The sequence below is a fragment of the Saimiri boliviensis genome, chromosome 10 (assembly GCF_048565385.1).
Source record: "Saimiri boliviensis isolate mSaiBol1 chromosome 10, mSaiBol1.pri, whole genome shotgun sequence".
Taxonomy (NCBI): domain Eukaryota; kingdom Metazoa; phylum Chordata; class Mammalia; order Primates; family Cebidae; genus Saimiri; species Saimiri boliviensis.
Genome location: NC_133458.1, coordinates 89,283,918 through 89,572,275, shown reverse-complemented (window position 1 = coordinate 89,572,275; position 288,358 = coordinate 89,283,918). Strand labels below are relative to the sequence as shown.

Genomic DNA, 288,358 nt, shown 5'->3' with positions numbered 1-288,358 from the left:
ATTGGCCGTTTTAGGTAATGTATTGTTGGGACTATGGGTGCTGATTTTCCTCTCCCTCTCTGGGGCTTCTTTTATTTGCTTGAGTGTGTTTTTGTGACTTTGCTAGACTATTTTATGAAATTTGTTTTCTCCTGCTGTGTGGGGTATGACTCCTAGGAGGGCACTGCCTTGGGTGTACAGACAGTGAAGTTGGATGACAGTGATTTTAGCAGGACGTTCTTTGACTATCTTTTCCCCTAGTCTCTCTGTGAAGCTCTCTGCCTCGTTTGGTATCACACTCAACTATAGACTCCATGAATTACCAGCTGATTCCTCTATTGTTTTTAACAATGCCCTGGGAGATAAATTGCTCTGCATTCTGATCCAATTAAACTCAGACAGTGGTAGTTTTTGAGATTAGACTTTGAGGTTTATTCTGAGCCCAGGAGAAGTTTTTGTTTTTGTTTTTGTTTGAGATGGAGTTTCACTCTTGTTGCCCAGGCTGGAGTGCAATGGTGCTATCTAAGCTCACTGCAACTTCCACCTCCCAGGTTCAAGTGATTCTCCTGCCTTAGCCACCTATATTTTTAGTAGAGACAGGGTTTTACCACTTTGGTCAGGTTGGTCTTGAACTCCTAACCTCAGGTGATCCACCTGCCTCAGCCTCCCAAAGTTCTGGGATTATAGGCATGAACTACCTCACCTGGCCAAGAGTATTTCTTAGCTGTCACTTTCCTGGGTTCTTTTCGGTGAAATAGCTGGTGCATGGTTTAGCTGGTGCTCTTAATTTAGAAGAGCTGTTGTTTTCTTTTTCTTTTCTTTCTTTTTTTTTTTTTTCTGTCTTTTTTTCTTTTTATTATTAAGAGCTGTTGTTTTCTAGAACACCCTTAGGCTTGAACTTTCCCACATTATCTTTCTTTCTTTCTTTCTTCTTTTTAAGGAAGAAAGAAAAAGAGAGAAAGAAAGGAAAGAATGAAAGAGAGAAGGAAAGAGGAAGAGAAAGAGGGAGAAAGAACAGGAGTCTTGCTTTATTGCCCAGGCTAGAATGCAGTCTAAAAATGAGTATTAATAACCTCTTTTATGCCGATAATTGTACTTAACAATGGAGACAGGAAGGAATAAGGGAGGAAAATAACAAACAAGCAGCCAACCAATATTTCATTTAAACCTGTGAAATGCTGTGCAATTACTGAGGAGTGATTTAGGTGTGATGTGGTTGGTACTGAGAAGAATGTATGTTTTGTGGATTTGGGGTGGAGAGTTCTGTAAATGTTTATTAAGTTTACTTGTTCCAGGTCTGAGTTCAAATCCTGGATATCCTTGTTAATTTTCTGTCTATTATTGACAATGTGATGCATTTGCTTGGTAAATCTTCCTCCATCCCTTTGTTTTGAGTCTTTGTGTATCCTTTCAAGTGAGATGGGTCTAGATGCAGTATACTGATGGGTTTTGGCTTCTTACCCAATTTGCCTGTCTGTGTCTTTTGATTGGGGCATTTAGGAGATTTAAATTTAGGATTAATATTAATATATGTGAATTTAATACTGCCATTTAATGCTAGCTGTCTGTTTTGCCCTTTAGTTGATATAGATTCTTCATTATGTTGATGTTCTTTACGTTTTACTGTATTTTTGGAATGGCTGATACTGGTTGTTCCTTTCTATGTCTAGTGCTTCTTTCAGAAGCTCTTGTAAAACAGGCCTGGTGGTGATGAAATCTCTGAGTACTTGCTTGTTCACAAAAGATTTTATTTTTCCTTCACTTATGAAGCTTAGTTTGGCTGGATATGAAATTCTGGGTTGAAAGTTCTTTTAAGGATGTTGAATATTGGCCTCCACTCTCTTCTGGCTTGTAGGGTTTCTGCTGAGAGATCTGCTGTGAGTCTGATAGGCTTCCCTTTGTGGGTAACCTGAGCTTTCTCTCTGGCTGCCCTTAGCATTTTCTCCTTCATTTCAACCCTGGTGAATCTGACGATTATGTATGTGCCTTGGGGTTGCTCTTTTTGAGGAATAGGGGTTGCTCTTTTTGAGGAATATCTTTGTGGTGTTCTCTATATTACCTGGAGTTGAATATTGTCCTGCCTTGCTAGGTTGGGAAAGTTTTCCTGAATAATATCCTGAAGAATATTTTCCAGCTTGGATTCATTCTCTTCGTCACATTCAGGTACACCTATCAAGCGTAGATTAGGTCTTTTCACATAGTCCCATATTTCTTGGAGACTTTGTTCATTCCTTTTTACCCTTTTTTCTCTAATCTTGTCTTCTTATTTTATTTCATTGAGTTGGTCTTCAACCTCTGATATCCTTTCTTCTGCTTGGTCAATTCGACTGTTAAAATGTGTACATATTTCATGAAGTTCTCGTATTGTGTTTTCCAGCTCCATTAATTCACTTATATTCCTCTCCAATTTGTCCATTCTCGTTAGCATTTTGTCAAACCTTTTTTTCAAGGTTCTTAGTTTCTCTGCATTGGGTTAGAACATGCTCTTTTAGCTCACAGAAGTTTCTTATTATCCACCTTCTGAAGCCTGATTCTGACAATTCATTACATTCATTCTCCATCAGACCTTGTTCCCTTGCTGATGAGGAGCTTCAATTCCCTGAAGGAGGAGAGGCATTCTGATTTCGAATGTTTTCAGCCTTTTTGTGCTGGTTTCTTCCAGTCTTTGTGGATTTATCCACCTGTTGTCTTTGTAATTGCTGACTTTCAGATTGGGTCTCTGAGTGGACATCCAGCTTGTTGGTGATGATGTTTCTGTTTGTTTTCCTTTGGTGGACGCCCCTCCCCCACAGAGCTGGACCTTCCCAGGTTCAGCTGTGCTTGCTGTGAAACTCTCAACCGTCAAACAGTGTTTCCAATTGCTGTTTTTTTTGTGGGGGTGGGACCAGCCGAGCCCGATTACCTGGCTCCCCACCTGGAAGCCCCCTTTTTTTCTTTTCCTAACTGAACAGTAGATTCTCTCCCGAGTGCCTCAGTCACCCGCTGAAAAGGCGCCGAGATCTATGCAATTTCCTGTGCTGCAACTGTGCCAGCTGAAACAGCAGCACTGAGATTCACGGCGTTTTTCTGCCTGGGAATCTCCCGGTCTGGCTCCCGGCTTCAGTCCCCTCTTCAATCAGCTGAATGGGCGACTCTGCCTTCCCGGAGCTCCAAATGCCAAATAAAAGGGCACCCAGTCCCGCATACTCTGCACTGAGAACCACCACACCGGGATGCCGGCAAAACAGCTGTGCCAGCCAAAAGAGTTGCACTGGTGACCCATGGGGCTCTTCCGCTGGGAATCTCCTGGTCTGTGGGCAACAAAAATTCGTCTGGAAGTCTGGCGTCCACTCACTCCCTGCGCCTTCACTGGGAGCTGCAATCCTGAGCTGCTGCTAAATGGATATCTTGGATCTCTCTCCTTCCCACATTATCTTTCAAATGAAGTCAGTTACTTTGGAGAAAGTTTGGAACTCTCTTTTTTTATGAATTAACTCTCCCCATAAGAAAAATCTCTGAAACACTATTCTTGGTGGGACAGTAGCCTCTGATCTTGGCTTCCCTCTTTTTGCTGACTTGAGCAAGCTGAAGCAAAGGTAACTGGGGTCCCAGTATGCTTGGCCTTTTGCACTTGGGGTAGACCCTTCATTCTCTGTGTGAGTGTTGGGTGGAGGAAGGGAGCTGCCGATCTCCTGGCTGTACTCTCCTGGAATTTTTCTTTTTGACGTTGGAGTTGAAGAGGTTGAGAAATGCTGGCATTCTATCCTCTTGTTGAGATATGGCATCCCTTGATTAGGAGCTGAGGAGAGAGGGAGCTCCATCTTCCTGGTTGTATTCACCTAGAGTGGAGCTTCTGTGAAGCTGAGCTGGGTGTGTAAAGTTGGGAGAGGGTCCTGACTCAAATTCCACATACTCTTGTTGGTTCTTTCCGAGTTTTAGTAGATTTTCTTTAATAAATGTTTCTTCATTTGCTGTATGCTTTGGAGAATTTCCAGAGACTTTAAATAGTTGTTTTAAAATAGTTTTTATCAGCTAAACTTGTGTGCTGGAAAGTGGGCCTTTGGAGTTTCTCATGTTGCCATATCAGAAGTGGAAACTTTACTTACGTTTAGAAGACAAATGGCCACTGACATTGGTTTTAAAAACATTTTGTGGTCTTCTATGTAGCCAATGAATATACTTTTATGGTAAAGTCACTAGCTGATCTTCAAACACTTTAGTCTCTTCTCTTCTTATTTCACTGATTTTTCTTTTGGAAAAGAGGTTAAAGATGTTTGCTCAGCTCGGGCTACATGATCAGAAACATTTAGTTAGAATGCACTTCAAAGATATAGCACTGGTATTAGAAACATTTCAGAGAAGTTGAACGTTAGTGTAAATATGAGAACAATAAATGATTTGCCTCTAGAGACTATTTTAGGAGTAAATTATCTTGCTCCCAAAGACATTGCTGAAGTTTTCTTCTATGAATCAGTGAGACTCATTATCAAAGAATTGCTTGGTATAAAAATAAAACAGAAATCTAGTATAGGTCAGTTGCTTGTGATTATCAATAAATGAGCCAAAACAAAACCAGCCTACACAACAGTGCTCTCATTTACAAGGCCCCTGTTTTCTTAACAGCCACCACCAAATTGACAGCCATCACTAAAATCCAGTTTGAGTATTCGTCCCCAAATGCTATCATACAATGGTAAAAGGTCCTATATGTCTTCCTTTCTATTCCTGAAATAAAAACTCATGTAAATGGGCACTTTACTTGGTTACTACTTTAGCCTTGCTGTGAAATGTTATTGGCTATAGGCTTCATTTAGACTAAAACCCAAAGTTCTCAAAATGCACAAGTTGAAAAATATAAGCCCTAATCGGCCAGGCATGGTGACTCATGCCTGTAATCCCAACACTTTGGGAGACTAAGGCAGGTGGATCACTAGGTCAGGAGTCTGAGACCAGCCTGGCCAATATGGTGAAACCCCATCTGTACTAAAAATACAAAAATTAGCCGGGCGTGGTGGTGCTTCCCTACAGTCCCAGCTACTCGGGAGGCTGAGGCAGGAGAATTGCTTGAAGCCAGGAGGTGGAGGCTGCAGTCAGCTGAGATTGCGGCATTGCACTCCAGCCTAAACAACAGAGTGAGACTCTGTCTCAAAAACTCTGTCTCAAAAAAAAAAAAAAAAAAAAAAAAAAAAAAAAACTTAATATAATAAAATATAAACATTATGAATAATGAGAGTGACATAATACCTGTGGATTTCTGCTTTTTTCTTGAGTGAACATCAGAAAGAATAAGCATACTCTTGAAATACTTTGTTACAGAAACTCACTAGAAGTTAACTAAAATTAATTGCCCCCTTAAAAAAAAAAACAGGAAAATGTAATGATATATTTTATGCCAAAAGTAATTGGATTGCTAAAATAGATCTCCTTATGATTTAAAATATGAAAATTTGCCCATTTTAGTAACATTCTACACATCATATTTTAGCATTTCTAACCTTGCAGTTATACATGTGCATCTTGGGAAACAATTTTTATCGTAATGGTCCTATCCTCGTTTTTCTTTTTTTTTTTTTTTTTTGAGACGGGGTTTCGCTCTTATTACCCAGGCTGCAGTGCAATGGCGCGATCTCGGCTCACCGCAACCTCCGCCTCCTGGGTTCAAGCAATTCTCCTGCCTCAGCCTCCCTAGTAGCTGGGACTACAGGCGTGCGCTACCATGCCCAGCTAATTTTTGTATTTTTAGTAGAGACGGGGTTTCACCATGTTGACCAGGATGGTCTCGATCTCTTGACCTCGTGATCCACCCACCTTGGCCTCCCAAAGTGCTGGGATTACAGGCTTGAGCCACCGCGTCCGGCCCCTAGTTTTTCATGTTAAAAAAGAAATGCTTCTTTATGCTAAGAAAGGTAATTAATATTATGTGTTAAATAGATACGTATTAGTTAGTTTTGCATTGCTATAATGGAATACCTGAGACTGAATAATATTAAAGAAAAGAGGTTTACTTGGCCCCTGATTCTGCAGGCTGTACTAGCATGGTATCCTATTCTTGTGTATCTGCTTGGCCTCTCTGGAGGACTCAGGAAATTTACAATTATGGTGGAAGGTGAAGGGGGAGCAGGCATCTCACATAGCATGAGAAGGAGCAAAAGCAACCCCAGGCTCTTTTTAACCAACTAGCTCTCTTGTGGACAAACAGAATGAGAACTCACTGATTACCATGGGAAGGGTATCAAGTCATTCATGAGAGATCTGCCCTATGACCCAAACACCTCCCACTATGCCCCACCTCCAACACTGAGGATCACGTTTCAACATGAGATTTGGAGAGGACGAAGATCTGAACACATCAGACAGTATTTGGCATCCCCGCTGGTGTTTAGCAATAGCCTTATGTATTTGTCACTGAGTTGTATTTTGTATGTGCATATTTTCTGGTTTGGCTTTTCCCCCCTTTATTTCAAACAGTCATGTCCATGTGTAAGCAATTCAATTCATAACACATGTACTAAAGCCCTACTCTGTGTGAAGCCCTCTGCTGGGTACTAAGAATGCAAGGATGTGAAGGTCATGATTATTTGTGCTAGGTGTCCTGAGAGAGCTAGCATAATGGGAGTGGGAAGGGGAATAATTTCGTCTGAAAGAAGGATCTGGTGAGGACTCACAAAAGAGGTGCTTAACAACATCTACATAAAGGAACAGGAGCAGTGGCTCAAGCCTGTAATCCTAGCACTTTGGGAGGCCGAGGCGGGTGGATCACAAGGTCAGGAGCTCGAGACCAGCCTGGCCAGCATGGTGAAACCTCTGCCTCTACTAAAAAATTAGCTGAGCATGGTGGTACGTACCTGTAGTCCCAGCTACGCAGGAGGCTGAGGGGCAGGAGAATTGCTTGAACCCGGCAGGTGGAGGTTGCTGTGAGCTGAGATCTTGCCATTGCACTCAAGCCTGGGCAACAGAGCTAGACTCTGTCTCAAAAAAAAAAAAAAAAAATTAGCTGGGTGTGGTGGCACATGCCTATAGTCCCAGCTACTTGGGAGGCTGAGGCAGGAGACTCGCTTGAACCCAGGAGGCAGAGGTTGCAGTGAGCTGAGATGGTGCCACTGCACTCCAGCCTGGCAACAGAGAGAGACTCCATCTCAAAAAAATAAATAAATAAAATAATAAAAAGAAAAGAAAAGAGCAGGAGTTTGCCAGGTGAGTAAGGGAGAGAGTCCTGGGGAACGGAATATCAGGCAGAGGAGGAACTACAGGAGGAAGGTCTAGAAGAATAAAAGACCCTTAGTGAGTCAGCAAGGCCATCTTCAGGGTTAATAATCCACTAGATGGATTCACAGAACTCACTAGAAGCAGTCACGCTCATGGTTGTGGTTTATTACAGCAAAAGGATGTCGATTAAAGTCAGCCTGCAGAAGACATGCATGGGGTGGTATGTTAGGCCGTTCTTGCATTGCTGTAAAGAAACACTTGGGACTGGGTAATTTATAAGAAAAGTTTCATTGGCTCATGTTTCTGCAGGCTGTACAGAAAACATAGTGCTGGCATCTGCTTATGGGAAGGCCTCAGGAAGCTTCCAGTCGTGGTGGAAGGCAAAGGGGGAGCAGGTGTCTCATATGGTGGGAGCAGGGACAAGAGGTGGCGGGGAGGTGCTGTGCACTTTTAAACAACCAGATCTTGTAACGACTTACTTGCTATCATGAGGACAGCAGCAAGCCATGAAGGATCCACCCCTGTGATCCAATCACTTTCCCCCAGGCCCCACCTCCAACACTGGGGATACATCTCAACATGAGATTTGGTGGAGACACAGATCCAGACCATATCAGGCAGAGGCCAGGAGAAGTTCATGTGTGGTTTCTAAGTTGTCCTCTGCCAGCTGGGTCATGGACTGTGTTAACTTTTCCCAGCAATAATGGGAGACAATCCACCTGGAGTATTATCAACCAGGAAAGCTGAGCCTTAGTGCACAGAGTTTGTACCAGGGCTCAGTCACATCGATCCATTGACTGTCTGCATAACTGACTTATAGGCTCTAGCCCCTCTAGAGGTCAGGCTGATACTACATGGCCCCAAATCCCCACAATAAATCACACTGTTAGAGTGCCCAGTGTGGCCTCAGGCCCCGGGGTCAACAAAGTCATGCTTATCAGGCAAGACATTCTAAGGGCTTAGAGATGACCTTTTAGGAGCTGAGGGCAAAGGCCAGACCTCTCTTGAGGGTGTACTTAATTCTTTACTACACAAGGTATAAGGAGTCCAGTCTGACTGGAGTGTGGAGTGTATTAGAGGTTGGAAAGGTGGTCAGGGCCAGGTCTCCGGAGGATCACTGATGGGTGACAAATGGAGAGGGAGTAAATGCCAGTAACAGAAGACATAGATCAAAGAGGCATGGAATTAACAGGTGTATTTGGGGAATGTGGTTTTCAACATTACTTCCCTCCACATAATGCCTGGAAGACCAGAATGGAGGCAGAATAAAACCAACATCACAGGCAAAAGAAGTGCCAAATCGTTTGTGTGCGCTGGAACATGACAGCATGTTTCACAACAGTGCCACCCGAGAAAATCTAACCATAGCAATCTACTGAAATTGAGCATACAGTGGGAGTCAGACCAAAAAGGAATCTATGGGCGTTAGGGCTCTTGTTATCTCACAAAACCAAAGAGCACCAATGTCTTCCAAAAGAAATCTGTCAAATGGACCTTTTTACCCTGCATTGTGTGGAGCTATGCCTTGCACGTTCCTCTTATTTTTCATCACTTAAGCTCTTCTTATGTTTTATTCTACTAAAACAAAATTATAAACTCAGAAAATTTGGAGGCAAGAGAGGTCTTAATGCTCATTTAAGTCCACCTTTTGCTTAAGGGCAGCCCTCAGATTGCCTGCATGAGCACCTTCTGGGACAATTTCTCATTCCTATTAACGGAGATTACGGTTCAACAAATGGGGAAGTGGGGATGGCAGTGGGAAAGAAGCGTAGAAATCTGCATATTTATGTATTTATTTTTGAGACAGGGTCTTGCTTTGTCGCCTAGGCTGGAGAGCAGTGGCAAAATCTCGGCTCACTGCATTCTCCACCTTCTGGGTTCAAGTGATTCTCCTGCCTCAGCCTCCTGAATAACTCAAATTATGAGCATGCTCCACCACACCCAGCTAATTTTTGTATTTTTTTAGTAGAGACAGGGTTTCACCATGTTGGCCAGGCTGATCTCAAACTCCTTACATCAAGTGATCCTCTTGCCTCAGCTTCCCAAAGTGCTGGGATTACAGGGGTGGGCCACTGCACCCTATGAATCCTTCAAAATGTGATGATTTGTTTAGATAAGCACCAGGAAGAGTTGGTTCAGTGAAGTGTCTAATACCTAAAAACCTCTTAATAAATGGTTTTTGAATAGTTGTTCACTCTCCTAACAGATATCCTAGATTCCAAGGTCTAGAAAGAGGGACTGAGGGGTTCTGTGATGCCAGCCAGCTTCAGCCAGTTTTTGGCTAGATGCCACGAGGTGCCGAAACTTTTTTGCTTCAATATTACCTTTGTTTCATAATAAAAGTTTATTTTTTAAAAATCCAGGCATCTTTGTTGAAGTAGATAAGGAGAAAGGGAAAGTTTGCCTCTCTTAGATACTGTTATTCTTTAGTGAGGGTCTGAACCAGCCTGGACCAGGGGACTGACTTGTACACTAAACATAAGAACGATTGCTTTTTTCTTTTTTCTTTTTCTTTTTCTTTTTTTTTTTTTTTTGAGACAGAATCTTGCTCTGTCACCCAGGCTGGAGTGCAGTGGCATGATCTTAGCTCACTGCAACCTCAACCTCCCAGGTTCAAGCGATTCTCACGCCTCAGACTCCCAAGTAGCTGGGATTACAGGTGTGCATCACCACGCCCAGCTAATTTTTTGTATTCCCACCTTCTAACCCCAACTTCTGCAAACCAGCGCTTCCAGTCTTGGACTTTTAATTCATTTTCAGTTTTTAATGTATGTGTAATTGTGCCCCAGATTGTACATGTATTAAACCTACCCAGGTGTGTATTTTTCATTTTGGTAATTTGATGTCTTTAAGTCTGAATGTGTAAACGGTTTGCTCACCTTGGCTATCTATAAGTCACGGAGAATCTGGTACTAACTTTACATATTTAAAATTTTTTTTTATTTAATAGTATGTTACATAGTTCTCTTTTGTTACTTTTCTTTTAATATTTTATACTAGTATAGTTTATGTGTATCTGAAAATGGCCTCCATTTTGTCATGTATCATTCTTTTTTTTTTTTTTTTGAGACTGAGTCTCACTCTGTTGTCCTGGCTGGAGAGCAGTGATAAGATCTCAGTTCACTGCAACCTCAGCAGGCCCAAGCAATTTTCCTGCCTCAGCCTCCCGAGTAGCTGGGACTATAGATGCATGCTACCATGCTCAACTAATTTTTGTATTTTTAGTTGAGACAGGGTTTCACCATGTTAGCCAGGCTGGTCTTGAACTCCTGACCTCAAGTGATCTGCCCACCTCAGCCTCCTAAAGTGCTGGGATTACAGACATGAGCCACTGTGCCCAGATGTGTGTTATTCTTTCATAGCTGAGATAAGCAAATGAGTCCATTTTTCCTAGCTTTTAGAATAGTTTTAAATATTTAATGCCACCTATTTAGAATAACTTTCAAATTTAATACACCAGTCAGTGGAGATAGAAATATTAATTGATCTGAGTTATCAAGTATCAATGCTGTTCTGGAAAAAAGAAGTGCCAGCATTCAGATGATGATAGTATTATAACTACTCATCATCATCCTCATCACCACCATGATCATCAGTAATGGCACTGTATGATAGTCTTTCTAATCTCTCCAGATGAATTACACTATAAACTTGTCCAGAGAGTGGGCTGGAGACTGTAACTGGTACTAATGTAATCTAACTTAATGAACATATTAATATTTTACTTAGTCTTCTCATGAAAGAATAAGGTATATGTCTTCATAAATTTATTTTTCCTCTATTAGAGTTTTGTATCATCCTGTAAATACTGAGATTGCAAAATTATAAATCATGCTAAAGAAATCCTCTATAACTGAATATATTTCATTTTTATCAAACAACTTATGTAGACATAAAATATTTGGTATGCTATGTGAAAAACCAGAATACATGATGCCATGTATAAATATAAGTGCATTTCAGGAAAAATTGCAAACAATTATATAAAAATAACAACTTATGGGATGATAGTAGCACTTTTTTCCTTCTTGGCAAATTTTCTTTAATGATATTATTAATTTCTTCTGAGAAGAAATTAAGCAAAGATGGTGAAATGGTTTAGATATTTGTTCCCTTCAAATCTTGTGTTGTAATGTAATCCCCAAGCCAGGCACAGTGGCTTATGCCTAAAATCTCAACATTTTGGGAGGCCCAGGCAGGCGGATCACTTGAGGTCAGGAGTTCAAGACCAGCCTGGTGAAACCCTGTCTCTACTAGAAATATATATATACAAAAATTAGCTGAGTATCCTGGTGCACTCCTGTAAATCCCAGCTACTCACTACTTAGGAGGCTGAGAAAGGAGAATCACTTGAACCTAGGAGGTGAAGGATGCAGTGAGCCGAGATCACCACTGTACTCTAGCCTGGGCAACACAGTGAGGCTCCATTTCCAAAAAAAAAAAAAAAGAAGAAGAAATGTAATCCCCAATGTTGGAGGTGGGCCTGGCGGGTGGTGTTTGAGTCATGAGGCTGGATCCCTCATGAATGGCTTAGTGCCATCACTTTGGTGGTAAATGAGTTCACAAAAGATCTGGTTTTTTAAAACTGTGTGGCTCCTCCCTCCTTCTCTCTCTTGCTCCCTTTCTTCTTCTACCACGATTATAAGCTCCCTAAAGCCCTTACCAGAAGTCTTGTGGATGGCGGTACCATGCTTCCTATATAGCCTGCAGAACCATGAGCCAACTAAAACTCTTTTTTTTTTTTTTGAGACAGGATCTCCCTCTGTCATCTCAGCCTCCTGAGTAGCTGGGATTACAGGCACGCACCACCACACCTGGCTAATTTTTGTATTTTTAGTAGAGACAGGGTTTCAGCATGTTGGCAAGGCTGGTCTTGAACTCCCAGGCCTCAACTGACTGCCCACATCAGCCTCCCAAAGTGTTGGCATGACCACCATGCCCCGCTCTAAACCTCTTTTCTTTATAATTTACCCAGACTCAGGTATTTTGTTACAGTAAGGCAAGAACGGTCTAATACAGATAGTGAATTTTGTAAAATATTTTCTATTTTCTTTTAAAATGTGACTTGTACCTTTATTCTCTTGAAAGCATGATGAATTATGTTTTACTTCACTTTGCTTTCCAGGAAAAAGTGCTATGGATTCCCAAATACATATTTTTTTTTAGGTTTCAACTACTAAGTTTCTTTAGGACTTGATAATTTCTACATTTTTGATATTATTGGTCTTACTATGTCACATATTTTCTTAATTTTGTTTTATCAGCTTGAATACTATATTTATATAGTATATTTTTAAATATACTATATAAATATACTTCTAGGTAGAAATAAAATTTGTTAAAGAATATAAGAAAATTATCTCTTAATTTTTCCTTCAATATTTTATAATAAAAAGTGTCAAATGTTACAGAAATGTTGATTCCTAGTGCTTATTCCTTTATCCAGTGGTTGTCCACCCTCTCTGGCCAGGTTATGATATTTTTAAAATGTCTCCATATGTTGAAAAATTTTCTCTAAGAGGGCAAAACTATGAGCCACTATTCATGAGGGATATTAGTATGTCATTTTAAAAAATAGCGTGATGTTAGAGTTATTGTCTCATAACAAGTGGGTGGTACTTCCTCTTGCTTTATTTTCTGAAAAATTCTACATGAGATCAGTATTATTTCTTTCTTGATTGATAAAATTTACCAGTGAAACTAAGTGTACTAGAATTTACTTTGTGTGTAGGTTGCTGGTAACAAATTAAATTCTTTTAACAGAAATAGAGCTATTCAGATTTTCTGTTTCTTCTTGTGTCAATTTTGATAAGTTGTATTTTTCTAGGAGTTTGTTCATTTCATATAAGTGGTCAAATTTGTTGGCATAAGGTTTTTCATAATATTCTCCTACAATCCTTTTAATATTGGTTGAATCTATGGTTATAATTGTTTTTAAATTCTTGGTTATTTGGGTTCTCTTTTTTCTTCATTACAAGTTTGTCAATTTTGGATTGTTTCCAGTTTAGGGCTATTACAAATAAAGCTGTATGAATGTTTGTGTACAAGTTTGTATGTGTGCATATTTTCATTTTGCTTGGATGTATGCCTATAAGTGAAATTACTGGGTTATGTGTAACTATGTTCTATCGTTTGAGAAACCATTAAACTGTTTTCCACAGTGGCTGGATTATTTTACACTCCCCGACTCCAGCTGTGTATGAGGGTTGCAATTCCTTTACCACCTTTCCAAAATTTGTCAACACTGTCTTTTTTTATTTTAGCTATTCTAGAGTGTGTGAGGTGGTGTCTTATTGTGGTTTTGATTTGCATTCCCTAGTGACTAATGATATTGAATATCTTTTTATGTGGTTACTGGCCATATGTATATCTTCCTTGGCTGCTGCAGTTTAATTTATCATTTCTTCCATGTATGGTATATGCTTTTGTGTTCCTAAGAAACTTTGTTTATCTCAAGGTCATCAAGATTTTATCCTAGTTGTCTTCTGGAAGTTTTATAATTTTAGGTTTTCTATTAGTCTATTATACAGTTTGTCTTAATTTTTATATATGATTTGAAGAAAGTGTCAGTGTTCATTTTTCCCCCATACAGATATGCAGTAGTTCCAGCACCATTTGTTGAAAAGATTTTTCTTTTCCCACTGAATTGCCTTGACACTTAAAAAAAAAACCATATATATGGCCTATTTCTGGACTCTGTATCCATTTCTCTTGGTCTATATATCTACCTTTTGCTAAGGTCAAACTGTTTTGTTACTGTAGCTCAGGGTTTCTCAGTTTTGGATTATTTAAATTTTGGTTCCAATAATTCTTTGTTGGCAATATTTTCAAAGAATTAGCTTTTGGCTTTGTTAATTTTCTGTATTGTATGTTTTCTATTTTTCTGACTTTTGTAATTAATTTTATTTCTTTTCTGATACTTACTTTGGGTTTACTTTGTTGTTATTTTTTAGATTCTTAAAATAAAATTATAGATCATTAATTTAGAACTTTAAATTTGTTTTCTAATACACGCATTTAAAACTATGCATGTCTCCCTAAGCACTGCTTTGCCCACATCCCATATATTTTTACGTGTTCTATTTTTGTCAGTGTTTAAAATAATTTCTAAATTCCCTTCTAATTTCTCCTTTGACACATAGCATTTGAAAACTTGCATTTAATTTCCAAATAGTTGACGTTTCCTACATATCTTACTTTTATTGGTTTGTAATTTAATTCTATTGTGGTTGGAAAATATACTCTATATGCTATCAATTCCTTAGACATTATTGAGATTTGTTTTATGGCTCAGCACATGCTCTATCTCGGTGAATGCGTCATGTGCACTTGAAGAGGATAAGTATCCTGCAGTTGTTGGATGTAATGTTATACAAATGTTGATTATATCATGACATTTTATAGTAGTATGCAAATCTATGTCCTGAATTTTGTCTAGTTGTTCTATCAATTGATAAAGGAAGTATATTAAAATATTTTACTATGATTGCAGAATTCTCTTTCCCTCCCTTTAATTTGGTTATTTTTTTCTTTATGTATTTTGAGGTTCTGTTATTAGGCACATATTTATAATTTATATGTCTTTCTGATGGATTGCTCCTTTTGTATTTCTGATATATTCTTTTTTATCTCTGATAATATTTTTTGTCTTATTGTCTATTTAATCTGATATAAATATATCGTCTTCAGCCGTCTGAGGCTTACTTGTTTTTCCAAATACCATCTTAGTTGGGGGCTAGAGCTTCAACAAGCGCATTTTGTGGAAACACAAACATTTAGTCCCTAAAAATGTTCTTGTGATTCATATTTGAAATAAGTTTCTTGTAGATAGCATATAGTTAGGCTATGTTCTTTTATCCTCTCTGCCAATCTTTGTCTTCTAATTGGTGTGTTTACACCAGTTACATTTTATATAATTATTGATATGTCTGGGCTTAAATCTTTCATTCTATTTTTAGTTTTCTGTTAGTTTCTTCTTTCTTATTTGTTTTATTTTTTCTGACTTCCTCTGGGTTGCTTAACATTTTTAAAAAAAAAAAGAATTACTGGTGGTTTTTTTTTGTTTTTGAGGCAGGGTCTTACTCCCATTGTCCAGGCTGGAGTGCAGTGGTGCAATCATGGCTCACTGCAGCCTCAACTTCCTGGGCTCAACCAGTCCTCCCACCTCAGCCTTCCAAGTAGCTGGGACTACAAGCACAAACCACCACACCTGGCTAATATTTTTTATTTTTAGTAGAGATGGAGTTTTGCCATGTTGCCTAGGGTAGTCTCAAACTCCTGGCCTCAAAGTATCTGCCCACCTCAGCCTCCCAAATTGCTTACAGGCATGAGCCACCATGTCAGGCCAGTATGTATATTTTGTGTTGCATATACTTTCAAACCTATCTGTGTCTTCTTATTTAGAGAAGACACAAATGAAGATGGTATCATGTGCAGAACATATGGTGAGTCTTGCTTTTTTTACCCACTCTGATAATTTTTGCTTTCAAATGTGTTTAAGTCATTAACATTTAATGTCATTATTGATATGGCTGGATCTAGGTCTATCTACCGTTTCAACATCTCATCATCTGTACACTTCATTTTTTGTTTTCTGTTCCCATCTTACTACTTTTGAAACAATTTTCTTAGTATTCCATTTCAATGTATCTATTTTATTTTTAGCTGTATTTCTTTGTATTGCTATTTCAATGATTTCTCTAAGAATTATAATATGCATCCCTAACCAGAACTTGCCTTTTTAATACAGTGCTTCAAAGATTTTCCTGGAAGCCTACCCAGCAGATGTCTATTTACATCTCATCGGCTAAAATTGGGTTTAATCACTACTTTTAGACCAAGCATTGTCCATGGATAGTGACTAGGTTAGACAAATTTGATTCACATTCTGGAACTGGAGGATGAATCCATCTACACTGAAATAGGGGATTCTTTTTGTTTGGTATTTGTTAGTAGGAAAGAAAGAGGGTGAATACAAAGTAAACAGGAGTCAGTGTCTGCCATGATTGTTAACTTGTCTAATATACTTAGTGGGCCAACATTTTAAGCTCAGCACATTTTTAACACAGTTATTTTATTTTTTATTATTATTTCCCTTTAATTATCTCATTAATAAAGGAAAACTATCCCTTTCAAAAAAATTACATTAAATCTAGCTTCTAGTATTTGTTGCCCATGCCTCCTATTCCCATTTTGTTGTATTTTTTAGGCTAGGAGTACCCTTTTGAATAAAATTTGAAAGTCTGTGCAAAACTGGCCTATGGTAGATAATGCTTATTATCTACAAATGAGTGATTAAGTAACACATGCATTAAAATGGTGATTTTCTGACTACAAAATGAAATTTCATGCAAAATCAGTTCAGTTTTATTCTAGCAGATCAGAATTCTTCTTGAGATTATTTTGCCATAAAGGAGACAACCGTAACTCTTCTTTTAAAAAAAAGTAAAAGAGAGAGAAAAAAAAGATTAATTTGGGCCATTGGCTATTTCCTTTCTCATTTTTAAAAGAAGGTAGGTCATATACAATGTTTTTTGTTTTTTTTTTTTTTAGACGGAGTTTCGCTCTTGTTACCCAGGCCAGAGTGCAATGGCGCGATCTCGGCTCACCGCAACCTCCGCCTCCTGGGCTCAGGCAATTCTCCTGCCTCAGCCTCCTAAGTAGCTGGGATTACAGGCACGCGCCACTACGCCCAGCTAGTTTTTTGTATTTTTAGTAGAGATGGGGTTTCACCATGTTGACCAGAATGGTCTCGATCTCTCGACCTCGTGATCCACCCGCCTCAGCCTCCCAAAGTGCTGGGATTACAGGCTTGAGGCACCGTGCCCGGCTATACAATGTTACATGTAATTTTGTTTCTAAAAGCATAAGTAGTATTTTAAGCACCTTTGACTTACTACATTTTGGTACAATACAGATATACTTGTGGAAATATTCATAACTAGAGGGAAAAAAGAATTGGCCATTTGCAAAGTTTAATTAAATATAAGATGTTTGGTTTGTGAAAACCAGTCCATAATTTTGAAAGCATATTGCCCACTTTTTTCTCCAATAGGAAGGTGCAGCTGTTCATTACTGATGATCGAATTATAAATTCTCTAAGGCAGAGACTATGTTTTCTGTCTCATTAGCAACCTGTGTGTGCAGGGGGACAGGTTGTTTATCCTTATGGTGATTTACAACTTAATAAATACGTATATACACATTATCTATTTTTTCTTTCTTTTTGAGGCAGAGTCTCACTCTGTCGCCCAGGCTGGAGTGCTGTGGTGTGATCTTGGCTCACTGCAACCTCTGCCTTCCAGGTTCGAGAGATTCTCCTGCCTCAGCCTCCCAAGTAGCTGGGACTACAGATATGTGCCACCATGCCCAGCTGATTTTTTTGTATTTTTAGTAGAGACAGGGTTTCACCCTGTTAGCCAGGATGGTCTTGATCTCCTGACCTTGTGATCTACCCGCCTTGGCCTCCCAAAGTGCTGGGATAACAGGCATGAGCCACCGTGCCCAGCTTATACACGTTATCTTAGCCTTGGCCTCCCAAAGTGCTGGGATAACAGGCATGAGCCACCGTGCCCAGCTTATACACGTTATCTTATTGGATTTCCCTAACCTTCCAAGGAGGTAATGGAGGAAATGTCTCCCATTTTATGGATATTTCCTCTATGCTAGCATCCCCAGGGCCCCCATGCTATACAACTTCCTTGGAGTTGGGCCATGTGCCACCTGCAAAGAGACTTTCCTGCCTTCTAAGTGTTTCCAGAGGGACAGCATGCAGAGTCTGGGTGGAAATCATCGACTGTGCAGCACCGTTTCATTAACATCCCCAGACTTCACTCAAAGTGCCAGCACTGCCCTCCTGCCATCGTGACATTCAGAAATGCCCCTCTGTACCAACCGCCAGATGTCCCTGGGAAGCAGTGCCATGTCAGCAGTACCATGCTGCCTCTCTAACGTTCTAACTGGCAGGATTTATAATCACAGTGAATAAAAATAGCCTTGACAAAGAATTTTGAACATTTAACCTCCTGTAGCTTGCTTGAGGACACACAGGGGAGTGCTTGGAGGAGATTAAGAAATATTTGGACCAACCAGGGCAACATAGGGAAACCCTGACTCTATTAAAAAAAATGGAAAAATTAGCTGGGCATGGTGATGTGCACCTGTAGTTCCAGCTACTTGGGGGGCTGAGGTGGAAGGATGGTTTGAGCAGGGGAGGCAGAGGTTGCAGTGAGCCATGATTGTGCACTGCATGCCAGCCTGGGAACAAAGCAAGACCCTGTCTTTAAAAAGGAGAAAGAAAGAAAGATTTGGAATCCCTGAAGCAATATGAATGCCAAAGCTTAGAAAAGGAGTTGGCATAGAAGAATCATCTCAAAATAATTATGATGACAGCACTAAGAATGCTCAAGCCAGGAGTGGGGGTTCAAACCCGTAACCCCAGCACTTTGGGAGGCTCAGGTAGGTCGATCATGTAAGCCCAGGAGTTTGAGACCAGCCTGGCAACATGGCAAAACCCCATCTCTACAAAAATGAATGAATAAATAAATTAATTAGAGAAACACACATACAAAAATTAGCCGGTGTGGTGGCATGCACCTATGGTCTCAGCTATTTGGGAGGCTGAGGTGTGAGGATCACTTGAGCCCAGAAGGAGCTCATGCCACTGCACTCCAGCCTGGGGAACAGAGTTGACAGAGTGAGACCCTGCCTCAAAGAAAAAGTGAGACCCTGCCTCAAACAAACAAACAAACAAACAAACAAACAAAAGAATGCTAACACTGTGTTATTACTATGTGCTAGGCACAACATCAAGCTACCTGCAGGTACTATCTTATTTAATTCTCACAACAGTGCCACACGGTTGTTGCTACCATTACCCTCGTAGATCAGTGAACCACTGTCATCCCTTGCCACAGTCATTATTATAACCTCCTTTCTGGTTTTACTGCTAGTTTTAAGGGATTAAGCAGTACTTTACCCTTCTGGAGTCCAATCTTGATAGAATCAACCTGAGCCAATTTTATAAAACAAAACCAGATTGCATAACTCTTCTGCTAAAACTCTCCAGTTGCTTCCTGTCCCTGAATAAAGTCTGAAGTGCCACAGTGGCCCACGAGTAGATATGTCCTGGTTCCACCTGCCTCCCTCATCTCCTCCTCTGTCCCACACGGCCCTCACTCCAGCCACACCGGCTTCTTCCCATTCTTCCATAGGCCAACCTTAGTCCCACCTTGGAGTCTGCAATCACTGCCTCTCCCCAAGAGGTGACTCACTCTCTTACCTATCTGGCCTCTGCTCAGACTTATAACCTGAAGAGCCTTTCCCAGTGACTTCATCCAAAGTAACCTCCCTCCTTCACGCTCTGCCCTCCCCCAACCCCAACCGCTGACCTTTGCTCCCAGCACCTAGGCCCTCTGACACTATTCAGTGCTCCACTGTCCTCTCATTCATTGTTTCTCCAATCATAAGTATGTGAGCTCATACAGTGGGGGCTTAGTCTGTTTCTCCCTTGATCCCCATCCCTTAGAAAACATAGTAACTCAGTAAATATTTCTTGAGTATCTATGGCTGACAGAAGTAAAGTGACTTGTCCAATGTTCAGAGCTAATAAGGGGTGATTTACACTCTCAACTCCCAGACTGTCAGAGAAGATGGTCCTCTGGGAAGAGAAAAAAAAAAAATACAGATGGAAGAGAAGTTTAGTATGGTAGATGGGAATGGGAGAAAGCCTTTCTCCTCTCTGCCAGGGAATGCTCAGTGGAACTTTTTTATTTTTAATGCATGCAATAACCAAAACACAATTGTATAAAAGGCAAAAACTAAGGTGCAGACACTGAGACTTCAGCAAGTCAGGAGCTGGTGAGTAAATTGGAACCCGAGTTGTTTCTTTCTGGGCTATGCGGTTGCTAGACAGCTCTCTGCAGTAGCCTATGTAGGAATCACGCAACTGCAGATTGGTGTACCCTGTCTCTTAAAGCAGCTCCGTAGTGGTCATTCTGAGCAAAGTAATTTAGGATTAGTTCAGAAATAACTGATGCCTCCAGGGGAGCCAGAATTGCAGTGTGCCTATTAACATTTGCTTTGGTCCATTGCTTTAGTCATACTCAATTTATCAGTTTTCCTCGTCCAGCTTTTGGCATGGTATCTTTTTGTCCCTTTCTCCTCCTGTATCATAACTCCCAGGGAGCCCACCCCTCTGCGTGTTGTATACTTTAAATATTTTTTTAAAGTAATTATGCAATTTTAAAAATGGCTTATCTTTTTGGCTAGGGGGAAGCAAGGGAAGTCGGCAGGCTAGATCTTCAGATGATGTGGACTCAGTTTCTTGCTGGAATTTGCAAAGCCTATTTAAATACGATCTTAATTGTCAGAAGATTGTTTTTAAAATATAGAAATTCAAGAAGACAGACTTTGAGAAGGCAAATTTGAAGAACTCTAAATCTCTTTCATTTAAATATAACATTAACCACAGAGCTTGTCTAGCTGGATGTCACAGTCTGTACAACATAAGAAAGTCATCATAATAAAAACAGCTTCACGGCCTTGCTGGTGTTTGGTGCTGTCTTTGCCCTTATACCATTTTTTGCATGTTGTTGGTTAGAAAATTAGCAGTGTATGTAAGAGATCTAAAGGGCAGATCATTAAATAATGGCCACTAGCTATGAAGCAATGAATGAATCAGCAGAGGAAGTATGATGACTTATAATACAGAAATGATGATTCCAGAACTTTTCAAGGTTGTTTGCAGCACTGTTGGAAGCAAATAAGGTTTATGTGAGAAAAAAAATTCAAGAATGCCTGAAAGTCACATAGCAATCATGACAAAAATTCAAAGCAGTTCACAGACAGGGATAAAGGAGTAAAGAATGCAAGGTCTAAACAGGTGCAGTCTGTGTGGGGAGGGAGGGGAAGAATCACTTAGCCTTCCATGGATTTATGTTTAGCATTCTATTAAAGAACACTTGGATTTAATCCAATGCTGGCTTTACTCTAAATCTGTTTGATGTAAGCAGGCAGGGAACCGAAGGGCTGGAGGGTAGGGATTGACTTGCTTAGTTAACTAGAGAAGCAGATGGGGTTGGGAGGTTCTGTGCTGTGTCTCTCCCTCCATAGACAAGGCTGAACCTGGGAGCAAAATAAGGAATTGGGGCTGGGTGTGGTTGCTCGCACCTGTAATCCCAGCACTTCAGGAGGCTGAGGTCTGAGGATTGCTTGAGGCCAAGAGTTCAAGACCACTATAGGCAACCTGGGAGATCCCGTCTCTACAAGATATATTTTTTAATTAAAAAAAAAAAAGGCGGGGGGGCCAGGTGCAGAGGCCCATGACTCTAATCCCAGCACTTTGGGAGGCCGAGGCAGGTGGAATATGAGGTCAGGAGTTCAAGACCAGCGTGACCAACATGGTGAAACCTCATCTCTACAAAAAAATACAAAAATTTGCCTGACATGGTGGTGGGCACCTGTAATCCCAGCTACTTGGGAGGCTATTGCTTGAACCTGGGGGGTGTGAAGGTTGCAGTGAGCTGAGTTTGCACCACTGCACTCCACCCTGGGTGATAGAGCAAGACTCCATCTCAAAAAAAAAAAAAAAAAAAAAAAAAAAGTCTGGGCGCTCTTCAATCTTGAAGCTCTGAGACCACATCTAAGGGAGTGGGAACGTGGTTGGGGTTGTGAACAAGTCCAACACAATGTGGGATGTGGGGTGTGGGGCGTGGGGTGTGGGGTGTGGGGTGTGGGATGTGGAGCAAAAGGCTGGACCTTAGCTTCTCCAAGGGTTTAGCCCCAGGGTATGTACAGGCAGATTATGCCAAGAAGTCTCCAGGTCTTTACAACCTACTGCCATTCAGAGGGAAAGGGAAGAAGGTAGGAGAACGTTTGCCAGGTCCCCTCTCTCCCTGGTTCAACTCTGCAGCCCTCACGTTCCACCTCTACACTCCCCACCCTTGATGACATCAGTGCTCATCCACACCTTAATAGGTTCCAGTTTGCCATCTCCTGGTGGAACAACATTTCCTTTTTGGTATCAGTAATGATAATCTTTTTATGTTCCAGCAACCCTGCAATGATAAGAGTAATAAAATGATTTTTGCCAACCACCTTCCTCCTGCACTGATTAAACGCTAACAGTGGGATTGAAGGAAACCTCACTAAAAACAAACCCATGTGGCCAGGCATGGTGGCTCATGCCTGTAATCCCAGCACTTTGGGAGGCTGAGGTGGGAGGATCATGAAGTCAGGAGTTCAAGAGCAGCCTGACCAATATGGCGAAACCCTATCTCTACTAAAAATACAAAAATTAGCTGGGTGTGGTGGCGCGTGCCTGTAGTCCCAGCTACTCGGGAAGCTGAGGCAGCAGAATCAGTTGAACCCGGGAGGCAGCGGTTGCAGTGAGCCAGGATCTCGCCACTGCACTTCACTCTGGGTGACAAAATGAAATTCCATCTCAAAAAAACAAAAAACAAAAACCAGAAAAACAAAACAGAAAAAAGCCCATGTTGACAAGCAACTCTCCAAGGCTTCATCTGATTGCTCTGACAGCAAAGTATATTGGTGATGGATTGGGGGCAAAAGAAGTGCCCCGTAACACAGACACACTACAAGCAGTGGCTGAGGTATTGGAAGCACCAAGGCTAATAGTTTTCATTCTTCATTTTAATATCCTGGCTGCTGGACACAGTAGGTGCTCAATAAGTGTTGAAGAAATGAATGATTGAACGCAACTTTTTAGCATACTCAAATCCTTCCCTTTTGGCACTGACTTCCCCAAACCTGTCTTCTGACATCCTAATTTTATCCTCAATGAATGGTCAGCTGTAATTATTTTCAACCAAGTTCCTTCAGAGGAATTTGTGTATCTGTGACTACACAAAAGTATCTTGACTCTGGTGATGTCAAATAAAGCTCACATACTATTAAATACTAGGCAGGCATTCAAAGAACAAGGTGGCCAGGCACAGTGGCTCACATTTGTAATCCCAGCACTTTGGGAGGCTGAGGCTAGTGGATCCCGAGGTCAGGAGTTCAAGTTTGCCATCTCCTGGTGAAACTACATTTCCTTTTTGGTATCAGTAATGGTAATTTTTTTTTTTTATCACTAGTGAAACCCCGTCTCCACTAAAAATACAAAAATTAGCTGGGCATGGTGGCAGATGCCTGTAATCCCAGCTACTCGGTGGCTAAGGCGAGGAGAATCTCTTGAACCCTGGAGGCGGAGGTTGCGGTGAGCCAAGATCGCACCAATGCACTCCAGCCTGGGTGACAGAGCAAGACTCCATTTCAAAAAAAGAACAAGATAAGCCAGATTCTAGGTGAGGAGCAGACCTGACTCTGGGAAGCATTGGCAGGAAGAACCTCCTCAGAGGCCATCAGCTTTTCCCACTCACATGACTTTTTTCATTCTGACATTGGAAAGAGATCGTTTTTTTCTGTCTCAATACCCAAAACGCTGATTATCATAGCTGTTTTTTTAAACTTAGAAACATGTAGTCCAAATCTCACTTAATAGATAACTGAATTTCAGAGTGGTCTAATGATTAACACAGTCTCACTTTTAGTTAGAATTGCTAGAGCCAAAGAACAAATGTCCAGTGTCTCAGGCGAGTGAGCTATTTCTCCACAAAGCGATGGCTTCTGATTCAGACCAAAGGGGGCAAGGGATGGGCATTCATCAGGCCTATTGAAGCAATCCATTGTGGTGACTGGGAATAGGCAGCATTTTTTAAAAAAATGAATACTAACATGGAAATAGCTCCAGACATTATTGAATGAAAAAAAGCAGTTGCAAAATAACACATAGGGTATGAGTCCATTTCTGTGAACCAAAATGAACAGTGTAAACTTTTCCATGGACAAGGTGTGGAAGGATGGATTCAACTCTGACAACAGTGCTTCCTTCTGAAGGGGACTCTAGAATCGGGGATGGTGGTCAAAGGCCAGTTTGTCCTTACCTGTAATAATTTGAATTTTTGTAAGGAGGATCTATCTATGCATGAATTATTTAGGACTTAATTAAAAAGGGTGAAACTGGTTGGGCATGATGGGTCATGCTGTAATCTCTGCACTTTGGGAGGCTGAGGTGGAAGGATCACTTGAGGCCAGGAGTTTGAGACCAGCTTGGGCAACTTAGAGCCGGGTCCTGTCTCTAAAATAAAATTAAACAAAAATAAAAGAGTAAAACTAGATTTCTTGTTGTGTTCTATGTCCCTCTGATGACTTTGATCCTAACACTATGGATCATGCTCTGGGGGACTCAGCCTTTTACCTTAACTCAGCCTTTTACCTTAATGTCAGTGTGAAGTCTAGATTTATCCCAAAACTTCAGGGTTCTCAGTCTGACACAGGGAAAGGAGAGAGCGTGTTTGGGGGTTATCTTCCCAAAAAGTGTTTATTGCCCACTTCTTCACATTGATTGCCATTTCACACCATGAATATAATAATAATGACAATAATAATAATAGAATATGTAAATACTACTACTAATAAATGTCAATAGCTATGCTCTTTTGAGCTCTCACTCTGCCCCAGACATTCTCCTCAGGATCTTCATGCATTGTCATTTACTCTTCATAACCACTCTGAGAGGTAAGTACTATTATTATTGCCATTTTGGAGATGAAAACCTGAGGCTTAAATAAATCAATGAACCTGGCCCTGGCCACGGGGCTAGTGGGATCTGAACAAGGCAGTTTCGCTCCAGAGTCTGTGATGGGACACAGGCATTAGCACTTCTCATGCCTGGAGAAACACTGACCAGTGTCTGTAGGAGGAGTGCATCGGGCTGGAAAACATGATTTCATCCACAGCAGAAAATGCTGCCTCCGGAGAGACCTCCTGTCTAATCTGCTTCCCCATTGCTTCCTCTTCAAGTTCCTTTGAGCCTTTTAACTTAAGGATTCAAGTGCCCCTGGGTCACTAAGTCAAGTGCATGATTCTAGCAGGCAGTGAGGGGAAAAGATTCTTATTCGGAGAGTAAAAACCCATCTACTACTGTGTACAAGCTTAGCAACAATTTCTCAATTACCTCGTCATTTTATTTAAAACAACAGTCAATAAAAACAGCAAGAAATTTTCTTTGAAGGAATTAAGGGCTGGTCTGCCTGGGGCCAGGGGATAATCCCTTTTCTCTTGTGTTACTGTTTACTTTGGATATGTCTGTTTGTCCTTTAAAGATATCGAAGGCGCTGGGCACGGTGGCTCAAGCCTGTAATCCTAGCACTTTGGGAGGCCGAGGCCGGTGGATCATGAGGTCACGAGATCGAGACCATCCTGGTCAACATGGTGAAACCCCATCTTTACTAAAAATACAAAAAATTAGCTGGGCATGGTGGCGCGTGTCTGTAGTCCCAGCTACTCGGGAGGCTGAGGCAGGAGAATTGCCTGAACCCAGGAGGCGAAGGTTGCAGTGAGCCGAGATCGTGCCATTGCACTCCAGCCTGGGTAACAAGAGCGAAACTCTGTCTCAAAAAAAAAGATATCGAAGGCATAAAATGGTAAGTTTTGAAATGATTTTTGCAGTTTATATCAGAGAAAGGTACTTTTCAGGAAGCTGTTCATTTCATGCTAAATGACATTTTTCTCCCTGCCGCCACCTCTGTCCAAACTTCGTGAATTATTTCATTATTTATTTATTTATTTATTTTTGAGACAGAGTCTCACTCTGTTGCCCAGGTTGGAGTGCAGTGGGGCGATCTCAGCCCACTGCAACCTCTGCCTCCTGGGTTTAAGAGATTCTCCTGTCTCAGCTTCCCAAGTAGCTGGGATTACAGGCATGTGCTGTCATGTAATTTTTTTGTATTTTTAGATTTTTTTAAAAAATATTTTTAGTAGAGGCAGGGTTTCACCATGTTGGTCAGGCTCATCTGGAACTCCTGACCTCAGGCAATCTGCCCCCCTTGACCTCCCAAAGTGCTGGAATTACAGGTGTGAGCCACTGTGCCCGGACTCATTATTTCTCTACTAGTGACCAAGGCCTCTCTGATTCAACACTGAAAATTTGAGTTAGATCATAGAAATCTTTGTTTAAATATGGATATACATACATATGTATATGTTATGTATGTATACCTATGTATATTGCATATTTATAACATATCTATTCTGTATCTATTATGTACAGATATATAAAAAATATAGCTTTAATTGGGAAAATTTGCATTGGATGAAATACTTTAAAATTCTTCTTCCATGCCCCAGTACTTCAAGTTTTTGCCTAGAGCAGTGCACTGACTCTTTGACTTCTGCCGAATCCTGCCTAGAGAAACCACTTGTCATTTCAAAGTTGTGTTAATATTTCCATACACTTTTTGAATATTTCCTTTTGGAAAGAATACCTCTACCTGCTTCTTTTTTTTCCGCATGTGTACATCAGAGGTGAAGCTGGGACATGTCCTCTTTCCTCTTAAACCCTAGCTCAGGATCTGGTAAATACAGCAAATGGGAGTGAGTTCCTCAAGTGCCTGCCTGTGCCCGCCCCGAGATGGGGTGTGGGAGAGCAGGAGGAGGCTTCCGGCCTGCAGGCCTGAGGTGCCGCTAAGCCCTCCAGTTACCACCACTACAGCACCTTCCAACGGGTGAGACGTTTTGACAAATGTGTGGTATGCATTTCTGCAAACAAAGCCATTTATTTTAGGCCAAAGCACTTGTAGCAAAATTTAGATAATATATCTAGAATGTGTCAAATGTAATGCTTTCATTACATCTTTTTGGATTGATTTCTTAGGTTGTACATTTATAAAGTAAAATCCTTGTTATCTTAGATTTCTCAACTAACTCTCTGCCATTAACTGCAAACAAGATGTATGGACTAATTGTGGAAGCCGTCAGGAATCTGAGCCCATCTGGAGAAATATTTTAGGTCATTCTCAAGGGAATCACTGCCTTGAGGGTCCTTTCTCAATGCTCTAAGGTCTTGGGACAGAAAAAATGCTTTTGTTGGGCCACAGCTGCCACTAAGTGGTATCTATTATGTGATAGCCAAAGGCCTCGAGAAACATCCCAATCTCACTCCCCTTCACCTACAAGTAAATACTGGTTCCTGAAATTCTCATTAAAAATGGAATTCTGGCCAGGTGCGGTAGCTCACGACTGTAATCACAGCATTTTGGGATGCTGAGGCAGGTGGATCATGAGGTCAGGAGTTCAAGACCAACCTAGCCAAGATGGTGAAACCCTGTCTCCACTAAAAATATAAAAAACAAAAACAAAACAAAAAACCAAAAAACTAGCCGGGGCATGGTGGTGGGCACCTATAATCTTAGCTACTCAGGAGGCTGAGGCAGAGAATTGCTTGAACCCGGGAGGCAGAGGTTGCAGTGATCCAAGATTGCACCACTGCACTCCAGCCTGGGCAACAGAGCGAGATTCCATCTTAAAAAAAAAAGAAAAAGAATCCTTTTGGTTGAGTTGGCATGGCTCTTGGAAGAAAGGCCACTCAGACTAGGAGTGGTGGCTCACCCCTGTAATCCCAACACTGGGAGGCCAAGACGGGTGGATCACCTGAGGTCAGGAGTTTGAGACCAGCCTGGCCAACCACGACCAACATGGTCAAACCCTGTCTCTACTAAAAATACAAAAATCAGCCAGAAGCAGTGGTGGGCATCTGTAATGCCAGCTACTTGGGAGGCTGAGGCAGGAGAATCTCTTGAACCGGGGAGGTGGAGGCTGCAATGAGCTAAGATCATGCCACTGTACTCCAGCCTGGGTGACAGAATGAGACTCTATCTAAAAAAAAAAAAAAAAAAAACAGCAATCAACCCAAGAGGACCAGCCTAAAACTTGTGCTTGGCGGGTATTAACCTTTAGTAATATTTATCTGTTCAGGGGCTGGCCAGCACAGGTAGCCTAGGGATTGAGACACCACACATGAGAGTCAAACATTCAAAGGGAGACAAGGAAAAGAGAGATGCTGGACAGTGTTGCCCTGGAGAGGCCTGGAGAGTCATGGGTACCAAACAGGCAGCCTATAACCAGGGAGAGCTGGGGCATGTTAGCCACTTACCTCTGCAAAGGGCCAGATCTTATTTGCCTTTAAATGACTTCTGACATATTTCCAAGTGCAAAATAAAACTTTCTTCTTTGAGAATACTAATGAATGTTCCTGTATGTGTCCTAGGTTTTTATAAACAAGGGTCTTTTGGATATGTCCTTGTCCAAGCCCCCAGAACTGGCTGCACAGTGTCCCCTTCTCTCAGTGCAGTGACTTATGGGCTAAGAATGGGCCCTGCCGGCCGGGCGCGGTGGCTCACGCCTAAAATCCCAGCACTTTGGGAGGTCGAGGGGGGGTGGATCATGAGGTCAAGATATCGAGACCATCCTGGTCAACATGGTGAAACCCTGTCTGTACTAAAAATACAAAAATTAGCTGGGCATGGTGGTGCGCGCCTGTAGTCCCAGCTACTCGGGAGGCTGAGGGAGGAGAATTGCCTGAACCCAGGAGGTGGAGGTTGCGGTGAGCCGAGATCGCGCCATTGCACTCCAGCCTGGGTAACAAGAGCGAAACTCCATCTCAAAAAAAAAAAAAAAAAAAAAAGAATGGCCCCTGCCAGAGCATATTGTGCTGGACGGTCACAGGTGGCAGAAACTGCTGGCCTCTCTTTTGATAACTCACAGGAAACCTTTGCACCTACAGCATTTTCTGCTCAAAGTGCTCTGCGGTAGCAACGCCTGTGTGTGGTGCAGAAGCTGTGGCTACAGTGCTTTGTAATTTATCTTTCTATCTGACCTCTGGGCATCTGGTGAAAGACCCAAACCTTCCCTGGCTGTCTATGTTTGCTAAGCAAACTTAAAGGTTTAGCATTCCTTATTTGAACTTTATTTAGAATTCAAGCAGTCATTAGCAGAAGCAAGCATTTGCTTCTCAAGGACATATGTTAGTGAAAATGCAATGAAACTTTTATTTATAACTTGCATTAGTTATAAGTTACCAAACATAATCAATTTACCCTGAAGAAAAATTAGAGTTGAAAGAATAACATGCCAAAGGACAAATTGGGGCTGGGCGTGGTGGCTTACACCTGCAATCCCAGGACTTTGGGAGAGGGAGGAGGGAGGGTTGCTTGAGACCAGGAGTTCGATCTGCCCTGGCCTAGGAAACATAGCGAGACCTTGTCTCTATTTAAAAAAAAAAAAAAAAAAGAGAAAGAAAATAAACAACGACAAATTACTTACATCAATGTTCCTGGTGAATGGCTACACAGATAATTTAGTTAAAACATATCTTTAATCTTTTTCTGTGTATGTGATTAATCTGTGAGTCTCTGATTATAGCTGGTTGAATGTTTCCCCAAAAATAATTAGTTTTGAGCATTAATAACAGGCCTCTATGTTGATGACAATTGTTATGACTTTATTCATGTGCAATAAAGCCCATATGATAGATTACACAATTAACTTTCTACAGTTGAAATAAGTAAAATACAAATGATTTTAGAGGAATCCAATCAGAATTAAATTAAAGCACATTGACTTCTTCCGGTTTAGGAACATATAATAGTTTTGAATGTATTTTTCATTATTTGAAACATTTTTATCCTAGCATGTAGTAATGATGCCAGGGAGAACAAAATGACATCAAAAATTCTGGAAATGAGAAACAGACTAAAGCCACAGGCACCAGGTGAATGAAGAGAGAGAAGAGTGCTTTAGGTAAGCGTCTGGCTAGACCTAACTTTAATAAGCTCTACTTGGAAAAAGGGGTACATGGCCTCTCCTGGGGCACTGTGGCTGCATTCATGTCACCCTGAAATTGCACCGTTCCTCTGAGCATAGTGGTCTTAATTAGGACTGGAGGTTAAACAACATAAGCAAAAATAACAAAGCATTTGTTCTTTTAAGTAGCAATGTTCGGGAAAAATCTTAATGGATTTCACTAATTTAAATGTCACAACGCAATTAACTTTGTTTTTCCATCTCGTCTAGAGTGTGGGTGCATCCTAATTTTTCTTAATTATAGTTATAAAAAGTGTTGACTATTCCATATACACAAATTAGTATTGTAATTACCACAACTGTGGATAAAAATGTCATCTCTTGTTCATCTTCTCACACCGTTACTTGTGAATTGTGGAGTGTGATGTGGAGGGCTGTTTGGAGAGGAGAGATAAAGGTGGGACCCCCAACCAAGAAGCCTGCCTCACGTTACTCCACATTAAATGTTTACAGTCTTTTGCCCCACTGTCGAATTGAGAAGAACATTAGCACATCAGGAGCTCAATCCCAAGTAAATTTCCAAATGGGAATTCTTTTTTTTTTTTTTTTTTTTAAAGACGGGGTTTCACCATATTGGTCAGGCTGGTCTTGAACTCCTGTCCTCAGGCGATTCGCCCGCCTCAGCCTCCCAAAGTGCTAGGATTACAGGCGTGACCCACCGTGCCTGGCTCCAAATGGGAATTCTTACAACACTTTTAGAAGATGTGTGGATGAGGCTTTTAGGTGATTTGTTGGTCTTTTTTTTTTTTATTTTTTTGAGACAGAGTCTCACTCTGTTGCCCAGGCTGGAGTGCAGTGGTGTGATCTCAGCTCACTGCAACCTCTGCCTCCTAAGTTCAAGTGATTCCCCTGCCTCAGCCTCCGAATAGCTGGGACTATAGGTCTGTGCCACCACACTTGTCTAATTTTTGTATTTTTAGTAGAGATGGAGTTTCACCGTGTTGGCCAGGCTGGTCTCGAACTCCTGACCTCAAGTGATCTACCTGCCTCCGCCTTCCAAAGTAAATCAGCTTTATACATTTAAATTTAATCAGCGATTAACTTTAAATCACTCCCAGCCTGATTTGTTAGTGTTAACTCCAAACTTGATTCCAATATTCCCAGGGGCACTATGGGCCCAGAGTCAGCATAGGCTAGAAAGTGAAACTTTGTAGTCACAGGAGGAGAGAGTGGAGAATGTTTCTTTTTTATTAAAAGGAGAAGGCCAGAAGTGGTGGCTCATGCCTGTACTCCTCAGCACTTTGGGAGGCCGAGGCAGGTGGATCATCTGAGGTCAGGAGTTTGAGACCATCCTGGCCAACACGGTAAAACCCCGTTTCTACTAAAAATATAAGAATTAGCTGAGTGTGGTGGTGCTCACCTGTAGTCCCAGCTTCTTGGGAGGCTGAGTCAGAAGAATCGCTTGAACCTGGGAGGTGGAGGTTACAGTGAGCTGAGATTGCACTTCAGCCTGCTGACAGAGTGACATTCCATCTCAAAAAAAAAAAAAAAAAAAAAAAAAAAAAAGAACGGTGGCTCATGCTTGTAATCCCAGCACTTTGGGAGGCCAAGGCGGGAGGATCACAAGGTCAAGAGATCGAGACCATCCTGGTAAACATGGTGAAACCCCGTCTCTACTAAAAATACAAAAAAAAATTAGCTGGGCATGGTGGTGCGTGTCTGTAATCCCAGCTTCTCGAGAGGCTGAGGCAGGAGAATTGCCTGAACCCAGGAGGCGGAGGTTGCGGTGAGCTAGATTGCGCCATTGCACTACAGCCTGGGTAACAAGAGCGAAACTCGGTCTCAAAGAAAAAAAAAGAGGCCAGGCGCGGTGGCTCAAGCCAGTAATCCCAGCACTTTGGGAGGCCGAGGCGAGTGGATCACGAGGTCAAAGAGATCGAGACTATTCTGGTCAACATGGTGAAACCCTGTCTCTACTAAAAATACAAAAATTAGCTGGGCATGGTGGCGTGTGCCTGTAATCCCAGCTACTCAGGAGGCTGAGGCAGGAGAATTGCCTGAACCCAGGAGGCAGAGGTTGCGGTGAGCCGAGAGCGCGCCATTGCACTCCAGCCTGGGTAACAAGAGGGAAACTCTGTCTCAAAAAAAAAAAAAAGAAGAAAAGGAAAAGAAAAATACATAATAAATTACAATTTTTTAAAAAAAGGAGAAAAGTGAAACGAAATCCCAAGTTCCATTTGTGTGAACATTTATTGAAAATTTTATCCAATCAAAAAACACGTTTTTGTGTTAAATGTGTTTTGTGATAAAGGAAACCGAATACGGACTAGCGCTCAGGTGATATCAGAGAATCCTTCACATTCTTAGGAGGGATAATCATATTGTGGCTATGAAGGAAAATGTTCTTCTTTTTAGGAGAGATGTGCTGAAGGGCTAGAGTGTTATGTCTACACTTTGTCTTCCACATGTATTGAAAACTTACACACAGAGAGAAAAAAGCAAATATGGTAAATATTAGAAGTAGTTAAATTTTAGATATTGAGGGTATGGGCAGTCATTGAACTAGCAATTAACGGTCTGTGAATCATCTGGAAATGCTTCTGGCTACAAATAAAATGCAACTGACAAGCATTTCTGAACCTTCTGGCTGAACAAAAATTGCAGCGGTTGTCCATTCAGTGTTGGTGCAGCCCTCCGTGATGCCTTTGAGACCCCACATTGATCTGTCCCTCTGCCTTGTCACTTCCAGATTGGCTTCTGACGCTGTCAATTCCTGATTGCAAGACAGCGGCCGCAGCTGCAGGCACTGCCACACTCACAGACGGGATGTGGGTGGGGAAGAGCAAAAGCACACTCTCCTCTTGCATCATTTATCAGACAGTAGAGTCTTTCCCCGAAGCCCCCAGGAGACTTCTACCTGTCCCTCAGGGTCCAGAACGGCCCTATGCCAATCCTAGCTACAGGGGAGTCTAGGGATGGAAATCGCCACATGGAATTTATATCTACTGTGATTCATCCCCTTGGGCTACAGGTGCACTGTCACCCTGAACAAAAGTGGTATTCTGGTAACAAAAACAAGAAAAAAGAAAAAGAAGAAAAAAAAAAGAAAATGGGAGCTACTTGTCATTGGCTAAACAGATACCCTTTTTCTCTAGAAGGGAAATTGTTCTGTTTCACTAGATAACAGAAATGATTTTTAAATGAAACTGAAACTCCTTCCCCACCATATCAGATTGACGTTTAACAGAAAGATAAATGGTGCCCCAAAGGAGCTTTTAGGTTTCTTGTCTTTCTTTCGCTCAGTAAAATAGAAAGTTTTTAGCCATCCATGGAACCTCTTTTTTGCTTCACTTTTGATTTTGGTAGTACATTTCAGTATACAGTTTACTTCCAACAATTGTTTTCATTGTGATAGACACTGTGCAGCAGAATGGAATATATATTACTACCCATCGTATTATTATCCACTATTTGTTGAGTGTTCTTTATATGCAAGGCAATATAATAGGTGATTACATCTCTAATTTATGTAAGAAGGATGTGCCTGGTTGTTACAAAAAGCCCTAGATCAAGTCTGAATCATCAGACTTAATAAAGAAGAAAACTGAAAGCTTTCAACAACCATTCTAATTTCTACTTCATTCTCAGCCTGTGTGAGGCCATTATAATAAGATACTCTTGACATCTGGGCTCTTAAAATGGAAACCCATTTATTGGTTAAAACAAAGAACAGTCATAACTAGAATTCTCTTCTATTTCCTTCCCTATGCCTTGGCCCAAGGGTAGAGTATCTTTTGGAAAGGAAGCAAGACACTCATTGTAGAGTCTTAGCCTAGTAATAGCCACCTAACCACCACTGGGGGCCACAGTCATGTGTCCTGTAAAGGCATAAAGAGGCATGACCTATGCTCAGAAGGTCTCTAAGTGTGCAGAAGTCCCTCATCATCAGGCCATCTGCTGATGATTTAGCATGTGGTGTTGATGACTGAGGTCCACCTGCCAGCTCTGGTTGACTGCCGAGAGATGCTGTGAAATGCTGTGTTGTTTTCCGGAGTCTTAGCAAAGAGAAGCATAGGCTGACAGCACTCTCGGGCTACCCCACGGCTCTTGGCCATTTGTTGTCTCAGGTAAGCCTTGTTGAAGAGAAGCCCAACCAAGCCAAGCCTGGCAGGGAGGACCAAGAGGCTATAGACGGGTGGGTTGAGGCGAAGGCAGTGGGTACACCACTGGGAAACTAGATACTGGTTTCTGAATGAAGAAACCACTCAGAAGAAGGGCTAGAAGAACACATGAACTTCCAGGTCAGGAGATGAAAGTTCGATCAACATCTAGCAAATTAGTAGAGAGCAAACATAGACACAGAGCAGACCAATGTCTGAGTGGAGCCTCTAGTCTTCCATTGTATGTTCCTTCACTTAACCAATATTTTTTTTAGTATGTACTATGTGCCAGAAACTGTTCTAGGTATGAGGAATATAGCAGTGAAAAAACAGTCAAAGATCCCTGTCTCTTATTCTCCATGTAGTCTTTATTTGTTCTTTCCATTTACATTCTAGGGAGAACAAATTATAAACAAGATCTACAAATAAATTATACATAAATTATACAGTATGTTAGTGGCAAATAGTAAGCAAACACAGAAAGCAGCAAAAGGAGATAAAAGTGTGTAAAGGTGCTGTGCTTACAACACAGTAGCCACTATCATTGTGTGGCTGACGATATTTACACTCAAGTTAAAAATTCAGTTTCCAAGTCACACAAGCCACATTTTCAGTGCTCAAAAGCCTCATAGTGGCTATCCTATTTGACAGTGAAGACATAGTTTCATCAAGCAGAAAGTTCTACTGGTCAGTGCTTTTATAAATGGTGTAATTTTTACGTGAGTAGAAAAGCCTCTCCTGCAAAGATAACTTTTAAATAAAGTTATCCCAATGGAGTTGATGGGGATGATGCGCTGATGGGCTGAGCCATGAGCCTGCCTAGAGGAAGAGTATTCCAGACAGGGAACTGCCAGCGCAAAGGTTTGGAGATGGGAGCAAAGTTCATGTGGCTGGAGCATAGTGGATGAGGGAGAGTAGTAAAAGATGAGGTCAGAGAAGTGAATGAAGGAAACAGATCCTGAGGACCTTGTGGGCCGCTATAAGCACTTTGTATTTTACCCTAAGTGAGTTGGGAACCATTAGAGGTTTTGAGCAGAGGAGTTTCATGACCTTGGTTTTTATTTTTTTATTTTTTTATTTTTTATTTTATTTTTTTTATCTTTATTATACTTTAAGTTCTGGGGTATGACTTAGATTTTTAATAGAACCCCTCTGGCTGCTATGGTGAGAATAGATTGAAAGTGGGCCAAGGCAGAGGTGGGGGATAAATTCGGGGATATTGCAATAACCCAGGAGGGAGGTGAAGGTGTCTAGGCTGGTAGCAGTGGTGGTGGTGAAAAGTAATCAGATTCAGGATATTTTTTTGAAGGCTGAGGCAACATATTGCCTGACTGGGGTATAGGGTTTAAAAGAGAGAACAGATGAAGATTTTCCGGTCTGAGCAGCAGGAAAGATGGAGTTTTCACTCACTAAGATGGGGAAAACTGGGGGTGGAACCAGTCTGAAGATCAGGAGTTCCATTTTGGACGTGTTAAATGTGATACGCCTACTCAGCATCCCATAGACATTGCGGAAGTGGTGCTTGCTGGACTCAGAAATTTGGGACTTGTTGGCTTTGTGGTATTTTAAATCATGAGGCTGGTGAGATCCTTAAGGGATCTAAACCTTAAGGTTTAGATAGAAAATAGAAGAGGTGGCTGGGCGCTATGGCTCATGCCTGTAATCCCAGCACTTTGGGAGGCTGAGGTGGGCAGACTGCTTGAGTCCCGGAGTTTGAGACTAACCTGGGCAACATGGTGAAATCCTGTTTCTACTTAACAAAAAAAAAAAAAAAAGGCAGACGCGATAATGGGCGCCTGTAATCCCTGCTACTCAGGAGGTTGAGGTGGGAGAATCACAGGAGCCTGGGACGTCAAGACTGCAGTGAGCCGAGATCACAGCACTGCACTTCAGCCTGGGCAACCAGAGTGAGACCCCTGATGGGGAGGGGAGGGGGAAGGGAAGAGGAGGGGAGGGGGAGGGGAGGGGGAAGGGAGGAGGAGGGGAGGGGGAGGAGAGAGGGAAGGGAGGAGGGGAGGGGGAGGGGAGGGGGAAGGGAGGGGTAGGGGAGGGGAGGGGGAAGGGAGGGGGAAGGGAGGGGAGGGGGAAGGGAGGAGGAGGGGAGGGGGAGGGGAGGTGGGAGGGAGGGGGAGGGGAGGGGGAGGGAGGAGGAGGGGAGGGGGAAGGGAGGGGAGGGGAGGGGAGGGGGAAGGGAGGGGGGAGGGATGGGTGAGGGGGAAGGGAGGGGGAGGGGGGGAAGGGAGGGGGAGGGGGGAAGGGAGGGGAGGGGGAAGGGAGGGGGAGGGGATGGGGAGGGGGGAGGGGGAAGGGAGGGGAGGGGGAAGGGATGGGGAAGGGAGGGGGGAGGGGAGGGGATGGGGAGGGGAAGGGGGTGGGGGCGGGGGAAGGGGAGGGGGAGGGGAGGGGGAAGGGGAGGGGGGAGGGGAAGGGGAGGAGAAGGGAGGTGGAGGGGAGGGGGAGGGGAGGGGGAGGGAGGGGAGGGGGAAGGAGGGGAGGGGAGGGGAGGGGGAGGGGGGGAAGGGAGGGGGAGGGGGAGGGGGAGGGGGGAAGGGAGGGGGAGGGGAGGGGGAGGGGAGGGGGAGGGAGGAGAGGGGGAAGGGGGGGAAGGGAGGTGGAGGGGGAAGGAGGGGAGGGGAGGGGAGGGGAGGGGGAGGGGAGGGGAAAGGGAGGGGAAGAGAGGGGAAAGGGAAGGGGAGGAGAGGACATCTAAGACCAGAAGCTTGAGGATGCTAAAGGCAGGAGGTTGGGAAAGGAGGCACTAGAAGGAGTGGCCAGTGTGGGAAGAGAAAGGCCAGGAGAAGGGGGTGCATGAAGCCTAGTTCTTAAAGGAGGAAGGGAGCAGGGTGTCACATGCAGAGATGAGATGCGCTCAGAACTGATGGCTGGATTGAACCTCGTGGGGGTCACAGATGACCTTGTGAGGAGTAGATAGACATGTTGAAAGTTGTTCAGAGTGGGTTCAAGGGAGAATTGAAGCAAGAACAAATGATCCTTTCAAGGTAATAAGGGTGAGTAGAGAGCCAAGGTAGTAGGCAAGAGAAAGTTGTCGTTGCTGGTTTTTTTGTTTTTGTTTTTGTCCAATGATCCTTTATTGAAAGATATTCTGTCGTGCTTCTTAACTAGCTGGGCATTCCATAGCACACTGTTGATGCCATCTATGATGTCATGAGGGTGGCGGCTGTCAGCATTGCAGCCCACAGACTGGGCAGTCCCCAGGATCTCTTTAATGGTTCCAGAGAGTTCTCTGGCTAAAGATCGGTGCTGCATCTGTCAAGCAATGTTGACAGTCTCATCGAAAGTGATATTTCCACCGTGTTTAATGTTTTTCTGTTTCTTTCTGTCTCTGGTGGTTCCTTGAGGGCTTTGATGATCAGGGCAGAGGCAGAAGGCACCAACCACCTCAACCTGGGCCTGTCTGTTCTGAACGGTCAGTTTCACTGTAATCCTCAGATCCTTTCAGTCACTGGTTGCCTTGGCAATGTCATCACCAACCTTTTTTGCAGACAGACCCAGGGGGCCGATCTTGGGGGCCAGCACAGACTTGGCACCTGCTTCACACCCGGTGAACCTCAGGTACATGACTTTGATCTCATTGGGGATGAACTTCGGCAGCATGGCAGAGGCGGCTGGTGTTGGATGAACCCAGATTCAGGACAACTGAGGAAATTTGCACCTTGGCCTCCTCCCAGCTGAAACCTGAAAGCCTGTTGCTGTTTTTTGAAGAGATACTTGGAATAACAGCTTGTTTGTAAGACCTAGTAAAGAGAAAGTGTGAGGACACATGAGCGGAGCAGGAGAAAGGCTGGACTAATGTCTTCCAGAAGGGAAGAGAGATGTAGGGAGGAACTGGCCTGTGCCAGGAGCCTGGAGACAGGAGGGGAGGCAGAGTCCGGGGCCGGGTGTAGGTGTCGGTGGGGCGGGTGTGCGGATGAGAACTCAAGGAAGTCCTCTTCCATGCTGTAGATCTTTAGTGACACAGGAAGCACAGTCATCAGTGCAGAGTGAGTGTGAGAAAGTTTTCAGGAGAGAAGAGAAGTTATTTAGGGAAGTGGGAAAGTCAGTGGGCAAAAGAAACGCAAGCCCAGCCTGAGGACCCACCATGGTGCTGAGACTTTGAAGGGAGACTACTCAGTGAGGGGTGATCTGCACCCTGGCCAGATCCTCTCCCCAGGCTGGGCCAAATGGAAGATCCTGACACATTCTGGAGAATTCCTGATGTGGCAGGCCAGCTCCCAAGAAGCTGTTTCCACAAGTGATGGGCCAGAGGGGCTAAGCTGAGCAGACAGGGGTTCCAGCACTTCAACGTAGTTTCTGTCACTGGAGGATTTGTCCAGTGCTGGGGTGTGGAGTGACGGCAAAACCCTTATGCCTCAGGCATTGCTGAGGTGCTGAAGCACAGAGGGTGCACCTGGGGAGAGGCCACAGGGTTGGCGACTTCTTTGGGTATGAATGACCCCAGGCACTTGTTTCAGTGTTGGGGTGGGTGACTGGGCCGTGCTCCTATGTCAGGGGATGACATGGCCAGCATCAATGTCCTTCCTCAGTGCTGTGTGCCAATCTCTAGGTTCCAGAGGGCCTTTTGAGTGATCTGCCATGGTTCTTCCATGAGTAGCTTCTGGGGTGATGGGGTGGCACCTCACCCTGTCTAATCTATAACTCATCACATTGGATTGTAATTCATGGTCTATTGTCGGTTACCCCTGGGCTGTAAATATAAGAACTCTTACCAGTTCTCTTACCACTTTGTCCCCAGTGTGTGGCAAAACCCCTGAATACATGAAGACACACAAGAGGGCATGTGGGAAGGAAGGACAGGGGGAAGGAAGGAAGAAAGAGGAAAAGAAAAGAAAGAAAGGAAGGGAGGAGGGGAGGAAGGAAGGAGCAGACATGGACTCCCTGCCACTATAGCAGGGCTAGTCTAGTGCAGGTTGCAATGATGGATCTGAATCGGTGGTATCCTCCATAGACGATGTAGTGACGAGGTAGGGTAGAAGGTAGTGAGAGCCATAAAGAGGGCTTTCAGCAGGGCTCCCTAAAACCAGAAAGACACACATGAGATTGCAGGGCATGTCAAGGAGGACTGGGATGCCAGTGCCTGGCCAGATGGGGGTCTGATCCAAAACTTTCTCACACTCACTCTGCGCTGTGTTTTCTGTGTCACTAAAGAGCTAAATCAGACCCCCATTTCTGATGGGCATGAGAAAGGTAAAAATAAGGAGTGATGGTTAGGCTGGGCAAGAGGGAGCAGGAGAGGAGTTCTGCCCCCAGCTCTGTGGGAAGGTATGGGGTGGCTGTGTTGAAAGGCTGGAGAGGAGGCCCCCTGCAGCTGAGAATCCACAGAGGACTGTATTAGTCCATTTTCACACTGCTGATAAAGACATACCCAGGACTGGGAAGAAAAAGAGGTTTAATTGGACTTCCAGTTCTACATGGCTGAGGAGGCCTCAGAATCATGGTGGGAGGTGAAAAGCACTTCTTACATGTGGCAGCAAGAGAAAAATGAGGAAGTAAAAGCAGAAACCCCTGATAAACCCATCAGATCTTGTGAGACTTATTCACTACCATAAGAATAGCATGGGAGGCCGGGCGCGGTGGCTCAAGCCTGTAATCCCAGCACTTTGGGAGGCCGAGGCGGGTGGATCACGAGGGCAAGAGATCGAGACCATCTTGGTCAACATGGTGAAACCCCGTCTCTACTAAAAACACAAAAAATTAGCTGGGCGTGGTGGCGCGTGCCTGTAATCCCAGCTACTGAGGAGGCTGAGGCAGGAGAATTGCCTGAACCCAGGAGGCGGAGGTTGCGGTGAGCCGAGATCGCGCCATTGCACTCCAGCCTGGGTAACAAGAGCGAAACTCCGTCTCAAAAAGAAAAAGAAAAAAAAAAAAAAGAATAGCATGGGAAAGACTGGTCCCTATGATTCAATTACCTCCCGCTGCGTCCCTCCCATAATACGTGAGAATTCTGGGAGATACAGTTCAAGTTGAGATTTGGGTGGGGACACAGCCAAACCATATCAAGGCACAGAAGCTTTGGTGATCCACCACTCCTTCCTGCTCCTTCCAGGTAAAGGAGAGTCTCTTTTCAGACTTGCTTAATCTCTTCCCTTTCTTATCCCTCTTTGACTTTTGGACCTTACACCCCAACCTCTGGATCTTGTCTGCATTTATACTTTCTCTTTTCCAGGCCTCTGTACCCACTGTTCTCCCAACCTGGAGAGCTGTCTCTATCCCTAGTACTCACTTGCTAGGTCAGTTCCTTCTTGGCCCTCAGATATTGCCCTGGGGCAGTTTCAACTGAAAGCCCTTGTCCTGCCTTCACCAGTTGAGTTGGTTGCCATTTCTACATTCTTCCATTACATTCTGGGCTACTTTCTTTATGGCACATATGACAATGGAAATCCTTGCTTATTTCTCTGTCTCTAGCCTTAAAAAAGGGATTGGGCATGATGGCTCACGCCTGTAATCTCAGCACTTTGGGAGAGTGAGGTGGATGAATCACCTGAGGTCAGGAGTTCAAGACCAGCCTGGCCAACATGGTGAAACACCTGTCTCTAATAAAAATAAAAAATATTTAGCCAGGCGTGGTGGCGCATACCTGTAGTCCCCGCTACTCAGGAGGCTGAGGCAGGAGAATCACTTGAACCTGGGAGATGGAAGTTGTAGTGAGCTAAGATTGTGCCATTACACTCTAGCCTGGGCTACAGAGTGAGAATCCATCTCAAAAATAAATAAATAAATAAAAATAGAAGAAAAGGGATACAGGTGGATATTTCCCCCTTAGTCACTCAGTGACAAATGAATGAAGACAACCTTGTCAAAAGAAAACAAAATCCCTGAGAATTCCCTAACTTGATGCTTATATTTTTATCCAGCACTGGTCTACTCTGTAAAAGCAAATTCATGCTAACAGCATTTTACTCTTTCTGATTAACTGGCAAAATTTGCTCCAAATAAATATGTATACATATTTATTATTTAATAATGCTTATGGTTTAAATACGTGTGTTTTAAGAGCAACTTTGATCTACCTCATGAGTCCAAGATTTTTTATTTTTATAAGTGGTGTCTTATCAATATGGGTAAGAGGAATCAAAATGAAATTAATGTTTTGTCTTTGGATGGTTAAGATAACTGCAATATGAGAGAGATCCAAGATGGCTGATCACTAACAGCTCGGGATTGTAGCTCCCACTGAAAGCGCAAAGAATGAGAGGCCGCCACACCTTCACATGAATTCTTGTTGCTCACGCACTAGGAGATTCCCAGCGGAGGAGCCCCACGGGTCGCCAGCGCGACTCTTGTGACCGGCGAGGCGGTTTTGCCGGCGCCTTGGAGCGACGGTTCTTGGTGCAGAGTCGGAAAAGCACCGTCAATCTTAACGCCGCTGATTTGGTCGGTGCAGTGGGTTGCTCAGATTTCGGCGCTGAGAATCAGTAAGTTGGACGTCCACTCAGAAACCTAATTACAAAGACGGTGAATTCAAAGAGCACAGATGGATAAATTTATAACGAAGGGAGGAAAATGGCCAAAAAAGGCTGAGAATGCCCAAGACCAGAACGCCTCTCCCTCAGCGGGGGATCACAGTTCCTCATCAGCAACGGAACAAGGCTTGATGGAGAACCAGTGTGTTCCAATTACAGAAGCAGGCTTCAAAATGTGGATAATGAGAAACTTCTGCGAATTAAAAGAACTTGTTTTAACCCAATCTAAAGCAACTAAGAACTTTGAAAAAAGATTCGATGAAATGTTAACAAGAATACACAATTTAGAGAGGAATATAAGTGAATTGATGGAGCTGAAAAACACAATAGGAGAACTTCGTGAAGTATGCACAAGTTTTAACAGCCGAATTGATCAAGCAGAAGAAAGGATATCAGAGGTCGAAGACCAACTCAATGAAATAAAACAAGAAGACAAGATTAGAGAAAAAAGGATAAAAAGGAACGAGCAAAGTCTCCAAGAAATATGGGACTATGTGAAAAGACCTAATCTACGCTTGATAGGTGTACCTGAATGTGATGAAGAGAATGAATCCAAGCTGGAAAATACGCTTCAGGACATTATTCAGGAAAATTTTCCCAGCCTAGTAAGGCAGGATAATATTCAACTCCAGGTAATACAGAGAACACCACAGAGATATTCCTCAAGAAGAGCAACTCCAAGGCACATAATCGTCAGATTCACCAGGGTTGAAATGAAGGAGAAAATACTAAGGGCAGCCAGAGAGAAAGGTCAGGTTACCCACAAAGGGAAGCCTATCAGACTTACAGCAGATCTCTCAGCAGAAACCCTACAAGCCAGAAGAGAGTGGGGCCCAATATTCAACATCCTTAAAGAAAAGAACTTTCAACCCAGAATTTCACATCCAGCCAAACTAAGCTTCACAAATGAAGGAAAAATAAAGTTTTTTGTGAATAAGCAAGCACTCAGAGATTTCATCACCACCAGGCCTGCTTTACAAGAGCTTCTGAAAGAACCACTACACATATGAAAGGAACAAACAGTATCAGCCTTTCTAAACAAATTATCAAAAAGAGCATCAATATAATGAAGAATTTACATCAACTAATGGACAAAATAGCCAGCTAATGGCAGTATTAAACTCACATACATTATTATTAATTCTAAATTTAAATTGACTAAATCCCCCAATCCAAAGACAGGCAATTTGAATAAAAAACTAAAACCCATCAGTATGCTGCATCCAGATCCATCTCACATTCAAGGATACACAAAGACTCCAAACAAGGGATGGAGAAAGATTTACCAACCAAACAGAGAGCTAAAATAAATAAATAAAAAGCAGAAGTTACAATTAAGAAACAAAGATCAAAAGAAGCAAAGAAGGACATTATATAATGATAAAAGGATCAATGCAACAACAAGAAGAGCTAAAGATCCTAAATATATACGCACCCAATACAGGAATACACAGACATACAAGACTTATAAAGAGACTTAGACTCCCACATAATAATATTGGGAGACTTCAACATTAATATTAGACAGATCAATGAGACAGAAAATTAACGATATTCAGGACTTGAACTCAGCTCTGGAACAAATAAATGTAATTAATATTTATAGAACTCTCCATTTTAAATATACAAAATATACACTCTTATCAGTACCACATCATATCAACTTAGAAGTTTAAAAGAAATCTTGGTTGGCTCCTTGTTTGCTATTCTCTTCCCTCATTTTCTTTCATGTCTCCATCATTAAGGACAATTATAGGCATACCCATATTTAGACTGCATTCTAGCCCGGGCAATAAAGCAATACCCCCATCCTCTCTCCCTTTTCCTCTTTCTCTTTCTTCCTCTTCTTTAAAAAAAAAAAAAAAAAAAAAGATAACTGCAATATTAAGGACATTAGAATATCTCAAAATATTAGATGCAAAATGTGTATTTTTGTTTAAATATGTTTGAATTATCAAATATAGAACAAATAGAGGAAGGTGGCTGGGTGTGGTGGTTCATTCCTGTAATCCCAGCACTTTGGGAGGCCAAGGTGTGCAGATCACTTGAGGTCAGGAGTCCAAGACCAGTCTGGCCAACACGGTGAAACCCTGTCTCTATTAAAAATATAAAAATTAGCTGGGCATGGTGGTGCATGCCTGTAATCCTAGCTACTCAGGAAGCTGAGGAGGGAAAATCACAGGAACCCAGGTGGTGGAGGTTGCAGTGAGCCGAGATTGTGCCACTGCCCTCCAGCCAGGGCGACAGAGCGAGACTCCATCTCAAAAAAAAAAAAAAAAAAAGTTAAATTAAAAAAAAGAAAAGAACAAATAGATTAGAGGCAGGTGCATAAAAACATGTGTTGGAATAAATATAATGAATAATTATAAAAGCTGGGTGTCATTGTTCGCACTTGTTATGCCAGCACTTTGGGAGGCCAAGGTAGAAGTATTGCTTGAGCCCAAGAGACCAGCATGGACAACATAGTAAGACTCCATCTCTACAAAAAAAAAAAAAAAAAAAAAAAAATTAGCTGGATATCATGGTGCATGCCTGTAGTCCCAGCTACTTGGGAGTCTGAGGTGGGAGGATCTCTTGAGCCTGGGAAGTTGAGGCTGTAGTGAGCTATGATTGCATTATTGCTCTCATCTTGGGAGACAGAGTGAGATCCATTCTCAAAATAATAATAACAATAATTTTTATATTATTTTATAAATTTATTTTATTATTATTGTAGGAATACTTTAAAGCCAAAGATGGTGGCATCTTCCTTTAGAATTAATTTTAATTAGCTTCTACCAGATGCATAGTGGACACTTGTCATTTGGTAACACTAATCCACATTCAAGGTGTGAGATTTCCTGGCCCCGGATGAGGTAGAACTGGACTACAAATCCACGCGAGTGTCAGTTGACTTCAAGTTTACCCTTGCTTACACTTAGGATGTAATTACATGGGATCTCAGCTTAAAATGGGAACTGGTTTATCTTAGTCCCCATCTTTGGTAGCATGGACTTCCATAGTCTGTCTTTCTGAGGACAACAAACCTGCCGTTCTATTTCACAACTGTTGCTCTGGAATCAGCAGATGTCCTCAGGGCTCTGTGGGCTTTGTTCTTGGAGTTCTCATGTTCTTCGAAGTGTTTGTCTGATATCTTCTCATTAGCTTATTGACTTTTTGAAGGTTTTAAGATTTTAAGATAGATTCTTATCAGCTTTTAAAATTTAAAACTATATAGCACAAAAATGAAGTTACAGACGTACGGCATAAAAGTATAATTTTGACATTCTGTCTTGTAATCCTGCATATTACATGCCCTTTGGGAGAAATGCATCTTTCTGGATTTTAACTTTGATCCATCTTTTAGGTCAATGATTAAAACATGCTTTGCCTGTACTGCCTTGCAGGCAGACTGAATGTGGCACTTTGCCATGTCTGTTTCTGTGAGAATTATACGGACATAATCTGCTTTTATCAGCAGTGTTTGGTTTAGTGATGGCTGGGTCTGTATTAATATTTGGGATCTTAATTGTTGATTCTATTGACAAGAAACTAAGAAATAAAGGTAACACTCTTACCTTTAACATACATATTTATGTGGCATATTATGACTTCACTGGCTTTTTTGGTTTTCTTTTGTGAAATAAAATTCATAAATTGCTATGAACTTAATAGCAAAAGAGCATAAGTTAAAAACCAGAAAAAGTTATACAGGCCGGGTATGGTGGCTCACGTCTGTAATCCCAGCACTTTGAGAGGCTGAGGCAGGTGGATTACAAGGTTAGAAATTCAAGACCAACCTGGCCAAGATGGTGAAACCCTGTCTCTACTAAAAATACAAAAATTAGCTGGGCTTGGTGGTGAGCGCCTGTAATCCCAGCTACTCAGGAGGCTGAGGCAGGAGAGTTGCTTTAACCTTGTAGTGAGGCGAGATCACACCACCGCACTCCAGGCTGGGTGACAGAGCAAGACTCTATCTGAAAAAAAGAAAAGAAAAGAAAAAGTTGGCCGGGCGCAGTGGCTCACGCCTATAATCCCAGCACTTTGGGAGGCCGAGACGGGTGGATCACCAGGTCAAGAGATCGAGACCATCCTGGTCAACATGGTGAAACGCTGTCTCTACTAAAAATACAAAAAGTTAGCTGGGCATGGTGGCGCATGCCTGTAGTCCCAGCTACTCGGGAGGCTGAGGCAGGAAAATTGCCTGAAACCAGGAGACGACGGAGGTTGTGGTGAGCCAAGATCGCGCCATTGCACTCCTGACTGGGTAACAAGAGCGAAACTGTCTCAAAAAAAAAAAAAAAAGAAAGAAAAAAAAAGTTACCCAGCTTTGTGTCATTATTCTCTGATTCTGCATGTAAAATATCTTAATGTAGTTTTTAGATTTTTGCTAAGTATAGGTTTTTAATATCAAATTCCTGAAAAATGCTTTCAATATTTTTTGGCATTACCTATGTATAATATACTTGTGTTGTTTTTATTAGAAGCAACTTATTTGTGTAAATGGTAATCTGTCTAAACTAATCATTGGTATCTGGAGACTTATTTGCTCAAATGTAGATAGATCTACTTTTAGCTTTTGGCTGTACTGTCTCTTTAAGCTTCTTTTGTTCAACAAGAATGTAGGCTATTGGCCGGGCACGGTGGCTCAAGCCTGTAATCCCAGCACTTTGGGAGGCCGAGGCGGGTGGATCACGAGGTCGAGAGATCGAGACCATCCTGGTCAACATGGTGAAACCCCGTCTCTATTAAAAATACAAAAAATTAGCTGGGCATGGTGGCGCGTGCCTGTAATCCCAGCTACTGAGGAGGCTGAGGCAGGAGAATTGCCTGAACCCAGGAGGCGGAGGTTGCGGTGAGCCGAGATCGCGCCATTGCACTCCAGCCTGGGTAACAACAGCAAAACTCTGTCTCAAAAAAAAAAAAAAAGAATGTAGGCTATTTTATGCTTTTCCTACTCTTTGATTTCTAGTCAACATGATTGTTTTCCTTCTACGACAGAATGTATGACTTTTCTCCTTCTACCATGAAAAGGCATGCTCTGAAGCCACACCATTGAAAACATTAGCTGATTAAAAATCTGGTGTGCTGGTCTTTAGACTAAATTGGTTAACTTCTGTTACAAATTAAATCCAGGAGAGTGTAATGTAGCACTAGAACATTTTAAGTTCCTGGACTTACGTAGATTCCAGTTTTTCATGTGATCTGTCCCTCAAATATGTTTTCACTCATTACAGAGTCCAGCTTTTTACTCTTCTGGTTGCAAAGGTTTTGTCTTTAGTGAGCTCAAGTCTGCTTTTGCTTCCTACGTGAGCCTGTGATCACCAATGGAAATGCTAACCCTGGTTGCACAGAGATTTGGTCAAATGCAACTACACTGCATTAATTTTTATTCTATTTTATTTTTTTGAGACAGGGTCTTATTCTGACACCCAGGCTAAAGTGCAGTGGCACGATGTTGGCTCTCTGCAACCTCTGCCTCCCTGGTTCAAGCGATTCTTGTGCCTCAGCCTCACGAGTAGCTGGAATTACAGGTGTGTGCCATTGTGCCTGGCTAATTTTTGTATTTTTATTAGAGACGGGGTTTCACCATGTTGGCCAGGCTCGTCTGGAACTCCTGCCCGCCTTGGCCTCCCAAAGTGCTGGGATTACAGTTGTGAGCCACCGGGCCCGGACTTCTCTCCATTAAATGACATGGCTGTGACCTGCCTGTTAAAACTGAGAGGAAAGATTGGGCTAAGTGTTTCCATTCACGGTTGCTTGTGCTTTGCTCTTTACTCAGAATGCCTTCATCACTGAGAACGACTTCGTCACCCAGAACGCCTTCGTCACCCAGACTGCCTTCATAACCCAGAAAGCCTTTGCCACCGCCTGTTGTACTGTCCTGATGCTCATGCTCCCCTGCAGGAAGCAGATGGAGCAAATCCGGCATGGCTGGCTCACTGTGAGTGTCTCTCGTGTCCCTGCACCACCAGTGAGAGTGCTGAATGTCCACCAGCTAGTGTTTTCTTTGTGGCCCTGCTCACTGGTTTTGGATCAGGCTAATCATTCCTCAGTGTTTTCCTCTCCCCTGATTTGTCAGTCTGAGCTGAAATCCCACTGACATGAAGGCCATAGAATAGCAGAGTCTTTGTCTGCAAGATACAAACTAGCATCTGCTCTGGCTCTGATGGGGTGGGAGGAAGAAAATACTTAGCATTAACACAATAGCATTGGGCTCCAAAGCTACATTGAATCTTTTTCTCTCTAAGGTCTTTGTGTTCATTTAGATATTCCTTGAACTGTCAGATAAATAACCGTACACATTGCAGTGAATCCAGAACGTCTATTCTCGGGTTCCAAACTCCCATTCCTCTCCTTTGGCAGGTGGCCTGCTGTGCACTGGTGAGCACCCTAGTGGCCTTGGCGATTCTGGCCGGCACGGTGCTGATCATCACCATTCAGACGGACTGGACTGTGAGCTGATGGTAACAATGGAAGCTAACTGGCTGGTGAGTGGTACCACCGTGGGTACTAGTCCTCTGATCCCCTGAGCAGTAGAGAGCTGACAAGGCAATCAGGGCTCTGAGAGAGGCAGGTAACAGCCTTTAGGAACATGTTATTTGGAGTCAGTGAACACATAGGTTTGAGTTTGAATTTCGCTAAAACCAGCCCTGCCTCTTACTAGATGCATACTCTAAGGGCAACTTACTTGACTTTTCTTATCTGCAGAATGAGGGAAATAAAGTCACGCATGCGCACACACACGAAGACATTCAGCTTTGGGAAGGATTCTATGAAATATAGGATTTGGAAAGCACTTAACACTGTGTCTGCATATAGGAAGCACCTAAGAAATGGTTGATACTATATTATCTGAAGAGTATATACACTGTACTTTTAGGAGAGAAGCCTCTCAAAATGTATCATATGAGTTCCTTGGCAACTTTAGGCCTTGAAATAAGTAAATTAAAAGATTTATTGGCCAAGCTTGGTGGCTCATGCCTGTAATCCTGGAACTTTGGGAGGCCAAGGTGGGAGGATGGCTTGAGGTCAGGAGTTCAAGGCCAGCCTGGGCAACATACGGAAACACTGTCTCTACAAAAGAAAAAAAAAAAAAGAAGAAAAAAGAGATTTCTATTTCTTAATTCTGGCCAATGATAAACCTCTTAAAAAAAATTAATCCTCGCCGGGCGTGGTGGCTCAAGCCTGTAATCCCAGCACTTTGGGAGGCCGAGGCGGGTGGATCACGAGGTCAAGAGATCGAGACCATCCTGGTCAACATGGTGAAACCCCGTCTCTACTAAAAATACGAAAAATTAGCTGGGCATGGTGGCGCGTGCCTGTAATCCCAACTACTCAGGAGACTGAGGCAGGAGAATTGCCTGAACCCAGGAGGCGGAGGTTGCGGTGAGCCGAGATCGCACCATTGCACTCCAGCCTGGGTAACAAGAGTGAAACTCCGTCTCAAAAAAAAAAAAAAAAAAAAAAATCCTCAAGTGTGACTGTCAATTATCATTTATAATAAAGGTAAAAAAAATTTGTTTTAGTAATAGAGCTAAATGAAAGAATCTGGCATTTTTGCTTTTTCTTCAATTTGCAAAACTTGGATTATTCACATTGAAATATAGGGGCTGGGCACGGTGGCTCACACCTGTAATCCCGGCACTTTGAGAGGCCAAGATGGATGGATCACGAGGTCAAGAGATCGAGACCATCCTGGTCTACATGGTGAAACCCTGTCTCTACTAAAAATACAAAAATTAGCTGGGCATGGTGGCGCATGCCTGTAGTCCCAGCGACTTGGGAGGCTGAGGCAGGAGAATTGCTTGAACCCAGGAGATGGAGGTTGCAGTGAGCCGAGATCGCGCAATTGCACTCCAGCCTGGATAACAAGGGCGAAACTCCATCTCTAAAAAAAAAAAAAGAAATATATACACATTGCCAGCTTAAAGCTGAAGGTCTCATCCTACTCTCTATTTGCGTGGTTGGTAGTCTGCTAGAAAACATTTGTGAGCTTCGATGGCCAAGGTAAAGGGAGCTATTAAGGAGGAGTCCACAGAAATCATGCCTTGCAAAGACTAGGAACCCTTATAATCATGTTTTCTTTTAAACTATACTTATTTGGATATATTCTGGCTTAAATAACAGCACCTAAAATAAAACAGCTATATGGGTAAAAGCCAAGTGACAGGGTGACCTCTGTCTCTGAGTGAAGAAAGTCTTCCTAGCTCTGTTAATTAAATTTAAAAAAAGATAAAGGACAGAATTTATTACAATTTAAAAAGCAATCTTGTAAGTGTATCCTTCAATGATGGTGGAATAGTTAAGATGTTCAGCTTGGTAGTCACGCTGCTTCAGTTTGAATCTCAGCTCAGCCATGTGCCCTCTGTGACTTTGAACAAATAAAATCATGTCTGCGTGCCTCAGTTTCCTAATCTGTGACAAGGAAACACTATTGACCTGTAAGAGTTGTTGTGAGGATTGAGATGCATAGATGTAGAAAGCTTAGTGCTACTGCCTGGCACAGAGTAAGTATTCAACTAATTCTGTCCTATACCTGCCCCTTGTTACCTTTCTCCCCTGACAAACATGTTGATTATAATAATGGCTGTTAACACTATTATTGTTGCTAAGATAGTGAGCTGTGTTGGGAAAGAATGATGAGATAGAAGTTAAAATAATTAGCTACAAATAACATAGTTTTTCTGTTTCTCAGTTTTTTAAAAAAGATCTGTTAATTGTCCAAGTTCCAATAGAATTGATCTTGAAGGTCTTTTCCTGGTTGCAAATCCTATGACTAGTCTATAGTTAAACCCAAAGGGATCTTTCCTGTTTTCACCATAATTTGATGCACTAGCAAATTAGCAAGTGCATGATGTTAAATTCACCAGAAGGAAGGACTCACCCATTAGGTTGCAGTGTTTCCTTCCTTTCACATACAGGAATGAATGCAACACGTACAGGAATGAATTGCAACACTTACAGGAATGAATGCAACGCAACAGTCTGGCAGATGGACCAGATCATCGATATATTTGCTCCTCCATCTGTGGGTCAGGTGATGACATGGGCATGTCATGTGATTGGTTGTTGTTTCATTCTTGGATGGAACTTGGTTTCGCTTTGTGTAGTTTCTATTTCTGTCCAGGGTTTGTCAGCTAGTTCCCCAATTGGCTATAAAACCTCAGCAACACACAGTGAAGAACTTCCTAGAAAGGCCACGGGAGGCTGTGAACATTCAAAGTAATGCAAACTCAGAGCGAACTCCTATACTTTTCTTCTCCTTTACGTCGGTGTTTCTTTCCAGAACTCTTGAAAGTTCTGATCATAATCTCAACATTTTATTTGCAAATGTGCCTAGAAACAGTGACAATGAGAGGGCTCCAGCTGTGCTGTTGGTCATGCGGTTCATAGGGCTGATCTTATTGGTGACAGCAGGTGGGGCCGCCTTATACATAGGTTGTGTACTGCATAACTCTGGGGGCTCCATTCAGAGAGACTAAGACCCCGTGGGACTGTGCAGTATACAACACCTCTCCCACAGTCCTGGGGGCAAATTACTACTCCTATCTCACTTATGAACCTCCTCCCCCGAAGATACTAGAGAGGCTACTTTGTCAGAGTATGGGCTGCTCTTTGGTGAAGACAATACGATGAATTGGTCATTCCTGTTATCAAGTGTATTTTTTTTTTAAATCAGAAATTCCCGAACACTATGGTGGGAATAAAAGAAAGGGGGCCTTGCCAGTATATGACCTCATTCTCCCAAAGAAAGAGCCAGCACTGCATACTGACCATGCTGCCCGTCTGCCTGGTACAGCACAGTCCAGGAATTGCTCTGCTCTCAGTTTCTTTTTCTGCACTTCTTACAATTGATTCTCTTTTCTCTCAAGTTATTTTGCAATTAAAGTCCACCAGATCTCATTGCATAAATAAAATACATGTATTTGGAGAGCTAGATAGAGATACATATTTAGATGATGGATGAATAGATAGATATGTAAGCAGATAAATGGACATATAGAATAAGGTATCTCCTTCCCCTCTGTGGCTATTACCTGTGTGGCCATGCAAGGTTATTCACACTCTCTGTCTCACTCTCTGTAAATTAAGGACAATGAAACAAGTGATGCCATAGGGATATTGTGACAATTAAATAAGATAGTTTATATAAAGCCAATTATACTCCCTGACATAAAGTAAAACTTAGGTCAACGTCAGCTATTTTGTTCACTGTGGTTGTCACTATGATCTTTGTAAAAACTGTTCTGGCAATACATTCATTTCTGCAATTAAGAGCTTCATCCTTCTCACACTGCTTGGTCTAGAACGGATCTGGCCCACCTGTCCCTTTCTCCTTCCTCCACAGTCGTATTTGGCTTCTCTAGTCCTTTGCAGGATTTGTCTTAATTTACACTAACTACCCCTCGTAAGTGGTTATATATTTTTTAATCTACACTTAATCATTGTCTTTTCTATCCTGGAAGACTGAAAGGTATTTAGCCTTTTTTTGCATAAATATCTGTTTCTGCAGAAAAGTAATCAAAGGAAATAGTTATCACTATTTCCTGGAGCTCATGACTGAGTTCCAAGCACGTGACATTTTATCTTCTACAAAATGCGTCCTCCTCTTCTTCCTCCCTTCAGTGCCATCCTCCTGGGTTGACTATGTTTTAGTTTGGATTCTCTCAAGAGTAATCCCTGAGATGAAAATTTGGGCTGAAAAGTCATCTGTTAATATTTGGAAGGTGATTCCAGGAAGCATGGTGAGGGAATGGTACGTGAGACAGGGATGGGAGAAAAGCCAATAAAAGGTGTGTTAATATCTAGGTTACCACTGATGGCCACCGGACTCAATCCTACTGGGGACCTTTTGAGAGACTATGTAGGACATACCTCAGAACTGTACCATCAAAGCCCAAGGAAACTAGGGTGTTTATCTACCAACTCTTGTCCGTCTTTTGCTGAGAGCTGTTCTCAGGGCAACTTACAGCCCACCCCTCATGTTCCTGTGGCTGGAGAGGGATCTTTAGGCAAACAGACACAGGTGCTTGGGGGGTAGGAGGCCATCAGTGTACACAGGAATTGTCCAACAAAGAAGCAGATGAGACTGGGGATGGGTTGAGGGGAGATGGACAGGCACTGACTTGTCTGGATTTTATTTTGGATGGAATGGACTGCTGGGAAATCAATGATGGGTTTATCTACAAGCCCAGGACTTTGGAAGAGCCAAAGGGCCACAAGTTTGACCTTGAAGAACAGACCACAACCACAGGTTTTTGTCTTCACCTTCAAAACATGCAAAGGCTGCTCTGCATGTGCCGTGAGGGATGGGAAGCCTGCTGCAGACAGTCTTCTTAGCTGGCTTGGGCTTGGTCTTCCTCTATATGACAGTTCTGGGGTGTGACTGTATCACCACAGGCTATGCCTATGCTCAAGGGGTTAGAGATTCCCTGCTTAGCATCCTCATGGCCCTTTCAGCTCTCTTTGGCCTGTTGGGCACTATTTTCTTCACCAAGCTTAGGGGGCACTATGGCATGGTCACAACTGGAGTCGTATCTAGTTAGCCAGCTCTACTTTGGTTGTCTAATACCCTGTGTGTTTTCTGTCTTTGCTCCTGGAAGTCCTTTTAATCTGGCTGTTTTTTCACATCCATTAAGCAAAAAATCTTTCAATCCATGAGTTGTTGGTCCAATGGATGGAAGAATGGTCCAGAGGAATGGCTTGGTTCAGGTTTCTTTCAAAGGAATGAACATATGTCTGGTTCTCTTTCAGCAACTCATGGTAAGACTTGGAATGCTCAGGGTCCTGCTTTTGGAAGGCCAGCAGGGCCCTGAGCATCCTGAGGCTTCCATCTCCATTATCTTCCTCTTCTCAGGTGTGATCAGGCAAGAATCAGTGAGCAGCAGGTCATATGTGGCATGGGATTCTGCAGCTTGCAATATTGCTAATTTCAATCTTAGAAGCATCTGATGGCCTCACCACTGTGCTGTTGTGTCTTCATCATTCATTCATCGAGAACCTGTCATGTGACCAGAACTGTCTTAGACAGTGGGGATGCAATAGTTATTTGATCACACAAAGTGTTAGCTTTATGGAACTTACAGTCTGACCAATAAGTAAGTAGTTAACAATAGTCAGCAATACAGAGTGACAGGAGCTATGATAGGGAAGAGGATAGCATTGAGGACACATGGGAGGGATGCCAAGTGTGGTCTTGTGGGTTAGGGAAGCCTTCCTAGAAAGAGGCACAATTAAGAACTCCCTGAAGAGCAAGCTAGGCAGGTGATGGAGAGGGGCAGACCTTTCCAGGCAAGGCAGAGACAGTAGTGCAAAGGTGAACACTGGGAGATGTGGGGAAGTGAAAATAGTTATTTCCTGGGTGTCAAGCGTGTAAATGCTATAGATGATGTCTACATTAAAGAACAATATTGATCTGAATCCTTTTTCTGCAGAATTGGGATAGGAGAGAGGAAAGAGAGCAGCTTGGCCTGGGCCCAAGCAATCCTACCATCTCAGCCTCTTGAGTAGGTGGGACTACAGGCGTGTGCCACTGTGCCCAGCAGAAACACAGAACACTCTTGATACTTATGAGGGATAAAGCTCAGGACCTGGGGCCAGGCTGTCTGATGATGCTGGCAAGTTACTGAAGCTCCGTGTCACTACTTCCTTTGCCGTAAGATGAGGATAAGAATAATAATGGTAGCTACTTATCAGGGAAATCCAGAGGATGCACTGAAATAATTTCCATAGATAACACGTTTAGCCCAAAGCTTTCTCAGTTATAGAAACTACTTGTCAAAATGAAAACTGTCATGATCAGTCCTCATTGCCATTATAGTTTAGTTACAATTTTCATGGCTTTCATGAGTGTTGCTGTGTGAGGGCTGGGGTGCAGGGTGGATAGTGAGACATACAGAGACTTAGGCCTGACTGGTGAAATGGATGCTTCTGACTCTCACACACCTAATGCCAGCAAGTACCATTTACATTCATTCATACCAGGATTACACATGACCTTGGGGTTGCTGGTGAGGGGCTGAAACTGCAGACATGAAAAGCACCAGTGCCACTGGGTATGGTGGCTCACCCCTGTAATCCTAGCACCTTGGGAGGCCTAGGTGGGTGGATCACCTGAGGTCAGGAGATTGAGACCAGCCTAGCCAACATGGTGAAACCCGTTTCTACTAAAAAATATAAAAATTAGCCAGGTATGGTGGCGGGTGCCTGTACTTCCAGCTACTCAGGAGGCTGAGGCAGGAGAATCGCTTGGACCCGGGAGGCAGAGGTTGCGGTGAGCCAAGATCATGCCATTGAACTCCAGCCTGGGGGAGGAGAGTGAAACTCCATCTCAAAAAACAAAAACAAAAACAAACAAGAAAAGAAAAGAAGAGCACCAGTGCCCTAAATTTCATTTCTTAGCATGGCTCACACTATTGAACCTGGTGGCTATGATGGCAGGTCCTCTCCCTGGTAGGGGTGACCTGTGGCCTACCTTGATATTTAATATGTATCACCAAGCACAGGTCTCATCAGCTGCTTGCTCAGTAACTATTTCCATTCTGGTAGAAATTAAGTTACGGAACTCTGGCAACAGCAAGATTTGATGCATTGCTTAAAAGTCATTTTGCTTTTTAAAATAGAAGAACTGTAACTCTTTATGCCCTCAATTTAGAAATAATTCTCAGTGCATCATTAGCCCTCACTTCTTCGAGCGCTTCACGTTATACCATGGCAGCATTTTGTAAATACTTCATAACTTTATAAGCACTGCTTGCTAAGAGCCAAGTGTGGGGATTTTACAGGCGAACTCTAGGTCAGAGTCCAGAATGAATCAAGGTCCTTGACAGGCCAAGCCCCAAGAGATATGGAGGCCAGCCAGAGTGGTCAGGACAGCCCAGGAAGATGGAGGATGGGGACCTGGTCAGGACCTCCATGTGGGAGCCACAGAGGGTGGCTGGATCAGCCGGGAAGACAAAGGGCTTGGCCGGTGCCCTGCAAAGGGAGAGAATGGCAGACACAGCACATTATTCCAAATAATTTTTCAATCTGGAGCTAGTGCAGGGATCAGGACAGAGGCAACCAGGAGGACTTTACAGGGCTGGTGGTGGATCTCAGGGAGAATCTAGAAGCTCAGTTGGCTGGGAAACCAATCGGGCTGGCAGAAGATGGGAGTGGGTCCCATGGGAGCAGGCACTAGAGCCCCAGGGGAGATGTTGTCATGTGAGGACATGGTCATTGCCACAGCTCGCTTCTGTCCTATTTGATGCTGGCATGATAAGTTCTGAGACTGCTTCTAAAGTGTAATCAAACAGAGCCTTTTCATGTGGTTGAAAGGTGGGGAGGGGGGATGGGGAAGCGAGAAGGCCAATTTCTCCTCTGCTAAACCAGGAAAGGAAGAGAAAAAATCTAAAATTGGAGCTAGATTTGAAGCTCAATCTTTTCTTTTTGTCTTAAACACGTCTTAAACATTTTTTGTAATGAAGTGGTGGCATAAATAAATACCTCCAAATGAAGTTAGAGTGCATCTGATAATGGTGGTGATGGTGATTCAAAAAGATAACTAGAATGCCACAAATTATGACAGTTACTACCATGTTCAAATGTCCAGGCACAGTGCTACCCATCTTTTTTTTTTTTTTTTTTGAGATGGAGTCTCGCTTTGTCACCCAGGCTGGAGTGTAATGGCACAATCTCAGCTCACTGCAACGTCCATCTCCTGGGTTCAAGCAATTCTCCTGCCTCAGCCTCCTGAGTAGCTGGGATTACAGGTGCCCACCACCACACCAGCTAATTTTTTATATTTTTAGTAGAGATGGGGTTTCACCATGTTGGCCAGGCTGGTCTCGAACTCCTGACCTCAGCTTCCCAAAGTGCTGGGATTACAGGTGTGAGCCACCACACCCAGCCAGGGCTACATATTTTATAGTACTATCATAGAATCTTCTAATGAGATAGGACCTGAAATATTTCTATTTCACAGATGAGGAAACTGAGCAACAGTAAAGTTCCCTAAGGCAACAGTCAATGCCAGAACCAGAATTCTCACCAAGGTCCTCTGATTTCTATTCACATTCATTCTTATCCTACACTGTTGCCCTGCCAGCCTCTTGTCCTTTGATCTCACAGCTGCTCCAGGAGAAGATTTCAGAAGTGAATCGAGGGGCTGTGAACGGTGTGCAGTGCTCCCTGAACTACCAAGGACCTTGTTAGTCCATTCTCACAATGCTAAGAAACATAGCCCAAGACTAGGTAATTTATAAAGAAAAGAGGTTTAGTTGACCCACAGTTCTGCATGTCTGGGAAAGCCTCAGGAAACTTATTTTCATGGCAGAAGACACCTATTCAAAGGGTGACAGGAAAATGAATGCCAGCAGGGGACATGCCAGACACTTATAAAACCATCAGATTTCGTGAGAACTCACTACCATGAGAACAGCATGGGGGAAACTACTTCCATGATCTAATCACCTTCCATGAGGTCCCCCCTCTGACACATGGGGATTACAGTTCAGACTGCAATTCAAGATGAGATTTGGGTGGGGACACGGAGCCAGACTATATCAGACCGTATCCACTTCATCCTCATCATGCTGGCCCCACAGCCCCAGCAGTTTGGCATGCTGGTCTGCATCTCCATACTGTTTGTAACTATAGGGCATATACTATACTTTTTATTTTTATTTTTATTTATTTTATTTTATTGCATTTTAGGTTTGGGGGTACATGTGAAGAACATGCAAGATTATTGCATAGGTATACACGTGGCAGTGTGATTTGCTGCCTTCTTCCCCATCACCTCTATCTGGCATTTCTCCCCATGCTCTCTCTCCCCAACTCCCCACCCCCTGCTGACCCTCCCCTATTTCCCCCCAACAGACCCCAGTGTGTAGTGCTCCCCTCCCTGTGTCCATGTGTTCTCATTGTTCAACACCCGCCTATGAGTGAGAACATGCTGTGCTTGATTTTCTGCTCTTGTGTCAGTTTGCTGAGAATTATCGTTTCCAGCTTCATCCATGTCCCTACAAAGGACACGAACTCATCATTTTTTATGGCTGCATAGTATTCCATGGTGTATATGTGCCACATTTTCCCTGTCTAGTCTATCATTGATGGGCATTTGGGTTGGTTCCTGGTCTTTGCTATTGTAAACAGTGCTGCAGTGAACATTCATGTGCACGTGTCCTTGTAGTAGGACGATTTATAATCCTTTGGATATATACCCAGTAATGGGATTGCTGGGTCAAATGGAATTTCTATTTCTAGGTCCTTGGGGAATCGCCACACTGTCTTCCACAATGGTTGAACTAATTTACACTCCCACCAACAGTGTAAAAGTGTTCCTATTTCTCTCCACATCCTCTCCAGCATCCGTCTCCGGATTTTTTAATGATCGCCATTCTAACTGGCATGAGATGGTATCTCAATGTGGTTTTGATTTGCATTTCTCTAATGACCAGTGATGATGAGCATTTTGTCATATGTTTGTTGGCCTCATGTATGTCTTCTTTTGTAAAGAATCTGTTCATATCCTTTGCCCACTTGTGAATGGGCGTGTTTGCTTTTTTCTTGTAAACCTGTTTTAGTTCTTTGTAAATTCTGGATATCAGCCCTTTGTCAGATGGGTAAACTGCAAAAAATTTTTCCTATTCTATTGGTTGCTGACTCACTCTAATGACTGTTTCTTTTGCCGTGCAGAAGCTGTAGAGTTTGATTAGGTCCCATTTGTCTATTTTGGCTTTTGTTGCCAATGCTTTTGGTGTTTTGGTCATGAAGTCCTTGCCTATGCCTATGTCCTTAATGGTTTTACCTAGATTATCTTTTAGGATTTTTATGGTGTTAGGTCTTATGTTTAAGTCTTTAATCCATCTGGAGTTAATTTTAGTGGAAGGTGTCAGGAAGGGGTCTAGTTTCTGTTTTCTGCACATGGCTATACAGTTTTCCCAACACCATTTATCAAACAGGGAATCCTTTTCCCATTGCTTGTTTTTGTCAGGTTTGTCAAAGATCAGATGGCTGTAGATATGTTGTGTTGCCTCTGAGGCCTCTGTTCTGTTCCATTGGTCTATATCTCTGTTTTGGTATCAGTACCACGCTGCTTTGATTACTGTAGACTTGTAGTATAGTTTGAAGTCCAATAGTGTGATGCCTCCCGCTTTGTTCTTTTTGCTTAGAATTGACTTGGCTATGCGGGCTCTCTTTTGGTTCCATATGAAGTTTAAGGTATTTTTTTCTAGTTCTGTGAAGAAGGTCATTGGTAGCTTGATGGGGATAGCGTTGAATCTGTAAAAATGTCCATGCAAATAAGACAATGAAGGGCAATTGGATGCCTTTAACCTAAGAGGTAGGCAGCACCTTTGGCTTCTCAAAGCTCGGGTAACACTGGTACCATCTCATACTGTTTCCAATGATTTCCCTGTGTTCCTGCTGTGTGTCTACCTTGTGCTTTGCTGCATTTGAGAGCAATTGTGTCATAACCTGCTGCTGAAAGCATCAACTACATTAAAGATATCATGGCAGTGGTGATGCTATCCAGAGTTTGAAAGGGGTCTGACTCCTGACATACTCATTAGCCAAAGTCAGAGATTTCACCCCAGACATCTTGAAGGGACTTGTTTTGCTTTTGCCAATATAGTAAGTCAATGTTTTCAGGTTCTTATTGTTCTTCAGGTTTTAAAATTAGCATTGGCTAGGTGCCATGCTTGCACATGTAATCCTAACACTTTGGGAAACCCAGGTGAGAGGTTCACTTTAGGCGAGGAGTTTGAGACAAACCTGACCCACATAGCAAGCACCCATCTCTACAGAATTTTTAAGAAATCAGCTGGGCATGGTGGCATGTGGTTGTAGTTTCAGCTACTCAGGAGCCTGAAGCAGGAGGATTGCTTGCTCCCAGAAGTTCGAAGCTGCAGTGAGCTATGTTGGTGCCACTAGACTCCAGCCTGAGAAACAATGAGATCCTATCTCTAAAAAGATAAAACATAAATAACTAAAATTAGAATATTCTGGTCAGTGTTAAAATTAGACAGGCGGAGTGTGATCACTGGTGTGTGGTCTCAATTTGCTGGGTGTGGGTTTTTGGTTCTTTTCCAGTTTGTAATCCCCCAAGAGGGACACATTTTTCCCCTGGCCCCCAGTCACTATTAAGAACAACTACTTAAGAGAAACGTGAAAACTAAGGGAAGAATTCAGTTACTGTTAAACACAAAAAGACATAATGTCATTATTAGTAGCAAGAAAACTACCAAAGGAGAATTCACACAGATCTGTTTTTTAGAGCACAAAGTGAAGACAGGAAAGGGAGGATTTTATAGAACATTTTGCATAACGTAACGTAATCTTTAAAAAGGGTGCTTTATACAAGGTAATATTTATGGTGCTAGTTGCCACAATCTCTTCCCTTCCATTAAAAACAAAACACTAAAAAACCAAAACCCTGAAAGACACTTTAGTACACACACACCCCCCCAGCTGTATCAGGGATCAAGAAACTAGAATTATCCTTTATATGGTTTTTCATTAAGGAATTTGTATTGTGATGACACGTAGCATACAAAGTCCTCTTGCTCTTGATTTTTTTCTTAATTAAAAATATTTGGGTCCAGGCATGGTGGCTCATACCTATAATCATAGTACTTTGGGAGGCTGAGGTGGGTGAATCGCTTGAGGTCAGGAGCTTGAAACCAGCCTGGCCAACGTGGTAAAACTCCGTCTCTACTAAAAGTACAAAAATTGGCTGGTCCGAGTGCAGTGGTGTTTACGACCAATTGATCACAACCAGTTACAGATTTCTTTGTTCTTTCTCCACTCCTACTGCTTCACTTGACTAGCCTTAAAAAAAAAAAAAAAAAAAAAAAGTACAAATTAGCCAGGCATGGTGGCGTGCATGTGTAATCCCACCTATTGGGAGGCTGAGGCAGGAAAATCGCTTGAACCCAGGAGATTGCAGTGAGCTGAGACCACCACTGCACTCCAGCCTGGGTGACAGAGCAAGACTCCATCTCAAAAAAAAAAAAAATATTTTTTAACATTTATTTAGAGATGGGGTCTTGCTATGTTGCCCAGGCTGGTCTCAAATTCCTGAGTTCAAGCAATCTGCCCATCTTGGCCTCCCAAAGTGCTGGATGGTAGCCATTGTGTGAGCCACTGCGCCTGGCCTGCTCTTGATTATTTTAATGAACACACAAATGCTTGCAAAGTGTGCATAGTAAAGTGTTTACTAAACACACTAAAGTCTTTCATTTAGTCTCCAGACTGGGCGTGGTGTCTCACACCTGTAATCCCAGCACTTTGGGAGGCCAAGCCAGGTGGATCATGAGGTCAAGAGATAGAGACTATCCTGGCCAAGATGACGAAGCCCCATCTCTACTAAAAATACAAAAAGTAGCTGTGTGTGGTGGTGGGTACCTGTAATCCCAGCTATTTGGGAGGCTGAGGCAGGAGAATCGCATGAACCCAGAGGCGGAGGTCGTGGTGAGCCGAGATCATGCCACTGCACTCCTGCCTGGCAACAGAGAGAGACTCCATCTCAAAAATAAAATAAAATCTCCAAAAGTATTAGGAAGCTTGAGTGAAGAATTTGTCAAATCTTCTAAGTAGTGCTGACTCTCTCTACCCCTGCACCTTCTGCCCTTCAGAAATATCTGTTTACCTTAAATTTTGCATTTTCAAATACTAATTTTATCTTCTTTTCCCTGAAGTTCCTATATGGTAAAACAGCAATACTTTTCTTTCTACTGGAAGGTGAATCAACTGTTTTAGACCAGTACCATCCAATAGAAATATAATGCATACCATGTATCTAAAAAAAAGCATTTAACTCAGTATGTTCAAAACATCATTTAATTTGCAATCGATATAAAATTGAGATTTCTTATATTCTTTCAAGTCAATTCTTCACTCCTGTTTTTCACCCTACAGCACATGTCAACTTGGTCTAGCCACATTTTAGGTGCTCAGTAGTATGTATGACTAGTGGCTACCCCATTGGACTGCAGTTTTAGACTCTGATTCCCAAAGTTCCGCATATTTCTCACTGTGAGAGGCATATAAATGACATAGAGTGCTCTATTCTACGTTAAAGAATGGCAGTAACATGGCAGGGCACTTGTCCAGCTGCAAAACCAATCGTATGAGACTTCATTCCCTCAGCTACAACATTCAGCTGTGTTCCCAGAAACATACATCAAACTGTTTTGACCCGATTTTGTCTGTGTCTTTGAAACAGATTGGTGTGGAGCTGTCCTGGAGATGCAGATGTCACTGGAGGATGATTCTGATAATTGGCCCCTTGCAGTGTAGATAAACTCCATGAGGGGGCCTTCTAGTCATGGTGGCATAATCCCGAATTGTGATCAGTGTCAGTATTTATAACAAAATATTGCCATCAGAACTTTCCAGTTTGTGAATACAAAGTAAATTTTGGAAAGACAATGATTTCTAGTACAAAATGAAAATAAGCCTTTCAAACAGATCTCTGGCTATCTGTTCACAGAACCTGAGCATGGCTTTTGTCTCCTCAAGAGGAAAGATATCCCCGGTTGTGGCTTGACAATCAGCTGAGTTGACCCAGACCCATCAGATCATCTGGTCCACTGAGCTCCCTGCTCCAGAGGCAGCCTCCATTTTCTCTAGATCCCCATTTAGTTATGCAGACACCTTCTGATTCATTCCTTCCTTCAAAGTAGAGTACTTGAGACGATGAAGAAAATGTCCTCACTTGGCTTTAAGGAGCTTAGAATGCAAAGGACCACTCCCCTCCTCCATTAAAAAATTAGGGCAATTGTCAGATTACTAACTTGCCAGTTGGCTCTTTGTTCTCAGGAAGCTCAGAGCCAACTTGGCTGGAGCCTACAGCATGAGGTATAATGGCTAGTTTTTTAATTCTTTCTTTCTACTTGCTGAGCTTTTATCTGCTAATTATTGTTGCTTGATACTTGTTATAAACCACCCTAAATTATTTTGGGAATGTGGTGTGGGAAGGTATAACTAGATCTTTTCAGTTTGCCTTAACAATTTAATCTTTCAGATATCGACCCCGACACAAAATGAAAGTATTCCTTACAACAGAAGTCAACCAAAGCACATTCTATTAAAACTGTCTCCGACTTACATACTGAAATGAGTCACACTGTGAAAGCTTCAGAAAGGTAGGACTTGTCTCTATTACAGGACTTAACACAACAAAACAGTAAACATTTGCCAAATTATATAACTAAATATCTAAGTCTTAAGGACCTTCAAAAGACATATAGTTTAGTCTGAAATATTCTCTTGAACTACAAAGATTTGGCTACTTTTAGGACACAGAATCTATTTGTATCCAACTGCTTAGGAACACTGCAGAGTAAGATAAAATGGGTTATGGCCATTCTTGAAATCAAATTGTGACTCAATCTACATGAACTGACATGTCATGTCAATGCCACAATTGTTATATTGGGTTTTACGTCACTACCTGGGAATGTTTGGTGACCAGAGTTCTTTTTTTTTTTTTTTTTGAGACAGAGTTTCGCTCTTGTTACCCAGGCTGGAGTGCAATGGCACCATCTCGGCTCACCGCAACCTCCGCCTCCTGGGTTCAAGCAATTCTCCTGCCTCAGCCTCCTGAGTAGCTGGGATTACAGGCATGCGCCACTATGCCCAGCTAATTTTTGTATTTTTAGTAGAGACGGCGTTTCACCACGTTGACCAGGATGGTCTCGATCTCTCGACCTTGTGATCCACCCGCCTCGGCCTCCCAAAGTGCTGGGATTACAGGCTTGAGCCACCGCGCCCGGCCCAGAGTTCTTAAATAAGATTTTCTACTTTCTTTCTTTTTTTTTTTTTTGAGACAGAGTTTCGCTCTTGTTACTCAGGCTGGAGTGCAATGGCGCGATCTCGGCTCACCGCAACCTCCACCTCCTGGGTTCAAGCAATTCTCCTGCCTCAGCCTCCTGAAATTTTATTTCAATGAAATCATAACCATTAGCATAAAAATTACATTTCCAATCACAATTTTTTTAATAGTCATAATTAAAGATTCACATGCCCAAGTTTCTCACTTGAAATTAGTTTAAGTCCTCTTTAAACAAAAACATTTCATTGAACTCCAGGCTTACTTCTCTTCATGGCGCTTGAGCACAAAATGGTGGTTTAATAGTCCATTCCTGCTTTTAGCTCTGCTAAACATGTACACGTGCACTGTACTAAGGAAGGCAAGTTGATTCTGTGGAATCAATCACTGACTGTCACCACTTACTCCATTTTCCCGGGTGATGCCACGCTTAACCAGGGTTCTATACTGGACAACTCTGCATTGCTAGGGTGTAAGTTAAGGAGATTTGGCAGTGGGGGAGTGGCAGGGAAGGTATCAAACTTAAAATAAGGGACATCTGAAGTACTTTGCTCCTACAGGAAAGATGACACAACCGTTGTGTCAGCAAATACTTGGTCACCAGGGCAGGGCTCTACAGACCCTGCAGTTAGACCTATTACATACAGAAAAGAACAATGACTCACAACCCATACTTGAATCTATCCTTTTTAAGAAGCACCCTTGATTCCTCCAAGGCAATAAGGACAAGGAATGCAGACTGGCTCTTTTCAGCCAGTCTTTCAGAGTCAACCATGTGGTTTATGCAGCATCAACCTGTTTCAACCCTAAACCAATTACTCCACTTCCTTTCATTTTTCTAATTTCTTGGTTAGCCAGTATTTGTCAAGAACATCCTAAGCTTTCTTGGAATGGAAAACAGCCAATATGGAAAGCAATACTGCAGGGAAGCCATAGTAGTATTCAGAGTAATGGCACATGTAACAGATTTTCCATATCCCACTTTGTGCCACCTCATAGCCACTGCAATGGATACATCACAGATGAGACTTAAAATGCTGCTGTGAAGTGGATACAGCAGTGTTATTGCCATCCAGAAGAGAAATTTTCACAGTACTGATGAGCATGCTGATACATAACTGCCATTTGGCCCTGCTTCTCAGGTATTTATTGTGTGCATGAGTCACCTCTGTGACTTATATCCCAAGAGTGACTTTGATGCATTTTTGCTATTTCAACTTGGCAGTTAATGTAAATAGTGACCCCCAAACCACCTTGCCATACATAGATTTCACCAGAAACGCCACTGAAATGCCAAGGAGGGTTAAGTTTTTATAAAGTCATGTTTATTGAAGTATGATTTTACATTCAGTAAAATTCATCCTGTTAAGATTTGACAAATGCACAGTCATACCATAATCAAGATGCAGAACAACTGTAGAATCACTCTGATTCCCTCCTGTCTATTTGCAATCAACCCCTTTTTGATCCCAAGGAACTCACTGACTTGTTTTTCTGTCAAAAGTGTCAAATTTAATCACTAAAATGATCTACAGTACTATGGAAAAATGTATAAGCACATAAAATACATAAACCAAAATGAGATACTTTAAAAAGTTTCTTTAGGGGCTGGGCGCGGTGGCTCAAGCTTGTAATCCCAGCACTTTGGGAGGCCGAGGCGGGTGGATCACGAGGTCGAGAGATCGAGACCATCCTGGTCAACATGGTGAAACCCTGTCTCTACTAAAAATACAAAAAATTAGCTGGGCATGGTGGCATGTGCCTGTAATCCCAGCTATTCAGGAGGCTGAGGCAGGAGAATTGCCTGAACCCAGGAGGCGGAGGTTGCGGTGAGCCGAGATCGTGCCATTGCACTCCAGCCTGGGTAACAAGAGTGAAACTCCGTCTCAAAAAAAAAAAAAAAAAAGAAAAAGAAAAAAAGTTTCTTTAGGATACCAACAAAAAATGAAGGTAGCATTGCATTTTACTATAGATGTGCAAATATTCCAAGTCCACCATTGTCCTATATATGGCTCAACAGTAATGTTGAAGAATATACTGGGTGGGCATGGTGGCTCGTGCCTATAATCCCAGCACTTTGGGAGGCCGAGGTGGGTGGATCACCTGATGTCAGGAGTTTGAGACCAGCCTGGCCAGCATGGTAAAACCCCATCTCTATAAACATTAGCCTGTAATCCTAGCTACTTGGGAGGCTGAGGTGGGATAATCACTTGAACCTGGAAGGTGGAGGTTGCAGTGAGTCGAGGTTGTACCACTGCACTCCAGCTTGGGCACAAGACAAAACAAGACTCAAAACAAAACAAAAATGTGTAAAAATACAAAATTAGCTAGGTGTGGTGGCACGTGCCTGTAAGCCCAGCTACTCGGGGATCTGAGGCAGGAGAATGATCCCAAGAGGCAGATGGTGCAGTAAGCTGAGATCATACCACTGTACTTCGGCCTGGGAAACAAGAGTAGAGCCTTAAAAAAAAAAAAAAAAAAAAGACTCAGATCTCATAAACTACAAAAGGAAAAAAGAAAAAAAGACTATACTGTAAAATAACACTCTTAACAATCTTTAGAGTTAAGTCATATCTTTGTTGAGTATATGAACCATGATTAAGGTATTGCTCTTTGGTATTAACACTGTCAAGTTACAGACCACAGCTGGTTCATAGAAAAACTACTTTAAATAATGAAATTTAATTCCATAAAAATTTTCTACGGGATCAACTCAACTGTAAGGCAGAGACACAAAACTGTGAAGTAATATTTTTATAGACAGTTGGGGCCATCTCAAAATTCACCCTTCCTACCACTATGAAAAGAACAACCAAAAAAAGCAACCTCTATTCTGTAGATACTAAAGGTAACATATCCAAATAGATCTCATCTACTTGAAACGCTTCATTGATTCTTTCAAGCGCCAGACCTGTAAAAAAAAAAAAAGTATCACAGTAGGTATTACTAAATAGCAAAATACAGTACTCTCTAGACTATGTTTACAAAAACTGTGCGGTTAAGTAAATAACATTCCCCCATATCTTACACATCGTTGCTGTCTTACACAATGTTATGACATCTAAATTTATTTTTTTTTACTCAAAATCCTGTTTTTCTCTTGACTTAGTAGTATTATCTATTTACTAAGAGCTTTTCCCCATGTTTATCTAAAGTGTAATTTTAAAAGGGGGAGTGGTGTGATTCCATCTAATAAGTTCCTGCATATCAAGTTGGCCTCAGGTAAATCCTTTAATCCATCAGAGCAGAAGCATATGAAATCAGATTAGAGTTCTCATCCTTGGCCAGGATTTCAATTTCAGCTATTAATAACTTAACCCAAATTCTTTCCATTTGGCCCATACCTTAAGTTCATCAGCATCTTGAAACTCCACCACGCCTGGTTAAAAAAAGTGAAAGGCAATGTTAAGAATATCATGCAATTTTTTTTATGGAGTGGTCTCTATAGTGGCTATCCACTAGCTACCTTTGATGAGTAAATTGCTATCTCTGAATATAATTCCTGTACAAAGCTACATTCTCCAAATTTTTCCTGACACTTGGGAGTCTTTTGTAGTTTCTAGCTTGCAGAAAAGTGGTCAAGTCACCATCTTTCCATTCATCAGCATCAAATACTATACATTTTGAAAAGAAACATTATCCCAAAAATATTTGCCTAGGAAAAACGAAACAAACCTTCTACAGATTTAAAAATTAAAGGAATAGGCTGGGCGCAATGGCTCATGCCTGTAATCCCAGCACTTTGGGAGGCTGAGGTAGGCGGATTACCTGAGGTTACAAGTTCAAGACCAGCCTGGCCAACATGGAGAAACCCTGTCTCTACTAGAAATACAAAATTAGCCTGGTGTGGTAGCCATGCCTGTAATCCCAGCTATTCAGAAGGCTGAGGCAGGAGAATCACTTGAACCCAGGAGGCAGAGGTTGCAGTGAGCTGAAATTGTGCCACTGCACTCCAGCCTGGGCAACAGAGCAAGAGACTCAGTCTCAAAAAAAAAAAAAAAAAAAAAAAAAAAAAAAAATCAAAGGAAGCACTAAACTCGTTCACCCTGAGGCTGAGTTCAGGAAGGCTGAGAAGTTTCTAGTTCTGGGAACTTGCTCAGTTTTCACAATTCTTAAGTAGACACTAGCTCACACTGCTTCCTTGACATGGTCTCTCTCACAGTTGAAACTGAATCGTTAAAACAATTTGACTCGCTAAGAATCCCTGGCTGGGTGTGGTGGCTCACGCCTGTAATCCAAGGACTTTGGAGGCCAAGGCAGGCGGATCACCTGAGGTCGGGAGTTCAAGATCAGCCTGACCAACATGGTGAAGCCCCGTCTTGAGGAAAAAAAAAAAAAAAAAGAATCCCTAACACATAAAGCAATGGTAAAACAAAGGCTCACCACTGCCATCTTCCTGTGCTGTATGTGGCTATTCTCCAGAGCTGGAGCTATTCCAGGGAAAGAAAATTGTCCATGCTCTGGGCCCATCTATATCGCTGGGAAAAAGGTGCCTAGAACTTAGACTGCAAAGGTACAAGTTTTCCTTGTTAAAGCATGGTAAAATGGGTCGCATTTGGTTTCATTAAAAAGGCAGCAGTCTTTCACAACTGAGGAAAACACAAACCACAAGCTTCACATTTCAACAGAAAACTACGGTACCTATGATAGCCACAAAGATTATTTCCTTTGATGACTCGAATCTAAATTTAGATCTTTATCGATTTTACTAAATTCGCAAAGTATCCCTTTATATGGCAATTTATACCACTAATGAACAATTAAAAGAGAGCGCTCCAAGAACTCCCCTTCCCGAGACAAACGTTCTCTAGGGCAGCCTTGCGTATTCCTGCACCTTAGTAGACATGTTAGGCGTTCAACGCCTTGTCCTTGTCCCAGTCAGAACCCAGTAGTTCAGACTTTTCCCAGGACAGAAAACCAGGAAGGGCCTCCTCACACCCTGAAAATGTTGGAAGTTGGCCCTGTGTGGTACAACGTTCTGGCCACTCTGAAAGAGCAGATCTTGGGGAGGAAACCGCAGGCTCCCTTATCAGTGCTCACAGGGCTCTGCTCAACTCACTGCCGGCCTCGGCTCCAACAAGACTCGTCCCTCCGGGCCTTTTAAATTATCCGACTGCGGGCCAGTAGCAACTGAACCGCACTGGTGGCGGGTGATGGTGGCTGCGCGAGTGAAGTGACCTCCGTGTGTTTGGTGACCCCGCTATTATACTGCCCCGCTTGGACTCTTAAAAGTGCTTCAGACCTCAGATCTCACTTCCTAAATAGGCGACGTCCGCCCGCGCGGTCAGGAGGGAGCCCTGGGGGCGCCAAGAACCCGGAGACCGTCCGGGGCTCGGCGCCTCCGCCCGCGGTGGGAATTTGATCCTCAAAATGCAATCATTTAATTGAAAAGGGACTAAAAGCTGCCTGTAGGCCGGATCCGTGGACGGCAGGGACTCAGGGGTGGTGACGGGCGCCTGGCAGCTTCTGCTGGGTGGGATTGGGATCCTCGAAGAAGGGGGGCTGCCCCTTCAAGCGCACGAGGACACCGGGCATCCTAACCCGGGACGAAGGGCCCAGGTGTCACGAGGACGCCCCCACCCCGGAGGAGCTCTAACTTCTCCGCGGCGCCGAGCCGAGGCCAGGGCGGGCAAGGGGGCCGCGAGGGACGCTCCTAGGAAGGGCAAGGGGGAGCCCCGGAGCCGCATGGCAAGCTCCCGCGTCCGGCAGGTCGGAGCCCACTTACCCAGTCACGCGCCGCGGCCGAAAAGGAAGGGAACCGCGGAGATCAAGTTTAAAAGGGGCCTGGGCGGGGCGGCACCTACCAAAAAGTTGCGCCAAGGCCCCTCCTGCCCCAGCACCCGCCCCACTCGCGGCGCCCGGAGGCCTTCGCGCGTCCCCTGCCGGCGGCTCGGGCCTTCCCCGTCTTGGGTCCCCCCACCCCACCCCACGCGGCCCCGGGTCCCCTTCTGCCCTGGCCTCCGAATCTGGGGAGTCTGTGGACTCGGGATCATCTGTTCCAAACTCTCGCCGGCTGTGATGTCTCTTTATCTCGTCGAAGGTCAGAGGAAGCTGCTGCCACTCAAATAACGTTGACTGTCTCGTACCTCCTCTCCCCTTTGCCTGGTGTTTCTTAAAGTCTTCAGCCACAACTCCTGAGTGCTTATTTCAAGACTCGTCTAATTACGTAACAGAAGATTGGCTCCCTAGGACATTAGCGGGGGTCGGGGGTGCAAACTCACTGAAGAGTGGTTGCAAGGTGCCTGGAGCGAGGCTTGCTTAGAATGATGGCCACGCCCTGCAAATGTCTTGCCCACAAAGCACTTCTGTGTCATTGGGCTGGGAGGAGGAGGGGGAGAAGGTTTTTTGACTGCAGTAAATAAACAGGTCTATTGGCTGGATGCCTAAGCAGCACTACCTATACAACAAGGGTGCTACGGACTGAACTGTGTCCCCACTCCCAAAGACATACTGAAGACCTAACCTCCAGCACCTGTGAATGCGACCTAACTTGGGAACTGCATCTTTACACATGTAGTCAAATCAAGACGGGGTCACTGGGGTGGACCCTCATTCAACATGACTGATGTCCTTATCACACGATGTCAAATGCCACAGGAAGACAGACGGGAATGTGGCGGGAAGGGGCAGATAGGAGTAATGCAGCTGTAAGCCTAGGAATGCGGCCGGATTGCCTGCCACCACCAGAGAGAGGCTAGGAAGAGACAAGGAAGGATCCTCCCCTGCAGATTTCAGAGGGAGCTTGGCGTTTCGTTCTGCTGATGCTTTGATTTTGGACTTCGAATCACTAGAAATGTGAGACAAGACATTTCTGTTGTTTTAAGTCACCAAGTGCTTTGTGAAGACATCTCTAGGGAATTAATACCGTGACTGTGGGCACTTTCCCTCTGCCATTCTGTGTAAAATCTGGCCTTAAAGACTTATCTGACTTCCCTTGTTTGACTGTAGGTCATAAGACTTTCATTCCAGAGGGGCTCCTGTCCCATACCCAGAAGGAAAGAGTGTGTGCTTAGAGAGGCCAAGAAGAATCTAGACAGACAGACTTACTGGGTTTTCCCTATTAGTCTTAGCTCATACCCTTTTTGTCCAATCATATTTATACGCCAGTGCCCATATTTTGTTGAACCTAGGCATAAAAATGGACAATTTCCTCTGTATCCTTGGGTCTTCATTTGAAGGCTCCCAGGTATACACATTAAATACATTTATATGCCTTTTCTCCAATTAATCTTCCTTTTGCACGTAGATTTTGTAGTGAACCTTAAGAGGGCAAAGGGAAAACTTTCCACCTTGGCCCCTACAGATTGGTCAGTGCAACAAGTATTTATTTATTTATTTATTTATTTATTTATTTATTTATTTATTTTTGAGATGGAATTTTTGCTCTTGTTACCCAGGCTGGAGTGCAACGGTGCGATCTCGGCTCACCGTAACCTCCGCCTCCTGGCTTCAGGCAATTCTCCTGCCTCAGCCTCCTGAGTAGCTGGGATTACAGGCATGTGCCACCATGCCCAGCTAATTTTTTGTATTTTTAGTAGAGATGGGGTTTCGCCATGTTGACCAGGATGGTCTCCATCTCTTGACCTCATGATCCACCCGCCTCGGCCTCCCAAAGTGCTGGGATTACAGGCATTAGCCATCATGCCCGGCCACAACAAGTATTTATTAAGTGCCTGTTCTATTCCAGGTACTGTGATTGGTGTTAGAGGGTGTGAAGTTCAATGAGAAACTGCCCCTGTACTAAAGTGAGGAATATAAAATGAGATTCACCCACTGATAGAAGCCCACGAAGAGTGCCAAGAGCGAAGCACAAAACCACAAAGCCCAGCCTGCTAAGGCTACAGGGAAGGCTTCCAGAGGGCAGAGGTACCTATAGGTACAATAAGTGTAGCATGACCAGAAGGAAACTCATATACTGCATGAAATTTAGGAGCTCAAAGAAGCAAGAGGCCAAGAGAGTTAAAGAAAAATTATAGGAGCTGGGCACGGTGGCTCACGCCTATAATCCCAGCACTTTGGGAGGCTGAGATGTGTGGATCATGAGGTCAGGAGTTTGAGGCCAGCCTGACCAGACCAACATGGTGAAACCCTGTCTCTAAAACAATAAAAAAAATAAAGAAAAATCATAGGATAATAGAGTGCAGGGGACTTTAATATATCATCTAGAATTTTTTTTTTTTTAGAGACAGGGTTTCACCATGTTGACCAGGATGGTCTTGATCTCTTAACCTAGTGATCCACCTGCCTCAGCCTCCCAAAGTGCTGGGATTACAGGCATGAGCCACTGCGCCTGGCCCCATCTAGAATTTTTCTCTGGTGGGTGGAGCTGGTCGTAGGGTGTTCTCCAAAAGCGGAGTTGTCATGATGGTGGAATGTAGGCTCCGTGGGAACTCTATTTCCTTCTCTACTGAATCCCCAGAATTCAGTGTAAATGCCTAGATTATATTTAGATAAGGGGGAAAAAACTCCTTATCTAAATATCCTTATCAGAGAAAGATTATTCCCCAAAGTAGTTGAATGTTTATACCATAAAACTCTTCAAGGCCCACAATGAGACAGTGGTAGGGTTTGATCCCAGGTTTGGTCACCTTGAGTGTGACTTTATTTATTAGCTCCACCCACCAGAGAAAAATTCTAGATGAGGCTGGGCGCAGTGGCTCATGCCTGTAATCCCAGCACTTTGGGAGGCTGAGGCAGGTGGATCACTAGGTTAAGAGATCAAGACCATCCTGGTCAACATGGTGAAACCCTGTCTCTAAAAAAAAAAAAAAAAAAAAATTCCCAGTACCTAGCCTAGGGCTTTGCACATTGTTAATGCTTGATAAATCCTGCTGAATTTTCTTCTTTTGGTATCTATTTGACTTGTCTTTCACATATGTGGTGAACTACAGACAGTCCCTGACTTATGATGGTTTGATTTATGATTTTTTTTTTTTACTTTGTGATGGTCATAAAAGCAATAGGTAGCTCAGTAGAAAGTTTGTTTCAAGTATCCATACAACCATTCTGTTTTTCACTTTCAGTACAGGGTTCAATAAATTACATGAGATATTCAACACTTTATTTTAAAATAGGCTTTGCGTTCAGTTGTTTTATCTAACTGTAGTGTAATGTCAGTGTCCTGAGTACATTTGAGGTAGCCTAAGCTACACTGGAACGTTCAGTAGGTTAGGTGTATTTTTTTATGTTGAGATGGAGTCTGGCACTGTTGCCCGGGCTGGAGTGCAATGGCGTGGTCTCAGCTCACTGCAACCTCCGCCTACTGAGTTCAAGTAGTGATTCTTCTGTCTCAGCCTCCCGAGTAGCTGGGATTACAGATGCCTGTCACTGTAATAACCTACCCTGAGCTAGCATCACTGACTCCAGCTTAGCTGTAAACTCCAACCTGGCTTCCCCCTCCCTACCACAGCCCCTCTCAGTGCATAACTGGGTCATGCTGCACTTAGAAGCACTGAAGCATACTGTTCCTAACACTTGTAACCATTGTAACTTCGTCCTGCTTGGCATACACCTCCCCCACCCCCACCTGCTATTGTAAGAAAAAAATTTCCCTTTGATCATTGTGTAGAAGGAGCCTGAATACCCACCTTCTGGGTGACACCTGTGCCTGCAGCCCCTTCCTCTAACCTGCTTTTCTGCTTCTGTAAAATTCCACTTCAGCTAGGCTCCCCCCCCCCCAACCTAAATCAAGGTATAAAAGACAATCAAGTCCCTTCCTCCGGGCCAAGAGAATTTTGAGCATTAGCAGTCTCTTCGTCGCTGGCAAATCAATAAAGGACTCTGAATTTGGAAATCAGAGGGTGGTGTGTTCCTTCTAACTTGCTTGGTTACAACAGCCACCATGCCTGACTAATTTTTTGTATTTTTAGTAGAGACAGGATTTCACTTTGTTGGCCAGGCTGGTATTGAACTCCTGACCTTGTGATCCACCTGCCTTGGCCTCCCAAAGTGCTGGGATTACGGACACGAGCTACCATCCCTGGCTTGATATGGTGTATTAAATTACATGCACTTTCTTCACTTTCTTTTTTTTTTTTTTTTTTTTGAGACAGAGTCTCGCTCTGTTGCCCAGGCTGGAGTGCAGTGGCTCCGTCTTGGCTCACTACAACCTCTGCCTACTGGGTTCCAGCTATTCTCCTGCCTCAGCCTCCTGAGTAGCTGGGACTATAGGTGTGTACTACCACACCCGGCTAATTTAAATTTTTCTTTTTTAGTAGAGACAGGGTTTCACTATATTAGCTAGGCTGGTTTCGAACTCCCGACCTCATGATCCGCCCGCCTCGGCCTCCCAACATGCTGGAATTACAGACGTCAGTCACCACGCCCAGCCTTAAATGCACTTTCAATTTACCATATTTTAAACTCACAATGGGGTTATCAGAACATAAGTCTATTGTCAAGTGAGGAGCATCTGTGCTTGGAGGGTAGGAATCCCAGGGCATTGGGAGGTGTTGCACACTTCCCTGGCTTGTTTTGCTGCTGTTAGTGGGGAGCCTTTTCCCCCAGTCCCATGCTTTTCTGCAGAGGAGCTTCTCCCAGACAATGCCCTGGGCCTTTTACTCATTCTTTTCTCATTCCTTTCCAGAGATGGATGGAATTTCAATACAATTCTGTGCTAACATAAATGCTGAAATCATGCAAACTTAAGTGGTCCTCTGGGCTTCCATCCTCTGTTTTCAGTGTGAACTGGTGCAGACTATTATTTTCTCTGACGGGACTGGAGGAAACAGGGTGGGGTAAAGTGGTGAGTGACTGCCCGGCCATTTTTGTGCTTTTTTCATGGTCAGAAAGGAATTAAAAATCGTGTCTCTCCCAGCACTTTGGGAGTTCGAGGCGGGTGGGTCACCTGAGGTCAGGAGTTTGAGACCAGCCTGACCAACATGGAGAAACCCCATCTCTATTAAAAATACAAAATTAGCTGGGTATGGTGGCACATGCCTATAATCCTAGCTACTCAGGAGGCTGAGGCCAGAGAATCGCTTGAACCTGGGAGGTGGAGGTTGCAGTGAGCCATTTCATACCATTGCACTCCAGACTGGGCAACAAGAGTGAAACTCCATCTCAAAAAATAAAAAAATAATGTCTCTCGGCCAGGCGCGGTGGCTCAAGGCTGTAATTCCAGCACTTTGGGAGGCCGAGGCGAGTGGGTTGCCTAAGGCTTCTAAGTACCTGGTACTATAGGCATGTGCCACTATCCCTGGCTAATTTTGTTTATTTTTTGTTTTTTGTAGAGGCAGGGGTCTCGCTGTGGAAGCTAGCCTCACTTTGCCAGGCTAGTGTTGAACTGGGTTCAAGCAATCTTCCTGCCTTGGCCCCCCAAAACACTGAGATTATAGTTGTGAACCAGTATGGCCTGCCACTTTTGTGCTTTTTGATGGTCAAAACGGTAATAAAAATAGTGTCTCTCAGCTGGGCGCGGTGGCTCACGTCTGTAATCCTAACACTCTGAGAGGCTGAGGTAGGCGGATCACATGAGGTCAGGAGTTCAAAACCAGTCTGGCCAACATGGTGAAACCCTGCCTCTACTAAAAATACAAAAAAATTAGCTGGGCATGGTGGCAGGTGCCTATAATCCCAGCTACTTGGAAGGCTGAGGCAGGAGAATCACTTGAACCCAGGACGGGGATGGTGCAGTGAGCCAAGATTGCGCCATTGCACTCCAGCCTAGGTGACAGAGTGAGACTCTGTCTCAAAAAAAAAAAAAAGAAAAGAAAAAGAAGTCTTTCATTAACCCTGCAAGAACATAAACCTGCATTTTACCCAGCTTAAATTTTTGGCCGTCACTTACGTTGGCCATCACATCCACTGCCTCATCTTTCTCAAAGAAGAAACACATCTATTTGAGGGCTGCAGCTATGATGATTCACTCCACTTTTCTTCCCTCACTGCCCAAAACCAGCATAAGGCAATGGTGGCCCAAGGTCTAAACTGGGATGAGAAGTAGGGTGTCTCAGCTCTGGAGACACAATCTGAACAGTAATAAAGCCAGCACATTAATTTCCATTCTATGTCTTATGTCTGAGTTGGTTCTGAATGCGGAAGGAAGGGAAAGGGCATTGTTTTTCACCCTCCCCACATCCTACAGTTGCCTGATCCTTATCCCTAGGAGGGTCCCAGACTCACATGTTATCCATAGACTAACCTCAGACATTTGTTTTCATGAATCAATTGGCCCATGCATTTACTTTTGTGTCTGTGTTCAGTGCACATTTTAGTGTGTTGTTGCAGTGTGTAGTCAGAATCTAAAGCAACTGCAGACATTATTTATGATTTAAATGATCAGTCCAGTTGGGTAACATTTTAATTGGGGTCATTGGGCTGTTTGCCATGAGCTGGTCTCTGCCCAGTAGCTTGCCTTTTCCAAGCAGCTGTATGCTTGTTTTCAAGCCAAGAGAGAATATCTGTCCTTGCTGAAGCATATTGGTTTCATCTGCTTAAATAAACCCAAGTGACTGATTTCAGCAATTAGAAGGTACACATGTGAGTATCCTAGAAGCCCTGGGATAAGAGCGCTCTGATCCCCACGAGGGTACAAAATAGCCTATTGTTTCTGATCCTCATATAGACACAAAATAGCCTGTTAAAGAAAAAATTCTGGCCGGGCGCGGTGGCTCAAGCCTGTAATCCCAGCACTTTGGGAGGCCGAGGCGGGTGGATCACGAGGTCAAGAGATCAAGACCATCCTGGTCAATATAGTGAAACCCCGTCTCTACTAAAAATACAAAAAATTAGCTGGGCATGGTGGCGCGTGCCTGTAATCCCAGCTACTCCGGAGGCTGAGGCAGGAGAATTGCCTGAGCCCAGGAGGCGGAGATTGCGATGAGCCGAGATCGCGCCATTGCACTCCAGCCTGGGTAACAAGAGCGAAACTCCGTCTCAAAAAAAAAAAAAAAAAAAAAAAAAGAAAAAATTCTGACAGATTTGTTATTTCAAAACCTGAGCCTTGTGGTTCACAATACTTCTAGAAAATACATGAATAGAGTATAAAACAGAATTGAGTTACATATTTAAATATATCACCTTTATTGATAAGAATGATCAGATTTGCTATAAAACAAATAAAATATAAATATTTTTAACTCCATATCCTTCTGCAACAAACCCCTTATTTCTTTGTTTCTCCTTAAAGCAAACGTTCTCAAAAGAGTCACCTATATTTGTCTCTAATGCCTCACTTCCATTCTCACCTGAATCCAGTTGTGGTGAGTAGCCTCTGAGATGGCTCCTCATCATCCCCATCTCCTGCTATTCAGGCTCTTGTATAATTCTTTCTCCTTGAGCCTGGCTGCACAGCGGAAGTGATGGGGTGGCAACCTAGAAAAGATACCAAGCATTGTAAGTCATTAGGGAATTGCAAACTGAAACAACACTCATACCACTACATACCTTCTAGAATGGCTGAAAGTCAAAACACTGACCATGCTGAATGTAAGTGAGGGTGTGGAGCAACAGGAACTCTCATTCATTGCTGGGAATGCAAAATGGTACAGGCACTTTGGAAGGCAGTATGGTGGTTTCTTATAAAATTAAACATACTCTTATGATAGGATCCAGCAATTTTGCTCCTTGGTGTTTACTCAAAGGAGTTGAAAACTTATGTCCACACAAAGGCTTGCATGTGAATGTTTATATTAGCTTTGTTCATAATTGCCAACACTTGGAAGCAACCGAGATATCCTTGAGTAGGTGAAGGGATAATCAAACTCTGGTACATCTAGACAGTGGAATATTACTTAGGGCTAAAAATAAATGCTCTAGCAAATCACAAAAAGACATGCAGGAGCCTTATTACTTGCCTGTTATAGTGGCTCACACCTGCAATACTAGCACTTTGGGAGGCCAAGGCTAGAGGATTGCTCAAGCCCAGGAGTTTGAGACCAGCCTGGGCAACATGGCAAGACTCTGTTTCTACAAAAAAATTAAAGAATTATCCCAACATAGTGGTGCTTGCCTGTGGTCTCAGCTACTTGGGAGGCTGAGACAGGAGGATCACTTAAGCCCAGGAGGTTGAGGCTGCAGTGAGCCAAAATTTCACCACTGCATTCTAGCCTGGGCAACAGAGTGAGATCCTGTTTCAAAAAAAAAAAAAAAAAAAAAAAAGGGGCCTGGTGTGGTGGCTCATACCTGTAATCCCAGCACTTTGGGAGGCCAAGGTGGGTGGATCACTTGAGGTCAGGAGTTCAAGACGAGCCTGGCCAACAGGATGAAACGCTGTCTCTGCTGATAATACGGATATTAGCCAGGTGTGGTGGTGGATGCCTATAATCCCAGCTAACTAGGGAGACTGAAGCATGAGAACCATTTGAATCAGAGAGGCAGAGGTTGCAGTGAGCTGAGATTGCACCACTATACTCCAGCCTGGGCGACAGAGTGAAACTGTGTCACCAAAGGAAAAAAAACAAAAAAAGCCCACTATTGAGTGAAACAAGCCAACCTGGAAAGGCTACATATTGTATATTGTATGATTCCAACTAACATTTTGGAAAAGGCAAAACTATGGAGCCGGTGAAAACATCAGTAGTTCCCGGGGTTGGGGATAGGGAGGGATGAATAAGTGGAACAGGGGATTTTTATTATTTTATTTTTAGAGATGAAGTCTTATCCTGTCATATAGGCTGTAGTGCACTGATAAGATTATAGCTGACACAGCCTCAGACTCCTGAGCTCAAGGATCCTTCTACCTCAGCCTTTCAAGTAGCTATGATTATGGGTACAAATCACCACACCCAGCTGAAGAGAGAATTTTTAGAGCAATAAAACTGTTTGGTATGACACTATAAGAATAGATACATGTCATTATATATTTGTCAAAACCTGTAGAATGTATAACACAGAGTGAACCCTGATGTAAACTATGGATTTGGGTTATCAGTGATGTATCAATGTTGTTTCACCAACTGTAACAAATGTACCTTGCTGGTATGGGATATCATGGTGGGGAGGCTGTGTGGAGGAGGGATGAGGGCATGTGGGAACTCCCCGTTTTCTGCTCAATTTTGCTATGAGCTTAAAACTACTCTAAAAAGTGAAGTCTTTTTTTAAAAAAAAAAAAAGTGAAGTGGGCCGTGTGTGATGTCTCACACCTGTAATCTCAGTGCTTTGAGGGGCTGAGGCAGTAGAATTGCTTGAGGCCAGCAGTTCAAGACCAGCCTGGACAGCATAGCAAGACCTTGCCTCTACAAAAAACTAGAAAATTAGCCAGGTGTGGTGGTGCACACCTGCAGTCTTAGTTACTCAGGAGGCCGAGGCAGGAAGATCACTTGAGCCAGGAGCTGGAGGTTGCAGTGAACTGTGATTGCAGCACCGCACTCCAGCCTGGACAACAGAACAAGCCCCTTGCCTCAAAAAAAAATAAAAGTGATGTGATATCACTTCTAAGATTAGGTTGCAAAAGACTATAGCTTCCACTGTGAGCTGCTTCTCATTCACTTGTAGATTCTTTGCTCTAGGGCAGGGATCCCCAGGCGGCGACTGATATCACTCCAAGACCTGTTAGAAACTGGGCAGTACAGCAGGAGGCTAAGGGTAGGTGAGCGAGCATTACCGTCTGAACTCCACCGCCTGTCAGATCAGCTGTGGCATTTGATTTTCATAGGAGTGCAGACCCTGTGATGAACTGCACATGTGAGGGATCTAGGTTGCATACTCCTTATGATAATCTAGTGCCTGATGATGTGAAGTAGGACAATTTCATCACTGTCCCCCCACCCCACACCAACCCCCGCGGTCTCTAGAAAAACTGTCTTCCACAAAACTGGCTCCTGGTGCCAAAAAGGCTGGGGACTGCTGCTGTAGGGGAAGCAAGCTACCCCATTGTGAGCTGCCCTATGGAGAGTCCCACTTGGCATAGAATACATGTCTCAGGCCAGCAGCCAACAGAGATCTGAGCCCTGCCACATGAGCAAGCTTGGAAGCATATCCTTCCCGTAGGGCTTGAGACCACTCTCACCCCAGTCAACATGACAGTCCTGTCCTTGTGGAAGACCATGAGCCACTGAGGAGGAGCCAAGCCACACCCAGATTCCTGACCCATAGAAGCTGGGACATAATGAATGTTTATTACTTTAAGCTGTTGGTTTGGGGTAAATTGTTACACAGCAGTCGCTAAGTAATATACCAGTCCATCAGTCTAAAAGAATAACTCTTTTTTATTTTTACTGTTGAACATTTTTTATTTTTACAAATGTTATACGGTACAGTTTTTTTATGCATAGTGCTATAAACTTTTAACTATGAATTTAAAAAATAATAATTTTAAGGTATATAGAAGTATAATTTCTGGCCAGTACGGTGGCTCATGCCTGTAATCCCAGCACCTTGGGAAGCCAAAGTGGGCAGATCACCTGAGGTCGGGAGTTAGGAATAGCTCTTTTTGAGGGCAGCAGTGAGTTTGGTCTGCCTTAGTGGTCCTGCATCTCAGCTGTGTGATCACCCCCTCCTTGAAACACTCTTCATTTGACTTCCAGGTGACCACACTTTCTCTGTCTTTCTCCTGTCTCCTGCCTGCCACTTTTCTGCCTCTGTTACTGAATCCATTTCTTTTTGCCCACCTTTTACTGCAGAGCTCCCCAGGGCTCAGCTCTCAGATCTCTGCTCTCCTTGATCCACTCCTGTCTAGGTGATGACTTCGTTTAGTCATACGGTGTGAAGTGACATTTTTATTTGATGAATCTTACATTTCCGTCACAGGCCTACACTATTTCCTGACTTGCAGACTCATCTCTCCAACTGCCCACTCAACATTTGCACTTGGGTTTCTAAAAGGCATCTCAGAATTAACTTATCCAAAACGGAATTCTTGATTTTTCACCCTCAAAAACTGATCTTGCTACCAATAACTCCATTGGAGTAAATAGCTATTTCATTCTTCACATGCCTGTGGCAGAAACCTGGGCAGCATCCCAGACTCCCCTCCTGCTCTTAAAACTTACACCTGTGCATTGCAGCAATCCCAGCTCTACCTCTAAATCCCAAATCTGACCACTTCTCAACCACCTGCGTCCAAGTCTCTACGATCTCCCTTCCTGATGATTTTAACAGCTCTCTAACTGGTGCTTTGCTTCCATCTCGGCACCTGCAGCTTATTCTCCACACGACAGACAGAGTGAACTCTTAAAAACATAGGTGTGTTCATGTTACTTCTCTGCCCAGAATTCTTCAGTGGCTTCTCATTCCTTTCAGTGTAAAGTCAAAGTCCTTTCAGTGGCTTACATGGCTGTACATGATGTGGCTCCATCTGCTGTCCGTCCTACGTCTTGACTCTCCTTTTCGCGTTTGCTCCAGCTACACTGGCCTCCTTGATGTATTTTGAATGCAGCAAACATGCCTGCCTCCGGGTCTTAGCACTTGATGTTCCTCTGCCCAAAATGCTCTTCCCCAGGTTTCATTTTGGCCTACACTGTCTCTTCCTTGAGGTCTCCAGTCATAAGCCACCTTTTTTTTGAGACAATCTCACTCCGTTGCCCAGGCTGGAATACAGTGGTGCAATCTCAGCTCACTGCAACCCCTGCCTCATGGGTTCAAATGGTTCTCCTGCCTCAGCCTCCTGAATAGTTGAGAACAGGCGTGTGCCACCATGCCCAGCTAATTTTTGTATTTTTAGTAGAGATAGGGTTTCACCGTGTTGGCCCGGCTGGTCTCAAACTCCTGACCTCATGATCCACCCGCCTTGGCCTCCCAAAGCTCTGTGAGCCACTGCGCCTGGCCTTCCAGTCATAAGCCACCTATTATGCTGAATTGTATTCCCCCAAAATGCATAGGTTGAAGCCTTAAGCCTCAATGTCACTGACTATACGGTATTTGGAGATTCGGCCTTTAGGGAGGTTAGATTAGGTTTCGAGAGTGGGGCCCTAATCCAACAGGACTGGTGTTCTTGTAAGAAGAGGAAGAGACACCAGAGACGTTTCTCGCTCCCCATGCCCACAAGAACAGAGGAAAAACCATGCGAGGCACTGCGAGGAGGAGCTGCCTGTACTGCAGGAAGAGGGGCCTCACCACCAACCATCCCTGCCAGTACCTTGATCTTGGACTTTGAGCTTTCAGCACTGTGAGATAGTGAGTTTCTGTTGTTTAAGCCCCAGGTCTGTGGTCCTCTGTTATGGCCGCCCAAGCTGACTAAGACACCAGGTTAGAAGTGAGGCCTCCTCTTACTGCCTCAGATCGAATGCCGACTCTGGTTGACTACTCATGGTCACATATCCAGCATTCTCATCTGCATTCTCAAGAAGACTAAGAAGGGCAAAGGGCAAAGGGCAAAGGGCAAAGGTGAATGTCATCTGAGGTAGCCCTTTTAAACATTGTTTTCCAGGCAGAGCGCAGTGGTTCACACCTGTAATACCAGACCTCTGGGAGGCTAAGGCGGGCGGATCACCTGAATTTGAGACCAGCCTGACCAAAATGGAGAAACTCTGTCTCTACTAAAAATTCAAAATTAGCTGGGCATGGTGGCACATGCCCGTAGTCCCAGCTACTCGGGAGGCTGAGGCAGAATTGCTTTGCACCTGGGAGGTGGAGGATGCAGTGAGCCGAGATTGCGTCATTGCACTCCAGCCTGGGCAACGAGAGTGCAACTCTTGTCTCGAAAAAAAAAAAAAAACTGGCTAGGTGTCCAACCGTGTGGGCCTCTTCCTGTTTTACAGGAAAAGCAATTTCCCCACTTTTCAGTTCCTAGAAGAGTGTGAGCCAGCACCACCTTCCAGGCGTCTACTATAATCTGGATGGAGTTACAGGTAGTAAGAACAGCATGTACAGATTTCTGAGTGGACATGGGAAAGAGCTTCCCTGTGGCTGAATCCCAGAGCGGGCGTGTGGGAGAATAATTGCTGGTGAAGCTTTGTTTGGTTCTTTTTTTTTTACATAATTGTTCAAATCAACATTACCAAGTTTAACTTTCAAGAGGGTAGGAATTGTGACTGCTTAATTTCTGCATATGAAGCCCAGGCTGCCTGAGCCACATGCAGGCAGTTACTAACAACTGCTCCTTACAGAAATGGTAATAAATGACGTGAAGCCACTTGATTGCTTTGTCCTTTCTGATTAATGCATATTTATGACCCACATGTGGGAGCCTGGAAATAGCTGCCAGGCCCATCCAGATCTGGGCTGGGTAACTGAATGCAGCAATGCCACAAATGGCTTCTCCTAAATCATGTTTTTTGCTTTAGAGAAATTATAATGGAAAATGAATAATCCTTTTGTTCTTTCCAGAGAAGTACACAACGTGTATTGAGTTCCTAACCAGTGACATTCCTAAGCATCTGCTGGAGCCTGACTTCCTGCCTTCCAGAAAAGCAACAGGGACTGTTTAGGCTCTTTCTGCTTCCATCCTGTGTCATTTCTCCTCTCCTTGCCAAATGTAGTCTTCACGTGGGGCAGCAGCAGCACAAATGCTGGCTTGAGAGCAGAGTTACTCTGTATTTTTCTGTTGCTGGTCTGTACTTCCTTATGAGCCCCTGTTGTGCGGGATAGGGCTTGAGGTGCCTTGTGGGCCTTACATTTTAGTCCAGTCAAATAATTGATTCGGATTCCATAATTTAAACAGGCATTTGAAGTAATAAACATTCAGTTTACTTTTGTAAAAGCCTTCGTCTTTCGGGTTTCTGCTCCCCATCCCTTCGCCTCTCTAGATGGCATGTGGTGCATGTGTGCTGGCAGGGAGAAGGGGAAGGTTCTTATGGCCGGGGAAGGGAAACAGGGTTACGGGGTTGGTGTGCATGCTCACTGGCCTCTGCTGGGGTCTGAACTGCCCTCAGGACAGTGACCACTGAGATGTGACTATTTCCAGTCTTAGGTCTTCTCTGGAGTTTGCTGCTGAAACTTGAGATGTGATCACATGCTCTTGGGTTAGGCAGGCCTTGGGAATCTGCCCTGGATGAGTCCAGTGTTGCTTGCTCTGGCCATGCCACTCTATCTTTAAAAAAGCTCCCTCTGGCCGGGCGCAGTGGCTCAGGCCTGTAATTCCAGCCCTTTGGGAGGCCAATGTGGGCAGATCGTTTGATTTTAGGAGTTCAAGACCAGCCTGGTCAATGTGGGGAAACCTCATCTCTACTAAAAATAGAAAAAGTAGCCCAGCGTGGTGGCAGGCACCTGTAATCCCAGCTACTCGAAAGGCACGAGAATCGCTTAAACCTGGGAGGTGGAGGTTGCAGTGAGCAGAGACTCTGCCTCAAAAACAAGCAGTCTTTCTTTTCTTTATTATTATTATTATTTTTGAGACAGAGTCTCACTCTGTCACCCAGGCTGTAGTGCAGTGTCATGATCTCGGCTCACTGAAACCTCTGCTTCCCAGTGAGGGAAGAGACCCCTCTTTCCTGTCTCTTGTCTCAAAGGAGGAGGAAGTAAAAGTTGAGACATAGCAGGCATGAGGTCAGTGGTAAGGTCAGCTGATCAGGCCTGGAGGTTACAGATTAAGCTCCCCACCCTTAATCGAACTCGTATCTATAGATTGCAGGCAGAACATAGAGAAACACCTCCATTGTTCTCCTTCAATCTTGCTCAGACCCCGACCTGGTCACTACCCAATGCCTACTTCATTGATCAGGACACTCTCACATGTACTTTCTAGAATTGTAAGCCTTTAAAAGGGCTAGGATGGCCGGGCGCGGTGGCTCAAGCCTGTAATCCCAGCACTTTGGGAGGCCGAGGCGGGTGGATCACAAGGTCAAGAGATCGAGACCATCCTGGTTGACACGGTGAAACCCCGTCTCTACTAAAAATACAAAAAATTAGCTGGGCATGGTGGCGTGTGCCTGTAATCCCAGCTACTCAGGAGGCTGAGGCAGGAGAATTGCCTGAACCCAGGAGGCGGAGGTTGCGGTGAGCCGAGATTGCGCCATTGCACTCCAGCCTGGGTAACAAGAGCGACACTCTGTCTCAAAAAAAAAAAAAAAAAAAAAAAAAAAAAAAAGTGCTGTTGGGAGAGGCAATCTGCCATGGACATCGAGCATGCCCCCATGTTCTTCCTGAGCATGCCAAAAGTGGAAGGCCCTGATCATGCTTTGCCCAGGCTATTATTTGGGGTTAAATTTGCAGCAAGCAACCTTCAGGGAGGAGTTAATGTATCCCACTAAACAAGGAGCAGGCTTGCTTCTGTTAATCATAAAAGCAGTGAATCCCCCATCTGGGTGTCCCTCTGCATAACACAATTCTCTGCATGTACAGTCACCCTTGATAGGTCCTTTTTGTCACCATCGTAGAACTTGGTGGGCATGGGGAGCAAGCAAAGCAACATACAGCTCTGGCTACTTCTTTTGCCATGTATGTCAAAGTCCTGGACTCTGACCCAGGAGTCTCATGTCTTTTGAAAGAGTGACTTGTATTAAAAAGATAAACTGAGGGACAGTAAAATTCTTACGGAATTTATCTGAGCAAACAGTGATGCATGAATTGGGCAGCTCCAAACCAGAAGTGATCTGGAAGCTCCACTGAGGGAATGCAAAGGGAGGCTTTTGTAGGATGAACAGAGAAGTAAAACAAAGAAAATATCTGATTGGTTACAGTTATATGGTTGCCTTATTTGGTCTATCCTGTTGGAAAGTCCCTAGTTATGTAATTATAAATTTGTTGGCTGTTTCTGATTGATTGAGCTTAAGTTCTGTTTTTCTTTGATATAGCCATTTACAAGAAATAGTTCAGGTTAAATTTTGCTTATGTTTGCGAATCAAGCAAGGTTAAGACACTTCTCAGTCCTAACTGGCTTGGTCTGCTCAGGGACTCTTCAGTTCCAGTCACCATTTAAATTTACTTTAACATGTATAAGCTTGTAAGTAGGGTAAAATTTCAGACCCTGCAGAGTTTTTTTGTTTTGTTTTGTTTTTAAGATGGAGTCTCACTCTGTCACAGGCTGGAGTGCAGTGGTGTGATCTTGGCTAACAGCAACCTCTGCTCCTGCCACACCTTCCTGAGTAGCTAGGATTATAGGTGAGGCACTGACCACCATACCCAGCTAATTTTTGTATTTTTAGTAGAGACAGGGTTTTGCCATGTTGGCCAGGCTGGTGTCAAACTTCCGACCTCAAGTGATACTCCTGCCTCAGCCTCCCAAAATGCTGGGATTATAGGTGTGAGCCACTGCACTTGGCTGCCTGCAGAGCTCTTAACAAGTGTCACCTCTAAGACCACAACTGAAACATCCCATAAGATATTGCTAGACAACCATGCTGCTTCTTATGCACGGAGTAGCTTCTGAGCATTATTTTTTCCATTATACCTTACTCACTTCCCTCTCCCCACCATTCACCATCACCACTGACACAGGAGTGGGGCAAGGAAGTGCTAGGAGGAGAAGGGTGGGGTCCCTGGCAAGGACTCCCCCAGAGAACTGTGCCCAAGGATCTAGGTGAGGCCAGGCACTCCTGCATTTGCACCCAAATATTGCATTTTCCAAGATCCCTCTGGCCCACTGCACCCCCATACTGTGCCTGAAAAATCCCCAAGACCCTAGCAGGCACAGACACAAGTGAATGGACATCAAGGGGAACACACTGGTGGAAAAGCACACCGACAGACACCTGGAGACGCCAGCAGGCTGTTGACCGGCAAAACTATGGAGTTTGGCCAGGGCAGTCAGGGGAAAGCCCAGCCGCTGGGCAGCCTGACTCCAGGGGAGTCACCCTCCCACTCTGGCCTCCCCGTCCATCTTGCTGAAAGCTACCACCACTCAATAAAAAACCTTGCGCTCATCCTCCAAGTCTACATGTGATCCAATTTTTGTGGTATGCTAAGGCAAGAACCCAGGATATAGAAAGCCCTGTATCCTTGTGATAGAGCAGAAGGTCTAATTGAGTTGATGAACACAAGCCACCTGCAGCTGGCTAAAATGAAAGAGCATGTTGTAACACATGCCCACTGGGGCCTCAGGAGTGGAGAATATTCACCCCTAGATGCTGTTATGGGGTGGGAGCCCATGCTCCCCATGACCTACCAGTTTGTCTGCTCCCCGCTAGGGATTTTGAGCTCCCCTAAGGGGTTTAGAGCAATGAGTCACTGAAGTGAGCCACACCCACGTCGCACACCCTGCCGGGGAACAAAGGAACATTTCCCGTTTCACCACTAGCCTGCTTTAGTCCTTTCTACGTTTAAGCTGAATATTTTCCAGTTATCTCCTCTTCTGGAATCCTGCCTCTTAAATGGAACCTGTGAACGTTCTCTTGAAAACCCAGGGTATGCTGTTCCTCAGATTTCAACTGATCTGTCTACTTAGCCACTTGCCTCTCCAGAACCTGATGTGGCCTAGTGTGCCCAAATGCATCTTCTGTGTGCTTGTCCCAAGTGTCTCTGAGTCACCCCTAATGCCGTGCCCTGGCACCAGCAGGGTTGGATTTCGCTTGGCCAATAATAAGGGCTGATGTTTATTGAGCATGAGTTATCACAGTAACACATGAGGCTACAGTAACTTATCAAAGACTACTCAGCTAGTGAACTGCAAGCCAGTGTTTGCACCTGGACAGTCTGATTCCACTATGTTCCAGTGCCTTCTTCTGGGAGGGACTCTTATGTATTCTTGTCCTCATTTACAACAATTAATCTATCTCTCAAAGAAAGGAAACCACTTCCAAATGCTATTTGGTCAGTTACCTGAACAACATATCAACTTCCATAATCACTTATCAAATCAATATCTTTTCTTTTCTTTTTTTCAGAGGCAGAGTCTCTCTCTGTCTCCCAGGCTGGAGTGCAGTGGCACAACCTCAGCTCACTGCAACTTCTGCCTCCCCGGTTCCAGCGATTCGAATAGCGGTGCTACAGGTATATACCACTACGCCTGACTTATTTTTGTATTTTTAGTAGAGATAGGGTTTCAGTATGTTGGCCAGGCTGGTCTTGAATCGTGACCTCAGGTGATCTGCCTACCTCGGCATCCCAGAATGCTAGGATTACAAGCATGAGCCACCTCGCCCAGCCTCAAATCAGTATTTTTGTTTGTTTGTTTTTTGTTTGTGTGTTTGTGAGTCTCACTCTGTCACCAGGCTGGAATGCGGTGGCGGTGGCGAGATCTCAGCTCACTGCAAACTCCACCTCTCAGGTTCAAGCAATTCTCCTGCCTCAGCCTTCCGAGTAGCTGGGACTATAGGTGCATGTCACCACACCCTGCTAATTTGTTTGTATTTTTAGTTTTCACCATGTTGGTGAGGATGGTCTCAGTCTCCTGACCTTATGATCCACCCGCCTAGGTCTCCCAAAGTGCTGGGATTACAGGTGTGAGCCACCATGCCCGGTCCTCAATATCTTTTAATAACAATGCCTGTCAGGGAACAATCTGACCACAAAACGAAAACTTAAGTTTATCAATAGGTCAGTGAAAAAAGTTTTGCAAATCATACTTTGGTCTTAACAAGTTTTTCTACTTTCATATTTCTTTAAATGTTATATTGGACAGTATGGTATGTATAAAGTACCCTGGGCTTGAATTTTAAGGGCACAGATCTTCTAAGTCTTTGCTAGGTGACCTTGGGTGAGTCACTTCACCTCTGGGGACCTCAGGTTTTCCATTTGTAGAGTTAAAACCAGAAAACCTCTAGGTTTGTGTTCAGACATGTTTCTATGTCTAACAAAACATTATTAACTTTCCCACAATAGCAAAGTTTTTGCTGCAATAATATTACTTTCCTTTTTTCCTACTTTGACTTCCTTGATTTCCCCTCCCTTTTTGCTCCACTTTCTTTTCTATTTCCATTAATAGCATTAAAGTACTCACAATCTTGGCTGGGTGCAGTGGCCCACGTTTGTAATGCTAGCACTTTGTGGAGCTGAGGCAGACAGATTGCTTGAGGCCAGGACTTAAGACCAGCCTGGGCAACAGGTAGACCCTGTCTCAAAAAATAAAAAATAAAAATAAATTAGCTCGGCATGGTAGTGCGTGCCTGTAGTCTCAGCTACTTGATAGGCTGGGGTGACAGGATTACTTACGCTCAGGAATTCAAGGCTGCAGTGCAATGTGACATTTCAGTCTGGGCCGCAGAGTAAGACTCTATCTCAAAAAAAAAAAAAAAAAAAAAAAAACCACAAAGAAAAGAAAAGAAAGAAAAAACCAAAACAACAAATAACCCTCACAATTCCCCAAACTTAAAATCTCATAGCTGGTTGGATGTGGTGCCTCACACCTGTAATCCCAGCACTTTGGGAGATCGAGGCAGGCAGATCACTTCAGGTGGGAGGTTCAAGACCCGGCTGGCCAACATGGTGAAACCCCATCTCTAGTAAAACTAAAAATTAGCTAGTTGCGGTGGCACATGCCTGTAATCCCAGCTACTCAGGAGGCTGAGGCAGGAGAATCACTTGAACCAGGGAGGCTGAGGTTGCAGTGAGCCAGGATTGTGCCAGTGCACTCCTGCCTGGGCAACAGAGTGAGACTCTGTCTCAAAAAAATAAAAATTAAAAAAAATCTCAGTAGCAACAGAGTTTAAACGTGGGTCTCTTGAGCCATGCTTGTCTGAGGTTCCCTAACCACTAGATTGCAAGATCTGCTTCTGCGGAAACTGCGATGGGTTTGGGTGTTAGGAGTTTTAACTAGAACAGCTATTCTACCTGCTGCTGTAAATCAAGTAAGAAAATCCTAGCTAAAGATTTAAAATTTTGCAGGGTGTGGTGGCTTACGCCTGTAATCCCAGCACTTTGGGAGGCGGGTAGATCACCTGAGGTTAGGATTTCGAGACCAGCCTGGCCAACATGGTGAAACCCCATCTCTTCTAAAAATACACAAATTAGCTAGGCGTGGGGACATGTGCCTGTAATCTCAGCTACTTGGGAGGCTGAGCCAGGAGAATTGCTTGAGCCAGGAGGCGGAGGTTGCAGTGAGCCCAGATCCCGCCATTGCACTCCAGCTTGGGCGACAGGAGCAAGACTCCATCTCAAAAAAAAAAAAAAAAAAAAGGAAAGAAAGAAAAGGGCTTTAAATCTTTCCAAGTTCTGCACCATAGAATATTGAAGAGAAAATGTTTACCTTAAAACGTTTAAAGGCAGATGTTGGCAACATAGTTATTTTGTTTTTGGAGAAACTCAATAGGAAGTTCCTTTTGCAAAAGAAAAGAAAAAAAAAACAAACAACTGCACTCAGCTTTCCAGCCCATAGCAACCAATATGGGCCTTTGTGTACCAATGGTGCCATTATGATTGGGGGAAGCCAATATTTTAAATATCACTTCTGAGTAAAACTCTTTTGGAATGTCTAGTTTTAAAGTAAAGCTGTTTCTTCTTCTTCTCCTTCTTCTCCTCTTCCTCCTCCTTCCTCTTCTTTTTCTTCTTCTTCTTCTTCCTCTTCCTTTTGTTTCTTTCTTTTTTTTTTTTTTTGAGATGAAGTCTTGCTCTGTTGCCCAGGCTGGAGTGCAGTGCCACGATCTCTGCTAACTGCAGCCTCCACCTCCTGGGTTCAAGCAATTCTTCCACTTTAGCCTCCTGAGTAGCTGGAAGTACAGGTGTGTGCCACCATGCCCAAATGTTTTGTATTTTTAGTAGAGACAGGGTTTTACCATGTTGGCCAGGCTGATCTTAAACTCCTGAACTCAAGTGATCTGCTCACCTCGGCCTCCCAAAGTGCCGAGATTATAGGTGTGAGCCACTGTGCCTGGCCTTTTTTTTTTGAAACGAAATCTTACTTTGTCACCCAGTCTGGAGTGCAGTGGCAAGATCTCAGCTCACTGCAACCTCCACCTCCCGGGTTCAAGTGATTCTCCTGCCTCAGCCTCCCGAGTAGCTGGGATTACAGGCATGTACTACCATGCCAGGGTTATTTTTGTATTTTTAATAGAGACAAGGTTTTATCATGTTAGCTAGCCTGGTCTTGAACTCTTGACCTCAGGTAATCTGCCCACCTCGGCTCCCAAAGTGTTGGGGTTGCAGGCCTAAAATTGCTTTTTGATGTGTCCAGCAGAATAAGTTTCCTACTAAATGTACCATCACAAAGGGATCAACTGTTGGATGGGGTCATTATTATTATTACTGTTATCCTTTTAAGGCAGAATGGCTACGAAATGCAAGTCTTTTATTTACCAATATTACTGTGTAACACACCTTCTGATAGTCGTTAGTGACTGGATTAGAAACCAGAATGCCCCAGAAAGCCATATTATTTTTAAAACAAACACAGTATGGACTATGGTGCAGCTCTTTTTGATGCTCTTTAAACTGAGATAGAATCTGTCATGAGATAAATCCTAAGACTTCTGATGTACACACAGGATTATGATACGGTCTCTAGGTGAAAATCATACTTGCCAAATTTTTTATTTGCACAGTGGACTCAACTCAAAGAAACAACTGTTGCAGGTCTCATGTCATTGAACCCTCAGCCTAATTGGGAAGTAACCAGGTGGTTCATCCCAGTGTCAAAGGCGAGGGAACCAAGACTAGAAGGCTAAGTGACATGCTCAGTGTCAAACAACTAGCAAGTAGCTGGACTAGGAGGAGAACTGGATGCCCCAGATTCCCTGGCCACTGCTCTCCTGTTAGAATTTTTTATTTTTATTTTATTTTATTTTTTATTTTTTTTTTTGAGGTGGAGTTTCGCTCTTGTTACCCAGGCTGGAGTGCAATGGCGTGATCTCGGCTCACCGCAACCTCCGCCTCCTGTGTTCAGGCAATTCTCCTGCCTCAGCCTCCTGAGTAGCTAGGATTACAGGCACACGCCACCATGCCCAGCTAAATTTTTGTATTTTTTTTTTAGTAGAGACGGGGTTTCACCATGTTGACCAGGATGGTCTCGATCTCTTGACCTCGTGATCCACCCGCCTCGGCCTCCCAAAGTGCTGGGATTACAGGCTTGAGCCACCGCGCCCGACCTTTTATTTTTTTTTAAAGACAAGGTTTCACCATGTTGGTCAGGCTGGTCTTAAACTCCCGACCTCAGGTGATCCACCCGCCTTGGCCTCCCAGAGTGCTGGGATTACAGGCATGAGCCCCCGAGCCCAGCCCTGTTAGAATTTTTATTGTGGTTACATAATTGGATCCACAGACAACTCTTAACTATGAAGTTAAAGATGGGACATACCGTGATGGACGCTGTCATCAATTTTTAGTGCTAAGTGGATCTGAAATAGTTTGCCTTCTTAGAGGATAAATTTAAAAATTGTTTCTTAAAGTTTCAACAGTACTGTGCATCTATTAAAAAAGGAAGGTGTGTATTGATATAGAATAATCACCAAGAAATATTTATAATACTTTTTATTTTGACATATATTTCAAGACCCACAGGAAGTTCCAAAAATAGTATGGAGTGTTCTTGTGCATCCTTCACGCTGCTTCTCCAAATGATAACATTATACATAACCATGGTACATGTCAAAGCCAGGAAATTAACATGATACAATACTATTAATTCAAATAAAGACCTTATTTGGGTTTCTAAAAATATATATATATATATATTTTGAGACAGAGTTTTGCTCTTGTTACCCAGGCTGGAGTGCAATGGTGCGATCTCAGCTCACTGCAACCTCCGCCTCCTGGGTTCAGGCAATTCTCCTGCCTCAGCCTCCTGAATAGCTGGGATTACAGGCACGCGTCACCATGCCCAGCTAATTTTTTTGTATTTTTAGTAGAGACGGGGTTTCACCATGTTGACCAGGATGGTCTCGATCTCTTGACCTCGTGATCCACCCGCCTCGGCCTCCCAAAGTGCTGGGATTACAGGCTTGAGCCTGGCCTTCTAAAAATATTTTTAAATAAAAAGGAAAGGTGTTAGAGTGAGTGTATAGTTTGCATCCTATTTATTTTGAGGTAAAGTCTCACTCTGTCACCGAGGCTGGAGTGCAGTGGCGCAACCTCAGCTCATGCAGCCTCCGCCTCCCGGGTTCAAGAGATTCTCCTGCCTCAGCCTTCTGAGTAGCTGGGATTACAGGTTCTCACCATCGTGCCCAGCTAATTTCTGTATTTTTACTAGAGACAGGGTTTCACCATCTTGGCCAGGCTGGTCTTGAACTCTTGACCTTGTGATCCATCCGTCTTGGCCTCCCAAAGTGCTGGGATTACAGGCATGAACCACCGTGCCTAGCCTTGTTTATTTTAAAAGAGAGGGAAAGGATGTGTGTGTGTTTATTTCAATATGCCTAGAATATCTCTGGAGATATCTTGTAAGAAACTAGACACTTTGCCTCCAGGGAGAACAGTGCAGCAAGTTGCAGAAGAGGTAGAGAGAATTTTGCCTGTATATTCTTTTGTCCCAATCCATCTATATTTTTTTCTTTTTCTTTTCTTTTCTTTTTTTTTTTTTTGAGACAGAGTCTTGCTCTGTTGCCAGAGCTGGAGTGCAGTGGCGTGATCTTGGCTTACTGCAACCTCTGTCTCCCGGGTTCAAGCAATTCTCCTACCTCAGCCTCCCGAGTAGCTGGGACTACAGGCGTGTGCCACCACACCCAGCTAACAATCCATCTATTTTTTTTAAAAAGTGAATATTGAATTTTCATAGCATAATTTTAAAAAGTGAATGAGGACCCTTTTCATGTATTCATGCAGAATAACCTGTAAGTTATATTTTTGAGTGAAAAATGCAAGGTAAGTGTGCATTTACATTTCATTTACAAAGAAGGAGGGAAAAGTTTATGTGTGTCTTTATTTCCATAGGCTTAGTTATCTGGAAGAATATGTAAGAAACTGCTAACATCGGTTTGCCTCCAGGGAGAAAAATAAGCCGCAGGGGACCAAAGTTGGAGGGGGACCAAAGTTGGAGGGAGACCTTTCTCTATTTATTGTACTTTTTCAATTTAGACTAGGTGAACTTATTTCCTTTTCAGCAAAATAAAGAAAACTGAAAAAATTAAATCAAAAAAATGCTTTCACTTTATAATTTTTTTCCCTCTAAAATATTCAGCAGCTTTCCAGCTACTCTGTGGCTCAGATCCAAATTTCTTAGCTTGACATTCTGGCTCTTTTTATAACTCGATCTCATTATTTCCTGCCTGGAGCTTTCTGTTTCACCCAAAGTATTTGACTCTCTCACTCTTTTCTCATAATGGTGCACTTTGTGCCATTTCTTCTCTCCCTATTCTCCAGCCATCAAAAATCATCCCTGGTCAGGCCAGGCACGATAGCTCACGCTCATATTCCCAGCACTTTGGAAGGCCGGGGCGGGTGGATCACCTGAGGTCAGGCGTTCGAGACCAGCCTGACCAACATGGTGAAACCCCATCTCTACTAAAAATGCAAAAATTAGCCAGGCATGGTGGTGCATGCCTGTAATCCCAGCTACTCGGAATGCTGAGGCAGGATAATTGCCCGAAGTCAGGAAGTAGAGGTTGCAGTGAGCCATTGTACTCCAGCCTGGGCAACAAGAGTGAGACTGTCTCAAAAAAAAAATAATAAATCATCCCTGACTCACTTCTCTGAAGTTTTCCCTGAACTCTTCAGCCTTTTGTGACTTGCCTCTCTCCTGAATTCCTGTAATATGTGTTTTCTGCCATACATTGGGCCCTAATCCTATGCTTTCTAGACTTATCAGGGGTATGAGCACTCTGTCCCCAAAGATGATTACCATATCCTCACCTGCAGTGACTGGATATGACAGTTTTCTGAAACTCTCTTTTTCTTACAGAGCCTTACACTTGATTGATGTCCTGGTGATGCTTTTTGATGAATCTCTTCTTTGTAGAAATTTCATTTCATACATATGCTTGCCTGGTGTGCTTAAGAGTGCCAGGCTGTATCCTGGCAATTAGAAATTGTTTGTCTGCTCAAAAACACCCTAGCAGAAAAAAGAGGACAAAGAAAGAGTTAAAACTCGATAAAGCACATAGTGTTTTGAATATTGATATATTTTAAAATATAACATTTCAGAAAAACAAGAGGCATGATAAAAATTTTCTTTTTTATTTGGCTCCTGTTTTTGGCTTTTTAAAAATTTTGGCTCCTCAGTGTACTTGGATGCATTTTGGAAACCAGGCCCTGTTTTCCTGGTAACCATGGCAAATTAATTAGCTTTTCTGATATGTTCTCAGTTGATTCTCAAGGTCCTCATATGAAATAAATGGCAGAATTGAATTGAATCTTCACAGGTCTTATCTTAGATCCTTGTGACTTCTGAGTTTGTGTTCTTTTCTTTACGGCAAAAAATATTTGTTGGTTTTCCTCCATTACATAGCACTGTGTTAATATCTAATGGAGACAAAATATAAAATACAGTCTTAGAGGACTATATGCCATTATTCTTTTTTTTTTTTTTTTGAGATGAAGTCTCGGTCTGTCACCAGGCTGGAGTGCAGTGGTGCGATCTTGGCTCACTGCAACCTCTGCCTCCCAGGTTTAAGTGATTTCTCCTGCCTCAGCCTCCTGAGTAGCTGGGACTATGGGTGTACCACCACAGCCAGCTAATGTTTTGTATTATAGTAGAGACAGGGTTTCACCATATTGGCCAGATGGTCTTGACCACCTGACCTTGTGATCCACGGCCTTGGCCTCCCAAAGTGCTGGGATTACAAGTGTGAGCCACCACCCCGGCTGCCATTATTCTTTTATTGCACATTCCATTTTCTTTCCTTGCCCCATGTTATGACTCTATGTAGTACATACATGTTACGGTGTATGTAGTAGATGCAGTCAGTTCCCAGGTAGCCTTAAAATGAGAGAGTCAGTTCCCAGATAGCCTTAACATGAGGAAGAAGCTGATCTTGGAAACTGCAATAGGAAAAAGCAGAAAGCAAACAACAAACAGAAATAGTCATAGCTTACATTTGATTAGGTCTTTACTTAGCTAGATATTATATTTCAGGTATATTATCTCTTTGTGTATAATAACTGATGGAGGTGGGTGCTGTTGTTTCCCTGTTTTGCAGATGAGAAAAGGGAGAGGTTAAGCAATTTGACTGGGATCACACAGCTAAGTTATAAAGCTGGGAGTCAAATGCAAATCTTTTGGCCCTGTGCTAAATCTTGAGTTTATGTTATCGTTTTTCCAAAGATTAGTCATATAGGCCAGTAACTTATTAATACACTTGTTTTCATCTGTAACTAGATGGTAAAATATTTAAGTGAGGACGGTGACTCATTTTCTTGTTTCTCCACACATAATAATTCATAGCACAGAAAGCTGAACATCCTTAGTACTTAGTTTTCCAAAATGAATAAATTCAGAAAGACAATTATGGCTTATAAACATGGTGTTAATAAGACTATGATATTCATATTCCAAATTCAACAAGCCAGTCGGGTGCTGTGGCTCACTCTTATAATCCCAGCACTTTGGGAGGCTGAGGCAGGGAGATTGCTTAAGGTCAGAGTTCGAGACTAGCCTGGGAAACACAGCAAGATCCTGTCTTTACAAAAGCATTTTAAAAATTAGCCATATGTGGTGGTGCATGCCCTTTGTCATAGCTGCTTGAGAGGCTGAGGAAGGAGGATCTGTTGATTCCAGGAGTTGGAGGTTGCAGTGAGTGTGATCATGCCAATGCACAAGCCTGTGTGACAGTGAGATCTATACACAGAAAAGTCAATAAGCCAACTGTATGCCAGGCAGCATGATGTGGTGCAAACAGCATGTGTTTTGGAGGACTAGAGATGATGGTGAAGTGCCTGGTGCAGGGAGGTACCTCATACATGGTATGTTTATTAAGGTACTTATATTTTCTTGTTTTTAATTTTTTTTTTTTTAATAGAGAGGGGATTTCACCATGTTGGTCAGGCTGGTCTTGAACTCCTGACCTCCTGATCTTCCCGCCTCGGCCTCCCCAAGTGCTGGGATTACAGGCATGAGCCACCACACCCAGACTATATTTTCTGATTTAATTCTTTTCACAATCCTGTTGGATAGTGTATTAGTCAGATTGGGCTGCCATAACAGAATACCACAGACTGGGTGGCTGAAGCAGCAGAAATTTATTTTCTCACTGTTCTGGAGGTGTGAAGTCCAGGTTTAAGGTGCCAGCAGGGCTGGTTTCTGGTGAGGACTCCCTTCCTGGCTTGTAGGCAGCTGTCTTCTCATTGTGTCCTCACAGGGCCTTTTCTCGGTGAGTGTGTGAGGATAGAAAGGCCTTCCTACTGGATTAGGGCCCTACTCTCATCACCTCATTTAACTGAAATTACCTACTTAAAGCCCTTAGCTCCAAATACGGTCACATTGGGGGGTTAGAGCACATTTGGTGTTATATATAAATTTTGAAAGGATACAATTCAGTCTGTAAAGGTAGTTACTCTTCCCATTTCGCAGATGTGGAAATAGATATAGTAGAACTTTTCTCTATATCAAAAAAACAGGAATCGGGTGGGCATGGTGGCTCACACCTGTAATCCCAGCACTTTGGGAGGCCGAGGTGGGTGAATCACTTGTGGTCAGGAGTTCAAGACCAGCCTGGCCAACACGGTGAAACCCCGTCTCTACTAAAAATACAAAAATTAGCTAGGCATGGTGGTGCATCCACTCAGGAGGCTGAGGCAAGAGAATTGCTTGAACCCAGGAGGCAGAGGTTGGAGTGAACCAAGATTGTACCACCGCACTCCAGCCTGGATGACAGAGTGATACTCTATCTCACAAAGAAAACAAAAACAAAAACAAAAACAAACAAAAAACCCCAGGAATCATGTCACAGCCAGACTTACCAACTTTGGAACATAGCTGGGGAATGGAAGGTTGCTCAGCATGTAACAGACTCTAGAGTGGGATTATCTTGCTGTCCTCTCACCAGAAAGCACATTATTCTCCATCCCTGTGCTTTGATGTCACTATAACTCAGTATTCTCTACCCACTTGTGGCTTCTATTGCATCATGTCTTCTAGTCTGTCTGTCTAATTAGCTTATTTCTTTCTATCTTGAGTACAAATCTCCCTTAGAGTGGGTCTGATTGGTTCGGCCAGTCAGCATCTCTTAAGTTCCCAGCCAGCTTTTGGTCTAATCATATATGCTACTATAGTACAGTGAAAACAGGTCTCTTACCTATCACAGCTCAAGGAAAATATTCTTTGAGGACATACAAAGGTTTGTCTTCTATTTCTATGCTTGCTTCTAACCTATAGGGCGAAATAATGTTATGGTTAACATTAAGGTTCGGCAGTAAGAATGCCTGAGTTTCGATTCTGTCTTTACCACTTACTAGCTAGCTACATGACCTTGGACAAAAACATTTACTTCACCTTCCCGTGCTTCAGTTCCTCATCTATAAAATGAGAATGATAATACAGTCCCTGCCACACAGGGTTGTGAAGACTACGTGACTTAATGCGTGTGAGGCATAAGCACAGTGCATCATATACGACTAGTGATCACCCAGGAAGTATTAGTTAACATTATAATTGGTTGCCTGAATGTTCTTGCCCACCAGAGTGGAGAATGTTAGCTTTTATTCTAGTGATACCTCTAAGGGTAAAGTTATAAACAAGCATGTTAGATACCCACTTTATGGAAAATTAAGTAGCATGGTAAACTGAGGCTGTTATTGTCTGATGAAATTCATTCACCAGTTCCACAGTGTTATATACAGTCAATGGGGATATGAAATGAATGACACAGAGTCTCTGTAGTTTACTTGAGGGAGATAGTCAAGTATCTAAGTTAGCTTGAGATGGTAGCGGGAATAAGATAGAGTAGGAATCACCATGGAGGAAGTGCTCAATTTGCTCTAGGCTGGTGCAGGAACAGGGGCAGGGGCAGGGACAGGTCAGAGGTCACATCTTGGAGGAGATACTTGGGTGAATCATAAAAAGCAAGGGTTATGGGAAGGCATTTCTGGCAGAGGTAACAGCAGAGATGAGCCAGCATGGTGTCTTCAGGGACCATGCAGCTTGTAAATGGATCTTTTATCTTTTGTCCTGAAGACAATAAAGAGCTCTTGGAAGGTTTTATTTGGTTTAAAGATCTATCTGCTTTTATTTTTTTCTCATTATATGCTCATTATAAAAAGCAATTAATACATTACAAATATATGTATTTGTAATGTATTTATATATACATACACACATATATATACACACACGTATCTATATAAATAATGTATGTGTAATGTATTAATTGCTTTTTATAATGAGCATATGAGCATATATAAATAGATATAGAAATATATATGTGTGGCTATGTGTGTGTATATATATGTATATATAAAGTAAAGATTTCCAGTAATTTCCTTCCTCATCCCCTGAGACAATTATTCCTACTGACATTGTAGAGTATTTTTTTCTAGATTTCTTTCTATGCACATACTAACAACAAATAAATCATAATTTCATTATTATTATTATTTCTAATATAGGAATTGCTTATATCTGTGTTTTTTTCTTTATTTTGAGATGGAGTCTTGCTCTGTCACCGAGGCTGGAGTGCAGTGGTGCAGTTTCGGCTCACTGTAGCCTTTGCCTCTGGGTCCCAGCAATTCTCCTGCCTCAGCCTCCTGGGTAGCTGGGATTATAGGCACATGCCACCACACCTGGCTAATTTTTGTATTTTCAGTAGAGATGGGGTTTCATCATGTTGGCCAAGCTGATCTCTAACTCCTGACCTCAGGTGATCCGCCCACCTCAGCTTTCCAAAGTGCTGGGATTACAGGTGTGAGCCATGACACCTGGCCACGTGCCATGTGTGTGTTTTTAAAAAATGCATTTTAATGATTTAGTACTGGAAGCTTTCTCTCTCTCTCTCTCTCTCTCTCTCTCTCTCTCTTTCTTTTTCTCTCTCTTTCTCTCTTTCTCTTCTAAGGTGGAGTCTCACCGTCGCCCATGCTGGAGTAAAATGGCACCATCGCGGCTCACTGCCATCTCTGCCTCCTAGGTTCAAGTGATTCTCATGACTCAGGCTCCCAAGTAGCTGGGATTACAGGCATGCAATAACATCCAGCTAATTTTTGTGTTTTTAGTAGAGATGGGGGTTTCACCATGTTGGTCAGGCCAGTCTTGAACTCTTGACCTCAGGTGATCCACCTGTCTCAGTCTCCCAAAGTGCTGGGATGACAGGCATGAGCCACTGCATCAGGCCATGATTTAGTTCTGGAGGTTTTCTTTTCTTCCCTTCCTTCCTTCCTTCCTTCCTTCCTTCTTTCCTTCTTCCCTCCTTCCCTCCCTTCCTCCCTCCTTCCCTCCCTTTCTTTCTTTTTCTTTTTCCAGGATATTAAGTTTAGAGGGAAAACTGGAAATTGGACGGTCAGGGCTGAAGGAAAGAAGACGATCTTGATGTAGGTCACACAGCCCCAGAAATGGGGGCTTAGCCCAAGAGGATTTTTGGCTTCACACAGTAAAGAAGTCAAGGGTAAGCTGGTGGTTTTAGACAGCACTTTTACTGAAGCAGCAGTGTACAGGAGCAGCAGAGGTATTGCTCCTTCCAGAGCAAGGCTAATCTACAAGCAGTGTGCCTATAGTAGCAGTTCAGGGACAGTTTCACAGTAATATTTATGCCCACTTTAAATTATATGCAAATGAAGGGGTGGATATTCAGAATTTTCTAGAAAAAAGGTGGTACATCTAGGTCATTGCCACCGAAAGGAAAAGTGACTTCCAGGTGTTGCTATAGCAATAATAAACTGCCATAGTACTGGTGGGCATGTCTTATGAAGAGGTGCTTTTGCCTCTTCCCTGTTTGAAGCTAGTCTTCAGTCTGGTCAGGAGTTCAAGCCCCACCTCTGGAGTCAAGTTCCACCTCCTACCTCAATCTTGCTTCAACCAGATAAAGTTGAGTTCTGGACTTGCAAACACTCCTCAAGATCAATTATGCTCTCTGTGAGGTTTTCCCTGAATATTCAGCTTACAAGTCTAGCTCTCTCCTCCTTTTTTTTTTTTTTTTTTTTTGAGACAAAGTATTGGTCTGCTACCCAGGCTGGAGTACAGTAGTGCAATCTCAGCTCACTGCAACCTCTGCCTCCCGAGTTCAAGTGATTCTCCTGCCTCAGCCTGCTGAGTATCTGGGACTATAGGCGTATGCCACCATGCTTGGCTAACTCTAAGGTTTGCAATTTTTTCTTTGTGGGGGCAGGGATGGAGTTTCATTCTTGGTGTCCAGGCTGGAGTGCAATGGCATGATCTCAGCTCACTGCAACCGTTGTCCCCCAGTTTCACGTGATTCTCCTGCCTCAGCCTCCCAAGTAGCTGGGGCTACAGGCATGCACCACCATGCCCAGCTAATTTTTTTGCAGTTTTAGTAGAGATGGGGTTTCTCCATTTTGGTCAGGCTGGTCTCGAACACCCAACCTCAGCTGATCTGCCCCCTCAGCCTCCCAAAATGTTGGGATTACAGGCGTGAGCCACCGTGCCTGGCCAGATATTTTATATATTAACTTTTTATTTCTCACGATAATATTCTGAGAAGTACACTTACTTTCAGAAGATAAACAGATTTAGGGAGGTAGCCCTTGGTAACTCACTGGAAGTTTTTGAAAAGGGGAGTGACATGAGCAGAACAATGATTTAGAAGCCTGATTTTAACTATAGTGTAGAGGGTATATAGCAAAGGTGGAAACTAGAGGCTGGTAGACCAGATAGTTTCCAGCGATTATAGTTTAGGCTATAAGGACCTGAACTAGGAAGGCACATCAACAATAGAAGAGAGGTTCTCAACCTTTTTGTCCTTCAACAAGAAATGTATCCAAGGAATAGAACATACATTCAGCCATTATAATGATGTCTCCATTTCCAACTCTATGTGTGGGAATTACTGTAGAGGTGAATCTCTATCATGAGGTAGGAGGCAGGATTGATCTCCAGAGGCAGGGCTTGGACACTGGACAAAACTGAGGACTGGCTAAAAGAGGGACAGGGCGGAAGTCATGCCTCCCAGTGTGCTCTGTGCCATGTCAGATTACCACTGCCACGGTAACAGCAGGGAGCTATCATCCCTTTCCGTGGCGGTGATGTGACAACCCAAAAGTTACTCCCCTTTCCCTAGAAATTTCTGCATAAACTACCCCTTAATCTACATGTAAATAGAAGTAGGTATAAATATGACTGCAAAACTGCCCTGAGCTGCTATTTCTGCAGGAGCAGTCATGGAGTTGTAACCCCTCTTTAATAAAGCCGTTTTTTTTTTTTTTTTTTTTTTAACCATCAGCTTGACCCAGCTTATCCCTGGGTAAAGCCAAGAACCCACAGGCTAAGAGCCACTTTGGGGCTCACCTGTCCGGCATCAAATCTACATAATTTAGACTTTGTAGTGGTCAAGAAGTAAGATTAACTCAGTATATTACACAAGCTCAAACTTGATAGTCGTCCTTGACTACCTCTTTCAGTGTTGCCCTCCATATTCATTTGGCCAACAATTCCTGCTGATTTCACCTTCTTAATGATTTCTCAAATTTACTCCTCTCTCTAGTTTAACTGCCATGGGGTTCTTCAAAAGTTTCCTGATTCCTGCAGGCAATGTTAGGTGTCTTTCTTCTGCCTTTTTGTCGTATTTTGAGCATAACTTCATTGTGGGACTTAGAATATATATTCTCATTACATTGAAATCATCTGTTTATACATGCTTCTCCATTCAACCATGATATTCTTTATTTTTTATTTTTTTTGGGGCACAATTTGACCTTTCAATGTTATTCAACCAACCATGATATTCTGAAGGGCAGTTTTAAAAAGAAAATCTTGTATCTCTAGTGCCTAGCATATGATAAGGCTCAATGAATGTTTGAGGAAGGCAAATGACTTTGCTATTTTTAGCCCAACTGGCAGGATAAGTGCTACATTGACTTTTGCTGCATTCTTACTATGTATCAGATATTTGAACAGAAAGATGAGAAAGAAACAGTTTCTGCATTGAGTACATGGACACTAGGAAGGGAGCAATATATACCAGGGCCTACTTGAGGGTGGGAAGAGGGTGAGGATTGAAAAACTACCTATCAGGTACTATGCTTATTATCTGGGTGAGAAAATAATCTGTGCACCAAACCCCTGCAACATGCAATTTACCCATGTACCAAACCTGCACACACATCCCTTGAATCTAAAGTAAAAGTTGGAAAGAAAAAAAAAAAAAAAGAAATAGTTTCTGTTTTGGAGGAGCTCGGATAACAGCAAGGGAAAATATAATGACTAAGAGCACAAACTAACTGTGTGATCTTTTATCAATTATTTAATTTCTCTGAATCTCAGTTTCCTTATCTGTAAAATGAAGCCTATTATGTATATTTAAATCTTTACAAGAATTAGTAGAATAAGCTATAATGCAATGCAATCTTACAAATTCCTGTAAGGATTAAAAGAACTATTTTTTGGTACTTAACACAGTGACAGGCATAGTAGACACAGGTTGTTATTATTAACACTGATGAGCCTAGAAGAATATCACAAAGCGAGGGAATTTTTTTTTTTTTTTTTTTTTTTTTAAAGAGGGAGTCTTACTCTGTTGCCCAGGCTGGCTTGTAGTGATGAAAATGTCACTGTAAAATTATAACTGAGACAGTGAAAGACATCTGACCTCACTAACTCCATCTTTCATGTAACCTCCATGCTGTCCTTCTTCCCTCCTGGGCATAGGCTGAACTAACTTTGGGAGGAATTTTTAGTTTACAGCTGAGAACAAAGACGATTAACAGCTCTTTCCGAAAACAAATCCTTTTCTTGCCTAAAAAACAGATCAATGTTTGATATATTTTTTTAGAGCCTACAAAATGCATCAGCTGGCACCACCCTGATTAGTAAACTGGCTCATCTGATCTTGAGGTCCCAATCCAGGAACTGACTAAGATTCTGATCCTCCCCAGATTGCTCCTGGGAATAACACTATTGTAAAGCCTAAGATCAGGATTGAGATATTTGTCAGATCCTGCGAAATGGATCAGCTGGCACCACCCAGATTGGTAAGCCGGCTCATCTGATCTTGGGGCCCCAACCCAAGAACTGACCCGGTACAAGGTAGCTTCCACTTCCTGTGATTTCATCTCTGACCAACCAATTAGCACTTCTGACTAACTGACTGCCTCCCCAAGCACCAAATTGTCCTTAAAAACTCTGATCCCTGAATGCTAGGGGATACTAATTTGAGTAATGATAAAATTTTGGTCTCCTGCACAGCCAGCTCTACGTGAATAACTCTTTATTGTAATTTCCCTGTCTTGACAAATCAGCTCTGTCCAGGCATCAGGCAAGGTGAACCCCTTGAGCAGTTAGTTACAGCGACTGTCCCAATCACAGCTCACTGCAGCATCAAACTGAAGTGATCCTCCCACCTCAGCCTCCCTAATAGCCAGGATTACAGGTGCAAGCCACAGAGATCAGCAAAGGGAAGTTTTTAGGATCACAGCCATTGGGTACAGAAAATGACTATGTACCTTCACAGTGAGGCAGGAAAGTCTTAAAAGTCAAAGCCTTAGAAATGTCTTAGATCCGCTGGGCACCATGGCTCACACCTGTAATCCCAACACTTTGGGAGGCCTAGGCAGGTGGATCACAAGTTCAGGAGTTCAAGACCAGCCTGACTAATATGGTGAAACCCCGTCTCTACTAAAAATGCAAAAAATTAGCTGGGTGTGGTGGCACGCACCTGTAGTCGCAGCTACTCAGGAGGCTGAGACAGGAGAATCGCTTCAACCTGAGAGACAGAGGTTGCAGTGAGCTGAGGTCACACCACTGGACTCCAGCCTGGGCGGCAGAGCGAGACTTTGTCTCAAAACAAAACAAAACAAATAAACAAAAAAAGGTGGGGAAGAAATGTCTTAAGAGCCCTGAAAATCAATGAAGTCTTAGACCTGGGGGTCAAACCTCAAATATGACAGCAGCCAGAAATTTATTCTATCAGAGGTTGGGAATCACCAGGGAGCTTCAAAGGCAGATCAATGGCCAGGTCCTAGCCCCAAACTCGTAAGAATTTCTAAGAGTTGGTCTCCAGCGTGAGTATGGTTTTACTTCTCCTAAAGTGATTCTAATGTCCAGCCAGGGTTGAGAACCACTGCTATTCTAAACCAATGCGGGTAAGATAGGAAATCAAATGTCATTTCCTATTTCATTTCCTCGATTGTTGCAATGGAATTTCTCAGCTTCAAAAGTCCAGAATTTCATGTGAGATTTCGCAAGTTCTAAAATGTTGGCAAGTAATTAATTAAAAAAAAATTCGGGTCAAAGAAAACATGGATTTGGACCCTAGTGAGTGTGTCACTTCTTTTTATTTATTTATTTATTTATTTATTTTTAAATAGAGATAGGGTTTCACCATGTTGGCCAGGATCGTCTCAATCTCTTGACCACGTGATCCACCCGCCTCGGCCTCCCAAAGTGCTGGGATTACAGGCGTGAGCCACCGCGCCCGGCGGTGTCACTTCTTAACCTTTCTAGCAGTTCAACCTCAGGTTTGAACAAACAACCTGATTCTGAGAAGTTAAATAACTTGTCCACGGTTACACAGCCAGTCAGAATAACAGTTGGGATTAAAACCCAGTTCCTCTGAATTTAATTAATGTTCTTTGTACGTCAAGGAAGGAACACCTGAAGATGGGCTTTAAAAATGGGCAAGAGGAACGCGAAGTTAGCCAGCCATGATCGTAAACACGCATGCGCTTATTTCTGGCGGCGTGGCGGAAAAGCAGGGCAGGTTAAAGGCGATGAATTACGACCGCTGCTGGCGACGCTCACGACTCCTGCCGTAAAGGCCGTGTGTTGCGCCTGCGCACCTTCTTTCCCTTTCGGATTTCCGACGCGTTGGTTGCTGTAAAGGTTCTCAGCAGCGCCACACGGCCGTCGCCATGGTGAAGCTGAGCAAAGAGGCCAAGCAGAGGCTGCAGCAGCTCTTCAAAGGGGGCCAGTTTGCCATCCGCTGGGGTTTTATCCCTCTTGTGATTTACCTGGGTCAGTGAGAGAAGAACCGGGAAAGTGACTGGAGGGAAGAGGGTGGCGGAGACTGCGGCCTGATTTTTGGCCATCGGGGGAGGGAGAGAAAAACAGGGGATACCGCCGTTCATGGCCCTTGAGGCTGCCTGATCAAGTGGGGCCGATCTTCCCTGAGTTCGAGTTCCCGTTCTATCGCTTTATAGTTGCGTGGTCTTTAACAAATCTTGCAATCCCTCCTTTTCTATTTTTGCATCCTTAAAGTGGAGGTCATACTTCTCGGGCTTGTTGTGAGAGTTGGATGACCCCAGTGGATGTGAAAGCGACTAATTCACTCTTTGGCATTAGGTGGGTTCTCAGGGTGTTCGTCCTCACCTCTCCATGTGGTCCTAAGTGGAAAGAGGCCTGTTCTGGGAATCTAGACACCTCGTGAAAGTACCACTGCCATGAAAGCATGGTTATAATAGTCGTTAGATGTCTCTGCTTTCTTACCTGTACAATGAAGGGTTTGGATGATTTCTATTACTGGCCCCATTTTACAGGTGAGGAAACAGCCATAGAGAAACTTTTTTGCCGTGGTCGCACAGGTGTGTTGAGGGTGTTACGGGCTCAGGCAGTGGGGCACCAGAGCCCATAGTCTTAACCACTATAATGTACTTCGAGGATTTGGGGTTTTTTTGATTTTCGTTTTTGAGACAGAGTCTCGCTCTGTCACCCAGACTGGAGTGCAGTGGCGCTATCTTGGCTCATTGTAACCTCTGCCTCCTGTGCTCTAGCGATTCTCCCACTTCAGCCTCCCAGGTAGCTGGGACTACAGGCTCGTGCCACCACGTTCGATCACTGCAAGGATTTGTAAGTGCCCGGGCAAATATTTTTCAGTTAGAGCTGCACAATGGGACCTTATTCTGTAGTTTTTTTCTTTTCTCCTTTTCTTTTTTCTTCTTTGAGACACAGTCTCGCTCTGTGCCCAGGCTAGAGTGTAGTGGCGCGATCTCGGCCCACCGCAGTCTCTGCTTTTCAGGATGAAGCGATCCTTCCTCCTCAGTCTCCCGAGTAGCTGGGATTATAGACTTGCAGCCATCGATAGCGACTAATTTTTATATTTTTTTTTTAGTAGAGACGGGGTTTTGCTATGTTGGCCAGGCTGGTCTCAAACTCTTGGCTTCAAGTTAGCCTCTCCCCTCCTACCCTCCCGCAGCCTCCCAAAGTGCTGGGATTACAAGCATGAATCACTGAGTCCAACCTGTAGTTTCTTCTTACTTTATTTTTTATTTTATTTTTTTGAGACGGAGTCTCACTCTGTTGCCCAGAGCGGAATGCAGTGGCGCATTCTTGGCTCACTGCAACCTCACTTCCCGGGTTCAAGTGATTCTCCTGCCTCAGCCTCCCGAGTAGCTGGGACTACAAGGCCCGCCACCATGTCCGGCTAATTTTTTTCTATTTAAAAAAATTTTTTTTTTTTTTTTTTTTTTTTTTTTTGAGACAGAGTGTCGCTCTTGTTACCCAGGCTGGAGTGCAATGGCACGATCTCGGCTCACCGCAACCTCCGCCTCCTGGGTTCAGGCAATTCTCCTGCCTCAGCCTCCTGAGTAGCTGGGACTACAGGCACGCGCCACCATGCCCAGCTAATTTTTTGTATTTTTAGTAGAGACGGGGGTTTCACCACGTTGACCAGGATGGTCTCGATCTCTCGACCTCGTGATCCACCCGCCTCGGCCTCCCAAAGTGCTGGGATTACAGGCTTGAGCCACCGCGCCCGGCTCTATTTTAAAAATTTTTACAAAAAAAATACAGTCTCATACCGATGCAGTGGTTGCTGTAAGGGGGGGGTCCTCTCTGCGCCTGACCGCCGTCGCCAGTCTGAAGCTGAGCAAATAGGCCAAGCAGAGGCTTCAGCAGCTCTTCCGGGGGAGCCAGTTTGCCATCCGCTGGGGCTTTATCCCTCTTGTGATTTACCTGAGTCAGTGAGAGAAGAACCGGGAAAGTTTAGAATGGCAGTAGTTCTGAACCCTGGCTGTACATTAGAATCACTTTAGGAGAGGTAAAACCATACTCACGCTGGAGACCTACTCCTAGAAATTCTGATGAGTTTGGGGTTGGAACCTGGCCATTGATCTGCCAGTATGGTTTCACTATATTGGCCGGCCTGGTCTGGAACTCCTGACTTTGAGATCCGCCTGCCTCGCCCTCCGAAAGTGCTGGGATTACAGGTGTAAGCCACCATGCCCAGCCAGTTTTTTCTTTTTAATTTTATTGCCCCACTCAGTCAGTTTGGCAAAAGAGAAAGCAGATTTGTTCATCCTAGCTGTGTCAGTTTGAGCATATAGTTTGACAATTCTACAACTCAGTTTCACATTTTAAAATACTATGATTTTAACAAGGTGCTGCTTCCTTTTTGATTTAGGTGTCGTGTGTTGTATAAGATAAAGTACACTGTGTGGCTGAGCAGCTGTGGTTTCTACTTGTCCATGAGTTGCAAGTCAACTGTGATAACCTGGGTATAGAACTCAAAAAAATCTTTTTCCTCCCTATTTTGAGTGCAAGCTTTTTTTTAAAAAAGCATTGCTTTTCTAGATTTTAGTGACTTTGTATGGATACCAAGGATTAGAGTAAATATGACAGCCAGCTGGTGTTTTCACCGGTATTCTTGTAGCTCCTCTTCCCTCGATCCACTTCTTTCACTTGCTGATGGAAGGCCGTTCTCTGGCTGGGCAAACACTGTGTTAGCTCACCTTTTAGCTAAGAGGTGTGGAAGCTTGATTCTTCCCCTTCTTTGTGCCACCTTCTTTTTCATTGTGTATGCCAGGTCCTATTTTAGCTTGCTCTTGCTTTTTGTGTCCCTGTGGTTCTTTGCTTCTCTGTCTTTTCATCTACTGTTCCCTCCTCCCTGTTTTGAGATTCCTATTCTATTGCTAGAAAGCTGTAGCTGGTTGCTACAATCTGCATGACAGGGGCTTTGGTCTAAGGATGGATAACGCATTCCTTTTCCATACTAGAGTTTATTTTTCTTTTTATACACACTGGCTGTGTTCTCTTCCTAGGACTACCATTATGGTGATTTTTCACCCCAACATTCAATTCAGGTTATACAAGATTAGTGTTAAGACTGTCTTTCCAGTACTTGTTTATCATTGTCTTTTTCCTCATACTGTATATTTAGTCTAAACCAGTTCCCATGTTGAAATAGAGACAGGGTCTTGCTGTGTTACCCAGGCTGGTATTGAACTTCTGGCCTCAAGTGATCTTCCTCCCAAAGTGCTGGAATTACAGGCATGAGCCACCACACCTTGCTCCAAGTTCTTTTACTTCCTCCACCTCAACTCACTAAAACCAGCAACTGCAAATTGAACTTTAAATGTAATTCAGGTTCAACTGTAACTTTTAGTGCTTTGGGGAGTACAGTGGTATAAAATATGACAGGCGGTGACACGATCATAGAGAATCTGTCTGGACATTTACCATCAAAAAGGTTGTTTTTTTAGACGATGTCTTGCTCTGTCACAAGGCTGGAATGCAGTGGCACGATACTGGTTCACTGCAGCCTCCACCTTCAGGTTCAAATAATTCTCCTGCCTCAGCCTCCCGAGCAGCTGGGAATACAGGTGCCTGCCACCACACCCAGCTAATTTTTTGTATTTTTTGTAGAAATGGGTTTTACCATATTGGCCAGGCTGGTCTTGAATTCCTGACTTCGTGATCCACCCATCTCAGCCTCCCAAAGTGCTGGGATTACAGGTGTGAGCCATAGTGCCGGGCCCAACAAAAAGGTTTTAATGAGCCACTTGTTGGAAGACAATCCTCCATGTTCTCTTGCATTTCTGCACATCTTATAAGCAGAGACTCTGATGATCCTTTGTTCCATATTATCTTTTGAGGGTGTTTGCAGAACAAGCAGCCTTGGAAAATAGTACCTCCAGTCAGAGCAATGGGAGATGTGCTTACATTAATGGGAGATGTGCTCCCATTATAAAAGATTCTGGTTCCCTAAACTCAGGTTTATCTCCTGCAGTGCAATCCATGACATGTGCAGGTGTCATCTGAACTTTTCTGCATAGAAATTGAGAGTTGAGGAACTGAAGCAGAAATGATGCTCTTACAGCTGGGAGTAATTAACTGTTCTTTGTCTCTGACTTAGAATATTGTCTATACCAGGCGTCCCCAAACTTTTTACACAGGGGGCCAGTTCACTGTCCCTCAGACCGTTGGAGGGCCACCGCATACTGTGCTCCTCTCACTGACCACCAATGAAAGAGGTGCCCCTTCCTGAAGTGCGGGGGGGTGGGGGGGTGCTGGATAAATGGCCTCAGGGGGCTGCATGTGGCCTGCGGGCCGTAGTTTGGGGACACCTGGCATCTGTGAAACTGGGAGGCCAGCTTGTTATCTTCTAAATAAGATAAAACTGCAGACCCCTCATAGTTCTTGAAACCTTTCTGACAATCAGTTACTTCAACAAGTGAGCATATATGTTATCAGATTAATTTGTCAGTATATTTTAAACGGTAAAAGATAGGCTTAACCATACTTGTCATGAGTTGATTTAATTAGGTTGTTAAATAGTAAGTATTGAATGATCCATCCCCTGCTGCCTCACCCTCACCCCCACCCCCACCCTGTCCCTTTTCTGTCATTGGTCTTTGTTTTTTAAAAAGAGAGGTTTGTGGGGGATAAAATATCCTCAGTTGTGTTTTTAAAGAAGGTTTAGTTTACTTTCCTCCAGGCATGGTGGTTCACGCCTGTAATCTCATACTTTGGGAGGCTGAGGTGAACGGATCACTTGAGCCCAGGAGTTCAAGATGAGCCTGGGCAATATCATGAAAACTTGTCTCTAGAAAAAAATTAAAAAGTTTAGTTGTTTGTTTTTCCAAATATCAGTTTGCTCTTCATAGTCTTTCATCCAGTATAAATTGGGAGTTGTGGTATCTTATTTCTCAGTAATGACTAATAATGAAAGATAGAGCTTGCTAAGGATAATTGTGCTAATTGTGTATGTAACAGGAATAATGGCCATGTGTGCTGGCTTACTAAAAAAGTTGTTTGTTTTGGTCTGGACATGGTGGTTCACACCTGTAATCCCAGCACTTTGGAAAGCTGAGGCAGGTGGATCATTTGAGGTCAGGAGTTGGAGACCAGCCTGGCCAGCATGGTGAGACCCTGTCTCTACTAAAATTTAGCTGAGTATGGCATTGGGTGCCTGTAATCCTAACTACTTAGGAGGCTGAGGCAGGAAAATAGCTTGAGCCTGGTACGAAGAGGTGTTACAGGCTGCAGTGAGCCGAAATCATGCACAGCGCTCCAGCCTGGGTGACAGTGAGACTCCTGTCTCAAAAAAAAAAGGGAATAAGATAGCTTGTTTTTCCTACTGATTAGTCCTGGACATAATTTCATACCGTACTGAAAATTGGAGACTGTTCTGTAGTGCAAGTAAAGCTAGATAGTACTGGTTGATTTAGATACCATTCTATCTATCCTAGGTTGAATTACAAAGAAGAAGAAGTCTTGACTGAAAATGTTTTGTCTGCTAAGGTTTTAATTAATATTTTTTCTCTTTTATCTCCTTGATTCAGGATTTAAGAGAGGTGCAGATCCTGGAATGCCTGAACCAACTGTTTTGAGGTACTGCTATTAAAACTAAACATTTCAGGACAAATTTTCATATAGTTGTGCTGAATCACTAGGATATAAAAGAGTAGTAGTGGCAGTCATTGAAATCGAGCTTTATCAGTCAGTATAATTTTGGGCTATTGGAAAACTGCAACTATTTTCTCTTCCCCCTCCCAATTTGTATTTACTATACCATGTTACAACTATAATGATGAAGCATATTTTAACAAGAATTAATTTATTATCCTACCACTTTAAAATGCAGAACAGTTTTAAATTTCCTATATTCCCATCTTATCCTCATTCAGATGAATACAACCTTATATGTCGTTCTCACAAGGGTATGCGGGATTTTGTTTTCACCTAAAATTTGAGTTGCTGTCCCACATATTTTCCAGTTGTGGATTACCTAGGTTTTTCAATATTTCAATATTTTACACAACAATATAATTAACACTTGGGTGGAGTGTGGTGGCTCACGCCTGTGATCTCAGCACTTTGGAAAGCCAGGGTAGGAAGATGGTGGGAAGATTGCTTAAGGCTAGGAGTTCAAGACCAACATAGTGAGACCCCCATCTCTAACCAAAAAAAAAAAGTAAATAAATAATTAACATTTGTGTATATGTAGCTTTTATAGATTTTAATTTCCTTATAAATTCTCATAGGATTTATAAAGTATATGAACATTTATGGCTCTTGACTGCCAAATTCCTTTCTCAGAAACAATCTTGCTGGTATTGGTAAGCACTTATGAAAATTTCACACAACATACATATTCATACACACATGTATGTGCATACTTGTGAAAATAATATGCATAGGAATAATCTCAAATAGGCAAGTTTGCTCTGGAGGAAGGACTGATACTTAATGGCACTGTGATGACCATGACTGCTACACGCTGGTGAATTGGATTTCTGCTTGATCCTGTCTCTTGTGGGTTGCCCTAACAGACTTTTCACTGACTGTTCTAGGGCTTCATTTATTTTCTTCAAACTTCTCTGAGCTACATTTTTCTAGAGTGGGCAGAAAATACTTTATTCACTGTCACCTTCAGTGTGTCAGCCACTGCTTTAGGTGCTTTTTACGCAATGTATCTAATTGTCACTTCAGTCCTTCAGAGCAGGTTATACAGTTAGTAGGTGGTAGAATATGTTCTATTTCTAAAGCTTACACTCTTTCCACTGGGTCATGCAACCTTCCTCAAGTAATTTTACCTCTGCCTTTACTTAGCACAGTGCCATCTGATACGAATTTCCTCTACCCCATATGCTTTGCTGTTCTCTTCTTTTTCAGAGCAAGGTCTTTTTTTATTCTCAAAGGGTACTACAATATGTGTCTTCAACTTGTTCACTTCTGCAGTTACTCTGTTTTCCCGGATAAAGTTCTTTAACAAATGGTCTTCCCTACTTTCTTCCCCTCCCTCTCTTCCTTTAACTGTTTATGGCATGACTTCTAAAAACTGTTTTCAGAGATTCTCCACTAACTCCTTTATTCTTAGCCCTTACTCTATTTTCTTTTCTGTAAAATAGGGATTGAGGTAATATACCTGCTACCTACTAGTTGAGTGGCCTCGTCCTTAGAGAAACATTACCTTGGGAAACAGAGAGGACTACTGAGTCAAGTTGTGTGGAGATTTTCTAAGTATTGGAAATTACCATCAAATACCTTTCTCCAAGAAGCCATTAACCTTCCTAAGCGGTCATCGCCTTCTTTATCAGTTGGGGCTAGTAATACCTACGTAATGAAGTTGCCATGAGCACTGAATAAGAATATTATATTTGAAGTATTAACAGTATTATCAGGTAATATGTGATCAGTAAATCGTAATTTTTAATCTTTCCGATGTCATCTTCTCATCCCTATTTCCTTATCCTATGAGAACAGTGCTCTGGCTATATGATACTGCATGCTCAATCCCAGAATAAACTATATGTGGTTTTATGCCTTTGCTCCTGTATTTGTGCTCCTTTAGTCTGGAATTGATTTTTCCCTTTAGTTTCCGCTGGGTGAAAACCTGCTTTTAGAAAAGCCCAGTCTCAAATGTTGCTCCTTCCGTAAATCTTTTCCTTTCCTCCTAGCTAAAACTACTCTTTTTTTGTGTTCCCATAGTTTTCTTTCTTTCTTTGTAATTTTTAATTTTTTTCTTTTTTTTTCTTTTTGAGACAGAGTTTCTCTCTTGTTACCCAGGCTGGAGTGCAATGGCGCGATCTCTGCTCACCGCAACCTCCACCTCCTGGGTTCAGGCAATTCTCCTGCCTCAGCCTCCTGAGTAGCTGGGATTACAGGCAAGCGCCACCATGCCCAGCTAATTTTTTGTATTTTTAGTAGAGAGGGGGTTTCACCATGTTGACCAGGATGGTCTCAATCTCTCGACCTCGTGATCCACCTGTCTCGGCCTCCCAAAGTGCTGGGATTACAGGCTTGAGCCACCGCGCCCGGTGTAATTTTTAATTTTTATATTGCCTAGTCTGGTCTCAAACTCCTGGGATCAAGTTACCCTGCTGCGGCCTCCCACAGTGTTGGGATTATAGGTGTGGGCCACTGTGCCCAGCCCCATAGTATCCTTTTGTATCTGTCATTTTCTGCCTTGTATTATGCTTGTGGCTATATTTTGTCCCATAAGCACCTGAAGTTGTTGTTCAACAAGTATTGAATTAACCTAATGACACTCATTTCTTGATAGTCTTCTGTGGGTTTTTTGTATTGTATTTTAATTTTTTATAGAGACAAGGTCTCACTGTGTTGCCCAGGCTGGTCTTGACCTTCTGGGTTCCAGTTATCCTCCCACCTGGGCCTCTCAGTATGCTAGAATTACAAGCATGAGTCACAACACCTGGCCATCGTGGTCCTGTGGATAGGAATTGATAAAGCATTGCATCTTGTACAAATTTTAGGCTGGACTTGCATGCTGGGAAATAACAGTTTTGTGTGTGTTCTGGGTGATTTAGGATACAGAAGTAGGGATATTACAATGTGTCTTTCTGTTGTCCTTTTTTGGGGCTGCATTTATCCCAGCAAGATTTGAATCTTCAATGACTAGATGAAGCATCCCTGTCCTACCGCTTTTTATTTCTTAAACTTACTGTCTTCTCTGCTTCTTTCCTTCTTGGTGCTAACTCTCGATTTTTTTTTCCGTCATTAAGAGCATCTTCTGGTTTCTTTCCAGAGGTGTGTGTGTTTTAGGAAATAATTGAGCCAGTGCCTGCAAAGGGTTATTGAGTTACGGAATTTCATGCACTGTGCAACATAAAATTTATTGTTTATTAATATAAAGTCTATTGTTTCTACATACATTTATTATTTATATAATACATATGTAAATAATACAGTTAATGATTTACCAATTTGTTTCCCTTGCCAAATTGTTGGGTTCTTTGAGGTTAGGACCACATTCATCTTCATATCCTCTTTTACCCAGGATGGCTCTGTTTTTTTTTTTTTTAATATTTGACCTTCTGAAAGGATGGCTCATTTTATGTGGTCAACAAATGTTGACATGAATGCCTTATTAAAAAGTACTTTAATATACAGGGGGCAGTGTCATAGTAAAACATTTAGAGAAACTATGTGAATGTCAAGGCAAGAGATTGAATGCCTCCGCCTCCTGGGTTCAGGCAATTCTCCTGCCTCAGCCTCCTGAGTAGCTGGGATTACAGGCATGCGCCACTATGCCCAGCTAATTTTTTTGTATCTTTAGTAGAGACGGGGTTTCACCATGTTGACCAGGATGGTCTCGATCTCTTGACCTCGTGATCCACCCGCCTCGGCCTCCCAAAGTGCTGGGATTACAGGCTTGAGCCACCGCGCCTGGCCTTTTTTGTGGTTTTTTTTTGAGACAGTGTCTCACTCTGTCACCCAGGCTGGAGTGTAGTGGCACAGTCATGGCTCACTGTAGACTTGACCTCCTGAATTTAGGTGGTCCTCCTACCTCAGCCTCCCAAGTAGCCAGGACCACAGGCGTGTATCACCATGCATGGCTAGTTTTTTTTTTTTGTAGAGACAGGGTTTTGCCATGTTGCCCGGGCTGGTTTCGAACTCCTGGGCTCAGGAGGTCCACCCGCCTTGGCCTCCAAAAGGCTGGGATTATAGGCATGAACTATCATGCCCAGCCAAGAATTTATTTTCCTATCTTAACTGCGTAAAAATACTTAGGGTTTAAGGGGAGATTTTAATATGCATCTGAAAATTGGAAATAGTTATGTGTTTTCTTCTTAGGCACAGGGAAAATATGTAAAAAAATAAACTTTACGAAACTGTCATTGTCATTTTATAAGGCAGTTTTATTCAACTGGGCTACATTTTTAAGCAGCAGGATTTACAAATGAAACCAACTCTTTTCTCCTTCTTGGACTCTATTTTATAGAGTCAACAAATGATTTGGGAGTTTGGACTTCTTAATGGCTGGAATGTTTGGGGTTAGAATTAGTTGAGGTGGAAGTGGAGGCTAATTGCTCCCTAGGAACATAATGGTTTTAAGAGCATTTAGGTCACATCACACTCTACCCACTTAAATGATATGTTACTATCTCAGAGCCTCAATTTTCACATCTTTAAAATAGTAATCGTAATTTGTAGTTGTGAACTTTCCACAGTGTTTAATGTACTGAAATGTTAACTAAATAAATGTTACTTTAATATTATTGATGTTGTATCTAATAATGAGATAGCTTTGTTTTCTGGGTTTATCGGGCCTACCTGTTCATGGAAATCAGTAATCATTTTCCTTTTGCTTGACTTCATTTTATGTCAGCTCACATTTTTTTTTTATGGTAGGTAACTGCGCTCAAAAGTAACTAAACTGTATTTCTTTTACTATAGGTCCGTATGTTTAATTTGCTTGTTCAGTGGGATTGATCCTTGTCTTCTGACAACTCTGAATTTGATAGATGAGGAAACAAACATAAATGTATAAAATTTTCTAGGTCTTAGGTTGTGTCTAAAAGATTTTTATTTTGGGATTTATTTCTCCTCTTTACAAAAATTTTAGCCTACTTTGGGGATAAAGGATTATTTGGTCTTCTGGATTTGGAAGCAATTTAGCAGACAGCATGGAAGATGTGTACTCTGGCTTGGATAAGAAACGGGACATCGTTTGGTCACCAGTTGGATGGCACAAGGCTCGTCACAGATGAATCTGTAGCAGAGTGGAACTTGTACTAACTTACAATAGAATGTATCAGAATAAATGTTTTTAACAATGTTATGTCTTGAGTCTTTTTTGAATTGAACATGCTGTTATCAGGTAAAAATTAAGCTTTTTGGTACTTTTTCAAAACAGGGAATTTCTGTGTGTACCTAGGGTGCTATTTAAACAAAAAATTTTCCAAGTTAATTCCTGCCCATTCACTTAACATACGGATTACAGTTTCCCTTTGCAGCGAATCAGTAACTCCCTTAAGGTAGCAAGAATACAGATAGTTTTCAGTTCGTGGCAAACCAAGCCATTACTTCTTCCTCTGCATTGAAGTTCTGACTGCAAGAAATAGGAGTCCTGGCAGCTCTATTGCTAGGGGATGGGAACTGCACTGCAGAGTTTTGTGTTTGATTTATTTGTAGGTTAAATGTGAGTCTAAGGTTTCCCTCAGTTGTGTTAGGAAACTAGAGCTGCCTGGGCAAGAGCCCATGGAGAACTACATGGAATAGTTAGCACTATTTTCTGGTAGAAGAAAAGGCAGCTAATAAATGGAAACTAGTTTTCAGTTCTAGATACTGGTTTCCTGGGACCTTCACCTGTATTTGAATCCTTTTATTACTTAGTTTTTTCCATTCTTCTAACAAAATAGTGTTATTTACTATGTGTAGCCGTTGTTACTAATATAAGAAAGTAGAACCTAATATAAGACAGTTTAGAAAGAGCCCATTGGGTTGAATATTTTAAGCATCCAGTGTTGAGTGATCATGAATATAATCCCTCTCAGGTGTTGGGAGCTGTCATCACCAGAAAGTTCTTATTTCTAATGTAAAACCCTCTTAGCTATTGAAGCCTATTTCCTCGTCTTCTTACCTTTGCCCTGGAGATGTAGAAGACTATTGTGGCAGCTTATTGCATAAGGGGATTTTAAAGTGGAATTTTTGAGAGCTAACTGCAGAAAATCAGTTTTGGTAAGTACTTAACATAATTGCTTCAGCATCTTGGTGAATCTAGCCATGTGTAATTTTGCTGAAAACTGAGCATAGTATTAAAATTCCATAGAATTGCTTAAGTTTCCGCCCCCACCCCCTTCCTTTTTGCCAAGTGTGTTGTAGGGAATTTTCGTATTTTGTTTATACATTTTTCTTCTGTTTCTCACTCAGGTTTTCCAGAAATTGAGAAAGCTGTGGCAGATATCTGTTTTGATAAAATAGTAATGTGAATGGTAAAGATAACTGATTGTATTCTTTTAAGGATTACCTTTGTGAACCCCAGATATCTAAGACAGGTCTCAGTCAGTTTAGAAAGTTTATTTTGCCAAGGTTAAGGATGTGCCCATGACAGGCTCAGGAAATCCTGAGGAGGTGTGCCCAAGGTGGTGGTGGTGGTGGTGGGTGGGGGAGTTTGCTTTTATACATTTTAGGGAGACATGAGACATCAGTATGTCTAAGATGTACATTGGTTCGGTCTGGTAAGGTGGGACAACTCAAAGTGGGGACTTCCAGGTTAGAAGTAGATGAGAGACAAAAGGTTGCATTCTTCTGAATCCTTGATCAGCCTGAATACGGAATTTAGTCTGGGTCATTGTGTTGTGCCTTAGTGAGTCGAGGCATGTGCTGTGAGTCCTTTATTATGCTGGTGACCAAGAGGTGGCTAATGCCCAAAATTGTCTCAGCCCCTAAGAAAAAAGTGGTCTTTTATACCCTAGTTTAAAAGGGAGGGGGAACCTAGCTGAAGCAAAGTTTTCACAAAAGCAGAATAAGCAAAAAATTAAAAGATAACTAGTACATGAGAAAGAAAACAGTGCCAGTTGCAAGGGGCAAAGCTGTCATGAAAGACAATTTACGGATAATGGGGGCTCTGGGTGCTCGACAGCACCTGCATTCCCAGGCTCTGCTGGTACCACTTAATTCAGCCTCTTAGCAACAGATGCATTCCTGGAGGTGCCCAGTGTCAGCCTGCCCCAGCTACATACTATAGTTACACACTTAATTTTGGGAAAATAACTAAAATGAAGAAGCTAAGATGGAGTCTGTCCGGCTCAAGAAGCTAACATAAAGCCTGAACAGCTTTTTTTTTTAGACGGAGTTTTCGCTCTTGTTACCCAGGCTGGAGTGCAATGGCACGATCTCGGCTCACCGCAACCTCCGCCTCCTGGGTTCAGGCAATTCTCCTGCCTCAGCCTCCTGAGTAGCTGGGATTACAGGCACGCGCCACCATGTCCAGCTAATTTTTTGTATTTTTAGTAGAGACGGGGTTTCACCAAGTTGACCAGGATGGTCTCGATCTCTTGACCTTGTGATCCACCCGCCTCGGCCTCCCAAAGTGCTGGGATTACAGGCTTGAGCCACCGCGCCCAGCGGGAGATTTCTTAAATCGGCATCTGCTTGTTGGGTTAGGGACCCTAGTCCAGCTTCTCCTTGGACCAGTGCTGCTGTGCCAATTGCTGCTGACCCAGCCACACAGGCCAGCCAAAAGGGGCACTAGGAGTGGAGCACCCTGTCGTACTCTGGGGTGCAGTTCAGGAGGGGCAATGAGAAGCTGTCCCTCTGGTCCACTGTACACATAAACCTGAGGAAGCACATGAACTAGCATGCACAGGAGAGGTCCAGGTTCAGTCCCGCTAATACAGCGGATGAGGCCTGAGGTGCAAGCTAGCCAAGTGGTATTTGGTGCCTGGTAGGAGACTGTAGTTAGGGAAGTAATCAGAGACTGATGACAGGTGGCAGGAGGCATTTCCTGAAACATCCCCTAATGTAAAGGAGTGAGGATGAGTGTGACACAAAAGAAGGCCAGTGTTCAACTTGACCTCAACTCCCAATCCAACATAATATGGAGGTTTGGCCTTCAGGCAAAGCTAACAGTCTTGGGCCAGTTGAGGCTGAGTAATATTAAGGAGGTGATGCACTCCCCCTAAGATGGACATTAAGCTGGGTTAGAGGTGTTGGGGTTGCAGCCGGAGTTGGGGAGCCTGGACTGGCGATAGGACAGTTGAGCCAATGGGGCTGACCTTATCTGGGTGTGGGCAGAATATAGGGCCTCCTAAATCAGTTAAGGGGCCAATGGGTTTAGGGGGGCTCCAGGGGATCAGGATCCTCTTCTGAATGGTAAACATAGTTCCAAGATCAAACCCTTCGATACAGAGTTCCAGTCCCCATGCCATACCATAGTACAGAGTTAGGGTTATGGACAGTTACAGTAATGGGATTATAGGCTCCCATAGTACACGGTCTGGGACCAGAGGTCCGAGCTATGGAAAGGGTTGGAGACTGAGTTGGCCTCCCTGAGTAAGTAGCCAAGTTTACAGATGACCAAAAAGGGCAGAAAAACTCATAACTGTCCTGGCAGACAGTGTCAGGGTGGTCTCCAGGACAGAGGTAGAAATCTACTCCTTGGAGTCCCTTTTCTGCACCCCTCGAGCTGCTGCATCCACTTTCACTTCCAGTGTGCCCAAACCCTGCAGCAAGTTCAGTGAGTCCCACTCCTGCCCACAGGGGCAAACTTCGCTGGTCCTCGAGGGAACAGCTGGGCTTTGGGGAAAAACTTATAAATCGATTGAAAAAGAAACTTTATTGTAGGTACTTTCTTTCCAGGTGGTGTTTGCAAGCACCTGTTGCAAAAGAAGTAAGGAGAAAAGAGTAGGAGGTGGCAGAGGGCTGAATGACTGGGAACAGACAAGAAAAGTAGACAAAAAGAACTAGTCTGATGGCTGCACCCGACTCAGGCGCAGTTTTAAGGGGCCTAAGGTGGGCTTAGGTACCCATGTTTCTTGCTATGTCCTGTTGGCCTTCTTGATGCAGGAGTGATAAATCCAAGCAGGAATACCGTCCACCCTTAGGGCCGTGGGTGTAATAAGGATGACAGTGTGAGGTCCTTTCTAAGCAGGAATGAGACCTTCCTTCTGGAACTTTTTGACATACACCAGGTCACCTGGACAGAAAGGGTGGCAGGATCTTGTCAGATCAGGAGCTGGATTAGGGTCTGCTTCCTGGACAAGTGGTTGAATAATATCTTGGAGAGACTGCAAGTATTGTAACACGTTAGCTTGGGATATTTCTGCTAACTGGGTATCCCTCAATTTAGGCAAAACAGATGGGGTCCTCCCATACATGATCTCAAAAGGAGAGAATCCCACCTTGTAAGGGGTGCACCTGCCCCTAAGAAGGGCTAAAGGAAGGAGACTTACTCAATTTTCACCGGTCTCCAGGATTAATTTGGTAAGAGTACTTTTTAGGGTATGGTTCATGTGTTCTACCTGTCCAGAGCTCTGGGGTCGGTAGGCACAATGGAATTTTCACTGAACATTTAATGCCTTGCTGACTGACTAAGCTATGGACAAGGTGAAGGCCAGCCCATTATCAGACCCTATAGCAACAGGCAATCCATAACGAGAGATAATTTCATTGAATAAGAACTTTACCACTGTAGTGGCAGTTTCGTTCTTAGTGGCAAAAGCCTCTGTCCATCCGGAAAACGTGTCTGCCAACACCAGGCGGTACTTATACCCTGCCCAATGTGGCTTCACTTCGGTAAAGTCAACTTCCTACCTCTCTCCTAGGCTATGTTCTTGGAGACGATGGCCCAATCCAGGCTTCAGGCCTTGCCTGGCATTCACCTGTGCACAAGCTGTGCATCGGAAGGCCACTTGGCTAGTTAAGTCCTGGAGGTGTAGGATTTTAAATAGCTTCTCAAAAGTTGGGCCAACTTTGTTTCTCCCAATTGGGTGGAAGAGTGGAGGCAGCTGATTAAGGCCTCTCTGAGGGCCCGGGGCAGGAAGATTCTGGAGTCTGGAAGGATCCACCATCCATCCTGATTTTTACTGGCTTGCAGATCCGATGCCTGCTTTTCTTCTTCAGAAGAGTATGCTGGGTGGTCGGGTAAATCAGGCTGTGGAAAAGAGATGGCTGGAAGCAGAGTTAGTGGAGTAACCGGGAGTGCAGCAGCATCATAGGCAGCACAGTCTGGCTTTTGGTTTCCCCTAGCACCAGCAGTATTTTCCTTCTGATGTCCTTTGCAATGAATTCCAGCCACCTGTAGGGGGAGCCAGACAGCCTTGAGCAGGGCTAAAATCTCTTAAGTTGTTTTTAACAGTTTTTCCTGCTGAGGTGAGTAGCCCCCACTCTTGATAGATGGCCCCATGAACATGTACAGTAGCAAAAGCATATCTGCTATCAGTGTAGATGTTAACACGTTTGTCCTTACCCCATCGGAGGGCTTCAGTAAGGGCAATTAACTCAGCCTTCTGCACAGAGGTACCAGCTGGCAGTGCCTGGGCCCACAGTACGGTCTCTGTGGTAATAGCCATACCAGCTTTTCGTACCCCTTGCTTAAGGAAACTGCTACCATCCGTAAACACGGTGGCGTCTGCCTTTTCCAAAGGAGTGGAGATCACATCTACCTGTCTCTGTAGTTTCTAGTAATTCCTGGCCGTCGTGGATGGGGTGATGAAGTCTGGATTAGGGAGCAGAGTAGCTGGATTTAAATACCTTGTTGGGGAGAAAGTTAAGCAAGGCTGATCTAACAGCAAACTCTGATACTGCAGGATGGAGGCATTAGACATCCATTTGCCTAGAGCACCTTGTAGCAGAGTCTCTACAGCATGTGGTGCTGTAAGAGTTAACTTCTGGGCCGGGCGCGGTGGCTCAAGCCTGTAATCCCAGCACTTTGGGAGGCCGAGGCGGGTGGATCACGAGGTCGAGAGATTGAGACCATCCTGGTCAACGTGGTGAAACCCCGTCTCTACTAAAAATACAAAAAATTAGCTGGGCATGGTGGCACGTGCCTGTAGTCCCAGCTACTCAGGAGGCTGAGGCAGGAGAATTGCTTGAACCCAGGAGGCGGAGGTTGCGGTGAGCCGAGATTGTGCCATTGCACTCCAGCCTGGGTAACAAGAGCGACGCTCTGTCTCAAAAAAAAAAAAAAAAAAGAGTTAACTTCTGGCCCAAAGTGAGCTTATCAGCCTCATGAACTAGGCTTGCTGCTGCCACAATTGCTCGTAGACAACTCGGCCACCCAGAGGCCACAGGGTCCAGTCTTTTAGACAAATATGCCACTGGGCGTCTCCATGGGTTTGAGTGAGCACCCCTTTAGCCACTCCCTGATTTTCATGGACAAGTGAAATGGTTTTGAGATGTTTGGAAGGGTTAAAGCCAGGGCCTCTGTCAGTGCCTTTTTTAAGTTTTGGAAAGCCTGCTCTTCCGTATCAGTCCAAACTAAAGGGCCATTTCCTCCTGTAGCTGTGTACAGAGGCTTGGCAATTTCCGCAAACCCAGATATCCACAGGCGACAGTATTCCACCGCCCTCAAGAGTTCATGTACCTGTTTCTTGGTAGTTGGGGTAGGGATTCATCAGATGGCCTCCTTTTGAGCATTTGTGAGTGCTTTTTCCTCGGTTTAGTTCATATCCCAAGTAGGAGACCCTAGAAAGACAGAGCTGGGCCTTTTTGGCTGAACCCGATACCCAAGCTCCTCAAGGAGGTAAAGCAAGTCCTTAGTATGTTGCAGACAGCTTTTGGCAGTCTCAGTAGCCAATAATAAATCCTCCACATATTGGAGTAGGGTACAGTTGGGATGGCTGGCTCAGAATGCCACAAGGTCCTGCTGAAGGGCTTCCCCAAAAAGAGTTGGAGAATTTTTAAAATGCTGGAGCAACCAAGTCCAAGTTAATTGGGTTGTGTCTCCTGAACCAGGGTCTCTCCATTCAAAAGCAAAAATGGGTTGGCTCTTAGGAGCCAAAGGAATGGCAAAGAAGGCATCTTTTAAGTCCAGGACAGTGTACGCAGTATGTTCTGGTGGGAGCAAGCTGAGCAGTGTATATGGATTAGGGACAGTTGGATGGACTGTGACCCTCCATTTGTTAACTTCCCACAAGTCCTGTACAGTCTGGTAATCATTTGTTCTGGGTTTCTGAACTGGCAGAAATGGAGTGTTCCAAGCAGACTGGCAAGGTGTTAAGTATATTGGCTCATAATAGCCATTGAATGTTGGGGCTGATTTCCTCTCTAGCCTGCTGACTCATAGGATATTGTTTGACCTGAACAGGCAGGTCATCAGCCAGAGGTTCTACAACCACCAGTGGATGATGTTTTGCCAGTCCTGGGAGGTTTGATTCTGCCCAAACTTGGGGAAAAAGAGCTTGCAGATCTGGTAGGAGAGGGTTAATTTTGTTTTCTCTTGGGGGTGAAGATGAGAGTAAAAGATAGTCCTCTGACAGAGGAATGGTCAGCAGGGGCTGAGTGGGAGGGGGTTTTGTGTCTCCTAACTTGAGATGAGTTTGCTGAGCCTGGAAGGAGATGGATATCTGCAGCTTGTGGAGCCGGTCATGCCCAAGAAGGGGGAAAGGGCACTCTGGAACTACTAGAAATGAATGGGTTACTCTCTTTTGACCTAAGTTTACTTCACGTGAGTGGGTGACAGGATATTCCTGAATAGCTCCAGTAGCCCCCCTGTACAGCCATTCTCTTGTTAGAAACACTGCCCAAGGGTGTCTGTAGTACAGAATGTCCAGCCACCTTGTCTATTAAAAAGGATACAGGCTGGCCCCCCACAGTAGCAGTAACCATGGGCTCCTGGGGGCCAAGTGAAAAGGAGCCCTGGTCCTGTCAATCATCAGATTGTTCCACTGTAGGGAGGGTGAGGACCCTTTTTCGTTCTGTTTCTTCTCTGGTTTTAAAGGGCACTCATTTTTCTGGTGTCCAGTCTGTTTACAGTGAGCACACTGGTTCCTTTGCGGGGGAGCCTCCTCATCTTTCTGGCTTTTTTCAGGCTATTTTCAGGAGCCACCAGGTCAAACCGGATGTAAACTCAGTAGGCCTCCTGGAGGCACTGTAACGCTCCGGGTGACTCATTGGCCCTCTGAACAACTTCAGTGGTCTTAGACAAGTTCATAGGTCTCCTGGTGGCTCCTTGAATACCCGCACAGAGATACCAGTGGGAATCTTTGAAAGCCCTCTTTCCCCCCAAGGTATCAGTGTCCCGCTCAGGTCTGGTAGAAGGAAAAACCTCAAGAAGGTCTTGGGCTTCCTCCTTAGGCTTCCCTTCTGAGCTAAGGAAATGGTTTCTGGCTTCCCTTCTAATTTGGTCCCTCTCTTCAGAGGTGAAAAGGGTAAGAAGGAGTTGCTCGCAATCGTCCCAGGTGGGCCTATGAGTCTCGAGCACAGACTCCATTAGCAGTTAGGACCTGGGGATTCTCAGAAAATGGAGGATTTTGAGCCCTCTAATTACAGGTCAGAGGTGGAAAATGGAACATAGACTAAAAACGGAGCAGCAGGACACTCACTGCCTGACGGGGGTGGTGCTTTCCTCAAGGGGAGGAGTGGAGTAGCTTCCTCTGACCGGACGGGACGTAGCCATGAGGCAATAGGTAGCTCAACTGCCAGGAACAATGGCTCAGTGGGTGGAGGCGGTGGCGGCGGGGGCGTGCAGGAGGTGCTGCTGAAGAGATTGTGGGGGATCCTTGGGGAGTGGGGGGTTTATAAGGTGGGGGTAATGGGTACAGATAGCTTTTCTCTTCCTCAGAGGAAGGCAACACAGTGAGCAATAGGTTGGGGCAGGGAAGGGATTTTATTCAGAAGAAACTTAGAGGTGGGGTAATGAACAGCACCAGATTGGAGCCACAGGGGAGGGTTCGGAACCAAACTTAAGCCATTGATCAATATAAGGGAACTGATCAGGATGCCTGGGCTTTCTGGTAACAACCTGCCACACAGTTTGAACTGTTGCGAGGTTTAATGACCCTTCTGGGGGCCACCTCGTTTCGAATTTCGAGTTTGCCTTTTTAAAGGTGGACTCTGTAGCCCTCTGAGAAGCCTAGAGAGAAATTAACATACACTGTGGGGGGGGGCTCAGTGACTGGGGCTTGGGGGGAAGAGTTTCCCATCTCTGAAAGCAATAGTTAACAGGATTTTAAGCTGAAATGTCAGACCCAACACAGACAAAAGTATTCATGGCCTGAGGGTGTGGAGAATCAGAAAAACTGGAAGATTATAACCAGGACAAACAAGAAAATGGCTACAGCCACTATTTCTTGCCACAGCGTCGAGTATTCTCAGACACTGAATTGTGGGGAGAAGGTAGAACGCGGGGCCCAAAGAGTTCCTGGTCTACAGGATCTGGGTAGCCTGCTCCTTGATTTACATCCAAGATACCTCAGATGTCTCCACATCGTAAAGGCAGTGTTCAGAATTGGCCCTTTCCTTTAAGGGTTTGAGGAAGGATAACAAAGCCAAGTCCTGAAGACGCTGGACTTACTGAGACACAGGAAAACGAGACTATCGGGATAAAGGATGGGGATGAGGAGGAAAAGGGCCACCTGAAGTTTCCTGAAAATTAGAGATCGACCACAGGGGAGCATAATATGAATGCAGAAGAATTAGAGTGTTCTGGGTATAGGTTTCTTTATACAGTGCCCCCCACAACTTTCCTGTTTAAGGGCACTGGGAAAGTTGTGGGGTGACAGAAAACGTGGTCAAGGAGGTCTGCAGGATGGCTATTTTGAATCCACCGCTGTTCTGAGAAAAAAGGAGATGCGCCCAGTCGTTGGGGCATGGGGTATGACAATCCAGACGCCAACAATCTTTGTGGTGTCATGATTCACGGGCTGGTGAATGTTTTTCACAACTTTCCCCATAACAACACCTAATCTGTGTTTGACAGAAAATGCAGGACTGGGATAGCCAGCCCAACTGGCCAATGAGGGATTTTACCTCCTCAGATGGGAAGTCTGTACTGAGTACCTCAGAGAAGTCTTCCCCTAGCCACCTTGGCAGTATCAGCGGCAGGACATACAGTTTTAAGCGGACACCAAACAGAACAATAGACACTGGGACATACAAACAGTTACTATGGTTTTGACAAACAGGAGTCCCATGTTGGGATCGGTTAGATGCCTCCCTGGCCGTTCCCCTGATGGAGACGTTGGACTCCTCTTAGTATTGGCAGACTGGTATAAACCCCCGATGAGGACCGAGCTGAGCTCACTGCCATTAGCCTTATGAGGTAGCCACGGAAATGCAGGTCAAGGCCCTCTTGGGCTCCGTAGCTTTCACCTTGGAGCCACAAATTGGAATCTCAAGGGCAGGCCCTTGAACTCCCCATTCACTCACACATGCACTCACCATTTACACAGAGTTTATTGCACTTTTCATACCCGTTGTAAGATAGAATTCACTCTAAATTGAACAAGAAAGAGAAAGAGAGAGCAAGAGAGAGAAATCAGAGACACTCACTCACAGAAACAGACTCTGCCTTCCAGTGTACTGGAGTGCCGGCAGAGCTAACAGAAACCAGGGCTCTGTCCTCCAGAGTCCTGGAGTGTTGACAGTCATGAGGGAAGGCCCTTATCAGGACCGGTTCCCTCCCAGAGACAGACAGAGTCAGATCTGACTTACCTTCCTGGGACCAGAGATAGAGGACTCAGGAATCGAATTTGGTGGGCACACCAGTGGTCAATCCATTCCCCTCCTGACAGCAGTGGGCTGCGGGGCCCTGAAACGTCTCAGGGGGCACCTCCCCTGTAGGCTGCTATTCATCCGGGGAAGGCCAGAACGAGCCCAGTCATGCCTGGTGGCAATAAAAAAAATATTAAATCTCACTGGGGCCTCCAAAATGTACCAGAGCAAGTCAAGGAATGCACCACACTCAGACTGAATTATGAGTCCTTTATTATGCCGGTGACTGAGAGGTGGCTAACGCCCAATATTCTCTCAGCTCCTAAGAAAAAGTTAGGTGGTCTTTTATACCCTAGTTTTAAAAGGGAGGGGGAACCTAGCTGAAGCACATTTTTCATAAAAGCGGAGTAAGCAAAACGTTAAAAGATAAACTAGTACATGAGAAATAAAACAGTGCCAGGTGCCAGGGGTAAAGCTGTCATGAAAAACATACAACTTATAGATAAATGGGGCTCTGGGCGCTCAACAGCACCTGCATTCCCAGGCTCTGCTGGTACCACTTAACTCGGCCTCTTATCAACAAATGCATTCCTGGAGGTGCCCAGTGTCAGCCTGCCCCAGCTACATACTGTAGTTACATACTTAGTGAAGGGAAAATAACTAAAATGATGAGGGTAAGATGGAGTCTGTCTGGCTCAACAAGTAATAGAAAGCCTGAACAGCTTTTAGTCTGAGAAAGAAGAGTGGTAGTTTTAGCTAGCAAAAAGTAGATGATCACAAGAGAGTCTGCATTTTTACATAAATAGTGCAGCCGTATGCATTTGCAATCATGCATTTGCAATCGTGCATTTGTCTCAGGTGAGCTTCAGAGTGATGACTTTGAGTTCTGTCTGTCCTTTTGTCCGCAAGGAATTTCCTGTGGGCAAATTGTGAGGGAGATACGTAGCTTCTTATCTTTATAGCTGTTTTGTTTAGGAATAAAATGGGAGTCAGGTTGGCCTGATATAGTTCCCAGCATGACTCTTCTCTTGGCTTAGTGATTTGGGGGTCCTGAGATTTTCCTTTCACACCTTGTAGCTGTCTATAAAACCTCAGAAAATTTTAAATAGGGCATCCGAATTGAGTAGGAAGGAAGCAGCTCTCTGATGTCACATCTAAGGAAGTTAGGGAACAGAGTTTAGGCACTTGTTCAGGGCACAGCCAAAGAGCTGAGACTAGTACATACTTTAATGTGTATGTATATGTTAAAAAGTTTGTGAATTATTTAAGCTCCCACATTTTACTGAATTTTAGTTTTTGGGAAAATATGATTCAAGCATTTATTGATCTCTGTTCTGTGCTAGACACTAGAGAGTCCTTATGATTGAGATTATTCCTGACCTTGATTAGCTTATAGAAAAACATTGATCTGATAGGACCTGATTCAAGTCCTGGTCCTGTCAGTTAGTTCTAGAACCTTTGGTGAAGTCACTTTGTTGTTGTTGCTGGGGGGAGAACAAGGCCTCTGTTGCCCACACAGGTCTCAAACTCCTGGGCTCAAGCTGTCCTCCTCCCTCTGTGTCCCAAAGTGATCACAGGCATCAGCCACCGTGCCTGGCTGAAGTCACTTAATCTTTATGTTTCTTCCACAAGATAGGGACAGTAACACTTGCCCCAGGATATTATTTTCTAAACTAGTGGTTTTCATAGCTGATCCCAGACTAGCTTCATGTGGAAACTTGTTAAGATGCACATTTTCAAGTCTTACTCCCGACCTGAATCAGAAACAGGTGATGAGGCCCAGCAATGTGGGCATGTCTGTGTGTTTCATTTCCTCAAACATTATTTTAAACATATTTTGAGAAACTTGTAGAGTTGTAAGAAATGATACAGAAAGATCCCTGTATCTTACATAGTTTCTCCCAATGATAATATCTTGGGTGAATCCCAATTATCTGATACAGATCTCAGTCAATTAAGAAGTTTATTTTGCCAAAGGGAAGAACGTGTGCCCATGACACAGCCTCAGGAGGTGCCGATGGCATGTGCCCAAGGTGGTTGGGGCAAAGCTTGGTTTTATACATTTTAGGGAGACAGAAGACCTCAATCATTATATGTAAGATGAACATTGGTTTGATCTAGGAAGGTGGGACAACTTGATGCGAGGGAGAAGGCTTCCAGGTCACAGGTATTTAAGAGACAAATGGTTGCATTCTTTTGAGTTTCTGATTAGCCTTTCCAAATGAGTCAATTAGGTATGTGTTTATCTCGGTGGACAGAGGCATGACTTTGAATAGAATGGAAGGCAGGTTTGCCCTAAGCAGTTCCCAGCTTGACTTTTTCCTTTAGCTTAGTGATTTTGGTGTCCCAAGATTTATTTTCCTTTCACATTTGCAAAACTATGGTCACTATTAGGATATTGACATTGATGAAGTCAAGAAAGAACATCTATCACCACAAGGATCCCTTGTGTGGTAGGATATAGCCAACATTTCTCCTCCTATCCTGCCCCTATCCCCAACCCCTGGCAACCAGGAAATCTGTTGACTACTTTGATAATTTTGTCATGTCAAACAAGTTATATAAATGGAATCAAACAGAGTTTGGGTTTGGCTTTTTTTAGTCAGCAGAATTCTCTGTAGGTTTATCAAAATAGTTCTTTCCATTTTATTGCTGAGTAGTATACAGAATGGATGTACAAGGATGACATCTGGGTTCCCAACTTTTAGCTGTTAGGAGCAAAGCTACTATGAGCATTCATATACAGGTTTTTCGTATGATTAATCTGTGATTTAACAAATCACAGGTGCTTCTTATGCAAGTCAGGTTTGAGAATTTCCCCAGACTTGCAGTAGCCTTTCTGCTCCCACCTTTGCATTACAGTGTGCTCTCAATGGAATATCCAGAGTGATCCTTTCAAAAATGAGATCACACGGGATCCCAAGATGGCCAAATAAGAGGCAGCTCTGGAAAGCAGCTCCCAGCGAGAGAGATGCAGAAGCCGAGTGGTCTCCACAATTCCAAACTAGTTACCAGATTCATTTTGTGGGGCTGGTGGGACAGTGGGTATAAACCAAATAGGGCAAGTTGTGGCAAGGTGGGGCACTGCCCCACCCAGGAGGAGCGTGCAACTGACTGGAGGATAGGGAATCTCCCCCTCTGGGACTTTGGTTTGGATACAGTGCTCTACCCAAGCCCTCTACAACCCACAGAACAGGAGATCTTTGCTTGGCTGAAAAGCCTTAGCGAGCTGCCTGAACAGGACAGAACAGCAACTTTGGCCAGCGCTGGGGCTGTCAGCATAGATCTAGGCAGAAGCACTGGCTGATGCCGAGAAAGCCAAAAAGCCCGTGGGACGGAGCTACCTGCCCCCCGGTAAGAAGGGGAATGGAACGCAGGGAAACAGCCCAAACGGCAGGATGGGTCCCGGCGCTGCACAAAGCCCAGCAGGCCAAAAAGCTCTCTCTCCAGCATTAGGCACCCAGAAGGTCCGAGAGCGACCAGGCTGTTTTAGGCTTGAAGGTGCAGTTTTGCCAGGCACCCTTGGTTGTTTCATGTCTCTATCATTGCCTCCCCACTATTCTTTTAATCTCAATTTTTCTTCAAAGAAGTTTTACCCACCTGCTATATATATGTAAAGTTATATTTTAATATATGTGTATGTGTATATATGTATATGTACAAGTCAGAAGAGAGTGGGGGCCAATATTTAACATCCTTAAAGAAAAGAACTTTCAACCCAGACTTTCATATCCAGCCAAACTAAGCTTCATAAGTGAAGGAAAAATAAAATCTTTTGTGAACAAGCAAGTATTCAGAGATTTCATCACCACCAGGACTGCTTTACAAGAGCTCCTGAAAGAAGCGTTAAACATAGAAAGGAACAACCAGTACCAGCCACTCCAAAAACATATCAAGTGGTAAAGAGCATAAACACAATGAAGAAACTGCATCAACTAATGGGCAAAACAGCCAGCTAGCATCAAAATGGCAGGATCAAATTCACACATAACAATATTAACCCTAAATGTAAATGGGCTAAATGCCCCAATCAAAAGACACAGACTGGCAAATTGGATAAAAAGTCAAAACCAACCCATTGGTTTGCTGTATCCAGGAAAACCATCTCACAGGCAAGGATACACAAAGGCTCAAAATAAAGGGATGGAGGAAGATTTACCAGGCTGCTTCTGCTGGCCTAATGTCTCAGAACTTTGGTGTCCTTGGTCTTAGACACCACTTTGACATCCACTATCCGGTGGGTGGTGATCTTTTGGATGGTTTGCATGGAGTTGCTGCTGTCCAGGGCATCACTAAGACTGAAGTCCTTGCCATCTTCCAGAAGGCAGCGGTAGGTGGTGATCTCAGCCTCCAGCTTGACCTTGATGTTCAGCAGAGCCTCATACTCCTGGGCCTGGTGCTGTCCCTCTGCCCGGGTCTGTGCCAGCTCTGACTCCAGGTGCAGCAGGATCCCATTGAGCTGCTCCATCTGCAGGGTGTAGTGGGCCTCCACTTCCCTCAGGCTGTTCTCCAAGCTGATCTTCATATTTCTCATGGAGTCCAGGTCAATCTCCAAGGACTGGACTGTACATCTCAGCTCTATGAGCATCATCTCAGCAGCTTCAACCTCAGTGGACTGTGTGGTGACCATTATGGTGCTCTCCTCAATCAGCTGAGTCCAGTACTTGCCCAGCTCCTCTCGGTTCTTCCGAGCCAGCTCGTCATATTGAGCCCGGATTTCTGCCATGATCTTGGTGAGGTCCTGAGATTTGGGGGCATCTACCTCCATAGTCAACCCAGAGCTGGCCATCTGAGCTTGTAGGCTGTTAATTTCCTCTTCATGGTTCTTCTTCATGAAGAGCAGCACCTCCTTGAGAGCCTCGATCTCTGTCTCCAGCTGCAGCTGAGTGACATTGGTGTCATCGATGACCTTGCAGAGACCATGGATGTCACTCTCCACAGACTGGCACATGGCCAGCTATCTCATACTTGATTCTAAAGTCATCAGCACCAAGACAGGCATTGTCAATCTGCAGAGCGATGCGGGCATTGTCCACAGTATTTGCAAAGATCTGAGCCCTCAGGTCCTCGATGGTCTTGAAGTAATGGCCCCAGTCTCTGACCTGGGGTCCCTTCTTCTCCAGGTGCTCCCAGATTTTGCTCTCCAGCTTCGGTTCTTGGTCTCCAGTCTCCTGACTCTGTCCAGGTAGGAGGCCAATGAAATTTTTTTGAAGGAAAGATAAAAGCTGTGGTAACTTTTAGTTCATGTGACTTTAATATTTGAGAAGTAAAAACACCCTTAAAGATTATCGGTAAAATGCAGATGTAATCAAAATGTGCTTGTGATTTCTGCACATTGATTTTGTATCCTGAGACTTTGCTGAAGTTGCTTATGAGTTTCAGGAGATTTTGGGCTGAGACGATGGGGTCTTCTAAATGTAAAATCAAGTCATCTGCAAATAGAGACAATTTGACTTCTTTTCATAATTGAATACCCTTTATTTCTTTCTCTTGCCTGATTGCTCTGGCTAGAACTTCCAATACTATATATTTTCTTCTTCTTCTTCTTCTTTTTTTTTTTTTTTTTAGTTTTTTTCCAATACTATATTGAATAGGAGTGGTGAGAGAGGGCATCCTTGTCTTGTGCCGGATTTCAAAGGGAATGCTTCCAGTTTCTGCATGTTTAGTATGATATTGGCTGTGGGTTTGTCATAAATAGCTTTTATCAGTTTGTGATACATACCACTGATACTAATTTAGTGAGGGTTTTTAGCATAAAGGGCTGTTAACTTTTGTCAAAGGCTTTTTCTGCGTCTATTGAGATAATCATGCAGTTTTTGTCTTTGGTTCTGTTTATGTGATGGGTTACATTTATAGACTTGTGTATGTTGAACCAGCCTTGCATCTCCAGGATGAAGCCTACTTGATCATGATGAATAAGCTTTTTGATTTGCTGTTGCATTCTATTTGCCAGTATTTTATTGAAGATTTTTGCGTCGATGTTCATCATGAATATTGGCCTGAAGTTTTCTTTTTTGGTTGCATCATTGCCCGGTTTTGGTATTAGGATGATGATGTTGTCTCATAAAATGAGTTGGGGAGGATTCCCTCTCTTTATATTGTTTTGAATAGTTTCAGAAGGAATGGTACCAGCTGCTCTTTGTATGTCTGGTAGAATTCAGCTGTAAACCCATCTGGACCTGGACTTTTTTGAGTTGGTACGCTATTAATTGCTGCCTCAACTTCAGCCCTTGTTATTGGTCTATTCAGGGATTCAACTTCTTCCTGGTTTAGTCTTGGGAGAGTGCAAGTGTCCAGGAATTTTTCTGTTTCTTCCAGGTTTACTTGTTTATGTGCATAGAGTTGTTTGTAATAATCTCTGATAATGGTTTGTATTTCTGTGGAATCGGTGGTGACGTCCCCTTTATCATTTTTCGTTGCATCTATTTGATTCCTCTCTTTTCTTTATTATTAGTCTGGCTAGCAGACTAATAATTTTGTTGATCTTTAAAAAAAAAACAGCTCCTGGATTTGTTGATTTTTTGGAGGGTTTTTTATATATCTATCTGCTTCAGTTCTGCTCTGATCTTAATTATTTCTTGTCTTCTGCTAGCTTTTGAGGTTTTTTGATATTGCACCACTAACTCTTTCAATTTTGATGATAGGGTGTCAATTTTAGACCTTTCCTTGCTCCTTATGTGGGTATTTATTGCTATGAATTTCCCTCTAGACACTGCTTTAAATGTGTCCGAGAGATTCTGGTATGTTGTGTCTTCGTTCTCACTGGTTTCAAAGAACATCTTTATTTCTGCCTTCATTTCATTCTTTATCCAGTCTACATTCAGGAGCCAGTTGTTCATTTTCCATGAAGCTGTGCAGTTTTCAGTTAGTTTCTTAATCCTGAGTTCTAATTTGATTGCACTGTGGTCTGAGAGACTGTTTGTTATGATTTCCATTCTTTTGCATTTGCTGAGGAGTGATTTACTTCCAATTATGTGGTCAATTTTAGAGTAAGTGTGATGTGGTACTGAGAAGAATGTATATTCTATGGATTTGGGGTTAAGAGTTCTGTAAATGTCTGTTAAGTTCGCTTGGTCGCTTGATCTGCATTGAAGTCCCGGATTTCCTTGTTGATTTTCTGTCTTGTTGATCTGTCTAATACTGACAGTGGAGTGTTAAAGTCTCCCACTATTATTGCTCAGGAGTCTAAGTCTCCCTGTAGGTCATTAAGGACTTGCGCTATGTATCTAGGTGTTACTATATTGGGCATATATATTTAGGATCATTAGCTCTTCTTGTTGTAATGATCCTTTTATCATTATGTAATGCTCTTCTTTGTCTCTTTTGATTTTTGTTGGTTTAAAGTCCATTTTATCAGAGATTAGGATTGCCACCCCTGCTTTATTTTGCTCTCCATTTGCTTGGTAAATCTTTCATCCTTTTATTTTGAGTCTATGTGTGTCTGCGTATGTGTGTGTGTGGTTTAAAGTCTTTTTTTTTTTTTAATTGCCTTTTAGGTTTTGGGGTATATGTGAGGAACATGCAAGACTGTTGCATATATATATATATATATATATATATATATATATATATATATAACAAGAAAAAAGAGAGAGATATATACATACATATATACGTATATATGTATGTATGTATATATACCTCTCTCTCTTTTTTCTTGTTTCCTGCCTGTAGAATGTAAGCACTATAAATACCGGACAGTGTCTTCTGCTGTAATTTTAGAGCCTAGCACAAGTCCTGGCACATGGTAGGTTTTCACTGAAAATGAATGAATGAATTATAGAATTATACATGTGAAGTATAAAACGCTTTGTTGTCGATCGAGATGGCCAGCTGGAGACATATGTTAATTCTAGCTAAACCATATTATTGGTGCAGTTAATTAGAAATCAAGTGGCAACAGGAGGCCCCAAGGTAAAGACCATCCAGGAGCACAGTAATACCGGGGAACACCTCCGGGTGGTTGCAGAGCAGGGAATACTGCTCTGGTCTCACGAATGCCTTCTCAACATGGAGACTGCATGAGGGCCTCGTAAATAGGGCTTATGCCAAGATCTTTGAAAAGAGAGGCAACCTCTGCTCACAAGATCCGGGAGGGTCTTTGCAGATGGGAGCTTGCAAGAAAAGCCTTGCAGGGCAGAAATCATGGAAGGCCTCAGGCTCTGCCTAGGTTCTCAGAATATGGAGTGATTTTAATTGCTCTGTGTCTTCAATGCACGGGAGAGAAAAGCCCCTTGATGTGGTCAGCCCGGGTGGCTCCTCATCCACGGTATGATTCTGATGCAGCTGCCCCCGATAATAATCAGTGATCAACTCAGAGTGCTAGTTTAGCATGTCTTAGAAGGATCTCAAGTGCTGTTAAATGCTCAGAGCACGAGTTTGGCATGTCTTAGAAGGATCTCAAGTTCTCTCCTCCACCTCTTACCTACCGCTTCACCCTCTCCTTACATGCCCACAGGATCAATGAGATTATACTCATAATAAAAGTGTTTGAAGCCTGGAACTTGGGGCCAAGACAATTCCCACACTTGCACTGGTCCCCTGGACCCATGCTGTAAATTCTACTCTTGTGTCTCTGCCTTTATTTCCTTTTCTCAACCCCTCATCACCACCAGGACTAAGGGCACCCATGTACGAGGTTGGGGCTGGCACCCAACATCTGTGAACTGGATACTGGCATAATATGAATCATAAGGGGCCAATATTTTTCTTTATGTTAGTCATAGTGGGTAATTGCAGTCCTGGCCAAGGACTTGACATCAAAGGATGCTGGGAGGAGGTGATTCGGGAGAGAGAATGTTTACTGTGACTTGGCAGTTTATTCATTTAGTCCCCACAACAACCCTGTGACTGAGGGCATTATCTCTAGTTTGCAAATGAAACAGCTGTGGATAATTTTCCCCAAAGCACAGGGAAAACATTTGGGGCCAGATCTGCTAACTAGATGCTTATGATCCTATTACTGGTATGTGATATTTTTCAAAATAATTTCCACAATGGATGAAGGCTGGATGCAATGGCTCAGGCCTGTAATCCCAGCACTTTAGGAGGGTGAGGTGGGTGGAACTGCTTGAGCTGAGGAGTTTGAGACCAGCCTGGCCAACATGGTGAAACACTGTCTTTAAAAAAATACAAAATTTGCCATGTGTGGTGGTGGGCACCTATAATCCCAGCTACTCAGGAGGCTGAGACAGAAAAAATTGCTTGAACCTGGGAGGCGGAGGTTGCAGTAAGCCAAGTTTATGCCACTGCAAGACTCGGTCTCAAAAAAAATTTTTAAGTGGATGAAATTGTTAAAATGCTCATTCTGAATGAAGAGACCCCCCAAGCAGGCTTTGTGTGAGCAACATGGTTGTTTATTCACCTGTGTGCAGGTGGGCTGAGTCAAAAAAGAGAGTCAGTGAAGGGCGGTGGGATAGGAGTTAGTTTTTTTTTTTTTTTTTTTTTGAGACGGAGTTTCGCTCTTGTTACCCAGGCTGGAGTGCAATGGCGCGATCTCGGCTCACCGCAACCTCCGCCTCCTGGGTTCAGGCAATTCTCCTGCCTCAGCCTCCTGAGTAGCTGGGATTATAGGCACGCGCCACCATGCCCAGCTAATTTTTTTTTTTTTTTTTTTTTTTTTGTATTTTTAGTAGAGATGGGGTTTCACCATGTTGACCAGGTTGGTCTCGATCTCTCGACCTTGTGATCCACCCGCCTCGGCCTCCCAAAGTGCTGGGATTACAGGCTTGAGCCACCGTGCCCGGCCAGGAGTTAGTTTTATAGGTTTGGGTGGAGAGTGGAAAGTTACAGGAGTTACAGTTTAGGGCAGTTTTTTTGCGAACTGAGAGGGGGGTTGTAGGTTTGCAAGCTGGGAGGGGGTCATAGGGTCTGGAGTCATGAGGTTGACGAAGGTTGATTACAAAGTCCAGTGGCCCTATCAATTGGGGTGGGAATAAGAAACAATAGAGACTGTCTCAAAGTTAAGTAGGCTCCACAGGGGTTGATCATTTCTTCCCTTTTTCATGGTCTTCCAGGTATTTCAGATTTTCCAGGAACTCATCTGGAGTGTTCCTGCAGGTCACAGAGGTTAACATGGCATCCATGGTGCCCTCAGTTACCCTAAAAGACCTTATATTCCTGTCTTTTTATATTAGTAATATAAAGGAAAAAGAAATGAAGAGTGGAAGGCAGTGGAATATCAGGAAGGCCAGTACAAAGGCATGATGGGGCAGTGTTCTCAGGGCTTCTTTGAGTGGGATTGGGGGCAGCATGGGAATTTATACTGCTGGGAGATCTCAGAGCAAGGGGTGACATTGTGGGGTTGTTAAAAGGAGCATTTGTTGTATTGACTGACTGGTTATCGCTTGTATATGGTTTTGTGGGAATTGAGAGATTAATCGGATTACACAGGGTCCAAATAAGAGAAGGAGAAAGGTATCAGAGGGCTGAGGATTGGAAGAAGCCATGACATACAGTTAGAGAGTGTCCAGCCAGTCCAGTTAGGTCCAGAATAACCATTTGCCTGATTAGCGAGCTATTGGGCTCTTTTAATTTATTGATGGCATCATATACGAGGCCAGACTGGTTCACAGAAAAACAACATTCTTCCTTTCGGAATAGGCAAAGACCTCCTTTTTCAGCAGTCAGTAAATCAAGACCTCTGCAGTTTTGGAGGACAGCTGCAGCTAGGGAATTTACTTGAGCTTGAAGAAGGGATAGTGATTGAGTTAATTCTGCAATGCTAGCAGAGAAATCATCAGAGAGGCAATGGGAGGTGACAACTGAAGTAGTAAGGCCTGCTGTGCCTGTGCCGAGTGCAGTAGTAATTTCTAACCCTACAATTAAGGGATCAATGCAGTGACTCGTTTGTGTTGTGTTGGGACCACAAGGGGAACAGGGAGGCTTTCTACTCCGTTGGCAAACTGAATTTTGGGAATAAGGGAAACTAGGGTACAAGTGCCTGTCCAGTTGGTAGGAAGGCAGATGTAAGAAGAGGAACTGCAGAGGAAAAAAAGTCCTTGGCTTAGGCAAACCTGGAAGTGTAAACTGAAAAGATGAGAAAATGTTCTAGGGGGGCTGGGGCTTGGGACCCAAATGCCAAGGGAACCAGCAAGGGCTTCAGCTATTAAAGGTTGTAGTGGGTTTTGGTAGGGTAATTGTGTGGAGGGAGAGCTCTTGTTTTCATGGCGTATGAGAAAGCGTGTGGTATCTAGACAGGAAGAGGGGTCTGGAGGAGACTCTGAGGAGCAAGGGAAGGGTAGCCAAGGGTAAAGTGAGAAACAGGGTAAATGCCAACCTAGGGAAAACCTGCTCTTGACATTTTAAGGCTGCTGGTAATAAGGGTGGACTTCTCTGTAATTTGCAGTTTGTATGCTCCTATTTTTTGGTTAACTTGGGTAGCAGGGCTCTTGAGGTGAAGTGTAAAGGAACACAAAGAGGGCAGGAGATTTCCTAGGGGGATTCCAGTTGGTGATTGTCAGGAAATACATAAGGGAGTAGCGATAGGAATAGCTGTGTGGTTAGTCGTCTCAGAATGAAGGTCGAGGGGTGGGAGGTGGGGGTGGGTGGGTGTTGAGTCGACATAGGGGAAAAGATTATGTAGGCAGGTGCATAGAAGAGCAGCAGCCTGTTGGGATGTCTCTGTTGACTCTGCGTAGGAGGTAGAGGAGTTCTGGGGGTACAGGTGGAGGGTGTTAAAAAGGAAATCTGGAGGTGTAGAGAAATGGGAGAATTCCTTCAGTCGGTCAGCAGGGCTGGAATGGTACTGTAGTCGGATAAGGAAAGGGAAATGCAATAAGCCAGCAATCTCTGGCTAAGGAAGGGTTTGAGTTGGCTAGGAGAGAGTGGGTTAGGTTTATGGTATGTTGGAGGTAATCAGGGAGAGGTAGGGGGTAGCAGAAGAATGGGAGTGAGATTAAGCGTGAGTATAGAAGAAAATGAAAGGATTTCATCGGGGTGGAAGAACTGGAGTTCCCTGCCACTGAAGATTATCTGTCCACTCTAGGAGAGAATTAAGGGTGGCAGCCTGAGGGTAAAACCATGAAATATCAGCTGCAATTCCTGGAGGAAAACTGTAGCCCGGCAACTTAAACAAAAGCAGGGTATATAAATGTAAATGAATGCAGTAAATTTGAACACAGTTAGACAAGAAGTAATAGAAACAGAATTTCTGAGGTGTGGTTGAAGTAGTAGGGGCAACTGCGTTAAATAGTGGTATTAGGAAAAAGATGACTAATGAAAGTAAAAGGTTATGTTAAGTTTATATGGGGTTACTCTTTTACTTCGGGGATACTGGTGAGTTTAAGAGAAGTTGGGGAGAGTACTTACAACTTCCAGGAGGAGGCAGAGGAGTCAGGCCAGTTGTCTGATGGACACAGCTTTATCCTGGAATGATGGACCCACTGAGGAGGGTCTTTTAGACAGACAGTGGTTGGGGTGCTATAGACAACCAGGAAGGGTCCTGTCCACCAATGTTGCGGAGACCAAGGGGTTAGGCTTTTAACTAGGACTGACTGACCTTCTGGCTAGGGTGTTTTCATATGGCCGGGTATCTGGAGTGGGTAAGAGTAAATTAGCAGCCTGGTGGATTTCCTGTCTGGCTTGTTGGAGGACTGGAATATAGCCACCAAGACGACTGGTATCAGGAATAAAGGTAGGCCCAAGTGGAAAGGTGCAGCCATATAGGAGTTGAAAGGGGCTATTCTCTGTGGGTTCTTCAGGAGTGGCTCGAATCACGAGTTCTCTGCTGTGGATAACTCTGGCCTTGGCTGGGAGGAGTGCAGCCTTAAGGAGGGCCTTTATTAAGGGGGAATTTAAAATAGAGGACTCCTGTGTGGTGAGAAAACCTCTTTCTGCCCATATGGCGGCATGGTGGTGTAGGATGTGGAAGGCATATTTAGAGTCAGTATAGCCATTAACATGTAGTCCTTTGGCAAGAGTAAGAGCATGGGTTAAGGCAATCAGTTGAGCTTGCTGAAAAGTGGTGGAGGAGGGAGAGTGTGGCAGCCTCAATAATAGATGAGTGGGATACAACAGCATAGCCGGCTTTGGCCAGTGCCAACTGACTGGGCTTGGAGGAACTGCCAACAGTAAGCCATGTCTGGGTCTGGAATAGGAAAGAGAAATATGAGGAAATGCGGAGGAGGCTATGTGGATCAGGGAGGTACAGTCATGGGGTTCAGGGTTTGTGTCAGGTATTAGGTGAGAGGCCGGTTGAAGTCTGGACCAGGGGCAATGGTAACTGGGGGGGTTTTGATAGAGTGCAAAAAGCTGGAGAAGGCGAGGGGCTGAAAGGAAGGGTGTACGGTGTGAAGAAGAAACTAAACTTTGGAGGTGTGTGAGCTGTAGAGAGTAAGTGGAGCATAGCTTGTAATTTTAAGGGATTCTGGGAGTATTGCAGCTACAGCGGCCGCGGTGCATAAACATGACGGTCAGCCTAGGACTGTGAGGTTGAGCTGTTTAGACAAGAAGGCGAGTGGTCATGGGCCTGGCTCTTGTGTAGGGACCCTGACTGCACAGACTTTCACTTTTGCCATGTGAAAGGAGAAGGGCTGGGAGGAGTTGGGGAGCACTAGTGTAGGGGCTGTTTTTAAGGTCTTCCTTAGTGAATGAAAGGAAGAATGGGGGAAGGGTTTTTGATCTGTGGGGTTAGCTAAGTTTCCTTTTGTAAGTTCATAAAGTGGTTTGGTTATGGGGGGCAAAACCTGTATCCTGAGGTCAAAGTATCCTACAATGCCTAGGAAGGATAGAAGCTGTTGTTTAATAGATGGGGATGGGGTTTGGGAAATTAACTGGATATGGTTGGCAGGGAGAGTATGTTGGCAAAGAATTATAACAGATGGGGAATATATTTGGGCTTTAGAAAAAAGCATTTTTGAGTTAATAGTGAGTTGTGGAAGTGGGTATGGAAGATAGGAGGGTATAGGGGTTTGGTTCAACCAGGTGGATGGGAAGTACAATCTGATTTATGAGGCGGAGGTCTTGGCGAGTTAGTGGGAACTGAAAGGCCATGTTGTATTAAGCAAGTATGAGGAGGTGGTGTCCTGCACCCTAGGGTTAAGGTTGGGGGACATACGGGGAGCTACTGAGGGAGGTACAGGTTCAGGGAGGAGGGCGGCAGTGAGGTGTGGATGTAGCCCAGGAATAGTTAAGGAGGCAGAGAGTATTGCTAGGCTATCTCAGGCACACAGGAGAATGGACAAGTGGGGATGATTAGGAAAGAATATGCAAAGGAATGCTGGCCTAATTGACACCAGACTTGGGGAGTTTTGAGAGGCCTGGAGCCCTTGCCATCAGTTTCCACTATAGTTATGAGGCCAAGGAGACAGGGCCTTGAAAAGAAGGCAGCGTGGGGTGGGTGGCCCTGTGTTGATTAAGAAGGGGATGGACTTACCTTCCACTGTAAGAGTTCCTTGAAGCTTGGCATCCATGGTGGTCCAGGGGTACTCTGAGATGTTCGGGTAATGTCAGTCTTCAGCCGCCAAGCTGAAGAGCAGCGGTGTGAGTTGGGCAGTACCAATTCCAGTGGGGGCCTGCACAGACGAGGCAGGGTTTAGGAAGAATCCCAGGCTGTGGGCATTCCTTGGCCCAGTGGCCAGGTTTCTGACTCTTTAAGCAAGGTCCAGGGAGGGGCGGCTGGTTGCTGCAGTCTGGGCACTTTGAAGTCTCTGTGAGCCGGTGGTGCGGCTGGGGTTTGTCTTAGGGCACAGGCAGGCATCTGGACTTCTGAGATGCGCTGCCACTGCTATTGAACACCTTGAAGGTGAGGTTGATTAATTCCTGTTGTGAGGTTTGAGGGCCAGATTTTAATTTCTGTAGCTTTTTAATGTTAGGGGCTGATTGGGTGATAAATGTTCTTTAGGGGTGAGAGTAGAAGTAAGGATGACATTTAAGTCACTCCAGGGGAGATTACAGAACTGGGCTAAGTATTGGAGGATCTGATGAAAGGGAGCCTAATGATCGGCTGATTTGGGAAAGCTTGGATAAAGGGAAAGGAATGGGCACCGTAACTGTGCCTTTGGCTCCAGCCACCTCTTGAAGGGGGAATTGTTGGGTAGGGGTGGAGGAGTTAGCCATGGGACTAAACTGTATGAGTTTAGTCATACAGTTTGGATGTGAGGTCGGGAGGTGACGAGGGGTCATAAGGAGGTGGGTTGTGGACAGAGGAAGAGGAGGGAGGCTCTGGAAGGGTGTTTGGGCCTGGATTGGGCCTGGATTGGGCCTGGTTCAGACAGGCAGGGAGGAGAAAGGTCGGAAGGGTCGGTGGACAAGAAGGATTCTGGTTACTGGCAGAGGCAGGGGGGTGGAGGGAAGGGAGAGAAGGAGCAGAGATTAGGGAGGGATTAGAGTATAAAAAAAATGCCTGGATGTTTGGCACCTTAGACCATTTGCCCATTTGTTGACAAAAGTTGTTTAGATCTTGCAGAATAGAAAAATCGGAAGTGCTGTTTTCTGGCCATTTGAATTGAGGCGAGGTCATGTTATAGAGATGGTTAGGTTTCAGACTGGATGACAGTTGACGAGGTTTTAGACTTTTTAGAATTCAGGCTAGAGGAGAAGACAAGGGAATAGAGGGTAGAATATTGCCTCTGGTGAAGGAGATAAGTTTTAAGGAAATGAGTAGAGTAGAGACTAGGAGAAGGAGCCAGCAGCTACCAGAGTTTGCAGTAGGCATCCCTTACTGATTCCTGTGCTGTAGTGTGGGTGAGTGGTCAAGGCAGGCATCCTCGCAATTGACCAGACACCAAGGGAAGACTGTCTTCCCAAGTCCATGACCGATGTCAGAGTTTTTGAGCCAGAGGGAGAGACTTGTCTTCTCTGGGTTTATACAGATAAAGAGTGTCTTCTTTGTCTCTACTAGAAGGAGAAAGATTTAAAGGAAAGGAGAGAGAAAGAGACTTGTCTCCTCTTCTCTGAAGGAAAAGTGAGAGAGAGGGAGAGACTTGTCTCTTCTTCTCTGAAGGAAAAGCATGGGGGTGGGGAGAGACTTGTCTCCCCTTCTCTAAAGGAAAACAGAGAGAAACGGGGAGACTGCTTAGCTGATCTGAAGGTGGCAGAAGAGCTGTTTGGCACGCTAAGCTCGTGCTGCTGGTCTGGTCTGATGTGTTGAGGTCTCAGGTAGGTCTCTTCCCAGAGGGGGAGCAGGGACAGGGGGCTGGACTCCCCAAAGGAGAACCCTTGTCCCGCGTTTTGGCACCAAATGTTAAAACGTGAGCTCTGAATGAAGAGAACCCCCAAACAGGCTTTGTGTGAGCAACATGGCTGTTTATTCACATGGGTGTGGGCGGACTGAGTCCGAAAAGAGTCAGCAAAAGGGGTGGGATAGGAGTTGATTTTATAGGTTGTGGGGAAGGCAGTGGAAAGTTATAGGAGTTACAGTTTAGGGTGGTTTTTTGCAAGATGGGAGGGGGTTGTAGGGTCTGGAGTCACGAGGTTGGCAAGGTCAATTACAAAGCCCAATAGCCTTATCAATTGGGGCAGGAATAAGGAACAATAGAGAATGTCTCAAAGTTAAATAGGCTCCACAGGGGTTGATCATTTCTTCCCCTTTTCATGGTCTTCCAGGTACTCCAGATTTTCCAGGAACTCATCTGGAGTGTCCGTGCAGGTCACAGAGGTTAACATGGCGTCCTTGGGGCAGTCAGTCAGCCTAAAAGACCTTAGAGAAATGGTGTACAGACAATTGCAAAAACTAATTTTCAAGTTCCATAGAGAGGGCCCATGTACTTTACCCAATATCAAGTGCCTTATATTATACAAATAGAATAGTCAAATTTATATCATAAATTTAACTTCTCTCTCTCTCTCTTTTTTTTTTTTTTTGAAGACGGTCTCACTCTGTCACCCAGGCTGGAGTGAGGTGGCACAAACATGGCTCACTGCAACCTCAACCTCCTGGGCTTGGTGATCCATCCACCTAAGCATCCTGGGTATGCCACCAGGCCAAGCTAATTTTTTGTATTCTTTGTAAAGACCTAGTTTCACCGTGTTGCTCAGGGTGGTCTTGAACTACTTGTCTAAGAGATCTACCTACCTCAGTCTCCCAATGTGTTGGGATTACAGGTCTGAGCCACTGTGCCTGGCCATAAATTTAACTTCTTTGAAATTAATGTGTTAACAATAGTAAACATTAAACATTATTTTTTGTCTTTCCTTAAATAGCCTACATTTTTATTGTCTCTTTTAAATGCGTAACAATGAATAGATTTTTTTTTTTTTTTTTTTTAAGATCGAGTCTCTCTGCTGCTTAGGCTGGAGTGCAATACCATCATCTCAGCTCATTGCAACCTCTGCCTCCTGGGTTGAAGTGATTCTGCTGCCTCAGCCTCCCTAGTAGCTGGGCTTACAGGCATGCACCACCATGCCAAGCTAATTTTTGTATTTTTAGTAGAGACGGGTTTCACCATGTTGGTCAGGCTGATCTCAAATTCCTGACCTCAGGTGCTCCACCTGCCTCAGCCTCCCAAAATGCTGGGATTACAGGCGTGAACCATTGTGCCCAGCCACAGTGAACAGATCTTAAGTACACATGCAATTTGTTGAGTGTTGCCAATTGTGTATACCCTGTAACCACCATACCAAGATGGGGACCAGGATATTCTTGAATCCGATGTCCTTAGTGTACCATATGTGGTAGATACTCAACAAATATGTGATTTTGGTTTTTCTCTGCCGAACAGTCCAGGGGGATTTTTAAGTTAAGTATTGAAAACTTTGATGTTGACATAGGTAAACTAATATGGAAAATTTTAGCTGATGCTCTCCTTTCCTGCCAGAAGCAAAGTTACAGGAATATTAAAAGGTAAATAATAATCTTAGAGTTTTACTCAAAACTGAAAAAAAGGCACAGAAGCACTTTCTCTTCTTTTTCCTTCTGCATCAAGGATAGCCCAAATGAGAAAATAAAAAAAGGGGCATGGAAACAGGGTGGGGGTAAAAACAAAAAACAAAAAACAGTTTTTCTCAAGAACACTTAGACTTGAACCATTGATAGGGATTGGCTGTATGCGCACCCAAATCTCATCTTGAATTGTAACTCCCACAATTCACACATGTCGTGGGAAGAACCCGGTGGGAGGTGGTTGAATTATGTGGGTGGGTCTTTCATGTGCTGTTTTCATGATATTGAGTGAGTCTCCTGAGATTTGATAGTTTTAAAAATGGGAGTTTCCCTACACAAGCTCCCTCTTTTTTTTTTTTTTTTCTTTTTGAGGCAGCGTTGTGCTCTGTCACCCAGGCTGGAGTGCAATGGCACCATCTCAGCTCAGTGCAACCTCTACCTCTGAGTTCAAGCAATTCTCCTGCCTCAGCCTCCAAGTTGCTGGAATTACAGGTGTGCACCACCATGCCCAGCTAATTTGTTGTATTTTTAGTAGAAATGGGGTTTCACCATGTTGGCCATGTTGGCCAGGCTGGTCTCAAACTCCTAACTACCTCAGCCTCCCAAAGTGCTGGGATTACAGGTGTGAGCCACTGCGTCTTGCTCACAGGCTCTCTTTTTGTCTGTTGCCATTCATGTAAGATGTGACTTGCTCCTTGCCTTCCACCATGATTATGAGGCTTCTCTAAGTTGCCCAGTCTCAGGTACATCTTCATCAATTGCATAAAAATGGACTAATACAGTCAATTGGTACCAGTAGAGTGGGGCACTGCTGAAAAAATACCCAAAAATGTGGGAGTGACTTTGTAAATAGATAACAGGCAGAGGCTAGAACAATTTGGAGGAATCAGAAGAAGACAGGAAAATGTGGGAAAGTGTGGGAGTTCCTAGAGATTTGTTAAATGGTTCAAACCAAAATGCTGATAATGGTATGGACAATAAAGTCCAGGCTGAGGTTGTCTTAGGGGGAAATGAGCAACTTTTTGGGAACTGGAGCGAAGGCAATTCTTGTTATGTTTTAGCAAAGAGAGGTGGTATTTTGCCCCTGCCCTAGAAATATGTGGAACTTTGAACTTGAGAGAGATGATTTAGGGTATCTGGCAGAAGAAATTTCTAAGCAGCAAATCATTCAAGAGGTGATTTGGGTGCTGTTAAAAGCATTCAGCTTTAAAAGAGAAACAGAATAAAAGTTCAAAAAATTTGTAGCCTGACAAGGCAATAGAAAAGAAAATCCCATTTTCTGAGGAGAAATTCAAGCTGGCTGCAGAAATTTACGTAAGTAACGAGCAGCAAATATCATCACCAAGACAGTAGGGAAAATGTCTCCAGATCATGTCAGAGACCTTTGCTGCAGCCCCTCCCATCACAGGCCCAGAGGCCTAGGAGGAAAAAGCGGTTTCATGGGTTGGGCTCAGGGTCCTTGTGCTGTGTGTAGAGAAGGGACTTGATGCCCTGTGTCCCAGCTGCTCCAGCCATGGCTGAAAGGCACCAACATAGAGCTTGGGCTGTGGCTTCAGAGGGTGGAAGCATAAGCATTGGCAGCTTCCATGTGGTGTTGAGCCTATGAGTGCACAGAAGTTAAGAATTGAGATTTGGGAACCTCTGCCTAGATTTCAGAAGATGTATGGAAACGCCTGGATGACCAGGCAGAATTTTGCTGTAGGGGCAGGGCCCTCATGAAGAACCTCTGCTAGGGCAATGTGGAATGGAAATGTGGGGTGGGAACCCACACACAGCATCCCTGTTGAGGCATCACCTAGTGGAACTGTGACAAGAGGGCCACCATCCTTCAGATCCCAAAACGATAGATCCACCAACAGCTTGTACCACATACCTGGAAAAGCCACAGACACTCAGTGCCAGTCCATGAAAGCAGCCAGGAGGGAGGCTGTATCTTGCAAAACCACAGAGGCAGAGCTACCCAAGACCATGGGAACACACCTCTTGGAACAGCATGACGTGGAAACTTGGAGTCAAAGGGGATCATTTTGGAGCTTTAAGATTTGACTACCCCACTGGATTTTGGACTTGGGTGGGGTCTGTAGCCCCTTTGTTTTGGCCAATGTCTCCCATTTGGAATGGCTGTATTTACCCAATGCCTGTACCCCCATTATATCTAGGAAATAACTAACTTGCTTTTGATTTTACAGGCTCGTAGGTGGAAGGGAATTGGCTTGTCTCAGATGAGACTTTGGATTGTGGACTTTTGAGTTAATGCTGAAGTGAGTTAAGACTTTGGGGGACTATTGGGAAGGCGTGATTGGTTTTGAAATATGAGGACATGAGATTTGGGATGGGCCAGGGTTGGAATAACATAGTTTGGCTCTGTCCCCACCCAAATCTCATCTTGAATTTTAACTCCCACAATTCCCATGTGTTGTGGGAGGAACCCAGTGAGAGGTGATTGAATTATGGGGGAAGGTCTTTCGTTTGCTATTCTCATAATAGTGAATGAGTCTCACGAGGTCTGATGGTTTTAAAAATGGGTGTTTCGGCCTGGCGTAGTGGCTCACGCCTGTAATCCAAGCACTTTGGAGGCCAAGGTGGGTGGATCACCTGAGGTCGGGAGTTAAAGACCAGCCTGACCAACATGGTGAAACCCTGTCTTAAAAAAAAAAATAAATGAATAAAAATGGGAGTTTCTCTCAACAAGCTGTCTTTTTGCCTGCTGTCATTCATGTAAGATGTGACTTTTTTCCCCTTGCCTTCCACCTTGATTGTGAGGCTTCCCCAGCCACATGGAACTATAACTCCAATTAAATCTCTTTTGTAAATTGCCCAGTCTGGGGTATGTCTTTTTCAGCAGCCTGAAAATAAACTAATACAACCACTAATAAAGAGTGAGCTACGGAATGTCAGCAGCTCCCTGATGTTCCCTGATGCATGCTTAAGATAAGGCAACAGAAAATAGTGGACAAGAAACAACCTCAGAGAGCAAAGAGAGCAAAATGGAAGCCCTTGAAGGAGTTTCCCAGAGAGCACAACTGAAGGCCGAGATACTGCCTAGGAAGGAAATTACTCTTCCTTCCCCATGAGATTTAATATTACTAGAGATCAGTGACCATGGCAAGTTTTCCTTTCTCTCCTTTCCTGATTGGCAGTTTCAGTGTTTTAATCTTGCTTCTACTCTACCTTTCTATGTTGGGTAAGAGGGGGGCAGTTAACTCTTTTTTTTTTTTTTTTTTTTAATTTGAAACAAAGTTACATCCTTGTTGCCTAGGCTGGAGTACAATGGTGCAATCTCAGCTCACTGCAACCTCCAGCTCCTGGGTTCAAGTGATTCTCCTGCCACAGTCTCCCAAGTAGCTGGGATTAGAGGCATGTACCACTATGCCTGGCTAATGTTTTGTATTTTTAGTAGAGATGGGGATTCTCCATGTTGGTCAGGTGATCTGCCTGCCTTGGCCTCCCAAAGTGCTGGGATTACAGACATGAGCCACCGTACCCAGCCTTACTTTTAAGTTTTTCGATTGCTGGACCATGAGGTGCTGTCTGGACCAGACTTAAGGTACACATTTCCCAGGGTTCCTGATCTTTGACCTGGTTGCAGAATCTGGATGAAATTTGAGAACTGTATCCCTGGGAAAGATTCACTGTGTTCTGTATATGAGAAAGTGTGATCAATATTTGGCAATCAAAGAAGTAGACATGGAAGAGAGTGTTAATTGCCTAACAAAAATCCATTTCCGTTGCTCTCTTGCAAAGTGTCACTTTTCTTTTTTTGAGACAATGTCTCACTCTGTCACCCAGGCTGGAGTACAATGGCATGGTCTTGGCTCACTGCAACCTCCGCTTCCCAGGTTCAACCAATTCTTCTGCCTGGGATTACAGGGACCTGCCACCATGCCCAGCTAATTTTGTATTTTTGGTAGAGACCAGGTTTCACCATGTTGGCCAGGTTGTCTTCTCAAACTCCTGACCTCATGATCTGCCTGCCTTGGCCTCCCAAAATGCTAGGATTACAAGTATGAGTCACCGCACTCGGTCGGAAAGTGTCACTTTTAGCTGGTTATGTGACAGCCAAGCTATAAGATTCCCAGACTTGATAACTGAGATGTAAGCAGCAGTGTTTTATGGTACTTCAGGGAAGTCTTCCTGAAAAGGAAGTATGTTTTCTGAAATGGATGTGAAATGATTTTTTTTTTTTTAATTTTAAAACTTTATTTCTGCAAAGCCAATCAAGAAGTGTTGGAAGGAGGCCGGGCGCGGTGGCTCAAGCCTGTAATCCCAGCACTTTGGGAGGCCGAGGCGGGTGGATCATGAGGTCAAGAGATCGAGACCATCCTGGTCAACACGGTGAAACCCCGTCTCTACTAAAAATACAAAACATTAGCTGGGCATGGTGGCGTGTGCCTGTAATCCCAGCTACTCAGGAGGTTGAGGCAGGAGAATTGCCTGAACCCGGGAGGCGGAGGTTGCGGTGAGCCGAGATCGCGCCATTGCACTCCAGCCTGGGTAACAAGAGCCAAACTCCGTCTCAAAAAAAAAAAAAAAAAAAAAAAAAAAGAAGTGTTGGAAGGAAAAAGTGTAAAAGTTACTCTCGCATATTTGGGAACAGCAAGCACTTAGTGTGAGAAAATGAGGACTTAAACAGTTGAATCAAAGGCAGTATGCTGCTACTTGCATTTAAATCAACGGTGATGTTCTTTCTTAAGCAACAATCATCTCTTTCCTAATAGCTACAATATGATACAGTACGCAACAGCTCACTTGAAAGTGCTAGAATCAGAGGATAAAGAAGCCAGAAGCCACCCCACTTACATTTTCTGCTATACAAAGCCTTTTGGCGCTTGATAAATCAAGCATTCATGTAGCATTACATTCAACAGAAACATCTCTCGTACTTTGGGTTTAAGATCCTTGTCCCTCCAGTTCCAATGTCGTGACATCCGACTCTTCATCATTGTAAATATTTTCAGCCATTTGCCATATCTGCATGATGTTATCCTCAGACACTGAGCAAATGACCCAAGGCTCATTGGGGTTCCAACTAAAATCTGAAATCTTGGCAGTGTGTCCTCCATGAATAAACAGGAGTTCTGGAGGCCCGTCTTCTTCATCTTCTGCTGATTGTTCTTCCCCAATTTTACTTAAATCCCACACATTCAGGCGGCGGTCAGTACCACTTGAAGCCAGAATAGTTTCATTATGTGGAGACCAGTGGACCTGGAAAATTTCATCTTTATGAGATTCGAAGGTATGGAGTTTTAATTTTAAGTTATGCAGATCCCATAAAGCTACGGTCTTATCCGCAGAGCCAGTGGCTAGGATAAATTCGCTGTAGGGATTGAATGAGAGGCAATTGACTTCGGCAGTGTGTGCATCCACCAAGTGGCTCGGCTTGGAGGTGGTATTGGACCTGGTGTCCCATATCATCAGTTTTTGATCATCAGCAACAGATCCAAACAACGACTCGTGCAGCAGGTGCCAGGCCACATCCTCCACAACAGCCGAGTGGCCGGTAAAGATCGCTTTAGCATCCACAATTTTGCCTTCCTTTGGTCCTGCGTTTATATCCCACAGACAGACAGTATGGTCATCAGATGCACTCAGGAGATGTCCACTCAAATTCGAATTCCAGGAGAGACCATAGCCTTCCTTCTGGTGACCTCTTAACCTGAGATCAGGATTACATTCTCCACTTGGGTCTGGTTTAGCAGGGATGATAGCTGTCTTGTATCAGGAGGAGAAAGGCCAGACTCCAGGAATGGCAGAGTGATGTGTGTTTGGGAGTGTAGATCTCTGAAAATTCTGAAAGCCTCTTTTGCCCATACCTTTGCTGACGGATATGTTATCAAACTTAATGGTCTTTCCAAACAGATGAAATATAGCATCTCATAGTTTTAATTACCATTTTTCTTTGAGTGAGATGGATAATGTTTTCATATTTAAGAAGCATTGTTTCGTTTAGTGCATTTTCTGTTGGCATGTTGGCCTTTTCCATATCAATTTATAGGTTCTATTATTTATTTATTTTATTTATTTATTTATTTTTGAGACGTAGTCTTGCTCTGTCACTAGGCTGGAGTGCAGTGGCACAATCTCGGCTCACTGCAACCTCCGCCTCCTGGGTTCAAGCGATTCTTCTGCCTCAGCCTTCTGAGGACCACAGGCATGTGCCAGCATGCCTGGCTAATTTTTTTGTATTTTTGGTAGAGGTGGGGTTTCACCATGTTGGCCAGGATGGTCTCGATCTCTTGACCTCGTGATCCACCCTCCTTGGCCTCCCAAAGTGCTGGGATTATAGGTGTGAACCACCGTGACTGGCCTATTATTTATTTTTTAAGTAATAGAGATGGGGGTCTCACCATGTTGCCCAGGCTGATCTTGAACTGCAGGGTTCAGGCAATCCTCCTGCTTCAGCCTCCCAAAGTGGTGGGATTGCATGTGTGAGCCACCACACCCAGCCTATAGATCCTTTTCTATTTTATAGAAATTATATCTGTGATGTGAATGGTAGATATTTTTCCCGTTTGTCTTTTGACTTTGATTAGAGCAAATATTTTCCAAGCTTTCCTTTTGTATATTTTGTTTTAAATTTTTATTTTATTTTTGGGACAGAGTCTTTCTCTGTTGCCTAGGCTGGAATGCCCATGCTCAAGGGATCCTCTCATGCCACTTCACACAGCTATATATATATATTTTTTCTTTTAGAGATGGAGTTTCCCTATGTTGCCAGGCTGGTCCTGAATTCCTGGGCCTAAGGGATCCTCCCACCTCGGCCTTCTAAAGTGTTAGGGTTATAGGCATGAGCCACTGTACCTAGCCAAGTATTATTTTACATCCCACTGTCGCCTTTTTTTTTTTTTTAAATTAGAAAAAATAAGTTGCCTAGGAGAAAGGAGAAGAAAAAGAGAAGTGAATGAGGGGAGTATTTCTCAGATAATATATTCAAGGTGACTGTTATTTTTTCTCTCTGTGTTTGAGTTTGGATATATTCCTTTGATCTGTCTTCAAATTAATTAATCTTTTCTTTTGCACTGTGAATCCAGCTCATAAATTCTTAATTTCTGATAATTAAGAATATTTATCTGAATATTTTACAATTATTGAATGTCTACTTCATTCTCTTAAAAAAGATTCTAATTCTCTGATTTTATACTTCATCTTTTCATTCTCATTGTCAATCTTTACCCCTATTTTCTTTAACATATTAATAACATATTAATATAGTTATTTTGAAATCTTTCTTTCTAACTTCATTATCTGGATCATCTCTACCTGCTTCCATCTCTTGGCTATCAGTCACTTAAACTAAAAAAAAAAAAATTTAGATAGGGTCTTGCTCTGTCCTGCAGGCTAGAGTACAGTGGTACAATCATAGCTCACTGCAGCCTTGAACTCCCAGCTCAAGCGATCCCCCTGCCTCAGTCTTCTTGGTAGTTAGGACTACAGTTGTATGCCACCATGCCTGGCTAATTTTTTTATTTTTTGTTTTTTGTAAAGATAGGGACTTGCTGTGCTTAGGTGCCAGTCGGCAGGGACAGTAACAACTGGATGCCTGCAACAGGCCAGGCACTGTTTATCTCATTTAATCTTCATATCAACCATATGGGGTGGGTATTGTCATCTGTACTTTACAGTTGGGGAAACTGAGGCCCAGGGACACTCAGAATAACTTTCCTAATATCCTAACTAGAATGTGACAGAATGGGGGGTCAGAGCCAGTCTTGTCTAAAAAAGCAGCACCTACCTTTTTCCACTGAGGGGTACTCTGTTACTCTAATTTGTCATTGACAATAATTTTTTTTTTTTTTTTTTTTTGAGACGGAGTTTCGCTCTTGTTACCCAGGCTGGAGTGCAATGGCGCGATCTCGGCTCACCGCAACCTCCGCTTCCTGGGTTCAGGCAATTCTTCTGCCTCAGCCTCCTGAGTAGCTGGATTACAGGCACGCGCCACCATGCCCAGCTAATTTTTTTTTTTTTTTTTTTTTTGTATTTTTAGCAGAGATGGGGTTTCACCATGTTGACCACGTTGGTCTCGATCTCTTGACCTCGTGATCCACCCGCCTCGGTCTCCCAAAGTGCTGGGATTACAGGCTTGAGCCACCGCGCCCGGCCGACAATAATTAAATATGATTAGCAAGTGTGGCTTCTCTTTAACGTTTAGTCTACACCCCTTGAGGCAAACATAGGTATCTGATCAGCTGGGGCCTGTGGACTTTGGATGCATCTCCCCAGGACCTCAGTGTCCAGCAGGGGGAGCGGGAGAGCAGCATCTGTCTGGTAAGAGGTCTGAGCTCCTGTCCTGGTGCTCCCGGCTTTACTGTCTTAATACCTCACTTAGCTTTTGGCTGGTAGTTCAACATCAGTGGTTTTGCCATTGTTTTCCCTTTGCTACGATGATAGCCTCTGCCACTACTGTTGACCTGTCTTAGATGGTGCAGAAATTGATATCACAGAGAAACGCTGTCCTTGGATCCCTGTGCTTCATAGGGCAAACAGAATGAGAAGCCACATGGGTTAAGAAACCCACCTGAGAAAACATGGTAGGACTAGAGTATGTGTTGTCTTGTCTTTTCTGGAACAAGGCCAAGCATAAATAAAAACAGGACACGGGAGATGGTATAAACTAGTGGGGAGACTGAGCCCCTAAAAGGCAGAGTGTAGAAAGCAGATGGTGGAGGTGGAACACGGGAGGGGCATGGAAGGCTCAGGAGGCAAGTGGTGAGGCCGTGAGGGTCCAGGCAGGTAGCGATGGGCTGAGTGACTGAGCAAATGATACTGCATGCCTTGGGAGCTGGTGGGTCATGTTTGTTCTGCAGAGATGACACATGACATTGAAGCAGAGATGGCAGGGATACAGTTGTGGTTGAAAGCTAAAACTAGCTGGGTAAGGATGCAACAATGTACAACGCCCAGAACTGTGGCTGGAGTTGGGCTTTGAGGCAGAGAGCAGGAATTCTGAAAAGATAAACTGGGGCTTGGCTTTGAGCTTGTCGGGTTGATGTTAGGGGAGTGCTTATGGAGCAGAGGAGGGCATGTATTCATAACCCTGGGAGGGCAGGCTGATGCTGGCCAAGCAGGTAGCAGTGAACGCCTAAGGAGGATGGCGCTAGAGCGGACCATGGCTTGGCAGTACTTGCTGCAGGAGTCCTGCACCTCTCTTTTCCAGGTGCCCGTCCATAGTGCCTTCTGAATCCCAGCTCCCCACCCTCTTTCTCCTCTGGTGGGCCTGCAACCAGTTCTGTTCTGGAATTACTTGCTTAGTGAAATGTTGGTAGATGACATATTGTACTTGGATGGTAGGGGTGGCGTCAGTAAGTTTTGAAATTAAAAATTCTTCTACAGCCAAGAAAATACAGCTTTTTTGGCCACTGCCTGGATGGAAGGGGCAGACACAGTGCACAACGGTGTCATGTACATTACCTCACAGGGGTGGTATTTTGAGATAGGAGCCATGCTTTACACGCCCTCAAGTGTGCCTTGCTAAACATCCGGATTACTCAGAAGATTGTCATCTGAAGCCAAGAGGTCCAAGACTCCTGGTGGCCACCTTGACTTGTCTCCTAGCAAAATGTGCTTTCTTTTTAATACTCTGGTCTTCAGCACAAATGCATTCCCCTCTTGATTTGCAACGGGCTGAGGAAAAATGATTAGGTTCCTGTTCCTTCGATTCTTGACTGAGATTCAGATGGGCATGGGTTTGAGCTGCTCTGACGACCCAGGGAATAGTTCCAATTATTTAGTGGAAATGAAGCAACTGTTTCAACATGAGATCCACAGAACTTAAGAAGACAGAGGGCCAAGAATTTATTTCCAAGTAGTTAGGGAAACGACTAAGCACTTTTGGTTACTGATGCCAAATTAAGAAACTCACATAATCCAAGACTTATTGTTGGCTTATCAAAAGCATAGTTTTGAAAACTCAAAGTATTGAAAAAAATGTTCTTTATTAAAACCAAGGAGAAGAAATATGTCTAAGTAAATTTTTGTGATGCAAAATTCATGGTACGTGTTTAAAAATAGCATCCTCCCACCAATTTTAAAAGTGGTGAATGTTCATGGTAGAAAAACTGGGAAATATGAAACTAAAAAATTAATTGAGAACATAGCATCTGTAATCTTCTAGTTAGAAATGGCCACTCAAGATTTTAGTGGATTCATTCTGGGCTTCAGTTTTCAGTGGATAAACTGGCTTTTGTTTTTTTCTCTCCATAATGCCATGTACTGAGCATTTTCCAATGCCATGCAGATTAATTATAAACCTTTTAAATGGCTGCATAATCACTGTGTGAATGTCATTTAATTTTTTAATTTTAAAACTTTCGTCTTGAAATAATTTGTCTTACCCAATGTTGCAAAAAGAGTACAAAGATATTTAGTATACTTTTCAGCCAGCTTTTGCAAATGTTAACATCTTACATAATCCTGTACAATTATCAAAACCAGAAAATTAACTATGATACAATACTTTAATCTTCAGACCTTGCCCAAATTTCATGAATTGCTCCTTTAATATCTAGGACCATGCCATGCATTAAGCTGTAGTGTCTCCTTTGTTTTCTCCGTTTGGGGATAGTTCCTTCATTTTTTGTTGTCTTTTATTACCTCAACTTATTTTGTAGAATGTTCTTCAGTTTGAGTTTGTTTGACATTTTCTCATGATTAAATTCAGGTTATGCATTTTTGGTAAGGATACCACAGAGATGATGTGCCCTGATCTGAATCTCAGTGCATCAGTTTGGAAGGTGATGTACTATAATTTATTAAGCGATTTTTCTGGACTGAAACATTTAGGTAATTTCTGATTCAGATATATGATTCTGTATCTTTATATCTGATTATTTTCTATTATTTATTTTTATATTATTATTATTATTATTTTGGAGACAGAGTCTCACTCTGTGACTCAGGCTGGAGTGTGGTGGTGCGATTTCAGCTCACTGCAACCTCTGCCTCCCGGATTCAAAGGATTCTCATGCCTCAGCCTCCTGAGTAACTGGGATTACAAGCACACACCACCATGCCAGGCTTTTAAAAATATTTTTAGTAGAGACAGCTTTCGCCGTGTTTCCTAGGCTGCTCTTGAACTCCTGGTCTCTAGTGATCTGCCTACCTTGGCCTCCCAAAGTGCTGGGATTATAGGTGTGGGCCACCACGCCCAGCTTGTATCTGATTGTTTTCTAAGAAGTGATTCTTAAAAATGGAATGAGTCAAGTAATGTTTTGTTTTGTTTTTTTAAGAGACAAGATCTGGCTCTGTCACCCAGGCAGGAGTGCGCGTAAATCAACCTCCTGGGTTCAAGCAGTCGTCCTGCCTCAGCCTCCTGAGTAGCTGAGATTATAGGTACAAGCCACTGCATCTGGCATAAACATTTTTAAGGCTTTTGCCAGCATATTACAAAAGCGTTTTCCAGAAAGGTTTTATCCATTTATTCTTAGGAATAGAATGCCTTTCCATCACTAAATGTTCTGAGTAACAAAGTAAAATAAAAACTTTTAAAATTTGATTACTATGGAGGCTAATCAGCTTTACATGTATTTCTTTTTTTTTTTTTTTTTGAGACAGAGTGTCGCTGTTGTTACCCAGGCTGGAGTGCAATGGCGCGATCTCGGCTCACCGCAACCTCCGCCTCCTGGGTTCAGGCAATTCTCCTGCCTCAGCCTCCTGAGTAGCTGGGACTACAGGCACGCGCCACCATGCCCAGCTAATTTTTTGTATTTTTAGTAGAGACGGGGTTTCACCGTGTTGACCAGGATGGTCTCGATCTCTCGACCTCATGATCCACCCGCCTCGGCCTCCCAAAGTGCTGGGATTACAGGCTTGAGCCACTGCGCCCGGCTACATGTATTTCTTAACCATTTTTCATTCTGATTTTATGACATATTTAATTACTCTCAAACACAGCACTAACTGCTTTGCATATACGTTCTCATTTAATCCTTCTAACCACTCCCTGAGGATAATACAATTATTTTTTATTTTTTATTTTTTTTGAGACGGAGTTTTCGCTCTTGTTACCCAGGCTGGAGTGCAATGGAGCGATCTCGGCTCACCGCAACCTCTGCCTCCTGGGCTCAGGCAATTCTCCTGCCTCAGCCTCCTGAGTAGCTGGGATTACAGGCACGCGCCACCATGCCCAGCTAATTTTTTGTATTTTTAGTAGAGACGGGGTTTCACCATGTTGACCAGGATGGTCTCGATCTCTTGACCTCGTGATCCACCCGCCTCAGCCTCCCAAAGTGCTGGGATTACAGGCTTGAGCCACCGCGCCCGGCGGATAATACATTTATTATTTATATTTCACGGATTAGAAAAATCTGGGGGTCAGAATATTTAAATAATGGCTAATTTTAATGTTTAAATTCAGATAGCTATTAACTGGTAGAGACAGAATTAGAACTCAGAACTTCTGATTTAAAAGCATATGCACATAACATTTATGCTATTTTCTCTTTTTGTGTCTTTAACAATGACACAAAAACCGTCGTTACTTAACAATGACAGCTTTTATGTTTAATGCTTCCAACATCTTCAAAATGGTAACAGAAAAATCTATGCCGAGTGGTTTAATGCTTAAAATGTGAATAGCTTTCAGAAAATGGGAACTCAGGAGGGTTTATTCTTTTCATTTAAATTCTGTGAGTTGCTGAATTAAACTTAAAATTTATACTGAGCCCTTTAAAAATAATTGCAGTAAAATAGTTCCTTTAAAACTTTTTTGGTGTATGTAAAACTCTGTTTTAAAAGTGTAAAACTCTTCTAATCTTGCCTCCTTCTGTTTTAGAAATGATATCTTCATAAAAGCAAATAAAATAAATGGCTTAGTTTTTTTTTTTTTTAATTCAAAAGACAATAGTAACTCCAGACATTGATTTCCCTTTTTCATTTTCAAAATGCTCATAGTTGAATTACCTACCCTATGAACAAGTGAGGGCAAGTTTTTCTATCTCCTTATGGAAACAGAAGCTGAGAAAGGTTCAGTGATATCTCCCGTCATACAGCTAGTTTGTAGCAGATTTGGTAGCAAAATATAGGCTATGTATATTTCAGCTATTTCCACCGTATAAAAATAAGTTAGGAGTGAGGTGTGAAACACTGAAATTCTAAACATTCCTCAAAGTTTTATGTCTTTTCTGAATAAGAAAACAATATCCATTCTGGATGTCTTAATTTTGGTATCTTACAAATTATCTTAAGAAACAACATGTTAAAATGAAACTTATATTTCTTCCTAAATCTGTTTTCTCAAAATGTCAGTGAATGCTTCCACCATCTTTCCATTTGCTTAAGCCAGCAACTTGGGAGTCTTCCTTAGCTCCTTTTCTCTTTCATTCAATCCTCATGCTCTGTGATTTTATCTCCTGAGAACACTCCTATTCCCTTCCTTAGTTTAGAGTATTAACAGTATGGAGTTGACCCTTCAGCAAAGTGAGGGCTAAGAGCACCATCCCCCTGCGTGGTCTAAAAATCCTTATAAAACTTTTTATTTCCCCAAAACTTAACTACTAATAGTCTACTATTAACCAGAAGCCTTACTAATAATGTAAACAGTAGATTAACAGATCTTCTGTATGTTATATATATATATAATATATCATATTCTTACCATAAAGTAAGCTAGAGAAGAGATAATGTTATTAAGAAAATCATAAGGAAGAGAAAATAAATTTACTATTCATAAATAGTAAAGTGGATCATCTTTAAATAAAGATGAAGTGGATCATTATAAAGGCATTCATCTTCATTGTCTTCATGCTGAGTAGACTGAGGAGAAAACAGAGGGGTTAGTCTTGCTATCTTGGGGTGACAGAGGCGGAAGAGGTAGAGGGAGCAGGAGAGGCAGGCGCCCTCAGGGTAACTTTATAGAAATACATCATAATGGCTGGGCGTAGTGGCTCTTGCCTATAATCCCAGCACTTTGGGAGGCCAAGGTGGGTGGATCATGAGATCAAGAGATCAAGACCATCCTGGTCAACATGGTGAAACCTTGTCTCTACTGAAAATACGAAAATTAGCTGGGCATGGTGGTGCACGCCTGTAGTCCTAGCTACTTGGGAGGCTGAGGCAGGAGAATTGCTTGAACCCAGGAGGCGGAGGTTGCAGTGAGCCGAGATCGCTCCATTGCACTCCAGCCTGTGTAACAAGAGCGAAACTCTATCTAAAAAAAAAAAAAAAAAAAAAAAAAAAAAAGTGCATCATAATTTCTGTTTGACTTTTGTGCTTTTACATTTATTTAAAAGTGTTTCTATATGCTACTGATCCTTCTTCCACTGTTTGCTTTCATTTTAGTGCCCAAACATAGCAGAGTCCATGACTTAAAAGAAGTCCAAAGCAGTCTTGAATCATCAGAACTCTTCTGCCAGATGGTCTAATGTCAGTTTGTTTCCTGGCCTTGGTGGTCTAATGTCCGTTTGTTTCCTGGCCCTGATGGTCTAATGTCCATTTGTTTCCTGGCACTGCTTCTACATCTTCCTCATCCTCTGGCACTGGTTCAGAAGTGCACATCTCTATCAAACCATCTTCTGTTAATTTCTTTAGTGTGGTGTCTATTTGCTCTTAAATATCTCCCAGGTCTCTATCTTGAAGCTCTTTACCACCCACCCCCTCCACTGCACTCTTTTTGCCATATCCACAGTTTCTTTCATGATTTCCTTGATTGGCTCGTTTATAAATCCTGTGAAGTCATGTACAACATCTGGACTGCTTTCTCCAGCAGGAAGGTATTATTTTGGGCTTGATGGATTTCATGTCTTTTTCTGTAACGATGGTGTATCCATTGTTTTTCTGTAGCAATGGTGTATCATCAATGATGTAGTCCTTCCAGGCTTTCATAATGTTCTGTCAGTGTTTGATTTCATAATGTTGACAATTCTTTCTAGAGAATATACTGTGTAATGAGCTTCAAGGTCTTTATGACCTGCTGATCTAGAGGCTGAATTAGAGACCTTGTGTTTGGGGGCAATAATGATAGACCATCTCAGAGCCTTCAGTGTGAACTCCTAGGGTTCTGGGTGGCCAGGGGCATTGTTCAATATTAAAAGAACTTCAAAAGACAACCCCTTATTGACAAGGTACTTCCTGACTTCAGAGACAAAGTGTCAATAGAATGAATCCAGAAAAAGGGTTCTTGCCGTTCAGGCCTTTTCGTCGTATAACCAAAATACTTACAGTTGGTATTTCTCTGTTCTCATCAAGGCTCAGGGGTTAGCAGCTTTATAGATAAGAGCAGTCCTGATCATAAACCTGACTGCATTTGCACAAAACAGTGGAGTTAGCTTCTTTCTTTCTGCCTTAAATCTTGGGGCTTACTTGTCTTCTTTACTAATAAATATCCTTTGCGGCTTTTTTTTTTTTTTTTCCCAAAAGAGGGCACTTTCATCTGCATTAAAAACCTGTTCAGGCAGATATCCTTTCTCTTCCATGATTTTCTTTTTTCTGTCTTTCTTCTTCTTCTTTTTTTTCATGTGGAAGGAAGATTGGGGAGGGGGAAATCACAGCCAAGGGAACCTCCTTCTTGATTTTCTGAATAGCACCATGGCATCCTGCCATGCCTACTGCGCCACTGCTGCATGCGGGTGGCCCTCTGACCCGGCCACAGGCTGGCTCACGCCTCAGCCACCTTGGTCAGGAGAAGCTGCTTCTCCTGTTATCTTGACATTTTTTTTTTTTTTTCCTTTGAGACGGAGTTTCGCTCTTGTTACCCAGGCTGGAGTGCAATGGCGTGATCTCGGCTCACTGCAACCTCCGCCTCCTGGGCTCAGGCAGTTCTCCTGCCTCAGCCTCCTGAGTAGCTGGGATTACAGGCACGCACCACCATGCCCAGATAGTTTTTTGTATTTTTAGTAGAGACGGGGTTTCACCATGTTGACCAGGATGGTCTCGATCTCTTGACCTCGTGATCCACCCGCCTCGGCCTCCCAAAGTGCTGGGATTACAGGCTTGAGCCATCGCGCCTGGCCTATCTTGACATTTTTAAAGCAAAACCTCTTTCTAAAATTATCAAACCATCCTTTGCTGACATTAAATTCTCCATCTTTATATCCTTCATCTTCCTTTTAAGTTATTATTTAATGACTTCACTTTTTCTCTAATTTTATTCAAGCCTATAGATGTGCCTTTCTTGTAGCAATGCTGCCCCACATAAAAGTCACATTTTCAACATGAGACAGAAAGGTGTTTTGCAGAAAGTGCAAAATTTTTGCACCTACTGGCATAGCTGCATTGACAGCTTCACAAATTTTCTTTTCTTGTTTTACAATGGTCCCTACACTGGATTTATCTATCTTGAAATGGCAGACACAATGGAGATGCAGATCTCTATCTATGCTACACATCAAACAATTCAACTTTTTCTTGTAATGTTATAACTTTGTTCTGCTTTTTGGGAGCATTAACAGCATTACTTACTAGTGGCACTTTATATGGGTCCCCTGGTGTTATTTAAGGTTAATGGTAACACTTAAGCTCAGGAACCACAAGAGTGGTTCACTTTTACTGTGACACACAATTTACTGGAAAGATGAAATGTTCACTTGAAGATAATTAGTGTTACATGGTGTTTTATGCATATGCTTGTGATACTTGAGCTTACTGCAGCAGCAGGAGGTGGCTACCAAATTATTAAAATAGTATAGTATTACTACAGTTAATTTTATGTAGTTACAATTTGATACCATATATTTGGTTACATTTGTCTTGACTGTGTTTACATGTGTTTTGATACATTTTAACTTTTGATAATAGATTTGTGTGTATTTTATGGTAGCAAATGATAAAGTAGACTAATATCTACGTATATTTTAAGCCTTCATGACATATCTTTTTCTTTATTTTTTCACTATTTTTCAACTGTGGGTTTGTGAGGTTTTTTTTTCAAATTATTGTAAATCTCCAAAATGTTTCCAATATATTTGTTGAAAAATCCACATATAAGCAGAACTTTGCAGTTCAAACCTGTGTTATTTGAGTCAATTATGGTCTCTTTCCTGAGTTTACAGTGGTTACCTAAGTTCGGTCTACTCCTCCAGTCTTGTTCCCTGATCTATCCCATTCTTCCTTATGCAGCATCCAGAATAACCTGGCTCCAGGCCAATAGCACTGGTCCACCTAGCTGGGACATGGGTAGAGGAACTGCTCTCAATTGGCCATCCAAGGTAGATATTGTATGGACAATTATAGGGGCTTGAGTGTAATGGACATCCCCCAACCCACTGTAATATTCTTTTAAAGTACAAACTACACCAACATGTCTTCTTATATCAAGGACATACTAAGGAGTTTACAAATGGATGAACACATGACAGCTGGGGCCTGACTGTCTCAGCCAGTTTTAACCAGGTTCTAGCAAGGCAATTATTCAGAGCCTTATTAGTTTAACAGCTTTGATCTTCCTGGAAGCTGAATATGAATAGAAGGAAAACTGCTGATTGTGATTAATGTTATACCCAAGGAAGGTATACACGTGTGTGTGTGTGTGTGTGTGTGTGTGTGTGTGTGTATCTTAAATAATGTTTAGTTTGTCTAATGATAATATCTGAATCCTATCAATTTTGCGTTCTGCTGTCATGTAGAAATTATTCACTTGGGACTAAAATTGTCCAAATGGATAAATTCTTTGAGGAACTGAGGATTTGCTTCTTTAAGCTCTAAAACTGTGTATTTGGCATTTTGAATCAGAAATGTGTTATATACCTCCCCATCAAGGTAACCGTTGTAAATTGTTGTTTTTTGATTACTTAGGACTTTAAATATAAGTGGGTTCAGTGATGTTTCTAGGGTCTATTGAAAAATAGCAAGGTATTTGCCCCATCATTAAATACCCCCAGATAGTTATTTTCAACTTTTTGTAGTTTTTCTGTTTCGCATCTAGCTGATATTTCATGCTGTTGCCTATGAGTTTACCTATAGCAACTCTTGGTCCCACTTCCAATTTTGTTGAATGCTGGAGAAACCAAGCCAAGCCTTAGAGAGCTGTATGCAACACAAGAGTAAATAGGTCCAGAAGAAGAGTGTAGGGGCTTATCTAGGATCATAGTGTATACATGTCAGAACAGAGGCTTCGTTATATCCACTATTTGAAACCAGTCTTTAAAGACTAATAGTAAAATAAACATCCAAAACATCCATGTATTACATCTACCATTTGAAGATCAAAATGGCAGATTATTGGCAGTTACATCTGGTTAAACCACACACACACACACACACACACACACACACACATATGTATACACACACACACATATATATGTATACACACATATATATGTGTGTGTGTGTTGTTTAATATATATGTGTGTGTGTGGTTTAACCAGATGTACTGGCAGTTACATCTGGTTTAACCACACACACACAGACACACACACACACACACAAATATATATATGTGTGTGTGTGTGTGTGTGTGGTTTAACCATATATATATATATATATATATATATATATATATATCATGCTTGAGTGAGTTAGATCAGTGTTTCTCAAATTACTGGGGTTAGTTTTTGTTTTGTTTTTGGTAATTTTCACTCCATCACATACTAATTGTTTTGCAAAAGACAAAAAAAAATAAATTGCTGATTTTTTTGTATTTTTAGTAGAGATGGGGTTTCACCATGTTGACCAGGATGGTCTCGGTCTCTTGACCTCGTGATCCACCTGCCTCGGCCTCCCAAAGTTCTGGGATTACAGGCTTGAGCCACCGCGCCCGGCTAGGCATGGCAGTGCGTGCCTGTAATCCCAGCTACTCAGGAGGCTGAGGCAGGAGAATTGCCTGAACCCAGGAGGCGGAGGTTGCGGTGAGCCGAGATCGCGCCATTGCACTCCAGCCTGGGTAACAAGAGCAAAACTCCATCTCAAAAATAAATAAATAAATAAAAATAAATTGCCAGAAAAATTAAATGAAAACATACAAACTAAAAGCCCACTTATTTTATTAGATTGTAGACATAAAATTATATTTTAATAAAAATAATTAGAACAATCTCATATAGGAAAAAAGAGATAGAAAACTGCACATACTCAATATGTATACATACATTTGCTTAATATGGAGATTGCTGTACATGCAAACTTTTTTCCTTTGCCATCGTAATGATTTGTGGTTTTGAACTTATGTTTTTTTTGTTTTTGTTTTTGTTTTTTTTTGAGATGGAGTCTTGCTCTGTCTCCAGTCTGGAGTACAGTAGCACAGTCTTGGCTCACTGCATCCTCTGCCTTCCAGGTTCAAGTGATTCTCCTGCCTCAACCTCCTAAGCAGCTGGGACTACAGGCACACACCACCACGCCCAGCCAATTTTTGTATTTTTAGTAGAGATGGGGTTTCACCATGTTGGCCAGGGTGGTGTCAATCTCTTGACCTCATGATCCGCCCGCCTCAGCCTCCCAAAGTGCTGGAATTATGGGCGTGAGCCACCACACCTGACCCTGAACTTAGCTTTTTTAATTCACACACTACTTATGTTTCAGAGTTTAGGTGGTTCCATTACTTCCTTAGTTTCTACAAATAACACGCTGGGGTTTAGCCCTTGACCATAACTTAGAACTACAAAATCAAGCAAACCCATCATTTGAGGGATCATATTTCAGGAAAAATAGGTATAAACTTTTTTAACGTTTTTCTCTTTGGAATCATTTCCATTGTCATCATTTAGTCAACTACTACTGCTACATTCAGAAAAAATGTGTCTTCTATGAACAAAAATGTCCAGTGAAGCTTATTTTGCCATTCGGTTTTTAAAAGGGCTTGATGAATATTTAAATTGGTGTAAGGGGGTGGAGTGGAGGGTTTTTTTTGTTTTTTTTTTGTTTTTTTTTTTTTTGAGACGGAGTTTCGCTCTTTTCACCCAGGCTGGAGTGCAATGGCGCGATCTCGGCTCACCGCAACCTCCGCCTCCTGGGTTCAGGCAATTCTCCTGCCTCAGCCTCCTGAATAGCTGGGATTACAGGCACGCGCCACCACGCCCAGCTAATTTTTTGTATTTTTAGTAGAGACGGGGTTTCACCATGTTGACCAGGATGGTCTCGATCTCTTGACCTCGTGATCCACCCGCCTCAGCCTCCCAAAGTGCTGGGATTACAGGCTTGAGCCACCGCGCCCGGCAAGTGGAGGTTTTAATGCACACAAGTTTTAATATACTCTTAATCCCTGGACAGTGAAGACTGGAAACTCTAGGGCTTGGAGAATGCGTTTCTTAGATCAATACAGCTAAACTGCTCAAATGCTGATTTACTAAGGATTACTCTGCCAGCTATTGACTTGAGACTTATTATTTAGATATGGTTAATTTATGAGTTATATGAATATATCAATACATCGAACATCCCAAAACTGATTATTCACCTAGTTAATACTGTACACCATTGTAAATTATAAAGTGGAATTAATCTATTCCACCTATATAATGAAAACAAAATATTCATAGTAAAGATAAAATATATGAAAACAAGCAAGTTGGATTGAGTGATTCACCAAGTCTTGGAATATTTTCATTGTGTAATTAAGGACACTTATCTAGAAGGTGTGATTTCCTCTTAGGTTGGGCCCCACAGTCTGTGTTTTAACAAGCCCCCATTGATTTTGATGCATGCTAATTATTGAGAAATATTGCATGAAAGTGCACGTTCTATATATCCTCAGGCTTTCTAGGTTGTAGGCCATGAAGAGGGAGGCAGGAGTTCAGTTAACCAGCCTATGGTCAAGTTAGACTGAGGATAGATAGCAATGTAAGCTGGCTCATCTGGGCCTTGCATCCTCTGTTTTAAAGGCAGTAGGTGTCCAAGGGATGACAGCTCCCCAGCACAGCTGCCTTTTGGTCACACTGTCTGGACTGCTGTCCTCTAAATCTGTTACACTGGTATTAACCAGAAACCCCTCTCATCATTCCACCTTGAAATTACCTTCAACTCTCTCTTCTTTCCTGTACTCTGTGTCTTCCTTTTCCTTGGTTTATTTTCTTGTTTTGGTGAAGCCCATATACAGTACTTACTTCCAAAAGAATGCATGACATGTACATTTTTGGAGTCCTGGAATATCTAAAAATGTGTTCATTCTATCTTCACACTTGATTAATTGTTTGGATGAACTGAGAAATGTTGACACACCATTGATCCATTTCTTCAAAGTTTTTCCCCAATTTTTTTTATTGTGATAAGATACATATAACATAAATTTAGTATCTTAATGATTTTAAGTGTATGGTTCGATGTGGCATTAAGTACATTCCTAATGTGCAACTATCACCACTGTCCATCTCCATAACTCTTTTAATCTTGTGCAACTGAAACTCTGTACACGTTATATAACAACTCCTCATTCCCTTTTTTCCCCAGCCCCTGGCAACCATCATTCTACTTTTCCTTTCCTTTTTCCTTTCCTTTCGCCCTGCCCTGCCCTGCCTTGCCTTCTTCCTAATAAAGTCTTGCTCTGTTACCCAGGCAGGAGTGCAGTGGTGTGATCACGGCTCACTGTAGCCTCAGCCTCTCAGGCTCAAGCAATTCTCCCACCTCAGCCTCTCAAGTAGCTGGGAATACAGGTGCATGCCACCATGGCTGGCTAATTTATTTTTATTTTTATTTTTTGTAGTGATGGGATCTCACTATGTTGCCCAGGCTGTTCTCAAACTCCTGGACTCAAGCAGTGTTCCTGCCTTGGCCTCCCAAAGTGCCAGGGTAACGGGTGTGAGCAACTGCTCCCACTCCTACCATTTTTACTTTCGCTTGCTATAATTTTGACTACTCTACCTCATAGAATTGCAATCATATAATATTTGTCTGTTTTTGCTTATTTGTCAACATTTGGCTTGTTTCCCTTAGCATAATGTCATCAAGTTTCATCCATGTTATAGCATAGGTCAGAATTTTTTTACTTTTCAGGCTGAATAGTATTTCATTGTATGTACTTGCTGCATTTTACTTGTTCCTCCCTCAATGGACTCTTTGGTTGCTTCCATGTTGTAGCTGTTGTGACTAATGCTACTATGAACATGTGTGTACAAATGTTTAAGACTCTGTTTTCATCCTTAAAAAACTAAAAACAGAACTGCCATATGATCTAACAATCCCAGTTCTGGGATATTCAAAGGAATTAAAATCAACATGTTGGAGGGATATCTCTATACACAGAAAGACAAATGCCACCTAATAGCCCTTTTATTATAAGTAAAATCTAAAAAAGTTGAATTCATAGATGTAGAGAGTAGAAATGATGATTACCAGAGGCTTGGGAGGTCAATGAGGAGCAGCAGAATGGGGAGTTGCTTGTCAAAAAGTACAGACAAAGTTTTGGCTGCACAGAAAGAATAAGTTTTGAGATCTATTGCATAACAGGGTGACTGTAGTCAATAATAACATATATTTCAAAGTAAATAAAGAAGAAGTTTCAATTGTATCACTATAAAAAACATCAAGTAAATGAGGTGACGGATATGTTAATTAGCTTGACGTAATTATTCCCCCATTGTATACATATGCTAAAACATCACATTATACTCCATAAACATAATACAATTATAATTTGTCAATTAATATTATTTAAAGAACTTTAAAAATAAAATTGCAACCCCTTCTTCACTTCCTCAAAAGACCCTGTTTCAATTCTTTTTTTTTTTGTAATAAAGTTTTCTTTCTTTCAAATGAATTTTATTGTGTATATTTGAGGTTGACAACTTGATGTTATGGAATACATATAGATAGTAAAATGGTAATTATAGAGAGGCAAATTAACATATCTAACATCACACAGTTACTTTTTTGGAACAAGAGCAGTTGAAGTCTACTTATTTAAAAAAATTTCTAATATGTTTTATTAGAGTCCTCATGTTATACATTAGATCTCTATACTTCATCTGTGATTACCACTTTGCAGCCTTTGACCTACGGCTCCTCATTCCACACCCATCCCCTGCTCCAGTAGCTACTATTTTCTGTTTTATTCTCTTTTCCCTGTATGTTTGATTTTTTTTAAATGTAAGATTCTACATATAAGTGAGATAAAGCAATTTATTTCTCTTAACATAATGTCCTCTAGGTTCATCTCCTATTGTGGCAAATGATAGAATCTCATGTTTTAAGCCTGAGTAATATTCCATTGTAAATATATCTATATAACTCTCACATTTTCTTTATTCATTCATTCATTCATTCATTCATTGATAAACACTAAGTTTCATTCCATATCTTGGCTATTGTAAATAGTGTTGTAATGAACATGGGAGTGCAGATATCTTCAGGAGGTGGTGACTTCACCTCCTTTGGATTTATACCCAGAAGAGGGATTGCTGGGCCATATTGTAACTCTATTTTTAATTTTTAAGGACTCTCCATACTGTTTTCCATAATGGCTATACCAGTCTACATTTCTACTAGAGTACTAGGGTTTTCTTTTCTACATACCCTTGCCAGCATTTGCTATTTCTTATCTTTTTTATAATCCTGTTTTTCATCCTGTATTGTTCTGTTTTCACACTGCTATAAAGATACTACTTAAGATTGGGTAATTTTAAAATTTATTATTTATTATTTTTTAATTATTATTACTTTTTTTAAAGACAGAGTCTCTCTCTGTCTCCAGGCGCCAGGCTGGAGTGCAGTGGCGCGATCTCGGCTCACTGCAATCTCTGCCTCCTGGGTTCAAGCAATTCTCCTGCCTCAGCCTCCCACGTAGCTGGGACTACAGTTGTGCGCCACCACGCCCAGCTAATTTTTGTATTTTTTTGTCAAGACGGGGTTTCACCTTGTTAGCCAGGATGGTCTTGGTCTCTTGACCTCGTGATCTGCCCACTTTGGTCTCCCACAGTGTTGGGATTACAGGCGTGAACCACCTAACCCGGCCAAGACTGGGGGGTAATTTATAAAGAAAAGAGGTTCAGTTGTTGCACAGTTCCACATGGCTGCGAAGGCCTCAGGACATTTAAAATCATGGCAGAAAGTGAAGGGGAGGCAAAGTATGTCTTGCGCAGCAGCAGGAGAGAGAGAGAGGGAGCTCAGGAAAAACTGTCACTTTTAAAACCATCAGATCTCGCCGGGCACGGTGGCTCAAGCCTGTAATTCCAGCACTTTGGGAGGCCGAGGCGGGTGGATCACAAGGTCGAGAGATCGAGACCATCCTGGTCAACATGGTGAAACCCCGTCTCTACAAAAAATACAAAAAAAATTAGCTGGGCATGGTGGCGCGTGCCTGTAATCCCAGCTACTCAGGAGGCTGAGGCAGGAGAATTGCCTGAACCCAGGAGGCGGAGGTTATGGTGAGCCCAGATCGCGCCATTGCACTCCAGCCTGGGTAAGGAGCAAAACTCCGTCTTAAAATAAATAAATAAATAAATAAATAAATAAATAAATAAATAAATAAAAAATAAAACCATCAGATCTCATGAGAACTCGCTCACTATCATGAGAAAGGTATGATCGTGGGAAACCACCCCCATGGTCCAGTCACCTCCCAACAGGCCCCTCCCTTGAGGGGATTACAATTCCAGATGAGATTTGGGTGGGGATACAGGGCCAAACCATGTCACATTTTTTGGACTATATACTCTAAAGTGAAATTACTAGATAATAAGGTAATTCTACTTTTAATTTTTAAGGAACACTGTCTTCCATAGCAGCTGTACCATTTTACATTCTTGCCAATAGTGCACAGGGGTTCCAATTTCTCTACATCTTCACCAACATTTGTCTGTCTTCTGTTTGTTTGTTTGTTTGTTTGTTTGTTTGTTTGTTTTTTGAGATAGAGTCTATCTCTGTGGCCCAAGCTGGAGTGCAGTGGAACCATCTTAGCTGACTGCAATCTCTGTCTTCTGGGTTCAAGTGATTCTCATGTCTCAGCCTCCACAGTAGCTGGCATTACAGGCGTGCACCACTGTGTCTGGCTAATTTTTGTATTTTTAGTAGAGATGGGATTTTACCATGTTGGCCAGGCTGGTCTCAAACTCCTGACTTCAAGTGATCCGCCTGCCTTGACCTCCCAAAGAGCTGGGATTTCAGGCATGAGTCACTGTGTCTGACCTGTTTTTATTTTTTATTTAATAGTGGCCATCCTAATGGGTATGAGGTGGAATTTTATTATAATTTTGATTTGCATTTTCCTAGTGATTGGTGATGTTGAGCACCTTTTCATGTACTTACTAGCCATTTGTGTATCTTTTTTGGAGAAATATCTATTCAAATCCTTTGCCCGTTTTTGAATCAGCTAATTTTTTGTTATTGAGTTTCAGGGGTTCTCTCTGTATTCCGGGTATGAATCCTTTATCAGATACATAATTTGCAAATATTTTCTCCTATTCTGTGGGTTGCCATTTTCTTTCTTGGCAGTATCTTTTTATGCATAAAATCTTTAAATTTTCATGAAGTTCATTTTTTCTGTTTTTTCTTTTGCTGCGTATATCATTGGTATTATATTCAAGAAATCACTGTCTGCTCCATTGTTTCTCATTCTTCCGGTATTCTTGCCTCTGATGCTGTTTTGAGAGGTCTAAGGCCCTTTGATTCCTGTTTTTTCCTTTCCATGTGACCCATTTGATTTTCCTCTCTGGAGCATGCAGAATCTTCTATTTGTCCCCAGAGTTCTGATATTTTACAAGAATATGCTTGGAGTGAGGATTCTTTTTATTAATTGTGCTGTGCATTCAATAGCCATTTCACTCTGGAAACTTGTATATTACTATCCTGGAAAATGTTCTTGAATTGTTTTGTTGGTTTCCATCCCTCCATTTTCTCTGTTCTCTCTTTCTGTAACTCTGGTTTGTTTGTTACTTTTAGATGTTGCATCATCTGGCCTTGTTATCTTTAAATTTTTTTAATGTTTTACTTGATTTTTGTTCTTGAAATGTTCCATTTTTAATAGCCTTCTGTTCTTGTTTTATGGCTGCAATATCTTCTCTTATCTCTCTGAGAATATTGAGAATATTTTTGAATCTAAATGATCTTGGGTTTGATGATGACATTTTAGATGCAACATCAAAGGCACAATCCATAAAAGAAAGAATTGATAGGCCAGATTTCATCAAAATTACAAATTTCTGCTCTGTTAAGGACAATATCAACAGAATGAAAAGATAAACCACAGACTGGGAGAAAATATTTGCAAAAGACATACCAGATAAAGGACTTTATCCAGAATGTACGAAGAACTTTTAAAACATAACAATAAGAAAACAAACAACTCAATTTAAAGATGGGTCAAAGACCTTAAGAAACACCTCACCAAAGAAGATATACAGATGGCAAATAAACATATGAAAAGATGTTTCACAGCATCTGTCATCAGAGAATGCAAATTAAAACAATAAGATACCACTGCACTATTAGAATGGCCAAACCCCAGAACACAGACACCACCACATGCTGATAAGAATGTAGAGCAACAAGAACTCTCATTCTGGTGGAAATGCATTGCTGGTGGAAATGCAAAATGGTATAGTCACTTTGCAGAACAGTTGGTGATTTCTTGCAAAATTATTCATACTCTTACCATATGATTCAGCAATTGTCCTCCTTGGTGTTTACTCAAAGAAATTGAAAACTTATATCTACACCAAAATGTTAGTGTGTACGTCAATGTTTATGTCAACTTTATTAATAATTGCCAAAACTTGAAAGTGACCTTCAGTAGATGAATAAACTGTAGTATATCCAGACAATGGAATATGATTCAGTGCTAAAAAGAAATGAGCTATCAAGTTGTGAAAAAACATGGAAAAAACTTAAATGCATATTATTAAGTGAAAGAAACCAATCTGAAAAGTATGATTCCGACTAAGTGATATTCCAGAGAAGGCAAAACTATAGGGCAGTAAAAGATTAGTGGTTGTCAGGAGTTAGAGGGAGGGAAGGATCAATAGGCAGACCAGTGGATTTCTAGGGCAGTGAAACTACTCTGTATGATACTATAAGAGTGGAGATACGTCGTTATATATTTGTCCAAACCTATGATTGTACACTACCAAGAGTGAACCCTAATGTAAACTATAGACTATAGGTGATAATGACATATCAATGTAGGTTTATCAGTTGTAACCAATGTGCCACTGTGGTGGGGACATTGATAATAGAGGAGGTTGTGCACATCTGAGGCCAGGGGATATATCAGATATGGCTGTACATTCTGCTCAATTTTGCTGTGAACCTAAACTGCTCTAAAAAATAAAAGCCTATTTAAAACAAACCCCAACAGCACAGTTAAATCTCCACATGCATTTGCATCCAGCATCATTCAGTGGGTCCTTTGCAGCCTTCAGCTGAGGTGTAGGTCCTTGAAAGCATTTGCTTTTAACAAAGACTGGTATAAAAATGAAAGAGTGTGGCTGGGCACAGTGGCTCAGGCCTGTAATCCCTGCAGTTTGGAAGGCTGAGGAAGGCGAATTACCTGAGGTCCCGGAGATCGAGACCAGCCTGACAAACACGGAGAAACTCCATCTCTACCAAAAATATAAAATTAGCTGGGTGTGGTGGTGCATGCTTGTAATCCCAGCCACTCTGGAGGCGAGGCTGAGGCAGGAGAATTGCTTAAACCTGGGAGGTGGAGGTTGCGGTGAGCTGAGATCGCCGCATATTGCCCTTCAGCCTGGGCAGCAAGAGCGAAACTCCGTCTCAAAAAAAAAGGAAGATTGACCTGATCCAGGTGTTTGTGTTTCTTCATTGATTTTTTTTCAACATGGGGGAGATACCTTTGCAGTTTTTCATCTGTACTTACACTTCCCTGAAATGGCTATGGTTGTAGAAAATGTAGGAGTTCTTAAAGTCACTAAACCAGCCAATAATTGTAGTAAAGGATTTTCAACCTCTTTTTTCCCTCTCAGTATTTCATATATTGTTAAGATTTTCTTTTTAATTGTGATAAATTTTGCCCCTGATAGCATCAAAATGACTGGAAAAGGACACCTGGGAACCTACACAGTTTCCTCTTTATACTGGTATCATCTAATGACCAATTGCATTTGAATCCATTCTCATTAAAGAAACATGTGTTATGTCTGAACAGACCATGCACCTCACTTCTGTGGCCCATTCCTGCCCTCAGGACTTGATGCTCTAAAGATCCCTGGGTAGCCCTCAGATCACTGACAATTCCTGCACTGTGCAGGAGCTTTGTTCCTCCCACACCTCCAACCAGACTCCCTGGGTTCAGGGCGGTGTGCTTGTGGACTGGTGCTGTGATTGGTTCCAGTTTCACCGATGATGTTGTTCTGTTTCTTTTTTCTCTCAAAGTTTCATCCTTATTGTTTTCAGGAAAATTTGAGAGGGGGCAATGGAGTAAAATATCATTACCCACCCATCTTTATCCAGAAGTCCCCAGGAACAGTAGTCCTTAAGGAAGCTGAACTCCAAGTTAGCTTGCATTTTACAGGTTTGCGTTGGCTCCAGAGAGGAGTCAACACTGCAGACTTGGAGGAAAGAGAGGCTGTGAGGAGTTGGAGGGAGGGAGAGCATGGAGGAAGTCTTTCTGGAAAGAACAGAGGCTGTGGTTATTGATTAATTTAATTGAGCTTGATTTTGGGTTTTGTGATACTCGCTTGATCTCTACCTTTGGGATCATCAGAATCTCCAGCTGCGTCTATGTTGCTGCAAAGGACATAATCTTGTGTTTTTTTGGCTGCAAAGTATTCATGGTTTATCTGTACCATATTTTCTCTGTCTCTCTCTCTCTCTCTCTCTTTTTTTTTTTTTTTTTTTTGTTGGGGAGAGATGGGGTCTCTCTCTGCTACCAGGCTGGAGTGCAGTGGCCAATCTCAGCTCACTGCAACCGCCTCCCAGGTTCCAGTGATTCTCCTGCCTTATCCTGAGTAGCTGGGACTACAGGTGCACTCTACCACATCTAGCTAATTTTTGTATTTTTAGTAGAGATGGGGTTTCACCATGCTGGCCAGGATGGTCTTGATCTCCTGATATTGTGATCTGCCCGCCTTGGCCTCCCAGTGTGCTGGGATTACAGGCATGAGTCACCACGCCTGACCAACATCCAGTCCGCCGTTGATGGGTATTTAGGTTGACTCCATGTCTTTGCTATTGGGAATGTTGCTGAAATAAACATACATATACATTTGTCTTTATGGTAGAATGATTTATCCTTTGGGTATATATCTAATAATGGGATTGCTGGGTCAAACGGTAATTCTGTCTCAAGTTCTTTGACTAATTGTCACACTGCTTTCCATAATGGCTACACTAATTTACATTCCAACCAGTGTATAAGCATTTCCCTTTCTCTGCAACTTCACCAGCATTTGTTATTTTTTGACTTTTTACTAGTAGCTATTTTGATTGGTGTGAGATAGTGTCTCGTGGTGTTGATTTGCATTTCTTTAGTAATTAGTGTGTTAAGCATTTTTTCATTTGCTTGCTGGCTGCATGTATGTCTTATTTTGATGTCTGTTCATGTCCTTTGCCCACTTTTTAAATGGAGTTATTTGTTTTTTGCTTGCAAATTTGTTTAAGTTCCTTAAGATGCTGGATACTAGACCTCTAATGGACTCATACTTTAAAAATATTTTCTCCCATTATGTAGGTTGTTTACTCTGTGGATAGTTTTTTTTTTTTTTTTTTTTTTTTTTTTTTTTTTTTTTTACTGTGTAGAAGCTCTTTAGTTTGATTAGATCCCATTTATAAATTTTTGTTTTTGTTGCAGTTGCTTTAGTGTCTTCATTATTAAATCTTTGCTGAGTCCTAAGTCCCAATGGTATTTCCTAGTTACCTTCCAGAGTTTTTATAGTTTTAAGTTTTACATCAAGTCTTTAATCCATCTTGAGGTGATTTTTATATATGGTATAAGGCAGGGGTACAGTTTCAATCTGTTACATAAGGCTAGCCAGTTATCCCAGCTCCCTTTATTGAATAGGGAGTCCTTCTCCATTGCTTGTTTTTGTCTGCTTTATTGGTCAGATGGGTAGATGGGGCAGCATTATTTCTGGACTCTCTGTTCTGTTCCATTGGTCTATGTGTACTACTACTCTGTTGTTTTGGTTACTGTAGCCCTGTAGTATAGTTTGAAGTTGGGTATGTGATGCCTTAAGCTTTGTTATTTTTGCTTAGGATTGCTTTGGCTCTTTTTTGGTTCTATATGAATTTTAAAACAGATATTTTTAATTATCTGAAGAATGTCATTGGTAGTTTGATAGGAGTAGTACTGAATCTATAAATTGCTTTGGGCAGTATGGCCATTTTACTGCTAGTGATTTTTTTTTCTATCCTTATACTGCTTTTGTTTTTCCAAACAACATTTGACACTATGAATCACTCAATTTTCATTTTCCTTGCGGCTCCTTTTCAAAGGATAGAGACTACTAAAGCCTGAATTATCTATTGTGTATAGAACTACCTATTACGGCTCTTAGTCATTATGGCATTTCATAGTTAATTATTATTGCACTGGAATAGAACCTCATTAAGAATTTAAATGTTTGCAGACATGTTAAACAAAAGTTCAATGAATTTATTTCTCAATACATACTTCATCTGCCAATTCTACTGAAAAACCAAGATCTCTTACTTAAATAATTCTGGTTACTTGCCAATGTTTATTTATTTTATTATTTCTGTAGTGGGCATGAATCTTATGCTTTCAACACAGGTATGTAAGACGTATATATTTTTAAAATGGAATATAATTTGCATATTAAGCCCCCATTTCCTAGAAGCTAGGGTTTCCCGTGTCAATTCACACTCTAGATCCCGGCATGGCCCTCACACCTTCAGGAGTGAGCATTAGTCCCGGAGTGCTGAAACTTCCACAGGTGGGGGTGAGAATCCAAGTCCACTTGGGATCTGTCCTCACATGGTTATCATTTTTTTCCCAAGCTATGGAATGTAAATCAGGTTTCCAGTCATCAGACACAATATGACAGGCTGTTGTGTCTGCCTTGTCCTGTTCTAAGACCTTTCCAGGCTTTTACTTGAATCCTCTCACACACACACGAAACACATAGCTGCCATTCTGAGAGATATTTATCACCAAGCAACACTCTTGTTTTTCTGTCTTATGGCTCCCTATCTCCCACAGCTAAGATAATCTGTATTTCTTATAGGATAGCAAAATTTGAATTTTATGTAATTCTGCATTCTGTCCAATCCGTTTGATAATATATACGTTTTGCCATCCTTTCACTATCTTAGGCTGTTAAAAGTGAGAAAATAATCTGCTGTTCTGCTGAAGTATCTGTGTAGGCAGCAGATGACTTAGAATACAGTTTGAATGGAGGAAGAACCATAGGGCGAAAAGAAATGATTAGAAATGAAAAGAACATCTGTTTAACCTTTTCCCTATTTGCTCCGAGAATACTTGCCAGTGGCACTTGAGGCTGCAGTATTTATCCCGAAATATCTTTGTCACAAAATATCTCACTGTTATTATTATTATTATTTTTTATCACTCTGGTATATTGATTTTGAAAACAAAAGACATAATTCTATTTATAGCACTCTCTTTTTAGTAGTGGTATTTCCATTTGCAAAATCTAGTAATTCTTCCTTGCTGGAAATGTCAAATGCTAAAAAATGCAGCATTCCCATGCATGATATTAACGTTGCTCTTGAACAGTTGTTGGCCAAAGATTCATTTGGTGAATCCAATTTTTTTTGAAATAGATGATTCTGATTATTCTGATGTTAGTTCTGTTTGGAAATAAATCCAAGAACAGTTTTTATGTTTTATTTTCACATTGAAAATCAGTCAGATTTGCCTCAGTCTCAAAAAGTATGTTTGTGTAAAACTAAATGAGAGCTAGCAGTAAGCTGCACTTTCTTTTTTTCTAAATGGAAAAAAGGTTAATGTGTGACAATATTACCCACAGAAAATTATAATGGAACTTGAAATATATGATTGGTATCTATTGCATTTTGTGGATTCTTAATTTTAGTTTGACGTTCTGTTTTTCCTTTGTGAATATTAGTTCCATCTGTCCCTGTGGGCAAATGGAAAGCCAGTGGTAGTGATGTGGCTCACTGGCATGGACTACCTGTGATGAGGATGTGGCCTTGCAAATCTGATTTTGGGTTACTTAGTACATATTGTCTTAAAGGGAAGCACATCTTCTTCCAGGAAGATGGAATATTCACATGTCCCCTTATTTCTCCCACTAGGAACAACTATAATCCTGGACATAAAGTGAAAAGGCAGACCAACTGAAGACGTCAGAACCTATGGAATGACACAGTGGTGAGTTCCCTGGCTTTTCTTTTTGTTTCATGTATTTCAGACTTGATGCTGGAGATGACAGCATCCACGTAGTTTCTGGAGAATCCAGAAACACCAATGGATGCAAATAAATGAAATGTCCTAAGAAAAGCCTGATTTCTTTGTCCAAAAGCCAGAGAAGGGATGGCCTAGGAAAACAGAAAACTTTGAGATAATCACTGCTAGACTCCAGACAAATATACAGAAAAAACTATGGCCCCAGTACTTCCCCCCACAGTGGAGGTCAAGTAAGAAGCCCAGACTTCTACCCCCATGAGGCTATAAGGAGGCACCCAACACCCCACTGGGGTAGTGTCAGAGAATGCTTAGTGAGGAGCTGGGACTTTTATCTCTGCCAGGGAGCAATGAGTCCCCTTCTTTCTTTACTCCTGTGATGCTAGGCGAGACCATGTGGAGACCCTGGGCTTCCACTCCCTCCATCCTTAAGGAAGTGGTCCTTCTCCTCCCCAGTAGGATGTCATGAAGGCCTAGTGGAGAGTCAGGACTTTCACCAACACTCAGCAGCAACAAAGCCACCACCTCCCCAACTGTGTCGGATGCATCCAGGTGAGGAGAAGGCACCACTCTCTAGGCAAGGTGGTATCAGTGGAGGCCCAATGGGGAGCCTGAACTCCTAGCCCTGCCTAGTAGTGACTAGAGGCCCCTCTCACCCTGGGTGTCAACAGGATAACTAGAGAATCTAGACTTTTTTCTCTACCTGAAAACTAAAGACAAAGAAAAATTCTTAAAAGCAGCTAGAGAGAAATAGCACATTACTTGTTACCCATAGGAAAAAAAAAAAAAAGCTTGAATGACAAGATTTCTTATCAGAAACAATGGAGGCCAGAGGGAGTGACACAACACTTTTCAAGTGCTGAGGGAAAAGAACTGTCAACCCAGAAATCTGTGTCCAGTAAAAATATCCTTCAAGGATGAAGGGGAAATCAAGAGATTCTCAGATGATGGAAAACTAAAAAAAAAATTGTTGCCGGCAGACCTATTCTAAAACAATGGCTAAAGGAAGTTCTCTAGACAAAAAATAAATGGTAAAATAAGAAGTCTGTGAATAGCAGGAAGGAAGAAAGAACATGAGATGAGGAAAACAATCAGTAAAAACAAGACTCTCCTTTTCCTGAGTTTTAAAATTATGTTTGATTATTGAAGCAAAAAGTATAACTAATGTGGTTCTGGATGCACAAAGAGGAAATAATTAAGACAATTATATTCTAAATGGGAGAGAGTAAAGTGATATAGAGAGATAAGGTCTCTATACTTCATTCTAACTGGTAAAATGTTGACATCAGTGGACTCAGATAAGTTATATGTGTATAATGTAATACTTAGAGAAAGCACTACAAGAGATCTACAAAGAAAATCACTCAAACGTATTATAGTCATATCAAAATGGCATTTAAAAAATGTTTGAGTAATACACTGGAAGGCAGAAAAATAAAAGTGGAGAAACAAAAATACAAGAAGATCAAAGATAAGGTAAAACAAAAATGCCATATTTAAGCCTTAACAGATCAGCAATTACGTTAAACATAAATAGTTTAAACATACCAATTAAAAGACAGAAATTAGGCCGGGCGCGGTGGCTCAAGTCTGTAATCCCAGCACTTTGGGAGGCCGAGGCGGGTGGATCACGAGGTTGAGATATCAAGACCATCCTGGTCAACATGGTGAAACCCCGTCTCTACTAAAAATACAAAAAATTAGCTGGACATGGTGGCACGTGCCTGTAATCCCAGCTACTCCGGAGGCTGAGGCAGGAGAATTGCCTGAACCCAGGAGGCTGAGGTTGCGGTGAGCCGAGATCGCGCCATTGCACTCCAGCCTGGGTAACAAGAGCGAAACTCCGTCTCAAAAAAAAAAAAAGACAGAAATTAGCATAGTGGACTTAAAAAAATGACAACTATCTGTTGTACTAGAAATTCACTTCAGATAGTTCAAATGATATATGTAGGTTAAAAGTAAAGGATGGAAAAATTACACCATGCAAACTTTAATCAAAAGAAAGCAGAAGCAGCTCTGTTACTATCAGGTAAAGTAGAGGTTAGAGAAGAAAAATATCAAAAACAGAGGACATTACACAATGATAAAAGGGTCAATTCACCAAGAAAACACAGCAGTCCCTAGTGTGTGTTCACCAAACAACAGAACGGCAAAATATATGAAGCAAAAACTGATGGAACAAAAAGGAGTCATGGATAAATCCACAATTCTAGCTGGTGACTTCAACACTCCTCTCTCAACTAGAACTAGTGGTTGATAGAACAACTAGACAGAAACAGCGTCAAGGATGTAGAGAAATCAACGTCACCATCAACCAAAAGGGTCTATTTGGGAATAAAATCTTCATGTAACAATAGTGGAATACATGTTCTTTTCAAGTACCCTTGGAATGCACACCAACATCGACCATATCCTGAGTCATAAAACAAATGTCAATAGAGTTAAAAATATTGAAATCATAGCAAAAAAAAAAAAAAAAATTCCTCCATCTGGAGCGTAGCCAAAAAAACCAACCAAACAAAAACAACAACAACAACAACAGTGAAATCACATATAGATCATGCTCTCTAACCACAATGGAATCAAACTAGAAGTGAATATCAGAAAGAAAATAAAAAACCTACAAGCACCGAGAAACTACGCAGCACATGTCTAATACATGTGTCAAAGGGCACGTCTCAAGAGAATAACAAAAATTCATCAAACTAAATGAAAATGCAGCATACAAAATTTGTGGAACAAAGCTAAAGCAGTAATGAGAGGGATATTTGCAGCATTAAATACCTCCATCAAAAGGAAGCGTCTAGATTGTTTAAAGTTCTTCCTGAATAATGATGCAAGCCCTTAGGTTAAAAGGGGCAGTGTTGGAGCAAGAACTGAGCTTTTCAAATTCTGGGAGACCATATATCATGTGGATACTGTTACCAATAGGCTTGTGCCCTGATTAAAAACAACTGGGCGCCAAGGGAAGCTCTGCTCAGACGTGCTGTCTGCTCCTGTCCTGCATGATTATTGTACTTTCTGCATGTTTCTTATCATTAATTAAGAATAAGTTATAAGTTTTGTTAGTTAAAGTATAGGCTACGGAACTATAACAAAGATATCCTCAAATACAGTTGCTTAAATAAGATGTAAATATATGAGAACACGTGGACACAGGGAGAGGAACATCACACACTGGGGCCTGTTGGGGAGTGGAGGCTAGGGGAGGTATAGCATTAGGAGAAATTCCTAATGTAGATGACGGGTGCAGGAACCACCATGGCACATGTATACCTAGGTAACAAGCCTGCACGTTCTACACATGTATCCCAGAACTTAAAAGTATAATAATTAAAATATATATATATATAAATATATTTATCATCTAACAGTCCAGTGATTGTTAGTGTTCTAGGCTGGTGAGTCTATTCAGCTCCATGAGATCATTTGGAGACCAAGGTTCCATTCATCTCTTTGCTCCTGTAACCTCTAGGGCAGGGCTATCCAACAGAAATTTCTGCACTGATGTAAGTGTATTGTCTCTTCACTGTTCAATATGATAGCCACTAGTTGCGTGTAAAATTTGGGTTCTTAATTTTAAACGTTATTTAATTTTAACTAATTTAATTTTAAATTAAATAATGCATGAAGCTACTGTGTGCCATGTGGACATTGCAACTGTGGGTGTTGCTTTCTTCTGCATGATTGCAGCTGGTTCACTGCTTCAGTCACGTGCTAATCTACAGGAAGGTCAAAGACTAGTAATGGAGGGCCAGCAATTTCTTTTTAGGCCAGCAAAAGCAAATTTGCATCACTTCCGCTCACATTTCATTAGTGAAAACTAAGGCACTGTGTAAGGGGTTCCCAAGACCTTCAGAATTGGTGATTCACTGTGAGGGCTTATATGACTCAGCATAGAGTTATATTCATGGCTATGATTTATTGCAGCAAAAGGATAAAAAACAAACTCAGCAAAAAGACACGTGGGTAAATTCAGGAGGAAACCAGGCACAGGCATCCAGGGGTCCTCTTCCGGTGGAATGACACATAATGCACTTACATTTTCCAGCAATGGTTTGTGAAAACATGTGTCCAGCAAGGAAGTTATTAGCAACTCAGTGCCCAAGACTTTTACTGGGGTACGCTCTACTTTACATGTATTAAAATTTCAGATTCCCAGGAGTAATGCAGGTGGTGGGTATAGACCACATTGTTTGCAGAAATCCTTCAGGGGCTTTTATCATTTGGTGGAAGTTTTATTTTGACATAGGCAACTGTTTACCATTCAAATTCCCAGACACCAGCCAACGGCCAAGCTTGTAAGCAGATCTTCCTAAAGATTGCAATGTTAAGCCTTCTATGTTCAAGTTTTAGCATAGTCACACCTAATTGCAAAGGAGGATGAGAAATATAGCCTCTATATGGGCAGCCACATGTCTATTATTTCCACAAGAGTGGTGAAGAATAAATCGTAAAGCATAACTAGCAGTCTGCTATGGTATTTTCAAACTTTGTGACTTTGCACAAGTTGCTTAGGCTCTCTGCTCCTTTCATTAACACATTTGCCTCTGAAATAACATACACTGAATTGTGCCTGGCACACAGTCAGTGCTCAATAACAGCTGTATCATCATCATTATCATCATCGTCATCATTATTAATCTTTTGTTACAGCACATGGACATATTTGGATTTTGGTTTATCTCTTTCTTCCCGTCCTTAACCCACCAGAACTCTGCAATTGTTACGATAAGTGGAGTCTGTACTGCCTCCTCCCTATTGGCTTTCTCGATTGCAAATTTTGGGGTTATATTCAAAATGTAACCTAAGTGTTCTCAAGCCTCTAACATCCAGATAGAGCATCCAGTGTCTCCATCTGAAGCTGACTACAGGAATTTCAGATTTCTTCCAAGTCTCTCTAAGTGTTCTTGATTTTCTTTTCTTTCTTTCCTTTTTTTTTTTTTTTTTTTTTTGAGACAGAATTTCACTCTTCTTGTCCAAGCTGGAATGCAATGGCACAATCTTGGCTCACTGTAACTTGCACCTCCTGGGTTCAAGTGATTCTCCTGCCTCAGCCTCCCAAGTAACTGGGACTATAGGCGCCTGCCATCATGGCCAGATAATTTTTTGTATTTTTAGTAGAAACAGGGTTTCACCATGTTAGCCAGGCTGGTCTCAAACTTCTGACCTCAGATTATCTGCCCACCTCAGCCTCCCAAGGTGCTGGGATTACAGGTGTGAGCCAGTGTGCCTGGCCTCCTGACTTTCTTACACTTTCTGGTTGTTGTCTGTCCCTTCTCACCTTGAACTGGTTACCTTTGGCATATGCTTGATCACTTTTTGAAGTCATATCTTTGAATCTTTCTGTGATTTTAACAATACCTTGTCAATTTTGCCTCCAAACGTTGACATGAATATCTCTTTATTTTCCAGAGTTTGGCTAGCACCTGACTGACAGATATTTGCTTTGTGCGGGTGAACAAAGCTTATGGAAGTTTTGTGAGTAAGGGAGAAGATAAATTAAAATTGGCAACTACCTAGCACTTTGGGAGGCCGAGGTGGGTGGATCACGAGGTCAGGAGTTTGAAACCAGCCTGGCCAACATAGTGAAACCCTTTATGTATTTTTAGTAGAGACTAAAAATGCAAAAAATTAGCCAGGCATGGTGGCATGTGCCTGTAGTCCCAGCTACTCAGCAGGCTGAAGCAAGAGAATCTCTTGAACCTGGGAGGCAGAGGTTGTGGTGAGCCAAGCTTGTGCCACTGCACTCTGGCCTGGGCAACAGAGCAACACTGTCTGAAGAACAAAATTGGCTATCAGACATCACAGTATCTGAAGTTACTAGGGAATATCTGCTACAAGGAGCTCCTTACTGTCATCTCCTTTGTCTGTGTGTGTGTGTGTGTGTGTGTGTGTGTGTGTGTGTGTGTGTGTGTCTCGCCTTCCCGGTGCTGTGTGCCCTGTTACTGGAACCTGATGCAGAAAGCTGGACCTCTTCTAGAACTTCTCCTTCCTACCTCTGGATCCCAATATCCTGACCCTATTCTACCAGAAGAAACCGAAAAATACCTTAACATTAAAAAAAAAAAAAAAAGCAGGACTGGGCTGAGTGACTCAAGCCTGCAGTCATAGTACTTTGGAAGGCCAAGACGGTGTGTGTCCCTGTAGTTCTAGCTATGGGAGACTGAGTCAGAAGGATTGCTTGAGCCCAAGAGTTGGAGGCCACAGTGAGCTACTGTCATGCCACTGCACTCCAGCATGGGTGACAGAGGAAGAAAGATCCTGTCTTAAAAAAAAAAAAAATAAATAAATATAAAATAAAATTTTAAAATAATAAAAGCACTGACCAGGCACAGTGACTCATTCCTGTAATCCCAGCATTTTGGGAGACCGAAGAGGACAGATTGCTTGACCTCAGGAGTTTGAGACCAGCCTGGGCAACATGATCAAACCCCATCTCTACAAAACAAACAACCCCCAAATTAGCAGGGCTTTGGTGCAGGTCCAAGCTACTCAGGAGGCTGAGATGGGAGAATTGTTTGAGCCTGGGAGATTGAGGCTGCAGTGACTGGAGATGGCACCTCTGTAATGCATCCTGGGTGACAGAGTGAGACCGAGTCTCAAAAAAATAAAAAGAAATAAAAGCAAAAGCAGGTGAATAATTTTTTTTTTAAATACCCCAATTAAAAGCTCTTTCCAAGAAAGTTGCTCTTTATCTTTCTGTTATAATAACAATTTTATTTAATCTGTTCCCTGTGCTCTTTCATGGCTACTTCAGCTTCATTTCTATTACTTCCCATTTTGTAATTCAGCCATTTAGGATTTCTTCAATATATCCAACGTGTTCTCTCTTACCTCGAGACTTTGCACCTGCTGAGCTCCCCAAGTGGAGGACCTCTCCTGCCTCCAGTGGCTACATCCTACACATTCTTTTGCTATTAATTTAAATGTCATTTCTGCTGGGAATCCTTTCTCAGCCCTCTGCTTTACATTCAACTCTCCTCCTGTTCACCACCATAGTAGTTGTATTAGTTCCCTAGGCTGCTGTTACTGATGACCACAAGTGGGATGGCTTAAAACAGCAGGAATTTAATCTTGTACAGTTCTGGAGGCTAGAAGTTTGGAATCAAGGGGTCAGCAAGGCCATGTTCCCTCTGAAACCCGTAAGGGAGGATCCTTTCTTGCCTCTCTTTACTCCCAAGTAGCTGGGTAGTCCATGATGGTAGTTGTTGGCAACCCTTGGTATTCCTTGGCTTATAGATGCTTCTGTCCAGTATCAGCCAATCTTCACATGAACATCTCTCCTGTGTCTTTCTGCATCTCCTCTCTTCTCGTAAAGCCCGCCCTAATGACATCATCTTATCTTGATTACGTTGGCAAAGATCCTATTTCCAAATAAGGTCACATTCACTGAGGATTAGGATTTCAACAAAGCTTTTGGGACATACAGTTCAACTCATAACAGTAGTACACATACTTGCATATGGCATAGAAGCCATTTCTTTATATTTATTTTCCTGGATTGTGAGTTCCTTGAGAGCAGAAATCTTGACTGTCTTATTCACTGTTGTATCTTCATGTCCCAATAGAGAAGATGCACATGGCCGAGGCTCAGAGAATGTTTGAATAAATGAGTAAGTAAATACTCTCAGATCCCAATGTGCTAGTCAGGGTTCTCTAGAGGAGAAACTAGTAAGATAGATGTTAATATAAAGGAGAGCTTATTTAGGAATATTGACTCACACCACCACAAGGTGAGGTCCCACAATAGGCCGTCTGCAAGCCGAGGAGTAAGGATGCCAGTCCAAGTCCCAAAGCCGAAGAACTTGCAGTTCGATGTTCGAGGGCAGGAAGCATCCGGCATAGGAGAAAGATGTAGGCCTGAAGACTAAACCAGTCTCATATTTCCACGTTCTTCTGCTTTTATTCTGGCCATGCTGGCGGCTGATTAGATGGTGCCCATCCAGATTGACGGTGGGCCTGCCTTTCCCAACCCACTGACTCAAATGTTGATCTCCTTTGGCAACACCCTCACAGACACACCCAGGATCAATACTTTGCTTCCTTCAGTCCAGTCAAGTTGGCGCTCAGTATTAACCATCATGCCAAGCTTCTTTGCACTCTTACTCCTTTATCCAATCCCTACTTCTTTCCTCCCTCAAAGCCTCTACCATGTCCTGGAGTCCCTGGACCTTGCTCAGCTGTCATCAAATCCTACTGAACTAAGTCATATCTTTCCTTCATAGTTGCTGTTGCTTTCTCTTCTCTTGCCATTACCACCACCCTAATTCAGGGCATTGTCATATCCCCGCTGGACTACACGAAGGCCTCTAGAGAAAGTTCTTCTGACGTCTTCCTCCAGCCCATCCATTCTTTGCACTGCAGCTTGAGTGATCATGTGAAAATGTAAATCTCCCATGCCATTCTACTACTTAAAATCAGTTGATGCCTTCTCACCACATGTGGGATAAATTCCAAAATTCTGAATATGACTTCTGATGCTGTCTGAGAGGTCTCAGAGCCCTCTCCACCACTTTCAACCACCCTCCTTCTTACTTTTTATGCACTGGAAATAATGTAGTCCTCAGTGTCTCATCCATAGTGTGCTTTTTGTTGATTCAGACCTTTGCACATGCTATTCCTTCTGCCTGGAATGCTCCTCTCACCCATCTTGGGTACCTAATGCCTATTTATCTTTTTTTCTTCTTCTTCTTTTTTCGAGACGGAGTTTCGCTCTTGTCGTCCAGGCTGGAGTGCAGTGGTGCCATCTCGGCTCACTGCGACTTCTGCCTCCTGGTTCAAGCAATTCTCCTGCCTTAGCCTCCCAAGTAGCTGGGATTACAGGTGCCTGCCACCACACCCAGCTAATTTTTGTATTTCTAGTAGAGCTGGGATTTTGCCATATTGGCCAGGCTGGTTTTGAACTCCTGACCTCAGGTGATCCACCCGCCTCCACCTCCCAAAGTGCTGGGATTACGGTGTGAGCCACAATGCCTGACCGCCTATTTATCTTTCACATCTCAATCAAAACCTCTCTTCCTCAAGGAAGCTTCCATGACTGCCGTCCCCACCTTAGGTGGGTTCTCCTGCTGTTGGAACCCATTACCTCCGTTTAAAAAGTAGATTTTAATCACCCACTTTCTTTTTCTCCCTTTCCTCCCCTCACACCTCCTCCTTCCTTCCTTCTCTAGACACTCCCCTCTGGCGATGCATGCTTATCTAATTATACTCTTGCTTTAAAAATCCCAGAGGCTGATCTTGAAACAAACCAGGCAGGGAGTCATCATTGCAGAATGCTTCTGCTTGGAGGAAGTGATGAACAAAGAGTCCCCCACCATCTGGCTGAAGTCAAGATGATGCCAACCAGATCTCCAGATAGGAGGTCCAAGATAGCCATCGGAACAAGACACACAGACCCTATACTCTGCACCACTCCCCCATTTCCCATACAAAAATTCCCTTTAAATGTGCTATGATAAATTTTAAAATTTAAGATAGTATTTTAAAATGCTTGTTCACCATCTTCTTGGTTTACTGGTTCTCCAGTGAAACCTGCTTTTTCTCCCACCAACCTTGTCTCTCATGTTGTGGCTTACTTTCCAGCCATGAACAGCTGAACCTGAGTTTGGTTACCAATTTGGCAACCAATGTATGAGATCCTCAGATGATCTAGCCTGCCTGGTTTCCTATGGATGGGGCAATTGGCGGTAGCAGCATCCCAGGGCTTATCCATTCATGCTATTGGGCAGAGTGGTGACTGCTTATGAGTGCCAGCTGCTTGTGGCTAACTGACCCCGCAGCTGGGACATGTCAGTAGCTACTGAGAATGCGTTTGTCTCAGGGATTCTTCCTTCTTTCCCCTTTGTGGCATCATCTTCCTGTAATGCTTCATTGGTACAAGAAAAAGCAGTGTCTGGGATAGACAACAGGCTCCAACACTGGGTAAGTCACTAGTGTATACAACCATTAAATCTTTCCCTTCCATTTGGGCTTTCCCTCAGAATAAGCCACTTTGTTTTTATAGTTGAATTGGGGTACCCTTTTGGAGAGGGGAATAATTGTTGAACTTTTACCCAACTTGAGAACCAGTTCATTTGCATTTGTCTATTTTAGTGGACCCTGAGCTCACGTGTTTGTAAATATGGGAAAGTTCAAGCATGCTAGGTTTTCTAGGACTCTACCTGGTTGTATATCATAGCCTGGTTTTGTGCATATTCTAAACTGATGGACAAATTACAGTGAGAAAAATTAAGAGCTCAAATGGTTAACCTGTAACCATAGAATTAAGTAGAATCTTTTAACGCTCTCTTGCTGTTTCTCTTCTTTTCTGCTTGCTTTGAATCTGATGTTATTAAGGTAACTTAGAGATTTTTTTTTCTTATACATTTCAGCCAGTTCTATCTAAAATATACATATTGGAAACTCATTGGTAACTGTAGAAAAGAATTGGATTCTGGGCAAAATGTCTGACTAGAAGCAGCCAGGTGGAACAGCTGCCACTGAGGGACTGGGACTGGGAGAGCTGGCGTACTCCTAGCAAATCTTCAGAGGGAAGACACAGAAGCTGGGCTGAAGGGGGAGGAAGGTGGGAATGCTGCATGGGGCTACTGTGCACTGGGACTCGGACAGCACTCTAGTCAGTGTGGAGCCCAGAGGGTTTGGTGTGGGAGTGTCTGCAGTGGAGCATGGTCAGGGATGCCCATCCACCAAGGCTCAACTTGCTCCTACAGGAGACTTTAGCTCTAGAGGAACTGTTGGACCTGAACTCTGCAGGGTGGTCTTGCCTGTCAGACAGGGCTAGTCTGATCTGAGTACTCCTTGGCCTGCTGGCCTCTCCCAAGGGCCCAGCCTGGCCACATCTGCTTGCAGTACAGCCTTGAGTGCTCTGGGGGCTTTCATCATAGCTCTTGCACTGGCAGACCAGCAGAGCAGCCCCCATAGACATGCACCACTGGCCTGCTCCCTCGCACCACTGCCATTTCCCCCTGGCCCACAGCCACTCACATTATCACTTTGCTGGTATGTACACAGGTGGAGCTAGTTTTCCCTGTACTGACATTTTGCAGGTACACATGCACCCTGCTCTTCCAGTGCTGCTGACATGAGTGCCCTCTGCCCCCCTACCCCCCGGTAATGCTATCATTGCAGTCGGAGCTTTGGCAAGCACAGAGCCCAGCCCACCAGTGCTGACCCTGCCAGTGTCCTGCCCCTGTGCCAATACTGCTGCTGGAGTGAAACCAGGCATGCAGAAGAGTGGACCCTTCCCTATGTTGAATGCCATCCCTTCCTGTGTGAATCTGCACAGTGGACACACACAGACCTGTGCCTGCCAGCACCCCATCCCATGCTAACATCACCACCAGCTTCACCTTCTGCACAGTCATTAGTGGGGGCCCTGCCCAGCAGCCATGTTGCCTCCCTGCTGCTGCAAAAGTCCACATGGTAACTGGAATCCTGCAACCTGCTAGCACCCTGCCACAGCCAACGAACATACACCCCACGATGCTGCTGCTGGCATGTGCAAATGAGAATGAATCCTGCTGCCACCACCCCTAGAAAACGCTTTGGCTGACAACACTCGTTGGAGTGGTAACCAGGAGCCTGGAAGTACCTCAACCCCCTTAGTGCAGTGGGCTTTTAACCTTGAGGAGCCAGAGAAAGAAGTTGGGGCCTGATACCAGTCCCCCAGAGTGGGGCATGCATCCAGGAGTTGGGAACTGAAGCTTGACCCACTAAAATCTTCCAGAAACAAAGCCAGTCAACCAAACACACCTTATATCATAATCAAACCATCAAGGTCATCAAATAGTATAAAAGGAAAAACAAACAAACAAACAAACAAACACCCAACTGACAGGAACTTCAAAGACTGAAGGAACATCAGTCCACAAAAATGAAAAAGAACCAGCACAAAAACTTTGACAACTCAAAAAGCTGGAATGCCTTCCTTCCTTCAAGTGATTGCACTAGTTCTTCAATGGTTCAGAACTAGGCTGAAATGGCTGAAATGGCAGAAATAGAATTCAGAATGTGGATAGGAATGAAAATCATAAAGATGCAGGAGTACATTAAAACCCAATCCAAGGAAGCTAAAAATCACAATAAAATGATGCAGGAGTTGACAGAGTAGCCATTACAGAAAAGAATGTAACCAACGAGATAGAGTTGAAAAACAAACTATAAGAATTTCATAATGCAATCACAAGTATTAATAGTGGAATAGACCAAGCTGAGGAAGGAATCTCAGAGCTTAAGGACTGGCTTTCTGAAGTAAGACAGTCAAGAATAGAGAAAAAAGAATGAAAAGAAATGAACAAAACCTCTGAGAAATACAGAACTATGTAAAGAGAACAAATCCATGACTCACTGGTGTTCCTGAAAGAGATGCAGAGCATAGAAGCAACTTCGAAAACATATTTCAGAATATCATCCATAAGAACTTCCCAAACTTAGCTAGAGAGACCAACATTCATATTCCAGAATATCATCCATAAGAACTTCCCAAACTTAGCTAGAGAGACCAACATTCATATTCAGGAAATTCAGAGAACTCTGGTAACATACTTCACAGGAAGATCATCCCCAAGACACATAATCATCAGATTCTCCAAGGATGAAAGAAAAAATGTTAAAGGCCACTAAAGAGAAAGATCAGGTTACTTGCAAAGGGAAGCCATCAGACTAACAGTAGACCTCTCAGCAGAAACCCTACAAGCCAGAGAGACTGGAGGCCAATATTTGACATTGTTGAAGAAAAGAAATTGCAACCCAAAATTTCATATCCAGCAAAACTAAACTTCTTATGTAAAGGGGAAATAAGATCATTTTCAGACAAGCAAATGCTGAGAGAATTTGTTATCACCAGACCTGCCTTACGAGAGCTCCTAAAGAAAGCAGTAAATATGGAAAGGAAAGACTGTTACCAGCTACTACAAAAACACATGGAAGTACATAGACCAGTGACATTATAATGCAACTACACAAACAAGTCTGCATGATAACCAGCTAACATCACAATTATGGGATCAAATCCACACATATCAATACTAACCTTGAATGTCAATAGGGTAAATGCCATCGATGAAAAGGCACAGAGTGCCTTTTAATACAAAGTGGATAAAGAAGCAAGACCCAGTGGTATGCTGTTTTCAAGAGACCAGTCTCAGATGCAATGACATCCATAGGCTCAAAATATAGGGATGAAGAAAAATCTACGAAGCAAATGAAAAACAGAAAAACCCAGAGGTTGCAATCCTAATTTCAAACAAAACTGACTTTAAACCAGCTATCTTTGTCTAAATAAAGACAAAGAAGGGCATTATGTAATAATAAAGGTTAAATTTAACAAGAAGACTTACCTATCCTAAATATATATACACCCAACAGAAGGACACCCAGATTCATAAAGCAAGTCAAAAAGACTTAGACCCCCACACAATAATAGTGGAAGACTTCAACACTCTATGGACAGTATTAGACAGATCATCAAGGCAGAAAATTACCAAAAATGTTCAGGACCTGAACTCAGTATTGGATCAAATGGACCCAATAGTTGTCTACAGAACTTACCACCCAAAACAACAGAATATAGATTCTTCTCATCACCACATGGCATGTACTCTAAAATCAACAACACAATTGAACATGAAACAATCCTCAGCAAATACAAAATAACTGAAATCATAACAACCACTTTCTCAGACCACAAAACAATAAAATTAGAAATTGAGACTAAGAAAATTGCCTTAAACCATATGGTTACATGGAAATTCAGTGATCTACTTCTGAATGACTTTTGGGTAAATAATGAAATTAAGTCAGAAATTGAGAAGTTTATTGAAACTAATAAGAACAAAATAACAGCATACCAGAATCTCTGGGACACAGCTAAGGTAGTGTTAAGAGGGAAGTGTATTGCATTAAACACCCATAACCAAAAATTAGAAAGATCTCAATTTAACAACCTAACATTACAACTAAAAGAACTAAAGAACCAAGAGCAAACCAACCCCAAAGATAACAGAAGACAAGAAATAATCAAAATCAGAGCTGTGAAGGAGACTGAGACACAAAAACCCATTCAAAAGATCAGTGAATGCAAGAGTTGGTTTTCTGAAAAAATTAATAAAACAGATAAAACACTAGCTAGCCTAATAAAGAAGAAAAGAGAGAAGACCTAAATAAACACAATTAGAAATGATGAAGAGGATATTACTGATGACTCCACAGAAAGACAACCATCAGAACTATGAATACCTCTATGCACACAACTTAGAAAATCTAGAAGAAATTGATAAATTCCTGTACACATACACCCTCTTAAGACTGAAACGGGAATTGAATCCCTGAACAGACCAATAATGAACACTGAAATGGAATCAGTGATGCATAGCCTATCAAGTAAAAAAAGCCCAGGGCCAGACAGATTCATAGCTAATTTTTACTAGATGTAAAAAGACTTGGTACCATTCCTATGAAAACTATTTCAAAAAACTAAGTAGGAAGAACTCCTCCCTAACTCATTCTATGAGGCCAGCATCATCCTGATACCCAAACCTGGCAGAGACACATCAAAAAAAGAAAACTTCAGGCCAATATCCTTGATGAACATCAATGCAAAAATCCTCAACAAAATACTGGCAAACCAAACACAGCAGCACATCAAAAAGCTTATCTATCATGATCAAGTAGGCTTTATCCTGGGATGCAAGGTTGGTTCAACATATGCAAATCAATGAATGTGACTCATCACATAAACAGAACTAAAGACAAAAACCACATGATCATCTCAACAGATGCAGAAAAGGCTTTCAATAAAATTCAACACTTCTTCATGCCAAAAACTCAACAAGCTAGGTATTGAAGGAACATACCTCAAAATTATGAGGGCTGTCTATGAAACACCCACAGCCACCATCATACAGAATGAGCAAAAACTGGAAGTACTTCCCTGAAAATTGGCACAGGACAAGGATGTCGTCTCTTAACTACTTCTATTCAACATAGTATTGGAAGTCCTGGATAGAGCAGTCAGGTAAGATAAAGAAATAACGGGCATCCAAATAAGAAGAGAGGAAGTCAAACTATCTCTGTTTGTAGGTGACGTGATTCTGTATCTAGAAAACCCCCATAGTCTCAGCTCAAAAGCTTCTGAAGCTGATAAACAACTTCAGTGAAGTCTTAGGATACAAAATCAATGTACAAAAATTACTAGCATTCCTGTACACCAGTAATAGTCAAGCTGAGATCAGTTCAGAAACGTAATTTCATTTACAATTGCTGTAAAAAGAATAACAGGAATACAGCTAACCAGGGAGGTGGAAGATCTTTATAATGAGAATTACAAAACACTGCTCAAATCAGAGGACACAAACAAATGGATAAACATACCATGCTTATGGGTAGGAAGAATAAATACCAATAAAATGGCCATACTGCCCAAAACAATTTATTGATTCAACACTATTCCTATCTAACACCTAAGACATTCTTTACAGGTCTAGAAAAAAACCCAAAAACTATTTAAAAATTTATATGGAACCAGAAAGGAGCCTGAATAGCAAAGGCAATCCTAAGTAAAAAGAAAAAAGCAGAAAACCTCATGCGACCTGACTTCAAACCATACTTCAAGGCTACAGGAACCAAAGTAGCATGGTGTGGGTATAAAAACAGACACAAAGACCAATTGAATCAAACGGAGAGCCCTGAAATAAGGCCACACACCTACAACCATCTGATCTTTGACAAAGCTAACAAAAACAAGCATTGGGGAAAGGACTCCCTATTCAATAAATTGTGCTCAGATAACTGGCTAGCCATAGGCTGAAGATTAAAACTGAACACCTTCTTTATACCATATACAAAAATCAACTCAAGATGGATTAAAGACTTGAATGTAAAATTTAAGACTATAAAAACCCTGAAAGACAACATAGGCAATACCAGTCTGAACATAGGAATGGGCAAATATTTCATGATGAAGACACCAAAAGCAATTGCCACAAAAGCAAAAATTGACAGATGGAATCTAATTAAACCAAAGAGCTTCTGCACAGGAAAAGAAACTATTGAGTGAGCAGACAACTTACAGAATGGGAGAAAATATTTTCAAAGTATGCATCTGATGAAGGTCTAATGTTCAGGATCTATAAGAAACTTAGACATATTTACAAGCAGAAAACAACCCTATGAAAAATGGCAAAGGATAGGAACAGACACTTTTCAAAAGAAGACATACATGCAGCCAACAAGCATTTGAAAAAAAAAAAAAAGTTCAACATAACTGATCTTTAGAGAAATGCAAATCAAAACTACAATGAGATACCATTTCACACCAGTCAGAATGGCTATTACTAAAAAGTCAAAAAATAACAGATGCTAGCATGAGGTGGCAGAGAAAAAGGAATCACTCACCTTTTTTTTTTTTTTTTTTTTTGAGACAGTTCTTGCTCTGTCACTCAGGCTGGAATGCAGTGATGCAATCACAGCCCACTGCCACTTCCGCCATCAAGACTCAAGCAATCCTTCTGCCTCAACCTCCTGAGTAGCCGGAACTATAGGCACATTCCACCATGCCTGGCTAATTTTTGGTACTTTTTGTAAGACAGGATTTTGCCATGTTTCCCAGGCTAGTCTTGAACTCCTGAGCTCTAGCAGTCTGACCATCTTAGTCTCCCAAAGTGCTGGGATTGCCGGCATGAGCCATCATGCCTGGCCAGAAATGCTTATACATTGTTCGTGGGAGTGCAAATTTTTTCAACCGTTGTAAAAAGCAGTGTGGCAATTCCTCAAAATTGAACCACCTAAAAGAGAACCACCATTTGACCCAGCAATACCTTGACTGGGTATATACCCAAAGGAATATAAATCATTCTCCCTTAAATACACAGGCACATGTATGTTCACTGCAATACTGTTCACAATAGCAAAGACATGGAGTTAATCTAAAAGCACATCAATGGTAGACTGGATAAAAAAAATGTGGTACATATACACCATGAAATATTATGCAGTCATAAAATAGAATGAGATTCTATTCTTTGCAGCAACATGGATGGAGCTGGAGGCCATTTTCCTTAGCAAACTAACACAGGAACAGAAAGCTAAATATTGCATATTCTCACTTATAACTGGGAGCTAAACAACAAGAACACATGGACACATAGAGGAGAGCCAAAGACACTTCTGCCTACTTGAGGGTGGACATTGGAAGGAGGGAGAGGATCAGGAAAAATAACTAATGAGTACTAGGTTTAATACCTGGGTTATGAAATAATCTGTACAACAAACCCCCATGACACTAGTTTACCTATATAACAGACTTGCACATGTACCCTTCAACTTTAAATTTAAAAAGAAAACTATAGAAAAAAACAGGTAGGTTGGACTTGGGAAGATGGTCAGGGCTGGCTGTGGGCACAGCCTCAGCAGAATTACATGTTCCTGCCTGCCAGCTCTGAAGAGAGCAGCAGATCTCTCAGGACAGCACTTGAGCTCTGCTAAGGGACATACTGCCTCTTCAAGTGGGTCTCTGACCTCTGTGACTCCTGACTGGGTGACACCTCCCAGCAGGAGTTGACAGACACCCCATACATGAGAGCTCTGGCTAGCATCTGGCAGTTGCCCCTCTGGGATGAAACTTCTAGAGGAAGGAAAAGGCAGCAATCTTTGCTGTTCTGCAGCCTCTGCTGGTAATACCTAGGCAAACAGGGTCTGGAGTGGACCTCCAGGGAACTTGAGAAGACCTGCAGCAGAGGAACCTAACTGTTAGAAGGAAAACTAACAAACAGAAAGGAAAAGCATCAACATCAACAAAAAGGACATCCACACAGAAACGCCATCTGAAGGTCACCGACATCAAAGACCAAAGGTAGATAAATCTGCAAAGATGAGGAAAAACCAGTGCAAAAAACTGAAAATTCAAAAACCCAGAATGCCTTTTCTCCTCCAAAGGATTGCAACTTCTCACAAGCAAGGGAGCAGAGCTGGACGGAGAATGAGTTTGATGATTGACAGAAGTAGGCTACACAAGCTGGATATTAACAAACTCCTCCGAGCTAAAGGAGCATGTTCTAACCCAATGCAAGGCAGCTAAGAATCTTGAAGAAAGGTTAGAGGAATTTCTAACTAGAATAACCAGTTTAGAGAACATAAATGACCTGATGGAGCTGAAAAACACAGCATGAGAATTTCATGAAGGATATAAAAGTATCAATAGCTGAATCAATCAAGCTGAAGAAAAGATATCAGGTATTGAAGATCAACTTAATGAAATAAAGTGTGAAGACAAGATTAGAGAAAAAAGAATGAAATAAACAAACAAAGCCTCTAAGAAATATGGGACTATGTGAAAAGACCAAGCCTATGTTTGATTGGTGTACTTGAAAGTGACCAGGAAAGTGGAACCAAGTTGGAAAACACTCTTCAGGATATTATCCAGGAGAACCTCCACAACCTAGCAGGACAGGACAACATTCAAATTAAGGAAATACAGAGAACACCACAAAGATACTCCTTGGGAAGAACAACCCCAAGACACATAATCATCACATTTACCAAGGTTGAAATGAAGGAAAAAATGTTAACTTCCGCAACCTAGCAAAACAGGACAACATTCAAATTAAGGAAATACAGAGAACACCACAAAGATACTCCTTGGGAAGAGCAACCCCAAGACACATAATCATCAGATTTACCAAGGTTAAAATCCAGGAGCTGTTTTTTGTTTTTTAAAGATTAATAAAATTAACTGCTAACCAGACTAATAAGGAAGAAAAGAGAGAAGAATCAAATAGACCCAATACAAAATGATAAAGGGAATATCACTACTGATCCCACAGAAATGCAGATTACTGTCAGAGAATACTGTAAACACTGCTATGCAAATAAATTGATCCCACGGAAATACAAACTACCATCAGAGAATACTGTAAACACCTCTATGCAAATATACTAGAAAATCCAGAAGAAATGGATAAATTCCTGGACACATACACTCTCTCAAGACTAAACCAGGAAGAAGTCAAATCCCTGAATAGACCAATAACAAGTTCTGAAGTGGAGGCCATAATTAATAGCCTACCAACCAAAAAACGCCCAGGATCAGACAGATTCACAGCCGAATTCTACCAGAGGTACAAAGAGGAGCTGGTACTATTCCTTCTGAAAATATTCCAAAAAAAAAAAAAGAAAATGAGAAACTCCTCTGTAACTCATTTTATGAGGCTAGCATCATCCTGACACCAAAACCTGGCAGAAACACAACAAAACCCGAAAATTTCAGGCCAATATCCCTGATGAGCAATGATGCAAAAATCCTCAATAAAATACTGGCAAACTGAATCCATCAGCACTTTAAAAAACGTATCCCCCATGATCAAGCTGGCTTCACCCCTGAGATGCAAGACTGGTTCACCATACACAAATCAATAAACATAATCCATCACAAAAACAGAACCCATGACAAAAACCCAACATGACTATCTCAATTGATGCAGAAAAGGCCTTTGATAAAATTCAGTACCCCTTCATGCTAAAAACTCTCAACAAACTAGTTACGATGCAACATATCTCAAAATAATAAGAGCTATTTATGACAAACTCACAGCCAATATCATTCTGAATGGGCAGAAGCTGGAAGCCTTTCCTTTGAAAATTGGCACAAGACAAGGATGCCCTCTCTTATCACTCCTCTTTAACACAGTGTTGGAAGTTCTGGCTAGGGCAATCAGGCAAGTGAAAAAAATAAACAGTATTCAAATAGGAAAAGGGGAAGTCCAATTGTCTCTGTTTGCAGATGACATGATTGTATTTTTAGAAAACCCCATCATCTCAGCCCAAAACCTCCTTAAACTGATAAGCAACTTCAGCAAAGTCTCAGGATACAAAATCAATGTGCAGAAAATCACAAGCATTCCTATAAACCAATAATAGACAAACAGAGATCCAAATCATGAGTGAACTCCCATTCACAATTACTGCAAAGAGAATAAAATACCTAGGAATATAACTTGCAAGGGATGTGAACGACCTCTTCAAGGAGAACTACAAACCACTGCTCAAGGAAATAAGAGAGGACACAAGCAAATGGAAAAACATTCCATGCTCATGGATAGGAAGAATCAATATTGTGAAAATGCCCATACTGCCCAAAGTAATTTATAGATTCAGTGCTATCCCCATCAAGCTACCATTGACTTTCTTCGCAGAATCAGTAAAAACTACTTTAAATTTCGTATGAAACCAAAAAAGAGCTCATATAGCCAAGACAATCCTAAGCAAAAGGAGCAACCTGGAGGCATTACTCTACCTGACTTCAAACTTATACTACAAAGCTACAATAACCAAAAGAGCATGGCACTGTTACCAAAACAAATGTATAGACCAGTGGAACGGAACAGAGGCCTCAGAAATAATGCCCCACATGTACAACCACCTGATCTTTGACAAACCTGACAAAAACAAGCCATAGGAAATGGATTCCCTATTTAATAAACGGTGTTGGGAAAACTGGGTAGCCATGTGCAGAAAGCTGAAACTGGATCCCTTTCTTACACCTTATACAGAAATTACTCAAGATGGATTAAAGACTTACACATAAAACCTAAAACCATAACAACCCTAGAAGAAAACCTAGGCAATACCATTCAGGACATAGGCATGGGCAAAGACTTCATGACTAAAACACCAAAAGCAATGGCAACAAAAGTGGATCACCTGAGGTCAGGAGTTCAAGACCAGCCTGGCCAACTCAGTGAAAGCCTGTCTCTACTAAAAATACAAAATTAGCTGGGCGTGGTATCACACATCTGTAATTCCAGCTATTTGAGAGGCTAAGGCAGAATCGCTTGAACCCAAGAGGTGGAGGTTGCAGTAAGCCTGAGATTATGCCATTGCACTCCAGCCTGGTCAGCAGAATGAGACTCCATCACTCCATCACACGAAGGAAGGAAGGAAGGAAGGGAGGGAGGGAGGGAAGGGAAGGGAAGGGAAGGGAAGGAAGGAAGAAAGGAAGGAAGGAAAGGAAGGAAGGAAGGAAGGAAGGAAGGAAGGAAGGAAGGAAGGAAGGAAGGAAGGAAGGAAGGAAAAGATCTTATATGGCAAAGTTTTGGGGCCAGAGGCCCTCTGAAGTTTTGCCAAAAAAAAATCAACTCAGAAAAGATAGATTAATGGAGAAAAAGTTATGTAAATTTGTTTAGTGTGTATATATAGCAGTTTTCAGAATAAAAGCCTAAGATACAGAGGAAATTGTTCATTTTTATGCTTAGGTTCAACAAGATACGGACTACCATATGAAAGAATAATTAAACAAAAGGGTATAATTTAATGTTAGTAGACTACCCAGCAAGGACTTTCTGTCTAGATTCTTCCTAACATCCCTGTGCATCCATATCCTTCCTTCTGGGTATGTGATCTTATGACCCACAGTCCAACTAGAAAGGTTAGGTTCTTTTTTATTTTTAATTTTTTTGAGATGGAGTCTTTCCCAGACTGGAGTTCAATGGTGTGATCTTGGCTTGCTGCAACCTCTGCTTCCCAGGTTCAAATGATTTCCCTGCTTCAGCCTCCCAAGTAGCTGGGATTACAGGAATGTTCCACCATGTCCAGCTAATTTTTGCACTTTTAGTAGAGATGGGGTTTCACTATGTTGGTCAGGCTGGTCTCGAACTCCTGACCTCATGATCCACTGCCTTGGGCTCCCAAAGTGTTGGGATTATAGGCATGAGCCACTGCACCCAGCCAGAAAGGTTAGGTTGTTCCTTTTTTTTAAATTGCATTTTAGGTTTTGGGGTACATGTGAAGAACATGCAAGATTGTTGCTTAGGTACATACATGGCAGTGTGATTTGCTGCCTTCCTCCCCATCACCTATATCTGGCATTTCTCCCCATGCTATCTCTTCCCAACTCCCCTTATGACCACATTCTTACACAGAAAGGCACAGAAAAATTAGAGTAATAGTTTTTATGTTTTATGGCTGGTTTTGAAGAAAATGAGTTCTGGTTTCTAGGACCTGCTGTAGGGAAGAGAGATTCTAGTTGCTATGGCCAACCTTGAGGGAAAATGGGACTAAGAGAGGGAAGGGCAAGAGAAAGCCAAAGAAAAGCTTTTTCTTCTAAGGCTGCTGCTCCTGAGGCTTCCATTTTGGGGTATGATTTTTCAGAACCCCAACATATGTCTAAAATGTTCAATACAACCAGACAATTTCCCCTGCTGTTGCTGAGTCACATGTTTCCCTGCTCAGGAGCTCTATAATATAATGTCCACTCAACCCTGGACATGTTCTTCATGTATCTGATTAAGTCCTTCCATATACATGTCTATGTATGCTTTCCTCAAGCGTATTCTTGATTAACTCTACAACCCCCCCAACCATGAAGAATCATGAAAAATTATCATTGTATTTCAACTGTAAGAACCCAACATCTAAGAAACTCAACTCTCAATAAAAATCATGAACCACTCATTCATTTGTTACCATCATATATTTCTGCATGATGAAATTTTGGCTCACTTTTAGGTGTTTGCCTGACCCAACAAATCATTACATGACTATTCCTAGCCACGCATTACACATCAGACACAATAACCACTGTCTCCTCCATCACATACATCTGCTGAGAAGTGAATTCTGGCTGCATTATTTGGTATCTACATGCCAGTGGAGCCTCACTATTGTTTTTTTTTTTTTTTTTTTTTTTTTTTTTTGAGAAGAAGTTTTGCTCACCTTGCCCAGGCTGGAGTGCAGTGGCGTGATCTCTGCTCACTGCAACCTCCACCTCTCAGGTTCAAGTGATTCTCCTGCCTAAGCCTCCCAAGTAGCTGGGATTATAGGCATGTGCCACTACACCCGGCTCATTTTGTTTTTAGTATCGACGGGGTTTCTGCATGTTGGTCAGGCTGGTCTTGAACTCCCGACCTCAGGTGATCTGCTGCCTTGGCCTCCCAAAGTGCTGGGATTACAGGCATGAGCCACTGTGCCTGGCCTCAATATTCTTTACTGTTTATTCTGACATGTAGAACGAGGCCTATACTATAGATCTTCAACTTTTCCTTCTTTTTTTAAAATTATACTTTAAGTTCTGGGGAACATGTGCAGATGTAGGATTTTTACATAGGATTACACATGCCATGGCGGTTTGCAGCCTCCATCCCCCCATGACCTACATTAGGTATTTTTCCCAATGTTATCCCTACCCAGTCTTCCCACCCCCACTATCACTTCCCTAGCTCCCCACCACCCAGTAGACCCTAGTGTGTGATGTTCCTCTTCCTGTGTCCAGGTATTCTGATTGTTCAACGCACACCTGTGAGTGAGAACATGCAGTGTTTGGTTTTCTGTTCTTGTGTCAGTTTGCTGAGAATGATGGTTTCAAGATTCTTCCATGTCCCTGCAAAGGACATGAACCGATCCTTTTTTATGGCTGTATAGTATTCCATCGTGTATATGTGCCACATTTTCTTTATCCAGTCTATCATTGATGGGCATTTGGGTTGGTTCCAGGTGTTTGCTATTGTAAACAGTGCTGCAATTAACATATGTGTGCATGTCTTTATAACAGAATGATTTATAATCCTTCGGGTATATACCCAGTAATAGGATTGCTGGGTCAAATGATATTTCTATTTCTAGATCCTTGAGGAATTGCCACACTGTCTTCCACAATGGTTGAACTAATTTACACTCCCACCAACAGTGTAAAAGCATTCCTATGTCTCCACATCTTCTCCAGTATCTGTTATCGCCAGATTTTTTAATGATTGCCATTCTAACTGGTGTGAGATGGTATCTGAATGTAGTTTTGATTTGTGTTTCTCTAATGACCAATGATGATGAGCATTTTTTCAGATGTTTGTTGGTTGCATAAATGTCTTCTTTTGAGAAGTGTCTGTTCATATCCTTTGCTCACTTTTTGATGGGGTTGTTTTTTCTTGTGAATTCGTTTAAGTTCTTTGTAGATTCTGGATATTAGCCCTTTGTCAGATGGATAGCTTGCAAAAATTTTTCCCATTCAGTTGGTTGCCAGTTCACTGTAATACTTGTTTCTTTTGCTGTGCAGAAGCTCTTAAGTTTAATTAGATCCCATTTGTCTATTTTAGCTTTCGTTGCCATTGCTTTTGGTGTTTTAGTCATGAAGTCCTTGCTTATGCCTATGTCCTGAATGGTATTGCCTAGGTTTTCCTCTAGAGTTTTTACAGTGTTAGGTCTTATGTTTAAATTATTAATCCATTTGGAGTTAATTTTTGTATAAGGTATAAGGAAGGGATCCTGTTTCAGCTTTCTGCACATGGCTAGCCAGTATCATTTTTTAAACAGGGAATCCATTTCCCATTGCTTGTTTTTGTCAGGTTTGTCAAAGATCAGATGATTGTAGGTGTGTGGCATTACTTCTGAGGCTTCTGTTCTGTTCCATTGGTCTATATATCTTTTTTTGGTGTCAGTAGCATGCTGTTTTGATTACTGTAGCATTGTAGTATAGTTTGAAGTCAGGTAAAGTGATCCCTCCAGCTTTGTTTTTTGTTTTGTTTTGTTTTTTTTTGCTTAGGATTGACTTGGCTATGTGGGCTCTGTTTTGATTCCATATGAAGTTTAAGGTGATTTTTCCAGTTCTGTGAAGAAGGTCAATGGTAACTTGATGGGGATAGCATTGAATCTATAAATTACTTTGGGCAGTATGGCCATTTTCACAATATTGATTCTTTGTAACCATGAGCATGGAGTGTTTTTCCATCTGTTTGTGTCCTCTCTTATTTCCTTGAGCACCGATTTGTAGTTCTCCTTGAAGAGGTCCTTCACATCCTTTGTTAGTTGTATTCCTAGGTGTTTTATTCTCTTTGTAGCAATTTTGAATGGGAGTTCACTCATGATTTGGCTCTCCATTTAACTGTCATTGGTGTATAGGAATGCTTGTGATTTTTGCACATGGATTTTGTATTCTGAGACTTTGCTGAAGTTGCTTATCAGCTTAAGGAGATTTTTGGCTGAGATGATCGGGTCTTCTAAATATACAATCATGTCATCTGTAAATAGAGACAATCTGACTTTCTCTTTTCCTAATTCAATGCACTTTATTTATTTTTCTTGTCTGATTGCTCTAGCTAAAACTTCCAATACTATGTTGAATAGGAATGGTGAGAGAGGGCATCCTTGTCTATTGCCAGTTTTCAAAGGGAATGTTCCCAGTTTTTGCCCATTCAGTATGATATTGGCTGTGGGTTTGTCATAAATAGCTTTTATTATTATGTGATATGTACCATCAATACCTAGTTTGTTGAGAGTTTTTAGTATAAAGGGCTGTTGAATTTTGTTGAAGGCCTTTTCTGCAGCTATTGAGATAATCATGTAGTTTTTGTCTTTTCTTCTGTTTATGTGATGGATTACATTTATAGATTTGCATATGTTGAACCAGCCTTGCATCCCCAGGATGAAGCCTACTTGATCATGATGGATAAGCTTTTTGATGTGCTGTTGCATTTGGTTTGCTAGTATTTTATTGAAGATTTTTGCATCGATGTTCATTATGGATATTGGCCTGAAGTTTTCTTTTCTTGTTGAGTCTCTATCAGGTTTTGGTATCAGGATGATGTTGGTTTCATAAAATGAGTTAGGGAGGATTCCCACTTTTTGTATTGTTTGAAATAGTTTCAGAAGGATTGGACCAGTTCCTCTTTGTACAGCTGGTAGAATTCATCTGTGAATATGTTTGGACTTGGATTTTTTTTTTTTTTTGATTGGTAGGCTATTAATTGTTGCCTCAACTTCAACCTTGTTATTGGGCCTCAACTTCTTCCTGGTTTAGTCCTGGAAGGGTGTAAGTGTCCAGAAATTTATCCATTGCTTTTAGATTTACTGGTTTATGTGCATAGAGTTGTTTGTAGCAATGTCTGATGGTAATTTGTATTTCTGTGGAATTGCTGGAGATACTTCCTTTATCGTTTTTTATTGTATCTATTCAATTCTTCTCTCTTTTCTCTTTTGTTATTCTGGCTAGTGGTCTATTTTGCTGATCTTTTCAAAAAAACAGCTTCTGGATTTATTGATTTTTTTTGAATTTTTTTTGCATCTCTATCTTCTTAGTTCCACTCTGATCTTAGTTATTTCTTGTCTTCTGCTAGCTTTTGAAGTTGTTTGATCTTGCTCCTCTAGTTTTTTAAATTGTGATGATAGGGTGTCAATTTTAGATCTTTCCTCAGTTCTCTTGTGCACATTTAGTGCTATAAATTTCCCTCTAGACACTGCTTTAAATGTGTCCCAGAGATTCTGATACCATTGTGTCTTTGTTATTGGCTTCAAAGAACATCTGCCTTCATTTCATTATTTATCCAGTAGTCATTCAGTAGCAGGTTGTTTAGTTTCCATGTAATTGTGCGGTTTTGAGTGATTCTTAATTCTGAGTTCTAATTTGATTGCACTGTGGTCTCAGAGACTGGTTGTTATGATTTCTGTTCTTTTGCATTTGCTGAGGATTTATTTACTCCCAAATATGTGGTCTATTTTAGAGTAAGTGCAATGTGCTGCTGAGAATAATGTATGTTCTGTGGATTTTGGGTGGAGAGTTCTGTAAATGTCTCTTAGGTCTGCTCAGTCCAGATCTGTGTTCAAGTCCTGGATATCCTTGTTAACTTTCTGTCTTGTTGATCTGTCTAATATTGACAGTGGAGTGTTAAAGTCTCCCACTATTATTGTGTGGGAGTCTAAGTCTCTTTGCAGGTTGTTAAGAACTTGCTTTATGTATCTGGATGCTCCTGTATTGGGTGCATAGATATTTAGGATAGTTAGCTCTTCTTGTTCCATTGATCCTTTTACCATTATGTTATGCCCTTCTGTCTCTTTTGATCTTTCTTATTTTAAAGTTCATTTTGTCAGAGACTAGGATTGCAACCCCTGCTTTTCTTTGCTCTCCATTTACTTGGCAAATCTGTCTCCATCCCTTTATTTTGAGTCTATATGTGTCTTTGCATGTGAGATGGGTCTCCCGAATACAGCACACCAATGGGTCTTGACTTTTTACCCAATTTTCCAGTCTGTGTCTTTTGAATAGGGCATTTAGCCCATTTATATTTAAGGTTAACATTGTTATGTTTGAATTTGATCCTGCCACTTTGCTATTAATTGGTTGTTTTGCCCATTAGTTGATGCAGTTTCTTCATTCTGTCAATGGTCTTTACCATTTGGTACATTTTTGCACTGGCTGGTACTGGTTGTTTGTTTCCATGTTTAGTGCTTCCTTCAGGAGCTCTTGTAAGGTAGGCCTGGTGATGACAAAATCTCTCAGCAGTTGCTTGTTCATAAAGGATTTTATTTCTCCTTCACTTATGAAGCTTAGTTTGGCTGGATATGAAAGTCTGGGTTGAAAGTTCTTTTCTTTAAGGAAGTTGAATATTGGCTCCACTGTCTTCTGGTTTATAGGGTTTCTGCTGAGAGATGTGCTGTGAGTCTGATGGGTTTCCCTTTGTTGGTAACCCAATCTTTCTTTCTTGCTTCCCTTAGCATTTTTTTCTTCATTTCAACCCTGGTGAATCTGATGATTATGTGCCTTGGGGTTGTTCTTCTTGAGAAATATCTTTGTGTTGTTCTCTGTATTTCCTAAATTTGAATGTTGGCCTGGTTTGCCAAGTTGGGGAAGTTCTCCTGGATAATATCCTGAAGCATGTTTTCCAGCTTGGATTCATTCTGCCCATCACATTCAGGTACACAAATCAAACATAGATTAGGTCTTTTCACATAATCCCATATTTCTTGGAGGCTTTGTTCATTTCTTTTCATTCTTTTTTCTTTTATCTTGCCTTCTTGTTTCATTTCATTGAGTTGAGCTTCAATCTCTGATATCCTTTCTTCTGCTTGGTTAATTCGGCTATTGAAACTTGTGTATGCTTCGCAAAGTTCTTGTGCTGTGTTTTTCATCTCCATCACGTCATTTATGTTCTTCTCTAAGCTGGTTATTCTAATTATCATTTCATCTAAACTTTTGTCAAGATTCTTAGTTTCTTTGCATTGGATTAGAACATGTTCCTTTAGCTCAGAGAAGTTTGTTATTACCCACCTTCTGAAGCTTCCTTCTGTCAGTTTGTCAAACTCATTCACATTCAGTTGTGTTCCTTTGCTGGTGATGAGTTGTGATCCCTTGGAGGAGGAGAGGCATTCTGGTTTTTGATGATTTCATCCTTTTTGCACTGGTTTCTTTCCATCTTCATGGATTTATCTACCTGTGGTCTTTGAAGTTGGTAACTTTCAGATGGGGTCTCTGAGTGGATGTCCTTTCTGTTGATGTTGAAGCTATTTCTTTCTGTTATTCAGTTTTCCTTCTAACAGTCAAGCTCCTCTGCTGCAGAACTGCTGGAGGTCCACTGTAGATCCTGCTTGCCTGGGAATCACCCATAGGAGTTGCAGAACAGTAAGGACTGCTGCCTGTTCTTCCATCTGGTAGCTTCATCCCAGAAGGGTACCTGCCAGATGTCAGTCAGAGCTCTCCTGTATGAGTTATCTTTTTGGATATACAGGGTCAGGGAGCCACCTGAGGAGGCAGTCTGTCCCTTATCAGAGCTTAAGTAGTGTGCTGGGAGCTCTGTTGGTCCCTTTAGGGCTGCTGGGCAGGGACGTTTAAGTCTACTGCAGTGGAACTCACAACCACCCCTTTTCCCAGGTGCTCTGTCCCAGGAAGGTGGGGTTTTATTAAGTCCCTGATGTGCTGCTGCCTTTTTTCAGAGATGCCCTGCCGAGAGGAGGGAGTCTAGTTACAGTCTGCCTGTAGAGGCACTGCTGAGCTGTCAGGGGCTCTGTGTAAACTTCGTCAGGATTTTGTTTACACAGGTAAAATTAGAAGTGCCTCATCAATGGCAGACACCCTTACCCCCACTGAGCTTGACTGTCCCGGGTCAAGTTCAAACTGCTGTGCTGGGTGTGAAACTCTCAAGCCAGAGGGTTTCAGTTTGCTGCTCTTTGTGGGAGTGGGAACCACCAAGCCTGATGACTTGTCTCCTTACCTTCAGCTTCCCTTATTTCAGGAGAGCAGGAGGCTCTGTCTCGCAGGCATTCCAGGCACCAGCCAAAATGGTTATCCAGATTTGTGCCGAAAACCTGAGGCACTGGCTGAAATGGTGGCTCAAATCTGTGCTGGAAAGCTGCAGCACTTATTGACCTAGTGGGAATCTCCTGGTCTGTGGGCTGTAAAGACCATAGAAGAAGTGCAGGATCTGAACTGGAGTGCTCGAGTGGCTGGAAAAGTCTCCAATGTCCTCCAGTGCCCACCCTGCTTTGACTTGCCCTCTTTGGGTTACACCCATTATCTAACCAGTCCCATTGAGGTGAACTTGGTACCTCAGTTGGAAATGTGAAGATCACTCACCTTCTGCATCACTGTTGCTGGGAACTGTGCTATGGAGCTGTTCATATTTGGCCATCTTCGTGGACTCCTGAATCTTCTACTTTTCTAGAAACCTGACATATTGGTATTTCCCTATTATTTGTGGTAATAGCAATAGGATTTATAGGTTACATCTTGTCATGAGGAGAAATATCTTTTTTTGAGTTGCAACAGTAATCTGCTATTAGCTCTTTCATACATTGGCACTGACTTAGTACAATGAATTTGAGGTGGGTTTTCAGTTGATAAAGCTACCCTCACAGGATTCTTCGCCTGCTACTTCATTTTGTCCTTAATCATTGCAGCCCTAGAAGTGATTCACCTTTTATTTCTCCATGTAACAATATCTAATAAACCCTCAGGAATTTCATCAGATTCTGATAAAATCTCATTTCACCCTTATTTTACAAACAAAGACATTTTAGGCCTAATTGTACTTCTGCTGTTCCTTATATTAGTTCTATTTTCACCTGATCTATTAGACGATTCAGATAACTATACCCTAGCAAACCCCATCAACACACCGCTCCATATTAAACTAGAGTGACTATGTTTATTTGCCTGTACAATCTTATGCTCTATTCCAGGCATCCCCAAACTACGGCCCGTGGGCCACATGCGGCCCCCCGAGGCCATTTATCTGGGCCCCCGCCGCACTTCAGGAAGGGGCACGTCTTTCATTGGTGGTCAGTGAGAGGAGCACAGTATGTGGTGGCCCTCCAATGGTCTGAGGGACAGTGAACTGGTCCCCTGTGTAAAAAGTTTGGGGACGCCTGCTGTATTCCAAACAAACTATGAGCCTTCTAGCCCTCATTCTCACCATTGTTAGTCTAGCCATTGTCCTAATACTTCACATGTCCACACGACAAAGTAAAATATTTTGACCATGAAGTCAACACCTATTTTGAATCCTAGTAGCAGATCTTCTCACACTCACATGAATCAGAGGCCAACCCATTGAACACCCCTTCATAATCATCGGTCAAACAGCATGCATTTCATATTCTCCCTCATCCTTGTTTTTATACCACTTACTAGTCTAACTGCAAACAAGTTAAACTTAAATGAAGAAGTCCTTATAGCATAAATACATTACCCTGGTCTTGTAAACTCAAAATGGAGGGCCTCTACCTTCCCAGGACAATTTCTGGGAAGAAGCTTCCTGCTCCACACCAGCACCCAAAGCTGAAATTCTACTTAAATTATTCCCTGAATTCTTTACTTAAGGTGCAATAATTTTATTTCAATTGCTATGTCAGTATCAGAGAAACCCACGTAATTCATTCTGTGATAATACTATTACTATGTATGTTATGCATTCCTGCTTGACCACATAAAGTACCTTATATGCTTAACTGTACATTGTACATCTGTGCATTATCATACATTAAACTCCTGTTCCCATGAATATTAAGCAAGCAACTTTATATAGACCTATCACATATCCTGTTAACCTCCCAAGAAGCAGAACTCACGTGTATATCTATTGTCCAGTTCAATACCTCCTTAATATTGCATAGTAGATTTAGTCATTTATCATACATTGCACATCCAATTCTAGTCCTTTCTTGTCAACATGCTTATCACCTCCAACCTAATTTCTTGACTACGAAAATTTGAGAATCTAGCAACCCATTCAGGAAGTACTACCCTTCTCGTTCTGGATCCATTTGCACTTGAGGGTGAATATACTGAAACTATACCTGGCATCCGGTTCTTACTTTAGGGCCTTGTTCATCCAGAATGCCCACATGTTCTCCTTTTTTTTTTTGAGACGGAGTTTTTGCTCTTGTTACCCAGGCTGGAGTGCAATGGCGCGATATCTCAGCTCACCGCAACCTCCACCTCCTGGGTTCAGGCAATTCTTCTGCCTCAGCCTCCTGAATAGCTGGGATTACAGGCACACGCCACCATGCCCAGCTAATTTTTTGTATATTTAGTAGAGATGGGGTTTCACCATGTTGACCAGGATGGTCTCGATCTCTTGACCTCGTGATCCACCCGCCTCGGCCTCTCAAAGTGCTGGGATTACAGGCTTGAGCCACCGCGCCCGGCCATGTTCTCCTTAAATAAGACATCTTCACGGATTAGTGACTAATCAACTCATGACAACTCATGCGAGGACTGCCATGCACTTGTTTTTTTAAATTTGGGGATGCTATGATCCAGCGTGGCGGGAGCCTGGACCCAGCCAGCTGGATTGTAACTGGAGTTAAATTGAATGTCGTGAGACAGCGTTTACAACCACAAGGTGCTTAGTTCACTCAAACTTAATGGATATAATGATAATGAAACACCTGTTTATGCATGTTTATGCACATCTACACATGCTTTCCCCAACACATATTCCTGATTAACTCTACATACTCCCCGCCATGGTTTTCCCCAGGTTTGACTTCCAGGTGATCCAAATGTGCTTCCCATAAGGAAAAACAATCACCAGTGAAGTTTTTTGTTTGTTTGTTCATTTTTAACATTTTTGATAACTAGCCTAAAAAACAAAGATTTTACGTTTTATGAAGATAATTCCTTTGTTGTATTTATTAGAAAAAAATACTTAAAAATCAAACTTTAAAAGGGTTAAGGCTTTTACAACCATATAACTTTCTATTTTGCTTCTAACATCTTTTAACGTCACTCTGGTTAAATAAATAATGATTATTTTCTAATGACCTATAATTCTATTTTAATAAAATGTTTTGAGGCTTTGAACATCTTTTGACAAACCTCCTCAAGAAATCGAATCCTAAAGTGTCTCTGACTTAGACTTATTCCTGGGAGATTATCAAAAATATAAAAATTAATCACTCCAAGTTTGTAGAATCTTTCTACAGCTTCTAAGTCATAAACTCTAGTATCATCACCTCCAGCCTAATGATTAGGTATCAGTTAAGCTAATCCATCAAGCCCCATTAAAAAAAAAAATGTCAAATTTTGTTAACTAACCCTTGTGCTGTTAAGTTGCAGGACTTTGACTCCTGGGAATCCCTATGTCCTCTAAGGAGCACTGGCTCCTACTGAATCTTAAACATCAATGCTAGTATCTGACACCAAACTCAAGTTAACCAAAGCCTCATCTTTAGACCCAGGAAAAGGCACCAATCAAAATAAACTGCTTTCATGTGACACTAGATCAGACCTATATAGTAATGCAAAGGCATAATATCCCTTTAATATTTTTGTTTCTATCTAAATTAATATATTTATTCTATGTCTTCATACTAGATAATCTAAATATTTAGCTACCTGTGAGTTTACTTTCTCCTGTCATTGCCAGAGCTAAGCAGTGCTTATATCCTTTTTGTTTAAAATGTTGCTAATTTTATACATAGTTTACAAAATTAGATAAAACAACAAAATTTCTACCCTCTATTCCCCAAATTTACAAACATTTAGAATCCTACTGGGCCTAATCTAATTTCAATGCTAATGCCCTGCTGCTAAGACTGTAAACACCTTTCCTCTATGCCCAGGGACTGTTGTGGACTAGGTATGTGTGTAAGATTATAAGGGCTGGTTTTGAGAGAGAAAATTCGTTTAGATTCTCCAAATCAAGGACAGGCACATAGACGTCTACACAGCTGGAACTTTGCCTCCTGGACCATTATGTGGCCCCTTTCTATCCATTTCAACCATAAAGAATTTCCTGCTTCAGATATATATTTATTTTTTAAAATCAGCGACCTTAAAACAGATTACTAAAAAGACCTCAAAATGCAAGGTGATACCATAAAAGTCTCTAAATTCCTTAGCTTAAATAGTTTTAACATAATGCTTTTTAAAATATGACTAATTAGACCGATTGCAGTGGCTCACGCCTATAATCCTAGAACTTTGAGGGGCTGAGGCAGGCGGATCACCTGAGGCCAGGAGTTCTAGACCAGTATGGTCAACAAGACGAAATCTTGCCTTTACTAAAAATACAGAAATTATCCAGGTGTGGTGGCACACGCCTGTAGTCCCAGCTACTCGGGAGGCTGAGGCACAAGAATCACTTAAATCCAGGAGGCAGAGGTTGTGGTGAGCCAAGATTGCCCCACTGCACTCCAGCCTGGCGACAGAGTGAGGCTCTGACTCAAAACAACAACAAATAGATATATATGTCAAACTAATTATTACAAGCCAAGATTATAGTAGCTCATTTCATTAAATTTATAAATAAGTCAATTTTATAACCTTGACTTCTGGCTTTTCTATTACTTAAAGGATTTTGAGGTTAATAAATAACCTGCCCATCTCCATGCCTATTTTGTCTAGAACATTTAATTGGCTACAATTCTTTTTACCCTAAGTCCCTTGACTATAGGGGTCCCACTGAGGTACATGATGGACCAGGGGCAGGTATCCATACCACCACACAGTGCCTTGAGACCAAGTAAAAGTTTGGCCAGTAATGTCACCTGGCCAATCTTGGCCAGAAAGGGGAGAATATAAATTAAAGGTAAAAGTCTAAGCCACCTAACAGACTAAATAGACCCTCTTCTTGGCCAAGGGGATCCCAAAGAAACCTGAAAAACTAGTTGAGGCCATGGCGAGAAGTAGGGGGTGGGACGTACCTCATTATATCCTCCCCGCTTTAGAGATTAGACATAAGTAACCAGCCTTAACATTAACATACAGACCATGACTGGTGCAGTGGCTCACACCTGCAATTCCAACACTTTGGTAAGCCAAGGTGGGAGGATTGCTTGAGCCTAGGAGTTCCAGATCAGCCTGGGCAATACAGTGAGATCCCAGCTCGACAAAAAATATTTTTAAAAATTAGTCAGGTGTGGTGGTGAGCACCTGTGGTCCCAGCTGCTCCGAAGGCTGAGGTGGGAGGATTGCTTGAGCATCGGAAATTAAGGATACGGTGAGCTATGATTGCACCACTGCACTCCAGCCTGTTCAGTAGAGCACGACCCCATCTCAAAAATAAATTTTAAAATTCTAAAATAAGTTAAAAAAAATACTGATCATGCGACTGACAAAACAAACCCTTTATAACAATAAAAAAAACAAGTTATAAACATGACCTAAGACCATGCCAGGCAAAGGTTAAGTCACACACTCCTACACTTTAAAGGTACGCTACATTCTAATTGCCACAAGGTTTTTCTTTTTCATCAGCAGCCAAAAAAGCACTAGTCTCTACATAAGCTGACTAACTGACCCCCAGCTTCTCTTTCCCCAGCCATAGCTACAACTTTAACTAGACAAGAGATTGACTTCAGTAACTTTCTCTTGATAAAAAGGCGACCAACTATGGACTAGTTGTGGCCAATTTACAGAAATTATACACATACATGGCTTTGTGACCTGAAAAGACCTTTTGACATAATGGCCTAATTATAATACATTTAAATGTTAAGTCTCCACTACAAAATAGACACAGACCATATGTTATATACATATTTATTCAATATGCATGTGTCAGGACCACCTCCATAAATATGCATAGCTTCTCTTGTAGCCTATTCAATATGTATAGTCAGCTAACTTGTTGTCATCTCCCCACAGAAGCTCTGGATGCAATTCACAATGAAAAACATGTACTGTAATTTTTTTTTTTTTTTTTTTTTTTTTTGAGACAGTGTCTTGCTCTGTCACCAGGCTAGAGTGCAGTTGTGTGATCTTGGCTCACTGTAACCTCAATTTCCCAGGTTCAAGTGATTCTCCCTTTCAGCCTCCCGAGTAGCTGGGATTGCAGGTGTGCACCACCACACCCAGCTAATTTTTGTATTTTTAGTAGAGACGGGGTTTCACTATGTTGTCCAGGATGGTCTCGATCTCTTGACCTAGTGATCTGTCCGCCTCAGCCTCCCAAAGTGTTGGGGTTACAGGCATGTGCCACCGTGCCCAGCCAACATGTACTGTAATTAAGAATAAATGCTGCGTGTACATCCTGGATAACTCTGAAAACATACCCTCAGCTCTACAAAACATATACAACCAAATTAATGCTATATCTAATCCCACAATGCTCTAAAATCAATGGCTCTCCTTGTGGATCAGCCTCCTCCTTATAAAAAAATTACTCATAATTTTAGCCATGATTCTAGGGATAGATTTATTCCTCCACTATGAACTATATGGCTATTACACACTCACTATAATGTTCCAGCAATCTCTTTTGGGAGCCCAAGGACTCATGAATACTTCCCACTCTGGATTCAACTCCAGGTTCCATTCCATGCCCCGCCCCTGCAGCTATACCACTTTTTGGCAAAAAGTAGCCAATTAATGAGAGCTTCAGTATGATATTAGCTGTGGGTCTGTCATATACAGCTTTTATTTTGCTCAGGTATGTTTCTTCTATCCTCAGTTTTTTAAGGATTTTGATCATGAAGGAATGTTGAATTTTATCAAATACTTTTTCATCATTAATTGAAATGATCATGTGGTTTTTATCCTTCATTCTGTTGATATGATGCATCATGTTGATTGAATTACATACGTTGAACATCCTTGCATCCCAGGGATAAATCCCATTTGGTCTTGAGGAATGACCTTTCTAATGTATTGCTGAATTAGAATGCTAGTATTTTTGCTAGTATATTTTGAGGAATTTTACATCAACATTCATCAGAGATATTGCCTGTAGTTTTCTTTTTTTGATGTGTCTTTGTCTGATTTTGGTATCAGGGTAATACTGGCTTTGTAGAATGAATTTGTAAGTATTTCTTCCTCTTCTATTTTTGGAACAGTATGAGTAGGATTTGTATTTGTTCTTTTCTAAATGTTTCATAGACTTCAGCAGTGAAGCCATTAAATCTTGGGCTTTTGTTTACTGGGTGACTTTTTATTACGGCTTCAATCTCATTACTTGTTAATAATCTGTTCAGGTTTTCGACTTATTCCAAATTCAATCTTGGTAGGTTGTATATATCTCAGTATTTGTTCATTTCCTCTAGATTTTTCAATTTATTGGCTTATAGTTAGTCATAGTAGCCACCAATGATCCTTTGAATTTCCCCATTATCAGTCGTAATGTCTCGTTTTTTTTTTTTTTTTTTTTTTTTTTAGACGGAGTTTCGCTCTTGTTACCCAGGCTGGAGTGCAATGGCGCGATCTTGGCTCACTGCAACCTCCGCCTCCTGGGTTCAGGCAATTCTCCTGCCTCAGCCTCCGGAGTAGCTGGGATTACAGGCACGCGCCACCATGCTCAGCTAATTTTTTGCACCATTAGTAGAGACGGGGTTTCACCATGTTGACCAGGATGGTCTCGATCTCTTGACCTCGTGATCCACCCGCCTCGGCCTCCCAAAGTGCTGGGATTACAGGCTTGAGCCACCGCGCCCGGCCATGTCTCGTTTTTTATTTCTAATTTTATTTATTTGGATCTTCTCTCTTTTTTCTTCATTTTGGCTAAAGGTTCGTCAATTTTGTTTAACTTTTTTAAAAAAAACAACTTGTTTAATTAATCTTTGTTTTTTTTAAATTTTAATTTCATTTATTTCCATTCTGAGTTTTATTTCTTTTGATAAATAATTTTGGGTTTGGTTTGATCCTGTTTTTCTATGTCTTTAAGATACATCATTAGATTATTTGAAGTTTTTCCTCTTTTGTGATATAGGCATTTATAGCTATAAACTTCCCTCTTAGTACTGCTTTTTCTGTATCTCGGAGGCCAAGGCTGGCAGATCACAAGGTCAGGAGATCAAGACCATCCTGGCTAACACAGTGAAACCCCCATCTCTACTAAATATGGGTTTGGGTATGTTGTGTTTCCATTATGAAGACATTTTTCAATTCTCTCCTTAATGTCTTCATTGACCCACTGGTGATTCGGGAGCATGTCGTTTAATTTCTATGTATTTATATAGTTTCAAAAATTTCTCTAGTTACTACTTCTAGTTTTGTTACATTGTGGTCGGAGATGATGCTTGATATTATTTCAATTTTTAAAAAATAGTTTAAGACTTGTTTTGTGACCTAACATATGGTCTATCCTTGAGAATGATCCATGTACTGAGGAAAAAAATGTGTTTTCTGTAGCTCTTTAATGAAATGTTCTGTAAATATCTGTTGGATTCATTTGGTCTGTAGTGCAGATTAAATCTAATATTTCTTTTTTGATTTTCTGCCTAGAAGATCTGTCCAATGCTGAAAGTGAGGCATTGATGTTTCCAGCTATTATTGTATTAGGACCTATCTCTCTCTTTATCTCTAATAATATTTTCTTTATATAGCTGGGTGCTCCAGTGTTGGGTGCATATATATTTAAAATTGTTGGCCAGGCACAGTGGTTCATGCCTGCAATCCCAGCACTTTGGGAGGCCAATGCGGGTGGATCACAAAGTCAGGAGATCGAGACCATCCTGGCTAACGTGGTGAAACCCCATCTCTGCTACAAAAAATTAGCTGGGCATAGTGGCACGCACCTGTAGTCCCAGCTACTTGGGAAGCTGAGGCAGGAGAATCACTTGAACCGGGAGGCAGAGGTTGCAGAGAGCTGAGATGGCGCCACTGCGCTCCAGCCTGGGCGACAGACGGAGAGTCCATCTCAAAAAAAAAAACTTCTTGTATCTTCTTCAGATATGTCCTTTTATCACTATATAGTGACCTTCTTTGTTTCTTCTTATAGTTTTTGGGTTTTTTTTTTTTGTCTGATACAGCATTAAAACTCCTGCTTTTTTTGTTTGTTTGTTTCCATTGGCATGGAATAACCTTTTGCATCCCTTTATTTTCAGTCTATGTGTGTCTTTATAGGTGAAGTGTGTTTCTTGTAGGCAATGGGTCAATGGTTTTTTTGTTTGTTTGTTTGTTTGTTTGTTTATGGTGAAAAGATATACATATATTTAAAATTAGCCAGCTGGACTCCGTTTAGATGACCCCAATTTTGTTGGCAACATCCAAAGCATCGTAATCAGGAGCCAGTCGAACCTATGCCTTCTTCTCTCCATCAGGCCGAATCAGGGTGCTGACCTTGGCTGCATCCATGTCATAGAGCTTCTTCACAGCCTCTTTGATCTGGTGCTTGTTGGCTTTAACATCCACAATGAACACAAGTGTGTTGTTGTCTTCTGTCTTCTTCATGGCAGACTCAGTGGTCGGTGGAAACTTGATGATAGCATGGTGGTCCAGTTTGCTTCTCCCGGGGGTGCTCTTCCAAGGATATTTGGGCTGCCTCCGGAGTCGCAGAGTCTTGGGCCGCCGGAAGGTGGGTAACGTGTGGATCTTCCTTTTTTTTGTGGCTGTGGACACCTTTCAACACTGCCTTCTTGGCCTTTAAAGCCTTCGCTTTGGCTTTAGGCGGGGCAGGAGCTTCCTTCTTCGCTTTCGGTGCCATCTTGTGAAAAGGGTCCGTCAATGGGTTTTTTAAATCCATTCAGCCTATGTCTTTAAACTGATGGGTTTAATTCATTCACATTCACTGTTATTATTGATAAGTAAGGACTTACTCCTGCCATTTTGTCTTTGTTTTCTGGTTGTTTTGTGGTCTTCTCTTCCTTCTCTCTTTCATTCCTGTCTACCTCTAGTAAAGATGATTTTCTCTGGTGATATGATTTAGTTTCTTGCTTCTTATTTTTGGGTATCAATTGTATGCTTTTTGGTTTGAGGTTACCATGAAGCTTGCAAATACTCTCTTATAATCCATTATTTTAACCTGGTAACAACAACACTATTTGCATAAACAAACAAGCAAAAAGAAAACAAAAACTCATAATTTCGTTCCCCAGCTTTTTAACTTTCTTGGTTTCTATTTATATCTTATGGTGCTATGTCTTGAAAAGTTGTACATAGCATTTTTGATTGGTTCATCATTTAGTCTTTCTACTTAGGATAAGAATGGTTTACATATAACTGTTACAATGTCATCAGATTCTGTGTTTCTCTGTCCACTTACTATTATCAGTAAGTTTTGTACCTTCAGGTAATTATTTATTGCTCATTAATGTCTTTTTTTTTTCCTGATTGTAGTACTCTATTTAGCATTTCTTGTAGGACAGGTCTGTTGTTAATGAAGTCCCTCAGCTTTTGTTTGTCTAAAAAGGTCTATTTCTTCTTCATGTCTAAAGGATATTTTTGCTGGATATACCATTCTAAGGTTAAAGTTGTTTTTTTTTTTTTTTTTTCAGCACTTTAAGTATGTCATGCCACTGTTTCCTGACCTGTAAGGTTTCCACTGAACAGTCTGCTGCTAGATGTATGGGAGTGCCACTGTATGCCATTTACTTCTTTACTCTTGCTGCTTTTAGGATCTTTTCTTTATCTTTATTATTGTTTATTTATTTACTTATTTTAGAGACGGGAGTCTCACGATGTTGCCCAGGCTGGAGTGCAGTGGCTATTCACAGGCATGAGCCCACTACTGATCAGCACTGGAGTTTTGACCTGTTCCATTTCCGACCTGGGCTGGTTCATACCTCCTTAGGCAACCTGGTGGTCCCCCGCTCCTGGGAGGCTACCATATTGATGCTGAACTTAGTGTAGACACTAGATCGGCATAGTGCACTACAGCCCAGAACTCCTGGACTCAAGTGATCCTCCAGCCTCAGCCTCCCAAGTAGCTGGGACTACAGGCACATGCCACCATGCCTGGCTGTTTCTTTATTCTTGACCTTTGGGAATTTGATTATTAAATGCCTTGAGGTGGTCTTTTTTGGGTTAAATCTGCTTGATGTTCTATAACCTTATTGTGCTTGGATATTAATATCTTTCTCTATGTTTGGGAAGTTCTCTGTTATTTTCCCTTTGAATAAACTTTCTCCCTGGTCTCTTTCTCCACCTCCTCTTTAAGGCCAATAACTCTTAAACTTGCTCCCTTGAGGTAGTTTTCTAGATCCCATAGGTGTGCTCCATTGCTTTTTATTTTTTTCTCTTGTCTCCTCTGACTGTATTTTCAAATAGCTTGTCCTCAAGTTCATTAATTCTTTCTTCTGCTTGATCAATTCTGCTATTAAAGGACTCTGATGCATTTGTCAGTATGCCAATTGCATTCTTCAGCTTCAGAATTTCTGTTTGACTTCATAAAATTATTTCAACCTCTTTGCTAAATTTATCTGACGGAATTCTGAAATCCTTCTCTGTGTTATCTTGAATTCTTTGAGTGTCCTTAAACAGCGATTTTGAATTCTCTGTCTGAAGGGCACATATTCTGTTTCCCTAGGATTAATTTCTGGTGACTTATTTATTTCTTTTGGTGAAGTCATGCTTTCCTGGATGGTGTTGATGCTAGCAGATGTTCCTTGATGTCTGGGCATTGAAAAGTTAGGTATTTATTGTAGTCTTCACTGTCTTGGCTTATTTGTCGCTGTCCTTCTTGGAAAGGATTTCCAGGTATTCGAAAGGACTTGGGTGTTGTAATCCAAGGTGTTTCTTCTTTAGAGGGCACCTCTAACCCAGTAATGCTGTGGTTCTTGCAGATTCATAGAGGTACTGCCTTGATAGTCTTGGACAGGGTCTTGGAGGATTCTCTGGATTACCAGGCAGAGACTCTTGTTCTTTTCTTTTACTTTCTCCCAAACATACAGAGTCTCTTTGTCTCTGTTCTGAGCCACCTAAAGCTGGGGGTGAAGTGACACAAGCACCACTCTGGCCACCACCACAGGGACTGCACTGGATCAGACCTGACACCAGCACAGCACTGGTCTTACCCAAGGCCTGCTGTAACCACTCCCTGGCTACTGCTGCTGTTTGCTGAAGGCCGTGGAGCTCAACAATCAGCAGATGGCAAAGTCAGCCAGGCCTGTGTCCTTCCTTTCAGGGCGGTGAGGTCCTCAGGATAGGTCCAGAAGTGCCATCTGGAAGTTGGGGACTAGAGTAAAAAACCTAGAAGTCTACCTTTTAGTCTATTGTCTTGTGACTGAGCAGGCACCCAACCCACAAGATGTAGTTCTTCTCACGCTTCCCTCCCCTTTTCTTTCTTTTTCTTTTTGAGATGGAGTCTCACTCTGTCACCTAGGCTGGAGTTCGATGGCATGATCTCAGCTGACTGTAACCTCCACCTCCTGGGTGCAAGCAATTCTCCGGTTTCAGTCTCCTGAGTAGCTGGGACTACAGGCACATGCCACCACATCTGGCTAATTTTTTTTATTTTTAGTAGAGGTGGGGTTTCATCATATTGATTATCCCTCCCCTTTTCAAAGGCAGAGGAGCCTGACCCTGTAACTGCTGCCCACCCCTCTCCCCCAACAGCCTTGAGGAGTGCTACCAGACTACCATGGATGTTCTCTTAAGGCCCTAGGTCTCTTAAGTCAGCTTGTGGTGAATGCTGCCTGTCCTGGGACTCACCCTTCAGGGCAATGGGCTTATCTCTGGCCCAGGGCAGGTCCAGAAATGCCACCCATGTGTCAAGTCCTGGAATTGAGAACCCCAAGATTTTACTTGGTGCTCTATTCCCTTGTGGTGGTGTTGGTACCTAAGGTGCAACAAGACATGGCCCCATTTACTTTGCCCTCTGCTTTTCTCAAGCAGGAGGAGTTTTGCCCCACACCACCACAGCTGGCAATGTGTTGAGTCTCACCTGAAGCCAGCAAGTCTCAGAGGCTCACCCCAGGCCCTCGGCATAGTACTCTGGTATCGCTGCTGTTTACTCAGGGCCCAAGGGCTTTTCAGTTAGCATGTGATGAATGCTTCCAGGACTGGGTCCTTTCATTCAAGCAGCAGGTTCCTTTCTAGCCCAGGATGTGTCTAGAAATGTTGACTGGGTCTTGGGTCTGGAACGGGGGCCTCGTGACTCTGACCAGTGCCCTATCCTGCTGTAGCTGAGCTGGTATCCAAGATGCAAGGCAAAGTCCTCCTCACTCTTCTGTCTTCTCTCCTCAAGCAGAAAGAAAAAGTCTCTTTTGAAGCTACAGCTTGTGCAGCCCAGAGGCGTGAAGCCAGTGCTCCCTTGGCTGCTTCAGCTGGCATCTCAGCATGTCACATGCCCCCTCAGTCCGCTAGGTCTCCGGGCTTTGTTCAGCCCTAGGACTTGCCTAAGAGTCGCAGTCCTTATGGCCTAGACTGCCTTTCCATTTGGCCCTTGGTGGTGAGGTTTGTGGCCACTCGTGTTCAGAGTGCTGGGATTGACAGTTCCCCTTTGGCTAGGGCGGGTTTAAGTGCTGCCTCAGTGAGTGGACATCAGCTGAGTTTAGTCTGGTTTTTCTTTCTCCTCTAACAGGACAGTGCTGAGTTAGTTCATTGCCCACAGTTGATGTGTCCTCCTTCTCCCAGCACCCAGAGACATTCTCCGCAACACACCACTGCTGCGGGTAGGGGAGGGGCAGCATTGAGATTCAGGACTGGTTTTTAATCTGTCCAGTGCCTCTTTTAGTGATATGAAGTTAAAACCAGGTACTATGTGTGCTCACCTGAGTTTTGATTCTTATGAAGGTGTTTTTTTCTATGTAGTTGTTAACTTGGTGTCCTTGCCAGGGGGATCATTGGTGGAGCTTTGTATTCCAACATCTTACTCTGCCTCTCACCTACTTTTTCTTCCTCTCACGTCTTCATTTCTTCCCTCTCTAGATACTCCCCCTCTGGCAAATGCATGCTTAACTAATGATTCTCTTGCTTTAAAAATCCCAGAGGCTGATCTTGAAACAGACCAGGCAGGGAGCCCCCATTGCAGAATCCTCCTGCTTAGAAGGAATCACGAACAATCAGTGCATCATCTGGCTGAAGTCAAGATGACACCAAACAGACCTCCTGACAGGTAATCTACCTGAGATAGCCATCAGAACAAGACACACAGACCCTACACCCCGTACCACTTCCACATAGCTCCCATACTAAGTTTCTCTTCAAAACTACTGTGATACATTTTAAAATTCAAGGTGGTACTTTAAAATGCTAGCTCACCATCTTTGATTTACTGGCTCTCTGATGAACTGGCTTGTCTTCCCACCACCTTTTCTCTCATGTCTGCCTTTCAAGCAGTAAGCAGCCAAACCAGGGTTTACTTACACTATCGGTGCCCCTAGTATGGGTTCTCAGCATAGCCCACATTTCTTTTTGGAACCTCATCACACTTAACATTCTTTATTAAATGTCTGTTTTCCTTTCCATAGTGTACTGCACAAAAGGTCAGGGATCATCGTGTCTACCTTTCACCTCTTTCTCAGGAGCTTTGCCTGAGTTATCTATGGCACTCAACCCATTTTGTTTGAAGAATGAACGCATCAGTTGACCGCAATTTCTCTGTTCTTTGACTTGACCCTAGTTTTGGGAAGCCCACTTGTGATGCAGTTTCTAGAAATTAGAGTATGTGGCTCTTTTCTGGCTCAACTCCTCTCGGTTTTTTACCTCAGTGGACTTTCCCTTGCCCAGCAGAACTCCTCCCCTGGAGGAAGAAGTCTGTAGCAGGTAGGGTGGGGAAAAGCGCTGTTAAGGAGACAGAACTTTTATATTGCAGGGGCTAGAAGGGGGAAATCTGTACCAAATTCCCAGTATCGTGTTGAAATGAAACAGCAAGGCCGTGTTAAGCTGTCCAGATTGCCTCTCTCACTACCACTCTTGGTGGGGGAGGGGAGAGGGCAGATGAAGATCATTGCAGTGGCAAAGGAAATGGAGGTAGGCATACATGCACTGGCTATTCATTGCCTTCTCTGGAAGTCCTTTGAATGTTTCTAATTCTTGCTATTTTTCCGTAAGATGAAGATACGTAAACACACAGAATTAGCAATTTCCACTAACACTATATGCTTACAAGGATTGAAGGGTCTTCTTAACTTTGATCATCTGTGTATTTTTTTTTTTCACTCAGAAATGTTTACTGGGGCCCTCATTGTTCAGGTTTGGGGCCATGGGCACAGAATGCAAAGATTAATATAGGAAAGAGTCTTTTTAAAAAAATTCATTTATTTTTTAAATGTTTTTTTGAGATAGAATCTCCCTCTGTCGCCCAGGCTGGAGTGCAACCCCAGGCTCCCCCTCCAAGGCTCAAGCCATTCACCTGTCTCAGGTGAGATTATAGGTGCACCCACCACGCCCAGCTAATTTTTGGATTTTTAGTAGAGATGGAGTTTTGCCATGTTGGCCAGGCTGGATTCCTGACCTCAAGTGACTCTCTCAACTCAGCCTCCCAAAGTGCTGCGATTACAGTCATAAGCCACTGTGCCTGGCTTGTCTTTTTTTTTTTTTTTTTTTCCCTTAAATTAGTTTTACTTCATGGAAGGAGTCTGCTTTCTTGAGGCATGTACCTGCTGGCTAGAAAGAAAAACCACTGATTTTAAGGTGTGGTACAATGTGGTAGATGCTTTGACAGGTAGATAGGTGCAATGCTTTATGAACTTAGAAGAGGGAGGCAGAACTTCTAGTTACTATTTGGAAGCTTGCACATTGTTATGCCTTACACGGTGGTCATATGGTCCTAAAGATTTTGATTGCATGTTTATAGATATTCCCTATGTTAACATGTTTTAGGATTTTCTACATCATCCCTTAGTTCCTGGGAAGCAATGGGACCTACAGGTTAGAAGTAGGGGGCCTGCAGGCAGGTAGACTTGGATTTCAAATCAGGGCCCCTGCCTGACCTTCCAGGTGAGTGACTTAGATAAATCACTTAGTTTTCCACAACTAGGAAAGAGTGTACAAGTGCTGGGATTAAATGACAAGATGGATGCCACACATTTAACGATGCCTGGTGTGTAGTAGATGCTTGTATCAATCATGTGATTGATTATAGGTTTTTTTTTTTGGTGGTGGTGGCAGTAACAAGCAACTTGTTTATATTAAGCTTCACACACAGACTTGGTTGCTGAATTTTTAAAATATGATTTATTGGTATAAAAACAATTTATCCATTATATAAATACAATATAAATATCTCTTTAAAAATATGTATAAGTTAGCCATTTATTTGAGGTAAACCTACACTTTCCAAGAAATGATCTGGCTCTGAAACAGAGGATATTCAAACTGCATAGCCACTTTCCGTTATTATTTCAAAACTAATACATAAAATGTTTCAAGTGGTACTGCATAAAAATATAAATATCACTTACATAAATTAACTTAGCTTCACATATTTAAATATTAATAAATTAAAAATAATTAAAATAGTGTCCTAATGCTCATACTTTTAGTTCTCCATAGAGAACAACATAGGTTCTGTGCCCAGTGGGCAGGTTTTTGACCAGAAGAAGGAATGCCCATGAACAACAGCGGTCTTGGGTGCCCATGCTACATTTGCCGCAGAGCCCGCAGACTGCACTGCAGGAACTCCTTAAAGCTGCGCAGGATGAGATGCGTCGTCACGCCCTGCAGCCACTGGTCCTGTGCCTGCAGCTTCGTCAGCAGGCTGGCATTTGTGGCTGGGTCAGGGGTGGCTATTGCACTTAGATTCTTTGCCTGAAGAGAAAAGAAAGCAAAGAGGATTGTTTAAATACTGAATAAATCCTTTGCAGTGGAGGGACGTTCTAGGCTATGGGATGGTGTTCAAATGTGAAATACGGGGTGAATGAGACTAATGCGGGGGGCATGCCCTGAGTAGGATCCTTCTACAGCAGCAAACTTTTTTGTTTGTTTGTTTTGAGACAGGATCTTGCTTTGTCACCCAGTCTGGAGTGCAGTGGTATACAGCAACCTCTGTCTCCTGGGTTCAAGTGATTCTCGTGCCTCAGCCTCCTGAGTAGCCAGGTATGTGCCACCATGCCTGGCTAATTTTTTTGTATTTTTAAGTACAGACAGGATTTCATCATGTTGGCCAGGCTGGTCTTGAACTCCTGGCCTCAAGTGATCCACCTGCCTAAGCCTCCCAAAGTGCTGGGATTATATCAGCACTGTGCCTGGCTTACAGCAACCAACTTCTAATTATCCCTTTGCTGTGTGCCTCCCATTAGACCACAAGCATCCTGAGGGAAGCACCACTATCTTTTTGGTTTTTTGTTTTTGTTTTTGTTTTTGTAGAGATGGGATCTCACTATGTTGTCCAGGCCGGTCTTGAACTCCTGGCCTTAGGAGTTCAAGGAGTTCTCACCTCAGGCTCCCAAAGTGTGGGGAATACAGAAATGAGCCACCAGGACTGACCAACATCACTATCTTATTTGTCTGTATTCTGTCATATGAAATAATGCCTGGCACATAGTTCATCTTTAACATATGAATGAAGAACCCATACTTGAAGGCATTTTAATGTGAATTCTTCAGTGCCTCTAAATCTAATGCTTTTCTCCAGTTTCCCTCTCACCATCCATTTAGGATCTGTTGAAAGACCACTGATCTGGTGATGTAAAGAGGACTGAAAAACACCTTTCCATACACTCACTCGTATGGGATAAGTAACTTTTGGAAGACCTTGAACCTCTAAGTGTGGTCTTGGAATTCGGCAGCATCACCAGGGATATAAGCCTGCTGGAAATATGACTCTCAACCCCACTCAAGGCCTGCCAAGTCAGACTTCACATCACAACAAGATGCCCAGGGAATTGCCATGCATGTTAACGTATGAGAAACCCTGGCTTAAGGCAAACAAGTAGAAATGGCAGAGGCGGGATCAGTACCAAGAGTTTCATTATAGGCCCCTTCTTATTGAGCTTTGGCTCCTCCACACGCTGGCCAGCAACCCTTGACTCCCTGCCATTTGAATAGCCAGCTGCTAGTGGCCAAAGCCCTTAGTACCTTCTTCCAGCCTTGAGTCTCTGGCCATTTCTCTGAACTAACTCTTTGGTAAAAGGTAGGAAAAAGAGTGGAAGCAACCACAATAAGAATGCCACTTGGCAATAACTAAAATCTTAAACTCATTTTGTGCTCTTTGGTCTTTGTTTCTGTGGATCACTGGGTGGGGCTGGATGACTTCTTTCAGCCTTTTTTAAAAAAAAATCTCTAGGATTATGAAAAATTGATGTTAAAATCCACCTCAGTTAATATAGTTTAAAATACAGTTATTGATGTCCTTTGCAGAAGAGAGCCAACTAACCAAACTAACAAGGATTTAACAGTGACTGTCGGAAACTATTTCCCAGACTCTTTTTTACATGTAGGCTGCATTTTTGGAAGCAGCATTGCATCCCTGAGTTGACCAGGACACTGTCCTTCAGCCGTCTCCCCCACACCAAGTTGAAGGAATGAAAACACACTCACCTTTCTCTGCAGTGACTGGATCAGGCCTTTTGTACTCATCTGCACAGCTCCAGCTTGTTCCTTGCTACTCTCAAACCTGTTCTGGAGGTACTCTAGGTATACTTCAAACTCCAAAAGACCAGTGGTGATTTTCAGCAGGCAAGTCTCCTAAGAGGCAAGATGGTGGGAAAATTGGTTATTCCCAGGAGATCGAATCAATTTGAAAAGTTAAAATTGCCACAATTCAACATCTTTTCCCTCTGCCCCTCAAAGAGCTTCAAGTACCTCTTAGGCAGCACGTTTTGGGACACTGGACAGCATCATTTTAAATAACTGGACAATCAGAGGCCCCATGTAATTAGTTTTACCCAAAGCCCAACAGATGCTAGAACGTGGCAATGGGGATCCTTCTCTTATCCTCCCCCTCGGTGTTCTTCTTGCTCTCTTGCCCTTGTCACTGCTGGGCTGGGACCTCCTTTTATAAAATAATCAAAAGTCAGTGCAGGTTATCTCACTGTGGAGAATGAGCTGGGCAGGGAAGAAGGGCAGACCTGGACCCTGCCAGGGGCAGCCAGAGAGGGAAAAGGCCCTGAGACCGCCTTACTCAGGATGAACTAGTTAAACCTGTGTGAGTTCCTAACATTTGACAGTTGTTAAAATCTCAGCACAGGGGGACTATCTCTGGCCATACCTGTCCAAGAATAAACTACCTTAAAAAAAGCTTGAAGTTGGCCTCCTCATGAACTTCACAAAACATCCTCTACATCTACCCCCTTTTTGTTGCCACCTGGATCTATATGTATACAGGCACTGCAAGCAAGAGGGATAAGTTCTGGCTAAGGAATAGTGAAAGTGAGTGCGACAAGTTCGTACCTCATTGAATCCAGATTGGAAGCATCCATCTTTTTCTGCCATCTTTGGAAGGTTCAGGTTGTTTTCTGCCAGTGCCTCTTTGCTGCTTTCACACATGTTACTCTTGTTACATATCTGGGAAAGAATACCAGAACGGTTATCACGTTAAGTGCCCCTAAAACAAACACCACTAGGGGGCCTTCTCATTGTTCAACCACAGCCAGGAAAGTCTCTAAAAACAATGAAGCCGAAACTCATTGGCATCCTGACAAGCAAATTCCAGTGGAGTGGGCACACTTGGGTTCAGTTCCAAGCTCACCTGTGACTTCAGGTGTGTTACTTAATCCTGAGTCTCAGTTTGTTTATCTCTAAAAATCTCCCTTGCAAGTTTCTTTTGAAGATTATACACAATATTTATTTAAAGTGCCTGGCACATAGTAGATACTTAATGACAACAATTTTGACAATAATTACATGAATATAATCTATGAGATCACCTATCCCTACAATTTTACTGATAAGAGAGCAGAGGTGGCAGGGAACTTGTGCAAGATCACAAGGCTGGTTTGGCAGAACCAGAATTCAAGTGTGGGCTTCTAGTCCCTCTCCTGTGTTCTTTTCATTTTACCAAACGGGACCAAAATCCCTTGCATTGAACGTGGGGAGTTGCTTTAATCTATTTATGATTTGCCACTTTGGTGGGCTCTGAGATATGATCTTAGCTGGAATGGCTTTGAGGAATCCTAACCATTGCGTTTACATAGCCAAGAAGTACTGCAACGGCCCTGAGAAGCTGAACATGCCTTTCAGGTGCCACGTTTCTAGTCCTTCCAAAGCCCGAGAAACAAAAAGGAGCTTCACAGACCTTATTTTTTGGTGAGGGAAAAGGAAGCCCTGAGAAGCAGTGCCCTCAGCTCATGCCAAGGGTGGGCATGGATTTCAGCCCCATTCTGCATTTTCCAGAAAGGAAAGGAACCTCCAGAGACCAGGAAAGGATAAATACAGGAGTCAGTCTAGTTGGCCCGGTTGGTCTCAAATCTAAAGTGTTCTAGAACCCAGCAAAGACCCTCTAATGCAGGCAGCCCCCGTCCACACGCAAGGCAAGGGGAACGCATGCGCACGGGGGCCCATCAGCCTCATGGTCAAGACTACCCACCTCCTTTCTCAAGGCTGAGATGCCGTCGAGGATGTACCAAATGTGTTTGTCAATTCGTTCTGTGGAGGTGAGTAGCTGTCGGTTTGGGGCGGCTACCTCTTTGGAATCTTCTCCCAGGGTTACTGGGGCAGGGAAGGCAGCAGGCATCACCAGGAGCAGCCCCAGGGAGAAGGCAACTGGTCTGAAGGCGCCTGTGCCGGAGGGAAGCGAGTGCACGGGTGAGCTGACAGCGCAGCTGGGAGCCTGCCTCCGCAGCTGGCCGCCCGCCAGCCCTCCCTGGGCCACACACCCCTTCCTCACACAGGGCTGCTGGCGGTTCCAGGGCTAGGGATTTCCTGCACTTACTTGTGGAGAGAGAGTTCATAGCTGGGTTCCTGGAGGGCAGATGGAGCTTCTCTTTCGTTCCTGGTGGGCTCGAGGGCAGAATGAGCCTCGGACATCTCCAGTCCCATATTTATTGGGGTTTGAGATTCTAATATTGAGACTCATGGGAAAATCCCACATTTGATAAATCTTCGTTGGAGGGTGGGGGTGGGGCCAGAGCGGGTGGGGCTGATTGGAAACCTTATTAAGATGATTGTGCAACGTGACGTCCTTCAGCATCGCAAGACACAACTGGGGGAAAAAGTGCAGCTTAGGTCGTCACTGAGACTAACGCTAAGAAGCAGAATCATTCCTCCTTTACTTTCTTTATTAGTGACTCAGCAACTTGGCATGTCCTACAAAGAGTAAAGCTGAAGTCATGCACGAAGTTTTACAGAGAAAAAAATGAGCTAAAGCTGACTGTTTTTTGGAAGAAAAAAAAAACTTCAGTGACCAGATGAACAGGCTAGAATTTACCATACCAGTTAATTTGTATTTGTAAAAACCGAAGATGTCCTGAACTGAGTTTCCTCTGACTCCGTCGCGGGCCCCCCAGCCTGGAGTTATGAAGAAGGTAATACTACCAGTCATCTGAGTTCTGTATCCTGGCTCTCCCTGTGAGCAGCTGTTGTAGAATTGCCTGGCCACCCTCAAATCTCAAGGTGTGCAGTTATCTCAAGGCGTCTCTAGGTGGAGTGTGTGACTCCTTTTTTTGCCACCGCGTGGCTTCTGACACTTTCCTCTTCACCTGCTTCAGCCCACTAAGGGGAGGTTGGCTGCTGCCCTGCCCTCTCCCAAGTGACCCCTTGGGAATCCTACCAGTAAGGACTTTGCTCTCTGTGCCAGAGGCTTGCTTTGTGCTGCCAATGCTGTCCCCATTGCCACCTGCATCTCTTCACCCCTGCTCCGGGGGGCACCTGCATGGGCCCAGGCTCTGCTGGAGCCCTGAAGTTACCAAAGCCCATTTGGTTCAGGGCAGAAAGGGGGAGAATACTACTTACCTCTTTGTTGGGGATGTCAAAGGAGGACCTTGTGGCATCTTCTGGAGCTTGTGTTTATAGCTCCCTCTCCCTGAAAGTCTTGAGTTGAAATCAAAGGAAGCTGGAAGGAAACTACTGACACAGGCACGGCTCTAGGCTCAGAATCTGCTTTCCAGTCCTCAGCTTTCTCACTGGGTCAAGCTTGTACAGAAGCCGTCTTCCTTCAGGACGTTGTCTCTTGAAGGAGGATCCTTGGTCTCATGCAAATGGGCTCTAGCTACTGTCCTTCCAGTCTCCCGAGACCCAGGCAGTTCTGAGATGGCTTCAGGCTGAAACCAGAACCCTTGCGACAACGCAAAAACACTTATTTACCAAACATGGTGTTAAGATCACAATCGGTTTTTTTGCTTTGCTAAGAAGAGATCTCTTCGAGATAGATAAAACAGTGACCTCTATTGGGCATTTACTCAAGTTTTGTTTTGTGCATAACATTTCAGGACCTGCCTGTTGGGGAAAGTGAGGTCATCCATTCTTCACCGTTTGTCTAAACAGAGAGACAGTGGTCCTCTGCTGTGGTGGGATTTTTTGGTGTGAAAATGAAAATGGGGGAGGATGGCTGGGTGGTTTCACTTTTAGTGTTCTCCAGTCTTAAGCCACGTAGACACTCCTGAACCAAGTTCTCTTTACTGCACGAAAGGAAGCCACCACTCCCAGCTCTTCGGGCCATGCACTGTGATTCGTCTGTATAATGTGGGATTGCTTTTCCTCAAGTATCTATTTTTTAGATAATACAATTCAATAAATTTCAGGTACTCGAACTGAGTGACACAAGACAACACACAGATTTATCTTTTCAATAAAAAGTGTTTTTTAAATAGGAAGTTTGTATCCATGATAAAATGTTCAAATAGAACATCAGGGCATGCAGGGAAAAGGGTCTTCTTCCTTTCCTGGCTCCTTTTCCTAGAGGATAGCACATAGTCTCCTATGTTTTCAACCAAGTCCTCTGTTATTCTCGTCTGGGAAAGATTTTCTTGTCTACCCAGCTGTTTGATCCTGGCTGTTACATCAAGAATCTGTGCCCTTGTTTGTTCACCTACAAAACCGGGCTAGTAATAGTTCTTCCCTTCTAGGGCTGCTGTGAAGATTGAATGTGATGGAGTGTAAAAAATTCCGGGTGCATCGTAATCACACAATAAATGCTAGCTCTTCAAAACTTTCCTTTGCTCCGAGTCTCTGCCTTGGAGAACTCTTCCAGCTCAGCTCTGTCAGTTCACCTGGTGTTTTGGTTGTGAACAAATTATGAACAAGCCAGCCTCTGTGCCAGCAATGAGCTGGTTTCCCAGTCATTTTCCCTCAAAAGAAATGAGATTCTGTGTTTTGCTGAAAATGCTTTATGGCACAAAGTGCAAAATGAAAAAAAAAAAAGATTTTCTCTCTTTTTTGATAACGTTAAGATCCCCAAACCAAGTCTCTTGTTGTAGATAATTAGTCCAGTTTGCGTCTTGCTCCTACTTTTTCCAAGCCTTCTGCTAAGTGATTTTATGTCAGACTTCCACAGCTTTCCCTGTGCATGGTGATTGCCTTTAATTCAAACTCCTGGAGAGTGATCCCTGAAGGTGAAAGGGCCTGAAGCTTCTGGGTTCAAGGAAGGGCAAATTGTGGGAATGCATGTGTGTAGAGAGGTTGGGGACACTGTCTGCCCCCTGCACATTGCCAGCATGGCACTTTATTAGTATCAATACCTTGGGCTGGTATTTGCTTGTGGGCGAGATGAGCTTTCCCTTGCTCCAAAAACGTTAATGTAACTTGCGCAACTCTGCCATGATAGCTTCCTTCCTTTGCATCTCAGTGGATTTTTTCACTTGAAGAGCTCATTCCTTGTTTTTGTTTTTGTTTTTTTCCTTGAGATGGGAGTCTTGCTCTGTCACCCAGGCTGTAGTGCAATGGCGCGATCTTGGCTTACTACAACCGCCGCCTCCCAGGTTCAAGGGATTCTCTTCCCTCAGCCTTCCAAGTAGCTGGGGCTACAGGTGTGTGCCACTACGCTTGGCTAATTTTTGTATTTTTAGTAGAGACAGGGTTTTGCCATGTTGGCCAGGCGGGTCTTGAACTCCTGACCTCAGGTGGTCCAACCATCTTGGCCTCCCAAAGTGCTGAGATTACCTGCGTGAACCACTGTGCCTAACCCCTCGTATTTTTTAGAGGGCGGTTTTAGGTCATAGCAAAATTGAGAAAAAGGTACAGAGATTTCCCCTATGTCCCCCCTCCCCTAAACGCTCCCTCATATTTTAATATGAATAAGTGACCAGTAAAGGCTGTGCTGTCAGCATTGATTAACTAATACTTTAGTTGCTGGATTACGTCATAGCTGATCTGAAGTGAGCACCTGCTGAGATCAAGAGAGGCCCAACAAATGGGAGCGTACAGGGAGGCAGCAGCTACTTGGCTTCTTATGTCACCTGTGTAGGGCTGGCTGGTCCCATCTGGGTCTCCCAGGATTACCACCCATGACTGCTTTCCGACATGGTGGTGGAGTCCGGTTCATAATCTAGTAATACTTTTGAGACCAATGGGGAAAAGTAGCATCCATTTGGTACTTAAGTTCTCAGGAGCAGAGGTGTTCTCCATGTCTCAGGAGTTAAGATGTAGTGTTGTGCTCTTTCTCTATATTCTAGGGGCTGGAGATGGATGAGTCTGTGATTTAACAGGAGGGAGTATAGCAAGAAAAAACAGGAAGTCCTGGATACTAGGGAACTTGCAGTTGCTGTCAGAATGTAGTTTCACTTGTCACCAAGTCATAAGAAGCTTGCAAACTGAAACAGTGGGTGATTTAACAGCTTCTGGGGTTGAATCCCACTGAGCAGACACCAGGCTTGAAGGCTCTGGGAAATGTCCTGCTTTGATGGTGGTATTACTTGAAGAGAGAATATTAGGGACATGTGGTATGTCTGTTTGGAAAGAGCCAGCCGATGTTGGAGGGCAGCCAGGCCTGGTGACCAAAGCTCTTGACAGTTTCCTGCCTGGTCCAGTCTCAGTCCTGGCTTTGCGGCCTCAGCTCTGATGTCCAACTGTAGCTCCTTGCTCTGGCCTCAGCTTTTCTGAGGGGGAGGATGTGCAGGGGCCGCACGTAGCTCCTTCTGGGCTAGGGAAGGGGCACGTCTTCACTGCTGTGTTTCTCATTCAAAGCTCCATAGGGAGGCCATCTGTTCTGTGCCCTCATTGTTTTGCTATGGGCTGACTTAGCTTCCCCCTGCTGAAGTGGAAAATCCCAGGCATCTTGGGAGGGAAGTAGCCTCTCCTGGGGCAAAATGTGTAGACTCCCTTTGCGTTGGGACACCCCTGTGCCCCTTCCATGGGTCTCCAGGCCTGGAAGATAGTGCCCTAATTACAAACTTCTCTGAGGCTGGTTTGCTGATGAGAAAATTTGCTTTTCTGATCCTGAAAGAGCCCCACTTGGCCCTGCCCCCAAGGCTGGGGAGGTCCCTCAGGCTGAGTTTCAGTGCTTTGCCTCTTCTCCATCTGTGGGGTAGGCTTTCTATGGTGGTGGCTGCTGGTTCTGCTTTATAATTAGGAAACTTCAATTTGTCAGCTAGGAGTAATTTGTTCATTTATTATCACGAGTCATTTGAGCCATCTTTGGTTTCTCCAAAGATCTCAGTTCTCTGAGTTCAGTATCATAGGCAGAAACTAAGCATGCAAAGCATTGGCTGGTTTCCTTTACTCTTTTCCCTCAAAATTAGGGTACTAAGAAGCCATTTGAAATCATCACATGTAATGGCAAGACCAGGGGATTCTACTGGCCTGGGTATGACGTCTTTCACCTCCCTTCCCTGCCCTTTTGGTTAGTTATTTGCTAAAAAGAGAGTGCCTTCGTCCCTCTGAACTCACCCTCCTTAGGAAGCAGAATCCATGAAGAGGGTTATGCCTCTCTAGTCTTCACGGTGGAATAATTTTCCTGAAATGCTTTGGACATGTTGAGGACTCTGTAATTCTGAGACACTGGGGTCCATTATTTCTGAGGATGGGTACACCTGGATTGATTTAAAATGTTACAGAAGAATTCAGATCCAGGTAAGCAAGCAAGTCAAAGAATCATAGGGAATTTCTTCAAGCGATTGAATTCTGTGTTGTACGTACCTATGTATGTGTGCAGATGTGTGCGGCACAGGGCAGGGCCCTCGGCCTACAGACCTGAAGTTCCAAGGGGTGCTGCCCAGTTCGTATGAGTGTGGCCTTACAGGTCTGGGTACCCGGGAAGCCTAGGCTGGCCATCTGCTGTCACTTTTCTGCCAGGCCTGCAGCTCTTCCTGTGCTGCTGGGTCTGTACAGTGGTCTAGTCTAGCCACATTACTGTGTCCCCCGAGGGCACTGTGGGATTCCCTGTATCTCTCACCCTGAAAGCCATGTTTCCTATGTGCTACTTTTCTGTGGGTGAGATGGGGCTCGGGGAGAGGAGGGAAGGCACCCATCAGCTTTGCAAGTGATCAGGATATGTGGAAATGGCTTCCTATTTCCAAAGGCTTGTTTGGGGGCTTGCTGCCTAAGCAGTTGCCACCAAGTGCCTCAGATTCTCCTAGCCCTCTAGGACAACCAATAGAGAGGCTGTCGTGTACACTCCTCCTCTGCATTGTTTGTTCACCGTGGGCCCAGTGGAACTACTGAAGACACCAGGTATGTAGTCAGGGGCAGGTCAGGTGTCAGAAGGAGATTTGGGTCCTGGGCTCTTTCTGTGTGACACTGTGTGGGCACTCTGTTGGCCAGGCTTGTAAAAGCCCTGTTGGCTTCTTGACTTGAATTAGATTGCAGGATTCAGAAGGAAGTGAGGGTTTTATACTGCCAGCAAAAAATCTTGGCTGAATATAGGATTTCCCTGAATTAGGCTTGTCTTTTTACTGCGTTGCCAAATCCTTGACTTCTTGTGTTTTGGGAGTCTAGTTGTTGGCAGATGTGAGTGTTCAGATGACAATGAACTAAGGATTTGGGGCAAAGTACTCTCCCACCTCAGGGGTTCGCTGAATTCCCTCCTAGCTCCAGCGTTCTGTGGTTCTGTGATTCTACGGGTCTTTGTTAGCCATGTTTATTAATAAAGAACCTACTCTTAATGGGACTATAGGAAGAGGAGTCTCTAAATTAAGAAATACTTTTTAAAAGCCCAAAAGTCTGATGCTGTCTTCTAGTTCCCACCAAAGACCTGTTAGTGGAAGTGATTTGACTAGGCAGGGTGCCACCCAGTTTGACGTGCCCAGGATCTTGGTGGCCTCAGGGAGACTAAACTGATTCAGGAGATGCTAGAGCCCTGGTAAGGGCGGCTACCTGAAAAGAGGTGGCAGATTTCCTAATTATTATTAAAGCAGGAATAGGCAGAGATTCAAATTGTGTTTTAATTTTAAAAAGAATTATACAAGTAATGCATATTCACTGTGGAAAACTGAGAAAATAGAGATAAGCAAAAGGAGAAAAGTTGTAAAATACATAATCTTAGCACCCGGTAGTAATTATTGTTATCACTATGGTGTAATCATTCTAGTCATTTTTACATTTTTTCCTTTGTATCTATGCATAATGGGAAAATGCCATCCATGGTGTTTGATAACCTGCTTTCCTCATTGATGCTCATTTGTATGCATAACGTTCTGGGTAACTCTGAGTAGGGGTGAGGTAAATAGTGGCTGTAGGTATACCAGTCAGAGTTCAGAGGGGAAACATCAAGTGAAGTTCACAGATGACTCCTGCATATGCAGACAATTCACTTGTTAAGGCACAGGGAGAGAGTTCAAATCTTAATGTGGATAAGATGCATGTGAATTAATCACTGGGTTTCCTGGAGGGTTGACTTACCAGTTGTTTATGGAGGAGTCTGATCCCTAAATCAAGTTGTGCAGATTGCTTGACATCATGGAAATGAGTTTGCAGTTCAGCTGAACTTTGCTTTCAGCTGGTTCTGGGACATAGCCATGCTCTGGTTGGACCCCACCATGGGCAACAGTAGCTCATTGTTCTTCCTTGGTGGCAGCATGTATGGAGAGTGGTCATGGATGATGGCATCATCATCTCTCCTCATCTTGTGTGGCCTGCTACCTCTAATACATTGACATTTCTTATCAAGGTCTGTTTTGCAAAGAAAAAAGAAAAAAAATGTACACCCTGATAAGAATTCTGCAGTCTAGCAACATTTCTCTCCTTTTCATCTCCAGGTCTGGTTGTATCTCCCTTAGGTGACCTCTCACTTATGGTAATGGTGTTCTTTGTGCACGAGAAACTATATTTCCTGTGGGAGCAGAAGCAAGACCCACCACAAAGCAGAGTGCTTCTCTTAATAACAGTCAGGGAAGGTGTTTGGCCATAATCTTGTCTGAGGACCCGGAGATGCTAAAATGAATGAGTACTGGGTTTTTTAGCATTTCTTTTCTCTCTAGAGCTCATCAGAAAAACAATATTGGGCCGGGCGCGGTGGCTCAAGCCTGTAATCCCAGCACTTTGGGAGGCCGAGGCGGGTGGATCACGAGGTCAAGAGATCGAGACCATCCTGGTCAACATGGTGAAACCCCGTCTCTACTAAAAATACAAAAAATTAGCTGGGCATGGTGGCACATGCCTGTAATCCCAGCTACTCAGGAGGCTGAGGCAGGAGAATTGCCTGAACCCAGGAGGTGGAGGTTGCGGTGAGCCGAGATCGCGCCATTGCACTCCAACCTGGGTAACAAGAGCGAAACTCCGTCTCAAAAAAAAAAACAAACCAGTATTAAGTACCAATTTGGGACAGTTTTGAAGTACTGAGTGAAGTCCTGTGAGGATTCTTGACCCTTAAATTCTATAACCACAGCATTGTTTTCCATCTAAGGTACTTTGAGTAATTAACCTGTAGGATTAATCAGGTATTTATTGGATGCCAGGTGCTGGGCTAGATGCTTTACACACATTAATTCATTTGCACTTCACTCTATGGAGGTGACTATTTTATCATCACTTCATAGATAAGAAACTGAAGTTCAGAGAGGTTAAATGATTTACCTGAGATCATGCAGGAGCCCAGAATCATCAGAAAGGTCACTGGTGTTTGGGAGAAGAGGTAAAATAGGGTGGGTGTGTTGGAGGTAGGGTTGTCAGAAGAACAGTGACATGATGAAGTATTTCATCTGAGTGAGGAGGAAGAAAACTCCAGGGGATTGTAGTAGCTCCCAGGGAGGTGGGCTCAGAGGCTGTTGTAAATATCTCAGCATGAGACGGAGTGGAGGAGTCCAGGCATGGGTGTGCAGGAGCTGGCTTGCTGTGGGTCAAGAGAGGCAATTGCACTGATCTCTTCTCAACTCAGCATTAAGTGATTCCTGATGGTAGCTTGAAATTAGACAGGGTGGAAATATTACACTATGGAAATTGGCAAATGCTACGATCAGAGCCCTCCTTTCCCTCTGTTCCTCAGCTAATTGTTAAATATCTTTCAGCACATCAGTGGGCCCAAGGAAATAAAAGGATATTTTGAAGGCAAAATCAATCCAATCCAGAGATTAGTTATATTATATGAGTACTATCTGGGAGTGTAATAAAAGGATGTATCAAATGCATTAAGGACTCTTTGATCTTCTCTCATTTCAAAGGCAATTGATCACAAAGCTTTTAAGGAAAGAGATTGTTCTGGTCAAAGTATGTTGCTTCTCTATCTCAGAATGAAGGCTGCCACTTTTATAAACAGAAAGGCACAAGCTGCCACCTGAATGAGGGAGTGTTAGGATTTGTGCAGGACACACCTTGTCCTTCAGAATTAGATGCACTTGGATTTTCCCCAGCCACGTGCAGGATCATGGCTTGATGAGTCAAGGCAGAGGCTGAGCCCAGCTCTTTTGAGCCATGGGATAAGTTACGGACAGAAAATTAGTCACGGTGAGGGAGTTTGCTGCTGCAAAACAGGAGCCCAGGGGCCTAGGGATTTCTGCTTTGTCACTGTCTGTCCCATCCAAAGGTGAAGAATGAAGAGGCTGGCTTTGGGGCCTTGAGTGGACAGGATGAGGAGATCCCTGAAGAGTTCTTAGAGTCTCTAAAGGATTGCTGCTTCTTGGATCATAAGTTTGCTCTTAACTGTACCGGAATGACAGAGCGTCACTTTTCCTAATATTATTCTTGGCATAGTGTCTTGTGCTGTGTCCTCTTTCTTATTCATCTTCATTACAGTTCTGTTGCGTATTTCTGCGATGTTGGATTAGAAGAACAAACAGCACTGTTAAATCCAGTCCCAATCCCCTGCCTCTTCTAACAGTACTCACTGATGACAGGAACCTGCTTGATACTTGACTATGTTATAGCCAAACTTTGGAATATTGAGTAAAATGTAAAACTCCCTGAGATAAATTTGGTTCCATTGCATGGCACAGCTCCCAGGCAGGTCACATGAGGCTCTATGCTATAATTTTTTTTTCTCTGTAAAGAGTGTCACTCTTTTTAGAACAGTTTCAGTGCAGAGGAGAATGACATCTTGCGGATGCCATGACATCTCTGTGTTCTGAACTTCTGTCAAGACTCAGATCATGCCTTGATCCTCCCGGAAGCCTCTGCTGATCTATTTCCAGGAATAGTACGAGTTTTCCTTTAGGCTGTCCCACAGGAGCATGTACTGTACTCATCTGTTTCCGTGCAGTGCTGTGATGGCAGAGGCTCTGGAGCCAAACTGCTTGAGTTCAAATCCTTGTTCTATACTTTCTAAGCTGAGGTCCACTGGGAAGTTATTTAAGATCTGGGCTTCATTGTTCTCATTTTAAGAATGGAGGTAGCAGTCGCACTTTACGTCACAGAGTTGGCAGAACCTATGTAAAGTGCTTAACATCTGTGTGGCACATCGTAGGGGCCCAGTAAATATGAGCTATTAATATTATTATTATTTTATCCCTGATTGATTGAGAGTTTTTTGAGGGCTCCATCTATCTTGTGCTAAGGAATAGCATGAATTCAAGTACTTGGTTGGTGCACAGGATGGTAAATGAATGAAAGCTGGGATCTCCTTGAAATTTACGTGTTGGAAAAAATCATCAAAGATTTAGAAGTAAAGAACAATTTAATTTATAAAATTTTCTTTCTATATGTGGTTTTTAAAAGCCATATAAAATATTAAACTTATCTGATTTACAAATGAGAAAGACGGTCATACTTTATTCCAAAGTTAAGAAAAAAATATATGTACTTATTCCATATCACAGGCAGTATGGTTTACTAGAAAAAACATGGATTGCAGAGGCAGACTTGGTTTAAATCCTAGCTCCATCATTTACAGCTTGTGTGGGTTTGGGCAAGGCACTTCAGTTCCCAGTGCTGGCGTTTCCTCATTTGTAAATTGTGGCAAATAACACTTAACCATCTGGGAGTGGTTGTGGGAATTAAATGAAATCCTATCCATTAAGGACAGTTATTGGTCTATGCTAAATTGCTGGTAGATGCTAATTGTTGTTGTTGTTTAGTTGTTGATGCAGTAGACAGAGGTGGAGCAGGGGAAACAGAGCAGAAGGGAGAAAGAGAGGAAAGGATCAACATAGACAAAGCAAGCAGGGGAAAGAGCTAAAAAAAGAAACAAAACAAACCCTAAAGTGGCCACCAAAAAAGAAAGGCAAATATAAGTGGCAGATCGATTTCATTTGGTTTTGAAATGTTTTAAAATTGTTTTTTGCAGAGACAGGTATCACTATATTGCCCAAACTGATTGTGAACTCCTGGCGTCTTAAAGCGCAGGGATTACAGGCATGAGGCACCAATACCCAGCCACTGTTTGAAAATGTTATATGTTAAGTTTCTAGCTTTTACATAGGTAACACATACCCATGGCACAAAATTCACAAGATAACAAAGGGTTTTTAGTAAAAAAGTAACTCACTTCCTCCATGTGTGAGCCATTGTGGGTAACTACTAGATTCTTGTGATTCCTTCTAGAAATCCTCCATGCATTTATAAGCAAAATATTCGTATTTCCTAGGATTTATTTTTATTCTACATAACTGATGGCACATCAGTCACACTGTTCTACATTTTGCTTTTGTTATTGAATGTGTTTTAGCAATCATTTCTTATCGGGAGTTGCAGAGTTGCTTCTTCCTTTTTAGACTTTATATTCCATGTATTTGCACATCAGTCCCGCATTGATGGAATTTTAGGTTGTTTCCAATCTTTTGTTATTACAGATAAAGTGACAATGAATAATCTTGTCCATGTGCAATTTCACACATATGAGTGTATTAGTGAGACAGTTTCCTAGAAATCAAATTGTTGACTCAAAGGATATGGGCAATTTTGAGATAAAGACAGATAGAGGTTGTACCAATTTAATACTTCCTCCAGTGATGTGCGAGAAGAACTGTTCCTCATACATTTGTCAGCACATATTACTATCAGTTTTCTTGATCTGTGCCAGATTGGAGAGGGAGAAACGTATTTCAGTGTAATTTTAATTTGCATCTCTCTTGTATAAGTAGAATGGAGCACCTGGTCAGGTAATCGAGAACTATTTTATTTTGTTATCCATGAATTCTATGTTCATATCCATTGTCTATCTTTCTGTTGGTTATTGATTCTTTCCCATTGATTCAAAGCCCTTCTTGATGTATTCCAAGAGGCAAACGTTTTTCACATGTATTTTAAAATTTATCATTCATTTTTCTGCTTAGTTTATAGAGCTTTTGCCATGCAGAAAGTTTTGATTTATATGAAGCAGTCTATATATTCTTTCTTTTATGCTTCTAGATTTGGGATGTACTTAAAATGGCCTATTTAGTCTACTTTAATACAATAAAAATATTTTCCAAGTTTTCTTCAAAGTGTCTTTAATAGGTTTTGAATTATTGGGCAAATTCAGACTATGCCTGTCACATGACAAGATGAACTACTCTTGTTACACCTGATATAAATATACATACAAAGGAAAAAATGTAGGTATCGCTGAAAGGTAGAATGAGAAATACTTCTGTTCCCCTTTGTAGTTTTCTTTGTTTTCCAGGTTTTCTGCATCGATGATGCATTACTTTGGTACTCATAAAGATATTAATTAAATGCAAGTTTATTTTGACCATTTTAAACCTTTCTTTAAGATCCGTGGTTCCTGGGTCTCTCTGAATGCTAGTACTGCTGCCTGTTTTGTTTTGGAAACTGTCTGTTTGGATTCTACCCAGAATAGCTTAGACCCACTTCAAGTGACCTCTTGTGGCTAAATTCAATGAATTATCCTAGTCCTCAGCTTGCCTTATCTGTAGCGCATCTGACCACCCCTTCCTGCTTGGCCTGGCTCCCTCCTCTCTCCTTGCTGTTCCTCCTTCTTCTGGTGAATACTCCACTGGCCGTCACTCTAGCTGAACCCTGTACAGTAATAGGGAACATTTCATAGGGTTCACTGTGCGTGAGGTGCTCCAAGTCTGTGTATATTATCTCATTTAGTCCTTGTCACAGTACTTCCAAGGCAGCTATGGCTATCAACTCGATTTTTCAGATGAGAAAACAGAGCATTACAAGAGCTAGGTAACATGCCCAAGAGCACCCAGATAGAAATGGGCAGAGCCAAGATTTTAACCCAGGGACTCTGATCGTAGCCCCATGCTAAACCAGGCACTCTTCTCTCTGTGCCTTCTGTGAGCCAATCCATCTTTGTGGGACTTTACCTACCTTTTCTCTTTTACACAGACAACTCCCAAGTTTATGTCCCTGCCTCTGATTTCTCTCTTGTATTCTGGACACGCCAGTGGCTGTTCCACTTGCGTATGCCACAGACACCTTGAATTCAGCATGCCTTTCTCTCTTAAGATTTTCTGTAGAGATGGGGCTGTTGTTTTTCATAGTGTCTGATAGAAGGGGCTGGAAAATGAGAGCACAGGGGACTGGAACTCAGGTATTCTATGAGGATAGTGTTTTGCTTTAATTAAGTTAGATTCAATTCATCAACCTATTACAGACCTTAACCCCTGACCTCAAGGAGTTTTTAATGATTCAGCGTGATTTGCATATCCTTGTTCTTTTAAGACCAACAAATCCTTTTGGAAGATTGGTTACCTTTCTCCCCACAGCCCAAAGTAATTTGCTTATCCTGATGGGAAGACGCATTCATTTCCTAAAAGCGAACGTGACTTACTCTCAGAGAGCAATTAGCATTGAAATTGTGGATCCGTTTAAATCCCCTGAGATTCTGGGTTTCAACCCATTGGAATTAATATTCACAGAACACTGAAGATGGGACATTATATTTAAAAATAATTGCATTCCAGCAAGAAGAGGAAACTTCAACTGGACAAGGAATCTTCTGGGTTAAAGATTGTTTTTTATGCCTCTGCCATTGAGAACAATCTCTATGAGAAGAGCATTAGCAATTCCAGTTCTCTAGGATAGTGTTTTTCTTTTAGCTTTCCTATTAATTAAAAAAATTATAAAAGTAACACATGCTAAGTGTAAATTTGGCAAGATTGCCAGCCCGAGTTGACAACTGTTAACAGCTTTTACCGCCTTTGGCTCCCTGCCATGGGCTCACACAGTAGAACATCAACAGGCATCCTAATTACATATGTAGAGTCAAGGTTGGTTTATTTATTTTACACTAATAAGATCATACAATGCTTATTGCTCTACAAGGTTTTTTTCTCACCTAGCTCTATACCATAGATATTCCATCCAGGTCACTTAACATAGCTTTATTCTTTTAAATAGCAGGTAGCATAGCAAGTTACGTGATTTATTTAACCAGTTTTCTCTTGATGGACATCCAGGTCATTTTTGCTTTTCCACCTCTGCTAGCAAAGCTACAGGAGACATTCCTGTACATTTGTTTTTATATAATGAAGCATTCATTCCTAACAAGTCGTAAAAGTAAGATTGCTGAGGTCCAGGTTTGGCTAATTTCTAAAACTACATTAATAGATGAGCTGAGGAAGGGAAAAGGGAAGTTATGTATTTCTGTCTGCCAGGTACTACAGTAGGTACTTTCCATAAGTTGTTTAGTTTCATCTTCGTCTCCTGTCTCTAGTCCTGCCCCAATCTCTCCTCTACATAAGCACGCTAAGCATAGCAATCTGCTCAAAAGCCCTGCATAGTTCACATGATCTTTGTGGTAAAGGCTAAGCTACTAGTATGGCCCACAAAGCCTTCCAGAGTTTGGTTTTGTCCTTCTTTTCCCTCTGTCTCTTGTCCCTCTCCCTTTCTCTTTGCATTCCAGCACACCTGAACTGCTTGCAATTACCCACCTTACCTGGCCTTACCCTGCCTCCCATTCTGTTCTCGTGGTCCTTCCCCACCTCTTCCCCTGGCTCTTCTATCACTCATCAGTTAACACCCACTCAGTCTTTTGCTCTTTCAGAATGCCTTTTTGCAGGTGGGCTTATGAATTCCTGAGGCTAGATCATGCTGTAGTGACTTAAAGCACAGAAATCTTGGTGGCTTAATACAATTTTTTGCTTGGCCAGTTGAAGTCTGCTACAGAGCGGGGTCATTCTCTTGGGCAGCTCCCTTCAGAGACCTGCCTGGTCTAGCCAGTGGAAGCTCCCTCATTCTGTAATTGTACCATCCAGAACACTCAGCTTCCTTGGTTGCTGTACAGGACAAGAGAGGATATCATGCTGGCAATGAAGTGTATTGGCTCAGAAGTGACTGTGTTAGTACCGTTCTCAGCCCACTGGCCAGCCCTGTTCCACGGCTCTGCCTAACTGCAAGGGGCAGACGTGTAATCCTCTCATGAGGCTGAAAGGAAAGGGGATTGGACATATGTGAGCACCGGAAGCCTCTACCACAGGTGAGGGGCTGCCGTTCTCTCCATGACTATTAGAATTGTTGTATGGCATTAGAATAATGACTTATGTGTGTATTCCCCACCAGAGTGAACACTTTGTGAGGTTAAGGGATTTTATCTTCCTGTCTCCAGCACCTGGCACGGTGTTTGGCATGAAGAAATATCTGTTGAACAAATCCATTCACACAAATCAACAATCTACATTTTATAGATGGAGACACTAAAGTTCAGAGAGGTCAATTAACTCACCTGTGATCCCACAGCCAGAAGGTAATAAAGCCGATACACTCTCAAGTCTATCAGATTCCAAAACGCCTACTTTTAGGAAAGGTTCTGGAAGTTAATATTCCCAGGTCTGATCTGGGACATAAGGAGTTCACCCATGGGAATGAATTCAATCTTAGGGACACAAGAATCCTACCAGTGTGTTCAACACGCCATGTTTGGAATGCCCAGTGCACCTGCCTGGGGCCTCTCTTTGTGTTCGGGGAATCAGTGTTGAAAAACAGGCAGATCTTTATGATTTGACATCTCCCATGACTGGACTTTGAAACAAAAAAAAAAAAAAACAAGCAAGAAAAACCAGTCCCAGCTAACCCAAAGTACATTCAGGTCTCTATCATAGCATTTCTTTTTCCTCACTTAATATATCTGAATTTAAATAAAACCCCTGCTTTCATAACTTATGTAGCTGCAGAGTGCTCTAAAATATGGAGTTTGAAATTGAGTTTGAGCTCCAACTTTCATGTCCCAAGCCGATCACTCCACCTCACTGAGTCTCCCTTTCCTTATCTTATAAAATAACACCAACTATAAGAAAACCTGGTTTCCTGTAATTCGGGGTAGACCACAAAATTCTAAGTGAGCTCAAAATTCCAGTAGAACTTCAGATAAACACCCAACCTTCCTCAAGCATTTATAATTTGTACTATCTGTTAATCTTTATATGTTCATGTTCCTTCTATGTTGCTAAGTTGTGTTGTTAAAAAAAACCTTAAAAGAGTTCTGAAAGTAGAGTCATTTTACTGGCTAAAGGCATTTTATTTATTTATTTATTTTTCTTTTGAGATGGAGTCTCACTGTGTCACCAAGGCTGGAGTGCAGTGGCAACCCCTGGCTCTCCCACTCAAGCAATTCTCATGCCTCAGCCTCCCAAGTAGCTGGGACCACAGGCACGCACCACCATGTATGGCTACTTTTTGTATTTTGAGTAGAGACAGGGTCCCACCATGTTGGACAAGTTGGTCTCAAACTCCTGACATCAAGTGATCTGCCCGCCTCAGTCTCCCAAAAGTGCTGGGATTACAGGCATAAGCCAATGTGCCCGACCCTCTAAAGGCATTTTAAAGTGAAAATTAATTGTTAAGAGTCAAATAACAATTCAGTTCACGGTAATCCTTACCCTTTTCATTATGTTTTCCCATACCCTGATCTAGTTTTATCATAGCATTTACCACTAGCTAAGGTTATATTATTTATCCATTTGCATGCATGTTCATTGTCTGTCTTTCCCACTAGTATAAAAGCTGCTTGAGAGTAGGGAGTTTGTTTTATTCACCACTGTATCCTGTCCTTATAAATGTGCCCAGTACATAATAAGCCCTCAAAAATATGGAATGAATGAATGGACAGATGAATCTTTAACTCTAAGCCCCTTATGTAGGGAATCAGTTCTGATTCTTGTGATGCAACAGTTAATCTGATACTGCTGTTTCAGTGGGATTTCAATGTGATGGACTCGAAACATGTGAGTCCCTTTGGTTTGGATGTGGAACTGTAGAGTTCATCAATGATAAATAGAAGAAATCACTGGTTTCTAGCAAAGTATCATTTAGATTTTTTATGCAGAAGTAGGGTATAAATGAGAAGTGAGACTAGTTAATTTTGTATCACGAGTGCTTCTGGTGAGGTCTATTTAAAATATGTTCACATTTTCTATTACAAAAGTAATAAGGTTTACCGTCTGCACATCCACTGACCCTAGTTCTGCTTCTCAGAGGCAACCTCTCCCAAGAGTTCTGGCAGTTTTATGCAGCATGTTTTTGCGTAGTGGGTCACGGATTAATTTACTCTCTGTGCTTGGATACACAAAGGGCAGCACCTCTGCTTTGCTCTAACTCATAGGTTATCTTTCTTCTTATAAGTCCCTCTTGGGCAGCAGGGAAGCCCAGCCTTGCTCGCTAATGGGAGACCAGTCCCTTCTGCTTTACGGTCTCCTTTCGCTTTGACACAGCTCCTTTCGAGGAAATGCTGCATCTTTCGGCACTCCACTCCTCCACCTTCTCCTTCAGAAGCTGGCACTTTGGGGAAGTTATCTGGACATTTACTGATACCTGTGGCGGAATGCAGGTCACACTTTGTCCTGTGGTCAGCCTGCTGGCATCAGCTCTTACTCTCTTCAGTGGGTGACCTTGAGGCCTGTACTCCCTCAGCCTGCTCTGACATGGTCCACCTGTGATTCCCAGGGCGGAGCCCTCAGCAAGGTGGTCTCAATCTCACTCCCCCATCCCCTTTCCCTGTAGACCTCCTTTGTAAGCTGACCAGCCAACACTACCAGACCTCATTTGTGCCCCTCCCCAGGGAACAAAGGAACTTGTGTACACTCCCATGCCACCAGGTAGCTTAAGGTATCCTCAGCCACTAAATCCAGGCCCTTTTCCTGCCTCATCGCACCTCAGAGCATTTCTCCTCTTGATGCAATGGCCAGGGACTATGAGGGGCACTATCTTCCCGGTCAGTGAAATCAAAGGAGCAAGAACCCCTCTGCTTTCGACTTTCCCCTGAACCTCACACCGTCCCTCTGGAATTTTGACTTGGAAGGCAGGATTTCCATCACCCACATATCTGACCCTCTGCAAGTCCTCTGGGTTTCTCTTCTCTCCACAGCTCCTCCAGCCTGAAGGTTAGGCTTTTATTTCATTTCTCCTTCCTTTCTGCTAGAGACTTCTCCAGGGCTTATCTTTTGTCCCAACTCCAGTGCAATTGCTTAGTCTAAATGCTAAGTACAAGAGAAATAAGCTTGTTGATACAGAAACAAAAATTGGGAAATAATTCAAAAATGACCTACAGCTATCTATTTTTTTATTTAGTTTAACAATCAAAAGTGAGATCATATTAAATATAATGCTGTGTTTCTTCTGCTTCCATTTAGTATTTCTTGAAGATTTTTCTATATTCATGTACACATATCTACTTTATTCTTTTTTAAGAGCAGCATAGAATTCCATACAAAGTAATTTATTTAGCTAGTCTCCCGCTGATGGACGTTTAGGTCATTTCCAGTTTTCTATACAAACAGTGGTGTAGTGAACATTACTAAACACAGCTTTATGGTGTTTTGCATATTTGTGTGAGTATTTCTTTTGGCTGTATCTCTAGCAATGGGATTACTTGACCAAATGTTATGTGCATTTAAGATTGGCTAAAAAGGGCCAGGGGCGGTGGCTCACAATTTAATCCCAGTACTTTGGGGGGCCGAGAAGAGAGGATCACCTGAGGTCAGGAGTTTGAGATCAGCCTGGCCAATATGGTGAAACCCCATCTCTACTTAAAAAATACAAAAATTAGCTGGGTGTGGTGTCATGCACCTGTAATCCCAGCTACTCAGTCGGCTGAGGCAGGAGAATCACTTCAACCTGGGAGGCGGAGGTTGCAGTGAGCAGAGATCATGCCACTGCACTCCAGGCTGGGTAACAAAGTAAGACTCCATCTAAAAAAAAAAAAAAAGATTGGCTAAAAAGGTTTTAGCACTTTGTCTCATCTACTGATATGAAGTCATGCTTTTCCCTTAAGAGAATGGTGGGTTTTTTTTTGTTGTTATTTTAAAATTAAAAAATTTTTTTTTGTAGAAACAGGGTCTCACTATGTTTCCCAGGTTGGTCTGGAACTCTTCGCCTCAAATAGTCCTTCCATCTCAGCCTCAGCCTCCCAAACTGTTGAGATGACAGGCATGAGCCACTGTGTCCAGGAGGGGAATGGTTGTTTTTTTTTTTTTTTTTTTTTTTTGAGACGGAGTTTCGCTCTTGTTACCCAGGCTGAAGTGCAGTGGCACGATCTTGGCTCACTGCAACCTCCACCACTTCCCGGGTTCAAGCGATTCTCCTGCCTCAGCCTCCCAAGTAGCTGGGATTACAGGACATGCACCACCATGTCCAGCTAATGCTTGTATTTTTAGTAGAGATGGGGTTTTACCACGTTGGCTAGGCTGGTCTTGAACTCTTGACTTCAGGTGATCCACCTGCCTCTGTCTCCCAAAGTGCTGGGATTACAGGCTTGAGCCACTGCACCTGGAGAGAATGGTTTTTATAACTATGCCAGTGATTAACAGAACATGAGAATACATTTGGAAGAAAGAGAGGAAGAAATAGGAAGGAAAGAGAAATAGGAATGATTACCAGTGCATTGTGATAGATAAGACTCATGGGTGTTGAGAATTCTATAGACTGGATGGGAATTCTAACTCTGCCTTTTACTAGCTGTGTGACCTCAGTTTTCCCATTTATATGGGCTGCTGTGAAGATAAATAACTTAATGCATATAATGTATTTAGAATTCCATAACTGCTTGCTCTTTGTGTTTTTATCATGCACTGAGTACTGTGCTAAATAATTTAACATGTCCTGGGCACTGATGGAAATGGAAAAGGGAGTACTGGACTTTATTCTAGACTAGTTGGGAAAACCCAGCGAGCCCATTAGAAACTATCAGGAAACAACAAAGACCCAAGGTTCTAAGTGCTCTACAAATCCAGGTCTACATTGGATTAGTTTTATGTGGCTAATTTAAGTCGATTATTTAGGTGGATACTTTAAAAAAAAAAATCAGTTCTAACAAAATAACTTCTTATTTTTTCTTTGTTTGAGGCAGTCTTGCTGTGTTACCCAGGCTGGAGTTCAGTGGCATGATCGATCTGGGCTCACTGCAAACTCTGCCTACCAGGTTTCAGTGATTCTCTTGCTTCAGCCACTCAAGTAGCTGGGATTACAGGCACATGCCACCATGCTTGGGTAATTTTTTGTATTTTTAGTGTAAACAAGGTTTCACCATTTTGGCCAGGCAGGTCTGTAACCCCTGACCTCACATGATTTGCCCGTGGTTTGCCTGTCGCAGCCTACCGAAGTGCTGGGATTACAGGTGTGAGCCACTGCACCTCGCCCCAAATAACTTCTTTTTGTGTGTTTGATGTTTTGAAGAGCTCTCGTTAATTTGCATGGGTTTCTTGAAAGCATTTCATAGGAGATATGACAGGTTGATATGTCAACCTTATTTTTTAAAAACTAAATTATATGTTTGTCATGGTTTCTAGGGAGTTAACATCAAGTCTTTTAAAAATGTTATTAGAAGCCGGGCGCGGTGGCTCAAGCCTGTAATCCCAGCACTTTGGGAGGCCGAGGCGGGTGGATCACGAGGTCAAGAGATCGAGACCATCCTGGTCAACATGGTGAAACCCCGTCTCCACTAAAAATACAAAAAATTAGCTGGGCATGGTGGCACGTGCCTGTAATCCCAGCTACTCAGGAGGCTGAGGCAGGAGAATTGCCTGAACCCAGGAGGCGGAGGTTGCGGTGAGCCGAGATCGCACCATTGCACTCCAGCCTGGGTAACAAGAGCGAAACTCCGTCTCAAAAAAAAAAAAAAAAAAAAAAATGTTATTAGTATGTGTTAAAAAACAGCTGTAGGGCAAAGTTAAAGTAGATTTGGTTCTCCCAGTGGTCTTCAATGGGAAATTTTAGGCTGGTCTGTAGAATTTTTTGTTCCGTAAAATGTGAGAGTCCCGTGTGTGCCTCTGGTTGAGGATATGGTGGTGTCTGCCTTCAGTCAGTAGAGGAAATGAGGAAATAATGAAACTTAACTGTAGCACCCTCCAACTAGGAGAAAAGGGGACAGTACAGCTTTTCCCCAAGCCTGGCCCGCTTAGGTCCTGAAGTATCACCAATGCTATGGAAATTCTATTTGAGACCTTCTCCATTCTCTCCTCTTACTCATATCTTCCAGTTTTAGCATGAGTCAGACTTGGGTTGGAGCCCTCATTCTGGCTCTACCTGTACGACCTTAGGCAATTCTTTTAAATCTATGCGTTTTCATTATCCAATGGAGACAAATGTCCATAAATTTGCGTGTTCGCAAGCACTTCGGGAGATTCTGATATGGGAGGAAGGTATGAGGAACCTTTCAGGGAACTGAAATCCACAGAGGTGAACTGACTTGCATAACACCACAGAGCTCATCAGTTTCCAGGTGCAAGTCGATCCACAGTTTTCCAACTTTCTCTATTGATCCTCTAGGGTTGTCTCCAACTGTAGGAGCTCAAATGTTCTTCAGAAAGAAACACCCTAGACAGACCCAGCATTCAGCTCAAAGGTGTACCAGCTCACCTGCCTGTCCTCCTTCTCAGCTTTTGCCAAGCCACTCTCTTCTTCCTTAAGCCCCAGTAAAAACCTGGGTGTCATGGATTCTTTCTCCTTCATCCCATATGTAATCTTCTGGAAGTCCTGTTGGTTTTAAACTTGTAAATAACTTTCAGATTTATCTGCTTCTGTCTGTCTCTACCACCAAGTCTCCATCAGCTCCCATGTGGACGATAACTTTCTATCTGGTCTCAAGGCAAACTTTTCACGATGTGAATCTGCTCTCTCTCCATCGCCTGTTTAAAAACCATCAGGCTGGGCATGATGGCTCATGCCTATAATCCCAGCACTTTGGGAGGCCAGGGCAGGTGGATCACCTGAGGTCAGGATGAGTGTGCCAGTGGGCACCTATAATCCCAGCTACTCAGGAGGCTGAGGCAGGAAAACCGCTTGAACCCAGGAGGCAGAGGTTGCAGTGAGCCGAGATGGCACCATCGCACTCCAGCCTGGGCAACAAGAGTGAAAATAAAAAATAAAACAAATAAAGTTTAAAAACCCTTCAGTGGCTCCCTATAGCTGCTAATTTGGAAATACAACGTGACATGACCTCCGTGTCCTGCAAGGCCCTGCTCTTCAGTCTTACCTCATCCCATTCTCTATTTTTCTCCCTTCCGTGCCCCTTCTTCCAGCTCTCTGAATGTGTCAGCTCCTCCCTGCCACAGGGCCTCTGCGCATGACACCCGCTTGCTGGAACACTCCTTTCTCTCTTCCTCCTCCTTTGCCCAGTCAGCTCCTACTCATCCTTCAGTTCTTACCTCAAGGCTCCCTTTCTTAAGAAAACCTTTTTTAACTGCTTCCAGTTTGTTAGGTTCCCGTTACAGGCACTCCTAGACACCCTCCCCCACTTTTTCCATATCTATGTTTATCACAGTCTGTAATTAATACACTCATTTGTGTAACTACTTAATTTCAGTCTTTCCCAACACATAGTATGTTCTACAAAAGCAGATAATGGGATTGATTTTACTCCCTGATATATGACTCACTATTGTTCCCCTAGCCTCTAGAACAGTGCCTAGTGCATAGTAGATCCTCAATAAAAAATTGCTTAATGAATGAATGATGCTTATGTGCAATTCTTCCCTAAATCTTCCCTGATGTGTCCTATCTGGCCCCAGTCACCCAAGGCTCATCTTTCATACATTTACACTTAGTTGAGCCATGTTAATACATGTGTATCTTTTATGTTCTCTTTATTGTAAGGTAACTTCTATTTAATATATTCCTTCTTGGCCATCTTCATTGATACTTTCTAATCTGAGTGTCTCAGATAGGAAATAGCAGAAGCTCGTGACTGTGAGGAAGGGAAGTACTTAGTAAATTACCCTTCCTCTCTCTCTTTTACTGAACTGCTGGGGAAATCCCTTTGATCATTAAAACCAGAAACAGAGTAAAGCTGGACGCCACGGACTGTCATGGTTTGCAGCAAAACTTCAGCCCTAGATAATGCGGGAAAGAAAATGGAAATCTATAGCTCTTCATAATCTACTAAATTCCTTTACCTCAGAGAATCATAGCACAGAGTGCTCTCTGAGATCTTTGAAGTGATCATCTCACAAATTTCATTCTATTGTAAATCATAATTGCAAATTGCTTTAAGCTATAATCTATGCCTATACAGAATGTAAGATTAGTAGATGGTTAGGTTGGGTGGTGCAGGACACCTCACCAGGTATGTGTTTGACAGGCCAAACTATTGGCCTGAGGGAGAGATGGGGTGGGGAGGCTCTGAGATCTTCCCTGGGGCAGCTGGGAGTGTCCCAGAGAACCAGAAAGTTGTCATTGTGAAACTAGGGACTATCCTAGATAAGGTATGTGGTGCCTTTGAACTTTGTGCTTAGGATGTGCTAACAATTCTTGTAGAGAGCAAGTAGGCACTTAACGTTTTAGTTTGGGAAAGAAATAACCTACATAGCTCTCCTTTTCTTCAAAGCATAGGCACATTGGAATCTGCCTACTTGTTTATTAAGATATTCCAAAGGTCTGTCACACCTTTAGAAAAGGGGACACTTATTTTATTTATTTATTTATTTATTTATTTATTTATTTTATTTTATTTATTTATTTTTTTGAGACAAGGGTCTCACTATGTTGCCCAGGCTGGTCTTGAGCTCCTGAGCTCAAGTGATCCACCAGCCTTGGCCTCCCAAAGGGCTGGGATTACAGACATGAGCCGCTGCACCCAGCCGAGGAGCATTTCTTTAAAAATGCAATCCTGAGTAGAAGATCCTATAACATCCACTCACTGTTGGCAAAGAGAGTGAGCTTTTTCTGAGTATCTTTTGCTGCAAAACCATTGAATTTCTGCCTGTTTCTAACAAGTTTGTGACATGAGAAAAGAGGCAGTATCGATTGAACCCCACCAACTTTGTTGCGCTGCTGCTTCGGTTTATGGTACTTTAGTACTAGAGCTGGGAAATCATGATCCAGAATTTAGATATCAACACATTCCCTGTTGTGACCTTCACTGTACTTTTACTCTTCTTTTATCTACCTCATTATAAGGTGTAATCATTTGTATTTGTGTCTGTTTGTTAGTTTGTATTAAGAGAACTGAATTGTGTCTTTCAAGTACTAGACCATAAATTCCATGGGAGCAGAAATCTCTCTCTTGATGACTTCTGTATCTGTTTGACCTAGAACCATCTTTGCATAGGGAGATGCTCAGTAAGCGTTCACAAGTGTCAATCACTGAGTCCTCACGGCAGCCTGAAGGCAGTCATCATAATCACCTTCATTTTATAAATGAGGAAGCTGAGCACAGAGAGGTTAAGTAGTTTGCTAGTCACTAGTGGAGCCAGGATTTGGACCTAATAGTTTGCGTGGATTAATCATTACACTCTTCTGCCGCAAATAAATGTTTGTTAAAAGAGTGAAGTCTCCATGGGGGCAGATTTGGAGTAGGCTTGGCTATGTGATACATGAATCACTCAGGCAGACATATTTCAGTGAGCTGGGAAGTCCTGATTATGGTGTGTGCCTGAACTAGCGGGTAATAGGTGAGGGACTGGGGAGGGTGTGGTAAGTGGAGCAGGGAAGTCTGGTCAGAGGTACTTCAGAAGCCAAGGAAGTCTGGCCTACTCTGTTTCATACTACTCCTTTTTTCTGATCAGGAGTTAAAGTCCAGGCTGTTTTTATTCCTGGAAGCAGAATGGCCTAAATGGGAGAAACCTTGAATGTATTTTCAAGGTTCCTGAAGCCAGACATAAGACTTGTGTGCTTTCCAACTGTGTAAATAGTTCTAACCCTCTCAGATACCATGACAAACAAGAGCATTCATACTGACTTGTGACGTGCTCTCTTTCTTAAATATGATTTTATTTTTCTAACTATGTCTTTGTGATTTTTTAAAGAACTAGGTCTTTACAATTGTTCATGCTTACAGCTTTTGAAAAAGAAACCAACCAGTACAGAAGGATACAAAGTTAAAAAAAAAAACCAAAAACACAAAAACCTCTTCCTCATTTATTTTTCCAGGTGTCTTTTTTTGTACATATCAGTACATATCAACCACCATATAGTCTCACATTTTTTTTTCATGTAAGTGGGAACATACTATATGTTCTGAATTTTTTTCTTTTTTAAAAATTGTGGGGGACTACTGGGTTATGGTAGCTTGAACATATAATTTTGTTGTACTGCTCAAACTGCAGAATGGAGGCTGGGCACAATGGTTCATTCCTGTAATCTCAGCACTTTGGGAGGCCAAAAGTGGGCAGATTACTTGAGCCCAGGAGTTCAAGACCAGCCTGGCCAACGTGGCAAAACCCTGTCTCTACAAAAAATACAAAATTTAGCCGGGCATGTTGGCACATGTCTATAGTCTCAGCTACTCAGAAGGCTGAGGCAGGAGGACTGCTTAAGCACAAACACATAAAGATACGGATGCTGTGCCTCCCAGATCAGTCTACAGTGAAGGTCAAAGGCAGTGAGTCCCATCCTGAAACTTAAAGCTTCCAATCAAAATAGACAACCAGCTATGTAAGAACAGCATCTCACAGGAAAGTCCAAAATAAACAGAGAAGCAAGTTGTGCAGGTAGAAGAAACATGACATTAATGTCCTCTTCGAAAATACTTCTTCCATGCACAAGACTACATCCTAGAAAACCCAACCTGTGCAAGCAGAAACCCATAAAGCTTCAACAATTCAGTAATAAATTCCCAGAAAGAAAGAGAGAACAGAGAACCTGGAGGAGATAACATTTTTCAGAACTGATGGGCATGGATTTTGAGATTAAAGAGCCCCAATGATTTTCAGTGCAATGGATGAAAAAATACCTCCAACGTAATGTGAAATTGTATCACATTAGGAATAAGGAAGATTCTACAAGCTCCCAGAGAGAGAAAACAACAACAACAAACAAAACAGGTCACATGCAAGAGATCAGCAACTTCTCAGCAGCAGCACTGACAGCCAGAAGACAACAGACAATGCTTTCAACATGTGAAAGATATTTATTTCCAACCTAGATTTCTATTGCAAGTCAAACTATGGATCAAGTGAGAAGGCAAAACAAAACAACGCAAAACAAAAAAATAATTTCAGGCAGGCAACTCTAAAAAAAATTTAGTCTTTCTCAGGAAGCTCCTGGAGGATACATTTCTAGAGATAATAAACAGAAAAAGCAACTTATGCAGGTAGAAGGAACATGACATTAAGGTCCTCATGGAAAATATTTCTTCCATGCTCCAGACTTCATCCTAGAAAATCTGACCTGTGAAAGCAGAAACACATAAAGCTTCAACAAAGAAGGAGGAAGGCATGGAATACAGAAAGCAGAAGATCCATCACTGTGGAGAAGGGAAAGGGAATCTCCTGGAGAGTGGTCAAGGGAGATCCCAGCAAGATGATTACACATTGATTGAAGAGGGCAGTCAGTACAGATTGGAACATTGTGACTCAGGAGGTGGCTTGAGCACTGTCATTCCCAGAGTTTCTGCCATTGTACTTGTCTTTTTTAAAAACTGGTAAGAAGCACATAACATAAAATTTAATATCCCCAAAATGTTAAAATTGTGCTATTCAGTGGTGGTAAATATATTCACATTGTTGTGGAACAGATCTTTAGAACTTTTTAATCTTGCAAAACTGAAAGTCTATGCCCATTGAACGATAACCTCCTAGTCCCCCTCCCCTTAGCCTGGTAACCACAATTCTACTTTCTGTTTCTATCAATTTGACTACTTTAGATACCTCATCTAAGTGGATCCAGACAGTATTTGCTTTTTTTTTTTTTTTTTTTTTAAGACAGAGTTTCGCTCTTGTTACCCAGGCTGGAGTGCAATGGTGCGATCTTGGCTCGCCGCAACCTCCGCCTCCTAGGTTCAAGCAATTCTCCTGCCTCAGCCTCCTGAGTAGCTGGGATTACAGACATGTGCCACCATGCCCTGCTAATTTTTTTTTTTTTTTTTGTATTTTTAGTAGAGACGGGGTTTCACCATGTTGACCAGGATGGTCTCGATCTCTTGACCTCGTGATCCACCTGCCTCAGCCTCTCAAAGTGCTGGGATTACAGGCTTGAGCCACCGCGCCCGGCCAGTATTTGCTTTTGGTGACTGACTTATTTCACTTAGCATAAAGTCCTCAAGGTTAATCCATCTTGCGGCATGTGACAGATTTTCTTCCATGTTAAGGTTGAATAATATTCCATTGTATGTATATACCATATTTCGATTATCTCTTTATTCATTGAAGGACATTTAGGTTGCTTCCACCTCTTGGCAATTGTGAATACTCTTGCTATGAATATGGATATGCAAATATCAATTTGAAATTCTACTTTCAATTATTTTAAATCTCTACTCTGAAGTGGGATTGCTGGATCATATGGTACTACTATTTTTAATTTTGTGAAAAACCACCATACTGTTTTCCTTAGTGGTTGCACAATTTATAATCCAGCAATAGTGCACAAGGGTTGTAATTTCTTCACATTTTCAGCAACACTTCTTTATTTTTTTATTGCAGCCATTCTAATTGGTGTGAAGTGGTATCACATTGTGGTTTTCAACTCCATTTCTCTACTGATGAGTGATGCTGAGCTCCATGACTGTTGGCCATTTTGTATATATCATCTTTGGTAAATATCTATATGAGTTCCTTGGTCATTTTAAAAATTGAGTTATTTGATTTTTTAATGCTTAGTTGTAAGAGTTCTTTATATATTCTAGATATTAATCCCTTATCACATATATGATTTGTAAATATTTTCTTTCATTTTGCAGGCTACCTTTCCATGACCTTATGTCTATTGATGCATAAAGTTGTAAAGTTGGCTGTAGTCCCGTTTGCCTATTTTTGCTTTTGTTGCCTGTGCTTTTGGTGTTACATTTAAGAAATTATCACCAAATCAGTGTCATGAAGATTTTTGCAAATTTCCTTTTTGTTTTCTTTTCTTTCTTTTAATTTTGTGGGATTTTAATTTGTTTTCCCTGTCCTTTCTTCTAGGAGTTTTATTGTTTGGGTCTTATGTTTAATCTTTAATCCATTTGAGTTAATTTTTGTAGATAGTGTAAGATACAGATCCAACTTCATAATATTTTATGATATGAAGTTATCATAATTGCTAACTTAGTCTCTTTTTGATGGATACTTAAATTATTTTCAGATTTTTTCGCTATTTCAAATATTACTTTAATAAATATCTCTGAATATGGATCTATGCCATATTATATCTACAAGATAAATATCCAGAAGTGAGCTTTCTGGGACAAAGGGTATGTGCATTTACAGTTTTGATCAGTCTATCAGATTTCTCTTCTGAGAAGTTGCACCGGTTTATACTCCCACAAACAATATCTGCTTCTCCACACTTTGATCAACATTGAATATTATCCGGTATTTTTTGTTTTGTTTTGTTTTTCTTGAGATAGAGTCTTGCTCTGTTTCCTAGGCTGGAGTGCATTGGCGCGATATCGGCTCACTGCAAACTCTGCCTCCAGGTTCAAATGATTTCCTGCCTCAGCCTCCCGTGTAGTGGGATTACAGGCATGCGCCACCATGCCCAGCTAATTTTTGCATTTTATTTTTGGTAGATTACAGGAGTGATTACAGGCGTGATTACCTGGGATTACAGGCATGAGCCACCATGCCCAGCCTGAATATTATCAGTTTTTTAGTCCTCACTCTTGCTGTTATTTGTGGATATTGAGTATCAAATGTATAGTGTCCACTATGTGTTCATGTCCTTTGTTTTTCTTTGGCCTGCTGTCTTTCTAAATGATTTGTAAGTGGATAATTTCTTAATGAATCCTGAGGGCTGTTGTAAATGTCAAAAGTGTTTGTTCTTCTAAAGACAAATCCACTGGGTGTGGTGGCTCATGCCTGTAATCCCAGCGCTTGGAAAGCCGAGGCGGATGGATCACCTGAGGTCAGGAGTTCGAGAGCAGCCTGACAAACATGGAGAAACCCGGCCTCTACTAAAAATACAAAAAATTAGCCGGGCATGGTGGCGCATGCCTGTAATCCCAGCTACTCGGGATGCTGAGGCAGGAGAATCGCCTGAACTTGGGAGGTGGAGGTTGCGTGAGCCGTGATTGTGCCATTGCACGAAAGGAAGAAAAGGGAAAAAAGGAAGGAAGGAAGGAAGGAAGGAAGGAAGGAGGGAGGGAGGGAAGGAAGAAAGGAAGGAAACGCAGGCAGGCAAGCAAGCAAGCAAGCAGAGAAAGATCCAGAAGTGTCTGATGAGGGCATAGGTGAGAATGCTAATATTGGCCACATTTCACATTTGGCCAAAAAAAAAAAAAAAAAAAAAAAGTCATTTAAATACATAGGACTATTTGTGTGCCAGAAATAAAAACAACCACTAATCCTGCTAAAAGCCCAGCAAATTATTAGGGTGATAATTGTTTTGAGGGAGAAAGTGATTTTGTGGCAAAAAGCAAATTGATTTTTAGTTTTTAGATCTGTTACTTCTTTCCTGACCCGCTTGTTTAATTTCATTATGAGTTTCCATAAGTTGTCTTCAACTCCAACCTTATAAAAGTGCTGCCTCAACCACTTCGAATATTTGCACACGTGCATCCCCATTTGTATAAAAAACCAAGAGGCCGAACGCGGTGGCTCATGCCTGTGATCCCAGCACTTTGGGACGCCAAGGCGGGCAGATCACAAGGTCAAGAGATCAAGATGATCCTGGCCAACACAGTGATAAAACCCCATCTCTACTAAAAATACAAAAAAATTAGCTGGGCGTGGTGGTGCGTGCCTGTAGTCCCAGCTACTCGGGGGGCTGAGGCAGGAGAATTGCTTGAACCCGGAAATCGGAAGTTGCAGCGAGCTGAGATCGCACCATTGCACTCCAGCCTGGCAATAGAGCGAAACTCTGTCCCAAAAAACAAACAAGCAAACAAACAAAAAACACTAAGAAATGGTTTTCCTTTTCCACGTTACTCTTTCCCTTTACTGCCTAGCAGACAGTCTTCAGGAGCAGCAGCTGCTTCCAAGACAGGGTTTGAGCCGCTGAAGATACTCCTGGTCCTGCAGGCAGCTAATCTTAATAGTCATTAGTATTCTGCCAAGGGAAAGAGTGATTTCTGATAAAGCAGTAGCTGGGGATAATTTACCTAAATAACTTCTCTTTCTTCTATGTTAACAGTAAGGTAAATTCGTAAAAGAAAAGAAGAGAAATGTGCCATAGGGTGGAGAGATACATGATGGATGTTTGTAACTTGCATCTATTGACACAGATAGGTAATAACTAAGAATCCAAAAATAAGCCTCTCTCCATTGTTTGTAGAAACACAGGACCAGAAAGTTCCATATAATGTCATAGAGTACATATCTTTATCACTAGGGAAGTTTCCCCTCCGCCACCCCAGGCAGTGGATTGGGCATCCTCCTGCTCTTAAATATCTCTGGGGGCTCCATCACCATCTTCAGAAAACCATTTGGGTGCCAAACTCTCCTGCAAGTCAGGTTCTTGCTTCATTTAGTTGAGGTTATTTGCTCCTGTATCCTATTTTGAAGATGGAAAGAGACCCGGCCACTATCTATAACCTAATAATCTTCCACTGGCTTCTTTGATCACTTCTATGCTATTTCTTCAAACTAAAATAATCCTCTACTGTGATGCAGTTTTTCCTCTCTACATTTGTGAATAATGTCAAAGCTCTGTTCTGACTTCTCTCTCCATATGACACCCACATTAGTCTCCTTTGGTGCTGAAATTTGCAATGGAACATTCAATTGTTTGAACATAATTGAAGGTAGAAATGGACAGTGATGGTGTCGTTTCGTCATAACTACAAAATTTTATTTTTTGTCTCTCCTGCTTCCAATCGCCAATCTCCAGTTCCAGCCATCAGGACAAGAGTACCACCTCTTTAAAGGCCTTAAAATACAAATTCAACAAAATTTATGATTGGAGCTAGGTGCAGTGTCTCACGCTTGTAATCCCAGCACTTTGGGAGACTGAGGTGGGCAGATCACTTGAAGTTGGGAGTTCAAGACCAGCCCGGCCAACATGGTGAAACCCTGTCTTTACTAAAAATGCAAAAATTAGCCTGGTGTGGTGGCAGGTACTTGTAAGCACAGCTACTCAGGTGGCTGAGACAGGAGACCTGCTTGAACCTGGAAGGTGAGATTGTGGTGAGCCAGAATCATACCACTGCACTCCAGCCTGGGTGACAGAGTGAGACTCCATCTGAAAAATAAACAAAACACAAAATTTATGAGTGAGTGCTGGCATTGTGCCAGAATCTTTTTTCTTATAGAACCTTCAAAGAGAGAATATTCTGTTGTTCAAACAGCATTCTGTGAAGGTCTGCCTCTATTCCTCACCTCTGAAGGCAGCATGAAAGATCACAGGAGATTGAAGAAGCATATACCATGGAATTAGAGCTTGATAAAATAGAAAACTTTTTCTGCAGTTAACTTCCACATAGTTATGTATAATACATTATTAATGATTTGCAGTAGGGAACTGATATGTAGTTCCTGTTCTTCCTTGACTGTGGCACTGGTGAGTCAAATTCTTGCCCAAAGGTAGTTGTGAGAATTGCCTCCCTTGCCTCCTGGCCCATATTTCTGCTTGCATTTCTGTGTTTAGGCTGCCCTGTTCTTGTGCTATGCTAGTCAGGGTTGGGGTGGCCAAGTTCTTGAATGAGGAATCTTATTTTCATCCTTTTGAAGTTTTTTAAGAGTTTTTGCCAACTGCATTGCTAAAGAGCCATCCTCTCATCAAAGGAGTCTGCAGTAAGGCAAATATTTGTTTCCTGTCACTGAGAAAGGACGACTCCTCTCTTTATTTACATGTTTGTTCTGTTTTGTTCTCTTTTCCTCTAGCAATCTGATGCTGTGTTTTGTCTATTCCTTGGCTGGAAACATGCTTCCTGGCTTTTCCCCCCCTTTTTCTTAAGAATGAATGTTGGCCCCCTATTTACAGAACATGCTCAACAGAAAAAATTTGGAAAACACCAAAAAGCACAAGGGAAAAGCTATTCATAATCTTAGTACCCGGAAGTCACCACCATTATCATTTTAGTATGTCTCTATCTATCTAGTCATCTATCTGATCTTTCTAGGCATTTTAATTTTTTTTTTACAAAAGAGCTATCATATCATGCTTCCTGTTCTATGCATTTATTTTTTTGAGATGGAATCTCACTCTGTTGCCCAGGCTGGAGTGCAATGGTACAATCTCAGCTCACTCTAACCTGCGCCTATGGGGTTCAAATGATTCTCTGGTCTCAGCCTCCCGGGTAGCTGGGATTGATTACAGGTATGTGCACCACGCCTGGCTAAGTTTTGTATTTTTTAGTAGAGAAGAGGTTTCACCATGTTGGCCAGGGTGGTCTCGAACTCCTGACCTCAGCTTATGCACCCCCCCCCCCCACCGTCTTGGCCTCCCAAAGTGCTGGGATTATAGGTGTGAGCCACCGTGCCCAGCATGTTCTATACATTTCTAAATTTGGTAATATGCTAAATTAATCTTTCCATATTTTGATGTCAAGAACATATTCTGTAACACTACTTTGTTAAGCTTAATAGATTTTATTAGCTCAATTTTATAAACATAGATATTTTTATTTGTCTATCACATAATATTGCAATTAGTATGATTGTACAGACACCATTGCACTCATTTGACATTTTCTTCAGTATAAATTCCTAGAAGTTAAATATTAGGGTAAAGGGGTATGCACATTTTAAGACTCTGGATAATATGGCCACATTGCCCTTCTTGAAGGTGAAACCAGATTGGTTTCCCATCAGCAATCAAGGGTCCATTTCTCTTTATTATGGTCAACACCGGGCACTTAACTTTTTAAAATCTTTGTCAATTTGATGGGTATGAGGTAGTATCTCAATATTTAATATGGCATTTCTTTGCTTATGAACCTGAATTATTTACATGTATTTCATGGCCAGTTATATTTTTTGGTAATTTGCTTCTTTAAGTTGTTGTGCTTTGTCTATTTTGTTTGTCTTTTTCTCATTTCTTTGTGTTTATAGACAAAACTCCACTAACTCCCTGGCAACATGGCAGAAGTGGTTATCAGCCTGGAGTCCCACTGCCTGGACCCAAATCCTACTATACCTTAACAGCTGAGCTGTGACCCTGCGTAAGTTAGCGTTGGTCAGTGCATACAACAGGAGAAAAAAAATCCAGTAAAATTAGGTCAAATGTTAGTTGTCATGTGGCAGCTGTGTTACTGCGGATTAAGCAAATTGTCTATTATTCTGAATTTTGCTTCCTCTTTTGAAAATAAGGATAACAATATCTACAGAAGTTACAAATTTCTGAAATCTAAGAGGTATACAAAGACTATATGCATATATAGTCTTAACTCAGTTGCTGTCAAATTTTAAGGTTCATAAGAATCACCTAGAGTGCTTTTAAAAATACAGATTCTTGGGTCCTACTTTCAGAAATTCCTATTCAAAGAGGGTGAAATGGGGTCCAGAGATAAATAGTGGCCATTACATCAGTCAACCATATCTCAAAACTATTAGGAATATAGAAATTCTGCTCAGAGCTAATACAAGGCCCTCCTGTTAGTTGTCCTGAGGTACTATTGTTATACAGAACAGTTCTCCTGGATTAATCACCAAGCGTATTTAGTTTGTTTAAATTGAGGAAAAAGAAACTGGTATTCTGACTGAGTTGGAAAAGCAAATCTTTAATTGAATAAGATTTTGGTGTCAGCATCTATGATATTGAGGGAATACGTATTTTTAGTCTTTTGCTAGGACCCACATTTTATTCAAAAGCAATTAAGGAGTTTCTCCAATGTTTTGTTGATTTGCTGCTGCAACTAAGTTCTTATCTGAAATTCTCTCTTTTCCACATGGCTTAAGCCTACAAATTTGGATGCTTTTAAAAGAAATAAAATATTTCTTATCATCAGATTATATTATAAAGTATAAATCTTCAGTTTAATTGAGAAGATATCTTTAGTTTAATTGAGAAGACATGCTTTGCATTTATATCTAGGACATATTTATTCTAGCGGTATTAAGGAGACATGAACCGGGTACATGTGAAAATGATTGACTACCTAATTTTAATTAATTACTTGGTCTTACCTGTGTGCTGTTTTAGACTACAATTTTCCTGTTAGAGAACTGATCTTTTCATATACGGTAGGTTGGGTTTATCTTCCCTATACATGTCCCATATATTCAAACATCAAATAAAAGTTATCACATTTCTAAGATTATGGATTTTATTGTAGTTTTTGGAAAGCAATCCCAAGTAGATGCTGGCAGCAGAAGTTTTTCACCCTGTTGTGCTTCATGAAAGGGAATTTTCATTTACTTCAAAAGACATCTTTAAAAAAGCTCCAAATGCAGTGTAGCTTGATTCATACAAATTGGAAAACAGGATGTAAATAAGGCTGTGAAATCAGCCACTAGCACAGTGCCCAGTTGTAAAGGGACTGGAACAACTGAAACTCATACTGACGAACTGATTCAGATATTATCACAAGTAGGTGCCTAGATGGTGCGATTCCGGGTTCCCAAGTAATTCTCATGTTATGTGTCTTAGAGCCTAAAATTTACCCTTAGAGAAGACTTTTCCTCACTACATGGACCTTTTTCACAATTTCCTTGAGAGATGATTTAATTAGTCTCTAATTCCTTGGTTTATCAGAAGGATTTCTGCCCAGATGAGACCAACACGGAGAAAGGTAGTGAAAAATGAAGCACTAAAAAGAAGAAAGAGCCCCCTAAAGGTATAAGAAGACCATGCTGGGCTTGACAAGTTTCTCCCAGCCAGACTTTTAGGCATTTCTGTCTCCTCTGCTTGTCTCACTTGACTCTGCTATTGTGTGTCCCCTGAACCAGATGGTCATTTATGAAAGGTTTTCTGAATTCCTAGAAGAAATTTTTACAGGTTGATTAAGCTTCTGCTTCCTCTCTGTGCATGTGCAGGTTCTGGTTTTTATCTGGGTCGCTTGGAAACTTTGAGAAACGTTCTTTGTGGGAAGGCGGGTGTGATGATGATGATGGTGATGATGATGCTTTTTGAATCACACTCTGTTTGATACAGTAAAACTTGGGAACACTCCACCCACAATGATATGACATTGAATATAATGCTGTTGTCAATTGGCCCCCACCCTTATTTCAACTCTACTTCTTTGGTAGGGGCTGGAAAGTGACTTCTTTCTGATCATTTGACACTTGGTCAGTTCATTGATAAGTTAATTGCCTAAACATCTAATAAGTACAAATATTTTAAAATTTAAAATATTATTTTTCAATGGCCTTATAGCATTGTACTTCTGTACTTCACAGCATTAAAATAATTGGACTTTACTTACCCTACTACAGCATAGTTTAATTGTACTTTGGAATATCGTATCCTGGCCAGGCTCAGTGACTCATGCCTGTAATCCCAGCACCTTGGGAGGCCAAGGTGGGCGACTGCTTGAGCCCGGGGTTTTAAGACAGTCTGGGACACATGGCGAAACCCCATCTGCAGGAAAATACAAAACCTAGCTGGGTGTGGTGGAACACATCTGTAGTCCCAGCTACTTGGGAGGCTGAGGTCAGAGAATGGCTTGAGTCCAGGAGGCAGAGGTTGCAGTGAGCCGAGATTGCACCATTGCACTCCAGCCTGAGTGACAGAGCCAGACTCTGTCAAAAAAAAATTGTAATCTGATGTTTTTCTTAGAATTTAAACCCTTCCCTGGCATTTTGCTTCCTTTCTTCACTCCTTTCTTTCTCTCATTCCCTAACACTCATTGCACCACAGGCACTTTCCTTAAGAAACTCCTAGTTGGGGTGGGGATTTTGGGAGAGAGTCTGATTTGTTAGGACTGATTGAACAGCATAGAGGGCTGTTGAAGCAAAGCACAGGTGACCCAACACCAGCAATTCTCTCTTCCCTCTCAAGATTGTTAACACTAATCTTTAACTTGTTATTTTCACTTGAAAGCCCCATTTCTCAAAGAGTACCATACCCTACACCAGGTGCTTCATTCCCTTCCTCACTATCAAAAAATCTTCGTGAATCGCTTGAGTGGTTTGTTACCATCTCAAGCTGCCATTTCATTTCCTTGGCCACCTCCCCTGATGCTTTGAGGTCTTCTGATTCTCTTGTTCTCTTCTTGAGAAGCCTTAGTGGCAGAAGCTTCTATAGTTCCATTCCCTTGGAGACCTCTTCAGTTCTAATGATCCTTTTTTTCATTGCTGCCTCTCACACCGACAGCCCCACCTTGGATTTTGCCATCTAGCAGGGCTGCTTCACCCTGCTCACACTCCACTCTGATCATGGCTTTGTTACTCCCTTTTTCATTACATCACCTCTTGGATCTCCCTGGGTTCTCCAGTTCCTTCCACTTCCCTGGCTTTCAAATAGATTTCAAATAGACCTTATTTTGTAGCCATCTGGGGCAGGTGTGTGTGTGTGTGTGTGTGTGTGTGTGTGTGCGTGTGTGTGTTTGTGAGTAGGAATGTATGTTATCTTTAATTTGTTTTAGATGACCTATTTTTATTGATAAGGAATGTATATACCTTAAAATGCACAAGTCTTAGATGTGCAACCCTGAAGAAGTTTTACATATTTATCACCTGTGTAACCACTGCCCAGATCAAGATCTAAAACATTTCCATTACCCCATGGAACTCTGTCTAGCTCATTTCCAGTCAGAAACTGCCCTTCATATGTAACCACTGTCATAATTTCTAATAGCAGATGTTAGATTTTGCCTATTCTTGAGTTTCCTATGAAACGGAGAAATCCCTCCTCCATAGAAATCAAGATGTAGAAAAATTACATGTTACTGCTCATCACATGATGGGAACTGGGTTTGACATGTGTTCATTAATTACACTTGCACACACATACATGGTGATTATAATAAAGGGAGGGAAATCCCTTTCCCCACATCACTGTGATCTTTGTCTTTTTCTCGGACTTGTGAGTCCCCAGAACCTCACCTCTATCCCTCTTGACATCTTGTGCCATTTAGCTCAATGTCCTGATGCTCACATCCTCCTTGTCTCCTCTTGCACCCAACCCCAACCCCACACCCCACTGCCATGCAGCTCCATAAAAGGGAAATCGTTCTTCTGTGTCTTTCTCTGACTCTACCCTTACTCACAGCGTAATGCAACTGCGCCCAAGCAAAGACATCTATGCAAACAGCCACTGTGAAAACAACACCATGTGGCTCTAGGGCAAGCATGCTCTACCTTGATTTGAGCAGAGAAGGAAGCATAGTTTGCTGTAATTTTTTGCTTTGTATACTCCTTTAAGCCTTCCAATATAATAATGTACAAGGTATTATTGGTCTAATTTGTCCAAACTTATGTTGTATGAAAGAGAAGCAACAGGGCCAGGCTTGGTGGCTCAAGCCTGTAATCCCAGCACTTTGGGAGGCCGAGGCGGGTGGATCACAAGGTCGAGAGATCGAGACCATCCTGGTCAACATGGTGAAACCCCGTCTCTACTAAAAATACAAAAAGTTAGCTGGGCATGGTGGCGCGTGCCTGTAATCCCAGCTACTCAGGAGGCTGAGGCAGGAGAACTGCCTGAACCCAGGAGGCGGAGGTTGCGGTGAGCCGAGATCGCGCCATTGCACTCCAGCCTGGGTAACAAGAGCGAAACTCCATCTTGAAAAAAAAAAAAAAAGAAAGAAAAGAAAGAGAAGCAACAATGTCAGGAACCAAAGGCAGAGCCAACCACATTTATTGTTTGTTTCAACCTCTTTGTAGTTTCTAGGTGACTTGCTTCTGTGTTCCCAGAACTCCATCCTGGGTCCTCTCTTCTCCTCCCTCCACTCACTCTCCCTGGGAAACTGCATCATCATCTGTTGTGGTTTCAGCCATCCCTCTGTATTCTCCATGGGTGTGACTGCCAAATATTTTCATCTCAACCCAACCTTGGACTGAGCCCTTGACCCTAGTCCATCCTTCCTGGATCTCTCCACTTGCATGTTCTGCAGGCATCTCCAAGTCAACAGGTCCCAAACTGGACTCAGACTCTGCTCACCCTCCGTAGTCTATGTATTGATGAGGCAATGTCTCTCCTCACCCTTGCCAGTGAGTTCTGCCTAATTCTCTTTTCTCTGTTCCTTTCTCACCACTTGCAAGGTCACTGCCCTAGTTCACACTCTCATAGCCCGCCAGATCTTGCCTTAAATTCTTCCTGTTTATTCCCTTCCCTCTGTACTGCTTTTACTGCTGAGGGTGGAGTTGGGGGTAAGAAGAGAGATCTTTCTGACACAAGATCTGTTCATATTCTCTGAGTCATAACCCTTCGGTGGGGTTGAGGGGTGGGGAAGATGTTGGTCAAAGGCTACAAAATTTCAGTTAGGAGGAATAAGTTCAAGAAATCTCTTGTACAACATGGTGGCTACAGTCATTAATGTGTATTCTTAAAAATCTCTAGGAGAGTCAATTTTAAGTGTTCTCCCTACAAAAATATGTGGGCTAAGGCATTTGTTAATTAGCTCAATTTAGCCATTCCACAGTGTATTCATATTTCAAAGCAATCAATATAGACACTTTTTGTTAATTAAGAAGAAATTAATTAAACAAAACGAAACAAAAACCTCAAATTGCTTCAGAGGTTCCCCATTTACATGTTAATCTAGCATGTAATCCTTTCATAATCTGGTCTCTGCCAACTTGATCAGATTTACTACCTGGCCTCTGTGTCTTGAAACTTTGAGTGTCAGTACTGCTGAAGTATCAGATATTTGTATGTCGGATACTAATACGCTGTATGCTATGCCCTGTGCTACCTTTTACTGTTCCTGAAATGCCCTCTTCCTACCCACCTGGGAAGAGTGGAATAGCCTCAGTGCTACCTCCTTTGTGAGTCTTTCCTGACTCCCACTCCCTTAAGCATAGGGTCCTCAGTCCCACAGATACAAGGTAATGAATTCTGCAAACAACATGAGTGAACTTGGAAGCAGCTACTAGGAGGCAAGTGTCTTCCAGTACTGTAATTGCCTGCATTTGCTGTCTCTTTCTCAGCTCTAAGTTCCCAGAGGGCAGAATCTCTCATTTAGCTTTGCACAAGGAGTTGCTCAGTATCCATTTGTTAAATGGATTAATGAATAAATAGAAAGAATGTAGCAGTGTCCTGGGTATTTCCCAAAAGTAGGACACCATTTCTAACCTCTTTAGACTTACTGTGGAAAGAATGATGAAAGCCAGAAAGATAAGAGACCAGCAGTAAGCAGCTACTCTCTGGGAATATATACCTCCATTGAGGTGTGGTAGAGTATGATTCCAGGAAACCACCTTCCCTTTTTGATTAATTGGTGGAGCCATGACCACTGGTAGGGCTGGGGCTTCAGGTACTGGTGCCAGGGTAGTAGTGAAGAAGACTGTTAATAGGGTGGGGATGGGTTTTCCAGAAATGTGGGTGTGTTTTTGGAAGACTCCTGTGCATGAGTAGAATGTTGCTAGGAAGATGGTTATGACAGATTTGCCCACACAGTGACAAGGTTGGCAGGAGACGAGTGAGATAGGCAGTGAGATGGTGAACAATTCAGGGCTCACTGACAGAGGCACAGCCCACATTGTTTGTGCTGAGTTCCCTTCAAGTGTGCTCAGATATTCCACCCTTGGGGATCACATCTAATTCATCTGTTATATCTTAAGGGCTGACCTATCATAATTGTCAACTAACTGATTTCTTTCCCCAGCACCACTGAGAGAGAAATTAAGTCAGGAAAAGCTTAATATGTGTACATACAGACATGCACACACACGCGCGCACACACACACACACACACACACAATCATTCACGAGCTCATGGTATTTCAACTGATAAGGAATGTAAACCATGCTTTTTGAGAGCATACTGGGAGAGGTCATTTGATATCATCTGTAAGGTTTCATTATTTTCTTCTGGGATGGAGGCAGGTTAATGTGTAAGTGCACACACATCCTCAAACATAGGTGTGCTCAGCTATATAAAGCACAAAGTTTGCAAACTTCCTGATGGCATTATTAGCTCCTTATAAAAGAAGTAATTGAGGGCCGGGCACAGTGGCTCATGCGTGTAATCCCAGCACTTTGGGAGGCTGAGACAGGCAGATCACTTGAGGTTAGGAGTTCAGGCCAACATGGGGAAACCTTGTCTCTACTAAAAATACAAAAAATTAGCCAGACACTGTGGTGTGTGCTACAATGTAATCCCAGCTACTTGGGAGGCTAAGGCAGGAGAATCGCTTAAACCCAGGAGGCAGAGGTTGCAGTGAGCTGAGATTGTGCCACTGCACTCCAGCCTGGGTGACAGAGTCAGACTGCATCTAAAAAAAAAAAAAAGTAATTGAGAACTAGACAGGTTAAATGACTTGCCTTTGATCACAGAATAGTTTTGGACAAGTTACTTAGACTTTCTGAGCCTCAATTTTCTCACTTCTAAAATAGGGATGGGGGAAATTATTTCCCCAAATTCTATTCTCTTTGTACACTGTGTAGCAGCTACCTTAAAAAAACAGAGTCAAAGTAGTTCTCAACCTTGGTAGTTACCCCCTGAAGGTATTTGAAAATGTGTGGGAATATTTCTCGATTGTCACATTAACTTGATGCGGGATACTTCTCTGACATTTGGTAAGACAGATTCATTCCTGATCATGGACTGGGGCCTGATGGGTGTAAGTAAGGATAATCCTTTTCCTTTGCCATAGTGGGGGATGGATGTACCCTTTACCCTTAAGGGACTGTCTTCCAAGATGGAGAACTGTAAAGGAGCCACAAGTACAGTTATAAAGAAACATTAACTGGTAGTATCACTGGTGGTAGAAGTCTAACTCTTAATCATACCCTGCCTTACATTGTTTCCTACTGTTTCTCATGGGTTCATCCTGTGCAATCCAACTGGACTGGAAGCCCTTTGAGTGCAGAGATCACCTCTGAAAACTCTCTTTTGTTCCCTGTAGCATCAAGTCTAATGCTTTGTGCATAAAATACTCTCAATAAATTGCAGCTGAATTGAATTAAATAGGTTTGGGGTTAAGATCTACCCTAGAAGTGTGGGTTTAGGAAAAATGTCTAGTTTCTGCAGGCACGCTAGACTGAGAGCGGCTGAAGTGCACTTGGGTTGGATCAGTAATGTCTTAAAACCCCAGGGATAGAAGGGCACTTAAAGGTTATGGGGCATCCTGCTTGTTGACCTGTGCAGCAGTGATGGGTACTATCTTTTTAAAGGGTGATAGTGATTTTCAACAAGGGACAGTAAACCTCCCTGCTTATCCAAAAGATTTTTGGAAATGTGATAAGTGACATTTTGGGTTGTCGCATGGGTGGGGGGCACTGATGGCACTTAGTGGGCAGGGGCCATGGATTCTAAATGATCTCACAGCACAGAAAAGTCCTTCACAATGAAGAACTGTCCTGTTGCAAATGCCAGTAACAATCCCTTTGAAAAACACTCCAAAACTGGAGCTCATTCAGGGAAGAGACTAAGTAATTGCCATCAACAGGTAGTTTTTATGAGCTCTATTTCAATTCAATATAAAGAGGTACTTTTTCCCCCTTCTTGTTTCCGTATTTTTCTCCACAATTATTAATCGTTAACAGAAAAATTCTATATATATGTCTGAATATATATGTTTGCATGTTTTAAATTTTTTAAACAAAAGAGATTATATTGTCTATTGTTCTAAAACTTGCTTTTTCACTTTACGTATTCCTTGGATATATTTCTATATCATCAGGTGAGATAATAAAGATGATAATTTCTAATATTTATTCAGTGTTAACTATGAACCAGACATTGCCTAATCGATTTCTGTATAATAACTCCTTCAATCTTCCCAACAACCCTTTGAGATAGGTTCTGCTGTTAACTTCTATGGCAGACTGACTGTAAGGATCCCCCAGGATGATCTCTGCCTCTTGAGGTTCACGTCCTTTTGTAATCGACGTGAGTGTGCATAGGACCTGTGATTTGCTTCTAACCAATGGAGTATGGCAAGATGATGAGTTTTACTCTTGTGATTATATTGCAAGTCTCTATCTTGCCAGCCAACTAGCTTTAGCTACTTTTTTGCTGACTTGATGAAGTAAGTGACTATGGTGCATGAACTGTAGGTGCTTTTAGAAGCTTCTAGCTGACACCCAGCAAGAAGCTGGGTTCCTCAGTCCTGCAGACTCAAGAAAATGAATTCTGCAAACAACTTTATAACCATTCTCTGGCCTGGGCCACTCATCACCTGAAAGCCAGAAAATCAAGAGATGAGCTTTGATGAAAGGAAAGTTAGGTTTATTTAAGAAGTCAGCAACCTGGAACAGTCAGTGAACTAGTATTCAATGACCGTTTCTCTGAGCTGTGCCTTCAGATAAGGGATTTTTAAAGGAAATCAGGGGAAATGATGATAAAACATTGTTGTTAAAAGGTGCACAGTCTCCTTGCTTTCTTGGTCAATGTTCTGTGACCTTCTGCAGGTGCCGTGAGCCTTATTCTTATCAGTCTGGTCAGCTCATTCCCAGAGTTGTTGGTTGGCATATTTTCTTTTATTTCTGTTGAAGGTCCTGTTTTCTTCAGGCTGTTTTTAGTGAATAGTCTATAGACTCAAGCAAAGCAATAATTGTATTCAAGCAAGCAAACCTTTCCGTAACACAGAATCAATACCGTTATTTGAGTGAGCTGGAAAGCAGAGTCTCCTTCAGTTAAGCTCCTGGATGAGAACACATCCTAGCTGACAACTTGATTGCAGTCATGTGGAATCCTGAGCAGAGGCCCCCACTGTTGTATCTGGACTCCTGGCCCATGGAAACAGTGAGATAATAAATATGTATAGCTTTCAGCTTCAAAATTTACAGCAATTTTTTTAATACAGCATAGGAAACTAATCCAAGCCCATTTACAAATGAGAAAACAGAGGCAGAAAGAAAGTAAATAACTTGGCTGAGGTTATGCAGTGACAAAGCTGGTATATGAACTTTGGCTTCAGAGATCATGGTCTTTGTCACTTTGCTTGTCTGCCTCTATGCAAATCTACCTTATTCTTTTAAACAGCTGGGAGGTCTCATATTTTATGCATATATATAGTCAGCCCTTGGTATCTGTGGGTTCCATATCAATAAATTCAACCAGCTGCAGAGTGAAAATAATTTGTAAAAAAAAAAAAAAGGAGTGGTTTCACCTTACTGAATGTATACAGACCTTTTTATCTTGTTATTATTCCCTAAAAATATAGTATAACAATTATTTACATAACATTTATACTGTATTAGGTAGTATAAGTAATATAGAGATGATTTAAAGTATTTGGGAAGATATATATAGGTTATATGCAAATCCTACACCATTTTCTATAAAGGACTTCAGCGTCCGTGGATTTTGGCATCTGACAGGGTCCAGAAATCAAGCTCCCACAGATACCAAGGGACAACCGTACTGTGATTTATTTATTCATGTTTCTACTGATAGACACAGACTGTTTCCTGTTTTTTCTTCAAGTATTGATGTATTTCATTTGTTACGTATTTATATATTATGTATTTATGTTGTAATGAACATTTCTTCACCCACTTTTATGAATATATCTTCAGAATAATCTTTAGTAGTAAAATTGCTGGACTAAAATTTATTTGTGTTTAAAATTTTGATAGAATGGTCAGGTTTCCTACAAAGAGGTTATACCAATATGAAGAAATTTTCTTTTAAACTGCCCATAAATGGAATGTGGGAGATTTGGGATAGAGGTGGCAGATTAAACATACCTTTCTAGTTCCTTCTCTTGCCTCAAACCACTCAAACTAAAATAAAGATTGTTTTTAAGAGGCACAGACCCACAAGGATAGGAGAATGAGACAGGAGGTCAACCAAAAATATTTTGAAGGTAGAAAGTGATGGGCAAGTGGTAATTGACAACACATCTGGGCAAGGTGAATATTAAGCTGATAGTGGGAAACATTGTGAATTCCTTGATTTTAACTTTTAAGCTCTCAAAGACTTTGGAATTGGTGGCACCAGCTACTTATCTATGGAAACCAAGTAAAGAGGAGAAGTTGAGAAGTAGTTGGAGTGGTGGACCTCTCCCTCAAACAATTCAGCGATGCTGGATCATTGCTCCATCCCCACTTCAACCTTAGCAAAAGCCCGGAGTTTTTTTTCCTCTAGAAATGATAAAAACACAGTCTTTAGACTGTAGATTCAAGCGTAGGTAAAGTCAGTGACAGAAGTATTATCTCTAAATACCCATGGGCTCTTAGACTCTGTCATGAAGGACTCTAGTTTCCAAACAGAAAAACGGAAAATCATACCCCTGCATATCTGATCAGCCCAAGAAGAAATACTTGGTGTTTCTGAGGTTGGAGGTTCCCCAAGAAACAGCTCAGCTAGATTATCCTACTTGAAGCCAAAATTGGACAGCCATATTCAAAGATCAGAGCTTTCAATCAGCTTTTTAATTTTAAGGGTAGACAGTCAAGGAATAGCAGACCACTGAGAATAGCCTCAAATGAAAGATAAAGACCAAAACATTCAAATAAACAACTGGAGAAAGCTAACTCAGAGTGGGGAAAAAGGATTATGCAAGCAGAAGAAACCTCCAAGGAAAAAGTTATTAATATTTTAGTAGATAGAAAATAAAATACTTTAACTGCAAAATGAGAATAAGATGCTAGAAAATGCAATTAATAAAACAAAAAAGCTCTTAGAAATTAATAATGACATCCAAAATGAATATTTCAATAGAATGGTTGGAAGGTAATATTAAGGAAACAGCTCAGAAATTATAAGAGAAAGAAAAGAGACAGAAAACAGAGGGAAATAGTAAGATAAAATAATTAGAGGGTCAGTTCAGGAAGTATGGTATTTGAATACAAGTATTCAAAAGAGGAAACAGAGAAAACTAAAGGAGGAAATCATCAACAAAGTAATTCAAGCATATTTCCCAGAACTGGAAGACATGAGTTTCCTGACTGAAATTGGAAACTGAATGTGGTACTGAATGCCGACCACAATGCGAGAAAATAGGCCCACACCCAAGGTAACACTGTGAAACTTCAAGATGCTCAGGGAGATATTAAAAGCTTCAAGGAAGGCAAGACAGGTCATATATAAAGAACCAGCGACCAGAATGACTCTAGACTTCTCAACGGTAACAAGAGAAGCTAGAATACAATTTTGAATCAAGTTGTAGGTAGAATAAAGACATATACAGTCCTGAAAAGATTCCAAAAGGTCAGCTACTACACAGCCTTTCTCAGGAAGCCACACTTTAGCACCACTAAAACAATGGAGAAAACCAAAGGAGAGAAAGATTGGAGATACAGAAAATGGGAGAAGGGTAAAGGGAATCTCCAGTGATGGTAAAGGAAAATTCCCAGATGGTAACTCTGCATCAGGCTTGGAGGTAATCAATTCACATTAGAATAGGCCAGGAGACTCTGAGAGAGGCTTCTTCAAAGTGTGAAATGGCTCGAATATCTGATGTGTCTGAATGTCTTGAGAGGAAATTTAGACATTTGGTGGAAAATTGAGGGTTTGAATTACTGATAAATACTTTGAAAACTAAGTGAAGGCAAAAAGTAAGTTTCTTAAATTCAGGGGAAACACAAGAGTTGTATAGAAGAGGAAAAATAATTATGACTTACCCTATGACTCAGCTCTGAATAGTGTTTCTGTAGTTATAATAATGTGAACACGAAATACTGATCTAACCCAAATCAATAGATAAACTACATTGGAATAATAAGAAGATGGAGAGAGTGTGTGTATTGTGTATGGGGAATGAAAAAATGAAATCTTCATCCAACATTGTAGGCAGTTAGTGCAGAATACCTAATACTAAAAAATAAAGAAATAGCAATACAAGCTTGTTGTTTAGAAATATAGAGGTAAAGATTTCAAAAAGAATTGCCAAAGAAAATTGAAAGTGGGTGCCTCCAGGGAAGGACTTCTGCTTTTCTTAATGAATCTTACATAACTATTCAACTCTTTCAACTATGTGCACATGTAACTCTGATTAAAAAAGAAGAGTATGCCACCTCTGGTGTGTTTTTTTTTTTTGTCTCTGGGATGTTTGAGAAGATCTTTTAGGAGTGTGCTGTAAAGGTAATCCAAGCATCCTGAGGGTGATTGAGTGAAATTCCTTAGTTTCTTCCATACCTGGAGTTTGATGAGCTTATAATTTTCAGTAATGAAACTATTTCCAAAGCAGTTGATATCCTATGGAACTGTGGAAACTTTCTTTTTTAAACTGAAATATAGCCCCAAATAATCTTTACTGTTGGTTCTGGTTTTACTACTTGGGACATAAAAAAACAAATCTAATCCCTGTTCTTTATCAGCCCTCTTTAAGCATAATTAGACTGTCTTCATCGAAAAACCATTCCTCACACCCACTGTTACGGATTTTTATCTCCTCACATCCTGTTCAACTTTCTGTAATTACATTCTACTTCTGAAGAGTGTGTGTGTGTGTGTGTGTGTGTGTGTGGTGTGTGGCGTGTGTGTGGTGTGTGTGTGCACACGCATGTGTGGGTGTGTTCAAAACAGAACAGAATATACCAGTTATAGCCTGACTACAGGACACCTCCTTCTTGGCTATAAAGCTCATCAGTCAAGAGCAGAGACTTCAGAGTCAGCCAGTCTGGGTTTAGACCCAGTTTTTTTTTTTTTTTTTTTTTTTAAATGAGACAGAGTCTTACTCTGTCGCCCAGGTTGGAGTGCAGTGGCGCATTCCTGGCTCACTGCAAACTCCGCCTCCTGGGTTTAAGCAATTCTGCCTCAGCCTCCTGAGTAGCTGGGATTACAGGCACCTGCAACCGTGCCTGGCTAATTTAGTAGAGATGAGGTTTCACCGTATTGCCAAGGCTGGTCTCAAACTCCTGAGCTCAGGCAGTCCACCTACCTCAGTCTCCCAAAGTGCTGGGATTACAGGCGTGAGCCACTGCGACTAGCCTAGACCCAGCTTTGATACTTCCTAGCTGTATGACTTGGAATGAGTTATGCAACCTTATTGTCCTTCAATTTCTTTGTTGATAAAATGGGGACAATGTCAGTATCTTCCTCATGAGATTGTTGTGAGGATTAAGCAATATGATAAATGCCCAGCACTTAGAACAGAGGATGTCAAATAGCAGGTGTTTAAAGAGTATTAGCTATTAATCTTTTTCCTAGTATTTTCTATCAGTGTAGCTAAAGAAACCTATTTTTGACTGCTTGTTTTTATTAATCAATGAAGCAATCAATTAAACAGCAAACATTTGTTGAGTGCCTCTCTGTGCCAGATGCTGAGAAGAAGGGGAATAAGACCCCTTATCTGGAAGAGTTAAGTTCATGACAATGTTGACTCATTGAGTGAGTTAGGAACTAACATCCTTTATATTTGTTTTACTTTCTCATTTTGAAAAAAAAATAACATTTTAATCAAAGATAAATGTGCACATCATTTAAAAAGTTAAATAGCCAGGCCCAGTGCTTCATGTCTGTTATTCCAGTGACTCTGGAGGTTAAAGTGGGAGGATCATTTGAGGCCAAGAGTTTGTGACCAACCTGGGCAACATAGTGAGATCTCATCCCTAAAAATAAAAAATATATTAGCTGGGCTTGGTGGCTTACTCTTGCAGTCCTAACTACTTGGGAGGCTGAGGCAAGAGGATTGCTTGAGCCCAGGAGTCCAAGGCTGCAGTGAGCTGTGATCACACTACTGTACTTCACCCTGTGCAACAGAGGGAGACTTTGTCTCTGAAATAACTTTTTTTTCATTTTTAATTTTTGAAAAAGTTAGGCCAGGTACAGTGGCTTATGCCTGTAACCCCAGCACTTTGGGAAGCTGAGGTGGGAGACTTGTTTGAGCCCAGGAGTTTGAGACAAGCCTGGGCAAGATGACAAGTCCAAGACTTGTTTCTATAAAAATAAGTCCATTTTTGTTTCTATAAAAATAAATAAATAAAAATTTTGTTAAATAGTATTAAAGAAATATCAGTGGTTCCTTGTATCAGTCTTTACACTCTTCCATCACTCCTTCCTAGAGGCAACAACTTTTGTATTCTTTTAGCCATTTCTTCTCGCATATACGTCTCAGCGCTTCTAAATAATATGCCTAGATATACTGTTTGCAATTGTGACTTTTAGACATAATCATCTATTATGAAAGCTGAACACCCAACTCTTATACTATCCTTCCTTGTTCCTGTGCCTCACCCTCCCAAGATAATGCAATTTTTGCTTAAATAAACATCTGTGTTTATGTAACTTTTTATGCAAATACAGTCTCCAGTTGAATATTGGGAACTATGGTTGTCTTTTCTAGTTTTTCCTAAAATTGTTGCCTTTTTTTCTATTTGTGGAATTCCTTTGTACCTCTCAGAGCAGACACGCCTTTAATAGACACCAACATTAGATGGTCTATCATTTTCTTTTTTTCTCTTAGGAGAGCCCACTCCTCATCGCCCCACCCCGCCGCACGCCCATCCCTTCCCTCCTTTCCGAGTTGAATGCTCTCCAGGCTGTTGCAGAGCTGTCATCTATCTTGAGACTTTGCTTCACTACGGACCTTTGAATTCTCTAGATTTTTTTCCCAAGTTGGATTCCTCATCTCTTCTTTTCTGGTTTACTCTGTCATTTTTGAGGAGAACATACTCCAGTAGTTAGGTTACAAAGGATCTTCCCTTAGTCCCCAGTGTTGTGAAATTTCACAATGATCTGCCTGGATATGGGTTTATTGTTATCCATTGTTTTGGGCCTCAGTGACCTCTTCAGGAAATCTGGAAACTTAGTCTTTCATGTCTGAGAAATTTGCTTGAATAATTTTCTTGATGATTTCTTCCCCTTGGCTTTCTTTTCCCTCTTCTTGAAACTCTTGTTAATCAGATATCCAGACTCCTGGATTGGTTCTCTAATATCTTCATTTTCTGGTTTTTGCTTTTCCCTCTGTCATTTTACTCACTTTTCTAGAATGCCTCAATTCTGTTTTCTCGTCCTATGTTCCTTTATATAGTTTCCTATTCTTGTTTCAAAGGTATATCATTGTCTCTTATTTCCCTGAGAGTATTCATCATACCTTTAAAGTTTTAATCACTGTGTGTTTTATTTCCTCTACGTTGCTTATATCTATTTGTTTTGTTCTCCAGTTTTCTTGTCCTGGGCTTTCCTTAGACACCTGGTACCCTCAGATGTTTGTTCAGGATCAGAGGACTTAAAAGTGGATTGGATGCTGTAGCCTGCAGACATGGCTTGTTGACTTTGAGCTTCACTGTAGGGTGAGCTGGAAGCACTGTTTGTTTTAGCACATTTTTTTGCTTCAGTCTTTTCTGGCCTTTTTCTCTTGGACTAGTCAGATTCCTCAGAAAGAAACCTTTCTAATCTGCCATTGAGGTTGCAAGCATGCTGTCACTGTTTTGGTGGCCAATTGGGGAAACAGAACTGTGGAAGGAGGGCTGTGGGTCTCAGCATTTTATGGTCACCAAAACCCTGGTTTATGTTACTGTGCTCAAATCAACCAGTGTGCCAGTTGACCTCTAGTCAGGAAGGATTCCTTCAAAGAATAAACCTGCCATCTTTCATAGGGGAGGGGAAGAGGACATACTCAGTGCTGTGGAGCAGGGAGGGTAATTGAAGGTTCAATTGCTTGTCACACAGCCCTTACCCAGCCCGTCCTAGATTGGTTTGTTTTACCATAACCTTCAGTTTCAGAAGCACTATCTGAAACTGCCAGTTCCGGAACCTATTGAGGACCCTGCATTGTAAATTCTGTTGGTTTTCTGTTTTTGCCTCTGTTGGCTGAGACCTCGACATTATATGATGTGCCAAATTATGTCAGCCCTAACTGCATTTGAGCTGCATTATGTATCAGGATTACATTTCTCTGTCTTTCTTTCTCTCATTCTGTTTTCTTTATTCTCTCTTTCTGGGTATTGGCCTTCCTGGATGGATTCTCTGTTTTTTTTTTTTTTTTGTTTTGTTTTTTAATATTCTTTCCCTTCTCAATCTCTTTATCTATACCTCCTGAGAAATTTGCTCAAGTTTATTATTTAACCCTTTTATTGCTTTTAATCTCTGCTATCACATTTAGAATTCCCAAGAGCTCTCTTTTTAAAAATAATGTCTTGTTTCATGAATGTATCTTCCGTCTCTCTGAGGACATTAATATTAGCTGAAAACATTTTTTTATCTCCTTGTTTATTTTTTCTGAATTTCTTATTTCTGTTAGCTCCCTTCAAGAGAATTGCTTTTCACATATTGGTCACTTATTTACTTATTTTTTAGTTATTTTTTAGAGATGGGAGTCTCACTATGTTGCCCAGGCTGGACTCAAACTCCTGGGCTCAAGGAATGTTCCTACCTCAGTCTCCCTAGTAGCTGGGATTACCAGCTTGTGCCACCCCACCCAGCAGTGGTCACTTATTTTTAAGGGAGAGTCACTAAAGTGTTGACTGGGAAGCCTTATTTAGGGGAATTTCATTAGCTGCTGGGCTTCTCTGAAGGGTGATCATCTGGCAGGTCTCCCATTTTTTTCCATTGGAAGAACTTTAACTGTGCAAGGGGTAGGGGAGGTTTCTCTTTGATACTTAGTTTTCCCTGAGGGGAGTTGTCTAATCTCTTGCTTAAAGGACATAACTTGCCTTCCAAGCATTCTGAAGCTGAGATTCAAAAAGGTTGACAACATGGCAATTTTGGTGTGCATGTGCATGAACACATTTCCTTATCCAGTTTGACCCTCTCTCCTAATCCTGTTTTTTGCTGATATTTCATTCTGCCCACTCTAGTGGCTAGAGTCCTATAGGCAAACTACCTTGGCTGTTTAGTGTTACTTTTTCTTAAAATTTCTTTTTGTAATGTCCTTTAAGTAGGTTTGGAGGAAATAAACATCTTTAACTCTTCAAGTAAAACTAGAAGTCCCGCCTTTATAATGATTCATATCTGCTTGGCCAAGTCATGCCTTTCTGACTTGTGTAATTGTTTACATGGAACTTCACTTACCTGCATCTTTTTCATTAGACAAAGCATATTGGAATTTTGATTCTGTCAGTTATCATAAAAATGAGAATATTTTGGTGCTGGCTTTCAAGAAGTTGGGCTAGGTTTCCTGAGGATTCTGGAATATGGGTCAATATACCAACTTCTGCAGCTATGAGCAAGAGAAAGAAGGCTGATACGTGGAGTAAGTGCACTTGTTGTGTGTGTAAGGGTGAGCAAGTGACATAGAACTGACTTGTATGCTAAACTAAAACACAGCACGCACTCATTCTTAACATGGCATCCGTGTACTGCTTGGGCACCTCTGGGAAGCTGCACTGATACCTTTGATTCATACTTTGCTCTGCGTTTGCATATTCAATTTGCCAGGTCCTCTCCTCCTGAGTAGAATTTCTTGAGGAAGCCCAGGTGGTACAGCATGGCCTTTTAAAGGCTTGCATGCAACTCCTGCTCCAACAAGAGGTCATAGCCTAATTAAGATAGTGTGGCCAATGGTAAATCTCAGTCTAATTGGCAAGAACCATTGCTATTATGTTTGAGTGGGAATATAATTAAAAAGCTTAAAAATAATTAAATAGTGGGAAATAATTAAAAAGCTTAAAAACAACAAAAAAGCTCAAAGAATGAATGATTTCCAAATTGTATTTAGAAAATTTAGAATTTAATGAACAGTTGCATTGAAAGTCTTTTTTACCTAGCCACCAAGCAAGAAATACCCATAAAACAGTTCTTTGCTAGCTTATCCTAAATTACACCATGATTTTGAAAGGAATTAAAAATGCTTTTAAAAACTGCTATAAATTACACTGAAGTATAAAGGAGGTTGCTTCCCCAAAGGCTTCGGCAGGGCAGCTTGTCTGCAGACGGGTCCAGGGGTGTGGCAGCACTTTTTATGAAAAAACAAAAGTATAAAGTGGGTTTTCATGAATTCAGACTGGCTGTCATACTGTTCTAAATGACCCATATTTTCAAGCAGGTTTTAAGGTTTTATTTTGAATAATCCGTGGACGCTTTAATGGAACATGAGGAATCTGCTTGCTCTTCTAATCTGAAGTCCAGGAAGCTGGTTTGACGTCAGGGCCAAGCTGTGGGGTGGGGTGGGATAGTGCTCTGGTCAAGGTTGGCTTTCAGTCCTCAGCTTTCTGTCCTATTCATGTGTTCCGCAGTCTCCATCTACAGGGCAGGAGGGAAGGGGAAGCCAACTTGTCCTGGCCTTGGGTGAATTAGAAAACATCTGCTAAGAGAAGGGTTTGCAGTTAGGAGTAGAATACCCCTGCTAACCAGAAGTGGTGCAGATGGAATGTGGAATTTTTATAACAGTTCTTAAGAAGTTCATAAGCTAATATACTTCACCTTCATGATTATTCATAAGCATGCTATGAATTATTATTATTATTTTTTTTTGAGATGGAGTTTCACTCTTGTTACCCAGGCTGGAGTGCAATGGCGCGATCTCGGCTCACCGCAACCTCCGCCTCCTGGGTTCAGGCAATTCTCCTGCCTCAGCCTCCTGAGTAGCTGGGATTACAGGCACGCGCCACCATGCCCAGCTAATTTTTTGTATTTTTAGTAGAGACGGGGTTTCACCATGTTGACCAGGATGGTCTCGATCTCTTGACCTCGTGATCTACCTGCCTCGGCCTCCCAAAGTGTTGGTATTACAGGCGTGAACCACCGTGCCCGGCCTCTCTCTCTCTATATTTTTTGAGATGAAATCTCATTCTGTTACCCAAGCTGGAGTGCAGTGGCACGATATCAGCTCGCTGAAACCTCTGATTCCTGGGTTCAAGTGATTCTCCTGCCTCAGGCTCCCAAGTAGCTGGGACTACAAGTGCCACTGCGAGGGCTGGCTAATTTTTGTATTTTTAGTAGAGATAGGGTTTCACTATGTTGGCCAGGCTGGTCTTGAGCTCCTGACCTCTTGATCCACCCACCTCAGCCTCCCAAAGTGCTGGGATTACAGGCTTGAGCCACCGCGCCCGGCCTATGAATTATTTTTAACTTTGTAAATGTTCAATGGATTTTTATTTGCGACAATGACATTTATAGAATTCATTTTCCATGCCTTATATGTATTGTGATTTAGACTTAGTTATAAAATCCTCAATTGTATTGCAAAATTAAACTATGACATCATAATTTGCTAACATGTTTTCTAGACATAGGAATGAAATTTACTCCTAATAATACTATTGCAATTTTCAAATCTCCTTAGAACCTTAACCTTTTAAATAAAGGGTAAAAATAACACCAGAATGCCTGTTAATATGTAATTTTCTTCTTAGATGAAAACTTTAATAGAACCTTTAATTTCTACCACGGTGAGAACAGAGTTCCCTTATAGAAGTATTGGTAAAATGTAAGGTGTAAAAACTTGAGCCCTGCTTCTAAGCAACTGAAGTGAAGTAAGTTGAGATTCTGGGTGGCAACATGCAGGATTCCAGGTGTTAGGGCATAAAACAGCTGGAAGCTCATCTTTCAGAGGTTGCTGCTTGTGGAGTCTTAGTGGGGCTGAAAAAGGGAAGTAAAGCAGCAAGGATCCTATGGCATGTGAAATGCCGTGTTACTTACCTTTCTTTTGTAACTATTTATCACGGAAAATTTCAAGCATGAAATTACACAAAAGTAGAGAGATTCATATAATGAACCACCATTGTAAAACTTACTTTTAACCTAACACCTTAAACCTGATACGGGGGGAAAAAAAAGTTGCAAGCACAAGTCCTTTTAAACATGGTGGTTCTTAAAAACCACAGCCAGGTCGTATTTCTTTGCTGCTTTGTCCACTCCTCCTCCAACAAATACCAGCATAATACAAATGTGATTTTTTTTAAACAAGAAAAAGCTTTCTAAATTTTGACAGTGATATATTTCTTTGGAGACACATTGATTTGATAGGGCTCAGGGCCATCTCATGGGAATGAACCTGGGCATCTGCCCTGCAAGGTCTTCTGTCTTAAATCAGGTGTAGATGGAGTTCATGGCAGAAGAAGCCGGTGCGAAAAAGGCACTATCACAAGTCCACAGTGGCCTGGGGAAAAGGTAACAGACAAGGGACACACTTGACTCAAGGGTTTAAAAGATGCCAATGATCCGTGGTCCCTGAGAGCAGGAGGAGGTGATGTTGGAAGCTTTGTGCTCTGGGCCCCAGCATCTCCACTCACCTTTCGGGCCCTTATTGACAGCTGTTGCAGGTGAGCACTCCAGGGAGCAAAGACTGCACATTCCTTTTCAGAGGAATGTTACTATTTAATCTACTGTATGGAAAGCCCTAAAACCCCCTAGGGCCTTTCAAAAATAGATGGAGTTAGTCACTGGTGACATTTACAGGGGTTTTTGTTTTTTGTTTTTCCCTCTTTCTCCCCTTCTTGAGAATAGCAAAAGTTTTTCTTCTTTCTGCATAGTAAACTTACCTCCCTTGAGGATTTTTCACCCTGAAAGAAAGACGTGGTTGAAGTCTTTATGGTATTTACTGGATTTTATTGCCAAAAAAAAAAAAAAAAAAAAACCACCACACACAGACACACACACACACACACAAACCAAAAAATGAAAATGCTGCCCGACGCGGGGTTCACGCCTGTAATCCCAGCACTTTGGGAGGCCAAGACGGGTGGATCACGAGGTCAAGAGATCGAGACCATCCTGGTCAACATGGTGAAACCCCGTCTCTACTAAAAATACAAAAATTAGCTGGGCATGGTGGCGCATGCCTGTAGTCCCTACTACTCGGGAGGCTGAGGTGGGAGAATTGCTTGAACCCAGGAGACGGAGGTTGTGGTGAGCCGAGATCGCGCCATTGCACTCCAGCCTGGGTAACAAGAGCGAAACTCCGTCTCAAAAAAAATAAAAATAAAAAATAAAATGCTATAGCCCATATGAGAAAATGTTTCAATGATGTTGACAATGGGGCGGGCTGAAATGGAAGCTGTCAGCTAGAAAAATTGGGCGTGAATTAATGAAAACCTGAAGGGAATGGCTCCTCTGAAGTAGCAGAAGTCAGATTTTTTCCACCTTTCATTTGGATAATAAGTGCTTTCCAACCAGTAGGAACCCAGGAAATGTTTGTGTAAGTGCTGCAGAAGTCTCTTCTCATCACAATGGTAAGTGTCCAGGACTCACACCTGCTTTATAGACGGATGGAATGTAACCACATGTGCCTGGCAATATGATGTGCTAATTGAGAAAGAAACCCAATGAAGGTAGGGTGCCAGTAATCAAGGAGGAGGCTGGACCACATATTCATTGGTCTGTCCTTTTGTTTGTTCATGATTCATTTCTTCATCCACTCATTCATTCGTTCGTCCATTCATTGCTTCTTTCTTTCCCACTGCAGGGCCTTGGACTGGCTATCTTGACTGCTCCCCTTCTTCCTTCAGGTCTCATTTCCTCAGGGAAGTCTCCCCAGCCCCCTCCATCTCCACGTAACAGGTGGAGATTTATTAACAATAGCTAACAATAGCTCTGGGCAGGTAGGCCAGGGCTGGCAGGAGAACAGCATTTTCCACCTGAGAACTCAGGTCTCACCTTTTCTCAGGCGCCACCTTCTTCAAAACCCAAGGTTGCTGAGGGTGAGGTGGATTTCAGCCTGTGTCTAGGGGTGGAAGTTCTTCATGGAACTAACCAGAAAGGATACAGAGATAGGAAATAGTGGAAACTGCTTACGTTTCTGCCAAGTTCATGTGACTCTTAGAATTTGAGGCATATCATTTTCCTTTAAGGAAGCTACAGCCAAGAGAGATTAGGTGGCTTATTCTGAAGCCACGGAACTGAAGAATTTGGTTCCCTGAGATTTCTTTGAACTAATTAAAAGTAGTTGCAGCTTGAAGTGTAGGAAACTGGAGTATGTTTTGAATCAAATTCAAAGGAGACAATTTATTTCCAGAGATATGAAAGGACCCACAGTGTGGATCTCAGAGGAAACATCTGGAAGAGAAAGAAAGGGAACCCCTTGGAGTCACAGGACTTTTCTACTCTACTGCAGTGGTGGAAGAGGAGGTGCCAGCAACTCTGTCAAGAAAACATTCTAGGGGGGTGGGGCAGGGTGGCTCATGACTGTAATCCCAGTGTTTTGGGAGGCCGAGTTGGGTGGATAACTTTAGGTCAGGAGTTTGAGACCAGCCTGGCCAACATGGCAAAACCCCATCTGTACTAAAAATACAAAAATTAGCCAGGTGTGGTGGCTTATGTCTGTAATCCTAGCTACTCGAGAGGCTGAAGGCAGGAGAATCACTTGAACCTGGGAGGCAGAGGTTGCAGTGAGCTGAGAATGTGCCACTGCACTCCAGCCTGGAGACTCCATTTCGAAAACTATATATAAAGAAAAAAGAAAATATTCTGGGAAGGGGCTCTTCTTAGCAGTTGATTTAACCACTGCTGAGCTTTAACAAAAAAATCAAGCTTTTCTCTTGGCACTGTAGAAACTTCCATGTGGTTGTCAATGTTCTATTTAACTCAGGTGTTCTATTTACAGGCCATCAATTGTGTATTTTCAAAATAACTGCACCTCAAATTTTCAGGCTTTTAGTGGGTACAAAGCCCTTTCATACACATGGGGCTTATTTGTTCCCATGTGAAGAAACTGAAGCTTAGAGACATTGACAGTTTACCCAAGAATCAACTCACCGGTTAGTGGAGGAGCAGGGACTTGGGCCTCGGTCTCTGACTCAGCTCTTACAGTTTGTCCTGCGTGCCCCAGGGGAGGGAAATGTTTCTCCTGCAGAATGGAGACTAAGGTTTTGAAAACTCTCAAATTTCATTCTTTCCAGTTTTATTAAGGTAAATTAACAAATAAAAATTTTATATATTCAAGGTATATAAAGTGACTTTATACACACACACACACATACATACACAGAGTAATGATTACCACAATCAAGTTAACACATCCGTCATCTCACACAGCTACCATTGTGTCTGTGTGTGTGTGTGTGTATGTGTGTGTGTAGAACAGTTAAGATCTCTTAGGAAATTTCAAGTAAACAATACAGTATTATTATTTATAGTCACTATGCTATATATGTTAGACTCCCAGAACTTACTCATTTTATCACTGAAAATTTGTACCTTTTGACCAACATAGAATCCCATTTTTCCACTCAATCCATGCATCATCCTTCTCATGCTTTACTTCCCTGAAACTTCTAACCACAGGCTGCAGCAAAAGGTGACAGAGGTGAGCGGCTCCCTATAAGGATAATGACTGTGAGCGATTATCTAGCATCCACTCTGGCAGCCACCAAGTGCTTCATATGAGTTCATTTCATCTCACCATAAATCTCTGAGGTGGGTACTGTAATTATTCTCATTTTACACATGTGGAAACTGAGGCACAGAGAGGTTAAAGACAGTTGATTAAGATCTCACAGTGGGTTTAATATCTAAGATCTACTACCACAAACTGAGTTTTTAACCTATGTGGCAAATTCACCACCATCACCACCATACCACATCAAACTGACTTTTAACCTGTGTGATTCGTTTCAATGAAGACTTTTGAGCACAAAGGGAAGGCGGGCCTCAGTATGGCATTGTGCAAAATATTCTGAAATACTTTGGGGCTCAAATATCTGGGGCTTAAAATATCTGAGGCTCCAAAAAACGATAATTAAAAAAAAAATTCTCAAGTAATTTTGCAAAAAAATTACAATTCGGGACTAAGGAATCCACACGCACAGTACAACACACAGCTACCGAAGTGTGTGTAAAACTGGCGGTCCCCTCCACCCTGTGCCCAGATGTTCCAGGCCATGCTTGCTGCTTGCTGTTCAGTTTCTGCTGTGGAAAAGCCATTTGGAGAGCTACTTGCTCGGCTGGGTTTCCAGTAGAAAGCAGCAACGCTGGGGGGAGAGCGGGGGCGGTTTGAGAGGGAGTAGGGGCCGGGGGGTCGGTGTCCACTGAGATTCCTCAGGCGAGGACCCCGGGGCCGGCTCCACTGAGGCCCCAGCTAGGGCCCAGGCGCACCTCGGCCGCCGCGAGCTCGCGGGCCGCCAGCCAGAGGGGAGGGGAGCTGGGCCCCACCACAAAGCCCAGGCTCGGCGGGAGGGCTCGGCGGGAGGGTGGGGGATTCTGACGAAGCCGTAGCGACTCTTTCTCTTTCTTTTCTCTTTTTCTTTTCTTTTTTTTTTTTTCTTTTCTTTTTTTTTTTTCTTTTTTTGAGACGAGTCTCGCCCGCCCTGTCGCCCAGGCTGGAGTGCAGTGGCGCGATCTCGGCCCCCTGCTGCCTCCGCCTTCCGGATTCCAGCGATTCTCCTGCCTCAGCCTCCTGAGTAGCTGTGATGAGGGGATTACACCCCCAGCTAATTTTTATATTTTTAGTAAATACGGCTTTTCCCCATGTTGGCCAGGATGGCATCGATCTTTTGACCTCGTGATCCGCCCGGGGCCGCGGCGACTTCCCCGACTCCGCAGGCGGAGCACACCCAGCCCCCTCCCACAGGCAGTTCTGCGGCCTCCGGTTTGGAGGGAACCCGGGGGCTGAGGGAAAGCGGGCCGGGGCTGTGTCTCCGCCTCTTCCGGAAGACGACCCGCCGCTCGGGCCGCCTCATCGCTGCGGGTCACGAGGAGGGCGAAGGCCCTTCCTGAGCTCACCTCGGACCGCTAGGCCAGGTGGGCACCTCCAGGTTTCTCGGGGGTGGGGGCGGAGGGATCCCTGGAGGCGGCAGCGCCCGGGGGCGGGGAGGTGGGCAAGCGGTAGGCGTCAGGCAGCGCTTCGCAGGCTGCAGGCGCCCAAGGAGCCAACCAGAGAGGAACAAAATGGCAGCCACGACGCCACGCCTGGCAGCCGCACGCCAACGCTCGCCGCACAAACGTTCATTGATTGGGCACAGAGTATTCTCTTCTTGTTCGTCCTGATTCTTTGTTCATGCTGCTGTCCTTGCCCGGATTGGCCTATTTTGTCCCCTTTTCCTGTCCAGTTTCCTGTTTATCCTTTAAGACTTGATCGGACAACGCCTTCCCTTAGCCCCGACTTCCCCCTCAGCCCCTGCCCCTCTGCCTGTCTGTCCCTGACTGGTGTCAAACAACCTGCTAGGGAGTCAGCCTAGCACCAGGAACTTGCTATGTTTCGGGTGGTTTTGCTCAACTTTGTCCTTCCAGTGCCTGGCTTTCGGTCAGTGCCTTGAGGCGGTGTACAGCTCCTGTGGGATGCTCTGAACTACACCCGGGGTACCACTTGTCCATGTGAAAGATCCCTCCATGACACTTTTGGTTGTCTAATGATCTACTTATTTTTATTATTTTTAAGATTTCGCTAATCTTCTCTGTATCATTCCAATTTTAAGTATACGTGCTGCTGAAGCGAGCACATGATCTTCCTTTTGGAAGCTTGGGAAATAATGATGGAAATGAACCTATGAGAATCTGCCTTTTGCTTGAGAGTAGGGCTAAAATGTCCACTACACTCTGTGACTTTGACTTGAGTGAACCTATCTGGAACAGGGTGTACTGGAAAATGACCTATGCTAATATGTCACCATAATCATTTAATTATCTTAGATATCCATTAAAGTACTGCCTGTATTACTCAAGTTTGGACCTTTAAAAGAAATACCCAGTTGAGAAATCTTATCCTGTTCCTGTGAAAGAAATGTAAAATATGTTGAGAAGGCCTGAAGAAACACTCCATATGATTGTTATTTCCTCCTCCTTAATTTTTCGTTTTTTCCCAGTGTCTTTGTTCATTTCAGGCATGGTGCTTTGAACAATTTGACTTGAAGGCAAGATTGTGATATAGAAAACGGGCCACTGTGGAGGTCAGTAAATGCTTTGTTACTTTTAAGTGACAGGGGAAACTGATCATGATTGGTAGACTTCTAACATGTAACTTTATACATCTTTAGTAGATCGTTGGGGAAATTAAAAAAAAAATCTGAAATCTCCGAATAGGTTTTACTTTGTGTGGCTCCAATTAAATGAACTAAATTTGTGTTTAAAGAGTCTAAGTTTACAAGTAATGGTGGCAGCTGAGGTTTAACACTATACAAAATAGTGCTTTCCCCTGTGGAGGGCTAGGAGACCGGAATAGGAGGGGTGGGTGGGGGAATCAGTTTAGGCCAAACATTAGAAATTTCAGTGCAATCTTCTTAGTCATCACTTTCATTTCTGTCTTCTAGGGAAATCTGACACAGCTAGAAAGCAATGGAAAACACTAAGAGTTGCATCAGATGTTGAAGAGGAACTGATATTATGGGATAAAAAATGATTCTTTAAGGGAGATAACTGGTCATTTAAAGGTAGCAGCCTTTTTGGGAAAAGCTAACAAGGGTTCCCGAGGCCAACCTGTTGCTTGTTAGGAATGTTGGCCCTGTGTTAGAAGGAAGAACGAATGTGTTTTGATGCTATTCCTTTTCCTCTCAGGATAGATTTGCAAGCAGGGACAGTAAATGAATTTTCATGTCTTTTCAGGATGTTTCCCTCTAGAGCAGTTTCTAGATTCAGTCTGTGGAATAGTCTGCAATAGATTTAATATGGTTAGGATTTTGCCTAATTCTGATGGGTGAGTGGTTTTCTTTTATTCATTCTTAATTCTGCATCTAATATTAGCCTACAGTGTTACTGTCTCTGTGTGTGACCCAGAGAGAGAACGGAAGTAAAAGATATGACCTCAGAGAGCTCGGAGGGCAGAAACAACACAATAACAATAACTCACATTTGTATTGAACTTAAAAATTTAAAGGTTACTTCTCACTGTTTTACCTCATTTGTTCTCTCTGCAAGCACATTGGGTAGGCTTTACTATTTCCATTATACAAGTGAAGACAGTGAAGCTTGGAGAAGTCAAGGAACTTCCCCCAGATCACATTCCTGTAAATGGCAGAGTCTGAACTTAGTATTCTGACTCTAAAACAGCATCATCAGGTTCCATTCAAAGGTAGTGAGTACTGTCCAAGATCATACTAATGAGGCTTCGTGACTAGTCAGAGTGAAATGGGGCTCTTCAGGGATGGCATCTTGGGGAAGCACAGAGTGTGCAGATTATTGGAGAGAGTCAAAGGAGATCCTGTCGTGGGGAGAAGGATGGAAAGTGCCGTGGGAAGAGAGCAAGAGCAGAAATGCGATTGGCACGTGGGGCTGAGGAAGGAGGCAGGCCTTCAAAAGCAGAGGAACCATGATTGGGAGTCGTGGGGGCTAAGTGTAGGCGACATTGGGGGCTGCATATGTAAGGGGTTGGGGAACAATAACACCTGGAATTTTCATTACCTCAAGAAACCTGCAGTGGAGGGGCTACGAGTGCTCCTAACAGCATGTTCTGCACTGGTGCCTCAATGGGTAGAAAAGGGGGTTGCCAACTGAGTTATATATAGAACTTGTGCAAGGGAAGTTCTTATGCAAAGTGACTAAACACACTCCATTGCTCTGCCTGGTTACTTATAAATATTGTCTATATGCAGAAGTCGATGGGAATCCAGGCATTGTCTAAGAGAGGGCTCAGAGAATAAAATGAGAAAAAGTTGTGAAAGACAAAGGGTTTCTAGGTTACCCACAGCAGCTGATGGCAGTCTGTCCCTCTGTCATAGTAGAGACAGTTTAAGCCACATTCCCAACAAGTGTGCAGCATATCTAGCACTGACACACTGGAACCTAGGGGAGACTATGTGACCTAGCTTTACTCTGCGAAGGATAGGCATGGAGAGGGAAGTGAGACCCCATACAAACCTGGGTGATCTCTATAGTTATGTAACTGTCCAGCCACAAATCACTTATTAAACAACTGGATTCAGAAGACCCAAGATCACTGTGCATTTGGTTGACTCCAGTTATCTTGAGGTCTGGGACCCATGGGACTGGGGTGGCAGCTGATCATGTCAGGGGGACTCCTCTGCACGGTCTCACAAGCACAGGAGAGAATGCTAAACTTGATTGGGAACTCGTGGAAGACGGCTGGAACCCAGAGCAATAAGGTGGGGAGGCTTAAAGAGTCTGGATAGAGGAGCTGGGCTGCAGTTCTCTTTTCTTCCTTTGAAATTTCCAGGTAGGTCCCAGGGAACACATGATGAAAAGAAACATCTGGTGAGTTAGCGCTCGGCTGGCTGCACCTAGAGTGTCTCATCCGGGGAAGTATTTGCCTGATTCTAGCACAGGGATTACAGTTTGCTGATCCAGGGGGGTTAAGAGCATACGCTCTAAAATCAGGGAGTATGTAATGCAAGTTTACTGAAGCTCTTGGGGCTTGAATTTCCTCTGTAAATTAGGGATAATAGTAGTACTGATCTTGGGGTGAGGATCAAAAAATGAGACAAGGTATGCATTTCAGGTTGGGTTTGTTGGGACACAGATTTTGAGATGGAGATTTGCATGCAGGAGCATTACTGGGGAGTCATTTTGCGATCAGTACTTTGGGGAAAGTGAAGATAGCACTATTGGGCGCAGGGAGAAGGAGAATTCTGACGCAGTTGTAAAAAACCTCACGAATCCCAACAGCGGCTGTGTAACTGCAATAAGCCTTCAAAGTTATTTTGACCTGAGGTCGGTCTTATAGCCCTACGTCAGCTAGTCTTTGGATATAAGATGCCCCTGGGATGGGGATGTGATCTTGGGCAAAGAAACTGTTCAGCAAAGGGAGAATGCCTAAGGAGGGATTCAGCTGATAGCTGTTAGCCATCAACATTCCCTGCAGGTGGGGAAATGAGTGCTTGAGCCCTGAAGGAGGCATAAACCTGGGTGATTCACCGCAGATTCTCTGCAGTCCATTCTTTGCACCTCAGTCACTTACTTCCTATCATAAGTTCTGATAGCAGCTCTTCTAGATTCTGGTGGTCTTCTTTTCCTGGGGAACCATACAAGAGGAAGGTGATTGGAATGACCTAGTGCCCTCACCACAGCAGCTGCTCTAGTGGCTGCAACTGATACTCATTGTCTTCCTCCTTTACTACCCATTTTAGTTTCCCCTTCCCATCTGGTCCAAGTGGTTTACCTGGCAGGTATAAAACTAGGCTGTGACAGCTGTATTTATCTATTTTCTGTTAAGAGACACCCAAGGAGTTTACCTGGGTTCCAAACAAAGTCTTCCCTGCTCCCAGTCAGTAAAAGCAGCCCTCTCACTCCCTGGGGATCAGAATCAATTACTCATGCCAGGAGGCTGACTTCTTTTCTTGGCAGCTGTTCTCTTGGTATGCAGAATGTGAAGCAACTGGGTGGTAGCCACACCTTATCATTTAATGGAAAACTTACTGTGTCCTCTGGTGGAAGCAAGCAATCAACAAT

General features: G+C 42.5%; 2 protein-coding genes, 2 long non-coding RNA genes, 1 other non-coding gene and 2 pseudogenes across 6 annotated transcripts; 2 read left to right on the top strand and 5 right to left on the bottom strand.

Annotated features, from left to right (window-relative positions):
• Nucleotides 1-46,698: 46,698 nt before the first annotated feature.
• On the top strand, nucleotides 46,699-63,087 carry LOC141579966 (uncharacterized). The gene is made up of 4 exons (XR_012511955.1): nucleotides 46,699-46,962; nucleotides 47,211-47,372; nucleotides 47,795-47,919; nucleotides 62,439-63,087. It is a non-coding gene; the product is annotated as an uncharacterized LOC141579966 (long non-coding RNA).
• Nucleotides 63,088-64,548: 1,461 nt separating this feature from the next.
• LOC104652500 (uncharacterized) lies at nucleotides 64,549-69,054 on the bottom strand. The gene is made up of 2 exons (XR_012512168.1): nucleotides 66,590-69,054; nucleotides 64,549-66,156 (listed from the first exon to the last, which is right to left on the bottom strand). It is a non-coding gene; the product is annotated as an uncharacterized LOC104652500 (long non-coding RNA).
• Nucleotides 66,459-66,532, bottom strand: LOC120365502 (small nucleolar RNA SNORD93). The gene has a single exon (XR_005580426.1). It is a non-coding gene; the product is annotated as a small nucleolar RNA SNORD93 (small nucleolar RNA).
• Nucleotides 69,055-104,725: 35,671 nt separating the features above from the next.
• Nucleotides 104,726-280,784, top strand: TOMM7 (translocase of outer mitochondrial membrane 7). Of its 2 annotated transcripts, XR_012512167.1 has the most exons (7): nucleotides 104,726-104,913; nucleotides 110,457-110,505; nucleotides 175,889-175,964; nucleotides 252,774-252,885; nucleotides 258,261-258,370; nucleotides 259,903-259,984; nucleotides 280,202-280,784. XR_012512167.1 is itself a non-coding variant. In XM_039473038.2 (3 exons), the coding sequence occupies exons 1-3, from the start codon at nucleotides 104,811-104,813 to the stop codon at nucleotides 115,497-115,499; spliced, it is 168 nt and encodes a 55-aa protein (XP_039328972.1). In that variant the 5' UTR covers nucleotides 104,727-104,810; the 3' UTR covers nucleotides 115,500-115,699. The 2 variants fall into 2 exon arrangements, 1 of the variants encoding a protein (XP_039328972.1); XM_039473038.2 differs by lacking the exons at nucleotides 175,889-175,964; nucleotides 252,774-252,885; nucleotides 258,261-258,370; nucleotides 259,903-259,984; nucleotides 280,202-280,784 and adding an exon at nucleotides 115,484-115,699 and having other exon boundaries at nucleotides 104,727-104,913.
• On the bottom strand, nucleotides 130,193-130,966 carry LOC101035389 (keratin, type I cytoskeletal 18 pseudogene; annotated as a pseudogene).
• LOC120365321 (histone-binding protein RBBP7 pseudogene) lies at nucleotides 148,409-149,344 on the bottom strand (annotated as a pseudogene).
• On the bottom strand, nucleotides 221,007-225,810 carry IL6 (interleukin 6). Its single transcript, XM_003935111.4, has 5 exons — nucleotides 225,662-225,810; nucleotides 225,317-225,507; nucleotides 224,182-224,295; nucleotides 223,330-223,476; nucleotides 221,007-221,598 (listed from the first exon to the last, which is right to left on the bottom strand). The coding sequence occupies exons 1-5, from the start codon at nucleotides 225,678-225,680 to the stop codon at nucleotides 221,431-221,433; spliced, it is 639 nt and encodes a 212-aa protein (XP_003935160.1). The 5' UTR covers nucleotides 225,681-225,810; the 3' UTR covers nucleotides 221,007-221,430.
• Nucleotides 280,785-288,358: the final 7,574 nt, after the last annotated feature.

Excerpts from the sequence above, each read along its gene's own strand:
- TOMM7 (XM_039473038.2), top strand. The coding sequence starts at position 104,811 with ATGGTGAAGCTGAGCAAAGAGGCCAAGCAGAGGCTGCAGCAGCTCTTC. Across the intron at positions 104,914-110,456 it reads CCCTCTTGTGATTTACCTGG|GATTTAAGAGAGGTGCAGAT; the intron begins GTCAGTGAGAGA and ends TCCTTGATTCAG.
- IL6 (XM_003935111.4), bottom strand. Across the intron at positions 224,296-225,316 it reads TCTCAGCCTTGAGAAAGGAG|ATATGTAACAAGAGTAACAT; the intron begins GTGGGTAGTCTT and ends ATTCTTTCCCAG. Across the intron at positions 221,599-223,329 it reads TCCAGTCACTGCAGAGAAAG|GCAAAGAATCTAAGTGCAAT; the intron begins GTGAGTGTGTTT and ends TTTTCTCTTCAG.